Consider the following 273,983-nt stretch of genomic DNA (forward strand, 5'->3'; position numbering starts at 1 on the left):
TTCTTGCTCCTCTTGCAATCTTTCATTCTCACCACCACAATCTTCTATAAATACTGAGATAATGTCCTCATTCAGCATCTCCAACAACCTCCTTTGCCCACTATCAGATATTCTTTATCATCCAAAGATGTGCAGGTTAGGTTGATTGGCCATGCTAAATTGCCCTTAGTGTCCAAAAAGATTAGATGGGGTTACGTTGATAGGGTGGAAGTGTAGGCTTAAGTGGGGTGGTCTTTCCAAGGGTCGGTGCAGACTCGATGGGCCAAATGGCCTCCTTCTGCATTGTAAATTCTGTGTCGTTCTATGTTCTATCTTTAATCAGCCCTGCCCTTCCCTTAGATCGTTCACTCAAATCATGTTTATATAATAATAATAATCATTATTAGTGTCACAAGTAGGCTTACATTAACACTGCAATGAAGTTACTGGGACAAGCCCCTAGATGCCACATTCCGGCACCTGTTTAGGTACACAGAGGGAGAATTCAGAATGTCTAATTCACCTAACAAGTACATCTTTCAGGACTTGTGGGAGGAAACGTGAGCACCTGGAGGAATCGACATGGGGAGAACATGTAGACTTTGCACAGACAGTGACCGAAGCCAGAATCAAACCTGGGACCCGTGAAGCAATGGTGCTAACCACTGTGCTACTCTGCCGCCCAAGAGGCCATAGAGAAATTACTTCTACAGGAAGAAATAAAGACTCACAACTATTCTGTATATTTCATGAGCTAAGGGCACTCTAAAGTGCATTACAGTCATTGAAGTAGATTTTTTTGTTGTAATGCAGGAAAAGCAGCAAACGAATTCAGTGCACACGAAGTCCCAAGAACAACTTGACAATGATTAGGTAATCTGCTTTGGTGATGTTAGTTTTTTAATAAATGTTTTTTATTGGGTTTTTGAACAAAGTATATTTACCGTTATGTACACAAAATAAAAAAATAAAAAATATATATAGAAGAGAAGGGCACACACAAACACACCACAAAAAAAATAATAAAAAGGAAATAAAAAATAAAATAAAATAACTGGTAAAGTATTGTGCACCAGCACATTTGGGCGGTATTCTCCGCTTCCGATAAAAATCGGGATGGCTGTCGTGAAATCGGCTGAGCTTCACAACGGCCTCGGGACCCGCTCCCCGCACCTAATTCACCCCCACCCGGGGGGGCTAGGAGCGGGCCCCCGTCGTTCCCGGCCACGACCTCGTCACACCGGAAATGACATGGAAACGGTGCTTTTCTGATGTCATCCACGCATGCGCGGGTTGCCGGTTCCAACCCGCGCATGCGCGGATGACATCAGCGCGCAGGCGGCACAAACCCGCGCATGCGCGGTTCCGTCTTTCTCCTCAGCCGCCCGGCAAGACGTGGTGGCTTGATCTTGCCGGGCGGCGGTGGGGAAAGAGTGCGTCCGTTTTGGACACTGGCCCGACGATCGGTGGGCACCGATCGAGGGCCTGACCCTCCCGAGCACAGTCGCGGTGCTCCCGTCCAAATCGGGCCCCTAGATGCCCCAAACAGGCATCTGACGCCCGTTTCACGAATGCAGCGACCAGGTGGTGAAACGGGCGTGAAGGGCCGGCCGCTCGGCTCATCGGGCTCGGAGAATTGCCATTCGCCGTGAAAAACGATGAGCGCCAATTTTTCAGAGGGGGGGGAAGGAGAATCGCTGGAGGCGCGAGGGGGGCGTAAAAAATGTCGGGAGGCCCTCCCACGATTCTCCCACACCACGTGGGGAGCGGAGAATTCCGCCCTTTGAGTATTGTGTGCAGTTCTGGTCACCTCACTATAGGAAGGATGTGGAAGCATTGGAAAGGGTGCAAAGGAGATTTACCAGAATGCTGCCTGGTTTGCAGGATAGGTCTTAGGAGGAAAGGTTGAGGGAGCTAGGGCTTTTCTCTTTGGAGCGGAGGAGGATGAGAGGTGACTTAATAGAGGTTTATAAGATGATGAGGGACGTTCAGAGACTATTTCCTCTGGTGGATGTAGCTGTTACAAGGGGGCATAACTATAGGGTTCAGGGTGGGAGATACAGGAGGGATGTCCGAGGTAGGTTCTTTACTCAGAGTGGTTAGGGTGTGGAATGGACTGCCCGCTGTGATAGTGGAGTCGGACACTTTAGGAACTTTCAAGCGGTTATTGGATAGGCACATGGAGCACACCAGAATGACAGGGAGTGGAATGGCTGGATCTTGGTTTCGGACAATGCTCGGCACAACATCGAGGGCCGAAGGGCCTGTTCTGTGCTGTACTGTTCTATGTTCAACAGCAGCAACTCTGTACAATTGGCAATATTTTGGTGATGTTAATTAATGTTATGTTTGGTCTCCTATACCTTGCTAAAGAATCCTCCAAACACCTTAGCTTGTTCAAACCAGGATCTTTATTAAGTCTCCTGTGGTAAGACAGTAATCTGTTACAGAGCACATTACCATGGAGTTTCCTTATTACTCCTCTGGAACTACCCCTAGCACTGACCATTCATTTGTATGTCTACCATCTGATGATGGTGTCTCCACTTATATGGGAGTCGCTGGTCACATGACCATGGTCTTGAGACCACAGGGTGTGTCTGCACCTGTTGTTGGAGGTCGCACACCATCCATCTATGATATTGCCCACATGCACATCACCACAGTTAAGCGGGAAATATGGCCAGGATACTGGGGAGAACTTTTCAACTCTTCTTCAAATAGTGGCTTTGGTTTAGATATCTGCAGGTAAAGGCATTTGCTAGACGGCAGGTGGAGGGATTCCCTGCGCTCCCCGTAAGGGGGGTGAGTGACAGGGTGCTTTCGGGGGTCTGGGTCTGGGTCGGGGAAGATATCCGATATCTACAAGCTCATGCAGGAGGTGGAAGAGGCGTCAGTAGAGGAGCTGAAAACTAAGTGGGAGGGGGAACTGGGGGAACAGATCAAAGACGGGACATGGGCTGATGCCCTGGAGAGGGTAAATTCTTCCTCCTCGTGTGCGCGGCTTAGCCTCATCCAATTCAAGGTGCTGCATAGGGCCCACATGACTGGGACGAGGATGAGTAGGTTCTTTGGGGGTGAAGATAGGTGTGTCAGGTGCTCGGGGAGTCCAGCGAACCATACCCATATGTTCTGGGCGTGCCCGGCACTGGAGGAGTTCTGGAAGGGGGTGGCGAGGACGGTGTCAAGGGTGGTGGGATCCAGGGTCAAGCCAGGATGGGGACTCGCGATCTTTGGGGTTGGGGTAGAGGCGGGAGTGCAGGAGGCGAAAGAGGCCGGTGTGCTGGCCTTTGCGTCCCTAGTAGCCCGGCGAAGGATTTTGCTACAGTGGAAGGACGCGAGGCCCCCAAGCGTGGAGACCTGGATCAATGACATGGCGGGCTTCATTAAGCTAGAGAAGGTCAAATTCGCCCTGAGAGGATCGGTGCAAGGGTTCTTTAAGCGGTGGCAACCTTTCCTCGACTTTCTGGCTCAACGATAGGGTACTGGGACAGTAGCAGCAGCAACCTGGGGGGGGGGAGACGATGACTCTGTTTGTTTATTTTATTTAAATTTGATTTATTTAATTTTAATTTATGGTTACCTTTTCTTGTTGGGGGGTGGGGGGAGTGTGATACATGTGATCTTACGGTTTGGGGGGATTTGTGGGTGTTATGGGGCAGTTAGTTGCATATTATTACTTGCTATTATATTTTTATATTTTCTGTAAAAAATTCCAATAAAAATTATTTAAAAAAATAAATAAATAGTGGCTTTGAATCTTTTATGTCCACCTAGGAGGGCAGACAGGGCCTTGGTTTAAGGTCTCATCTGAAAGCTGGACAGAGCATCACTTCCTTCGAACTGGATTGGGAGTGTCATCCAAAATTATTTGCTCAAATATCTAGAGCGAGACATGAAAATTGAAATATACCTTTTACGCACAAGATTTAGGAGTTGGAATAGTCTGCTCCGCATTTAATAAGATCGTGGCTGATCTGATGGTAGCCTTAACTCCACTGTCCTGACCACCCCCCCCCCCCATCACTCCCTTATCGATGAAAAATCTTTCTAACTCAGCCTTGAATATATTCAATGGCCCAGCCTCGTCTGCTCTCTGGGGAAGAGAATGTCAAAGACTAACAACCCTCTGAGAAAAAAAACATCTCCTCACCTCCATCTCAAATGGGGGACCCTGTATTTTTAATCCTCTGCATCCCCTAGTTCTAGTCTGTACCACAAGGAGAAACATCCTCTCAACATCCTCCCTGTTAAGTTCCCTCAGGATCTTATATATTTCAATAAGATCACCTCTCAAACTCCAATTGATACAGGCCCAACTTGTCCAATATTTCCTCATAAAATGTCTCTTTGATCCCAGGAATCTGTCATGTGAACCTTGGGACTGCACGGTAGCATAGTGGTTAGCACAGTTACTTTACAACGCCAGCATCCAAGGTTCGATTTCCGGCTTGGGTCACTGTCTGTGCAGAGTCTGCACGCTCTCCCTGTGTCTGTGTGGGTTCCTCCAGGTACTCCGGTTTCCTCCCATAATCCAAATATGTGCAGTTTACGATTGGCAATGATAAATTGCTCTTAGTGTTCAAAAAGGTTACGTGGGGTTACTGTGTTATGGGGATAGGGTGGAGATGTGGGGTTGGGTAGGGTGCACTTTCCAAGGGCCAGTACAGACTTGATGGGCTGAATGGCCTCCTTCTGCACTGTAAATTCTATCAGTCTATAACGTTCTCTAAATCTAAACTGCTTCTAATGTAATTATATAATGTAATTTTAGAAGAAATTTATCGAAATATATGAAACTATGAAAGGAATAGTTAAGTTAGAAGCAGGGAGGTTGTTTCCACTAGCGGGTGAAACTAGAACTAGCGGTCGTAGCTTCAAAATAAGGAGTTGAGGAGGAACTTCTTCAGTCAAAGGGTTGAGAATCTGTGGAATTCCCTGCCCAGTGAAGCAGTTGAGGCTATCTTGTTGGATGCTTTTAAGGCAAAGATAGATAGGTTTTTGAACAGTAAAGGAATTAAGAGTAATGGTGAGCGGACGGGTAAGTGGAGCTGAGTCCAGAAAAAGATCAGCCATGAACTTATTCTTTTTAAAAATAGATTTAGAGTATCCAATTCATTTTTTTCCAATTAAGGGGCAATTTAGTGTGGCCAATCCACCTATCCTGCACATATTTTGGGTTGTGGGGGCAAAACCCACGCAAACACGGGGAGAATGTGCAAACTCCACACGGACAGTGACGCAGAACCGGGATTGAACCTGGGACCTCGGCACCGTGAGGCAACCGTGCTAACCACTGTACCACCGTGCTGCCTGCCATCATCTTATTCAATGGTGGAGCAGGCTCGAGGGACCAGATGGCCCACTTCTGATCCTAGTTCTTAAGCTAATTTTCAAATGAAACAATGCTGAAAGAAGCTTTACAATTTGGGCGGAATTCTCCGCTCCCGGGAAAAATTGGGAGGGCCGTCGTGAACTCGGCCGAGTTTCATGACGGCCTCTGAGGCCGCTCCTCCACCCCTATTCTCCCCTCCCGGCGGCGCTCCGTAACTCTCGGCCGTGGGGTCGTCACGCCAAGAATGACGTGGCCGGCGCGCCTAATGACGTCAGCCGCGCATGCGCAGTTTGGCCGGCTCCAACCCGTGCATGCGCGGCAGACGTCATGACGCTGGTGGCACGGACCCACGCATGCGCGGTGGCCGTCTTTCCCCTCAGCCGCCCCACAAGACGTGGCGGCTTCAGCTTGCGGGGCGGCAGAGGGGAAATAGTGCGTCCGATTTGGACGCCGGCCCGACGATCGGTGGGTACCGATCACGGGCCTGTCCCCTCCCGAGCACAGTCGTGGTGCTCTTTCCTTGCTAAGCCACCTACAATCCCCAAACGGGCTTCTCACTCCCGTTTCACGACGGCAGCGACCAGGTGTGTTTGCCGCCGTCGTGAAACGGCCGTGAACAGCAGGCCGCTCGGCCCATCCGGGTCGGAGAATCGCTGTGAAAAACGGCGAGCGGCGATTCTTTCGGGCCGGGGGCAGGGGGGGGGGGGGAGAATCGCGGGGGTGCCAGGGGGGTGTGAAATTTGTCGGGGGCCCTCCCGCGATTCTCCCACCCGGCGTGGGGAGCGGAGAATCGCGCCCAAGGATTTTTTTGTGGGTCAGAGAGTCTGGAGAAAGGGCAATCACATTCATTAGCAATATTATTTTTTATGTGGATCTCAGAATCAAAGAGGGTTATAAGCACATTGTAAACCCCAATCAGGGTGTAAAATCCATTTACTTTTTCATATAACAGAAGACTTTTTTCTGATGGGGAAATTAACCTAAATAAATGTTTGAGGACATCCCAGGCATGCCACATTGTCACTGAGATAAGGTTTGGGAGATGGGAGGTTCTTTTGCTTAATTTACCTGGATATTTACTCCAAAAGCAGTTTAGTTGCATTTTGGCCTCTGGAAATCTGCAGCTCACTGAGAGAAGATCACCAAAGCCAACTTTTGATTTCTCTTTAATTGTTAACGGTTAACATACTTGAGGCATTTGTTCTTTCGAATATTCATTTCAAACCTAACATTTTCCAAGCACTGTTACATTACCTAACCCTTACATTACCTACTTACTTCACTTCATCTAGTTACAGCATTGGTTAGTTTGTGTGTGCGTGTGTCTACATACAACAAGGGAAAATGTTGTTATTGCACAACAGAAAATCAGCATTTATCAGGGCTGAATGACTTGCTGCGAATCCACATTTTTACTTCATATTTTTAGCATTTGCAATTTTCTTTTATTGAGAAATTTAGGTTTTAATCAAATTAGGATGTCACAAACTCGTTTTTATGAATTCTAAATTGTTAGGAAAATAAAGGACTTGTATTTTCTTTACACCTTTGAGTTCACAGGGTATCCCAAAACACTTTACGGTCAATAAAGTGCTTCTGAAATGTGGACACTGTTGTAATTAACTTTGTAACCAACAGCCATTTTGTGCACAGCAAGCTCCCATAAACAGTAATACAATAACCTACTTTTGTGATGTTGATTGAAGGATAAATAGTGGGCAGGATAATGTATTTGTTTTATAACAATCGAATGTTGTCATGTGAGAGCTGTAGTGGGTGTACCTTTAAGAAATGGGCGTTTATCAAATAGCTGTAGTGGATGTACCTTTAAGAAATGGGCGTTTATCAAATAGCTGCAGTGATGTCAGAGTGTGGGTGGAGCTGGGCTGTCTGTCTTTTTTACTTTCGCTTTGGGCTATCAGCTACAGGATGGGTTTAGTTTCGTTTTGCAGATTGGGAGCCGCATCCAGAGAAACAAGGTGTAATTCTGGTCTCTTTGTGCATGAAAGGAATGTCTTCAAATCACTTGCTAATTTAAAAGTGATAACTGTTCTCAGTAGAGAATTTAAACCTGATGTCTGTGTTGAAGAGGGTATTTGTCTTATGAATGTTGCAAGGAAAGATTAAGGGTTACTTACAGAGTACTGTATTCTTTGGGGGGGGGGAGTATTTTAGTTGATAGTTGCTAAGATGTTTACTGTGTGTTTATAAAATTGTTAACTGGATTCATAGAATAAACATTGTTTTTGTTTAAACATACTTTAGCTCTCTGTTGCACCACATCTGTAAAGTGGGCCCTTGTGCCCCCCATAATCAAAAGCTATTTAAAGTTATGGGTCAGGTGAACGCCATGATATAGAACATACAGTGCAGAAGGAGGTCATTCGGCCCATTGAGTCTGCACCGACCCACTTCAGCCCTCACTTCCACCCTATCCCCATAACCCAATCTAACCTTTTTTGGTCACTAAGGACATTTTAGCATAGCCAATTCACCTAACCTGCACGTCTTTGGACTGTGGGCGGAAACCGGAACACCCGGAGGAAACCCACGCAGACAGGGGGAGAACGTGCAGACTCCGCACAGTGACCCAGCGGGGAATCAAACCTGGGACCCTGGTGCTGTGTAGCCACAGTGCTAATCACTTGTGCTACCGTGCAGCCAACTTTGGGGTTCTCTCAACCTTGGCCCATAGTTATGTACAAAAGTACCTGGGTGTCCTTGTCCATAAGTTATTGAAGTCTAACATGCAGGTGCAGCAAGTTATTAGGAAGGCTAATGGAATGTTAGCCTTTATCACAGGAGGGTTTTGAGTACAGGAGTAGTGAAGCCATCCTTCAATTGTTTAGTAGCTTGGTTAGACTGTATCTGGAGTACTATGTGCAGTTTTGGTCCCCTTACCTCAGAAAGGATATTATTGTCATAGAGGGAGTCCAACACAAGACTTCTTCTGGGGATAGCGGGACTGTCTTATGAAGAGAGACTGGGCAAACCAAGCCTGTATGCTCCAGAGTTTCAAAGAATGAGAGTTAACCCCATTGAAACCTACAAAATAATTAAAGGATAGACCGGGTGGATAAGGTAAGATATTTCTCCTGATTTGGGATGCTGGAACGAGGGGGCACAATTTCAAATCCGACTTGAGGAGACATTTTTTACATAGAGGGTTGCGAATGTCGGGAATTCACTACCCCAGAGGAGGTTGGCAGCTCAGTCATTCTGATCAACAGCAATGTAAAGTGGGTGTAAAAGGCATTGAGGTGCCCAATGAGACCTGGTAGTTTTGAATGGCGGAGCAGGCTCGACGGGCTGAATGGCCTACGCCAGTACCGAGGGCCGGAATTTCATTTTCCCTCTCTTGAACCCTCAACATGGCTGCCGGGTGATTAGAGTGACGTCATCAGAAACCGCTCTATCCCGCTGACGGGGTGACTGCGCGGCGAACGGATCCGCGCGCGCCCCTCTCCTGCTGATGGTTCCTTGGGATTGAGCGAAGGAATGCTGGCGGAAAGGGGGACGAAAAGGGAGGCAAGATGGATGGCGAGCAGGAGGGGCACGCGCGAAACTACGCAGACGCGCGAAAGGGTGCTGCGTTTGAACGAGGGAGGGGCGGGCGCTGGCGGACCTGTTGACAGTTGGTGTTGCGGCTTGTGTGGCGGGGTGACGTCATTGGCGCAGAGCGGAGACAGGCCGAGTGCCGGCGAGGAAAGGAGGGGGCGGAGAGCTGCGGGAGAGGGCGGGGTCGGGGGAAGAGGCGGGGTCTGGCTCGGGGGCGGGGTCTGAGAAAGACGGCGCCGCAAGAGATGGTGCGGACTGACGTGGGGGCGTGGTCTGGTCACTGGAGAGACGATGGGGTTGGACCAGGGGGCGGGGTCTGGTAAGGACAGCGTCTGGTGTGGGGGCGGGAGAGAGACGGGGGTTTGACGAAGTCCGCGCATGCGCCCAAGCAGGGGGTGGGGGCGACTCAGCGGCAAACCGTCAGTGGGTGGTTCCTGTGGTGACAGCGGAGTGAGCGGCTGCAGTGGCATCATCGGCGTCGTCTCTGTCTCGAGTATCTTCTGAGCCGGACGTAGCAATGGAGCGCTCGGCTCGGTTTAAATTCTAACGGCCGGCCCCGCACGCGCAGCCAAGCAGAGGAAGAGCAGAGCCGGCGGGGAGGGCCGGCCGGCGGGCTGACCGGGGCCGGACGCAGGCGGGGCGGCGTCACCGTCACCGCGGTCGCAGCCGTCGGCGTGGAGGCCGAGGCGACGGACGAAGGGTTTTGGGGCCCAGCCATGGACGAGCACCCGGGAGCCGGGGTGTTCTTCGGCAATAACTCGGTGCTGAGCGGCGGCGCGGGGGTGGGCGGAGCAGGCCCCGGGATCGGCGGCAGGAACCTGCAGCAGCCGGGAACCGAGGGGGAAGCTCAGAGGCCGCAGTACAACATCCCGGGGATCCTGCACTTCCTGCAGCACGAGTGGGCCCGCTTCGAGGTGGAGAGGACGCAATGGGAGGTGGACAGAGCCGAGTTACAGGTAAATCCGAGACCCTCCCTCCCCCACCCACCCGGCTAGGCCGCACCTCACTCCTAGACCCTCGATTACTGTCTCTCGCCACCCGCCCCCCTCAAACCAGGGTAAGGGGGCGGTGGGCAAGTTAAAATGGCGGTCACCTCCTATTCTCTTGTCAAAAAGAAGTAGGGGTTGATTTTTGTTTAATCTCCGGTGGGTGACACTTTAAACCAGAGGAGCCCTGCAAAATTACTGGCGGTACAGTATCTGCACATTCAGTAACGACTTTCGAAGGAGAATTGAGTAAGCCGCTTGGAGGGGGAAAGCTAGCTGATGAAGAGCAGGAATATCAGCTGTGTGATTCCTTCAAAGAGCCAGCACGAGTACAGTGGGCCGAATGGACCCCCCTGGTGTGCAGTATGGTTCTGTGCAACGCTACGGAAATATGTGACTGTGGGAAGTTGGTCAGGATTGTCAGTAACTCGATGTTGTTGAGTTTTTTTTGACACAGGGATTTGTCATGATGTTTGTTTGAAATGATAGGAGAAACTATATTTCATGGTAATGAGAATCGGATACATACTTTATGGAGAGAGGGAGGCAGAACTGCAGGTGTATGGGGCAAAGATCAGGAGAATATAATTAACTGGACAGTTCTACCAAGGAACTGGGAGTCAACACCTCTGGTGTTGCATGATTCTGTGATGTCTGGAAAAATTGAACAAGTGCCGTCTCTCTCCCCCATCCTCCGCTCAATCCAGTATCCTTTCCCACGGCAGTCTTGGTGATCCAGGCTGCGAGGAACGATCTGGTTGACATCTGCCGGAATTTGACAGCATTTTGGGAGCAGCTACAAATGTCAATGATTTAATTTGTTGGTATGTGAGGGATTGGCATCCTGAGTGTTGAGGGAAGGGGCATCATTAGAGATTTAAATCCATGGTTTGGCAATCTATGGTCTGTGTTTTATGTGTTGTGTTATCAGTGAATCATTGTAACCAAAGGTTACACAATGACATTCCAGAGGAAGTAAAACAGTTCTGAATAGCTAGATGTGGTTATAGTGACTGTTGCAGAGGATTCCTTATGACGTGACAGGACAAATTTAACAACCTCCCGGAAAATCATTTGGGAGATTCTTGATCAAGGTATAGCAATCAGAACACCTTTCTCTTACATTGTCGATTTCATTTTGGCTGGGATTTGACAGTTTACATACCTTGATGGGAGATTTGTGTGTGCCATTGCTGAATCTTGCCTATCTTATAGCGCATCACAACATATATTATTTTCTTGTTCAATATTGCATTTTACCAACTTCTATTGTGCCTTTATTGTAACATCTCTCTACAATACTTCAGAGTTGTTTGGAAAAACTGACAAAATTGCAGAAAGCCTTGATGAGATTGTTGAATATTGTAAGAAGCAGGACAACATGATAAATGAGGAATTAAAAAAAAAAATCTGTGCCTCAGTACTTATGATTAGAACAGGCCCCAAAATTAGATCTTGGTTGCGCATGTATCTTATGAACTCTCCATCACTTGCGTATTATCAGAAAGTAACCATGGGATACTGTTGATGCTGTTGGTTCTATTAATATGCCTATTGCATTGTTTTCAGGATCCCACAGGATATGAAGCAATCCCAGCTATTCTAGTTCTATAAATTAAAGTAGAAATGTATGGAAAGCTGAGATTTCAATTTACTCACTATAATCATTTACATATCATTTATAATATACCAAGTAGGTCGACTTTGGTACTTCAACCATTGTAATCTCTACATTTTGTTACCAACTTAAAGTAAATTTTAATTCATCCAATGTTTATTGGAACAGTTCAAGCATGGACTTTTAGGAGAGAAGGGCATGATTTGAAAGGCGGCATCAATTTCAAGGCTTTAGAGACTAAAGGAAGGTTGTAGGTGGGGCTTCGGTTTGCAAGGATGGATGGTTCAAGGGTTGTTTATTTTTGAGGTCATGATGTGGAGATGCCGGCGTTGGACTGGGGATTCACCTGAAGAAGGAGCCGTGCTCCGAAAGCTCGTGTTTGAAACAAACCTGTTGGACTTTAACCTGGTGTTGTAAGACTTCTTACTGTATTTTTGAGGTGGGGGGGGGATGAAGGCAGATTCAAAGGGACAAGGATATTGTCTGAGGAGACAGACCAGTTAATATCAGCAAACATGGGAAGGGAAGTTGGGTAATCAGTTTAATAGCAGTAGGATTGAGGGGGCGGAAGGTGCATCTCGTGTACAGTTTTAAGCATTGTCCTGCTAAACTTAAATTTCATCTGACTAAAATAACGCCTCATCTTTTAAAAAAAAAATAAATTTAGCGTATCCAATTATTTATTTCCAATTAAGGGGCAATTTAGCATGGCCAATCCACCTAACCTGCACATCTTTTGGGTTGTGGGGGTGAAACCCCGCAGGCACGGGGAGAATGTGCAAACTCCACACAGGAGACTGGCATATTTGGGAAATCCAAATTTTGTTCTTTTATACCTGTACCCGGGGGAGGAAAGTTAAGTTAACATCTTTCAGTTTACAACGCAAATTATACACCGATTTTGTGCTTCGCTGCTGATTCTGGTTTCAATGCACTTTATGTCTTTTGATTGACATATTTGTGAAAGTTGTAATCTCTGGCAGTGTTGTCAGCTGAACACATGCACTTGTAATGGAGCCTGCGAGCAGCTGCACAACAGCTAGTTGCTACAGAAATACCGCTGCAGAAAGTCAGAATGAAATTATTGAACTCAAATTCTTGTGTGTGTCACAGCACTATTTCTTATTTGTTACTTTAAAAGATTTACTTCCAGATATCTGATTAACTTGGTATATTTAAAGGTTGCTTTGCACCTTGGATCTTGACCCTTAATACTTTACATTTATTTCCTGCACAAATGAAGCTTCCATAGCCAAGTTTGTATTTCTTATGAAACGGCATGTGCATATGTGCAAAACATCTGATAGGGCATGTAAATGATGAGGCCATTCTCCTTTGGAGCGTACACCCAAAATAGTATGGGATGTCACTGTATATTCTTGATCTTTCTGAACCACTGATGGACTATTTTGTTCTGGATAAGGTACTAATTTGATTTAGCTTCTGTTACTCAGACAAAAAAAAGGAGTAGGAGATAGATTACAGAATTCACTTAACTTTATGCCATCTGTTCTCTTCAGTAATTTTGAGTCATGAGTTCATGACAGAAAGCTTTACATGAGAAATTAACTGGATTACACTCCCAACCTGTGAAACAACAGAGCTATGTAGAAAACTGAAAGACATGGGGCCATTACTTGTGATACCTTACTTGCTAATACTTATAATGATGAATTATATAATTTGTCATGACCTGAAACGTAACGACTTTCATGTCATAAAGGGTGGCAAGTTTTAAGTCAGTTGGTGTGGAAGTCAATTGGGGCCATCAGGTAATCAGCAAATAGTGACCAAGTGATCCCAAACTTGACTTTTAAAACTCAACTTGTAAATTGAATATGGAAAACTGAAGGGGCTATGTTTTGGAGCCTTGAACAGGGTGATAGAGCAGATGTTAATGATGCTTGATTTCAAAGTACAAGTGTAGAAATGTAATTGCATTTTGAGCATAGAAAGAATGAAAGGAACATTCTTTTAATAAAAAATAAATACATTTGGAGTACCCAATTCTTGTTTTCCAATTAAGGGGCAATTTACCGTGGCCAATTCACCTACCCTGCACATCTTTGTGTTGTGGGAGTGAGAGCCATGCAGGCATGGGGAGAATGTGCAAACTCCATACGGACAGTGACCTGGGCCGGGATCAAACCCGGGTTCTCTGCACCGTGAAGCAAACAGGAACATTCAAGAGAGTAGTGACTGTAAGAAGTAGGTCTTTCAGTCCATCGTGTCTGCTCTGCCATTCAAAGAGATTATGCCTGATCTGATATAATCCTAAACAATCTTTGTAACAGAAAGCTGAGAAAGGGGTGGGTAAGGCTCCTCTCAACTATGGCCTCAATTCAGACAATACTTAAAATATATATACATTTTTTTAATGGCCCTTCCTGGTTTGAGCAATATTGAAGTCTTGGAATTATTTGTTGAGGTATGGTAGACAGTTTTCTGATATCAAGTAACTACTCCACAAAATAGCAAGAATAAGATTCTTTTATAGTAAATTACACAAAAGCTAATTAAAGTTTAATTTCAAAGAAGATTTACATGATTTTCTCAAACAATCATAATAGTTCTACCAGAACTACAAGATAGAATCTGGATAGTTCATTGTTACCCCAATGGTGTCTTATTTCTGTATGAGGAATGCTCTTCATGTTGTACTATAAATTCGTGCATTTTAATTTGCATAGATCAGAACGTCATTCACAACCAATTAACCAGGGATTCAAAATAGTTTCAGCAGCTTGTGTTTGGACCTCCTTTCCTCTTCATTTGTTCCAGAGATTGATTGTGTACTCCAGAGTTGGTACTCGAAACTTGCTTGAGAAATTAGCTAAATCAAAGGGTGCTTTGACCAGAAAAGTCTTTAAACTCTATCTATTGCAATTCAATGTGGGAAATGACTTCAACCAGGGCAGCAGGCTGGGCATGCAGCAGGGTGCTGAGATGTCACTGCACATTCCAAATGCTTCAGTGCTGCTGTGAAAATCTGAATGCAAATCCTTCTACCAAGAGCACTTGTCCTTGGATGATGCAGAAGAATCTAGCAGTATGCCAGTGGAACATAAAAAGTGGAAAACAGAATTATCATTCCCTTGAGTATTGTTGGATAATGTGGAGACCGAGGTGATTTGGTAGGTTTCAAAGAAGAGTTGGGGAACCAATAAAGAACCCCGTGATATTGGATTAAATTACCCCTACCTGCTGAGCCAGTTTAAAATTGAGCCTTCAATTGGAACTTTGAAGAAATATGAATGATGAATATTCAGCATACATGGTGATTCCTGATAGAGCACAATGGTCTTCAAGCCATTTGTTTAAGAGACAATATATGTACAGACAATCCTTGGACTCAAATGTTGTAAGTTGAAACTGATTTTCCCATTGAAACATTGACATAAATGGGGGATTGCTTCCTGAACCAAGGCCGGAAATTGCTCATGGGGGTGCCTTACATTGTAAAATGCTCTCAACTCTTGCCCTGACAAGTCGCTGAGACCGTAGTACAAATTTCTTGGTTTGTGTGGAGAGCATAATGAAGCTACCCGTTGCCTGTTTACCTTGAACTTCTGCGTGTCTGAACATATATTAAATACAACATAAGCATATAAATGCATTAAATTAGTGACAGTTGAGGTCAAAGTACGATGTCAACTTATCAATAATTTAAGTGCTGTTCCACAGAAGTCGAATGTTGTAAAATTGAGGATTGTCTGTAGTTTAGAATTGAATGAGATGACTTGGCACATAGGAGTGCTCCTTCACTGAGGAGAGAGTATTAATTTGGAAACACAAGAAATAGGAGCTAGAGCAGACCATATGGCCCATTTAGCCTGCCCGTCATTAATATAATCCTGGCTAATTTTGGGCTTCAACTTAATTTTTCCATCCACTCCCCATTTCTCTTAATTCCCTGAGACACCAAAAAAATCCCTCTATTCCAGCCTTAAATATATTCAACGATGGAACATCCACAACCCTCGTGAGGTAAAACAAATTCCAAAGATTCACAACCCTTTCAGTGAAGTAATCTCTCCTCATCTCAGCCTTAAATGATCAATCCGAATAGAGTTAATATCCTTACAATGTGCTTGCAAGTGCACAAGGAGGACTCTGAGGAAACATTATCGTCACATTAGAAACAATAGATGATTTGGTGACTCAGATCATAGACTTATCAAGGGTACGTCTGGATTTGAAATATATTCTCAGAAAAATCATTAATGAGAGGTTAGGTTTTTAAATGTAATTTAGTAAGTTGCATTTGGAGAGCTGTTAATGCAAAACCAATAGAGGAATAGTGTGCTTAGAAACTAAAAAAGACATAAACTAACTTTGTATTAGTAAGACGGGGACATTTTATCATTTGTTTATTCAATAGGCCGTCTGTCCAATTGCAAAGATCTGCTGAAACATTCCTGATGTAGGAGTGTCCAAACTTTTTATTGTAACAGAACATTCCATTTCACACAGGGGCTTGACTACATATAATCAATTACAATAAACAACATTACGTTGAGAGATTATTTAAGGCTTCAATTATTGGAAATTTTCATATCATTTTACATTCATGTACCACCCCTTAGGGAGCATATATTGACCAGTCACTGTCCGTGTTGGGTCTGCTCATTCTCCCCGCGTCTGCGTGGATCTCTCACTCACAACCCAAAGATGTGCAGCTTAGGTGAATTGGCCACGCTAAATTGCCTTTAATTGGGGGAAAAAAAGAATTGAGTACTCCTAAATTTATTTTTAAAAAACATACCAGATATCTAAATTTCAAATGAATGACCTTCAGAACAGTTCTAAAAAGTCATCAACCTGAAGAGTACTCTCAGAAGTATTTTAAGCACTTTTTATTTTAGTTCAGATTTTTAGCATCCGCAGTGTTCTGTGAGGGTTGATATGATTGTGTTTGTAACTAAAAAATTTGACAGAATGCGAGAAGGGGATTAAGAAACTGAAAGATGTGTTTCTTTGGGGTCAGTTTGCAAGATTGAAGGAGCTGGAAGCGAAGTATGGGCTGGGACAGGGGGAAATGTTTAGATTCATGCAGGTTCAAGATTTTGCCAGAAAGGAGATACAGAACTTCCCGGTGGAGCTGGCCTCCACATTACTGGAGGAGCTGCTGACGACAGGGGAACTGGAGAAGGGGTAGTGTCAGCGGTTTACGGAGCTATTTTGGAAGAGGAGAAGGCACCACTGGAAGGGATCAAAGCAAAGTGGGAAGAAGAGTTGGGAGAGGATATGGAGGAGGGGTTCTGGTGTGAGGTGCTCCGGAGAGTGAATGCCTCCACCTTGTGCGCGAGATTGGGGCTGATACAGCTGAAGGTGGTATACAGAGCACACCTCACGATGGCGAGGATGAGCCGATTCTTTTGAAGAAGTAAAAGATGTGTGTGAGCATTGCGGATGAGGGTGGGGGCACTAATCACGTTTATATGTTTTGGTCCTGTCCAAAGCTAGAGGATTACTGGAAGTGGTGCATGTGAAACTGGACCTGGGAGGCCATATTCGGGGTGTCAGACCAGCCAGGGTTGGAAAGGGGTGCGGAGGCAGATGTTGAGGCTCCTTCATTAAATGTTTTAAAGATAAAGGTAGTTAGTTTTTTGAAGAATAAAGGGATTAAGGGTTATGGTGTTCGGGCCGGAAAGTGGAGCTGAGTCCACAAAAGATCAGTCATGATCTCACTGAATGGCGGAGCAGGCTCGAGGGGCCATATGGCCTGCTCCTAGTTCTTATGTTATGTTCTAAGTGACAAATATGAGCAACTTTCAAGAACTGGATAACATTGAACATTAGTTGGGGGGGGGGGGGGGGGGGGGGGGGCGATAGTGTTAATGGTGGCTTTGGGTGATTCCTGATTCCTTTTTGTCATTTGTTTATTTTAACACGTGGGCGAATGTTTTGGGTTTGGTGGGAGGATGGGATCGTTGTTATTGATATGGGGATTGACATATTTGTTATTGATTATTGTTGGTGAGTTAGATTTGGGAGAAAAATCCGGGACTAGGATGAGTAGGTTCTTCGGGGGTGAGGACAGGTGAACCAGATGTTCGGGGAGTCCTGCGAACCACGGCCATATGTTCTGGGCATGCCCAGCACTGGAAGAATTCTGGAAGGGGGTGGCGGGGACGGTGTCGAGGGTGGTTGGATCCAGGGTCAAACCAGGGTGGGGACTCGCGATTTTTGGGGTTGGGGTGGAGCCGGGAGTGCAGGAGGCGAAAGAGGCCGGTGTCCTGGCCTTTGCGTCCCTAGTAGCCCGTCGAAGGATTCTGTTACAATGGAAGGATGCAAGGCCCCCAAGCGTGGAGACCTGGATCAGTGACATGGCGGGATTTATAAAATTGGAAAAGGTCAAATTTGCCCTGAGAGGATCAATACAAGGGTTCTATAAACGGTGGCAGCCTTTTCTGGACTTCCTGGCTCAGAGATAGGTAACTGGGTCAATAGCAGCAGCAACCCCGGGGGGGGGGGGGTGCATTATTGTAGTGTTTATTCTGTAACTTTATAGTGTGTTAATTTGCGTTGTTGTTAAAATGCTGGGTTGTTCATGGGGATGGGGCGAATGTATATGATTGTTAATATTATTGTTATTTTCGGTATTTTACTAAGGTGCGTTATTGTTGTATAAAATCAAAATTTCTCAATAAAAATTATTTAAAAAAAAAAAGATTTGGGAGAAAATGTGAAAAAGGAGGAGAATAAAGAAATATTTAAAGAAAAAAAAATTTGACAGGTTAAGTGCAGAGAATGTCAACTTTGGAATTATTAGAATTAGACCATTTATTAGTGAAATCAAGAAAGACTTCTCACAAAAGTGTAGTGGAAATTTGTAATTCACCAAAAGGCCGTGGATGCTCGGTGTCAATTGAAATTTTCAGGCCTGAGATTGACAGATTTTGGAAGTATCAAATGGCGTGGAGCAATATGTTGACATAATCCAAACCAGTTGGTGAAGTCAGAGCCAAGACACAGTGCGCTCTTTACTGAGAATTAATTGACTGTTCAGTCTCAGCTCTTCTTTCTTGCCCCCCCACAAGTGTCTCCTGTCCCCTATTTCGAATAAATCAAAGTACTTAATTAAAAAATACCCTTGCCGTCATCTGTGTATCTTAATGTAATTAATATATTAACAGATTCCCCTTTAAATAATAAAAATTATAACCATTTTTAAAACAAATCAAAGAAAAAAATTATTTTTCACATCTTCATGTAATCCATCATAATACAAGCCGTCTCTCTTCTCGGACCTCCAACAATTTCTTCAAGCAAGCATTCCTTTTTTGTAAAACAGTCTGATAATTGGTGGTTTACCTCGACCCACCTCAGCTTAGAGAACTCTTTTCTCTCTAATGTATTTTTATACTAGCAAGGTCGGTCGTTAACCCTTTCTCAGTCACATTCTTTGTTGAATATATAGTATCCCATATAAAATGGTTAGCGCACATATTTTCACACATACTTTTACATTTATCGTTGACAATCCCCCCCCCCCCCCCCCCCCCCCCTCCCCTCCCCCGACCTGCAATTGCCAGTTAGGAATTTAGCCGATGCCCCCAGCCCGGTTGCTATCCATTTTTCTATTATCTTGTCCAGATTTACCTTTTTGTCTTTAATAGATATTACTGTTGACAAGACTGAACCTAGTTGCCATAAAGAGAAACATGTTTTTGTCCTTGCCTATACTGCTAATTCCATTGCTACAATTTCACTGAAATCGCTTGCTAATTGGAGACACGCGGGCCATTGTGAGGTCCTCTTATTTTTTTTCACATATATAACATTTCTCACTGATCTCTTCTATAAGCATATTCATCTATTACCCGTGCATCCTTTAGAAGTTTTAACCTTTGACAAAATGGTTGGGAAAGCTACTAATGTAGTTTTACAACAATTTGCATTTTTTTCTTTAAATTCCTACCTCCTAATGTCATGAATACCTCTTTAACATCACGATTAGAAATGTTGGGTCTTGTTAGGATCTTGTTAAAATAATAAAATAATGTCCCGATTAATTAAATTGAAAAGCCATAGATTTCCCACAAACAATTGCCTTTATAGTGTTCCATATCTAGATTTATTTAAGCCTTTTTCATAAACTGCTTATTCGGCCATAAGGCTATTTCAATGGATACACCATCTGAGCTCATCAAATGGTTTATCCTGGCAATTTCACACAGAATGACCACTCTTTAGTGATTTGTGTTATCGTCCCCAAACCTGAAGTAAGCACATCTTTCATCATCCTTAAACTTACTTACTTTGTTCGGCCGTTGCTATTTTGAAAATCCAGGTAACTTTAACTATTCCATTTACTGTGGGCTTGCACCTACGGTCTAACACAGCACAATTGAATGAGCTGCAACTAGAACACCCTTACCGAACTAAAAATCTTCGGGACTAGTACAGTTCCTCCTGACTGGTCAGTACCGTCTTTTTCCCCTTCCAATTGTTCTTTGCCATGTGTCACTTCAAAATCCCTGTCATTCCATTTCAGGCCTTTCCTTTTTATGTCACATCTGAAGCTCTGTTTACGGTTCCTCGGTTATTCCTGGGGTTGATTCTCCTCAGTTACTCAATTCCCGTCATCTGTTGGAGCTACCAAAAGGGTCTCTATCCTCATTTATTTACGATGTGGTTCTTTCATCCTCATGCTTGCACCCCATATCTAAGCATTCTCTAAATGTTGCTGACATTGAATACTCCATCGTTTGTGTTAGCTCTGAATATCCCATTGGTGCCATGCAAGTGGTTGGAAATGAATGTTTCCCTGAACTTATTTTAAAGCTTGAAACATCTGTTCCGAAAGTATATTTCTTTCTGAGATTCTAACTCGAGTCAAGACCATGAGCCTATCCATGTTCGATACTTTTGCACAATCCAACAATTTGAGAGCAAACACTGATTTAGGGGTCTCCAAATAGAATCTCTGCAATCTGGTAAATGAACCGTTAAATTGCATGATATATTCTTCTATGGAATAAATGTCCAGTTTTCTAAATTTACAAGTTTGACCATGCCTCATATGCATTGAACAGATCATCTTGATTTTGTTCATAAATTAAGAGTGCATTCAAACTTTCCTCAGTGATCTAGCTCCAAAAGTACTTTGCACCTGATCCTTCTGCTGGAAAGTGAAGGCGCCAAAGCATACCTTGGTTTTTCTTTGGTATGAATGTCTGCATCCATTGGACATAACGCTTCAGCTTCACAGAACAAAATCAGACCCTGATTCTTTAAATTTGGTTTCAGCCATTCTTCTCCAAACTAACTCCAATAACAATCTCTGTCTAAAAGTAAGTTTTTAGGCCAATCATTCTACTACTAATGTTGATAAAAGTGAAGGTGAAGTCAGAACCAAGACACAGTTGTTCTTTACTAAGAGTTTATTGACTTTGTTCAGTCTCAAAGCTTTCCTCTGCCCCCAGTGTCCAAGTCTCTTATTTCTATGTGATCAAAGTACTAAATTCAACAGTGCCCTTCACCTATGTATCTTAACAATAGAACAATGCTAACATAGTGAAATTTAACTAAATGGGGCTGAATGGCCTGCTCCTGGTAATATTCCTCTAATATTAAGACACATATTGAACACTTTCTGTTTTTTAAAAATAATTTTTATTCAAATTTTCACTTTCACAAAAAACAAAACAATAACAGAAAATTCTAAGAACAAAAAAAAAACAGAACCCCCCCCGCCGTAAATACAAAAGAGAAACAATAAATTAACGCCTGTCATTGGCAAAAAACAGATATTCAACCCAAAACAAAGAGACAATCCCCCTCCCCCCCCGGGTTGCTGCTGCTGCTGACCTTTTTGTTTTTACCGTTCTGCCAGGAGATCTAGGAATGGTTGCCATCTCCTGAAAAACCCCTCCACTGACCCCCTTAGGGCAAATTTCACTCTCTCCAATTTAATAAACCCCGCCATATCATTGACCCAGGCCTCCACGCTTGGGGGCCTCGCATCCTTCCACTGAAGAAGAATCCTCCGCCGGGCTACTAGAGACGCAAAGGTCAGAACACCGGCCTCTTTCGCCTTCTGCACTCCCGGCTCCACTGCAACCCCAAATATTGCGAGTCCCCAGCCTGGATTGACCCTGGATCCTACCACCCTCGATACCGTCCTTGCTACGCCCTTCTAAAATTCCCCCAGCACTGGGTATGCCCAGAACATGTGGACATGGTTTGCTGGGCTCCCTGAGCACCTAATACACCTGTCCTCGGTCCCAAAAAAACCGGCTCATCCTTGTCCCGGTCATATGAGCCCTATGCAGTACCTTACACTGTATGAGGCTAAGCCTCGCACACGAAGAGGAGGAGTTCACCCTTTCTGGGGCATCCGCCCACGTCCCCTCCTCAATCTTCTCACCCAGCACCCCTCCCATTTATCTTTCAGCTCCTCCACCGAAGGCCTAGTCTACCTCCTGCATCACCTGGTACACTTCCGAGATCCTCCCCTCTCCAATCCATACCCCCAAGAGCACCCTGTCCTGGGCCCAACGCGGCGGCAGCAGGGGGAACCCCGCCACCTGCCGCCTGACAAACGCCCTTACTTGCATGTACCTAAAGGTGTTCCCCGGGGGGAGCCTGAACTTCCCTTCCAGCTCACCCAGGCTCGCAAACTTCTCGTCTATGAACAGGTCCCCCAGCCTCCTGACACCTGCCCTGTGCCAACTCAGGAACCCGCCATCAATTCTCCCCGAAACAAACCGGTGGTTCCTCCGTATCGGGGACCCCATCGAGGCCCCCACTGTGCCGCCTCCATTGCCCCCAAATCTTGAGGGTAGCTGCCCGTGGTATACCTCGTCGGAGGGAGCGGCAGCGGCGCCGTTGCAAGCGCTTCCAGGCTCGTATATATGGAACATTTTCAGATAATTGCCATGAAAGTGCATGCAAAGTGGTTGGAAAGGGCTAAATGGAACAATGGCCGATTGGTAATGGAGTTACCTTCAATAATAATAATCAATGCAACTAAGTAATAAAAATGGTATTGGTAAAAGCCTTTTCTTCCAAAACATAATATGTAATTAAAGTTTTACTGAATGTATTTTTTTATGACTGGAAAATCCCAGTATTAGGGACTGACATGCAGTCTTTGTGGAAGATGGTGTAGATGCTTGAGTATCTTATGACTATATTTTCACCAGAAGTCACCATTCCAATATTTGTGTGGATGTCTGGCATGCAAATTTCACTGTAAACATTGCACACTGCAACAGAAGTGCAACTTGTCACATTGTTTCTGTTGGAGGATATCTACTATAAACAGTAGAGATATAGTGAATTTAACCCAGGATCATACAGATGTTTGGTGAAGTATTTGGTTGACAGCCTTGTTGGCCACAGGTTAAAGCAGAAATTATCCTAGAATCCAATTTCTGAGCAGTTGATCAAGAAATCTTGTGGATTTGCCTGAAGACATTATTATCAAGGTGATAGATTCAGACTGGTTCATAAGTGGCAATGTTTGGTGGAAAAGAAACTGGTAAAGAAATAATGGCACAGTCATGTCATGCCAAAGAGGAACATTGTTCTGATGCTCGCTACCAGGATGTTCACTGTGAAGAACCTCGGTTTGGATCACTGAAGACATCATAAAATGCTGAGATATTTTGATAGCAATATAAAGTCCATTTATTTACTAAAACAGCATCTGTGAGCTGGTCCCGGGATTTAAACCTGCATGCCAGCCAAATGAATTAATACAAGCATCTCTTCCACCTCTATTCCTGGAAGGCAGAGCATGTCTTGGAAGCAGCGAGACCGTTGGAAATGCTTAGAAATTGATGAAGCGTCAGGATGTGGCAGACCCCAACCCATTTCAGTCACACTCATCTATTTCTCGATGTATCCCAAGAATAAAAAAAAATATCTTCCTTTCCGTAGTCCTGCAAATACATGCAGCGTAGTGTATCCTGGTCAGCTTATGTTGCATTTGTATATGCTGAAACTGAATCAAGCAACAGGTGCAGAACTGCACCTTAAATGTAAAAGACTAAATTCTCAAGAACCACTATTCAGCGGGGTTTACATCCCTGTCCTCCATTAATGCAACTGTGGAAAGTCAACGTTTCCAAACAGTCACTTCCGTTAGTGACGGGTTTTTAAAAGTTTCTTCATGTGCTGTTATGCCGCAAGTCTTAAGAAAAGTCAGTGGTTCTTATAAAGCATCGGCCATAATAGGTCATAGAAACAGCTGACCATAAACTAACAGACTCAAAATGTTTTTTTAAAAACCCTGTCCCTAGCTGTGTAGACAATTTTACAAGATTTCCAAAATCCTTTGGGAGACATTTTCAGATTTTGTACCAGATTAAAAAGGAAACTTAAATATTCACTGCAAATTTTATCTGAGTCAATATTGTGACATTAAAACAATGACTAGGCTGCATTTATTTTATGAAATGTACTGGAGATTTTAGTGGACCTGTGCATATATTTTACCATTTCTACCTTGTATTGTGTGGTGATTAATTATATGCCTTGCATTTCTGGCCACTGTTTTCACTACTTCTGTTTTTAATTGGGGATTTATCAATATTTATGGGCCCCCCTCTCAACCTGATTAGCTTTAACATGTTTTGAATTATCCAAAAAGAAAGGATTTGAGAGCAAAGTGCCTGCTTTAAGGGACTGAATTAGGATTCCTAAACGTGGCAGAAAGTCGGTAACAGAAGAAACCGGGGTGGCACAGTGGTTAGCACTGCTGCTTAGCAACGCCAGAAACTCCGGTTCAATTCCTCCTTGGGTGGCTGTGTGGAGTTTGCATGTTCTCCCCGTGTCTGCATGGGTTTCCTCTGGGTGCTTGCTCCCACAGTCCAAACATGTGCAGGTTACGGGATAGGGAGGGGGCGTGAGCCTAGGTCTTTCAGAGGGCCGAATGACTTTCTTCTGCACTATAGGAATTCTATGAAATCTATTTGATGAAAGCATAGCAGAAACTGAGCAGCAATCAGGAGGAATAGATGAGTAGGAAAAGGACAAAAAAAAACATTGAGATGGGAAGAAGCTGAATGACAGTGGAATAATTAAAAAACAATGATTCTAAAAGTAGTAGATAGTGTGCTATGATAGTATATAAATAGTGTACAGTGACAGCTTATTAGTAGCTTAAGGATAATGGGTAACAATGATATGCATCCTGTTTTTTTGATCTACCTCTCTTGGGAGAAATTAGAAATATTTTACAGTAGTAAAAACTTTTTAAAACCCAGATCCCTCATTCATAACTGATTCTTACAAACTGCATGACGATTTATATATTGCAAACATGTTCAACATGTAGTTGCTAAAGAACAATTCCTGTGGGCTCAGCCCCCGTCCCTTTCCAACTGAGGCGCTCACATCCCACACCTCTCATCCTCATTTTGTTTTGTGAGATTTTTCCTTATTGCTTCAGGCTGTATGTTGAGATTGATTTTATTTCCATGCAATTCACATACAATATCATGCAGCATTTGACAATTTTCAGATTTAAATACACTTAAGGGGCAGCACGGTAGCACTGTGGCTTCACAGCACCAGGGTCCCAGGTTCGATTCCTCACTGGGTCACTGTCTGTGCGGAGTCTGCATGTTCTCCCCGTGCCTGCGTGCGTTTCCTCCGGGTGCTCCGGTTTCCTCCCACAGTCCAAAGATGTGCAAGTTAGGTGGATTGGCCATGATAAATTGCCCTTGGTGTCCAAAAAGGTTAGGAGGGGTTATTGGGTTACGGGAATAGGGTGGAAGTGAGGGCTTAATTGAGTCGGTGCAGACTTGATGGGCGGAATGCCCTCCTTCTGCACTGTATGTTCCATGTTGTTCTAGGTTTTAGAACATAGAAAAATACAGCACAGAACAGGCCCTTCGGCACATTATGTTGTGCCGAACTTTTGTCCGAGATTAAGAACAAATTAATCTACACCCCATCATTCTACCGTAATCCATTTACATATCCAATAGCCACTTGAAGGTCCCTGATGTTTCCGACTCAACTACGTCCACAGGCAGTGCATTCCATGCCCCCACTACTCTCTGGGTAAAGAACCTACCTCTGACATCCCCCCTATATCTTCCACCATTCACCTTAAATTTATGTCCCGTTGTAATGGTTTGTTGCATCTGGGGAAAAAGTCTCTGACTGTCTACTCTATCTATTCCCCTGATCATCTTATAAACCTCTATCAAGTTGCTCCTCATTCTTCTCCGTTCTAATGAGAAATGGTCTAGCACCCTCAACCTTTCCTCGTAAGACCTACTCTCCATTCCAGGCAACATCCTGGTAAATCTCCTTTGCACCTTTTCCAAAGCTTTCACATCCTTCCTAAAATGAGGCAACCAGAACTGCACACAGTACTCCAAATGTGGCCATACCAAGGTTTTATGCAGCTGCATCATCACCTCACAGCTCTTAAATTCAATCCCTCTGCTAATGAACGCCAGCACACCACAGGCCTTCTTCACAGCTCTATCCACTTGAGTGGCAACTTTCAAAGATCTATGAACATAGACCCCAAGATCTCTCTGCTCCTCCACATTGCCAAGAACCCTACCGTTCACCCTGTATTCCGCCTTCATATTTGTCCTTCCAAAATGGACAACCTCACACTTTTCAGGGTTAAACTCCATCTGCCACTTCTCAGCCCAGCTCTGCATCCTATCTATTTCTCTTTGCAGCCGACAACAGCCCTCCTCACTGTCCACAACTTCGTATCGTCTGCAAATTTACTGACCCACCCTTCAACTCCCTCATCCAAGCCATTAATGAAAATCACAAACAGAAGAGGACCCAGAACTGATCCCTGTGGTACGCCACTGGTAACTGGGCTCCAGGCTGAATATTTGCCATCCACCGCCACTCTCTGACTTCTATCGGTTAGCCAGTTCGTTGTCCAACTGGCCAAATTTCCCTCTATCCCATGCCTCCTTATTTTCTACATAAGCCTACCATGGGGAACCTTATCAAATGCCTTACTAAAATCCAAGTACACCACATCCACTGTTTTACCTTCATCCACGTGCTCGGTCACCTCCTCAAAGAATTCAATAAGACTTGAGGCAAGACCTACCCCTCACAAATCCGTGCTGACTGTCCATAATCAAGCTGTGTCTTTCCAGATGCTGAGAAATCCTACCCCTCAGTACCCTTTCCATTACTTTGACTACCACCGAAGTAAGGCTAACTGGCCTGTAATTCCCAGGGTTATCCCCATTCCCTTTTTTTGAACAGGGGCACGACATTCGCCACTCTACAATCCCGTGGTACCACCCCTGTTGACAGTGAGGACGAAAAGATCATTGCCAACGGTTTTGCAGTTTCACCTCTTGCTTCCCACAGAATCTTTCGATATATCCCGTCAGGCCCGGGGGACTTGTCTATCCTCAAGTTTTTCAAAATGCCCAACACATCTTTCTTCCTAACAAGTATCTCCTTGAACTTACCAGTCTGTTTCGCACTGTCCTCTCCAACAATATGGCCCCCCCTCATTTGTAAATATTGAAGAAAAGTACTCGTTCAAGACCTCTCCTATCTCTTCTGACTCCATACACAATCTCCCGCTACTGTCCTTGATCGGACCCACCCTCGCTCTAGTCATTCTCATATTTCTCATGTGTGTAAAAGGCCTTGGGGGTTTTCCTAGATTCTACCCGCCAAAGATTTTTCATGCCCTCTCTTAGCTCTCCCTAATCCCTTTCTTCAGTTCCCTCCTGGCTATCTTGTATCCCTCAAGCGCCCTGTCTGAACCTTGTTTCCTCAGCCTTACATAAGTATCCTTCTTCCTCTTAACAAGACATTCAACCTCTCTTGTCAACCATGGTTCCCTCACTCGACCATCTCTTCCCTGCCTGACGGGGACATACCTATCAAGGACACGTAGTATCTGCTCCTTGAACAAGTTCCACATTTTAATTGTGTCCTTCCCTGATAGCCTATGTTCCCAATTTATGCACTTCAGTTCTTGTCTGACAGTATCGTATTTACCCTTCCCCCAATTGTAAACCTTGCCCTGTTGCACGCACCTATCCCTCCCCCACTAACAAATCTATCACTTGCCCTGGTTAATTACAAAGTACCAAATCCAATATGGCCTCCCCTCTGGTCCGACAATCTACATACTGTTAGAAAAGCTTCCTGGACACACTGCACAAAAACCACCTCATCCAAACTATTTGATCTAAAGAGTTTCCACTCAATATTTGGGAAGTTGAAGTCACCCATGACCACTACACTGTGACTTCTGCACCTTTCCAAAATCTGTTCCTCCACATCTCTGCTGCTATTGGGGGGCCTATAGAAAACTCCCAACAAGGTGACTGCTCCTTTCCTATGTCTGACTTCAACCCATACTACCTCAGTCGGCAGATCCTCTTCGAACTGCCTTTCTGCAGCTGTTATACTATCTCTAATTAATAATACCCACCTCTTTTACCACCCTCCCTAATCTTATTGAAACATCTGTAACCAGGAACCTTCCAACAACCATTTCTGCCCCTCTTCCATCCAAGTTTCCGTGATGGCCACCACATCGTAGTCCCAAGTACCAATCCATGCCTTGAGTTCACCCACCTTCTTCCTGATGCTTCTTGCGTTGAAGTATACACACTTCAACCCATCTCCGTGCCTGCAAGTACTCTCCTTTGTCAGTGTTACTTGTTACTACTGCCTCACTACACGCTTTGACGTCCTGAACATCGGCTACCTTAGTTGCTGGTCTACAAGTCCGGTTCCCATTCCCCTGCCAAATTAGTTTAAACCCTCCCGAAGAGTACTAGAAAAACCTCCCTCTCAGGATATTGGTGCCCCTCTGGTTCTGATGCAACCCGTCCTGCTTGTACAGGTCTCGCTTTCCCCAGAATGCGCTCCAATTATCCAAATACCTGAAGCCCTCCCTCCTACACCATTTCTGCAGCCACGTGTTCAACTGCACTCTCTCCCTATTCCTAGCCTCGCTATCACGTGGCACCGGCAACAGAAAAGAGATGACAACTCTGTCTGTCCTGGCTTTTAACTTCCAGCCTAACTCCCTAAACTCGTTTATTACATCCAAACCCCTTTTCCTACCTACGTTGTTGGTACCAATGTGCACCACGACTTCTGGTTGCTCCCCCTCCCCCTTAAGGATCCTGAAGACACGATCCGAGACATCCCTGGCACCCGGGAGGTAACATACCTTCCAGTAGTCTCGCTCGCGACCACAGAATCTCCTATCAGTTCCCCTAACCATTGAGTCTCCTATCACTATTGCTTTTCTATTCTCCCCATTTCCTTCTGAGCCCCAGAGCCAGACTCCGTGCCAGAGACCTGGCTGCTAGGGCCTTCCCCCGGTAGGTCATCCCCCCCACCCCCAACAGCATCCAAAACGGTATTTGTTTTGAAGGGGAATGGCCACGAGGGATCCCTGCACTGTCTGCCCATTCGTTTTCTTTCCCCTGACTGTAACCCAGCTACTCTTGTCCAGTAACTTGGGTGTGGCTACCTCCCTGTAACTCTTTTCTATTACCCCCTCTGCCTCCTGGATGATCCGAAGTTCATCCAGCTCCAGTTCCCTAACAGGGTCTCTGAGGAGCTGGAGTTGGGTACACTTCCCGCAGGTATAGTCAGCGGGGACACCGGTGGTATCCCTCACCACCCACATCCTACAGGAGGAGCATGCAACTGCCCTAGCCTCCATCCCCTGTTACCTTACAGAATACAGCTGCACTGTGGAGCAACTGAAACTTAGCTCTCCGACTCTGCTCCCAGTCAGCTGTACTCTCTGTAAACTCCCGGCTCCCTCACGCTCTTTGACGAAGTGTAGGAAATGAAATGAAAGGGGCAACTTACTCCCTCCTCACCTAACTCCCTCAGTTACCAAACGCTCAGTATAGCACTCTAATGCACCCAAATTCAGCACAGTGCAAACAAAGTATGGGAGGGTGAGGTTGTAAGCATTAGCTTGAAGGTTGACTCCCCTCCCAAAATGCATTTGAGCTCAATTGCAGATTTGGTTGTTGGATCTCATTTCTTGAATGGACAAGAAGATAGTTACAGGAAGAGATTCATCATGACTTTGTTTAGCTTATTGTTGAAAATGTAATTATTTTTGAAGATTTTTCCAGTAAGCGGATGAAGCAATTCTGCATGATTAATTTAAAAATCTTTTTCTTTGACCATTTCTCTTAATTGCCCTAAAATGAGCATTAAATCTTAATTGTCCAGCATTAATAGCTGGGTTGTGTATTGTTCATCAGTTAAATCTCTAATTACCATTATCTATTATCTGTGCACATTCAAAAAGGTAGAATGTAAAAGTTTGTTTTCATTAATTTTTCAGATCTTTTGATTGCCAATATACAAGTGTCACTTCAAAGCTATTTTAAAATGATGCAATCCAGTTACTTCCACTTCATGGCACTGAAATTATACTGCCAAATGATGTAAATATTTATGGTTTGTGGCAGATGGTTTAATTAATTCTAATTAATGTATTAATTTATCCAAATTTTATTTAAAGAATCATTTAAAACATTATTAGCATCACTTTGCTTCATACTTTATTAAACTGGCAAAATGATAGTATTTAACAATAAATTTGGCAGAACAAAAATGACTATAGTCCGGAGAATGTTTAACACCTATTGAGCATAGAATGGAAACCTACCAATGTCCCCTAAATTGTGTTGAACTCGAGTTCAGGAAACAGCAGTAGGGTTGTTATGATTGTCCCAAGCCTTGGTTCCTATTGTTATTCCTTGATTGTTATTCAGTGAATCCCATTGGCCAGTGCATGGCTGATGTTCACTGACAACTGCTGTCAGATATTCCGGCAGCACTTGTCCGGTTTCGCGAGTGAAGCAGGATTTTTAGTGGGGAGATACAGGAACATTACTAGTGTGTGCGTCTCAAGCAACCTCCATGTGAATGACCATCTTTACATGGTTAGAAATTTAAAGGATGATGTGGGAAGCAGAGGTTAAACTCAAAATCAAGTTGCAATTCATTGAAGTTGAGACCATCACTGCCATTTAGCTACTGATTTGTACTACTTCACTGTGAATCCCAACTCTCCACTCTGTTTACATGTTTAAAGTATGAGCAGCCTTCTCGCAACATAAAATTTTAAATATATTGATTGAAGATGGGCGTTTATACATTCAAAACAATTAAAATAGCTCTCCTGTATTTTAAGTGTTCTGTTATATTCCATGCCAAAATGATTTAAGACCCCTGAGAAGTTTTCCATCACTGTTCTGAAAACAAGTTGATGCTTGACTCACTTTTTCATCATGCAGGTGGGTTAACTGCTTCTACTGTCCATTTGCACTTCTGAAGCAGTTTGTTTTTCCACGAGTGCTCCTTTATTTAATAAATTGATTTGTGCTTCATACTGTACTACAGACTGAAACATATTTGCACTTTGGCTATTTTCTCTACACTCTTCGGTCAATTATTATACTGATTTGATGCTTTGTTCCAACATTTTGTCCCAGTAAATGTCTCAATTCCAGCCTCTGAATATCACCAACTATGCGATTGGCCTATTCCACTTGTGCCTTTCCTGAAGCTACTTTTCCAATTCCATCTTCCTAATCTTAACTTATATCCTTGTATATAATTTTTCAAATACCTATCCAATTCCATTTTGGAGAAGTGGGTCTCATTAGCCACTTGATGCCTAATTAATTACCCTCTGAAAAAAATCTAAGTTCTGTCTTCATCCTTAATCTGTGCCCTTTTTTTAAACTGGTGTTCTAACTTGTGGTAACTTGTGGTATAATTTGCTGAAGCTATAACCTCTCATTTCTGTATCCTATGTTTTCAGTGCTTAACGGACAGCGTATTACATTGTTGACAGTGCTATCTTTTAAATAATGAGTTTAACTGAGATGTCTTGTGCCCCCTCAGTTGGATGTAAAAGATCTGTGGAACCAATCAATTAAAAAGAGAGTTCTTCCCGTTATCCTTTCCAATATTTATCCCCTGAACAGTATTGAAAACCAATTTTCTGTTAATTTAGCTACTTGCCACTTGACTGTCACATTTCCCTATATTGCAACAGTGGCTACATTTCAAAGTACTTAATTGGTTATATAGTGCTTTGTGATAATTAAAGTTGTTACATAAACAAAGATCTTTCATTTCTTTGTTTCATTTCTGTCATTCTCTCTCATACACTTCTACTCTCATATCTTTTGATAATAAGGTGTTCAGTGCTGCAAGTAATACTTCCACACTGTTTTAACCAATGCCCAATACAAATTCTACAACATTTTTTATATTTTCAATGTAGCTATAGATAAAACCCAGTATTATAGGTATCTTTTTATGCCCCTTTTACCATCTTTTAATGATTTATAGATCTCCATTCTCCAGTTTCTAAATTCCTCTAAAATCTTTATCGTTCGGGTTGCACTTGCCTTTGTTAAACCAATGTGATTTTGGTACTTATACCAGGGTACTTCTAGCTTTATTAAGAATGCAAATTTGAGGGCACGTTTCTAACTAACCCTCTTGCCAATTAATTTAGGTCTGCAGAATTCTTTCAAGAATCCCACAGTTTTTCTGGTAATTTTTAGATGCTAGACAGAGGTTTTATTTAGCTGCCACACTACAAGGAGAACTAAATTAAAGTAGAAAAAACAATTTCCCCCCACTGATAGTGCAGTTCCTTTTCACAGCCAGCATTGGTAGTGACTCGCCTCCTGCCTCTTGCTTCTGCAGAAGTTTTATGGGCCAGGGTTTAGAGAACATCAAAGTATATCATGGAGTTCACCTGACCCACAAATATTAATAGATTTTGGTTATGGGGAGCACAAGGGCCCACTTTACATGCATGATGCAACAGAGATCTAAAGTATTTTTAAACAAAACAATGTTTATTCTATGAATCCAGTTAACATTTTATAAACACAGTAAACATCTTATCAACTACCAACACTGATACCCCCTCCAAAGATACAGTACTCTCTGGGTAACCCGTAGTAACTTTCCTAACAGCATCCATAAGTGAAAGACAATAGGTTTGCATTCCTTACAGAAACAGGTATTGCTTTAAATCATCAAGTGATCTGGAGACATTCTTTAGCATGCAGAGAGAGAGAGGCCAAAATACCCCTTTGGTTTGAATGCTCTCAAATTCAAAACAAAACTAAAACTGAACCAAAAACAGCTTCCAGCTCAAAATGAAAGTAAAAAGCAGAGCCAGAGCCCAGATCCACCCACACAATGACATCACTGCAGCCACTTGAGAAGTCAACATTTCTTAGTGACATTCCCATGACAGAAGGAACATGAAACAAGAAATAATTATATTTTGAAGGAAGAAACATTTGGAGTGGAGAAGGATGCACAGTTGTGAGGAAGGAGATGTGGAGATGCCGGCGTTGGACTGGGGTGAGCACAGTAAGAAGTCTTACAACACCAGGTTAAAGTCCAACAGGTTTGTGAGGAAGGAGGGCAGTGGGATTACTTTTGAATTACTTCACTCAACAGAGACAAGATGAGCTGAATAACTTCCTTATGTGCTGTAACTCTCTTTGGTTCCCTATGATGCAATTAAATCATAAGTGAATAGAACAATTTTGGTTGTGCAGAAATTGCACTTCCAAATGGAGTTGATATGAGGGGAGTTGGCTTTGCAACAGTTTGTAGCTTGGATAGCAGCATAAGTGAAGTATTGCAATACAGTATTGCATAACTAAGCACACCCACTCTTTTAAAATACATGTAACTATGTAGTCCCTCCTTGAAGGTGTGCCTTCAGTGGGTGCTTGAACAGACTTGTGAAACAACTGACACCACTTTCTCCAGTTCCTTCTCGTAAAGTCTTCCCCATTAGACAAAAACTCAATTTCTAAATGTGTACTTAAAAAGTTACAAAACAGTCGACTTGAGTAACTTCAACATTTACAAGTCAAAGGTAAAAATAACTCTCATAAATGAAGGAGGAGCACAATTTTTTCTAAAGAATGGAGAGCTATGTCTTAAAACTTGCTTTCCTATATATCTTTGGGTGTATTATGACCTAACTAGTAATAGAAAAACAGTCCCCTGCAATATTTTGTTGACAAGATGGGCTAACTGCTTACGCTGTGTGAAACTTCAGAAAACTGGGGAGTTTGAAACTCCAGGCTGCAGGGTCATGTTTGTTATGGACAAAGTAGAATGGAGCCTAATGTTGAAGTTATTGGTTTCATTGCACTATCTGGGGTTGGGGTACTAAGGGGGAGAAGCAGTCTGAAAGAGTAACTAGATATTGCAATGGAGTCCAGGTGTTGGTATCTCTGAGAAGCAGAAGCATCATGATGAGGGAAGCATTCATGTGGGAAGGGCTGTAGATGTCATATATATGGACTTCAGTAAGGCATTTGATAAGGTTCCCCACGGTATGCTGATGGAGAAAGTGAAGTCTCATGGGGTTCAGGGTGTACTAGCTAGATGGATGAAGAACTGGCTGGGCAACAGGAGACAGAGTAGTAGTGGAAGGGAGTGTCTCAAAATGGAGAGAGGTGACTAGTAGTGTTCCACAGGGATCTGTGCCGGGACCACTGTTGTTTGTGATATACATAAATGATCTGGAGGACGGTATAGGTGGTCTGATTAGCAAGTTTGCAGATGACACTAAGATTGGTGGAGTAGCAGATAGTGAAGGGGACTGTCAGAGAATACAGCAGAATATAGATAGATTGGAGAGTTGGGCGGAGAAATGGCAGACGGAGTTCAATCCAGGCAAATGCGAGGTGATGCATTTTGGAAGATCCAATTCAAGAGCAAACTATACGGTAAATGAAAAAGCCCTGGGGAAAATTGATGTACAGAGATCTGGGTGTTCAGGTCCATTGTATCCTGAACGTGGCTGCACAGGTCGATAGAGTGGTCAAGAAGGCATACGGCATGCTTGTCTTCATCGGAAGGGATATTGAGTACAAGAGTTGACAGGTCATGTTACAGTTGTATAAGACTTTGGTTCAGCCACATTTGGAATACTGCGTACAGTTCTGGTTGCCACATTACCAAAAGGATGTGGATGCTTTGGAGAGGGTGCAGAGGAGGTTCACTAGGATGTTGCCTGGCATGGAGGGTGCTAGCTATGAAGGACAGGTTGAGTAGATTAGGATTATTTTCATTAGAAAGACGGAGGTTGAGGGGGACCTCATTGAGGTTTACAAAATAATGAGAGGTATAGACAGGGTGGATAGCAAGAAGCTTTTTCCCAGAGTGGTGGACTCAATTACTAGGGGTCACGAGTTCAAGATGAGAGGGGAAAAGTTTAAGGGAGATATGTGTGGAAAGTTCTTTACGCAGAGGGTGGGGGGTGCCTGGAACGCATTGCTGGCAGAGGTGGTCGAGGCGGGCACAATAGCGTCATTTAAGATTTATCTAGACAGATACATGAATGGGCAGGTAGCAGAGGGTTACAGATCGTTAGAAAATAGGCGACAGTTTTAGATAGAGGATCTGGATAGGCGCAGGCTTGGAGGGCCAAAGGGCCTATTCCTGTGCTGTAATTTTTCTTTGTTCTTTGTTCATCAGATACTATAAGAGTTCATTAAAGGCAGAGGCAGAGAACCTATACGTTTTAAAATGGGAAGTGCTGTGTTAATAATGGGATTTTTGTTGTCCTTAGTTTCTGGGGTTTTCCTTGCTGGGTTTGTTAACTTAAAAATAGCTTCTTTTAAAAAGGTACGGTGGCGCTATGGTTACCACTGCTGCTTCACAGCGCCGAAGACCTGGGTTCGATCCTGGCCCCGGGTCACTCTGTGTGGAGATTGCACATTCTCCCCATGTCTGCATGGGTCTCACCCCCACAATCCAAAGGTGTGCAGGCCAAGTGGATTGGTCAAGCTGATTTGCCCCTTAATTGGAATTTTTAAAAAAAAACTCAGTTAAAAATATATCACCCTCAAAATGGGTTCTGCGGCTGTGTAACAAAAGTGGTTTGTATATTTTGGTTTGTTGTTCAAATATACAAAATAAGTTCAAATGTACATGGTACATTGGTATGTTTTGGTATATACGATCCTCAAGTAGTAAGTAGTGATTCGGATGTGTTTGATGACTAATAACATATGACGTCTAAGGATAGTCCTGACTTAAAACAGATTTTGACATTCACTACATTTGGCTGCCGATGTCATTTTTGGATGTATTCTGGAGTTTACACCCTTTGAGCAAACTGTCTTCTGGAAAGTGAAATTGAGTTCAATTCCACAAGGTAAAACACACTTTCCGTCCTTTTGCCATGCATTCGCCGACAGAGACTAACATTTCATGCACTTCGGCACAGCCAGAGTTAATAGAACTCAGTGTGCTCAGCAGGAAACACAGCTGAAGGAAATTTGATTAGATAACCTACAAACGTAGGGGTCAGTTTTTGCATTACCCCTCCATTGGCTGTGCTCACTGAAGAAATTGTAGGCAATGGATTGCAATCATCTGTTAATTCAAATGAATCGATGGGATTGAAGGCAGTATTCCTTCCCTTTCCTATGTGTTTATGGTGAGAGAGACTAGCTGTAAATAGCAGCATTGTGAAAAGTTATCTTGACTGGTGAGCGCGTCTCCCCCCATCATTCAGAATGCTATACAGACTAGGTTGCTCTGGAACCACCCGATGTGCGACTGTCCTTGTGTGCACCTTACTACCAACTGGTGAGCCTGCCCCATCACATGACCAAGATCCGCCATCATCAGCTGGTTGAAGGTCACATTACTAAATGCATTCAATCTTATTCACATACATATCACCCCCCCCCCCCCCCCCCCTGAATTATTTTGGTTATAATAGCCCATAAACAGTATATTGAAGGTTAGTGTGGCAAAGGCGGACTTGCCTTGTGTTTTTTAAAATATTGTTAGAATAATGATCTTTATTGTCACAAGTATGCTTTAACACTGAAATGAAGTTGCTGTGAAAAGCCCCTAGTTGCCATATTCCGGCACCTGTTCGGGTACATGGAGAGAGAATGCAGAACGTTCAATTCACTTAACAGCACGTCTTTCATGAGTTGTGGGAGGAAACCGAAGCACCTGGAGGAAACCCACACAGACACGGGGAGAACATGCAGACTCCGCACAGTGACCCAAGCTGTGAATCGAACTTGGGACCCTGGTGCTGTGAAGCAACAGTCCTACCCACTGTGCCACCAATGCTGCACATAGAGAAGCTCTCTGCTCCAGTTGCAGCTTCTTACAGATCGCTAGTATGGATCTCCACCTCCTCCACAACTGCTTTTCAGCAGTTGGTATGCATCCAAGCCAGATTCCAGTGGAAGCTGCTAACTTGATCTGATGAGACCGGATGCTTTTGAAGTCAGAAATTTCAGATGTTCAGTCATATTCAGCATATTAAATGTGCAATTTGTTTCATAAAGAATATGCAGATATTCTTAAAAAATATATATATTTTAAGGTATTTATATATTTACACATCAAACACAACCACAAAACAACACAAACCAACAGTGCTGCAAATAATCAAATCAACTGAATACCTGCAGATATTAGTTCTGATCAGCATTACTTGGTGTCAAGTAATTTCATCACATTAGAACAGTACTGTAAATAGGGCTAACATGAATCTGGCTGGGCGAAGCATGTGCATATGGGGAAATAGAAATAGAACAGTACAGCACAGAACAGGCCCTTCGGCCCTCGATGTTGTGCCGAGCAATGATCACCCCACTTAAACCCACATACCCGTAACCCAACAATCCCCCCATTAACCTTACACTACGGGCAATTTAGCATGGCCAATCCACCTAACCCGCACATCTTTGGACTGTGGGAGGAAACCGGAGCACCCGGAGGAAACCCACGCACACACGGGGAGGACGTGCAGACTCCACACAGACAGTGACCCAGCCGGGAATCGAACCTGGGACCCTGGAGCTGTGAAGCATTGATGCTAACCACCATGCTACCGTGAGGCCCCAAAATAAGCCCTCAGTTCGTGATTGCTGGCAACTTGAATTTTAAAATAAGAGAATCCACTGTTTGCAAATTTAAAAGCAAATGTGCTCAACAACTGGAGGAACTTTGGCGTAGCTGAGAGACATTTTCTTGTTTCAGACGCACAGTGGCCATAAATCTTCAAGTTAAAGTTGTGGAATTGCTTGAGGAGGCAATCCTGTACTCTGACAGATTGTCTGCCTTCCTCCTCTCCTCACAATAGAGTGAGAGGTAATGAGAGAGGAAAACTAGATTTGGGCAGCATAATCAAAGACCAATCCGGCTTACTCACTCTTCCAACTTCTTCCATTGGGCAGGAGGTACAAAAGTCTGAGAACACGCACAAACCGATTCAAAAACAGGTTCTTCCCCGCTGTTACCAGACACCTAAATGACCCTCTTATGGACTGACCTGATTAATACTACGCTCATGTATGCTTCACCCGTGCCAGTGTCTATGTATTTAGATTGTGTACCTTGTGTAGCCCTATTATGTATTTTCTTTTCATTTTCTTTTTTCATGTATTTAATCTATTTGAGCTGCTCGCAGAAAAATACTTTTCACTGTACCTTGGTACACGTGACAATAAAAAAAATCCAAATCCAAAGTGGTTTTCTAGGCCAGGAACCTCCAATTAGGTACTGGGGGATTTTGATCACTAAAAGCACCTGGCCAGAAATAGATTAAGCACTGGAAAGTCAGGTAGGCTGGCAAGCAGCAGTCTTTCATGATATAAAATGCAAGTGGGAGGGGAGGTGGAGGCCAAATGCGTCCTCATCGTGTGCGATTAAGCCTCATTCAGTTTAAAGTAGTCCATCGGGCACATATGACGGTAACGAGGATGAGTAGGTTCTTTGAGGGTGCAGAGGCTGGTGTAGACGGTATAATTTGGGGGGGGGGGGGGGGGGGGCTCATAAATCAGTCCACATGCTTTGGGCATGTCCGAAGCTAAAGTGTGTGTGTGTGTCCCTGAGTCCTAATAATAATAATAATAATCTTTATTATTGTCGCAAGTAGGCTTACATTAACACTGCAATGAAGTTACTGTGAAAATCCCCTAATTTGCCACATCCGGCACCTGTTCAGGTACACAGAGGGAGAATTCAGAATGTCCAATTCACCTAACAGCACGTCTTTCGGGACTTGTGGGAGGAAACCGGAGCACCTGGAGGAACTCCATGCAGACATGGGGGGAACGTGCAGGGAATCGAACCCGGGTCCCTGGATCTGTGAAGCAACAGTGCTAACCGCTGTGCTATTGTCTGCCTTTGCCTCCATGATAGCCCGGGGGCGGATCTTCCTCACGTGGAGGGACCTGGAGCCGCCAAACGTGCGTTGAGGGTGGGAGGGGGGGGTAGACGAAGACCTGGCGAAATTCCTCAGACTGGAGAGGGTCAAGTTTGTCTTGAGGGTGTCGGTCATTGAGTTCAGTCGGAGATGGAAGTCGTTTAATGATTTCTTTAAGGAGGTTTGAGGGGTCAGCAAAAGGGCTGAGGGGAATGCGGGGAGGGATAAGGGGGCTAAAATGGGGAAGGCAAAATGGAGAAGGGGAGCGTGGGGGAGTTGGGTGTTGGTTGTTTATAATGTTGTTTGGTTCTTCTGCTTTTGTTTGTTTACATGAAAATGCCTTGAATAAAATATTTTTTTAAAAAAAGAACTTGAATATTGCTGAAAAGAGACATGCTGCTGAAGCTTTATTTGCACTCATCAGGACAAACTAAGATGGCAAAACTTATCAGTACAATTTATATTACGAGAGATAGGGAGTACTGATTGACAATTCAACTCTGGCTGAAGCATTGCCATGGAGGTAACAACTGGGAACTACGGGCGTCCCATGTTTCTGAGTAATTCAAAAAAAGTTACAAGGTTTGAACATCCCCTATGGTGCAGAGAATGGGTCCCTGCTTAGGAATGCCTGTCACTTCTAATGACATAAATGAGCCACGTTAAGAGTGCAACCGAACATCTTAAACTGATTGTTTTGTTAGTGAACTCAATGGCAGACCGGGTGGCCACATGGGCCCTGTTGTATCAAGTTTCCGCTTCAGTCAGGTCATCCACGGGTACCCCTTATTCCCCCATGAGCCAACTGGCCATCATGAGGTCGTCCTCAAAGACTGCACCAGGGTGCAGCTGTTGTGCACACTCCCTACGCGTGCATGATCTTCATGTGGTGGTTGCATGCGAGCTGGACGTTCAGGGGGTGGAACCCTTTCATGTTGATGTAGAGCACTTCCTGATGCCCCAGTGCACGTAAGGTGACATGCGTGCCATTTATGATCCCCTGGGGCATCTTGTCAATCCTGCTGCCTGGGCATCTTGTTAGGTCTGGTCCAGGTCAAAGTTTATATAGTTAGCTGCCCAGGCTACTTGGATGCACTTGTGGGTTGTCGCTTTAGAAATGCCAGAAATATCCCCACTCGTGCCCTGGAATGATATGCATAGATGTTCAGGGCTGCAGTGACCTTGACGGCCACCGGGAGTGGGTAACCTCCTCCACGTGGTGCCAAGTCCACAAGGACATGGCACAGGTGCTGAACTGTCCCCTTGTTGAGGCGGAGCCTCCTACAGCACACTCTGTCCGTCATCTGTTCGAAGGAGCAGCGACGCCTGTACAGCTTGGGCCATTGCCGACCTCCCCCTCTGGGTCCCTCCCTGGCTTGATGTTGGGCCCCTGCACCTCTGTGTGGTGTGGGGCAGCTGCCTCGAGCCTCTGCTGATGCCTCTTCTTCTCCGCATCACGAACGCAGCTTCCACGGGGTCCAAGATAGCATCATCTTGTGTAATAACTGTAAGGAACTGGAGAGGGCGAGAGACAGGCAACCAGTGGTATCTTGCGTCCCGGGACCTTCCAATCCCCCATGGCTCCCTGCAGTGTTCAGACTCAGTGTCCAATCCTCAAGTCTGATTGGGATGCTGGGCAATAACAGCCACATACGAAGTGGAATGCCTACCTACGGGAATACACTTGGGTATGTTTTAGTTTATAACAGTACCATGCTACAAAAACCACAACAAATTACAGAGCAAATGGCGCTATACTGAAATTACCAACTATACACCATAGACAAAAAATCGATAGCCAATCAAGAAACAAAACCACCTCGCATGTAAGCACATGCATTCCCCCCTCCCTCGCACAGCAGAAGGGAGAGAGAAAACACTCCACCTCTCCCAAGTGGGGGGTACAGTTCAGTCCAAGAACTGGTTCATTATACAAAAGTCTAGGCATACCAAAATCACAAAACAGGCAATAGTACAATGAAAATTCTGTGAATCTGTGAAAATACTAACTTTACACCATAAATGAAATCGATAAACGATCAGTAAGAAAACAAAGCCACCAGCAGCCCCACCGCAGTAGAAAGCACGGAGCAAGGCTGGAGAGAGAGAGCCTCGTCTCTTTACCAGCAAGGATCCCACAGAAGCAGGAGGAGCTACAGGCGTGCACACAGCAGCCAGGCGAAAAACAATAAACAACAATAACACTATCAAGCATATAATTCCCCACCAGTTAAACAACACCAACAGCAGTACAAAAGGAAACCAAAAACCACCACCAACCTGCATGGCTTCCACAAAAATAGTCACCAGCGGGCCATAAAGTGACACCACCTCCGATTGCACTGGGCCCCTGCCCCGCCACTTTCTTTGTATCGGCCTCTGGTCTCATTAACAAGCAATATGCAGTTCCAGACAAATGTCAATAAACTGTTCAAAGCCAATGAATAAAATATTCCCGCCAAGATATCAACAAACTTCAAGAGAAAACCCATTACCATCTTTAGCCTGGTAGTAGGCCAGCCAAAACACCCCATGCCTCATTCCAGGTCAAAGACAGCAAAAAGGCAGCTGCAAGCAGAGACACGGCCCCAAGTATTTATAGCAGCAGGCTGGCTTCCTCCTCTCTCTCCCCCATGGCAGCTTTCAGCAGCAGAATTTCAGAACTGGAACAGTCAATACCTGAGCCACAGTAACTCATAGCATAGGAGTGGGAAAGCACTTCTTCCCCTTCAGACTGGTAATAAGCTTGTTCACAGCTTTCCTTTGCCTCATTCCAGGCTTCGGCAGCCAGCAAACAAAACAGTTCAAGCAGTTTTGCAGCCAAACAGCAGGAGCACAGCGCACACAACCTGCAGCCATGTGGGAGCTGTGGAGTGATCACTTTACTTATGGTGTTTTCAAACTTTTGAAACATCTTCTTGATGGAAGAGGTTGGAAGAGAGAACCCGGGTGGGAAAGATTTTTGATTATGCTGCCCGCTTTCCCAAGGCAGCGAGATGGGAGACGGGCTTGTATGATGGACTGGGCTGTATTCACGACTTGTTTTGTAGATGTGCTAGGAGATAATGAATGTTAGTTAACTCATGGCAGCAAAACTACAGTGATTATAGTATATTCTTAATGGTGTCCATCACAGTTGATTGTAAAAGTTAATTGTAACCAAATTTGAAAGTAAAAGGAATGGCTAAACTATACACTGATTATTCCATCGATATATACTTGATAGAAACTGAAATCATATGCTTGATATGGTGTCCTCTCTCTCAGGGTGGCCAGGTGGTTAGAACTGCTGCCTCACTGCGCCAGGGACTCGTGAGTGATACCCCCCATTGGGTGACTGTCTAGTGTGGAGTTTGAACTTTCACCCCACGTCTGCGTGTGCTTTCTCTGGGTACTCTGGGTGGGGGGTTTCACCCCATGTTCCAAAGATGTGCAGGTTATGTGGATCGATCAAGGCACAAGGATGGGCTGTGGGAGTGTGCCTAGTTGGAGTGGTCTTTTTGGGCGATCAGTGCAGACTCCTTGGGATGAGTGTCCTCCTTTTGCATTGCCGGAATTCTATGATATCTATGACATGATTGCCAATTACCTATTAGCAGTAGCTTTCTGCCGCGTGACCAGAGGCCGCCAGGGTCAGTGGGAATTATGGGTGACTTGTGGGAAAGCCAGTTAGGAGCTGGAGTTGCCCCTGTATGGGTATACACTATCCATGGGGAACCTGTGGGTGCTGAGGCACTCTCCCCTGCCCCCGCACCGAGAGCAAAGATGGCTGCTCACCACCTCCGATCCCCACAGCAGCCCCTCCGCCAGCTTCATGTTTTTAAAAGATGTACTAAGCGGCGTCCATGTGACCGCCTACTGGGGAGGTGGTTAGATCACGGGAGGCTGTTAGATACGGAGTTGTGCCCATTAATTGCATGGAGATTGGCTTCAATTGGTGATTATTGGTTCTCAGCAATGGACAGGCTAGTTAGATCGCAAACAGATTGGTGCTTTTCCCGATTTTGGCCTCTCCCGCGATCTAATGGCCGCATTGCACGCTCGGTCAAGCCTGTTTAAATTTAAGTAATCATGTCATGGAATTTGAGTGTGATTAATGGGAGGAGCCAGGGGCAGCTTATAGAACGAATTGTCAAATTAAGCAGTGGTTTGACACACACATGAATCTACAGTCTGTTTCCTGAACGATTGATCTCTCCGTCTCGCTCCAAGATATCTTTAAACAGTGAGTATTCCTGTGGTTAACTGTATTTAAAAGTCTGTTTTGACCTGTGATTGGTTTTGCTTGATTGGAGATGTAGACCAATTTGAGATGCCAAGGGATTTTAGTAATTCTCTGCTTATCATAGCCAATAAATGCAGAGAAAATTGAATGCTGAGCTATATGATGGTATAAGAGCAAATCATGCTCAAAGCAGTTTAGTACCCTAAGCAGAACACAGAATTTGTATAATTTCAAGTCAGAAATGCAAGGGATGTTCAAACCTATAAGAGCAGAAGTAGGCCCTTCGGGTCTGCTCTGCCATTCAATGAGATCATGACTGATGTATGATCATCCTCAACTCCACTTTCCCATATCCCCATAAGCCTTGATTCCCTTACTGATTAAAAATCTGTCTGTCTCAGCCTTGAAGATGGTTCAAGAAAAAGTCATTACAGTAATGTTTGTCAGATGAGTCAAGACTGGTGAAATTTGGATTTTTCATTCATGAAATGAAACAGCTGAGAATGGCCAACACACAGGTATTGAATTGGTAATTACTATAGTAAAGGTAAAGTTAGACTTTTACTTCTAATTGAACTGCCATATGGGGGTATATAAAGTAGTAAAATGCTTAATTTTTACATGCTTAATTTCACCCTTATGTGGGCCAGGATCAGTAATTTTGCTAGTTCAACATTAGTTCTTCCTATTAACAGTTTTCACATCACTGCCAGAGGAATTGGAGGGGAATCAAGTCTCTAATGAGGATGTGGATTGTATTTTTAGATAAAGAAAACAAGGGAAACTAATGAACCTTCATTGCCTACAACACGTGTTTTAAGAGTGGCTGCAGAGATGGTGAATCCATTCCTGCCGTTCCTAGATTTTACAAAAGTCCCTGTGATAAAGGAGAGTTGGGGAACACAGAAAATTAAAGACCAGTTAGCCTGATGTCAGTAGTTGGGGAAAATGCTGGAATCTGTTGTTGCGGAGCTTGTAACAACGAACTTAGAAATTCCTAACATTGGGCAGAGTCAACACATATGTGGAAGGAAAATAGTGTTTTACAATTCTGTCAAGAGTACTTTGAGGTTGTAATGAGCATGGTAGATAAGGGGAAACTAGTGGTTTTAGTGAATTTGAATTTTCAAAAATGTTTTTAAGATGGTACTCTCGAGGTTACTATACAATTAGGATTCATGGAATTCAGAATGATTGAGATTTGGGTCAACAGACTGTAAACAGAGTAAGAATAAACCAGTTTCTTTCAAGTTGGCAATCTTACCAGTATGGTGTAGCAAGCATCATTGCTAAGCCCTCAGCTAGTTGCAATCTACATTAATGACATAGATGAGGGAACTATGTGTACTGTATCCACATTTGCTGACTGCAAAGTTAGGTGAGAAAGTCAGCGGTTGTCCCTCAAAATTGAGGATAGCATCTGCCAAGCTTGATGAGTCTTCAGATGACTGAAAAACCTGATTCTGGATCCATAAGTTCTTCCACAGTGGGGAAATGTTTTTTTAAATTATTGCCACAAGTAGCTTACATTAGCACTGCAATGAAGTCACCACATTCCGGTGCCTGTTTGGGTACACTGAGGAGAATTCAGAATGTCCAAATTAACTAACAGCATGTCTTTCGGAACTTGGGGAGGAAACTGGAGCACCCGGAGGAAACCCACGCAGACACAAAGAGAACGTGAAAAGTGCACAGACCGGGAATTGAACCTGGGACCCGGGCACTGTGAAGCAACGGTGCTAAGCACTGTGCTGCCCATATTGCACAGGGGAATGGGATTTGCGTATTTTTTAACTGGTGAGCGATTGGGAAATGTTGATATTCAGAGACACCCAAGGGTTTCTGTACAGGAAAATTAACATGCAGTTAAAGCAAGAAATTAGGAAAGCAAATGGTATGGTAGCCATTATTACAAAGGGTTTAAAGGATGGCAGCAGCCTTTGTGGTACCAGTGGCAAATTGTGAGTCTTCAGAAAAGCGCTGTGAATGGTAAGTTGTAACTAATAACACTTTAAACTGTCCATTTGCTTCAAGATAAAAAGAAAGTTGAGGTCTCTAGACGACGTTTGCCTGCCAGGATCAGGGCGAGGGATAACAGCTATTGGTTCACCACACAGGAAATTGCATCAGGAATCGTGCTCTGGTTAAAGAGATCAAATTCATAAGGAGTTAAATCGAGTATGATAGATTCGTCTAGCTTGCACTAGGGGAAACAAACCTCATTGTGAAAGACAGTTCTGTGATTAAATGTTCCCAGACTGGGAAAGGAAAAGAACAGAACGGATGAGGAGAAATTTCTTCAAACGGTTGTGGATTTTTCGAATGTTTACTCCAGAGAACTGTGATGCTCCAAATCATTCAGAATATTCAAGAGAGGTCAATAGATCTTTGGATGTAAAGTCTATCATGACTATGGGTGTGGTGCAGAAAGGTGGAGTTGAGGTAATATAAAAGATTAACCATGATTTTTTTACTAAATGGCAGAACTAACGTGAAGTCTAATGGCCTACTCCAGCTCCTTTTTCTTATGTTCTTTGACATTTTACTGATAAACTCAACAGAAAAGAAACAAGTAATTGATCCTAAGATTTTTATTCATTTCATGCGGCCAGTGTGTTCGTAACTTCGATACCTGTGTGGTATATACCAGGGAATCGACTCTTAGATTTCAATCCACCACCATCGGCTAAACTCAGAAAATTAGTTTTGTAAATAATTCCAACACTAAATGAGTATTGAGTGTACAGTTCTTGAGGGAATAATAGACCCATATCCCAGAGTACGAATTACAGTGACTGTTAAAGTCAGTTTTCATAACATGGGATTTTCCTGGTCTTTTGAGGATTACATTGTGATGTTTGCATTGTCTTGGGTACAAGACTGTAGTTTACTTTTTTTTAAAAGCTGAGTAAGCTCCATTATTGTTAAGATCCAGAGTTTTTACCCAGTGTTTTGGGGTATCAGATCTGTGATTCAGACTGTTTTTCTATAAAAATTATAAATCGATAACTTGCCATAATTCAACAATTGGAGAAGGGGAGCGCAACAGAATTGCTAATTGAAAAGTTGTGTATTTGTAGTTAAATTTCTGGTTGCCCTGAATTCAGTTCCACAAAGTGGGGTGTATTTGAAGGACCAGCATCGTCACTATATATATATATATATATCCGAATCATAGGATGGTTACAGCACTAAAAGAGGGCATTCTGTCCATCGTGACCATGCTCTGTCTCTGCAAGAGCACCTGGTCTAGCCCCATTTCTGTGCTTTTTCCCCCGTGGCCTTGCAAATCTTCAGATAATTATTCAATTCACCTTTGAAAGCCACAGTTGAATCTGTCACTACCACATTCTTGGGTTGCGCATTCCAGATTCAAACAACTTGTTGCATAAAAACGGTTTTATATACATATGAATTAGGAACAGGGGTATGCCGCTCCACCGTCCAGAAGATCATGGCTGATCTGATTCTAACCTCTGCTCCATGTTCCCACCACCCCGTTCCATATCAAAAATCTACCTACCTCTGCCTGAAAAATATTTAAAGAATCTGCTTCCGCTGAGGAAGAGAATTCCAGATACTCACGACCTTCTGAGAGAAAAAAATATATCCTCATCTCTGTTTTATTGGGTGACCTCTTTTATTTTGAGTTAGGGGTCACAAGGAGAAATATCCTCTCCACGTCCACCCTGTAAAGACCCCTCAGGATCTTGTATGTTTCAATCAAGTCGCCTCTTATTCTAAACTTCAGTGGATGCAAGACTAGCCTGTCCAACCTTGCTGCACCTGCATATTAATTTTGTGATTTACGCACTAGGATACACAGGCCCCTTTGCAACTACGAGCTCTGCAATCTCTCACTATTTAGATAAATGCTTTTTTATTCTTCCTGCCAAAATGGGCAATTTCAAATTTTTGAACATTATACTATATTTCCGCATCTTTGCCCACTCACTTTACCTATCTATAATCCCTATTTAGTCTCCTTCTATCCTCTTCACAATTTATTTTTGTCTCACCAGCATATTTTAACTATCATGCGTTTTGTCCCTACATCCAATTAATATATATAAATTGTAAAATGTTGAGGCCCTAGCACTAATCCCTATAGCACAACACTCGTCACATCCTGCCAACCATAAAATGACCCATTTATGCCTACACTGTTCCCTGTTAGCTCGCTAATCTTCTGTGCAAGACATCATGTTACCCCATACACCAGGGGTTTTCAAACTTTTTTCCGGCGACCCACTTTTGCAGAATATGGAACTCTCATGACCCATGCCATATTCACAATAGATTATCAATAGTTACTTTTAAAAACATCACACTCATTGTTGGCACTTCTGTATTATTAAATATAAAAATTGTAAATTGAGCTGCTGTTTCACCTTACAAGGACAGCTGTATCCTGACACCTTGATGTAACTCCAGAGTATTTGATTAGTTTATATCTTCATATTCATTGTTTTGGGGAATTGCATGCAAGGGATAGAAAGATTAGCAGGCTCAGTATTGCACAGTTTTAGCAACGTCATGTGCCCATGATCAAATCCTAACACGACCTCGGATAGGAAATTAAACTCCAGGCTTCCACTCCAGAAACAGAAGCCCTAACTGCTGAACTAAAAACACAGTCAGACAGAATGTCACTGGACCCCTGTCAGTACTGTTTCCCAGGTAAATATCCAACAGACTGAAAACATGGCTAAACAAAACATACTCAGCTGACCAATATGCAAAACGTGCCAACACATTCCAGTCCTTACACCTGCAACATTTTACCGGCTCCTGTATACAGTTTAGTTGCCAGCTAATGCCGTCCTTGACAAAATGTTGACGTCCCAGTAAAGGTAGATGCAAAAGTCCTTGCAGTAGAGGCATCAATTCAGCTGACGAAGTCCATGTGGTCATACACTGTACTGCAGTGAGAATTTACCTTAAGAGAAAATGAAAAAAATGGTCAGGCGATCTTTGGGGACTGTTTTTGGCAACCCATTCTACACCAGAGTGCGACATGGGTTGCAACAGGATCGCTATCACAGAATAATGCAGAACAGAAGAGGCTCTTTGGCCATTGAATCTGCACCAGTGCATGAGAAACATCTGACCTGCCTACCTGATTCCACTTGCCAGCACTAAGCACCACTGCCTTCAATGTTAAGGCGTGCCAAATGCTCATCCTGCAACTTTTTAAAGGATGTGAGGCAACATACCTTTACCACCCTCCCAGACAGTGCATTCCAGACCATCACCATCCTCTGGGTAAAAAAGCTTTTCCTCAAATTCCCACTAAACCTCATGCCCCTAACCGTAAACTTGTGTCCCCTCATAACTTACCCTTCAACTAAGGGTAACAGTTGCTCCCTATCCACCCTGTTCATGCCCCCCATAATCTTGTACACCTCAATCAGGTTGCCCCTCAGTCTTCTCTGCTCCAGCAAAAATAACCCAAGACTGTCCAACCTCGCTTCATAAATATATTTTCCATCCCAGGCAACAACCTGGTGAATCGCCTCTGCATCCCCTCCAGTGCAATCACATCCTTCCTATAATGTGGTGACCAGAATTGCACACAGTACTCCAACTGTGGCCTCACCAAAGTTCTATACAACTCTAAAATGACCTCCCTGCTTTTGTAATCTATGCCTCGATTGATAAAAGCATACATTACAAAATTGATAGATTGATTTATGCCTTTTTTACCACCTTATTAACCGGCCCATCTGCCTTCAAAGATCTATGATGAAACACGGCAAGGTCACTTTGTCCCTCAGAACATGCCATTCATTGAATACTTACTTGTCACATTACTTCTTCCAATCACCTCACACTTTTTAGGGTTAAATTCCTTCAACCACTTTTCTGCCCAATTGACCATCCCGTCTCTATCGTCCTGTAACTCAAGATACGCAACCTCATTGTTAACGATCCGGCCAATCTTTGTGTCATCCGCAAACCTACTGATCCTACCCCTCACATAGTCATCTTTGTAATTTAATTAAAAAAACAAACAATAAGGGACCCAGCACAAATCCCTGTGGTACGCCACTGAACACTGGCTTCCAGTCACTAAAGCAGCCCTCTATCCTACATCTAGGCCAATTCTGAATCCACCGTATCAGGTTGCCCTGTATCCCATTTGCATTTGTCTTCTTTATAAGTCGCCATGTGGAACCTTGTCAAAGGCTTTGCTGAAATCCTTATAAACTGTATCAACTGCACTACCCTCATCTACACACCTTGTCTCTTGCTCAAAAAATTCGATCAAATTTGTTAAGCATGACCTCCCTCTGACAAAGTCATGCTGACTATTCCTGATCAAACCGTGCTTCTTTAAGTGGAGATAGATTCTCTCCTTCAAAATTTTCTCCAATAGTTTTCCTACCACTGACGTGAGATTCACTGGTCTGTAGTTCCCTGGCTTATCTCTACAACATTTTTTAAAATAGTGGGACCACATTAGCTGTTCTCCAGCCCTCTGCCACCTCCCCTGAGGCGCCGTCCCCCCACTTTGAAAATCACTGCCATGCACCATGAGCTTTTATTCTCCGCAAAACCTTTGATGTGGAACCTTATCAAATGCTTTATGGAAATCAAAATGCAGTACAACCACCGGTTCCCCTTTATCCACAGCGCATATTACTCTTCAAAGAACCCCAATAAATTGGTTTCCCCCATGTCACTGTTGCTTCTTTTGCCAGTCACCTTAAATCACCTCCAATTCTCAACCCTTTCATCAACAAGAATAGCTTCTCCTTATCTACTCTGACCAGATACCACATGATCTTGAACACCTTTATCTAATCACCTCTTAATCTTTTCTTCACCAAGGAAAACAGCCCCAGCTTCAATTGATTCATGTAACCCAAATTCTTCATTCCTGTAACCATTCTTATGTTACGATTCAGGTTAATAAGATTATTATATTTTGCGACTGTCAATTAAAGGTGAATGTCAAGGGTCATGTGACCTGTTCTGCAGTCTGCCCAACAATAAGTCTGTGTGGTTTGATTGTTAGAGATCAAAGGATGGCTTAGATTGTTTTACCTGAGAAGAAGGTGCATGATATTTACGCTTTAAAATAATGGCAACGGTTTCTGTTTATTATGAGTAGACTGAATCTTCCAAGTCCCAGAAAGGTAGTGTTGGGTATCAGGTTGTAAACAGCTATTCTGTATAACTGTCCCGTATTTCTGAGATAAAAAGGAATTGGGATTAAGGAGAGCAAATGAGCATTTCTACCTCGATACAAGCTTTATTTGTTTTCCATTCCTATGGGACAAAGCAGGGGAAGATATTTTTCAGATGTTACAGACTTCGTAAAGAGTGCTAAATTGGGGAAAGGCCAAGTATAACAAAATTCGGCAGGAGCTAGGGAATGTGGATTAGGAGCAGCTGTTTAAGGGTAAATCCACATTTGAAATGTGGGAGTCTTTTAAGGAAAGGTTGATTAGAGTGCAGGGTAGACATGTCCCTGTGAAAATGAGGGATAGAAATGGCAAGATTAGGGAACCATGGATGACTGGTGGAATTGTGGGACTAGCTAAGACGAAAAAGGAAGCATACATAAGATCTAGGCGACTTAAAACTGATGAAGCTTTGGAGGAATATCGGGAAAGTAGGACAAATCTCAAACGTGCAATAATGAGGGCTAAAAGGGGTCATGAAATATTTTTGGCTAACAGGGTTAAGGAAAATCCCAAAGCCTTTTATTCGTATATAAGGAGCAAGAGGGTAACTAGAGAAAGGATTGGCCCACTCAAAGACAACAGAGGGAATTTATGCGTGGAGTCAGACGAAATGAGTGAGCTTCTTAATGAGTACTTTGCATCGGTATTCACCAAGGAGAGGGACATGATGGATGTTGAGGTTAGGGGTAGATGTTTGATTACTGTAGGTCAAGTCGGCATAAGGAAGGGGGGAGTTTTGGGTATTCTACAAGGCATTAAGGTGGGCAAGTCCCCAGGTCCAGATGGGATCTAACCCAGGTTACTGAGGGAAGGGAGGGACGAAATAGCTGGGGCCTTAACAGATATCTTTGCAGCATCCTTGAGCGTGGGTGAGGTCCCAGAGGACTGGAGAATTGCTAATGTTGTCCCTTTGTTTAAGAAGGGTAGCAGGGATAATCCAGAGAATTATAGACCTGTGAGCTTGACGTCAGTGGTAGGCAAACTGTTGGAGAAGATACTGAGGGATAGGATCTATTCACATTTGGAAGAAAATAGACTTACCAGTGATAGACAGCATGGTTTTGTGCAGGGAAGGTCATGTCTTACAAACCTAATAGAATTCTTTGAGGAATTGACAAAGTTAATTGATGAGGGAAGGGCTGTAGATGTCATATACATGAACTTAAGTAAGGCATTTGATAAAGTTTCCCATGGCAGGTTCATGGAGAAAGTGAAGTCTCATGGGGTTCAGGGTGTACTAGCTAGATGGATGAAGAACTGGCTGGGCAACAGGAGACAGAGTAGTAGTGGCAGGGAGTGTCTCAAAATGGAGAAAGGTGACTAGTGGTGTTCCACAGGGATCTGTGCCGGGACCACTGTTGTTTGTGATATACATAAATGATCTGGACGAAGGTATAGGTGGTCTGAATAGCAAGTTTGCATGATACTAAGATTGGTGGAGTTGCAGATAGCGAGGGGGACTCTCAGAGAATACAGCAAAATATAGATAGATTGGAGAGTTGGACAGTGAAATGGCAGATGCGAGGTGATGCATTTTGGAAGATCCAATTCAAGAGCGGACTGTACGGTCAATGGAAGAGTCGGGGAAAATTGATGTACAGAGAGATCTGGGTGTTCAGGTCCATTGTACCCTGGAGGTGGCAACGCAGGTCGATAGAGTGGTCAAGAAGGCATACAGCATGCTTTCCTTCATCGGAAGGGGTATTGAGTACAAGAGTTGACAGGTCATGTTACAGTTGTATGGGACTTTGGTTAGGCCATATTTGGAATACTGCATGCAGTTCTGGTCGCCACATTACCAAAAAGATGTGGATGCTTTGGAGAGGGTGCAGAGGAGGTTCATCAGGATGTTGCCTGGTATGGCGGGTGCTAGCTATGAAGAAAGGTTGAGTAGATTAGGATTGTTTTCGTTGGAAAGATGGAGGTTGAGGGGGGAACCTGATTGAGGTCTACAAAATTGAGAGGTATGGACAGGGTGGATAGCAACAAACTTTTTCCAAAAGTGGGGGTGTTAATGACAAGGGGTCACAATTTCAAGGTGAGAGGGGGAAAGTTTAAGGGAGATGTGCGTGGAAAGTTTTTTAAGCAGAGGGTGGTGGGTGCCTAGAATGCTTTGCCAGCGGAGGTGGTAGAGGCGGGCACGATAGCAATATTTAAAATGCATCTAGACAGATATATGAACGGGCGGGGAACAGAGGGAAGTAGATCCTTAGAAAATAGGTGACAGGTTTAGATAAAGTATCTGGATCGGCGCAGGCTGGGAGGGCCAAAGGGCCTGTTCTTTTACTGTAATTGACTTTGTTCTTTGTCGATGAATATCACAGACAGTTTTTTATGGTCAATGGAGAAAAAAAGCTGCTTGGTGAACTACCACAGCTGGATGCATCCAGCAACTTTGTGGATTCCAGGAGGTTTTGTTCTTGTTTGGTCATGGAGAAGAATCATCAACAGAACAGGCTTTGCTGCTGCTGGTGGATTTCAGAAACTGAGAGACAGTCACTTGTAAGTTTCTACTAGGTGATATGTGAACCCATTGGAAGCTGGGAGCAACTGTGGACTGTTTGCTAAAAGGACTAATTCTGTGGAGAATAGAATGTGAGATAAAGTATAAGTCACCTACAAAAAAGAAAATATTGTTTAGTCTGTAGTCCTTTTAACCTTTGTTACAGTAAAAGTGTTAAAACGTGAAATTTTGACATGGCATTCTTTCAGCTATTAAATTGCAGTTCAAATTTATTCTTAAATATTTTTGGTCTCTACGGGGATCGCAACATTTATAAATCTTTTTTGAATTCTCCAATGCCTTCACCTCCTTCCTGAAGTATGGTACCTGAACGGGCATATTGCTCCAGTTGAATCAAACCAATGTTTTTTATACAGGTGTGGCATAATTTCCATGTTTTTGTGCTCTATGCCCCTATTTATAAAGCCCACAATCGCATACGCTTCAATTACCTTGCTCTCAACCTGCCCTGCCGTTTCATGTCGAGGTTACTGATATTTATCAAAAGCAGTGGTTCCAACACCGACTCCTGGGAAACCGCACAACCCACCTTCCTGCAGTTTGAGGAACAACTTTTCACCATTGTGGTTTCCTGTCACTCTGCCAATTTTGTGTCCGTGCTGCTACTGTGCTTTTTATTCCATGGGCCTTGACTTTGCTGACAAGCTTGTTTTGTGGCTTATAATGAAGTGCTTTCGATGAATGCACTCATACAATATAAGTTGATAATGGTTCTTTTTAAAGAAGTTGCCTGAATATCTCCTTGTGACTGATACTGGTTTTACAAATAACTATGGATTGTGATGATCAGATACTGCTGGGGCAAAGGAGGGAATATTGTCTGTAGACCAACTGACCAGGATGGAAAATTTGATATGCCTGCCAAAAACAAAGAATTAATCCTGCATCAAACCGGAAAAGGCTAATTTTAAAAATAACTTTAGATAGAGTTGATAATACTAAATTTTTGCAGTCCAGAGGTAATCGGCAGTCGAACACCAGATAACTTAAAAGAGCCTTTTTATTTGCCGTGGGGCTGCAGCACAAGTGTAACTGAGTTACAGCAAGTGAAAATGGCCAACTTCTCTTCGTTATAGTTGACTATATATTCTTACAAAACCCATCAAGTTTTCAATCATTAGTGATACAATTAGCTCATTACGCTCCTCCTTTGACATTATTTTCTTCCCATCATTAGTAATATAGTTAGTTCCATAGCATAGTAATTCTTTATCAAAAAGTCCTAAGGAGTGAATCTTCCCCCGGTTGTGTTTCGTTCCCAACACAGATTCTCACAGACAGTCAAGGTCGTGATAACGCCTTCTCACAGGACCAATTCATTTCACAAAACTGGTATACAAACTTGACATTCCATTTCCCATCAAGCTCTGATTTAACTTGACCAAACTTTCATTCCATTTCCCATCATGCTCTGATTCTAACTTGAGCCAAACTCTGAGTAAATATGAATATCATAATTTTGTCTTTGGGAGTGGCAGATGCAATAAACTATTCTAATTCATCCATAATTTAAGAAATGAGCTGTCTGCAGGATACAGCCACTTCATTTAATGTGTATTGTATTTTATGTTTATATTATAATGTACATTAATACATAAATCAGTCAGGGGCAGGAGCTTTTAAATTATTTAAATTGATTTAAATGCAAAGTATTAATCAATGAATGAAGCCTAAGCGAGATATGTGGAGGTGAATTATACAGGGGAGGTCACGGCCACCACGCTGTGGTAGGCATTTAATGCTGTAGTTAGAGGGGAGTTTATTTTGATTTGGGCGCAAAGGGAGAGGGTGAAATGGGAGGAGAGGGCAAGGCTGGTCAATGAGATTTTGAGGGTGGATAGGAGATACTCAGTGACACCGGAGGAGGGGTTGTTGGAGTGACAGAGGATCCAGATGGAGTTTATTAGTGTCTACGGGGAAGGGTGGAGGGTGTTGCGGAGGGCCGTGGGGCCAGTTTATGAGTATGGGGAGAGGGCGAGTAAGATGCTGGTCCATCAGTTGAGAAAGCAGACATCGGCAAGGGAGATCAGTAGAGTGAGGGGCGAGGAGGGGGGCGGGTAGGGTGGTGTTGGATCTAGAGGGGGCATATGGGGTATTTGAGGCCTTTTATAGGAGGTTCCATGAGTCGGAAACCCCAAAGGGGAGGGAAGAATGGGATGAATGGTTGTTGGATGGGTTGGAGTTTCCCAGGGTGGAGGAGGAACACGTTCAAGACCTAGAGGCCAGATTGGGCTGAGGGAGGTGATGGATGGCATGGGGGTGATGCAGGCGGGAACATCCCGGGTCAGGATGGGTTCCCAGTCTAGTTTTACAAAAAGTTTGGAGCGGAGATGCGGCCAGTGCTGGTGAGGACCTATAATGAGGCGAAGAAGAGGGGGGGGGGATCTCCCCCCTACTTTATCGTAGGCTTCCATTTCTCTGATTCTTAAAAAGGATAAGGACCTGGATCTGTGCGGGTCGTCTCACTCGATATCGTTATTGAATGTCGATGCCAAGCTTTTGGCGAAGGTGCTTGAATCTCGGTTGAAGACTGTGTGCTGGAGTTGATTGGGAAAGATCAGACTGGTTTTGTGAATGGAATGTGCGGACTCTACTTAATGTGATTATGATGCCTTGGAGGTGAAGGGTATGAGGTTGAGGTAGTGATGGTGATGGACGCGGAGAAAACTTTTGACTGGGTGGAGTGGGCATATCTGATCATGGTGCTGGGGCAGTTTGGGTAAGGGCAGGGATTTCTTGTTTGGGTCCGATTGTTGTATAAGGTGCCGGTGGCGTGTGCAGACGAACTGAGTAAGTTCGGGGTACTTTGGGCTACACCGTGGGACGAGACAGGGTGCCTGCTCTTCAGGTTGCTTTTTGCCTTGGTGATAGAGCCACTAGCAATGGCACTCAGGGTGTCAAGGGATTGGAGAGGGATTGAGCAGGGTGTGGGGTATCGAGCATAGGGTTTTGCTGTATGCAGGGGATCTGTTATTTATTTCAGACCCGTTGTACTCCATTGAAGGGATCATGGGATTTTAGGGGAATTTGGCCGTTTTTCAAGATAAAATTGAACAAGGGAAAGAGTGAGGTGTTCCCGATCAATGGTAGGAGGCAGGAAAGAAGGTATGGGGAGTTGCCATTCAGGGTGGTGGGGATGAGCGTTAGATACCTTGGTATCCAGGTGGCACAGAGCTGGGTCCTGCTGCGTAGATTCAACTTGGCCCAATTGGTGGAGCGATGATGGCGGATTTTAAAAGGTCAGACGTTTTACCGCTGGCAGGACGTGTGCAGACAGTGAAAATTATGGTGCTGCCTAGGTTTCTGTTTGTGTTTCGGAACCTCCCTAGGTTGTTTTTTTTAGGAAAACCAATGGGTTGATCTTGAAGTTTGTGTGGGCAGGGTGCGGTGGGCATTTTTGGAGGGAGGAGTTGCCTACCATTGCTGAATTTGCTAAATTATTATTGGATTACAAACGTCGTTATGGTGAGGAAATGGGCCGTGGAGGAGAGGTCGGTTTGGGGACGGGTGGAGGCAGGGGAACGAGTGTGAGGGCTTTGTTATTGGTGCTTTTGTTGTTCTCGCCGGCCTGGTGCTCCGTTAACCCAGTGGCGGTATCGGCTTTGAGGGTGCGGGGACAGTGCAGGCACAGGGGTTAGACAGTATGTCGTTGTGCGCCTCTATTTGTGAGAGCCATAGGTTTGTGCTGGTGAGATTGGATGTGAGGTTCCAGGTGTGACAGGTGGGCATTGAGTACTTAAGGGAATTGTTCATAGGGGGCAAATTTGCGAGGTTGGAGGAATAGAGGAGTTGCCTAAGGGGAATGGTTTTGGGATGGTAAGCGGGGGAGGGAGGGGTGGGGGGGGGAGCGGTGGGAAAGAGGGGAGGGGGAGGGGTGGGGGGTAGAGGAGGGGTGGGGGGGGGTAGAGGAGGGGTGGCGGGGGTTAGTGGAGGGGTGGCGGGGGTTAGTGGAGGGGTGGGGGGTAGTGGAGCGGTGGGGGGGTAGAGGAGGGGTGGGGGGCTGTAGAGGAGGGGTGGGGGGGGCTGTAGAGGAGGGGTGGGGGGGGCTGTAGAGGAGGGGTGGGGGGGCTGTAGAGGAGGGGTGGGGGGGGGCTGTAGAGGAGGGGTGGGGGGGGCTGTAGAGGAGGGGTGGGGGGGGCTGTAGAGGAGGGGTGGGGGGGCTGTAGAGGAGGGGTGGGGGGGCTGTAGAGGAGGGGTGGGGGGGCTGTAGAGGAGGGGTGGGGGGGCTGTAGAGGAGGGGTGGGGGGGGGGCTGTAGAGGAGGGGGGGGGGGGGCTGTAGAGGAGGGGTGGGGGGGGCTGTAGAGGAGGGGTGGGGGGGGCTGTAGAGGAGGGGTGGGGGGGCTGTAGAGGAGGGGTGGGGGGGCTGTAGAGGAGGGGTGGGGGGCTAGAGGAGGGGTGGGGGGCTAGAGGAGGGGAGGGGGAGAGAGGAGGGGTGGGGGGGAGAGGAGGAAAGTTTGGGGGGGGGGGTGGAGAGCAAGACAGGCTTTGCCTCCCTGATAGCCCAGAGACGAATTTTAGTACGTTGGTGGGTCTCGGAGCTGCCGAAGGCAGGAGTATGGTGAGCGACCTGGCAGAATTCTTGAGGCTGGAGAAGATCAGGTTCGCTATGTGGGGGTCACTAGAAGGGTTCACCTGGAGGTGGGAACAGTTTATTGATTTCTTGAAGTAGGATTGAAGGGCCACAAAGGGGGGGGGGGGGGGGGGGGCTGTTAATTGACATATTTATATTTTTGTGGGAAAGCCTTGAATAAAAACATGTAAAAGAAATAAAATCAAGAATAAATATTTTCCTCTTCCACATCTTAAGGATATGGGTTAATGAGGAAAGTAATTTTGCCAGCAATATGCTTAGTTTAGAACTAAAGAATACTTTTTTAAAACTGAAATAATGTTGATCAAAAGTTTGAATGTGAATGTGGTTAATCTTTTATTACCCAAGACGGAATTTTTAATAATAAAATGGCCTGTATTTATACCGTGTGCATTGACTATCAATTTATTTTTATTACTTTATCAGAGTTACAAAGCCAGAGCTCAGAGTGTGGACAGGGGCAAACACCTAATCCAGCTCCTTGCCTGCTCCAAAAACCAATTCAAATTGAATCCAATTCATGGTCCCCACGAGAGAGACATACCAGATCCAGGCATTACACCTGACACCACGGTCAATTTTAGCTTTTTGAGTTGGTGTATTTCTGCTCCACGAGAGAAATGTTTAATTGCTTTAAAATCTAAAAAACATGCCAACCAGCAATTTTCCTACATGAATGTGGGTTCACCCCTTCTTTTTTTCCTTTTCAGGCGCAGATTTCTTTCTTGCAAGGGGAGAGGAAAGGCCAGGAGAACCTGAAGAAGGATTTGGTTAGAAGAATTAAAATGCTTGAATACGCTTTAAAACAGGAAAGGTGTGACTTTTAATTTTCCTATTGATTCTGTAATCTCAAAATAGTTACCATGTAGAATACTTCCCTTTGAGGGTGCATATTATTGTAAAACAAACATTATCAATGGTTTCTCTGGATTTAAATCTGTTCAAACAGATCTCCACACATTGTTCTCTCAGTTTCAATGTGGAATTATAGTTAAGGTTCATATTTATATTCATAAAAAACATCAAGTTTATACTCAATGCTTCGAAATGAAGACAAAATTCTGGAAATAGTCAGCAGAACCAGCAGCATCTGTGGAGGGAAAAAGGAGTTGGCATTTCACTGTCTTTATTTCAGATTTCCAGCAGACTCATTATTTTGCTTTTCTATTAATGTTTAGAAGAATTAGCTTTATTTCTATATTTCGATTGAAATAAAGAAAACTGTTTTCTGCTTCCATTTTAATTAACATTCAGAATGGGGGGCAGGCAATGGAGTTATGGTCACAATCCGATCAGCCGCAATCTAATGGAATGGCGGAAGAGGCCCCAGGGGCTGAGCACCCAAGACTGCTCCAAAATCTTAGCTTATAACCACGTACAGCAAGACCTGAACAGTATTCAGGCTTGGGCTGATGACCGGCAAGTTACGTTTATGTCTCACAAGTACCAGGCAAAAAACCATCTGCATCGAGCAACTCGTACCCCCTCTCCCACAATGCTCCCCAGAGCCTGTCCACCATTTACAAGACGCAGCTCAGGAGTTGCCTGGATGAGTACAGCTTAACAACACTGAAGAAGTTCAACACTGTCCAGGACAAAACCGCCCTCTTTATTGGAACCCCAACCACCACCGTAAACATTTACGCCCCCCACCACCGGTCCAGAGTGGTATCAGGTGTACAAGATGCACTGTAGAAACTCACCAAACCTCCTCTTCAGCACCTCCAAACCCATGACCTCATCTACCTTGGAAAACAAGGGTCCAGACATCTGGGAATACCACCACCTGCAAGTTCCCCTCCAAGCCATATACCACTCTGAATTGGGATTGTATCACCATTCTTTCACTGTCACTGTGTTAAAATCCTGGAACCAAAGAGATGATATTGAAACATAAGATTTCTAAGGGGACTTGACAAGGTGGGTACTGGGAAATCTTTTTTCCCTTTCGGGGGAGTCCATAACAAAGAGCACAGTTTAGAAATAAGGGGTCTCACATTTAAGATGGAGGTGAGAAGGATTGTTAGTGTTTGGGGCTCTGTACACCAGAGAGCAGTGGAGACTGGGTCATTGAATGTGTTCCAAGGCTGAATTAGATAGATTTTTGATCACAAAGGGAGTCTACAGTTATGAGAGGGCAGGCAGGAAAGTGGAGTTAAAGCCACAATCAGCTCACCCCTGATCCTATCGAATGGTGGGACAGGCTTGAGGGGTCGAATGGCCTACTCATCCATTTCTTATAAACTCCTTTGATAGCCGTCTCAAAATGTACCTACACTGGATGGACTGCAGCTGTTCAAGAAGGTAGCTGACCACCACTTTTTTGAGGGCAATTAGGAATGGTCAACAAAATGCTGGCATTGCCAGTGACACTCGCATTCTATGAAAACGTTTGAAAAAGAAAGTGTAAGAAGCAACATCCTGCCTTCAGCATATGCACAGAAGTATTGCATCCTTGATACTCAAAGAAACCATTGCTCCATTTTGCATTAATAATGATGTTGAGACTAGCATCACTCACCATTATTATGGAGTAAGTTGGAAGCAACGTCTAACATCCATGCATTTAAACAGGGAATCCTAAAATTTTCTGTCAAGAGATCCTGTAGTTCTGTGCAGAGTACACTGTAACAGTTCTTGCTGATGAGCTCAGCATTGAAAAACATGCAATTGCGTGGCGTTGTGGTCCTTGACAACTAAAAAGGTTAGGGTTGGTACTTTCAGGATTAAGTACAATATTTATGGCCTGCCAATTGACAGGTATTGCCAAACAGCATCTGACTCTGAAAATTTAATTTAGCAAATTTGGAGTCCCATTTCTTTGTAGGTTAGTTAATGTTGGCGATTTTAGTCTCCCTTTGTCTCATCTTTCTTTCCAAATCTTTAGTCTGCTTCCTGTTTAAGAGAGATGTGCGAGGCAGGTCTTTTCACAGAGGGTGGTGAGCGCCTGGAACGCGTTGCCAGGGGAGGTTGTGGAAGCAGATACATTAACGGCGTTCAAAAGGCATCTTGACAAACATATGGATAAGATGGGTATAGAGGGTTACGGCACAAGGAAGTGCTGAGGGTTTTGGCAAAAGTTGGTATCATGACCAATACAGGCCTGGAAGGCCGAAGGGCCTGTTCCTGTGCTGTATTGTTCCTTGTTCTTTGTATTTGATTTAAATCTAATTTAAAGTTTCTGCATGAGACCCTGCATACCTCAGTGATGATTCTTCCATCTGATTGGTTGACGAATCACACTGTTACTTGCCCTGCTCATAAGATATCATAGTTCCCCTATGGAGGGTGCTATTCTGGGTCACACGTTTGGTTTGAGCAAGTCATGCCTCTATAATCTGTGGCTGGCTAAATGACACAAAATCCAGATGGGTGGGTTTCTTTGAGGGAGGAGATAGAACAGACACTTCTACCTGCGCATAATTGTTCAATAGGGAAAGGAATAATGGTAGAGCACCGTCTAACAGACGTGTTCACCTATTAGTATGGAAATGTAGCTTCCAGCAGTGAGCTAGAACTGACTCAGTTGGACAGTTTCATGTGGTAGTCGGAAAGATGCTGAAATTGTTGCTAAAAGATCAGATGACAATCCATAAAAGGATTTAGCCAACTTTATTGAAATCTTTAAAGAAATTGGTGTCGGACAGATTAATGCAGTGGATGTGATTTAAAAAAAAAAAAATCAATTCATGGAATGTGGGTGTTTCTGGCATGACCAACATATATTACTCATCCCTAATTGCTCTTGAAAAGCCGGTGTTATGCTGCTGCCTTGAATATTACTGAGTGACTAGCTAAGCCAGTTAAAATGAACCATATTGCCGTGAGTCTGAAGTCGCAGGTAGGTCAGTCTGAGTAAGGATGACGGGTTTCCTTCCCTAAAGGACATTAGTAAATCAGATTTTTGATAATCTGATCGTTTTATGGTTACTGATACTGATCCTAGCTTTTTATTCTGGGTTTATTGATAAATTAAATGAAAATTATCACGCTGTCATGGTCATTAGTCCAGGCCTCTGGATACTAATACACTAATTTAATCGCTATGCTAGTATACGTGTAATGACAGAATTCTTTTCACAAGGTGCCAGGTCAGAGACTTCGACAAAGGTCAGGGCTTTTGGAAACATCTGCCAGGTTTCAGAATATACTGAAAATTGGCGACAAAAGAGAAAGTGAGATTAGGAATTGAGGAGAATATATTAAATTTACAAAAAGTGGGAAGTGTATCCGTTCGGGATCCGTGCTAGGATCAGAGTTCACCACATACATAATTGATTTGGGCTAGGAAGCTTGATGTATAGCGTTGAAATGTGCAGTTAATAGGAAATTGATGGATGCTGTCTTTAGCTTTATCCAAAAACAGAAGGACGCTGCCAGGAGTGGGTGGATAAATGGCAAATGAAATTCAGCGTTAGATGATTCATTTTAGTGGGAGGAATTGCAACTGTACTCTGGCTAACTGGAATATATTGTGTTGTCATGTGACTGGTAGATGGAAGGATACACTATATATGTCTAATCATCAAATTAAGCCTCATGCAATTAAGTAGTTGGAAAATATAATGAACATCGAGTAAGTGAACAATAGACAGGCAAATGAATAATACTCAACACAGTATTTTTTTTCCCAAATTAAGGGGCAATTTAGCGTGGCAAATCTACCTATCTTGCACATCCTGCAGACATCCTGGGATCAAAGCCCGATCCTCTGCACCGTGAGGCAGCAGTGCTAACTACTGCACCACCATACTGCCCTCTTGACATCGCATATTTACTGTAATTACAGATGTACCCATCTCAGTGTTGTAACTGAAAAAGACCCTTCAGAGCCCTCAACATAAAATGAGCAATTGAAAAAATACCTTGCTTTGCCAGTGTCTGCCAAAATTGGAAGTTAGGGTGAGAGTGGTATTGAGGTTACGTGGTGCGGCATTCTATAGGAAATACTTGCTATTTATTTTTTATTTTTAAACTATTCAAAACTCCATGGTTTTGCATGTGTAGCAAAAAGTCTTCAAAAATGTCATATAAAGGAAGAAGGATCTTGAAGCTGTGTCTTAATGCAGATTGGAATTCAGCTAGCCTGTATAACTCAGTTACTTGCTGCCTTTTGTGTTTTTTCCCTGGCCGTGGAGTCTAGAATTAGGAGTCACAGCTTCAGAATAAGGGTTGGTCATTTGGGGCTGAGATGGAAGAGAAATTTCTTCACTTAGAGGCTTGTCAATCTTGAAATTATCTACCCCAGAGAGTTCCAAGTTCTCAATCATTCAGTGTATTGAAGACACAGGCTAATAGATTTTTGGACACTGAGGGAAACGAGGGAAATGGGGATATTGAACATAGTGCAGGAGGAGGCCATTTGACCCATCGAGTCTGCACTGACTCACTTAAACCCTCACTTCCACCCGAGCCCCTCAACCAATAACCCCTCCTAACCTTTTTTCCTCACTAAGGGCAATTTATCATGGCCAATCTACCTAACCTACACGTCTTTGGACTGTGGGAGGAAACTGGAGCACCTGGAGGAAACCCACGCACACACGGGGAGAACGTGCCGACTCCGTGCAGACAGTGACCCAGCAGGGAATCGAACCTGGGAAGTTGGTGCTGTGAAGCGACAGTGCTACCGTGCTGCCCTTAAGGTGAAGGAAAGTGGAGTTGAGGTAGATGATCAGTCATGACTGAGCCATCAAAGGGTCATGTGGCCCACCTTCTTATTTCTCTTTTCAATTGTAGGATCCTGTTGCACTGCTGTTTTATTTTTGGCCCAAAACTAATTTAGCTATATGTATGGTCCTCTGGCTCTCTAAAAATCCTTCTTTGAAGTTTGACTTGTCTTTTTTTTTACATGAACAGTTCCATGTTCTGGAATTTTTTGGTGTTTAGTGAATGACCTGGATGTTATGTTATTCCTTGAAGGATTTGTGTATGTTGCATTAATTCATTTACAAAAAATGATTTTCCAATTAAGGGGCAATTTAGTGTGACCGTTCGACCTACTTGCACATTTTTGGGTTGTAGGGATGAGATCCACGCAGACACGGAGAATGTGCAAACTCCACATGGTCAGTGACCCGGGGCCAGGACCGGTGCTACATTAATTCAGACGATAATTTGTCAGTTTCTCGTGAAAAATCAATTGTCTTAAGTACCAAATAAACATTTTCACCATCTTTCTTTCAGAGCTAAACATCATAAGTTAAAATATGGGACCGAGCTGAATCAAGGGGATATGAAGCCTCCAAATTATGACTCTGGTAAGATATGAATGCTGAAGATAACAAAATTTCACTCAAAAAAAGGTAGCAAACGCATTACTTAAGTATTACCAAACTGTTTTTGCCATTGAGTTGTGCAATCAAGTGTTATAAAAGGCATTAGATTTGGAATGAGGTCTAAACCTTCAAGTTACTAGGCTCATGGTGTAAGTAAGAAGTACATTAATGAACTGGATTGAAAGATGCAACATGTTCTGCAGGATGTTGAAAGAACATTTTGTGCATGAATACTAAGTTTCTATTTAGAATTGTAAAAGTTCAATATTATTAAATATTAGTATGCATTTGTATTGGACAGTTGGATGTGCCATCCTTTGATCAAGAAGAGACATGCCGGGGACTTCCGGTGTGCATCATGAAGTGAGTGAGCACACAGAGGCAGCTCCTGCCTAAGGTTGCAGAAAAGAGCTCTTTTTTGGGCAGCACGGGTTGGAATTTCGATGAAAAGGCGTGGGTGAATGTTCAAGGAGTATTTTCCCCCAGGAATAGGATGTTTCTTGGTTATCAGACCCTCAGAAACAGTGCAAGATTTGTCTGAACAGCAACAAACAAAAGCCTCTGCAAGCATGCTAGCGGGGGAAGGGCCAGCTTATAGGTCTCAAGCTGACCTGAGGGCCTTTATGAAAGCTGAATTCTAGCAGCAGAGGGAAGAACTGTGAAAAGATCTCACCAAGGCCATTGAAGAAGCGGAGACGGACTTCCGGTAGCGGTGATGCGGAGCTAAGCCGCACATTCAGTGGCTCCCACTATTTTCGGAATTTGGGGCTCTTTTAAGGGCCCGTAGTGGTGCTGTTTGGAATTTTCCCCGTGTGGAAACACTCCCTCTCAGATTCTCCACCGGTGGATGGCCAGGACTAGGAGTGGAGCGGTCAGAAAACCGGCTTTGCAGTTGTGGCTAAGCCGCACCGCAGCTCCCGCTACTTAAGGACTTTTGGGCCGATTTGAGGGCCCCAAACGGCGCTGTCTCGACGAATCCCGGTGGGGGAAGGTGTCTAGAGGAGCATTCCCCATAATTTATGGTGCTCACCCGGAGTGGGGCAAAGGAAAAGGCTGTAGCAGCTCCACAAGAAAAGTGGGGGAAGAAGGACAAAATAGCGGCCGGCGGAACACCCGAGGACTGGTGGAAGTGGGCGCAGGAGCAGCAAGCTGCTCTTCTGCGCTGTTTTGCGGAGCTGAAGGCTGAGTTGCTGGACTCACTGAATGCGACTACCAACAAGCTGCTTGGAGCTCAGGCGGCCCAGGAGGTGTCTATCCGGGAGTTGCAGCAGCAGGCCGCTGAGAGGGAGGAGGAGGCCGTGGTCCTCGTCGGGAAAGTGGAGTTGCACGAGGCACTTCACAAAAAGTGGCAAGACCGCTTGGAGGAGCTGGACGTTCGCACGAGGCGAAAGAATTTGAGGATCCTGGGCCTGGCGGAGGGGCTGGAGGGGTTGGATCTCCCGTGGTACGTGACCACGATGTTGAGCTCGTTGATGGGAGCGGGGTCCTTCCATTTGCCCCTGGAGCTTGAGGGAGCTCACAGAGTGCTGGCCAGGAGGCCTAAGGCAAATGAACCCCCGCAGGCGGTGCTGGTGCGGTTCCATCGATTTAGTGACCGGGAGTGTGTGCTGCGCTGGGCCAAGAAAGAGAGGAGCAGCAAGTGGGAGAATTCGGTAGTGCAAATCTACCAGGACTGGAGTGCGGAGGTGGCTAAGCGGCGGGCCGGGTTCAACCGGACGAAGGCGGTGCTGCATGCCAAGCAGGTCAGATTTGGAATGCTGCAGCCTGCGCGTCTGTGGGTGACATATAAGGACCGGCACCACTACTTCGAGTCCCCGGAGGAGGCGTGGGCCTTTGTACAGGCGGAGAAACTGGACTCGAACTAGGATCTGGGGACACACTATGGCCGTTGCTGTTTTCGCTGTTGCTGTTCTTCAATTTTGACACGTGTTTTTTTTATGCTGCTTTTCTTTTTGCTCTGTTTCCGGGTGGGTTTGTCTGGTGGGTGTGGGGTATGTGGGGAACGTTGGGGGTATGTGCTTTATATGTTCTCTTCTGTACGGGGCCGGGAGTTGGGGTGAAACTGGATTTTGAGGAGCTGCGTCGGAAGGGTGGGGTGTGGCAGTGTGAAAGCGCGGGCTTTCCTCTGGTTGTCCGCGCTGCGGGGCAGGGGGGCGGAGCTGGAGGTGGGGGCGTGGCCTCTACTGGTTTTCTTTCCCGCGCTGAAGCGGTGCCAAGGAGGTGTGGCAAGAGGGGGATGACCCCATGCCGGGAGGAGATGGGTTTTGGCAGGAGCTGCCGGGTCAGCAGAAGTCAGCTGACTCACGGAAGTACCATGGAGGGTGCGTCGCGGCTAGGTGGGGTCCTAGCCTGGGGGGGTGGGGGGGATACCGGGTTGCTGCTGGAATGGCCAGGAAGGAGCTGGCGTGGGCCGGGGGGGTAGAGGAGAGGCGTTATCGCCATGGGGAACGGGTCAGGTGGGGCGAGCTGGCCTGGGGCGAGCAGTCGATAAGCTATGGCTAGCCGGCGGGGGAGAGGGGCAGGTTGCTCTCTGATTCGGCTGATTACCTGGAACGTGAGGGGGCTGAATGGGCCGGTTAAGAGAACCAGGGTATTTTCTCATCTGAAGGGGCTGAAGGCGGACGTGGCTATGCTCCAGGAGACCCACTTGAAGGTGGTGGACCAGGTTCGTCTGAGGAAGGGGTGGGTGGGGCAGGTTTTTCACTCAGGATTGGACGCGAAGAACCGGGGGGTGGCGATCCTGGTGGGGAAGAGGGTGGTGTTCGAGGCGGCTGAGGTGGTGTCGGACAAGGAGGGCAGATATATTATGGTGAAGGGTAGGCTGCAGGGAGAGACGGTGGTGCTGGTTAATGTATATGCCCCGAATTGGGATGATGCCGGCTTCATGAGGCGCTTGTTGGGCCGCATTCCGGACCTGGAGGCAGGGGGCCTGATCATGGGGGGAGACTTTAACACAGTGCTGGATCCCCCACTGGACCGGTCCAGTTCAAGGACGGGTAGGAGACCGGCGGCGGCCAGAGTGATGAGGGGGTTTATGGACCAGATGGGAGGGGTGGATCCCTGGAGGTTTGGGAGGCCGAGAGCGCGGGAGTATTCCTTTTTCTCCCATGTCCATAGGGTCTATTCCCGAATAGATTTTTTCATCCTGAGCAGGGGATTGATCCCGAAGGTGCAGGATGCAGAGTATTCGGCCATAGAGATCTCAGACCATGCTCCGCACTGGGTTGATCTGGAGATGGGGGAGGCATGGGACCAGCGCCCGCTCTGGCGCCTGGATGTGGGGCTGCTGGCTGATGAGGAGGTGTGTAGGAGGGTCCGGGGAAGTATTGAGGGGTATCTTGATACCAATGATACGGGGGAGGTCCGGGTGGGGATGGTCTGGGAGGCTCTGAAAGCAGTGATCCGTGGGGAGCTGATCTCCATCCGGGCCCATAGGGAAAGGAGGGAGAGGAAGGAGAGGGAGAGACTGGTGGGGGAGCTCCTGGATGTGGACAGGAGATACGCGGAGGCACCGGAGGAGGGGTTGCTGGGGGAACGGCGCAGTTTGCAGGCCAAATTTGACTTGTTGACCACCAGAAAGGTGGAGACACAGTGCAGGAGGTCGCAGGGCACGGTATATGAGTATGGGGAGAAGGCGAGCAGGATGTTGGCGCATCAGCTCCGCAGGCGAGATGCGGCTAGGGAAATTGGTGGAGTGACGGATAGGGGTGGGAATGTAGTGCAGAAGGGGACAGAAGTAAATGTGGTCTTTAGGGACTTCTACGAGGAACTGTACCGGTCAGAACCTCCGATGGGGAGAGGGGGGATGGAGAGCTTCATGAACAGGCTACGGTTCCCAAGGGTTCAAGAGGAGCTGGTAGAGGGGCTGGGGGCGCCGATAGAGTTGGAGGAGCTAGTCAGGGGGATTGGACAAATGCAGTCAGGTAAGGCGCCGGGGCCGGACGGGTTCCCGGTGGAATTTTATAAAAAGTATGCGGATCTGGTGGGCCCCCTGTTGGTGCGAGCTTTCATGAGGCATGGGAGGGTGGGGGCTTTGCCCCCGACGATGTCGCGGGCACTGATCTCTCTGATCCTAAAGCGGGCTAAGGACCCCTTGCAGTGTGGATCATACAGGCCTATCTCGCTCCTCAATGTTGACGCTAAGTTGCTGGCGAAGATCCTGGCCACCAGGATAGAGGACTGTGTGCCAGGGGTGATACACGAGGATCAGACAGGATTTGTCAAGGGACGGCAGCTCAACACGAATGTGCGGAGACTGCTAAATGTTATTATGATGCTGGCAGTGGAGGGGGAGGCGGAGATAGTGGTGGCGCTGGATGCGGAGAAAGCGTTTGATAGAGTTGAGTGGAGGTACCTGTGGGAGGTGCTGGAGCGGTTCGGATTCGGGGAGGGATTCATCAAATGGGTGAGGCTGCTCTACGCGGCTCCGATGGCGAGTGTAGTTACAAATGGAAGGAGATCGGAGTACTTTAGGCTCTGCCGTGGGACCAGGCAGGGGTGCCCCCTGTCCCCCTTGCTCTTTGCACGGGCGATTGAACCTTTGGCTATGGCGTTGAGGGAGTCAGGGAGGTGGAGGGGTCTGGGGTGGGGAGGAACATCGTGTATCGCTGTATGCGGACGACCTGCTGTTGTATGTGGCGGATCCAGAAGGGGGAATGCCGGGGGTGATGGAGCTGTTAGCGGAATTTGGGGGCTTCTCTGGCTATAAGTTAAATTTAGGCAAGAGTGAGGTATTTGTAGTACACCCAGGTGATCAGGTGGAGGGAATTGGGAGACTCCCATTTAAGAGGGCAGTGAAGAGTTTCAGATACTGGGGGTGCAGGTGGCCAGGAGTTGGGGGACTGTCCATAAGCTTAATTTTACCAGGCTGGTGGGGCAGATGGAAGAGGAATTTAAAAGGTGGGACATGGTGCCGCTATCGTTGGCGGGTAGAGTGCAGTCCGTCAAAATGACGGTTCTCCTGAGGTTCTTGTTCCTTTTTCAGTGTTTGCCCATCTTTATCCCTAGGGCCTTTTTTAGAAGGGTTACGAGCAGCATCATGAGCTTTGTTTGGGCGCATGGGACCCCGAGGGTGAAGAGGGTCTTCTTGGAGCGGGGTAGAGATATGGGGGGGGGGGGGGGCTGGCGTTACCCAAACTCTCGGGGTATTATTGGGCGGTCGATGGTGCGCAAGTGGGTAATGGAGGGGGAGGGGACAGCATGGAAACGGATGGAGAGGGCGTCCTGTGGAGATACAAGCCTGGGGGCCCTGGTAACGGCGCCGTGGCCGCTCCCTCCTACGAGGTATACCACGAGTCCGGTGGTGGCGGCTACCCTCAAGATTTGGGGGCAGTGGAGGCGACATAGGGGAGAAGTGGGGGGCTCGATGGAGGCTCTGTTAAGGGGGAACCATAGGTTCGTCCCCGGGAACATTGATGGGGGATTTCAGGGTTGGTACAGAGCGGGCATCAGACAGCTGAGGGACCTGTTTATTGATGGGAGGTTTGCGAGCCTGGGGGAGTTGGAGGAGAAATTTGGGCTCCCCCGGGGAACATGTTCAGGTATCTGCAGGTAAAGGCATTTGCTCGGCGGCAGGTGGAGGGATTCCCTTTGCTTCCCGCGAGGGGGGTGAGCGACAGGGTGCTTTCGGGGGTCTGGGTCGGAGAGGGGAAGATATCTGATATCTACAAGGTTATGCAGGAGGCGGAGGAGGCGTCAGTAGAGGAGCTGAAAGCTAAGTGGGAGGGGGAACTGGGGGAACAGATCAAACATGGGACATGGGCTGATGCCCTGGAGAGGGTTAATTCTTCCTCCTCGTGTGCGCGACTTAGCCTCATCCAATTCAAGGTGCTGCACCGGGCCCACATGACTGGGACGAGGATGAGTCGGTTCTTAGGGGGTGAAGACAGGTGTGTCAGGTGCTCGGGGAGTCCAGCGAACCATGCCCATATGTTCTGGGCATGCCCGGCGCTGGAGGAGTTCTGGAAGGGGGTGGCGAGGACAGTGTCGAGGGTGGTGGGATCCAGGGTCAAGCCAGGATGGGGACTCGCGATTTTTGGGGTTGGGGTGGAGCCGGGAGTGCAGGAGGCGAAAGAGGCCGGTGTGCTGGCCGTTGCGTCCCTAGTAGCCCGGCGAAGGATCTTGCTACAATGGGAGGATGCGAGGCCCCCAAGCGTGGAGACCTGGATCAATGACATGGCGGGTTTCATTAAGCTAGAGAAGGTCAAATTCGTCCTGAGAGGGTCGGTACAAGGGTTCTTTAGGCGGTGGCAACCTTTTCTCGACTTTCTGACTCAACGATAGGGTACGGGGACAGTAGCAGCAGCAACCGGGGGGGAGGGGGAAGGGGGAGAGAAAAGGTGGGGGGGGGGGGGCGGACAATGACTATGTTTGTTTATTTAATTTAAATTTATTTTGAAGTTCTTTTGTTGTTCATTGGGGTTGGGGGGGGTGGGGGATGGGATACATGCGTTGATACGTTCTGGGGGTGGTACGGTTATTATGGGTTATTTTGTTGCATTTCATTGTTTGTCGTTATGTTTTATATTTTCTGTAAAAAATTCCAATAAAAATTATGTTTTAAAAAAAAAGAAGAGACATGCCATCAAAGTGGCTTGCCTTGCACTCATCAGGAAATTATCGAACTGTAAAAGAGGAACAACAGTTTTTTTCATGTAGATTGTATTATTTTATGTAGCTTGTATTCTGTTGCAGTAATGGTATTAAAAACCTGGGTTACGATATATATCTGTGCAGTAATATTAAAGAACCTAGGGAAAGGTACCCAGACTGTTTTTGCTAAAGCTGCAATTAAGAGGTTGTAAAAGGTTACATCCTGATTAATTTTAACCATTACTTGTTTACAAAGAGATGCTTAATGAAACTTTAGGATTGCCTGGAGAGTAGATAATTTAAGTTTAAACTTGGGTAAGCCGTTTGTGGGACATCGGAATGGGACAGAGATGATGTAATAAATGGGAGGGGTCAGGTCTGAAGCCAGCAATTTTGGTTTTCGGATGATTTAGTCTATGACAAGGCAGAAGGGATTTGAAAGCTGTTAATGAAAGGGAAGGATGCCCCCCCCACCACCACCCCTGGCATATTTTTCAACTAGAATGTTGAAGAAAAGGAGCTCACTTGATTGCTCCATTTCAAAGGTATATATGAGCTCGGAAAAAAGCACATTAAGGTGTGGAACGAAGTTCATACATGCAGATATGGATTCAAAAATAGCAAACATATTACCTTTGTGTTGGAAATATGCAAAGGGTAGAAGGTTATTTGTCATTCCATCAAAACGGCATTTCTTGTGGAAACTGGTGAAGATGGTGGCACAGTGGCTTCACAGCGCCAGGGCCCTGCGTTTAATTCTGGTTTTAGGTGACTGTGTGGAGTTTGCATGTTGTCCCCGTGCCAATGTGGGTTTCCTCTGGGTGCTCCGGTTTTCTCCCGCAGTCCAAAGATGTGCAGCTTATGTGGATTGCCATGATAAATTTCCCCCTAGTGTCCAAATATAGATGTGTTACAGGGTTGCGGGAATTGGGCCTGGGCCGGGTGCTGTTTCAGATGTCGGTGCAGACTCGATGGGCCGAACAGCCCCCTTCTGCACTGTAGGGAATTCATGATTACGTTGGTGAGGTCTGGGCATAAAGGGGAGTTCATGGTAACGCCATCTATTTGGACATACATGGCACAGTCTTTTCATGCAGTATAAATTGTTGCTTCCTCTGTTCTGAGGAATGACCTCTGTTTGGTCATTTCTTGCAAGACAAAAAGCTTAGATAGCACATCTCGTTTTTACAGCAGTACTCTAGTTTTGTATTACCAAATTACTATTTTAATATCTGTAAGAGTTCAGGAAGCATAATGCCTCAATTTTCTCACTTTTTGATGCCCTTTTAAAAAAAAAAAAAATATTTAAGATTTTTTTTTGGGTTGGTTTTCTTTCTCCCCCATCCCCTCTATCAATGAGCAGACTCGGGTATACCTACTAGTTCTTAATACGGCACCCCTGAGTGACAGCTCAAGAAACATCAGGCATTGATTAGGCAAGGGCAGGCCTATGCTGAGTGGACTGCCACAAAGCTTGGTATTTTAGTGCCTACAGTGTCTGAGTTTACATCAACAATATCAATTCAGAAGTTCAGTGCCAACTGGTTAGATTTTTCAACAGTTTCAAATGCTTGAGTGAATCTGCGGAGGCAGATTGGGAATGAATAAAACGAGTTGGATTAAATATGTAAGTGGGTGGAGTACTGACATTTAATATGGACAAGTGTAAAATACTGGACATAATAGGCCCTATAAGTACTCATTGAGCATTGTGAAAATAGCTATGGCTGCATTTGAGAGATCGTGTTTTTAGTGAATTTAATTCTCAACATTCCTTCTGTGGAGCAAATGTCAATAAAATAGATATAATTTTGAACGATGCAAGAAAACTTTATGCACGCAACAACTTTAAATGTTTTTTGTACCTCAAAGCACTTTATTTGGGGTCAGCGCAAGCAAGAGTGGGAAGAATGGATGTTAGAATTGTCACAAAGGGAAGTTTTGAAAATGGGAAAAATAATGGCAACAGTGAGGAGATTCTGGGAGCAAGTTGCTTTAAACCCATCTGGTAGACGAGAGCAGGTTGTGGGTGTGTGCTTTGTGGTGGAAGAGTAGATAACCACAGTTCACGGAGCAACGGTGAAATACAAGAAGGTTGTGAAGGTAGGGCAGAGTGAGGCCTGCAAGGGATTTTACATGATGATTTTGAAATGTTGCCCTAAGAATCTTGAGAGCCAGTGATGATTGACAAGAAAAAGAGATCGGTGAGTGGGGAAGTATGGAATTTTATATGGTCAAGAGAGTTCAGGCTGCCATCTCCAGCTAACTCTGGAGATGCAAAACATCATTGCACTAGTTGACCAAATCCTGAGCTTCCTACCCCCAGGACATCTTCCCTTGTGATGACACATACAGCATTCTGAGAGTGAAGTTACATGTTTAATTTGTTAAAAATTAAGCTAAAACCTTCACATTAACTATTAGTTAAAAATAACGAGCTTTAAGCAAGTCAGTGGAACGTTAACCTGAAACAATTCTAGTGCTGACAGTGGAAACACCAAATAATACAGTTGTATTGTACTTTCTTTGCAATACAAGAATTGAAGGTGCAATTGCTGCTGAACAGTTAGCCAGCATTTGGGGCGGCATATGAGGTCGTCTTGCACCATTTCTGTGGTATAAATGTATCTCACTTTCCACATTCTCAGGAATTCCGAAACCACTTCACAGTGAATAAATTATTTTGAAGTGCAATCACTGTTGGGTAAGGAAATGTAGAAGCCAGTTTGTGCACATGGCGTTGTCCCAAACAGCAAATGAGATGATTGGTTAGTTAACCTGTTCTTTCATTGGTTGAGGGATGAACATTGACGAGGACAAAGAGAACTTGCTGCTCTTTAGCTAGTGCCATTGGATCTTTTATTTACATCTGGAGCAGGCAGATAAGACTTCTGCTTAGTATTTCATCTGAAAGATCGCTATCTATCGATACAGCACTCCTTATTGCACTGATATTTCAGTCCAGATTGTGTTGGGTGCAGTAGTCCGTATATACTAACCAGTTCAAAACAGGCATTTAACTGTGGTTTTGAAGTGTTAAGAAGAGCCCAACACCGTCTAATATTGAAAGGGAGCTGTCTGCTACCAGCTCTTTCTAATGTTATACATGTAACTGTCAGTAAGAGACTGGTGACCAGAGCTCTGCTGTAATTGTGAAAGTGTAACTTCTAACTGTTGGCTGACAACAATCTCCACCTGATTGCTGATTCCAATTGTGCCTACAGTAAGATTATTGATAAGTAAGTCGAGAGGTGTAGAATTCAGTGTGAATCATTGCTTTTGTAGATGAAGGAAATGAAAATGAAATACAGACAACACAAAATAATCAGTTAACGTGGAAGCAAGGGCGGCAGCTCCTTCGTCAGTGAGTATCTGCAGTCTGTTTTATTTCAAAATAATTTGATTCTGGCCTCTTCAGTGTTATATCCTGTATTGAGAGAGTAGTGAGCTGCTTTTCTTATTCAAAATTGGATGTGTAAAATTGGTAGAAATCTGATTTTAACAGATTAAAATATTACATTTTAAATTGACCATAAGGCTGTGTTTGCTGCCAATTCCGTGCATGTGCTGTTTTATATGCAGCCGCCGTCTCTATAGGGGGCAATACTACGTACAGGGCGGTCATTATTGGCCCTGGAATTGAAAATATTTACAATACTGGTAGCATCCAAGTTAACACTTTTTAAAAAAAAAATATTTTTATTCTCCTTTTTCACAATTTTTCTCCCGAATTTACACCTAGCAACAATCAATAACCAACAACAAATATCTCAAATCCCATAACAGTAACAACGATCCCATCCTCCCACCATGCCCAGACATCAGCCCGCATGTTAACATAAACAAATGACAAAGAAAAAAAAAGGAATCAGGGATTACCCATAGCCACCTTCAACATACACAGCCCCCCGCCCCCAAACTAATGTTCGATGTTATCCAGTTCTTGAAAGTGCATAATAAGTAGTGCCCATGACTTGTAGAACCCCTCCGAGCTTCCCCTCAGTTCGAACTTAACCTTCTCAAGGGTCAAGTATTCCAACAGGTTCCCTCGCCATGGGGCACAGGGTGGAGAGGCCGCTCTCCATCCCAGCAGGATCTGCCTTCGGGTGATCAACGAGGCGAAGGCTATGATATCTTACTCTGCACCCGTTTCCAACCCTGGCTGATCCGACACCCCGAATATGGCCTCCCGGGTCCAGCTTCACAAGCACCGCCTTGGAAAGTACCCTAAACACCGTCCAGTGCTCCCCAAGCTTTGGACAGGACCAAAACCTATGAACGTGATTAGCGGGGTCTCCTCCTCCCCCCCCCCAACGTTCACACACATCTTCTACCCCTTCAAAGAATCGGCTCATCCTTGCCCTCGTGAGGTGTGCCCTGTATACCACCTTCAGCTGTATCAGCCCCAACCTCGCACACGTGGTGGAGGCATTCACTCTCCGGAGCCAAGTTAACACTTTTAACAATGTCCTCCATAGGGCAGCACGGTGGCACAGTGGTTAGCATTGCCGCCTACGGCGCTGAGGATCTGGGTTCGAATCCCAGCCCTGTGTCAATGTCCGTGTGAAGTTTGCACATTCTTCCTGTGTCTGCGTGGGTTTCACCCCCACAACCCAAGATGTGCAGGGTAGGTGGATTGGCCATGCTAAATTGGCCCTTAATTGGAAAAAATAATTGTGTACTCTAAATTTTTTTTTTAATGTCCTCCATGCACCACTCACTCCAATTCTCACAGACCGGTCTGGAAATAGCAAGTGGCAAATGGGACCCACACTGTCTGCATACCCTCATCCCAACCCCCAATCAAAATGACACATCATGTTGGTGTCTTTTGGAAATCTATTTAAAGAAATGAAATATTGAAAAAAAAATGCCGGGGGAAAGAGAGTGACCAGGAAATGACAGCGCCACAGGGCTCTGGAAGCGTGGAATTGATTTAAATTTAAGATCAGTCATTTAAATAATTCAGAGGGATGGTCCACCTGGTTGTGTTTTTTTTGTGGTATGTATCATTTTATGGATACATGGGCACTGAAGTAAGAGTCATTAAAAATGTTAAAACTGCCAAAAATATGTCAGAGTGATTGGATTCTGCGCATGTGCTGAAGCACTGTTGGTGACCATCTTGTGCTGGCAGAAGCTAGTGTAACATTAAACATCATTATGTGCAGAATCAGAATGAAATATGATTCTGGATAGGATGCTCACTGTTCTCTCGTGTTAAATGGCCTAGTAGGTTCAATTTACATATCACATTAAAACTCGATGATTAAATATCTGATGTTTCTGCTTTCCACCTCCTCTATTCTCTTCTCTCTTTCTCCCCCCCCCTCCCAAAAATCTAAACAAGTAAACTGCTGAGTTTCTTGGTGCAGACAATGTAATGAATGGTGAATTGTTAACAATAGCCCTGTGCCTGGGAGCTTTCATTTTCCCAGTGACTATAGAGGCTGGTACTGAAAGAGATGTATCAGTTTGACCCTGCAGCTGGTACGGGTGACTTTTCTTCTGCTAATACTCACTGCAGTTAAGCAGAGTGTGGAAAAGTATTTGTGGTGTGTATATCTTTTCTAATAGCTGCATCATTTGTAACTGGTCTACTTTGCTGTACAAGTTGTGATGAAATTTCAAGATATTGTCACTAGGTTAAAAAATGTTCCTATTCGCTATTTCCCTAGATATTTACAGGAGGTGGGTTACACAGACACCATCATCGACGTGAAGTCAAGGCGAGCACGGGCACTACTTGGCCTCTCCAGCGATGACCTAGATAAATTATCGGAAAACAAGAACCTAGAGCTTGTTGTAAATGGTGGAGAAACTTTAATAAAAGGAACGAACATGATTGGGTAAGTGTTGACACTTCATATCACCAATATGTATTTACTGTGTTTAATTTATTTTGAGTTAAATCCAATGTCCTTTGAAATGTAATATTTTGTGTGTTTAATTTATTTTGAGTTAAATCCAATGTCCTTTAAAATGTAATATTTCTAAGTTTAAAAAAATATATATATACTATCAGTGCTGGGCATCTTTGATTTTTACACTTGTGTATATTCAGATTCTGCATTTTAACAGTTCATTAGAAACAACGAGTACGCTTTTGAACTTGTAAATCATGCAGATGTATTCCAATGCTGTGGCACATCTCGCTGCTTTACCATATGAGTTGACTAGAATTGCAATGTTGCCCAGTTGATTCAGTTTCCTCTATCTTTTCCACTCGGTGCAAAAAAAAATATTCATAGGTGGGTTCCTTGTTTTATTGGATACGGTATAAACAGAGACCACAAACCTAAATTTCTTAAATCAAAGTTTTAGTTCAATGTTAAAAGTTCTTAATACCTTTTTTGGGTTGTTACAAGTTTGCTATCTTCTATGGTTGCGTCCCTTATTAATCAAAACATAAAACTAGTGTTATTATTGTAGAAAAGTAAAATGGTTCGTCCTATTATCCAGAATTCATCCAGCAATTACCAGAATGGACAAAATCAGTCTTTGATAAAGTTTACTTTCCAACAGTTGAAGCAAACGTTTATCTGGATTTACTTATATTGCTGGTACTGACCTAATGTTAACAAAATGGGTGTTAGTGTAATGTGGTCTTACTCAGTGTGCTGCTCCTGGCTTGGTAAAATGTGGGTTTATGATAAACTGAGTGTTGCACCAAATGTGTATTCAACAACATTGAATGGTATGAGATATGTGAGATTTTGACTCCTTTTAGAATCATAGAAAACTTACAGAACAGAATGGAGGCCATTTCACCCATCTTGACCATGCCAGCCCAGGGACACCCAGGTGTCTTTTCTAATCCCACCTTCCTGCACCCGACCCTTTCTTAGAGCATATACTTAATTTTCTGTAGAGGTATCCCCTGTTTAAAATGCATTCTAATAGTGTGTTTTTGTTTTCAGCATAGCTAGTGTGCATGCGCAGTCTTTTTTAAACAAATTGCTACTTGTTTGCCGATTCTCCTAAACCCCATCCCCCAATAATCCCCTCGTTGTTTCCCTTCCCTGATTCTCCCGCTCACGCAACCTCACTGCTTCCTGCTCACCACCTCATTCACTATCCCCATCCCAAGCCCTCATACTTAAGGGCTTGGGAGAGGGAAGGATAGTGAAAGGCATTGAGTGAGCAAGGGAACAATAGGGATGGGAAGTGTGAGGGGGGGGGGGAAGAGAGCGGCGAGCAGGAGGGTTAGAGTAGGGAAGCAGAAAGATTGGGACAGGCAGTGAACGGGAGGTAGGGACTAGTAGAAAGTGTTGGTGAGTTACCAGGAGTTAGGAAGAGAATTGTTGGGCCAGTCAGTTTTAATGCCGCCAGCAGGCGTACAAATTTCAGGTCAGGAACATAACCTGTATCACATGATATCTTGCGTGAATGTGATTTTCGTTTAGCACATGAACATTTGCCATGTTGATTTATTCCTACTGCCCAGGAGCGCTAAACAAATAATATATATATGGTAATGAGATTACATTAATATGCTCCTGTGGTAAGAGGAAATAATTTTATAGTGCCTATAAGAATAGTTAATGAACCTTAACTTATGCCTCTTAATTGATATTTTGCTTTGCATTGATCCAGAGTGATATGCTTGGAAAAGGAGACATTTGAGTGCTACATGGAGAGAGAAGGGGGAATGGGACAAATTGAATTGCTGTGCAGAAAGCTGGCTTGGACTTGATGGGCTGAATGGTCTGCTGTGCTGTAACAAAGCTATGAATCTGGGACTAATTAGTAGTGCCATCATGATTGGAATAACTTGCTTTTGTGCTGTAAAATTAAATAAAAACATCTTGTGGCATGCTTCTGGGCCAAACAGTTATTCTTACTGCTTTGTGTTTTTTTTAAACAAACTATTTTTTAGTCAATTTTGAGAAACAAAAGTGATTAGCCTACAGACTCTCATTTACACGATATTGCATCTATGGCCTGATGCTCACATCTCGGAAAAGGAGTGAGAAGTACATGGAAAGTAATGTTGTATATGTTGTATAACAGTAATAAAAAAGACCAGATCCAACCAAGAGCCTTTCACTTTTCTCTTAATGGTCTATGACAAAGCAGATATGATTAGATTTGAGAGCAGCTTGTTCATCAACTGTGGAATAATGCATGGGGGTGGGGAAAGAATCATGACAATGATGAGATCTGAACCACAGCATCTTACAGAATCTTGCCTTTTACAGAGTAACAACATTCTATCTCTTCCTCCTCTCCTCCACCCCCCCCCCCCCCCCCCCCCCCCCCCCACAAATCTGTTACATTGCCGGTGTTGAAAAAAAGTGAAAGATTAAATAATATCGTTTTGAATTTTTTTTAAAAAGAAATTCCGGAGAGAGCGTTAAACCACTTTCGACTGATTCAGTAGATGTACTGGAAACATTGAATTTCCTTGAAAATGCAGCAGCAGAATTTAGTGATGAAGATGAAGATGATGAAAATGATGGAAAAGAGAGAACAATTAGCGATAGTTCGGTAGGTTAAATGATTATGTAGATGGCTAGATGTGATGAAACAGTGTCAGTTTGTGATAAATGTTCAGGTTCAATTCTGTAAAATTTTCTTCTGAAAATTCTTCTGCGATAGTCCTCTGATCGTGTTAATGTAAGCTTCCTACTCTAAAGGACCTAACTTTGCACAAAGATGCAGCATCTTCCAAATTTTAATATTAATTATTGTGTAATATAGTGTCTTTATACTACACTATCTTTCAAACAACTATTTCAGGTAGGACTAACATCTGAGCCGTTGTGAGTGACTGGTTGGTTCAGATGTGGGTTCAGATGTGGTCAATGTTTCATGGCAGAAAATTCAGTAACAAAATTGTGCACCAACCAAAACCACGCTCACTCTTAATTAAAGGGAATTCTAGCTACCTGATTTGAGACCAGGTATAGTTAAATACAGACTTCCTCCTCTACATCGAAATTTCCTGTTGAATAGCTGGGGGAAATTGCAACCGAGGGTGAAGAGACGGATCAACATTGATTTTGAAGACTAGATATAATGTTGCAGGAAAAAGAACCATTAGTTCAGATACTCTGATTCATTAGGTATGATTAGAACCAAATTAAGTCAGTCTCTCAGAGATAAACAACAGGAAAGGCATTAGAGGAGGATTGTCTGATTGGCTATGCCAGTAACTGCAAGAACGATGCAGGGGAGTAGTGCACCACTATGGACAGTGCCATTTGTGACTGGTTATTTTTGTGCTGTTGGTGGCACGGTGCCATAGTGGTTACCACTGCTGCCTCACGGCGCTGAGGACCTGGGTGTGATCTCGGCTGCGGGTCATTGTCCATGTGGAGTTTGCACATTCTCCCTGTGTCTGCGTGGGCCTCACCCCCACAACCCAAAAGATGTGCAGGGTAGGTGAATTGGCCACGCTAAATTGCTTCTTAATTGGAAAAAAAATGAATTGGGTACTCTCAATTTTTTTTTTAAAGAACTGTTTTTGTGCTGATTGCAGGTTCCAATAGAGAGAGATGAGGTCGTAGTTTTGTAAGAACAAAGCATCGAGTTGTTTTTTGAGGTATGATTGATTGCAATCTGAAATGGCTTCAAAGGCAGTTTTTAATGAAGATAGAAATGATGCAGAGGAAATAAGTGAGTTTGTAAAACAGTTTGTCATTAGCCTTTTTTGATGATGCTCAACAACAGAAAATCTGTCCTGTATAGTTATGAGGAAGGTTGAGCAGTGTTGGCTTTGTGAAATATTCAAAGTCTGTCAATTGCAGGTTTTCGACTAGAGACTAAATCAGTTATTTTGCTGTGGAAAGTTCTGGTAATGCTCCAATAAACAGATTAGAAGGTGGAAGTGGTGTCACACTAGAAAAGATCAAACAAGTCACTTGGATCCACAGGTCATAAATAGCCAGTGAGACTAATGTCAAAGTCATTAACCTCTTTGTCTATGTTATCTAAAACCATGGGCTGGATTCTCCGTTTCTGAGGCTTAGAGAATCCACGGGAGGTTCACGACAGGAAAATCGGAGCAAACCCCTCAACGATTCCGGTACTGGTGAGGGGCTAGCACCGGTGCCACATGAAACCCCTGCGGATCATGCCAGAAACAGAATGGTCGGGTCCTGGGCTGCGCGTGTGCAGGGCTGACGAGTTGCACCGTAAAACATGGCGCCGGCCATGCTCGAACCCTAACCCACCAACAGCATTTGCCCAGTCCTTGCAGAAGCCAGCCCCACCCTCCCCCGCACGGATTCCGGATGAGTGGCGGCGCTGAACATTCCACAGCCAGCACGTCAGGTTTCCGTCCACTGGGACCACATATGGCCGTGCCGTCAGGAACACGGCTCATCGGGGACCGGAGCATTGCAGATGGGCCGGCCGATGACGCACCAACAACGTTGAAGCGGTGCATGTCACGATGATGCTGGTTTGGAGGGGGCAGAGGGGCGGAGCATTGCAGACTGGCGTTAAACCGGCGTCGGCCCTGATTTCAGCGTCTGAATCCATTCTCCGCCCGATCGTCGATCACTTTCGTCACCAGTCTACGGAGAATCCAGCCCCATGCTTCTGTGCAGATGACAATATGATCAAGGAATAGTACAGCACTAAAGGTACATGGTAGTCGCCATATTAGACCCATTGTCATTTGGGTTGGAAATGGTATTTCCATTCTGCCCAGCAGCTCAGTTCATCATTCTACATGGATAGCCTGTGACATATTTGAGGCCTCAGTGAAATGTCCAAAAAGCAAGTGGCATTTAGAATGGTGCTACATTTCCTGCTGCTCAGCAGTTGTGCTTCTTCCCAGCAGAGGATTTCTGGCCTGCCTACTTTGTTCTTTCTCTACCACTCTGTATAATCATTGAGCTGATGCCTTGTTGCAGGGGCATCACCAGAAATTTTGGGGCAAATTTTAGACCCATATCATCAAGCGCTGCAATGTAGTCTGCAATTCTACTCCAGAGTACCATTAGACCTCCATGTTTGCTGTGGATTTTGTTGTTCCCTGTTGTACATTGTTGTTTTGCTAATGCTGAAGCAAATTGAAGGTGTTGCAAAACAGTTGATATCAGGCAGTGTGCAGCTAAAGAAACCAGCGGCTGATGTTTATAACTTTTAGACCTCTTTTTAGGAAATGTGACATGCCCACTGAAGAGGACTTCAAGGCAGAAGTGACAGTTCACAGAATCACAGAATAATACTGTGCAGAAGAGGCCCTTCGGCCATTGCGTCTGCACCGACGCATGAAAGGCCTGACCTGCCTACCTAGTCCCATTTGCCAGCACTTGGCCCATAGCCTTGAATGTTATGACGTGCCAAGTGTTCATCCAGGTACTTTTTAAAGGGTGTGAGGCAGCATACCTTTACCACCCTCCCAGGCAATGCATTCCAGACCATCACCACCCTCTGGGTAAAAAAGTTTTTCCTCAAATCCCCCCTAAACCTCCTACCCCTTGAACTTGAGCACCCTCGCAACTGACCTTTCAACTAAGGGGAACAGGTGCTCCCTATCCACCTGTCCATGCCTCTCATAATCTTGTACACCTCGATCAGTTGCTCCTCAAGTCTTCTCTGCTGCAGCGGAAACAGCCCAAGCCTGTCCAACCTCTCTGCATAACTTAAATGTTCCATCCCAAGAAACATCCTGGTGAATCGCCTCTGTACTCCCTCCAGTGCAATCACATCCTTCCTATAATGTGGCAACCAGAATTGTAAGCAGTATTCCAGCTATGGCCTGACTAAAGTTCTGTACAACTCCAACATAACCTCCCTGCTTTTGTAATCTGTGCCTCGATTGATAAAGGCAAGTGTCCCTCTGCCTTTTTCGCCATCCTATTAACCTGCCCGTCTGCCTTCAGAGATCTATGGACAAACACACCAAGGTCTCTTTGTCCCTTGGAACTTGCCAGTGTCATGCCATCCATTGAATACTTCCTTGTCAAATTATTCCGTCCAAAGTGTATCACCTCACACTTTTCAGGGTTAAATTCCATCAGCCACTTTCTGCCCATTTGACCATCGTGTGTTATCTTTCTGTAACCCCAGACACTCTGCCTTCTCTCTGTCTGTCTGTCTCTCTCTCTCTCTCTCTCTCTCCACCCGCCCATATAGTAATCTATGTTGTTTATATAAAAGACGAACACTAGGAGACCCAACATAGATCCCTGTGGTAAGTCACTGGACACTGGCTTCAAGCCACTAAAGCAACCGTCTGTCATCACCCTCTGTCTCCTACAGCTAAGCCAATTCTGAATTCACCTTATCAAATTACCCTGTATCCCATGTGCATTTGCCTTTGTTATAAGTCTCCCATGTGGGAACTTGTCAGAGGCTTTGCTGAAATCCATATAAACTACATCAACTGCACTGCCCTCACCTACACATCTTGCTCAAAAAACCCGAATCAAATTTGTTAAGCATGACCTCCCTCTGACAAAGCCATGTTGACTATTCCTGATCAAACTGTGCCTTTTTAAATGGAAAAAGATTCTCGCCTTCAGAACTTTCTCCAATAGCTTCCCTACCACTAACGTGAGACTCGCTGGTCTGTCGTTCCCTGGCTTATCTCTACAACCTTTCTTAAATAGTGGGATCACAGTTGTTCTCCAGCAGTGATAATGGCATGCCACTGACCATGGATGCTGTTGTAAGGAAGGCTCACAGTAAAGAGTTCTGCCTGTGATTGACCAAGATAGTGATAGAGAACCTGGAGACTCTACATGGTTTTTTTGCAATAAACTGATGTTGATTCATCTTGTAACTTAGGTGTCCTTGCCAGATAGGAGGTTCATACTGAAAAAAGTATTGAGAAAACAGAAATAATATGGGTTTTAATGTTTGTTGGTAATTGCGAACCTGATGCTCGTAGAATGTAATATTTACAGTATAATATTTGAGGTTTTGGTGTAGATTCTTCATACAAATTCTATTTTGGTACCTTACATTAAAGGAGTCAAGACCAATTGTATTCAGATTATTCGGGCTGGAAGGGAGAAGGGACTGGAGGAAGAGAGGAGGGATGGAAGTAAGGAGGAGGAAGCAATGAGAAAGGACTGGTGACAACAAAAAATCTTTAGTTTACCCACCTTGACCAAAATGTTGGCTGTTCCACAGCAACTACTTTGGTGCAGTGCTGTCTGGTGGTGCATATTTGAATTGCAGTGAATGTTAAACTAAGCATAACAGCAGCTGACTATTGAAATATTGGAGCAGCCCTAGTTAAGTTAATGAATCTCATAACATTATGCTCACCAGGCCATATAAACTGGCAGTGCTAGTTTAATGTATTGCACAGTTGAACACATTATGGACTGCCTGAAAATCAACATAGTAATTTTAGAATATAATCCCTGAACATGCCTATGTTATGAAAGTATACTTGCGCTTGATGAGAATGGGTGAATATAGTGGCTACTGTGAAACACATGAAAGCTATTTTAATATTTGGTGTAATGATGAAAGATATATTTCACACTGGTAATTTTTGTTAACTGTGTAGATTTTATAGGGGTTGTTGAAATCTACAATGTGTGGAACCATTTGCTTGGTTCACCTTGGTTGCTGTTTTATTAGAGCAGTATGATGAGCATGATTAGTAATTGCGCGACTTGTCATCTTTTAAACAGTTTATCAACAAAGGAGTTTTATCTGATCCTACGGAAGATATGGACACTGAGGAAGCACTGAGAGAGTTTGATTTCTTAGGAAGTTCAGAAGATGACGGAGCAGGCGAGTCAAGAAGTGCAGGCGATGGAACAGAATGGGGTAAAATTTCACTATCTTGTTACCACATGGACAATCAATTTCCTGTGCCCGTAAAATTTTGTTTAACATCAAAAATCGTTGCACATGTAAGGGATGCACTATACGGTAACTTAAATACTTAAGTGTATCTGCATAATATCGACTATGATCTTTCGAACAAAGAAATTGTCACCTCAACTTCAGCAGATCACCTCAAATTACGTAGCTTGTGTGGAATTGGGAGAATGTTACCCGCATTTTAAAAAAGAGTACGAGGGTGTTAGCCGGCAGTTATACCATTCCAAAAAAAAGCATAAAATCTGCTGTTCATATCCAGTGTATTTATAATATGGCATGAGTTATGGTCTGATCTTCCTGCTGCTTCAGATAATTTTTGGTTTTCTGATCAATAGTGAAAGAAAACCACCTTAGTCCATGATTTCTAAAATTTCCATGCAATGCAAGAAATATGTGTCTAGGCGGGAGTGCGACTGTGTGCGTCCCGTGTGCATCCATGTCAAGCACATGGGTGCACGCATCACCCTCTGTGGTGGACACTCGTGTGTCTGTGACTGGTGTGCATGTCAGTATTTGTGTCAGATGTGCGGGCATAAATGCATGTGCCGGGCACATGCTGGCGTGTGTGCTGGGGCGCTGCACTGGGCATGTGTGTGTGAAGGGCCATGTGTGGGGTGTGTGCACGAAGGCGTTTGTGGGGTATGTATTGTGCACACAACCTCCCTGTTTTTATTGCTTTTGGGGGTGTGGAGGACACACCTTCCCCTTTTCACATCGGGGTGGAAGGGGTGGTCTCGCTGTGATTCGGGAATCATGCACATACCCAAGTGGACAGGAGTGCGCACTTCCCCATGCGCCTTGTCTCCTGCGTGATGGCACTAATTAAACATCAGGGTTTGCAGTATTAGGATTTGTGGTGTGGGGAGGTGCGTCTCCCTTTGTGAGGATGCAGATGGATTTATTTTGCTGATAAATTTGGCATTGTTCTACTTTGCTAATCTTATTTTTTTAAAGCCAATTTTCCCCAAAAAGAATAAGTCTGAGATGTGTATATGACTGTCTGTGTGGTTTCCTGGTGTTAAATTAAGGCTGTGTGTGCATGATATTAACAAACATGGTTCAATTGAAGAAAATTGGTTAAAAAGGCATATTGTGCAGCTTATTTGGAAATCATTGTGGAAATATTTGGATATAATTAGTTAATTTGAAAATATTTATTGAAAGGGTGCATGGGGTAGGTTTGAGGGCCATGGGGAGAAACTGTAAAGATCACACTTGGAGACTTGGTGGCTGCAGTTTTTGGTTTATCGTTTTGCATAGAGTTCCCTTAGTATTTTGAAAATTGCTGAACTGTAGAATTTAATACTGTAAGAAGTCTTACAACACCAGGTTAAAGTCCAACAGGTTTGTTTCAAATCACTAGCTTTCAGAGCACTGCTCCTTCCTCAGGTGAATGAAGAGGTATGTTCCAGAAACATTTATATAGACAAAGTCAAAGATGCAAGATAATGCTTTGAATGCGAGCATTTGCAGGTAATTAAGTCTTTACAGATCCAGAGAGAGGGCTAATCCCAGGTTAAAGGGGTGTGAATTGTCTCAAGCCAGGACAGTTGGTAGGATTTTGCAAGCCCAGGCCAGATGGTGGAGGGTGAATGTAATGCGACATGAATCCCAGGTCCCGGTTGAGGCCGTACTCGTGTGCGGAATTTGAGACAATGGTATGAAATTTGATAGTCACACAAAAGATAATGGCTTACAATATCAGTTAAACAATGCTTAACAATGAAATGAAACCCTCGTCACTGCTACCTTTTATCCTCAGTCAAGCAAAACCCATCTCCAGTCAAAATCCACTTCAAATACAGTTAACCAACCCAGGATTGCTTGCTTTAAAGAGATATATTGGATAAACCACTTTGAGAAAGGGAGATCCTTCGGGAACCAGCTGCAGATCTTTGCCTGAGTCAGGCTACTGGTAAAGGCCTACCTTTCTCTTCAGAAACTGCTGTTCTGTTCACAGGCAAAACCTTTTGAACTAAATTGCTTTGAAAAAAGCTGCTGGTCCATCCACAGTCAAATCTTTACTGAATCCCAGAACTGAAACTCAAGACCTGACTGCTTCAACCCCTGGCTCTTCCCCTTTACCACATTGTCTTACTAAAGTCAAACACAATGGCTGGATTCACGTTTTTGAGCCGGTGTGGAGGATCTGTGGCGTTTCACTCCAAGAAAATTGGTGCAACCCCTCACCGATCCTGTGACGCGTGAGGGCTAGCAGCCGCACCGCGTTAAAAACTCTGGTTCTCAAGAGATAAACGGCTGGAGAATGGCCGGATCTGTGGTCACGCATGCGCATGCCGATAACCTGCCGCGGTTGTGCCGTGAAACATGGAGCCAGCCGTGCGCAAACCCGACCTGTCAGATAGTCCCCCCCTGGCCACCCCCACCAATCCCCCCCCCCCCCCCCCCCCCCCCCCCAAAGCCCTCGCAGAAGCCCGTAGCACAGCTCCCGCCCCACTATTGCGGCACTGGACACACTCCGTAGCCGCCACGACGGATACCCGGCCGTGAGACCGCACGTCAATCGTGCGGTCGGGAACTCGCCCTATCGGGGTGGAGCATTGGGGGAGGGCTTCACGTGATGCACTAAGGCCGCCCCAACGGCTTGTGGCCCGCAACGCAATGACACCATTTTGGAGGAAGGGGCGGATCCCGATTTCGGCATCAGATGAGATTCTTCGCCCAATCGCCGATTACGAGGTTGGTGAACGGTGAATCCCGGCCAATGTCTCTAATTCTCTACTTGCCAGGGAACCGTCTTCACATCAACAGAGTTCCATTAGCCCAAATTTTTATGATGCTTTAATTATCCCTTGTAGCCAACGTGTCTTTTAAACCAGGACTTTTAAAAAAGATTACTGCAGCAGTCATACACATACTAACCCTAGCTTTAACCCTTACTGCATCAAATATATTATATATCTGAAATTCCTACATTCATCACATTTGTGTGTCGTTATGAAATCCCTTACTATTAATTATCACCTGCTTGTCTTTTTACATATTTCATTTTAGCTCCTCTCATTGGTGCTCTACTTTATCTATATCCTCATGATTATCTTTGTGCAGTCAACCCTAACATATGTTGCCTTTAAGTTTTATTTTAGGTTTAATCTTTCTATTGATCCATGTAATTCTATACTTAGTTGCACCTTGTTTTTGTTTCTGAGGAAAATTTATTTATTTTGTACTCCATGCATCTGCTGTTTGAAATTTCCCATTGCTGATCTTTCCTACTATTTGCAAAATTTTCAAACAATTGTAACCATTTTTAATCGTCCTGAATTGGAGCTTGAATGACATTGGCATTATTTTAGTGCAGGCAGCAAGGCCTAAGACTGCATCTAAACTTGGGCTCAAATTCCCATTGAATAAGAATTTAACTTGATCAGCAGCATGATTACGGGAGCAGTACAGAGGCTGGTTATTCTGTATCATATGGCTCACTACCTGATTCCTTGAAGCATCTCCAAGACTTGCAAGGCAGAAATTGTAACTGAATTGCCTGGATGTAGTTTCCTTTTTGTTGTAGTGAGTATACTTGGCACATTTCCTGATCTAAATTATATAACCCTTGATAACTGAGTAAAAAAAAGGACACGAAGTACCTGCAGTGCAGTGGCAGTACACAATTTATCTTCTGAGTACCATAGCCACTGAAGCACTGTGGTGTAAAGCATGGGTTCTCTAGCAGCTGATAAAGTCTTTGGGGGGGGGGGGGAATATCTGGACGTTACAGAAGGTTAAGCTTGAACAGTAATTTTTGTTTCAATTCTCTACTTAACTGTCCAAATAACCACAGGATAGGATTACATTTTAGGTTGTGGTGGCTGAGGCTGAAGAATGCTCCACATCCAAAGGTGGAACAGAGGAAGGAGCATGTACAAGAAGCTGAAGCCACAAGTAAAGATGTTTGCAGAAACATAGCACTCAAAGCGGTTGAAGTGGTAATGCCTTGAATAATGTATAAATGAAGACAAATATTTTTGAAATACGTTCGTTGGGAGGGGAAGTCAGGCTGCTAAGTGCAGCTGGTGACTGAGCAACAAGATTTCTAAGTATGTGTAGGATTGGATGCTGCTGGTCGAGCTTTGAATGAGTGCACGAGTAGAACCAAAATGGCCCATTGTTTCGCCAACAGTGGTGGAGGATGACAATGCACAAAGACATAGGTTAGAACAAGGAGCTGAAAAGGTTGTGAAACCATGGAGGCAATTGTAGATGAGGATAGGATTTCAAATTTGTATTAGACACTTGGAAATGATGGTGGTCGGGGAGCAGATCCACCCAACCTGCACATCTTTGGACTGTGGGAGGAAACCGGAGCACCGGGAGGAAACCCATGGACACACGGGGAGAACGTACAGACTCCGCACAGACAGTGACCCAAGTAGGAATCGAACCTGGGACCCTGGAGCTGTGAATCAATTGTGCTAACCACAATGCTACCCTGCTGCCCTGCAATTGCCCTTGTTCTTATACAGGAGGGGATTTGCTCAGCTTGTTGTGTCAGTGATCAATGAATTATCTCCAAACATCTGTGTCAGCCCAACACTGGGTTCATTGAAGTTGTGTAACCTGTGGGTTACCTGTGCTAGCTTATTCACTTGCTGGGAAAGGGCATTGGAACTGAGATTTTAAAAAGGACTCCATTTAAATCGGTCTTTACAGCATGATGACTATGACCAGAAGGCATTAAGGTGACTCACTCGCTAACACCATTTGAAACCTATATGATAGTGGTTTCATCCTATAATATGCAAACGATTAATGTGATAAATGTGACTTTACAATCTAGAAAAGCTTGTAATGCTGTACAGAAGGCTTCACAGAACATTGCAGTCATTATTATGGATGGCAACGGTGCCTGTGAGAAGATTGAAGGTGCTTACATGTGCAGTTTTGTATATTGATTGTAAAAGGCTGAGTCATATGGCTGCTGTCTGAAATCTGATAAGTGAGATACGAGTTTGTAGGCATGCTTGGGCGTTATTGTATACTGTCCCATCCCCCACTCATGGGATTGGCTGCCTTGTTCCTGGAATAGCCAACAAGAATGTTACTGAGGCTTGTGTTTTGATAACTTGATGATTTAATCTTAAATTGAGAATACTCAATAACAATACTATTTTCTTGATTATGGTGCATTTTATTTTGATTATTAAAACAAATTTAAAGCCTCCCTGAACAGGTTCCTGTGGAACTGAATAATGGTTTAGCTCTATTAACTAAACTTTGCTACTGAGTTGTTTGCAATAATACTCTGTATTTAATTGAAAATGTTGGAACTGTCCTACTAGTGGTGTAAGAGTTGGATTGTTCCAGAAAGCAATCTCTGATTTGTTTCACTGTGCTGTGTTTAGACAAGGAAGATGCATGTCCCACACCAGAGAGCTGGGACGTGGACCAGGGACTAATAACCAAACTCAAGGAGCAGTACAAAAAGGAGCGAAAGGGGAAAAAGGGGGTGAAGAGTAAGTGCGTATAAAATCTGGTGTACTTTTGGTTCATGAACCCTCTTTTACCCCTCTTTTTTAAAGTATCCAGATACTACTCTTGTTTCTTTAAAATCATCTGCTCACTCTCAGCTACTCTTTATCTGTCTCACACCATCGCCTTGGTTTAACTTTTTTTGGAAGTTGCTGCTCAAAACTCTTTTTAATTTTCTTTTGGCATTGGCCTGCTGTTTTAATTTTGCAATTTTATTTTAATAAATAAGATGGAAGTGATTTAAGTGATAGATTTTGGCTTTGTTACTGAAGGGCAATCAAACATAACAGATGAAAGGTAAGCAAATGTAGAAAATGATTTGGTCAGTTATTAATGTGGCTGGAGATTATTTCATTTTCAACTGGAATGGATGGCTGGTTGGGAGGAGAAACTGTTCGGCCTCTATTGTTACTGAGAAATATATCTTTAAAGTGTTACCGTTTAATATTACTACTTATTACATATATTCTTCAAAAATAGCAATACCGTTTAAAAATTGCAGACAACTGAATTCATCTTAGTAATGACTTGATCCAGGATACCCAAACCCATTGTGCTTTGGCTCATCCAGTTTATCTGTGGGATAGAAAGACATTTCTGAAGCTCTGGATAAGTGCTTGATGCCGCCTTGTTGCAGGTTTAAACCTTCAGTGAAGAAGACCTAAGATAATGGCATTAAACCTGAAAAGTGCTCAGTGGAAGGAAAAGTTCTGTAGGGAATGTAGAATGAATTTATTCCATCATTTTACTGTTATCTGATGTTTTAGTTCTTATTCCAATAGTATGAAAAAAAGTATTCCGTTTCCACTTAACATAATGTACCTTAACGTACATAAGTAAAACACAAAATCAAGCTTTGTTTAAATGCAGAGATGGAAATATGCTGCATTGGGCAAAGCGGAGATTATGCCTTTGACTTCATGATACATAAATCATAGTTCTTTTAATCTGTCTCATCATGACACCTGCCTGAGAGGTTGGTTTGTTTGGTTTTAGGGCAGCTTGAAAAGCAGGATTTAGTAGTTAGTCATATTTTTGGCAGTCCGCCCATCTGCTTGTCAGATGGTAAAACTTCGATCAATGTATATAAATTTAATATCTGAAATTCTCAAAAATTTGTCTTTATTCAACTTCTACATTTCTGTAAAATATACATTGATGAGAATTTACCTAGGCTTGGCTGACACTTTCACCATGTAAATGTTAATTAATGGGTCATCTTGGCAGAGCAGTGGCCAAAACATTATATGCATACAGAATCTGGACTGCTTGAACATGGAGTGCCGTACAATACAAACAGGAACCATCATGCGTTTAGTCTTAAATACGTTCGAAAGGGAACACAGATATGGATCAAATACACAATTGCAGTGTGGTCAATTAACAGGACAGGAATTCTGTTTTCTATATATGCTATGCATGTTGGACACAGGGAGATGTCCAGCAAAATTTAATATACCTCAGTAGCCTACAGGAATTTTCTATGCACATTGAAGTAGAGGAAGAGTAGCTGACTGCTGTCAATCTCTTGAAGCTTCAGTGTCCCTATTTCCTACTTTGTTTGATGGCCCATTTCTTTGAAGATGGGGGTAGAACAGCAAGCCAAAAATGAAGGAGGCTGTATCTGGGACAGGATTTGACATAATTGGAATGATAGTTAAAATAGAAAATTTAATGAAATACATTTTCCTTTTTTTGCTTATTTTTCTTCGATTCACTTTTCCTCCTGTGATAAAATTGAGCCAATCTTTTAAGAAGACAGACAAACTTGGAAAAGTACAGATAAATCATTGTTTTCTACACAACCAACATTACTTTTATCTCTATTTTTGTTCCTTAACAGGGCCAAACAGATCAAAGTTGCAAGACATGTTGGCTACTTTAAGAGATGTAGATGAGCTCCCTCCACTGCAGTCTTCAGTAAACTCACCCCCAAGGCCGGTGACCACGCGACTGACTGAGCATGAAGCTGGCAGGACAGAAGAAGGTAGGTGAGAGGAAAGCTGGACATCTTGGGAAAATATTACACACATGTTTTGTATTTTTTTTTATTAACAGCAATCATAAATCTTCCATACCATATTAGAATTTTCATTTATGTTGAATTTAATTTATTTGAATTAAAGTATTGGTGATATAGATTTTTTTAACACTTTTTAAATACTGTTTTTTCTAGTTGAGGCATTGACCTTTCCCCCGGGAGCAGGAAAATCCTTTATCATGGGTACAAATGAAGCACTAGAGAATGCATTGGGTCTTGGAGAACTGGCAGGCCTTACAGTTGCTAATGAGGCAGACCCTCTAAATTATGATGTAAGTTAGAATTTCTATCAGTTCCTCAAATCTGTTTTGTAAATGTGATTAATTAAAATTCTAGTGCAGCCAAGAAGTGCTGAGTGTGTAGCTCTATGACCAGCCAATGTGAGATTGACCAAGGGTGACCATCTACAAGGAAGCATCAAAGAAGGTATGTGAAGTCTCCTTGGGCAGTGCTTCATGATCTTTGGCATTACGGGCAAGAATCTATTCCTTACCAGTCTGGCATTGCACCTTGTTCCCTGGAGCAAGACAGATTTAAAATTTGCTTCTCACTCTGTAAAATGGAACATCAGAATTGCTGGCTTGGCTAAGTTGATAACATTCACTTGAGGCAGAAGGATTTGGGTTCAAGTCAAACTCTAGAGCTTAGAACATCATTATAGTACTGAATATGTTTTCTATTGCTGAGGGTGCCATTCTTTGGTCAGATTTCTGCTAAGGCCTACCTATTCGATGAATGTTAAGTATCCTATTGCTCTAGGTAAAGAACAGCAGGGTGCTCTCCCAGGTGCCAACATCCCTCCCTCAATCACCAATAGAAACAAGTCACCTGACCATTTATTTTATTTGCTGTTTCTGAGACCTTGCTGTGTGTAAATTAGGTACTGTTTTTTTTTAAATGGTTTTATGAATTGTTTTATTGTATAAAACACACTTGCGTAACCTAATTGTTGACAAACCGCTGTATGTTCTAGTTATAGTGTCACACAGCTACAAGTCCAAACCGTAGGACATACAAACAGGTCTTTCAGATTATAGTGAACACTAAAGTCATCTCCTAAAACTCTTCCCATTTTATTTTAACTACTCTTTTAAAAAAAAAAAAAATGCCAAGTATCCCCAGGTTTCTTCTGTCCAAATTACAGTACGACAGTAGGGAGGAAGAGGGTAGGGCTCAAAACTGGGCTTTATGCAGTTTTCTGCTGTCCCTTCTTCCCAATCAGAGACTTATGGATGTGAGGAATCACACCACCACCAGCAATGGTTGCCTTGATCAGCGAATCCAGCTCCTCGTCACCTCGGATAGCCAACTGCAAGTGACGTGGCGTGATGCGTTTTACTTTCAGATCCTTTGATGCATTTCCTGCCAACTCCAGCACCTCAGCAGTGAGATACTCCAAGATGGCTGCACTGTACACTGCAGCTGTAGCACCCACCCGTCCATGGCTAGTGGTACGAGTCTTCAAATGCCGGTGAATACGACCTACAGGAAACTGTAGCCCTGCTCTTTGAGAGCGGGAAACTGCTTTAGCCTTGGCTTTTCCCGAGTCCTTCCCAGCTTTCCCGCCAGCCATCTTCCTCTCTCTCTCTCAATTAGGTACTGTTTTGCCTGCAAAACTACAATGGCTGAACTTCAAAAGTAATTAATCGGATGTGAAATGCTATGGCATGTCCTGAGGGCAAAAGGAGGTGCTGCGATACAAGTCTTTGGTTTCTAAAAGAACCAATTTTAAAAGATCTGTTTATCTGGAATGCTACTGGGAAATGATGCAGGGAAAGGAATCTGGATGAAATAATTAATGAGGATGTGGGGTTTCAGTTAATTAGCACATTCTGCATTTTACAATAAACAGAATTTCACACTGAAGTGCTGCAAGCAAGGGAGCTGTCAACTCAGGAGCCATCTTTACCTTCAACTAACCAACAATTAGATTTAGTAAAAACATGCCAGCTTTTTCTGTGATGTTTCAGAGCTAAATGCAGCCCCCTTGCTGGTAGGTTCCAGCTTATACATGAACACCTCTGAATTCTTGCCCAATTTTTTGATCTGTTGTCTTGGATATTCAGAGGTCACTGGGGGTTGGAAATTAAACTAATTTGGAGCAGGCTGGAAATGAATGGATGACAAAGGATAAAAATAATGGAGCCAAACAAACAACTTTATGAAACAAGAAAATAGATGAGAAGTTGTGAAGTTCTAGCACCAAAAACTTATTCTTTGAATGGGATATTAAAACAAAGCACCTATCTGCCTGCGCAGGTGAATGCTAAACGTTTGTGGCACTGTTTAGTGAATGTGGTTCTTCCAAACATATATTCTAAGACCAAAAGTCAGAAAGAAAAAGATAACTTGTTATTTATCAAATTACTGTTTGAGATCTTGCTGTGAGTACGTTGGCTGCTGCATTTGCACACATGCAATGGTGACTGTATTTCAAAAGTAATTCCTGTGAATCAATTTGAAATATTTCAGAGGTGTATTGAGCTGTATAACATAGAAGGACACCATTCAATCAATTGCCCACAAGTAGTGGTGGCACAGTGATATACATTCAGCAGGGATGTTCAAAAAAAAAAATGGGGAAAAAAATTAAGGTGATGCTGGAGAGGCATCTTCAGTTCCTGGAGACTCCAGCTTAATCCTGGACGACTGACAACCCTAACCTTCAGTGTATCTGCCAAGTGGTGTCCAACATGGTGCAGTGCTAATTCAACAATTGAGGGATGGTGATGTGGTAATCAGTAGGAGGTATCCTTAACCTGATGCCAATTTCATGGAGTCCAGAGTCAACGCTGAGGACTCCCCAGGCTACTCCCTCCAGACTGCATACCACTGTACCACCACCAGCTCTTCTGGACTTCTGCCAGGGATGGTAAAGGAGGAGTCTGGGACATTGGCGGTAAGGTATGATTTGGTGAGAAAGAATGTTAGCCTGGATATTTTGGCAGAAGTCCCCGGCCAGTATGTATACGTATATCATTTCTGATGCATAGGTCGATGCCTGGTGATCTGTTAGGGTTCATTCTTATTTGACTTTACTGTGGTGGTTTAATACAATGGCTTGGCTTGCTAGGCAGATGCATCTGTCCATTTCAGAGAGCTGCTGTGGGTCTGGAGTCTCCTGAAAGCCAGACTGGATAAGGTTGGCAGATTTCCTTCCTTGAAGGAAGGAAACTAGTGAACCAGATGGATTTTTATGACAGTTTGGAGGTTTCAGGATATCATTACAGATACTAAGTTTTTATTCCAGACTTGCTCAAATTAAATTTCTCCTCCACAAGCCACAGTGGCATTTGACCTCTTGTCTCCGGAGCATTTGCTCAAGCCCCAAGGTTATTAGTCCAGTAACATTAATATTAGCCTACCTGCCCTACATAGCAGGTATTGCATATCTATCGTGTTCTCTACTATATTCAGGTTCTTCCTCTATTTCAGTTTACTTCCTTGAATTCTGGCTCGTGTAAAGCATCCATTACCAAACATAATTTTAAAGATGCTGTTACTCCTGTGTGTTAATGTATTAATTTTAGTGCTTGCATCATGGTATCTGCTATCATTGTACGTATTGTAATTCAGTAATCCTAGATTAGAAACGAGTTGTTTTCTCTCAACTTTTGTACAATGATGCCTGTGTTCACTGCTTCTGAATTAGTGTTGACTTGTGCAAAATCATTTAGCTGGCTTACAACAGCACAATAGGAATGCAATAAGGCAGCTCTAAAATACAGTAATCACTTAGATGAACTGATAGCAACATAGAAAATAGGAGCAGGAGTTGGCCATTTGGCCTCTCGAGCCTGACTGTCATCATGATGGATCCTCTATCCAAATGTCATTCTCCCGCTCTCTCCCCATACTCCTTGACACCTTTAATGCATAGAAATTGTTTTTTCTTTCAAATACATTGTGACTTGGCCTCAACAGCCTTATGTAGTAGAGAATTCCACATGTTAGCTACCCCCTGAATAAAGAGAATTCTCCTCTTCAGTCCTAAATGGCCTACCCCATATCCTGAGGCCATGACCTTGTGTTCTAAATCCCCCCACCCGAGGAGAGAGTTCACATACGATGTAGGGGATTGTTGTATGAGGAGAGATTGGGTAGATGGGATCCCCTCTCATTCTTCTAAACTCCAGTAAATACTGGAGTCAACACAATCTCTCCTCATATACACCGACACAATCATCTACACCTATATGGATTCCCTCCTTCAACTGACATCATCAGAAACCACTGGAGTATTGACTGTAAAAGATAGATACAGGAGATCTGGTACGACTAAAAAATCTCATTCTTAAGAGGGATCTTGATAAAGTAAGTAGAAATTGTTTCCAATGGCAGGAAGATCAATAATCAGCCGATATGGAAACAATGAGAATTTTTGTTCACCGAGTTATGATCTAGAATACACTGCCTGAAAAGCTGGACAAACAAGATTATGTAATGACTGTGAGAAGAACAAAGAACATTACAGCACAAGAACAGGCCCTTAAGCCCACCAGGTGTTGATCCAGATTCCTTATTTAGACCTACTACTTATTGCCCAAATGATCTGTATTCCTCTATTTCCCACCCATTCATGTGTCTATCAAGATTCATCTTACACATTATTATCGTGCCTGCCTCCTCCACCTCCATTGACAATGGGTTCCAGGCACCCACTACCCTCTGCGTGAAAATCTTTGACCACCCATCTCCCCTAAACATTCCCCCTCTCAACTTGAACCTTGTAATTGAGTCTTCCACCCTGGAAAAAAGCTTGTGACTTCACCCTGCCTATACCTCTCGTACTTTTGTAGACCTCAATCAGGTCTCCCTCAGCTTCCGTCTTTTCAACGAAAACAATCCAAGTTTATTTAATCTCTCCTCACAGCTAGCACCCTCCAGACCAGGCAACATCCCGGCAAATCTTCTTTGCACTCTCTCCAAAGCATCAACGTCCTTCTGGTAGTGTGGCAACCAGAATTGCACGCAGTATTCTAAATGTGGCCTAACTAAAGTCTTACACAACTGTAACATGACTTGCAAACTCTTTTACTCAACCCCGGCTGATGAAGGCAAGCAAACCGTATGCCTTTTTTAAAGAAAATATTTTATTGAAGTATTTGTAATTTTCACAGTTTAACATGTTGACATTTCTAAAACAACCATGCGGTCGAGGCACAAAATACTCCCTAAAGGAACAATAAACGATGTACCCCACTTCTCCCGCCCTGTCCCCAATTACCCATATGCTAAGTTCTCTGTCCTTATTTAACATTAACATGCCTCCTGTTTTCCTCCCTATCCCTTTTCCCGCCCTTACTGTTGACATTCAATTTTTGTTAAAGAAATCGATGAACGGCTGCCAACTCCGGGTGAATCCCTGTATTGATCCTCTCCGAGCGAACTTGATTTTCTCCAGACTGAGAAACCCTACCATATCGCTGACCCACACTCCTGACTCCGGGGGCTCCGAGTCCCTCCATCTCAGCAAGATCCGTCTCCGGGAGAAGGCCACTCTCTTCCTCTCCTCCCCCCCCCCCCCCCCAACCTCGGATCCTCCAACACTCCAAATATTGCCAATTCTGGACTCCGAGTTACCCTACCTTCCAGGACTTCTGACATAACTTCCGCAAATTCCTGCCACAATTCCCTCAGTTTCGGACATGCCCAAAACATATGAACATCCATCCTCCACCTCCTTGAAGAACCTACTAATCCGGGCTACCGTCATGTGGGCTCTGTGGACTACCTTGAACTGAATCAAGCCAAGTCTGGCACAGGGCGAGGATGCATTTACCCTTTTCAAGGCTTTTTCCCCACAGTTCAGTTTCCAGCTCCCCTCCTGGCTCCTCTTCCCACTTTCTCTTCACCTCTCTGATAGGGGCCCCTTCCCACTCTAACAATTCCCTGTATATGTCCGAAACCTTGCCACCTCCAACCCCTGTTTTAGACAACATTTATCCTGTAGTCCCCTCGGGGGAGGCGAGGAAAGCTTGGAACCTGCCTCCGTACAAAGTTCCGCACTTGCAGGTACTGAAACCCGTTCCCACCCAACAAATCAAACATCTCCTCTAATGTCCCCAAGGTCGGAAAGCCCTCCTGGATGAATAGAATTCCAAACCTCTCAATCCCTGCCCGCTGCCATACCTTAAGCCCCCCCAAACAGGTGATTGTCACAGATTGGTGACCCCACTGATGCCCCTCCAGTCTCATATGCTGCCTCCATTGCCCCACTCTCTTAGGGCTGCCACCACCACTGGACTTGTAGAGTACCGAGTCGGCAAGAACGGCAGTAAAGCCTCCAAACTCGTACCTTTGCAGAATGCTGCTTCCATCTGCTCCCAAACCGACCCGTCCCCTACTACCCACTTCCTGACCATCGATATGTTGGCAGCCCAGTAATAGTTAATAAAGCTCAGGAGAGCCAGGCCCCCTTTTCCACGGGTCCATTCCAGAAGTGCTCTCCTCACTCTCGGGATTTTACCTGCCCATATAAACCTCGATATCGCCGCATTCATACTTCTAAATAAAGCCTTTGGGACAAAAATCGAGAGACATTGAAAAAAGAAAAGCAGTCTCGGAAGGACCGGCATCTTCACCGTCTGTAACCCTCCCCGCCAGCGTCAGTGGGAGCATGTCCCATCTATGGAAATCCCTTCTCATTTGATCCACTGCTTTTCCCAAATTTAACTTGTGAAGCTGCTCCCAATCCTTGGCCACTTGAATCTCCAGATATCTAAAACTCCTCCCAACCACTTTAAAAGATAGCTCCTTCTGTCTCCTTTCTTGCCCCTATGCCTGGATCACGAACATCTTGCTCTTTCCCATATTTAACTTATAGCCTGATATACCCTGCTAGGCATTCACTGCTCTCAGGGCCTTTGCTAAAGGTTCTATGGCCAGGGCAAATAGTAATGGGGAGAGCGGGCATCCCTGCCTTGTCCCCCGACATAGACAAGTATTCCAACCAAACTCGTTAGTTCTTATGTTTGGCACCGGCGCCTGGTACAATAACCGGACCCACTCCACAAATACCTGCCCAAACCCAAACCTGCCTAAAATATGCCATAGATGCTTCCACGCCACCAGGTTGAAAGTCTTCTCCACGTCCATGGCGACTACCACCTCAGCCTCGAGTCCCTCCGCAGGGATCATAATTATATTAAGAAGCCGTCTAATGTTGGATGTCCGACCTTTACAAATCTCATCTGATCCTCCCAAATGATCTCCAGGACACACTCAAGTGGCCAGGATCTTTGCCAATAATTTGGCATCTACATTCAAGAGGGAAATTGACCTGTACGACCCACAGCTCTCTGGATCCTTGTCTCGCTTCAGGGTGAGAGAAATTGATGCCTGTGATAACGTTGGGGGGAGTACTCCCAGCTCTTTGGACTCGTGAAAAGTCTTAACCAGGAGCAACCCCAGTAACCCAGAGAACTACTTATAAAATTTTCTCCCCATGCTCCTCATACCCTCCTCAGCTACCCTCCGCCTTACCTGTGGAAAGGAGCCCAAACTCCATTTGAACTCTCTGACGCTCCTTCAGGAGACTCCGAATATCTCCTGTCCACCTGTAAGATTTCTCCTACCAACCTGTCCAGCTCCGATCGCTCAGTTTTATCCCTGTGGGCTCGAATTGAAATACATTCCCCTCTGATAACCGCTTTCAGTGCCTCCCAGACCACCCCAGCTGCAATCTCTCCTGTGTCATTGATCTTTATGTACCCCCAAATGGACACTCTCACTCACTCACAGATCTTCTCATCCGCTAACAGCCCTGTATCTAGTCTCCACTGTGGGCGCTGTGGCATTCCCATGCCTGCCCGTAGGTCTATCCAGTGTGGTGCGCGATCTGAAACCACAATTGCTGAGTCTCAGAGTCCTCAACCCCTGCTAATAATGTTTTATCTAGCACAAAGAAATCTACCCTGGAGTACGCCTTATGTACATGGGAGTAGAATGACTCCTTGGTCTCAAATCTCCACAGATCTACCCCTCCCATGCGCTCCATGAACCCTCGCAGTTCCTTTGCCATTGCTGATAGTTTACCTGACCTAGCACACGACTGGTCCAATCTCGGGTCCAGGACTGTATTAAAGTCACCACCCATGATCAGCCGGTGCAAGTCAAGGTCTGGGATATTTCCCAGCACCTTCCTGACAAATGCAACATCATCCCAGTTTGGGGCATATATATTCACCAGTACGATTGCCATTCCCTCCAGTTTCCCGCTAACCATAACAAATCTGCCTCCCGGGTCTGCCTCTATCCTCCCCACCTCGAATGTCACCCTTTTGTTAATCAGGCTAGTCCCCCCCCCCCCCCCTTGTTTTAAAGTGCACTTGAAACACTTGCCCGACCCATCCCTTCTTTAATCTAATTTGGCCTCCTAGCTTCAGGTGTGTCTCCTGTAACATCGCCATGTCCACTTTTAACTATCTCAGATGTGCAAACACACGGGCTCACTTAACCGGCCCCTTCAGTCCACGAATATTCCACGTAACCAGTCTGGTCGGGAGGGGGGCACTGCCCCCTACCCTGTCGATCAGCCATGACCTTTCCTAGGCCAGCTCCTAGCCCGTGTTCCGCACCTCACTTGATCCGTCCCTTGGCGGCGACTCCATCTGCCGTCTCCTAGCTATCCATACCCGTCAGTAGTACCACCCTCTCTCTCTCTCTCTCTCTCTCTCTCTCTCTCTCTCTCTCTCTCTCTCTCTCTCTCTCTCTCTCTCTCTCCCTACACTTCGTCTTTCCTCAGCTCACTCACCCCCCCCCCCCCCCCCCTTTGCTCCTGTGAACTAGCTGTCCAGCCAGCCCATCAGCTCCCACCCTCTGGCATCAAAAAAACCAGATTCTATCTTCCCTAAACATAGCACAAGCACAATAAATCAAAATCAAATTACACAAGAAACCCCCTCCTTTTCTTCCCGAACATCGCGACTTAACTCACAGAATTAGAAAGACTGAAATTTTAAACAAGAGAAAACAAAACACACAACTATTTTTCTCTCCTTCCTACTTTATCCCTTCCCCTAAACTCAGTCCGCCACAATTTGAATTTAAAAGTCCTCAAGCCAGAATATTGTCCTTCATAAAAGTAGCCACCGCTTCCGGAGAGTTGAAGTACAGCTCCCGGTTCTCGTTGGTCACCGAAAGACGAGCCTGGTATAGCAGTCCAAATTTAATGTCTTTCGCAAACAGGGCCGCCTTAACTTTGTTGAAATTTGCTCTCTCCTTTGCGAGTCCTGGTACACCCGGATCTCTGATTCTTTTCACATGAACCGTTTCATCTGCCTGATCCACTTCATGATACGCTCCTTGTCGAGGAATCTATGTATCCTCACCACCATGACCCTCGGGGGGGGGGGGGGGGGGGGGGGGCTCACGATCCTGGGGCTTACGTACAAGCAACCTGTGTGCCTGGTCCACCTCCAGTGGCTTGTCAAGCACATTGGCCCCGACCATCTCCTGCAACATCTTCCCCACGTACGTACCCGCATCAGATCCCTCCTTTCTCTCTGGCAGCCTGACGATTTGGATATTTTGCCTGCGAGACTGGTTCTCCAAGTCTTCTGCCTTATCCAGCAATTGTTTCTGGCTGTCTTTTAGTATGCTAATTTCCAAAGCCATTGCAGTGGACTCCTCCTCTCGATCAATCACCTGCTCCTACAACTTTTGAATCTCCTGTGCGAGTAATCATTTTATCCTCCACCCGGTCAACCACCTCCTTAATCGAGGCTATCGCCTGGGTCATGTCTTCTGCACACTCCTTACGATGCTGGGCAAACTTCTCATCCAGGTACTCAACCCATTGCTCCGTCGACCATTGAGCTGGCGTGGACGAGCTTTGTCTTGTTACCATTGTGATCGATGGCCTCTGAGCCTTGCTTTCACTCATCTTTTGGTTTCTTTTTTGACTCTTATTTGGACACAATTCCATAAATTGAGGGTTATCTCCTTTTCCCCTCCATTCGATCAATTTATGTTTAGAAATTCCCTGAAAAATCTGGTTTAAAAATAACTTTAAAAACCACTAAGAATGAGAGCTACTGAATGTGCGACCTTTCACTCCATGGTCGCCACCGGAAGTCCCGTATGCCTTTTTTGAAAATCTTTTTATTGGCTTTACTCATTTATAAACAGTTGTTACTTATATACATTTTTCTTGCCCGTGCTAATTTGCTTTATTTTACAGAGAGGTCTGTTTTGTCGTCTGGATCGGTCTGAGATTCCCCCCCTTCTCCCCCCCGCTCCCCCCGTTGGTTTCAGTACCCTTCCTCTTCTCTCGTGGTCTCCCTATTTTTCCACAATTTTAATGTTCTGCCGTCTGGACCTATTTTCCTGGTCCTCCACTTTCCCTCTTAGGCTCCCCTCGGCTGTTACTAACTTTTTGACCTCGGCTTCTGGGGTTATCACCATGTCGCTCTGGTCCGAGGAGGCCCCCTCCAACTCTAGAATCGTTTTTTTTCCTGCGCCTTCACTTCCCTTTCCAGGCCTTCAATGGTCTGCTGCATTTTGTGCATTGTCTCCTTCATCATTGCTTGGGGCTCCGACCAGAGCACCTCCTTTATGCTGGTTGCTGCATCCTGCTCACGCTCAGCTGCTTGGTCCGCCATAGTTTTCCCTTTCAGGCTCGCCTGTACCTCCGTCTCGTCTTGTGGGGTCGCCAGCCTGCGTGTTCGCCACATGCGCCTTACCCTCGCTGCTGCTTGCATCTCGCTGTCTCTTCACCTTGGCGTTTTTCTTTCCTCCAGCCATCTGTCTGTCTCTCATTCTTTCCCCGCTGCGGTTCCTTACCCTGGTGTTGCACTCACTTCCCCCCGCTCCTCTGCTCTCGCTGGGTCTGCCTCGGGCTTCAGGATTCCCATTTCTTTTGTTTGGTGGGGGGGGGGGGGAAGGTTTGTGGTTGGTTACCTTCCTTTCTTTCTCTTTCCTTGTCTATTTATTTATTTATTTACTTTTATTTTTCCCCCCTTTTCTTTTTTTTTCCCTTCCTTCTCGCTGGGTCAGGAGGGTTTGGGAGAGACGTTTCCTGGTGCGGACCGGAGTCCCTCTTTGTCTCTCTGCTCACCACGTCGCAGCTAGTCCGTTGTCTGTCTCTCTCTCTCTCTCTCTCTGTCCTGCTCGTTGGCCCCACTGGCTCTGCTCCCGAGCGCTTGAGTCTCTGGCTTCGCGGTCCACGCTGCCACTTCTCTTCTGCCACCCACGTTCTGCTGTGTAGGGGGGGGGGGGGGGGGGGGGTGTCGAGCAGGCTTGCGCTCTCAGGCGCTAGCTCTGTTCGGGGACGTGGCTCTCTTCGGCCGCTTCTGAGCCTCCGACTCAGGTCCTCCCGCACCTTTTAAAAAATTTTCTCCGGCTCCTCTCCCACGGGCCTCAGCTTACCGTCGGTCCGGACCCTTGCGGCTTTTTTTTTCTCTTCCTGTTCATACCTTCAGGAGTGTGCTGCGTGGGTTCTTTCTTTTTTAACAAGAATAAAAATACCCCCAGGATTAAACAAACAAAACAACAAAAAACACTGAAAGTTTAGTCCTTTAGCGGCAGCTGCCCCGTGCATGTCTTCCCCCTACAGACCCCGCGCAATGGAATCCCCGTATGCCTTCTTGACTACCTTATCCACCTGCATTGCCAGTTTCATGGAACTATGGACCTGAATGCCCAGATCCCTCTGTATGTCAATGCTCCTAAGGTTTCCACCATTTACTGTATAATTCACACTTGAATTATATTTATATATATATATACGTATATAAACAACAGTGGTCCGAGCACTAATCCCTGTGGAACACCACTAGTTACAGACCTTCTGGAAAAAGTCCCTTCCACTGTTACTCTGTCTCCTGGAAAGGAAAGAGATTGCAGAGCTTTGAGGAAAGAGCAGGGGATTGAAATTAATTGAACAGCTCTTTCAAAAAGCCAGCACAAGCACACTAGATTGAATACACTCCGTCTGTGCTGTATGATTATATTGCACTTATGACTAAAGACCTAATTAATCCAATGTTTAGCAGCTTCTTTGTATTTCTCTTTTAACTACTTTCTGAAATGCTTTTGGATTTTCACAGATCACTAATAATAAAGATGCATTAAGAAAGACTTGGAATCCTAAATTCACATTGCGGAGCCATTTTGATGGAATAAGAGGCCTTGCATTTCATCCAGTTGAACCTGTTTTGGTAACTGCCTCAGAAGATCACACTGTGAAGTTATGGAATTTACAAAAGACTGCTCCAGCAAAAAAGTATGAAGAACAACTACATTCTTAATACATTTTGATATACCAAGTGTTTAAAACGTGCATAAAGCTGGGTAAATTTGAGTTGTTCTGGGCTATTAGTAATCAATTTTTCTATCCTTTAAAGTTCATCAGAACAAAATAAAAAGTGATTTCAGAATTGTTACCATTATTAAAGTCAGAGTACAGAAGGACAATCATTTTGCGACAATTCTCATAGCCTGAACTCTAGATAGTATTGGAATCCTGTAGTCTTTTGACATTGTAAGATGGCTTGCCTTGTTGACAGGGTAGCAATGCTAACGTTTATCAAGCCCAGGAAGTAGCAAGAATGCACCCTTGTTTTACTATGAGGTGCTTCACGTGATGGGAAGGGAAGAAAATCAAGGCACAGAGTTCAGAGAGATAACAAACATGGTCAACGAGATAAGTTTCAAGATTCTTAAAGCTCAGAGAGGAGTTGAGTACAATTCCAGTGTGTTTGGTTGTGATGGCTAATTGGTGTGTCACCAGTAGTGGACTGGGAAATTGGAAAAGGAGAGGGTGTGAGCTGGGGCGTGGTACTGGAAGAGAATAGAGTGAAGAGATATCATGTAAGAATTTGGCAGTGAACACAAGGATTTTGAAATCCGCTAGAGACGAGGAGCCAGTGAAGGCCATTGAGGACATGAGTGATGACTAATTGTGACTTGGAACAGAAAAAGATGGTACATACAGTTCCCTCCTTGACATTATAGTTCCATTCTAATACTGCATGAAATTCCTTGTAGTTTTAAATGTTGCTCTACTCAAAGCAAAACTTTTCAGAATCTTTCCTTGAAAGACCCTTGATCACAACCAGCCAAGTGCGAGTATTTGACCAAAGCGTTAAATGGACATTTTCTATTCCGATGTTGACAAGTCTGCTGCATACTTAGAGCTATTTTTGATTTCGTTTCAGATTTGAAATTGGCTGTTTCTATCTCGAGAATGTCAAGATTGGGGGGAAGCATGGTGGTGCAGTGGTTACATTGCTGCGTCACGGCGCCGAGGTCCCAAATTCGATCCCGGCTTTGGGTCGCTGTCCGTGTGGAGTTTGTACATTCTCCCCATGTTTGCGTGGGTTTTGCCCCCACAACCCAGGGTACATGGATTGACCACGCTAAATTGCCCCTTAATTGGAAAAAATTAATTGGGTACATTAAATTTATTTTTCAAAAAAGATTGTTTTTCCTCACTAGCAATTCAATGTTTTAATTCAATTTAAGATTGCTTTATTAAGCCATATACACTCATCTATTTTTGAACGTACGATTTTCAGGACAGGGTGGCTTTTACCTGAAACACACTGCCTGTCAGAAATCGTTTTCAGAATTAAATCTTCAGTCCAGATTTAAGAAGTCCTGCCACTTCATGCATAAAATGACATTGGACCTGCATAATTGGCGCTGTACTATTCCATCTCATGATATTGGTGCAAGTCAGTGGAGTTTTCTTTAATTGGGAAACTACAGTGAAGGGCTTGGGAATTGTGCAGAAAGATCAAGAAGGAAAAGAATAACCGAAGAGATGAATTCAAACAGAAACTGATGAGGACAGTTTGAGATGAATTGGTAGTTTTTTTCAGGATGTGGAGGACAGAGTTATGGATGTGTTGTAGGTTCTGCAGGATGAAGCTGGGAATGTTAGTGGTCATTGCTGGAGAAGCTGTGGATCATGATGTGGACAGGTTGGGGTGGAGATGATGTTTTTGCGTTTTGTACACCATTTTTATCCAGTCGTTAGCCTGTATTTCTTTAATTGCTTGCGAAATATTACTTCTGGTAAATTGGTTATCTGCAGTTGTGTCTCTTGACATTTTGTGTGGTTTATTCCACAAAGCTGGAAATAAACTCTGCTTGCGGTCAATGTTTTCAAAAGCCTGAAAATTGTATGAGGGATGAAAGATCGAAGCCCTTGAAAATCAGAGGAGATGGTGATTTCAAAACTGGAGAAGATGATGATTGTATAGGGGAGAATATTTGGAGCTTGAAAGCAACAAGATGATATTATGGTTTCCATTGCATGAATAGTTATTGGCCTGGCTCACTAGACAAGAAAATGTGAAAATGTCAGATTTCTGAGAAGAAAATTGATTGACTTTAAGTTGGGACTTGTACATTTTATTCCAATAAGGTGCACTTCAAACTGAGAATGCTTCATCCAGGTTCACCTTTGTGGTTAAGACTGCTAAAACATTAGTTGGCAGGATGTACTGACAAAGTTAACAGTCCTCTTGTTTTTATTCCACAGGAGCACCTCATTGGATGTCGAACCCATTTATACGTTCAGGGCTCACAGGTAGGCCTGAGTAATATGTCCCATAATCTGCTCAGAATATGTAGTAGCGGAGAGAGATTTACATTTGTGGTTTTTGTTTCCCTTGTGTTGGATAGAGGCCCAGTGCTGTGTGTTGTGATGAGCACCAGTGGAGAGCAATGTTTCAGTGGTGGCTCTGATGGGTTAATCCAGTGCTGGAATGCTCCCAATCCTAACATTGATCCCTATGATGCATATGGTGCGTATAACTACATATTTTGTTAGCTGTTGTATTAGTAACTTGTTTGAGATGACAATAAACTGTTGGTGAATTTAGTTTTTGAGTGAATTCCTGAGGCTTGCATACAGAATTACTTGTACTCTGGTTAGAGGAACAGCAGTAGTCTGCCAATCAACTCCTTGAGTCTGTTCTGTTATTGAGCGAGCTCATGGATAATCGGCATGCTAACTCGGTCAGACCTGGAGAGTGTGTGGTTGGGGGTCCTTTGCGGGTTGGTGGGGGATGCAATGGGGGGGGGCGGGGGGCATGTGTGTGCGGGATGTCCTGTGTGAGGCTGGGCCTGGGTGTTTAAATAATTATTCTTGAGTTAGAAATGATTTCTCCCCCAACTCTCAGTGAGTAACTATCGGGGATAAACCGAGTGAACAATCTGAAGTTAGTGATTTAATCGCTTCTGTCAGAAGGTTCTCAGTCCAGCACAATTGTCCGGGGAAGTTAGCACTTCTGGGCAATTGCCAGGTAAACCCTTTCCGGGGAACTTGCTAGAGAGATGCCCCAGCACATCATAAATGAGACGCTGGTAACCGGAAGTTCTGGGCCTAATGCTATTGATATAAAAGGCTAACTTTCCATTATTTTCTGATTTATTTTACTTGGGCCCATCCTGTTTTGCTCCAAAATGGATGACTCCCACTTGCCTGCAGTAAAATCCATCTGCCGCAGTTTGCACGCAATGTTATTTAATAATGTCTCTGTAGTTTTAAACTCTCATCTGCTTTACCTACTGTGTCACTTATTGTGGCATTGACAAACTTGGATTCATGACTCTCTATTGTGTCGTTCATAGTGAACAGGTAACACCCCCAGTATAGATTTTTGTGGGACACCACTTCCCTCCATTTCAAGTATGTACCTATTTAGTTGTTTGATAGTACAGGACTTGAATAATGCTGAAAAAGACCTGTTATTGAATATTTTCATATTGCGCTCAGCAGGACAAAGAAAAGAATGCCAAATTTCAAACAATCACAAGTTATATTAGAGGAAAAAAGGATACTGTTGTAATGCCAAGTACATGGGCCGAAAGTCCCAATGACTGGCTGATTGAAACTTAGCTGCTTCCTTGGTTTGTTTATAACACGCAGTACAGACTGTACTCACCAGTCTGCACTTTCAAAACCCAAAACAAAACATTTTCTGTTGTATGTGATTCCATGTTTGGGTGGCAGTTTTTTAACAATCCTGAATGCGCCATTAGCTACAGTTTAAGATACCATATAAATTACATCCATTGACATTTTTCCTTCCACCAAGTTGGTTATTTCCTCACGAGATTCATTAAACATGACTTGCCTTTTCCAAATTCTCATTCTAATGAGTTTAAAATTCTCTGCTCAGCCGCGTCCTTAATTAGAGATCCCATTATCTTTCCAGCATCAATTTTGGACTACCCTGTCTAATTTTCTGAGTTCTCTCTTAGCTTTCTTAAAGTTACATTTTCAATTTTCTAATCTAAAGGAGCAATTCCTGAATCGAGAGCTTTGTCAAAATATGGCTAACGCTTCGACAATTACCTTCCCTAATTCTTTTGAAGCCCTAGGATGGAAATCTGCAGATCCTGGAGGTTTGTCAGTCTTTAAACAGTATTGAAAAATTATGGTATTATTTACTGGCGTGTACTTTAATAAGTTCCAGTTCTTGATTCATTCAGTTTCCCGGGGGTGTCAGATATATTATCCTCTTTAACTACTGTGAAGACTGACAAGTCACTATTCACATCTGCATTTTCATTTGCAATATTGCCCACAGATTTTTTAAAGGACCTATATTACCCATGACTATGCTTTTTCTAATATGATTTTAAAAGCTGTTAAGCTTGATATTACTCAGAAATTTATTTTCATATGTACTCCTTTTTTGCTGTTCTTTAGTGCGCTGGATTCACACTATTTGTAGTCTGGATTTAAGTATTTATAGACTTTTATAGTCTGTTTCCTTTAGTTTTATATTGTCTCTCGCCTCTTTTATTGACCAGGGCTGCTTTATTTGCTAAGTCGAGGCTCTCCCTTTCTCTTCCCCACCCACCTCCGCCCAGGAGTGTAGACAGATTCTGAATCAGCTAGATTCTTTTTTGAACACATCCCACTGTTTGTTTATAGTTTCACCCAATTACAGTTTTGACCAGTTTGCTGTTGTCAGTTTTGGCCCGTCCAGTTAAAGTAAATTTTCCCACAATCTTTCTAGAGCTTAGAAGAAACCGAACACAGTTATTAACATTCATAGAAGAATAGAATCCCTACAATGTAGAAGGACGCCATTCGGCCCACCAAGTCTGCACTGATCCTTCAAATGAACATTCTGCACATTTATACTCCCCCGTCTACCGTCCTGACTCCATAACCTAACCTGCGCATCCGGGGCCAATTTAGCATGGCTAGTCCACCTAACCCGCACATGTTTGATCTGTGGGAGGAAACCAGAGCACCCAGAGGAAATTCACGCGGACACAGGAGAAACTCCCCACAGACACTCAATGCCGGAATTGAACCTGGGTTTCTGGTCCTCTGAGGCATCGATGTTACAACCACTGTACCACCATGCCACACCATTGATCATGTTGGCCCAGATTTTTGTTCACATTCATCACTAAAACATCAGTGACTTTCAGAGTCACTGGAAATAGAAATCCAGAAGCTGCTGTCAGTGAGCCTAGGCTGTGCCATGGTGTGCATTGCACAAGTTCCCATTCCTGCCGACTGCATTCTCCTTTGCAATCGTGAATTGGCAAGCACAGATAATTGCCAATACCCTAGAAAATGTTAATTTCCTGGTTTGCTGTTTGTGACTACTGCAATTGGATCGGTCGTCCGCCTGCTTTCTGAGACCGCTGATGCTGCACACTAATACCAAGACCTGGTGCCAGATTTAAACTCCCATTGCTCGCTCTTTGTGTGCAGTTTCCTTTACAGTAAGTGACAAAATTCAGGCCATTATGATCACTGATAAATAAAGTTTTCCGTACTATGAGTTAACAACCTAAGCCTGGCTTTTGAACCATGTCAGCCCGGCTGGTGAGCCGCATCAGCCCAGCTGGTAAGTGCCACGAGCCCAGCTTGCAACTAAAGCCTTCTTTGTTTTTTTTTTTTTTAATAAATTTAGTGTACCCAATTCATTTTTTTTTTTCCAATGAAGGGGCAATTTAGCGTATTCAATCCACCTACCCTGCACATCTTTGGGTTGTGGGGGGTGAAACCCACGCAAGCACGGGGAGAATGTGCAAACTCCACACGGACAGTGACCCAGAGCCGGGATCGAACCTGGGACCTCGGCGCCGTGAAGCAACAGGGCTAACCCACTGCGCCACCGTGCTGCCCCTAAAGCCGCCTTTGTTGATTCCAGGTCATATTGTACCAGAAAATTGTTGAGCTCATAAAAATTACTACTTTCCTGACTTGAGCTGCTTTACAGTTCCCAATATATATGAAAATACAGTCCTTCATTAAAGCAAGTTTGCTTTTGCTGCAAATTTCTCTGTTCCCACTGAAAACGCAACCCTACCCGGGGATTTGGTGGGGTGGTTTCAATGGGAAATCCCATTTGCAAGCAAGAGAGTGTGGAGAATCCCGCCGCCAGCGATTGGCGCTACCAAGAAACAGAGGGCAGAACAATATAGCCCATCATCTAAATGTAAAGATTTTTTTCTTTGATTTACTGAATTTTATGATTTCTTCATTGCCTGCTATTGCCAGCATGTTGCAGAGGTGAGCAGCATGATTTCTGATTTAAGCTGTGTAGTTTTGTCAAAAAACAGCTTGCAGCCCGACAAAAAGTAACCCTTTATTCTTTTTTAAATTATCCTTCATGTAATGACTTGGCCGGCTGTATCCAGACTTCTATGCTTATGTCACAAGATATCTGGAAATCTTCTCTTAAACAATGTCAGGCAAAAAGTACTGTGGCGGGAATTACAGTTTTCAGAGGAAGGTACAAGGGGGAAAGCATTGAGACAAAGCTTGATGGTTTGAGTTTGTTCTGATCAATACTAAGAAGCAGTTTTTTTGCAGACCCTTCTGTGCTACGAGGTGCTTTGGAAGGTCACAGCGATGCAGTTTGGGGTTTGGTGTACAGTGCAACACATCAACGTTTACTGTCTTGTTCAGCTGATGGTACTCTACGGCTGTGGAACGCCACTGAAATCACGCCTTCGCTTTGCATATTTAACGAGAACCGAGGTATGGACTGAATTTGCCTCTGGGATCCATCATTAATTAGTACCCAGCTGATCCTTGCGCTCTTGTGGTGCTGAGTTGAGTGTAAGACTCTTTACCGTGGGGGCTGTTAGATGCGTGGATACTTGGACTAGGATGCACAGATGTAGTTTGGCCTGCATTTTGAAGTCACTCATCCTTATTTTTCCGTAATAAATGACCGTGCCCATATTTCTAATGAAAACTAGAGATTTATTGCCCTCAATGGTGAAGTGTAAATATAGCGGGGAAATTTTTAGTAAGCAGTTCCAATTAAATGACGAGGGCATAGCAGTTGTAAAATGGAAAAAGTTGACTGGTTATGTGTGCAGACATTAGTTTCATGCATTAAATATCGATAGTACCAAAATCAGTTGTATTCTGGTTAATTCAGTGGACACAATGATCAAGTAATATTTTTGCTGTACTTCCAGATGTTTTATCTGCAGCTATTAAAATCTAGACATTCTATGGTTTCAGATTCAATCTGAGTTAAAGGAAAATTAGCATTGTTCATGATTAGTGGTTTAGTGTTGTATATACTAGAACTTTTGAATCCAAACTCCAAATGCGAAGTGTGTCTCCCTTCCCACGCCCCTGCTCCAGAAACACGTATTGGAAATCTGACTTCCATTGCCCATGAATTTTCACCCATTGTGTCCCATTAGAATTACTTGTAATCATAGATTTTTACCAAATGTACCTACAGGTTGATATGTCCAGCATGACTCTCTTATTTTCCTCCTGCAGAATCTGGAATCCCTAGCTCTGTTGACATAGTCTGCAGTGATCCTTCTCACTTAGTGTCATCTTTTATAAATGGGCAGACGAGCATATTTGACATGGAGACGTGTCAGCGATTCCTCACCTTCGAGTCCAATATTGATGGTATGGTTTTTGGAGTAAGGAGCCCTGATTATCAGATAATATAAAACAAATAATAGAGACATTGTAAAAAAGAGATAAGACAGTAACTGCTGGTGGTTAATTTTGGGGATAGTATTGTCTGACTTGAGTTTTTGACTAAATTGAATTATCAGTTAAATTACACATGGTGGCAAAGTGGTTAGCACTGCTGCCTCATGGCGGCGACGACCCGTGTTCGATTCTGACCCCGGGTCACTATCCATGTGGAGTTTGCACATTCTCCCCGTGTCTGCGTGGATCTCCCCTTCAGAGCGCAAAGATGTGCAAGAGTTGGTGGATTGACCATGCTAAATTACCCCTTAATTGGGGGAAAATAGAAACAAAGTAGACTAGCAATGCTACTTTCTTCCACCTGATCCCCATCCTAGACAAAACTAAACTATGTAGTTAACAAATTATTGGCAATCTTTTGAGTGAAAATATAATCTGAAAAAGTTACTCGTTTTTACATTTGCTGGTCACCTCTGCTTTTAACAGCAAAAGGGTTCATGTTTTGCCTGTGCTTTTAGTAAATGATTAAAAATTTGGTCTCGGGGGACTTGTGAAGTGTGCTTGACCAAATCTCAATCCAGCTCCTAATGGACATAGCCCACTTCATATTAAAGGTGCACTGTGATTGTATCACAGAAATAGGCCAGTCAGGCTAACCAGTCCATGTTGATCAAAGCAAAATATTGCAGATGCTGGAAATTGGAAATAAAACCAAAATGTTAGAAAAACTCAACAGGTCCAGCAGCATCTGTGGAGAGGTCTGGCAGTATCTGTGGAGAGAGAAGCAGAGTTAATGTTTTGAGTCCAATATTACTCTTCGGAACTGAACCCACCTTCCCTAACCACGATGGGCTTCCCCTTTCCACACCACCTGCCTCTGCATTCAAAGTATTATTCTCCAACATGCTGCCACCACAAAACACATCTTCCCAAGCACAATTGGATAGCACTGTGGCTTCACAGCACCCGGGTCTCGGGTTCGATTCCCCGCTGGGTCACTGTCTGTGCTGGATCTGCATGTTCGCCCCATGTCTGCGTGGGTTTTTCCGGGTGCTCCGGTTTCCTCCCACAGTCCAAAAACGTGCAGGTTAGGTGGATTGGCCATGATAAATTGCCCGTAGTGACCAAAAAGGTCAGGAGGGGTTATTGGAGTACGGGGGTAGGGTGGAAGTCGGGGCTTAATTGTGTCAGTGAAGACTCGATGGGCTGAATGGCCTCCTTCTGCACTGTATGTTCTATGTTCCAAGGGACCATTCTCTCCATGACACCCTGGTCCCCTCCAATATCCCTTCCCATGGAACCTTCCCAATCAATTGCAGGAGGGGTACTACCTGACCCTTTACCACCCCTCCTTCACTGTCTGAGGCCCCAAGCACTCCTTCCAAATGACTGCAATGTGAGCAGAAATTATAGCAGATGGGGGGAGAATTTTCTGGCTTACAAGATACGGATTCCTGCATTCCGACAACATCCGAGTCAAGGTTTACACAGCACAAAAACATTGTTCTTTTCTCGTCTGCTGTAATTTTCTGCTCACATTGCAGTCGCCTCTACATTGGAACGACCAAACATAATGTGGGTGACCACATTGCAAAGTACTTCCAGTTAGTCCACATGTAGTGACTGTGTGGCTGCTTGCCATTTCAACTCATCACCTTGGTCTCGCTCGCACTTCTGTCCTCAGCCTGCTGCACTCTTTTGGTGAAGCCCAACACATCCTCATCTTCCATTGGGCACTTTACAGCCTTTTGGATTCAAAATTGTTTTCAAAAACTTCAAACCATAAATCCTTGAACTCCGATTTGTATTTTTTAATTTCTGCTACTAACACCTACTCTGGATCCATACTTTTTTACTTCACTATGGCCATTCCCACACTCTCTGCCTTTTGTTCCATGGCATCTTTGCAATTTAATCTCCCTGTCCTCTAACCTATCCCATGACCTTCATTTTTGTCCACCTAACCATCCTCCTCTTTTTAAATGTAAGCTCTTTCTCTATAGATGCTGTCAGACCGGCTGAGTATTTCCAGCACCTCATTTTTATTTTGGTCCATGTTGATGTTTGTCCTCCTGTCATGGGAATGTCCCTTTAAGAACTGTTTTGTCTTCTCAAATGGCTGCAGTGATATCATTGTGAGGGTGGAGCTGGGCGGTGGTTCTGGTTTTTACTTTCGTTTGGAGCTGGAAGCTGTTTTTGGCTCTGAGTTTCACTTTCGGTTTAGACAGTTGGCAGCTGTGTTTGAACTACAAGGATCTTGGAGTCTTTCTCTCTCTATGTTAAAAAGGTGTCTCCAGATCATAGAACATAGAAACATAAGACCATAAGACATAGGAGCGGAAGTAAGGCCATTCGGCCCATCGAGTCCACTCCACCATTCAATCATGGTTGATTTCAACTCCATTTACCCGCTCTCTCCCCATAGCCCTTAATTCCTCGAGAAATCAAGAATTTATCAATTTCTGTCTTAAAGACACTCAATGTCCCGGCCTCCACCGCCCTCTGTGGCAATGAATTCCACAGACCTACCACTCTCTGGCTGAAGAAATTTCTCCTCATCTCTGTTCTAAAGTGACTCCCTTTTATTCTAAGGCTGTCCTAGTCTCCCCTGTTAATGGAAACAACTTCCCTACGTCCATCCTATCCAAGCCATTCATTATCTTGTAAGTTTCTATTAGATCTCCCCTCAACCTCCTAAACTCCAATCAATATAATCCCACGATCCTCAGACGTTCATCGTATGTTAGGCCTACCATTCCTGGGATCATCCGTGTGAATCTCCGCTGGACCCGCTCCAGTGCCAGTATGTCCTTCCTGAGGTGTGGGGCCCAAAATTGCTCGCAGTATTCTAAATGGGGCCTAACTTGTGCTTTATAAAGCCTCAGAAGTACATCCCTGCTTTTATATTCCAAGCCTCTTGAGATAAATGACAACATTACATTTGCTTTCTTAATTACGGACTCAACCTGCAAGTTTACCTTTAGAGAATCCTGGACTAGGACTCCCAAGTCCCTTTGCACTTTAGCATTATGAATTTTGTCACCGTTTAGAAAATAGTCCATGCCTCTATTCTTTTTTCCAAAGTGCAAGACCTCGCACTTGCCCACGTTGAATTTCATCAGCCACTTCTTGGACCATTCTCCTAAACTGTCTAAATCTTTCTGCAGCCTCCCCACCTCCTCAATACTACCTGCCCCTCCACCTATCTTTGTATCATCGGCAAACTTGGCCAGAATGCCCCCAGTCCCGTCATCTAGATCATTAATATATAAAGAGAACAGCTGTGGCCCCAACACTGAACCCTGCGGGACACCACTTGTCACCGGTTGCCATTCCGAAAAAGAGCCTTTTATCCCAACTCTCTGCCTTCTGTCTGACAGCCAATCGTCAATCCATGTTAGTACCTTGCCTCGAATACCATGGGCCCTTATTTTACTCAGCACATAGAACAGTACAGCACAGAACAGGCCCTTCGGCCCTCAATGTTGTGCCGAGCCATGATCACCCTACTCAAACCCACGTATCCACCCTATACCCGTAACCCAACAACCCCCCCCCCCCCCCCCTTAACCTTACTTTTTAGGACACTACAGGCAATTTAGCATGGCCAATCCACCTAACCCGCACATCTTTGGACTGTGGGAGGAAACCGGAGCACCCGGAGGAAACCCACGCACACAGGGGGAGGACGTGCAGACTCCACACAGACAGTGACCCAGCCGGGAATCGAACCTGGGACCCTGGAGCTGTGAAGCATTTATGCTAACCACCATGCTACCCTGCTGCCTTCAATTGATGACTTCAAAGTAATAACTGTTCTGGAAGGAATTCAAACTTACTGTTTTGTGGTAAACGGGATTGTCTGATTTATGGATGTTGTTACTTGAGTGAAACAGTAAAGGGAAGTTATTAAAGGTTAAATATAGAGTACTGTAGCTGTGTGGGGTATTTATGTTTGTAGTTGATAAAATGCTTATTGTGTGTTTATAAAATGTTAACTGAATTGTAGAATAAACTTTGTTTTTGATTAAAGGTGCTTAAGGCCTCTGTTGCATAACACCTGAAGAGTAGGCCCTTGTGCTCCTCATAACCAAAATCTATAAACAGTTATGGGTCAGGTGACCTCCATGATATACTTTGGTGTTCTCTGAACCCTGACCCTAAACACTCCAAATGAGCAAATAACCCGAAGCAATCTTTTGCCCTTTTTTGTTCATCCACCTATTCGATGTAATGTTGCATGTCGACATAGTTTATGTCTCAATTCAAAGTAGAATTTCATAGCCTCAATTCTTTCTGGATAAAGTTGCTCTTGTTCTCAGTTTTGAATCTTGTATGTTTTTTAATCTTGTATCTATGACCCTCATTCCAGATTTTTCAATGACTGGAAACAAGTCTGCAAAGTCACTGCAGTATATTTAGATTGCATTTCCATTCTACATATTGCCAATTACTTGGTTAGCAAATGGAGCTTATTTTCTAATAAGTTAGGATGGGGTGGTGGGGAAATAAGTGTAATTTAAATGGAAATTAAAAATAGCCACAACTCAAATTTCTATTTCTCCTGTCCCAGCCATTTCAAGCGCATCTATCCTTTCTCCTTGTAATCTTTAATCTGTTCAAAAATGCCTGCACATTAGTGCAGTAGAGGCACTCTTTATGGATTGGAGCAATGCTGGGGAATGATGTGTTAGCTCTTAATGCTGACACCAGGTCCTGAAATCGTAAAAATTACATGTTCCCACACTAATCCCAAATCTAGATATGATATTTGAAAGGCAAAAGTATTTCGTTAGGATGTGCAGATCAAATTAAACAGGTTTTGTCTGTCTACTGGGAAGTGTGGAGGGTTGGGGGATGGCGAGCTGGGGTTAGATGTGGTACCCAGTGTTTAAAAAACGTATTAATGCCTGTTTTTAGGTCATGCATCTGATGAATGGAGAAACTTCTCCAGCATTAGTCACAGTCCTTTGGAAGCAAAAAAAGACCTTGTATCTGACCTACCCTTTGATTTAGGTCCTTTTGTCCTGCAATTTCTGTCCCTGGCAAGACAGCTAATTTCATTGTTAGCTCCAGTAGTACTAGGCTATCCTACATGCTGTGCTCGGTTACCTATTCTGCATGATGCTAAGGATTATTGCAATCATATCTCATCTAAGAACAATATGTAGATCTGAAATAATATGAACATTTACATTTTCTGACTTTAAAATTTAGTCTGGAAAATGAATTATGGTTGAAATGCAAATCGAGGTAATGATGAAAATTGTTGATGTGTTTCCCCCTTATTTGTCCATACAGCTTCATCTAAATGTCAGATTAATAAGGTCATTAGTCATCCTACTCTTCCTGTTACTATCACAGCCCATGAGGACCGACACATAAAATTCTTTGACAACAACACGGGTAGGGGAATATTTATTTCTTCTGTTTGCTATGACATTGTTTGCTGATGATTGTGCTTTTGAATTGTTTCTCTCCCAAGTAAAGCATACTATTAATAGAACTTTCAATCACGCCCCACCACCTTCATGACCTCGCACTTTGTTCCCTGTTTTAAAAAACTTGTATTGTATATATCCCCTTCAGTGCTCTACCTTCACATGGGTGTGTATTGATCTTGCTAATGTTAGTAAGGGAGTTCTTTCCACAAGATTAAGTATATGAAGAAAATAAAGCTTTCAGAAATGGCCTTTAAAAAGAAAGTGCTCCTGATAAAGAAGTAGGGATAATGCTGAAGATTCGGACGATATATGAATAATCCTAATGTTACTCTCCACTCTTAAAGTGATTTGTTGTTCTCGTGTGGTCTGACTCCCATCTAAGGTAATAAATAGGAATTCCTTTCATGGCACTTTGGATTAAAAAAAAAGTAAAACTGGGAAGGGAATCAGGAACAGAAAATGACTGCAATTGGCAATTGTCTGCCACCATGCTTACCAGCACTTGTTACTCAACCAACATTGATGTGATGTTTGCAACGGCCAATGTTTTTCAAAGAAGTCAGATGTTTTTGCATGATGCCTGGGCAAGGGGAACACATATGAAGATGTTCTGTTCAGATATATCTGGCATTGAAGATAGTGTTTCAGGTCCACCAGAAAATTCTCTCAGCAAGATTTTACCCTTTTTCTCAAATGAGAGAGACGGTTCCCAAAGGGCAGAAGATTTTAGTTTTCTCCGTCTTGTCTCCACATGGGTGGAAGACCACAGATTCATCCTGATGTGAGGGGATTAACCTTCATTCCAAAGAAATGTTGACATTGGAACTATTACTGCTTTCTTCAGTTGGTACCTCCAAAATAGCCATCTGAACAGACCTAAAGCATAAATTTGTACTGGAGGAAAGGAAGTGCACAGAAAATATCCGAGGCGATGAACCAATATTTCAAGATTCTTGTAATGTCCCACAGCTCACCCCAGTGTTCAAAAGTCTTGGTCTGTAGCACCAATCATATTTCATCTATAGTATAACATCTGTCTTTATCTCGGTGAATATGTTATATTAATTCTAGCATAGACATCATAGAGGGTGGCATTTTGTCAAAATGCACTTTGCTCAGGAGATCGCTCTACTAATACCAATCTTGCAGTTCAGGTGAAGTTCATGTCATTTTACAGGTCTGTGTCATGCAGTACAAAGCATCACTGCACAGCAACTATGGAGTATGAGTAGGGCATTAGGGACACCTTAGAGATTTGTAATCTGATGCTCATTGAGAGTTTGTGTACTGTAAATGAAAATCTTGAGCACGAGGATGGTTCAGAATTGCATAATAGCCATTTCCCTTCATATGGTTTTAATATTAGCGCTGCTGCATGAAGATTTTTAAAAATTATCTGGTGAGTGAGTACTTGGGTTCTATAGAACTTTGTACAGTTCGGTTTGATATTGTGTATTAAGGTAAATTAAGAAAAATATTTGGAATCTATGCAAGGAGTACTGGAGCGCTTTAAAGGTTATTTTAAAGGAACATAATAGGGAGAAAAAAATCAGCCAAGAGCACAGTGACTGAATAGGAGATCAAAAGTAACCAAAAGGTTAAGTGGAGTTATTTTTTAAATCTTTCTAAATTAACGTTTGGTAACATTTTTTTTCATTGTGTAATTTGTGTACAACATTATTGTGAGGTAAAAAAGACTATTCTCCAATCCTAACACTAAATCAGTTCCATTAAAACATGGCAAAGTGAAACCTCTTTAGAAAATATAAAGATTCAACACTGAAACCAAGAGTTAATTTGCATTTGATAACTATATTGAGTATTAAATGTTTTTTTTTAAATGTTTTAGTCTGCTATTCCCCTCTGCCTTTCCCTTTGGCTGTTCTTGGAACTGAGCCCTTGCTCCTTATGAAAACAAAATGTAATCAATACAAGAAATTCCACTTACCGAGGATTTAAATGTCACTGTCCTCCTGTGCAAAAATTTTGAAACCATCAAATCGGTTAATATTAACCGATTAATATTCCAGAGAATCCCTACAGTGCAGAAAGAGGCCATTTGGCCCATTGAGTCTGCACCGATCTCTAAAAGACCCACCAATATTAAACCTGAACCAGCATCCATCTCTCAAAATTTATGCAGATTCACTTAACCACTTCCAGCTGGTCTCTATCCTGAACCTATATTAACTGGTGCAGACTATCTATTTATTCCTCAGAATCAGTAATATCTGACTACTAAGTCATCTGTCAAATGTAGTTCAGAGCCCTTCTCCTCTTGCCCACCGATTCAATAAACTGGTAACTATGCAAATAATTGATCACTGCAGTTAGTTATCACGACTGATGACATCATAAAATTACTTTGCATTTGACAACATTAATATGTCACAGCCAACTAATGTCCTGCTAGCCCTGTGCATTTGATTTTGTCAGAATTCATCTTTAGGGACATTCTGCATCATCTAGGGATTCAAAACCTTAGTGTCACAAATTTGTGAATGCTAACACATCCAGGGACAGAGGTTTAAAATTACCAGCGACATCTGTCCTAGACATTTAAAAAATATATTCTGATAGAACTCCTATTTGCCACAGAGTAGTTGAGAGGAAATTAAAAGTTGATGTGAAGACAGGTGGAATCAAAAGGGATTAGAATTAATCATTTTAAAATGATTTTCTACTAGTTGACAAAACAAATGAGCAGCATTTTGTGGGTGGCCTGTCCACAATTTCTAGATGTGCATAGCTGGTAACAGACTGTACAAGCATGTAGGCATGAAAATGATCCAATAAGCAGTACTGTTCTGTTAAAGTCAAATAAACAATTGTAGTTATTGAGGCAGGTAACATGTTTTAAAAAAAGGAATTTAGCTATGTTATGCGAGACTGAGTTTACATTTCAACAGCATCTAATGTAAATGGCAAAAGAGATGCAAGAGCAACATTTTTACGCAGTGAGTGATTAAGATCTGGAATGCACCATCTGAGAGTGTGGTGGAGGCAGGTTCAATTGAAACATTCAAAAGGAAATTGGAGTATTATCTGAAAAGGAAGAATGTGCAGGGTTAAGAGGAAACAATGGGAAGATAGCTCTAAGGGAATTGCTCATTTGGATGGCTGGTGCAGGCACGATGGGACAAATGTCCTCCTTTGTCATAATAATTCTGTGATCTGACACATGGGAGTACTACCTCGAAGTCTCACAGCTTTCCTATTTGGAGATATATCGCCTTCAGCATACTGGGTCAAAATTCTGGAACACCCTGCCTCAGCTCTATGGGTGTATCTACACCACAAAGACTGCAGTGTTTCAAGAAGGTGACATCACTCACTACTGAATCAGGGAAGGGCAAAAAATACTGACCTTGCTGGCAGTATCCACATCACGTGAATAAAATGACATCTGAGAATTTTACAATGAACTTTTTAAATGTGCTCCCTGTAAGGTGAATTAAAGGTAACAGTTGTTTTGTAATTAGCAAGGTCCCACAGACAGGAACTATTGACTTACTGTAGATAGTTGCAGTTGAATAGCAAATATATATGTATATTATGTACACACACACACACCGGTTCAATGGGTCAAATAATGGACTTTTGTGTAATGTAACTTCTATCATTCCACGCTAATCTGTATCTACTGTTTTTATTTGCAGGAAAAGTTCTTCATTCAATGGTAGCCCATTTGGATGCTGTCACAAGTTTGGCTGTAGATCCAAATGGCTTGTATCTGATGTCTGGCAGTAAGTACCCAATTAAAGTGCATCAACTCACATTACTTCTGACACCTTAATTATCTGCAATGTGCTCACTTAACAACCCATGTAACTCTCCTGTAAAAGTTAAAGCTCCTTGAATGCCTGCTAATCCTCAAGTTTATTTGGCATGGCTGCTCCAGCTCCAATCGATGCAAAGATAGATTAAAGACCCACTGAGCCTGTAGCTCCTGAAAGGGTAAAGAGGCAAGGATGTTTATTGATACTCATCCTGTTTGTTTGTCTTGGGGTGGCCTTGTATGATAAATCTTCAATTTTCTGCCCCATATATTCCTGGAAGAATTACATTGCTTTGTTTCTGAAACTATGATTCATTCACTAATCAGATTGAACAATAAATAGTGGGATATAGTCGTAGTCGTTCCAACTGTGATACTGCATCAAATGGCTCAAAGGGGACACCAAAGGTATTAATTGGAAAAGACAAAGGACTTGGGTCTAGTTGTTTCATATTAGTACCTGGAGGCCCTGATGGATGGCAACTATAATTTTTATTCATTCTTATTCTTTTTAAAAGTATTTTTATTTCAAATTTCAACATTTTACAAAACAACCCCCCCCCCCCCACAAACTCTCCAAAATGCAGAATGAACAAACCTCAACCTTGTGGAACCCGTCACTGGCCCCCTCTTCGGGCAAATTTCCAGGTCTAAGAACTCCAGTATGCCCCTCGGCCACACTGAGGCTGGTGGAGAAGCTGACCGCCACCCCAACAGGACTCGCCTGTGAGCAATCAGCGAGGCAAAGACTAAAATATCTGCCTCCACACCATCTGCAACTCCAGCAGTCCGACATCCGAAATATGGCCTCCAGGGGACCAGGCTCCATATCTACATTCTACACCGCCGATATGGAGCTGAAAACTGACCTCCAAAACCTTTCCAACTTCGGGTCGGACCAGAACATATGCACAATTAGCAGGACCCCTCCCACACCGCTCACAGACATCCTCTACCCCCTCAAACAGCCAGCTCATCCTCAGCTTTGTCAGATGCGTCCTGTACACACCTACAGCTGTATCAGTCCCAGCCACGCACACGTGGTCGAGGCATTCACCCTCCGCAACACCTCGCACCATAAACCCTCCTCCAATGCTGCCCCCAACACCCTCCCACTTAGCCTTAATCCCCTCCACAGACACCTTGTCCTCCTTCAAAATCCTCCTATCAATTGCCAAGACGCCCCTCCCTCCAACCCCCGCCGCTGACAGCACCTCCATGCAGGTGCTATTGGGAAGATCGGAAAGATCTTCTTCGTAAAGTCCCACACCTGCATACACTGGAAACTCTTCCCTTGTGCCAGCCGAAAACTTCTCATTCAACTCCTCCAAGCTCACAACCGCCCCCCCCCCCCCCCCCAGAAACAGATTCTTCATCTCCCTGATCCCCCTCCTCCCAGCCCCAGAACCTCACATCCATCCTCTCCAGCTCGAATCCGTGATTCCATCTGATTGGCATCACCCTCGACCCCGCTCCCAACCTAACATTCCGCTGGAGTTGCCTCCAAATCTTCAGCTTGGCCACCCTTCCCTAACGCTTTCCTAACACTTCCCTGGAGCCAGAGCGAGTGGCTCCGTTGCCAGCGCCCGCAACCCCGATCCCTGATATGCGCCCACCTTCATCCTTACCCACTTTAATGACTTCCGCAGCACCTCACCGATCAAGATGAACGGGTCACTGTGTTGCGACAATGCCTCCTCCACACCCTTCATTTTCTCCCACTCTTTGAGCGAGGTCATCATCTACCTCTGATGCACCTCAATGCTTGGAGAACAGCCTTTCAAACTTCCCTATACCACCTGGATCAGATTTTCAACCGTAATGGCAGTGGCTCCACCTGATGAACCAACACCTGCCATCTTTCCTTCTGTTGGACTCCAGCAGCATTCGCCAGTGGACTTTCGCTCCCCCCTTTCCCTGACCTTTCTTCTGGAACTCTGACATTAGAACTTCCCACACCAGCTCACTCAAAAAGTACCCTGAGACAGAGCATAAAAGTTCCAAAAAACAGGAACCACCCAATGTGCGACCTCAACGTACATTTCACCACCGGAAGTCCCCTTATTGTTCTTTAATGATTGAGAAGAACAAATGTAGTTTGTTTGTGAGAGACCAGATGCTTGTCCAAAAAACATTTGTTTTGTAAATTCCAACTCTTTGAAATATTAGAGAGCTTCCTTTGGTCCATGTGTGAGGTGAATTGTGGCAAAAAGAAATGTTGCAGGAAGGAGGGGAACTAACCTTTTTGGCATATATGTTTGATGGGATTATTATTTAAACGATAAAATATTAAAGCATGCCGCTGTTCAGAGAGACTTGGGTGTGCTAGTGCATGAGTCACAGAAGGTTGGTTTACAAGTGCAACAGGTGATTAAGAAGGCAAATGGAATTTTGTCCTTCATTGCTAGAGGGATGGAGTTTAAGACTAGGGAGGTTATGTTGCAATTGTATAAGGTGTTAGTGAGGCCACACCTGGAGTATTGTGTTCAGTTTTGGTCTCCTTACTTGAGAAAGGACGTACTGGCGCTGGAGGGTGTGCAGAGGAGATTCACTAGGTTAATCCCAGAGCTGAAGGGGTTGGATTATGAGGAGAGGTTGAGTAGACTGGGACTGTACTCGTTGGAATTTAGAAGGATGAGGGGGGATCTTATAGAAACATTTAAAATTATGAAGGGAATAGATAGGATAGATGCGGGCAGGTTGTTTCCACTGGCGGGTGACGGCAGAACTAGGGGGCATAGCCTCAAAATAAGGGGAAGTAGATTTAGGACTGAGTTTAGGAGGAACTTCTTCACCCAAAGGGTTGTGAATCTATGGAATTCCTTGCCCAGTGAAGCAGTTGAGGCTCCTTCATTACATGTTTTAAGGTAAAGATAGATAGTTTTTTGAAGAATAAAGGGATTAAGGGTTATGGTGTTCGGGCCGGAAAGTGGAGCTGAGTCCACAAAAGATCAGCCATGATCTAATTGAATGGCGGAGCAAGCTCGAGGGGCCAGATGGCCTACTCCTGCTCCTAGTTCTTATGTTCTTATGACAAGTCTGCCACATGGCTTGGCTATGATATCCAGGACATTGAGATGTCTAGCGCATAGGACCAACTACACCAACAAGATCAAGCAAAACAATCTGACTTTTGAAAAGTTTCTTCTGAATATTATTGTTTACCAACTGTTGGTGTTTTTTTTCTTCTTCTTCCAAAGGTCATGACTCTTCAATTCGTTTGTGGAGCCTTGAGACCAAGACGTGTATTCAGGAATTCACTGCACATCGTAAAAAGTTTGATGAGTCCATCCATGATGTGGCATTCCATCCTTCCAAATGTTACATAGCCAGTGCTGGGGCAGATGCACTGGCTAAAGTATTTGTATGACAGTTTTCTGTAGACTACTTCAAACCCTCTATTATCAATTAGTGTCTATGACACTGCCAGACATAGGGATATCCTTTACTGCCTAGCAATCCTGACACTTGGGTTGCAGAGCCTACAGTTCTGAAACACTTGTATTTTCTGCAAGTTTTTTCACCTGGTTTGTTCAGGCTGCTCTGAGTCCAACTTTGCTAATGTCTGAGGGATTTGCTGTTCAGTTCTTCCTTAAGTTAATTCCTGTAATCCTGGGGCTGCCGTGTTTATCCAGGCAGGCCTGGATAAAGTTGGGATGGGGTATATTTCCTGTTTTTAGAGAAATGAAAATACATCTGGCAACACCTGTATGAAAGGCAATGTGTTCTCTTTGCTGGGCAGCTAAGTTGTTTGAGGTAGCAAGGAATGCCAATAGAGTGGAGTGCCAAGCTGCAGCAAGTGCAGCAACTCCAGGTTAAAGGGGGATGTAGAAAGTCCAACATTAGAGTATTTTTGAAGACAAGATGCCAAACATTTGCTAAACAAAAGGAGACCTCTTAAACAATTGTACAATAAAAGCAGAATGTTTACATATGGGATACAATATCTGTAGTCGATTATTGTTCTAGCTACCTGACTGTGTTAGACTTGTGCCAGCAGTGTGATCCGTGAACACATTTCTCCATAAAGACAGTTTTTAAGGTAAATTTGGGTCGTATGTAAATTCAATTGCGTAGAGCTACACTTTGTATAAATATATGTTCAAGGTATTGTTTAGCACTTACAGAAACACTGACATTTTTGAATACAGTTATATACAGGTATACTTTCTTTTAAAACACAGTAATAGATTTTTGTCTTTAAAAAGGGACTTTAATTCTTTAACATCAGGTATTTGAATGTCTAGTGCTCTCTCAAACATGCATTTTAATTTCAGATGGCCTGAAGACTACATATTGTAAACACGGCAGTGGAATGTTTAATGGTATTATAATGATGGGGCGTTTTACTTTTGGGTTTTGTTGTAATAAACCTTGGCATTAACACTTCCTTGGACTGGTATGTGCACTGTGGGTGATGGTATGGGAAATGTAGTGCTGCGCTATTTTGTCAAGAGATTTTACTGATCCAATTTTCAAGTGAAATGCTTTCAATAGCCTGGATCAGCTGCAGTTGAATACTGCTGGGCACAAGAGCAAGATAATATTATGACAAAGATTTCTTTCTACTGGAGGATAAAATTGGCAATAATTCAAACTAACCAAGTTCTTACTTAGAAAAATTATTTAACCATTGGGCGTATTTGACATTGTCCAACAGTTGCAGCTGTTTGGGGTTTTTTCATATCAGGAATCCTGCTTTAAAGTTAGATTGCTCTAATCTCCTATTTTCTGGCCCAGTCGCAAAGTATTTAAGAAGGGAAATAGATTTTTTGGAATTAATACATGTGAGTATGAAGTATCTCAAAATGAGCTATCTTTAATACTGACAGTGGCTTGCCTTTAAATGGAGGGAAGCTAATGTAGTGTGGGAGAGAGGGAGAGAGTGAGTTTGATGTGTGCATTGGACACATTTGCTATGTCTACCTACATTTTTTTTTAAACTGCGATCATGTTTAGGTGGAACTGTAAAGCAGAAGCTTCTAAACATCATGATTATGTGAGACCTACTAAAAGCTAATTTTCTTGTAAAAAGCTGATTATTTATCTATGATGTACCCATCTCTTTTCTGAAATGGAAAGTGACTGATAGATTTATTGGTAATAAAAATCCCATCTTTCAGAAAATGATGCATTTGCCGTCTGTAAATTTAGCCGAGGCACCTGACTATAGATAGTTATCATCAAAGTGATGCAATGCATCCTGTCACTAATTAATTGTTTTCAAAACAATAACTCAACTGTTTAAAGATTTTTGAGTGTCTAACTTTTATTGTTAAATGAGCTATTGTCTCAAGTAAATTTTATTGTACTTTCGGTTATGTGTGATATGAGTAAGATCAAGTGTTCATTCGATCAAATTGAAGTACAAATTTTCAGCCAGAACCCATGGTGTGACTGATCCCTTTTGGTAACTTGGTTCCTTTTCTTTCTATTAGCATTGTGGTCATGAGCTGAATAGTGAAACTGGATTTTGTTTTTGGCTGGTCTTTAAAAGGTATTTTTCCATTCCTTCCTCGTAGCCCCACACATCCACCTATATCAATAATTAAATTCACTGGTCAGCTTTTTAATATTGTTCATTTTATGTGGTAACAGAGTTGCACGATTTCCACCCCATCTATGTTTAAAAGCCCCACTTTGGCTATTTGGGTCCAATTCTCCAACTGGAGGAAGAAAATTACCCCACTTTCAGAGAGAGGACTCCACTTAGCTGGAATTCTTTTCATGAGTAAGGTTTATCAGCCTCTACAATATATTGTCATCCTGTCCATAATAAAGCTATTTTATCATTTGGGCTTGTTGGCATTGGTTTGTTTTCGACGTCACAGAATTAATATGTTCCAACTGGAGCATTGTGTGTGCGTGTTCTGCTTGTAAATAGATAATTGCTCTTTCCATAGTTAGAATTTGTCCCTCTTGAAGAACTGGATGATACAGAGGATTCATCCCAAAATGATGAGATGGAAGTTACCAAGTTCAGCCAGATTTGCTACCTCCAACATGACCAAGACAGACTTGGTCCTGTTCCCAGAAAGCTACCTATGATTCTATATCACTAGTACAGTTAATGTTTCACAGCAGCATGGTATCCAAGCATGTCACGCTTGCAATTTAAAGTAAGGATAAAATTATTTGGAAGACTCGTGTTAACTGAGTGAAAAATACGAGCGGAGCCAAAGATGTTGTCAATTAGGGATGGGCAATTAAAATGTTGGCCTATCCAGTGACACGTATGGAAACAGGATTAACCACTTTCGGGTTTTTTTTTAGGGTTGCGGTAGGTAAGGAAAAGATCACTGGCTGAGAGGGGAACTAGTAATTTGCAAATAATGAAATCTGCAAGTAGGTGAGAATTATTGTCACTGTTCACAAAATATACTTTGACACATTGTGAATGGCGAGGTAAAGTACACAGCCAAGGGGAAAATGTAATTCAAAAATTAGTTTGCTCCACATAAAATAGAAAGGTTGCGGAACAGACCAAAGTGAACTTATAGAAATTTGAAAGTTATCTTGGACACCATCTTTCCCTCCTTTCAAACATTCCTTCTCCAAGCACAGTTGAATGACCTAGTTGAGAAAGTCAGACATAAACATGAATAGTTTAAAAATGCTGATTTCAGGACATAGATGTATGATGTGAAATTGTCTAGGTGTGGGACATTGGAATTTTAAAAACTAAATGCACAATTGGGGCTCTTTGCCAAGGTGTAAAAGTAAAGTTGCCGTAGCCCCAGATGACTATACACTGCTTTCCCTTCTGAGTGGGAGAGCTGACTGGTGGTGATTTAACCTGCGGGTCACCACACCTCAGACGATTGGCAAGGTTGGAAAGTTGTACTTGACAGCTGACTGGTGTACATTTTCTAAGGGAAGGAGTAGGTGTCTACTCGTCTTCTGCATAACTACAGAACCATTAAGCATCAATAAAGACTTGCATTTTTACAGTGACTTTTACAGTGACAGTATTGTCCAGGACCTTGGGACATATGTCCAGCGCCTCTGCTTAACATCTTATCCTATAGATGGCATCTATGACCGTGAAGGCCTCTTTGGCTTGGGGTTTCAGCCTGGATTATGTGCTAAATCTCAGAAATTGCAGCTTCTGTCTTAGGTAAGTGTTCCCCTCTCAGCAGTGTATGAGAGACGGAATTTGATTCGGATGAAACTGGCAGCAGTACTGAAGAAAGAGACGTTACATTTAACTACAAACCAGTGGGCATTATTGTCCTGGCGAACTAGGGATGGAATTTTCCCAAAATTTGTGTCAGGCTCTGGCTAAATATCGGCAAGTTTCTCCACAAAAACAGCTGAGTTTAAAGACCAGATTTTCAGGAACTTAATGCACAGAAAATCTGCGGGCATGGTTTACACCGTCACTCTAATAGAGCTGGCAAGGCCAGCTCCAGCTAGATTGGGGCGCAATCTTTAAAGGGAGCTCCAATCCTCGTGCTGCCATCAGGGCGCCCCCCTCCCACCCCACACACACAAGATGAACCCCCGTCACCACCTTTCAGGGCCGTATCAACTTGACACTGTCCCATGGTCCTGAACCCCAGGGCCTCGAGGGTACTCCGCACCCTACCGTGGTTTGCACTTTTGAAAAGAAGTACTGATTCATGCCAGCATGGCGTCACACTGCCGCGGGGGGGGAAGATCCATCCTGGGTGGACGATTGGGAGAATTTCAGAAATCAAGATAAGTTAACTAATAAAGAGGGAGAAATAGATTATAAGAAGAAACAAGCCAGAAATGTAAAAATGCATAAAGGAAGAGGGTAGCAAAATTAAATATTGGTCACTTAAAGGCTGAGAAAAGCAAAGCTATAATGGGTAATAAAGAAATAGCAGAACCATTAAATAAATAATTTGTTTCTACACAGTAAAAGATACAAAGCACATACTAAAACTAGTGGGGAACCAAGGGGCAAGGCTGTTTTATAAATTATTATTATTTAATCAATTATTTAATCAATAAGCGATTATTATTTATACCATTGTAAATAAGGAAACGTTTTGATTGTTCTTTTTTCTCTCAAGTTTGATGTGTTAAAACACCAATAAAAATATTTTTCAAATTTCCTCTTAGCCTGCTCTCTAAATAGTAAAGTCCCACCCCCTCCAAGCTATCCTCATTATTGAAGTTTTGCATGCTTGGAAACATTCTTGTAAACCCTTTTTTCACATCATACCTGTACTGTCGCACCCATAACTGCACAATACTCCAGATGAGACCTAACTGCTGAGACCTAACTGTTGTATGTTCAGCATAGCCTCCTTGTTCTTGTACCCCATGCCCATATTAATAAAGAATACTGTATGCTTTATTTACTGCTCTCTCCACCTGCCACATTCAATGATCAATGTACACATACACCAAAGTCCCTCTACTCCCGAACCCCTTTAAGAATTTTACCCTTATTTTATATTGCCTCTCCATGTTCTTCCTGCCAAAATGTATCACCTCACACTTCTCCGCATTGAACTTCATCTGCCGCCTATCTGCTCACTCCACAACTTGTCTATGTCCTTCAGAAGCTACACTATCCTCTTCACAGATTACAATATTTTCAAGTTTTGTATCATCCACAAACTTTGAAATTCTCCCCTGCACACCAAGATCTAGATTATGTTATCAGGAAAAGCGAGTGTCCCAATTCTGACCCCTGGGGAACAACACTGCAAACCCTCCTCCAGCCCATTGAAGAAGGAGAAGATGGAGGACTTGGCGAACAGGTCTAGCCGGCAGAATCTGAGAATCGTCTGCCTCCCTGAGGGCAGTGAGGGATCAGATGCGAGGGCCTATGGACAAACATGCTGGGGAAGGTGCTTGGGGCTGAGGCATTCCCTCCGCCCCTGGAAGTGGATAGAGCGCACGTAGCCCGAGTGAAGAAGGCCCACGCGAACGAGCTGCTGAGGATGATGGTGGTATGTATGCACTAATTCCTGGACAAGGAACACATTCTGCGGTGGGCCAAGAAAGAAGAGCAGCACGTGGGAGAATTGTGAGCTGTGCATTTATCAAGACCTGGATTTGGCCAAGAGGCAAGGCGGGTTTAATTGGGCAAAATCGGCCCTCTTTAAGAAGTGGGTGAAGTTTGGGATGTTGTACTCAGCGTGCCTGTGGGTCATATATGAGGACTGGGAATTTTACTTCAAAACACCAGACGATGCATTGACTTTCATCAGGGAAAAAGGACTGGATGGGAACGAAAGACACTGAATCCATGGGGAGAGTATTGCAGTGCCGATTTGTTGACAATCACTTTTGTGCTGGTTTGAATAAGTAGTGTTATGTGCAATAAGGGGCTGTTTCAATGGCTGATGTTAACTTTGTCTTATTGGGGGGGAGGAGGGTTGTGGTTTTTTTTCACTTTTTTCTGCTGTTTGTGTACTGGGGAATGTGATGCTTTGAATATGTCTGTCCAAGTGGGAGGAGAGGTGAGAGAACAATGGGGAGACAGACTGCTTGGTGCCATGAGTGGGAGCTATCAAGTCAGCATGGGTCAGCTGACTCGTGGAAGCACAGTGGGGGCGAGCAGGTGGTAGGCTTGAGCCTGATATGGGGGGGGGTTGGGTTTCTGGTGCTGTTACTGGGGGAGGGGGGAGCTGCTTTGCTGACAGGAGAGGACCTGTTACTAAGGGACAAATGGGAGGTTGGGGACGGAGGATGCACGAAGGGGGGTTTGAGGAGGTCGGGGACACGGGCTGGAGGCTGGCCTAAAAAGGGTGATGGCTAGTCGGCAAGGGGGTAGGGGGAAGAGTCCCCCGACCAGGCTGATTACATGGAACATTGGAGGGCTGAACGGGCCGGCCAAAAGAGCTTGCGTGTTTGCATATTCGAGGGGTTTGAAGGCGGACGTGGCAATGTTACAAGAGACACTCCTGAATGTTACAGACCAGACTAGATTGAGAATGGTATACACTCGGATCGACTTTTTAGTTCTGAGCAGGGCTCTAGTACCGGGGGTGGTGGATGCTGAGTGCTCAGCAATTGCAGTGTCGGATCATGCCCCGCATTGGGTGGATCTGCGGGTTAGTTTGGAGAGAGGACAACGCCTACTATGGGCGGGTGAACAAGTCCATCCAGAACTACCTGGAAACAAATGATACTGGGGGGTCGCTGCAGCGACTGTTTGGGAAGCTTTGAAGTCAGAGGGCAATTAATCTCAGTGCAGGCTGAGAGGGATAGGATAGTTGAGATATTCCAGGTAAAAAGGAGATACTCTGAGGCCCCAGGTTCGGGGCTACTGAGGGAGCGACGGAGGTTACAGGAGAAGTTTGGGCTGTTGACTTCAGGGAAAGCGGTGGAACAGCTGAGGAAGGCAAGGGTGGGGGGTGGGGTGGGGTGGGGGGGGGGGGCGATTTCTGAGTATGGGGCAAAGGCAAGCAGAATGTTAGTGCACCAGCTCAGAAAAAGGGAGGCTGCCAGGGAGATGGGGAGAGTAAAGAGTAGAGGTGGGAATACGGTCCTGGACTCTGGGGGTGAATGAGGTGTTAAAGGACTTTTACAGCAAATTAAATGAGTCGGAACCCCCGGCTGGGGTGAAGGCGATGAGGCAGTTTTTGGGTCAGTTAAGGTTCCCGAGGGTTGATGAGGATCTGGTGGAAGGGCTGGGAGCCCCAATTGAAATTGAGGAAATAATGGACGAGCTGGAGGGCATGCAGTCAGGCAAGGCCCTGAGGCCAGACGGTACCTGGTGGAATTCTACAAGACGTTTTCAGGAAGGTATCGGATATCTACCAGGAACTTTTGGAACAGAGGAAACTGGTGGAGGAGCTTAAGGGCAAGTGGGAAGACGAGCTAGGGGGAGAGATGGAGGTGGGTCTGTGGACGGATGCCCTAAACAAGGTTAATACATCCTCATGTGCCAAGCTTAGCCTGATGCAGTTCAAGGTAATACACCAGGCACACATGACGGTGGCCTGGATGAGCAAATTTTTTTGGGTAGAGGACAGGTGTGCGAGGTGCGTGGGAAGCCCAGCAAATCATAACATGTTTGGGGCATGCCTGACTTAGAGGGTTTTGGCAGGGTTTCGCTAAGGCGTGTCCACGGTGCTCAAAACACGGGTGGTGCCAAGTCCGGAGGTGGTGATCTTTGGAGTGTCGGAAGAGTCAGGACGTCAGGAGGTGAAAGAGGCCGACGTCTTGGCCTTTGTCTCCCTGGTAGCCCAGAGATGGATCTTTTAATGTGGAGAGACCCGAAGCCCCCCGAGTAGAGGGACCTGGGTTAGTGACATGGCTGGGGTTCTCAGTTTTGAGAAAATAAAGTTTGCCTTGTCATGGGAATGTCACTTTAAGAAATGTTTGTCTGCTCAAGTGGCAACAGTGATGTCAGAGTGTGGGTGGAGCTGACCTCTGACTCTGCTGTTTACTTTTGCTTAGGCTGTTTTCTACAGGGTGTTTTTAGTTTTGTTTTCAGAGAAAAGAGCTGCAGTGAAAGCTAACAGATGTGCATGGATCTCTACAATCTAAAGAGTGCTTGTTTGGATGATTTCAAAGTAATAACTCATCTCAGTAGAGAATTTAAACCTGATCTCTGTCTTCTGGATGTTGTTTGGGAATTTATTACAGGTTATCTATAGAGTACTGTTTCTTTGGGGATTTATTGGTGTTGATAATTGTTAAGATGTTTACTGTGGATTTATAAAGTGTTAACTGGTTTAATAAATAAATACTGTTTTAATTTAAAAGTACTGTAGATTTCTGTTGCATTACACATGCAGAGTGAGCCCGTGTGTTCCCTTTAACCACAATCTATGAAATGTTGTGGGTCAGGTGAACTCCATGATATGCTTTCAGGTTCTCTGAACCCTGGCCGATAACAAATTGGGAGCTCGAGGGGGATAAAAGTCTATCTATTGGGTTGGTTTTGTGAACTTAAAGACAGTGAGGGGTGAGCATATTGTGGTTTTCAGGTGTGGTATTTTAGTTTAAGTAGGGAGTGTGTTGTGGACAATGGCTCTTTCAGAGGCTCTGATGTGTTTGGGGTTGGAGACGGTCACATGCTGGACCTTACGGACTGAGACTAAAAACAGGCTTTTAGAGTTGGCAAAAAAAAATTGCAGTTAACATTACCTGACAAAATGCGAAAAGGTGAGGTAATTATGGCAGTGGCTAAGCATTTAAAATTGCCTGAGATACAGTCTGACTCATTGGAAATGGCAAAAATTCAGTTATAAATTAAACAAATGGAACATGAGAAAGAATTAAAGCAGCTTGAATACAAAAGAGATAGAGAAGTAAAGGAGAGAGCAGAAAGAGAGAAAGAAAGAATAGCCCTAGCAGAACAAAGAGAATGAGAAAGGGAAATACAGATCAGGGTAAAAGAGAGTTTGAATTTCAGAAAATGGCCATGAAGCATGACAGTCAGGTAAAATTGGCGGGCGTAAAGGGAAACGTACAGTTGGATGATAGTGATGAGGATAGTGAGAAAGAGCATCATCGTCGAAGGCTTGGTGAGGATCTATTTAAATATGTCCATGCAGCGCCAAGATTTGATGAGAAGGAGATAAAAGCCTTTTTCATTTCATTTGAGAAGGTGGCCACAGGACATGTGGGTATTACTGATTCAAACAAAGGTGATAGGTAGGGCTAGTGAAGTGTTTGCATCACTACCAGATGAAGTATCTGGGACGTATGAGGAGGTGAAAAAATCCACATTAGGTGCATATGAACTAATGCCTGAAGCCTACAGACAAAGGTTTAGAAATTTAAGGAAAGAACCTGGTCAAACATACATGGAGTTTGAAAGGATCAGGCAGAGTAATTTTGATAGGTGGATAAGGGCTTTGAAAATAGACCAAACGTATGAAGCTCTCAGGGAAAGTATACTTTTGGAGGAGTTTAAAAATTCAATTCCTGTTGTAGTGAGAACTTGTGAGGAAGAGCAGAGGGTTAAAACTGCGAGGTTAGCATCAGAAATGCAGATAATTATGAATTAGTTCATAAATCAAAGCTTGGTTTCCGACATCAGTTTCAGCCTGTGAGGGATAGAAACTGGGGACATGTGAAGTACTCGAGTGGTAGAGGCAAAGGAGATCTGATGGGCGATAATAAGGAGAGTGTACCTCAGATTAAGAAAGAAATCCAGGAGGGTGGAAAAGAAATAAAAAACTTAAAATGTTTTCACTGTAATATACTGGGCCATGTAAAGTCACAGTGTTGGTCGTTGAAGAAAAGCACTGGGAAGGCTGATGTGGTAAAATAGGAGAAGAGAGTGGGATTTGTTAAGTGGTAAAGGAAAGCACAAGTGAAGCGAAGGAGGTGCAAAAGATTGTACAGCCTAATCAAGAGGTGATTGATAAGAAGGTGCCAGATGTCTTTAAAGAATTTACTTGTGTGGGTAAAGTTTACTTGTGTGTATCAGAAGGAGCAGGTAAAGAAGTCACAATTTTAAGATATGCGGGAGCTAGTCAATCTTTAATGGTAATAGATGAGGAGTTATGTAGTTTGGGAAGAATATTGCCAGAAAAGGTGGTAATATGTGGAATTCAGGATCAGTAGTGTTCCATTATATAAGGTAAGGTTGGAAAGTCCAGTGAAGAGTGGTGAAGTGGTAGTAGGAGTAATAGAGAAACTATCTTGTCCAGGAATACAGTTTGTCTTGGGCAATGATATTGCTGGATCGCAGGTGGGAGTGATGCCTACTGTGGTTGATAAGCCAGTGGAAAATCAGACAACTGAAGTGTTGAAGGACGAGTATCCTATGATTTTTTACGGATTGTGTAGTAACAAGGTCGCAAAGTCACAGGTTAAGACAAGAAGTTAAAGTTCAATTATCAGAAACGATTTTTGATCAGATGGTTGGAAAAGAACAAGGACAGGTGCAGGATGAGGCGGATATTTTTACTTCAGGAAAATTGGCGGAATTACAACAGAAAGATATAGAAATAAATTGGCGGATTACAACAGAAAGATATAGAAATAAAACGGATGTATCAGAAAGCATACACAGAAGAGGAATCTGAGTGTATACCGGAATGTTATTAACATAAAAGTGATGTCTTGATGAAGAAATGAAGACCGTTACATACGCAGGCGGATGAAAAATGGGCAGAAGTTCATCGAGTAGTATTGCCGGGAAGGTATAGAAAGGAGGTGTTGCAAGTAGCACGAGGTACCAGTGGGAGGTCATTTGGGAGTCAGGAAAATTCAAGCTAAAATACAAAAACAATTTTATTGGCCTGGACTACATAAAGATGTAGTTACATTTTGTCGATCATGTCACACATGTCAAGTGATAGGGAAACCTCAAGGTACGGGGGTAGATCCCTGCCTGCTGGCTCCGCCCAGTAGGCGGAGTATAAATATGTGTGCTCTCCGTACAGCAGCCATTTCGTCAGCTGCTGTAGGAGGCCACACATCTCTGGTTTAGCTGGTTATGGGGCTGGTTTAGTTCACTGGGCTAAATCACTGGCCTTTAAAGCAGGCCAGCAGCATGGTTCAATTCCCGTACCAGCCTCGCCGGAATGTGACGACTAGGGGCTTTTCACAGTAACTTAATTGAAGCCTACTAGTGACAATAAGCGATTTTCATTTTTTTCATTTCATCTGTGTAATAAAGCCTCCATCACATTCTACTCTCGTCCCATTGTAATTGATAGTGCATCAATTTATTATGCAGAGATGTTTCAGAGATGGACCTCCACATCAAGCTGGATCACCTGCAGCTGCATTCTCAAGCAGACAACATCAAAAAGGACTTCGAACATTGGCGAGCCTGTTTTGAAGCTTACATCGGGTCTGCGCCAGACTCAATCCCAGAAGCACAGAAGCTCCAGATTCAATACACACGGCTGAGCTCCAACGTTTTTCCCCTCGTCCAGGACGCGCCGACCTACGCAGAAGCCATGGCGCTACTGAAGGAAAATTACACTCAGCGGACCAACAAAATCTACGCCAGGCATCTCCGATCAACACGGCGCCAACTTCCCAGTGAGTCTGTGGAAGATTTCTGGCGTGCCCCGCTCGCCCTGGTGAGAGACTCTGACTGCCAGGCCATTTCGGCCACTGAACATTCGAACCTGCTGATGAGAGACGCGTTCGTTACGGGCATAGGGTCTGACTACATCCGCCAACGCCTCTTAGATGGGGCCGCGCTTGACCTCGTGGCGACCAAAATGCTAGCACTCTCGCTTATGGTCACCTCACGCAACGTTCAGGCCTATGCCCCCGACCGCATGCCCCCCCCCCCCCCCCCCCCGTGCATCGTGGACCCCGTCAGCGACAGTCCTCAGCTAACCAACCCCGGGGGACCCAAATGCTACTTCTGTGGACAGTCAAAACACCCCCGGCAGCGCTGCCCGGCACGGAGCGCCCTCTGCGAGGCCTGTGGCAAGAAGGGACATTTCCCTGCTGTGTGCCAGGCCCACTCAATTGCCGCTATTGTCCCGGCACCCCCCACATGCGGCCAGTGGGCGCTGCCATCTTCCCCTCCTTGGACCACATGCGGTCCGTGGGCGCCGCCATCTTGCTCCAGTCTTGACCGCACGACCATCTCGACAAAGGTGAAGGCCGGCGAGCACGAGATCTCCTGCCTGCTGGACTCCAGGAGCACTGAGAGCTTCATCCACCCCGATATAGTAAGGCGCGGCTCCCTTGCGGTACACCCCGCTAACCAGAGAATCTCCCTGGCCTCCGGATCCCACTCTGTGGCGATCGGGGGTACTGCATCACCACCCTCATTGTCCAGGGTGTGGAGTTCAGCGACTTCCGCCTCTACGTCCTCCCCAATCTCTGCGCTGCCTTGCTACTCGGCCTGGACTTCCAGTGCAACCTCCAGAGCCTAACCCTGAAATTTGGCGGGCCCCTACCCCACCTTACCGTGTGCGGCCTTGCGACGCTTAAGATTGACCTGCCTTCCCTTTTTGCAAATCTAACCCCGGATTGCAAATCTGTCACCACCAGGAGCAGACGGTATAGCACCCAGGACAGACCTTCATCAAGTCTGAGGTCCAGCGGCGGCTGCGGGAAGGTATCATCGAGGCCAGCAACAGGCCCTGGAGAGCACAAGTGGTAGTGGTGAAAACCAGGGAGAAAAACAGAATGGTCGTTGACTACAGGCAGACCATCAACCGGTACACGCAGCTCGATGCATACCCCTCCCACGCATATCTGATATGGTCAATCAGATTGCACAATACCGGGTCTTCTCGACAGTGGACCTGAAATCTGCCTACCAAAAGCTCCCCATCCGTGAGGCGGACCGCCCATACACCGTGTTTGAAGTAGACGGCCGCCTTCACCACTTTCTTAGGGTTCCTTTCGGCATCACCAATGGGGTCTCGGTCTTCCAACGGGAGATGGACTGAATGGTCACCGGTACGGACTGCAGGCCATTTTCCCGTACCTGGACAATGTCACCATTTGCGGCCACATCCACCAGGACCACAACGCTAACCGTTCCAAATTTCTCCACACTGCCACTCTCCTCAATCTCACGTATAACAAGGAGAACTGTGTGTTCAGCACGAACCGATTAGCCATCCTCAGCCCACTCATTCAATCCACTGTTTTCCCAATGACGGCCAAGGCTCACCAGGCCTTCGACCGTATCAAGGTCGACATCGCCACGGCCGCGATGCACGGGGCCGATGAGACGATCCCATTCCAGGTCGAGAGCGATGCATCAGACATCGCTCTGGCCGCCACCCTCAACCAGGTAGGCAGGCCCGTGGCATTCTTTTCCCGCACCCTCCATGCTCCAGAATTCGGCACTCCTCCGTCGAAAAGGAGGCCCAAGCCTTCGTTGAAACTGTGCGGCATTGGAGGCATCACCTAGCCAGCAGGAGATTCACTCTCCTCACTGACCAACGGTCGGTTGCCTTAATGTTTAATAACGCAGCGGGGCAAGATCATAGAACATAGAACATAGAACAGTACAGCACAGAACAGGCCCTTCGGCCCTCGATGTTGTGCCGAACAATGATCACCCCACTTAAACCCACGTAACCTGTATACCCGTAACCCAACAATCCCCCCATTATCCTTACACTACGGGCAATTTAGCATGGCCAATCCACCTAACCCGCACATCTTTGGACTGTGGGAGGAAACCGGAGCACCCGGAGGAAACCCACGCACACACGGGGAGGACGTGCAGACTCCACACAGACAGTGACCCAGCCGGGAATCGAACCTGGGACCCTGGAGCTGTGAAGCATTGATGCTAACCACCATGCTACCGTGAGGCCCCAAAAACGATAAAATCTTGAGGTGGAGGATCGAGCTCTCCATCTATAACTACGAGAATTTGTATTGCCCCGGTAAGCTCAACGAGCCCCCTAATGCCCTATCCCGAGGTACATGTGCCAGCGCACAAGTGGACTGACTCCGTACCCTGCAAAACGACCTCTGTCACCCAAGAGTCACCCATTTTTACCACTTCATTATGCCTGCAATCTGCCCTACTCCATCGAGGAAGTCAGGGCTATCACCAGAGACTGCCAGGTCTGCGCGGAGTGTAAACCGCACTTCTACCGGCCCTACCGTGTGCGCCTGGTGAAGGCCTCCTGCCCCTTTGAATGCCTCAGTGTGGACTTCAAAGGGCCCCTCCCCTCCACCGACCGAAACACGTACTTCCTCAGTGTGGTCTATGAATATTCCGGATTTCCCCTTTGCCGTCCCATGCCCCAATATAAAATCCCGCTCAAGCCGAACGCCACCCCTGTAATTCATGCACCACACCGGGTGCCGGCACCCCTCAAGGATTGTCTGAAGAAGCAATTACAGGACCTCCAAGACCAGGGCATCATATCAAAGGTCACAGAGCCAACAGACTGGGTCAGCTCCATGGTCTGCGTCAAGAAGCCATCAGGGGAGCTTCGAATCTGCATTGACCCCAAGGATCTAAACCGCAACAACATGCGGGAACATTACCCGATACCAAAACGTGAAGAGCGGACCAGTGAGATGGCTCATGCCAAATTCTTTACAAAGCTGGACGCCTCCAAGGGTTTTTGGCAAATACAGCTGGATGCGTCCAGTCGCAAGCTGTGCACGTTCGGTCGCTGCTGCTACAACCGGATGTCTTTTGGCATCGCTGCCTCAGAAATATTTCACCGCATCATGGAGCAGATGATGGAGGGCATCGAGGGGGTGCGAGTATACGTTGACGACGTAATTATCTGGTCCACAACTCCCCAGAATCGCTTGCCTCAAGAAGGTATTCCAGAGAATCCATGAACATGGCTCAACAGGGCCAAGTGCTCATTTGGTCAATCGGATATTAAGTTTCTAGGTGACCAATCTCGCAGCAGGGCGTGCGGCCAGACGCCGACAAGGTCTCGCTGATCAACGCCATGAAGACCACGGAGGACAAGAAGGCGGTCCTCCGCTCCCTCGGGATAGTCAACTCCCTCGGGAAATTCATTCCCAATATGGCATCCCACACCAGGGACCTCCGCCATCTTGTCAAGAAGTTGACGGAATTCCAGTGGCTGCCCACGCATGAAGAGGAATAGCTTGAGCTGAAAGCGAAGCTCACCACAGCCCCGGTTCTAGCGTTCTTCGACCCAACCAAGGACACCAAGATATCAACTGATGCAAGTTGGGGCGGTGCTCCTCCAGCGAGATGACTCCTTGTCCTGGGCTCCAGTGGCGTATGCCTCTAGGGCCATGATGCCCACTGAGCAACGGTACTCTCAGATTGAGAAGGAATGTCTGAGCCTCCTGACAGGGATAGTCAAGTTTCACGACTATATTTATGGCCTGCTAAATTTACGGTAGAAACGGACCAAAGGCCTCTAGTCCACATTATCCAGAAGGATTTAAATAACATTAGTCCACATTATCCAGAAGGATTTAAAAATACAGCAAATTCTTCTCAAGCTACGCCGCTACGACTTTGAACTTGTCTACGCGCCAGGCAAGAGCTCATCGTTGCAGATGCCCTTTCCAGGTCCATTACCACACCGTGTGAACAAACTGACTTCATCTGCCACATAGAAGCGCAAGTGCAATTGTGTGCCACCAACCTTCCGGCCTCTGACGAGCGGGTGGTCCAAATTCGTGAGGAAACAGCCAAGGATCCTCTGCTGCAGCGTGTGATGCAGCAACTTACCAATGGCTGGCAGAAGGGACAATGTCCCCAGTTTTACAATGTAAAGAACGACCTGACGGTGGTGGACAGCATCCTCCTGAAACTCGACAGGATCGTGATTCCTCAGAGCATGCGAGCTATGGTGCTCAGCCAACTCCATGAGGGTCACCTTGCTGATGAGTCACGGTGCAAGCAGAATGAAATAAAGAGACGCTAAGTCCAGACTCTGAGAAGCAAAGTTGCTGCAGCTATTTCCATCATCTGAAAATAACATTGGTAAATCTACTCCATCCAGACCGTCATAAGCAGAGTTGAGATGGCTTTATTTTTGGTGAAAACCATGCCCATGGGAAAGCAGGTTGGTTGTGCACTGCTATCCACTGAGGATCAGACTAAATCCTCATTTTTGTGAGGAAGACAGAGTTCTGAAGGATTTTGTGACTGAGATTGATGACATGTTTGCTGGACTATGTACCAAGCCATAGATTGTCAAGCCAATTTGTAAGGTTGTACCTGCCGTTTGATATGTTATTCATAGTTTATCGTCAGCCACAAATTGCCTGTTCACATTTAACTTGCGTTGATTCTGGGTTTTAGAGCAATAGGGAGAGCGAAGAGAGTTGCGATTGCAGTGTTTGAATCTTGTATGTTAACATTTCTTGTTTAAATTGTGGAATTTTCTTCCATTCTTTCAATAAATAACTGTGATTTTGGATTTTTTGTAATGTCACTGGCCTTGACCGAGATCATACCTATTGGAAAGCAGAAGAATTGCTGTGACTTTTCTGCAAAAGCAAGATTTATAGCTGAGTAATTTGCAACAATTAAACAGGGTTATGGTTCACAGCATCTTCAGCTTTTCTGCTGGAGTTAAAAGCAGGGGCTAAAAAAGCAAAAATAATTGAGGCAATAGCCACAGAATTTGGAATTGAAAGAAGGAAAAGCTAATCTATATAGCAATCCTGCCGAGTTGGCTAGAATTCAGGTGCACGTTAAACAACTCGCATTAAAATTCCAAAGGGACGAAAGTGAAAAGCAAAAACTCAAAAGAGAATAAGTAAAGAAAAAAACCCCAAACTTGAAAGAGAAGAGAAACAATAGCTCGAACTTGAAAGGAAAGCAAAAACTCAAATTCAGAAGAGAAACAAAAACTTGAACGTTAGAAGGGAAAAGAAAAGAGAAAGTCAAAGTCTTGAGATTGAGCCCCAGAAAGAGGTTGGTAAGGGAAGAAAGAGAGAATTTCAAAGGGAGGAAGAAATCAGACTGTATGAACAGGCTAAAGTAAAGCTTCGGGCTATGTGGTGAAAGAGGACTAATAGTCACACTCCGAGTTTTGATTTAACAGAGATGGGTATAATATACCAGAGGCAGCTAGAGGACAGTAGATCTCCATTTGTAAACTCAGGAATACTAAAAGAGTAGAAAGTTTGGGAAAAATTTGGCTCTTGGGAGAAGTCAGAAGCTGTTTCAGTGAATAAAAATGCTAGTATAGAGGATAAAAGTGATGTAGAGAAAGCAGAATTAGATATAGCTTTTGGAGAGCAAGGGATATGGGGACAAGGTGGGATCAGGGTATTGAACTTAATGATCAGCCATGGTCATAATGAATGGCAGGACAGGCTCGAAGGGCCAAATGACCCTTCTTCTGCTTCTATTTTCTATGTTTCTAGGTTTCATTGGTATAAGGTGAATCATCCAAAAGCGAATTGCTGGAAGTTAGAAATTAAATCAGTGGCAGTAATAGTGAATCTGAGGGAGTCTTCCAAAAGAACTGTATGACTGAAGGAAATGGGTGATAAAAGCAGCAACACGGTTACCTCGGCACCAAGGACCCAGGTTCGATTCCGGCCCCGGGTCACTGTCCGTGTGGAGTTTGCACATTCTCTCCCTGTCTGCGGGGTCTCATCCCCACAATTCAATGATGTTCAGGGTAAGAGGATGGGTGATGCTAAATTGCCCCTTAATAAGCAAATAAACAAACAAATAAATAAATAAAAATAACACAGTTGCTTACTCAAGTGGTGGCTATGGCTCAGGATAGTCAAGGTGATTCTTCCCTGGGTATTGTATGAAGTGAATCAGGTTACTGAAGATTATAGAGGTTTTGACTCAGAGGGTGACATATTCTCTTTTATACCAACAAAACAAGTATAAAAAAAAAAGATACTGGGGCAGTTCAGAACTGATGGTGGCTGATGTGATTTGCTTTCCAGGTGGTTCAATGGACAATAAAGTATTGATAGGACGTATTCATGGAGATATGAACCCTGGCAGCACGGTAGCATGGTGGTTAGCATAAATGCTTCACAGCTCCAGGGTCCCAGGTTCGATTCCCGGCTGGGTCACTGTCTGTGTGGAGTCTGCACGTCCTCCCCGTGTCTGCGTGAATTTCCTCCGGGTGCTCCGGTTTCCTCCCACAGTCCAAAGATGTGCGGGTTAGGTGGATTGGCCGTGCTAAATTGCCCGTAGTGTCCTAAAAAGTAAGGTTAAGGGGGGGTTGTTGGGTTACGGGTATAGGGTGGATACGTGGGTTTGAGTAGGGTGATCATTGCTCGGCACAACATCGAGGGCCGAAGGGCCTGTTCTGTGCTGTACTGTTCTATGTTCTATGTTCTCTTATATAAAGTTAATTTACAAAGTGACTTTATGAACAAAACTGTTACTGTGGGAGTTGTTTCTACTTTACCTATTGAAGGTTAAATTTTATACTGGGTAATGATGTGGCAGATTGGTGGGTATTAGCATCTTTGGGAGAGCCTGTTGAAATGAAAGAAACAGATTTTACAGGAGCAACAAATTGAATTGTTCTGAGAATATGTGGTGACTAGGGCTCAGGCACCGGATCAATTAAAGTCAGTTGAGATGGAGGATAATTCAGGTGATGAATTAGATGGGATTTTTTTCAGCATTTTGAATGAGATTAAAGACTGACAATAGAGAGACAGAATTACTTGGCGAGCTTTCTTGATTGAAGCTCAGAAGGCAGATCCTGTTTTGCGGGGACTGTCTCAGATGGCAAATACTGAGGAGGAATCAGGAAAGGTTACTGAATGTTATTATCTGAAAAAATAATTGGAGAACTCCTCGGAGATCAGCGGGCAAAGAAAAAGATAGTAATCAATTGAATTGTTGTCCCTCCTAGCTATTGCAGGGAAATTTTAAGAATTGCCCAAGAAATTTCAATGGCAGGTCACTCAGGAATAAGAGAGACTCCGGATCAAATAATGAAGTATCTTTATTGCCAGGATTGCATGGAGACATCTCCATGCAAGACATGTCACGTGTCAACTGGTTGGGAACCCCCAGCCGTTGATTAAGCCAGCTCCACCGATCCTGACACCCACTTTCAATCAGTAGGGTTAAAGTGGATTATATGGGGTGTTGCTGATTTTGCTAAGTGTGCTTTACACTTAATTGCTCTGTTTTATAACCTTTGCTCTAGAGTCGCCAGGTATCTATGATACCACCACAAGGTTCAAGTTCAAGTGCTGATCAATAACTCAATACACGAGTTAGTAAGGTTCAAATCAAAACACATTTATTATATACAGTCAATCGCTACTCATGCATAAAATACTACTCACTAGACTATTTCTAACACTAACAGGCCAATACATAGCTTTGGAAAAGGGACCCACTAGGTCAGGGAACAATGGCTCCTCGTTCGATCCTGAGTCTGCAGGCTTCCAGCTGGTATAGACTAATGGTTAGGAGCGCCTATCTCGTAGCGTGCGTTGACTGGACACTTACTTGGTTGGTGCAGCTGCTAGGCAAGTCCCTCCAAGTTGAGAGTCACGGTCAAGAGTTCTTTGAGAGCTGCCAAGAACGAACTGAACTTGGGGACTCTATTTTATAGTCCCCAGGGACTTTGTGCCCTTTTGGGCGGACCCTGTATCTGGTTCCAATTGATTGGACCATGTTCCAATCAATTGATTTGATTTCCCCAATACTAGGGCTGTTCCCTGATCACTGGGCGGTTCCTAAGTGTCCGTTGGCCTTTCTTTGTCTTGGCTCCTGCTGGCGCCGAGGAGTCTGGCTTGGCCTCGATTATTTTAACTCTTTCAATTGTTCCCGGGGATCGCTCATCAATATGTAAATGGTCGTCAGTTTCAGTGCTGTCTGGGTTTCTGCAAGTTCTAATATACAGGAGATTTTGCACCTGCTTGTTTTCCTGCATTTGGCCATTTCTCCCTGCATTCTTAGCGGATCTCCCATTTTAAAGTCGGGAAGTGGCCAACCCAGGTGGCTACAGGGGCCTGTGTTCAAAACCCAAATAGGGCATCAATACCTTTGAACTATCATGGATTTATCTAATCAATTCCCAGAGGCTTAAGAAAAACTACTGCAAACGTGGCAATCAAAGGCTAATGCAGTTTTTCACCAGGTATGAGTTTCCCAGAGAGGATCAGTCTGCTCAGGCATCAAATTTCATGTCACAAATATTTTGGGAGAGAAAGTTTAGCTTGGGCAAAAACGCAGATTAAATCATCTGTATACCGCCAACAGTCTCGGGGACATTGGGAAGATGAACTTTAAAAACTATGATTCAAACTTGAAATCCTGAGGCCTGGGGTAAGGGAATTTAACTTTTATTAATTGCCATTAGAGTTGCACTTAATGAGACAATTGGTTTCAGCCAATTTGAGTTGTGGACATGAAGTAATGGGACTACTTAAATTTATTCAAGAAGAAGTTATGGCCCCCTCTGGAAGAAGAAACTACTCGGGTGAACTGCTGGAAGCTAGGTTTAGTGGACTATATTATGTTAAAAGGAGACCAAATGACCTAAACTATATAATTAGTATCCCGACCAGAAGGGAGCAAGTGTGTCATATAAATATGCTGAAACAGTAATATGATGGGGAAACCAGTCAACCACTGAGTGTACACCCAGTATGAAAATGGTAACATGAATACACTTGAGAGTTCAAACAATAAGTTAGAGATTGAAAATTCTCAGATCAAACCCCTAGTACGGAGGTGTTTAAAAAAAAAAAAATGAAAATGAAAATCGCTTATTGTCACGAGTAGGCTTCAATGAAGTTACTGTGAAAAGCCCCTAGTCGCCACATTCCGGCGCCTGTCCGGGGAGGCTGGTACGGGAATCGAACCGTGCTGCTGGCCTGCTTGGTCTGCTTTAAAAGCCAGCGATTTAGCCTGGTGAGCTAAACCAGCCCCTGTTTGAGGTTTGACACCATTTTCCAGAGATGTCTGATGTTGATCGGGGAAATGCTACACCCAGAAAACAAAATCCTTAATGACTCAATCCTGGAAACTTGGCTCAAGTCAGAGGAAATCTAAATTTAAGCAGGGCAATAATGTCATTGAACCAAGTCAAATTAGGTGGAGTTCTCCAGTCGTCCTGATTGATCACCAAGATTCTGCATTGATTACAGGAAAGTTAATGCTGTAACAAAAACTGATTCTTTTCCAAAATTCCCTGACTTGATAGAGTTGGAAATTCAGACTTTGATCGATTTGCTAAAAGGTTTTTGGAAAGTTGCACCGAGATCAAGCCAAAGAAATCTCTGTTTTCAGGACCCCAGCACGGTCTTGCCATTTGGAGCAAAGTAATTGCCAGATTCCCTCACAGTTGTGTTGTGCATGCTATTGGGAAGAACATCTGGAACACCCAAGTGCATATCTTGAGAAACTACCAAAAGCTTTCTTGGTGGAGTTAATATGGTGGAGTTAATAGGCCACGGCCAAAGTCACCTATTTGGAGCATGTTGTGGGGCAAGGTCGAGTGTTGCAGAGTGAAGCTAAAGTTCCAGAATTTATTGGCCTTCCTGTCCCTCAGCAAAGTGGGCAATACTATAGTTCCAGGCATTTTTGGGGTTTACAGGAAATTTGTCCCGAACAAACCTATTGAAGAAATATGTAAAAACTAACTGGCCAGAGTTTTGTCAGACATTTTGGGAAGAGGGTAAAAGCTGCATTAATAAATGGAATTTCAATAAACCATTCAAAATAGCTATTGATGATTGTGATGTAGGGCTAGGAGTGGTGTTGCTACAAGATGATGGTGCTGGCCGTGGGCGGTACGGTAGCACAGTGGTTAGCACTGTTGCTTCAGAGCTTCAGGGTCCCAGGGTCGATTCCGGCTTGGGTCACTGTCTGTCTGGTGTCTGCACGTTCTCCCTGTGTCTGCGTGGGTTTCCTCCGGGTGCTCCGGTTTCCACCCACTAGTCCTGAAAGACGCGCTTGTTTGTTATGTAATTTGGACATTCTGAATTCTCCCTCAGTGTACCCGAACAGGCGCCGGAATGTGGTGACTAGGGGCTTTTCACAGTAACTTCATTGCAGTGTTAATGTAAGCCTACTTGTGACAATAAAGATTATTATGTACAGAGTGTCCAGTCGATTATTTCTCATTAAATCCTCATACAGATTGGTGAAAATACTCCACAATTGAGAAGGAAATGTTTGTCTTGTCTTGGCTCTGTAACTATTCAAAGTATGTTTGGATAATTAGGAAAGGCATTAATTTACAGTGATCACGATCCACTGGTGTTTTTGGAGAGGTCCTGCACAAAAACATCTGCCGTTGTTTTGCTAGATGCTGCAGCCCTTCAACCTAATAACTGAGCATGTTTGCCAGGAAAAACAAATGCAATTGCTGATGTTCTGTCCAGAGTTTAGATAAAGGTGTAAGAGCAGAAGTAGGCTGTGAGTTATGAGAATTCCCTGATGGTTGAATCCTGCCAATCCAAATTGTCGCATTTGGTTTCTCTTTGGTTAAGCCTTGGTAATTGTGCTGGTTTAGCTCACTGGGCTAAATCGCTGGCTTTTCAAGCAGGCCAGCAGCACGGTTCGATTCCCGTACCAGCCTCCCCGGACAGGCGCCAGAATGTGGCGACTAGGGGCTTTTCACAGTAACTTCATTGAAGCCTACTCATGACAATAAGCGATTTTCATTTTTCATTTCATATATATGAGATTGCCAGAAGTAAAAGGTTTTCCCGTTCATTATGTGATGAGCTATTTGTTAAAATGTTCAAGATGATAAGAGTTTGCGATATTTCAAAAACTGTTGTAAAGAAAACTCTCTGATAGTAAGGCTCCCTTTTTCCAAAGGGGAGGAAGTATGATAGAATCCATAGTTTCAAAGCTTGTGTGACATTACATTAACCCTTGTAGTTCTTTACATTTATGATGATGTCTAAATCAACCACTAGAGGGAGCTAGATGTACAACTATATAAGGCATTGATGCTAAGCCTTGTGGGGAGAGGTTGAGGAGAAAGCGAGAGTACAGACTGAAGGAAAGATAGTGTGAGTGAGAGCAGACCATAGTTAATGTAATAGTGTAGAGATTAGTAGTAGATGAGTGCAGATTATATGTTTATTATCAACTATGTACTATATAGGAGTAAGTGTCAAACAATTAAGTAGTGTTAATAAATTTATAGCTTTGTACAATTTAAAGCTATTTTGTGGTCTTTGTGAACACTATGCCAACAGATAGCACCACGGCATGTATTTTTGAGATGGACCTTAATTGAAAGAGGAAACCAAAAAGCAAAACTGATGAAGGAAGCTAAAGGACAAAATTTTCTGTTGCTGGGGCGGGTGTACACCTGACCAGTGTTGCTAATTTGTAAAGTGTGCTTTACACTTAATTTGCTCTGTTTAATCACCTTGCTCTAGAGTCGCCAGGTATCTTTATGATACCACCACGAGGTTCAATTTCAAGTGCTGATCAATAACTCAATACACCAGTTAGTAAGTTTCAAATCAAAACACATTTATTATATACACAGTCATGCATAAAATACTACTCACTAGACTATCTCTAACACTAAAAGGCCAATACATAGCTTTGGAAACTGGCCCACCAGGTCAGGGGAACAAATGGCCTTTTGTTTGATTCGGAGTCTGCAGGCTTCCAGCTGGTATAGACTAATGGTTAGGAGTGCCTATCTCGTAGCGTGCGTTGACTGGACAGTTATTTGGTTGGTGCAGCTGCTAGGCAATTCTCTCCGAGTTGAGAGTCCCGGTCAAGAGTTCTTTGAGAGCTGCCAAGAAGACTGAACTGAACTTGGGGACTCTGTTTTATAGTCCCCAGGGTCTTCACGCCCTTTTGGGGGGACCCCGTACCTGGTTCCGATTGATTGGACTAAATTCCAATCGCTTCTATCGATTTCTCCAATACTGGAGCTGTTCCCTGATCGCTGGCCGGTTCCTATGTGTCCGTTGGCCTTCCTTTGTCTTGGCTCCTGCTGGTGCCGAGGAGTCTGGCTTGGCCTCGATTATCTTAACTGTTTCAATTGTTCCCGGGATTCGCTCATCAATATGTAGATGGTCGTCAGCTTCAGTGCTGTCTGGGTTTCTGCAACTTCTAATATACAGGAAACTTTGCACCTGCTTGTTTTCCTGTCCTTGGCCATTTCTCCCTGCATTCTTAGATAATCTCCATTTTGAAGTCGGGAAGTAGCCAACCCAGGTGGCTACACTAGAAATCGTGTGAAATTGCACAAAGAGGTTGGATGCACATGCTAATGCCATCGCGCATTTCCAATATTTTGGTCGGCAGTCGGGCGTGAGAGTTGGAAACACGCCTGCCGACAATCGAGCAGGCAAGGGCCAATTGAACTCAATTGTACGCGGCCCGCCTGCTCTGACGGCTGGCAGGAGGGTCGATTGACCAGGGCGGCCTTCACACTTTAGCTTCAACCTTGATCCAGGGTGGAATGAAATGTCGGGGCTGAAATAACATTTCAAAAGGTGCCTGGGGGCTGAAGCTTGTATTTGAATGTTGTGCCTAGATATTCTTCGCGTAGTTTTTCCTTGAGGATTTATTTTGTGCAGCTCCCTGAGACAGCTCCAGTGGCTGTCCCCCTGAGGGAGCCCATTAGTAACCCCAGCCCATACCCGCCCTCTTCCCAGCGCCCCCCCCCCCCCCCCCCCCCCCCCCCTCTTCCTGCCCTCCCCGGCAGAGCTCAGCCTTCACACTAGTTGCCTGTTAGTTGGCCAGTCAGCGTTAAATTATGTTTCAGGGTACCACGAGCACATTTTGCATCCACTTACAGGCCTGTTGAGTGTGTGTGTGCCCACGATGAAAAATTCAGGCCTAAGACATAAACTGATTGGAACTATATTAAAGACTATATTAAATTTAAATTAAAGCGGGTAAGAAAAATGTGATGTGTATATATACAATTGTTTATAAATGAGAAATGCCAAGATTATTTAAAAAAAGACTGTATTAAATTGTAATCTAGACAACGCCATCAGAGCTCAGTAGATACAGTACAGACAGGCTGAAGAAGCCAAAGATTAGATCCAGAAGCTGAGTATGAGCAGAGATATAGCTGTTTCTCTTTCTTGGCGATGGCATTGGTGGATCCCTTTCATTAGTATATCGTTTTCCCTTTGCCGCCTACCCGTTGTCTTCCAAACCCTTTCTAGAAAGCTATTGGTCGCAGAATGATTCAAGAAAACATATCCTGTCTTTGTTTAGCATCTTTTTCACCAAATAATTTGAAACACCTCCGCTCTTTAGCCAGATTGTTGTTCTGATGACTCCTCTCCTCTTTTGGCTCCTCTGATGACTCATCCCACCTACTCCCACCCCACCCGCATGAGCAACCAGTGAGAGTCTTGGATCATTCGGACCTGGGCATTCAATTTTAGACATACAAGGGGTCAATTTGAACAACAACTTGCATCTAAACAGTACTTTTAACGCAGCAGAACATCCTAAGACACTGCAAGAATGTTATCAAATCAAATCTGCCACCAAGACACAGATATTTAAAATTTGGTCAAATAGAATTTCGGAGCTTGGGTCTAGACGTCCTCCCAATACTTTAGGAAAAGTCACAAAGGCCATTTTAATCAACAAATACACACCTCACAGAAGTTGAATATCTAACTTTTATTTGTTTGGATATGGAATCACATCACCAATCCCACTGAGGCCTCCAGTCTAATGGCACTGGGAAGGTCCTTTCAGTCTTATCTCAATCATTGGGCTTTACTGTTACTGTGCAGATAATAAGCATTTGGTTTTAGTTATCAAATCTGTACATGTATTGTATACAATAGCTCTTAGACTGCAGCTTCAAATAAATATTTAAGCCAAAAGCCCTCATTGGGTCTGTCATTATGAATGGGTGTGTCTTAAATATTGCCCAATGGAAACCGTACGTATTAGACAAGATGCTGTGATTTTGGCCTTGGGGTGTGGCTGATAGAAGTTGGACAGGATGTGCTGTCCATTCCTTGGTGCTGAGGGCTGTGATGCTCTAACCATGTGGTGTAGGTCCAGAGCCCCAATGACGTCAAGACTGGGTCAGGGTGGTCTTCCGGGGGGGAACATCATGAAGTGGATGGGTTTTCAACAAAGATTTGGCAGTTATTCGACCGGCGACATTCCAAGCGGATGACCAGATTTTACTGAATTCAGTTTCACAAAATTGTGGGATTTGTCTGCCCTTCTTCCTGGTTGCTGGTTCAGTTTCGTAGCCACTGACCTCCTGTACCAATTCTTTTCTACTGGAAACAATGTCCGGTTCCGTGGATGTTGGTCACCCTCTTGTACCTCCTCAATTGGGCCTAATGCAACCTTGGTACCACATCATCAAATGCTGCAGGGGTCTTTGCTGAGCTCGATACTGCCCCTGTTTTAAGACCCACGTCCAGCAGGTAGGTTGGTGAATGGTGATCCAGAGATAGAACGGAGGTTGATTTCCCCAGCACACCTACCATCGTCAAAAACCACCCATTGCGTTTGCTGCCCATGAGGTTGTACTGTGAGTTTACATAATAGTCACTACTTTTCACTCGCAGCATAGAAAGAGAGCATTTACCCCATTGTGCCTACTCTGAAACGAGGGGGCGGTGGGTGGAAGGGGAGGGAGAAATCTGGAATTGTGAACGTGGATATCTTGCATTTCAATTTTTGTGTCTCTCAGAGCAAAAACCATGTCACGTGGCAAAGTAATTAATCAGTTGTAAAGCAATTTGCAATGTCAGTGACATGAGGTGAGGGGCAGTCTGAATTCAAGCTTTCTCGTCCTCTCCCTTAAATAAGGCCAGGTTCGGTCTGCCTGTGCCGGTCTGACAGCATCTCGGCACAGACTGAGGGTGGACACCTCTCTGACTCATGTGCTTCTGCTATTAAATGGACAAGCTTGCTATTCAATCAATTTATTGATCTTTTTTCCAAAATACATTATGCATACTTATTTTTATAAAGAAGGAGATTTATTTATTTTGAACATTTTTTTAAAATTTAGAGTCCCAATTATTTTTTTTCCAATTAAAGGGCAATTTAGTGTAGCCAATCCACCTACCCTGCACATCTTTGGGTTGTGGGGCGAAACCCACGCAGACCCAGGGAGAATGTGCAAACTCCACACGGTCAGTGACCCGGGGCCAGGATCGGACCCAGGTCCTCGATGCCATGAGGCAACAATGTTAACCAGGAAAGATAGATTTATCTTGTAGAAAAGAAATGGATGAATTTCTGTTGGGAAAGAGAACACCATGTTTGGGGCCTGAAATCTCAGTTTGGCTAGAGGTGAATCCAAAGAAAGACTTGGCACCTTTCCCAACCTCAGGATGTCCCAACGTGCTTTACAGTTGGAAGTGTCTTTTTGAAGTGTAGTCACAGTTGTAATGTAGGAAACCCACGCAGACACAGGAAGAATGTGCAGACTCCGCATAGACAGTGACTCAGCGGGGAATCGAACCTGGGACCCTGGCGCTGTGAAGCCACAGTGCTAGCCACATATGCTGCCGTGCTGTAGGTGGTCTCAATGGTTACTCCGCATGAACAAGGGGCAATTTGGGGTTGTGGTCTGGTTTCTGAGGTTAGTGCATGAATTCTGCCCATGCTGCCCCCCACAACGGGTTTCAACAAACCAGCTCCCTACCAAGCCTTACCCAGGAGGCAGAATGTAAGCTGGCCCACCTTTCTCAGCTGGATAGGGGGTGAGGTGCTGCTTGTGGGCACTTTTCAGCTGTACCATTCCCAACGTTCTGGGGGTGGAGCCGAGAGCAGCCAACGATCCCACTCTGCAAGGATCTGGCTCCTTCAAGAATTTTCGGACCAGGATAAGGAACTGGATGGGCGGTTTGGAAAAGTAGGTCCAAATAGACCAGTGGGAATATGCTGCCCAAACATGAATGCCCTTAACAAAACTTCACACCTATGTGCCTCTAAAAGTCTGGTATCTACAAGAAAACCTGAAAATGTGGAACAAGGCCTATCCCATTTACTGGGCAGGTGGATAGGTTGAAGCTTGCCTTATAAACAGTAAGTAGATATTGAGCAGCTGTACAGTGTCTATAGTCTCACTAGCCAACCAGGGTAGGTTGGGGAAAGCATGGATTTTTTTTTCAGTTACGTGGCTGTGAATTGAATTCTTGACAGATGTTATGCACAATCCGGTGGACAAATTGATACAAGTTGTCGAACTCATCAACGAAGAAGGAATGGTCCTTGTCTGGATCTGTCGCAATGTACTCCAGTTCATCCATTGCTGCCCAAGCAATCCCGACAGCATATGCAATCACACCTGCAAAAGAGAGACTGCTGATTGAATTTATTACATAGAATTTATTTATTTTGTTATAAATTTAGAGTAGCCAATTATTTTTTTTCCCCGAAGTAAGGGCCAATTTAGTGTGACCAATCCACCTATCCTGCACATCTTTGGGTTGTGGGGGTGAGACCCACGCAGACACGGGTAGAATGTGTAAACTCCACACAGACGGTGACCCAGGGCCGGTCCAGCGCCGTGAGACAACAGTGCTAACCAGGGCAACACCGTGCCGCCCTCTCTTACATAGACTTTGACCACAAATAAACATGTCATTCAGCCCAACCCAATCCGGTCCATGCGAGCATTTATGCTCCACCTGAGCCTCCTCCTAGTTGACATCCTCTCACCCACTCAACATGTCCTTCTATTCCTCGCTCCCTCAAGTGTTTATCTAGCTTCTTAAATACATCTAAACTATTTGTGTTTCGATTTCTTGTGGTTCCACATTCTCACCACCGTGTGGGTAAAACAATTTCTCCTGAACTTTCTACTGGATCTGTTTGTGGATACCAGGGGTGGGATTCCCTCATCCCAAGCCGGGTGAGAGGATCGCCGGACCGGGTACGAATTAGGCAACACGGCTGCAGAGAATCGGCACCACTGGCGCTGGTGCGGTTGGCGCGGCGCCGGGCTACGCCCCCCCGCCCCCTCCCCCCCCCCTCCCCCAGCGATTCTCCACCTGGGATGGGCCGAGTGGCAGCCCAAAAAAGCCTGAGTCCCGCCGGCGCCGTTCACAACCGGTCTTACCCGGCGGGACCTCGGCATCCATCCTGTCTGGGGCGGCCTGGGGGGGGGGGGCAGCTTCCATTCCCCGGGGGGGGCCTCCACCGTGGCCTGGCCCGTGATCGGGGCCTACCAATCAGCGGGCCGGCCTCTCGTGGTGGGGCCTGCTTTGCTCCACGCTGGCCCCTGTAGCCCTACACCATATGATGGTAAAGGAGGCTCCCGCGCATGTGCACATTCACGCCAGTCACAGCGCGTATGCGCAGACCCGCGGCGCCCTTTTGACGCCGGTACCGGCAGCTGGAGCGGCATGGCTCGCTCCAGTGCCGTGCTGGCCTCCCATAGGGCAGAGGATCGCTTCACATAGCGGTCCAATGACGCCATCATTAACCTCTCCAGTCTTTATGACGGCGTCAACGTTCTGCCGTCACATGGGAGAATCCCACCCCCTATATTTGTGGCTCCTAGTTTTGGAATCCTCCACTTGTGTAGACATTTCTCTTAAGTCTATTCAAATCAAACTAATACTAAAACCCTCAATCAGGTCAACCTAGTCAATTTCCCAAATTTTGGGAAGGATTAAGGATGTAATAGGGTTGACTTATCCAGAATGAACCATCTCCCCAGTGTCCTCACCATGTCTCTGAGCAGCAAGGGCTGGAGCCCGAACATCATCGTAAGATCTTCCATCTGTGATGACAATCATGAGCTTCCTTTTGTTGGCTTTAGACTTGCTGAAGAGGTGCTTTAATGCATAGCTGATGGCCTCGCCAGTGCTTGTTCCGCCACTCCAGTACCTGATGTTCTTGATGGCAGTGGTTATCGCCTCCTTGGTGTTGTGCTGGTCAAAGCCAAACTCGAGTCTCTGCTCGTATGTATACTGCACAGCCCCGACCCGTGTTGCTGTGTCAGAGATCTCGAACGCCTGGCTGATGTTAGCCACAAACTGCAGTATCGTGTGGAAGTTGCCAGTGCCCACGCTGCTCGAGCCGTCCACCACAAAGCCGATATCAGCAGAGTTGAGGCAGGTTTTGCTGCAGGCCAGTCGCTCGGTGTCACATACCCTTTTCACCAGGGGCCCCACTGCCTGGTATAGCTTAAACCAGCTGGGCACACTGACAGAGAAGTAACCATTAGTCCTGCACACAGTCTGGAAGGAAAAGATGAGAGATTTAGAAATGGTATTGAACTGCATCATGACACAGTTCTGTCCACTCGCTTAATCTGCCTTTCCCTGTCCCAACTTAACTGTGCATCTACTCTTGGATATCCAACTGTATTGATTGATTGGTTCACATTGCGAGAAGCTGCGGGCCCCACCTATAGCCCTACATACTCAGACTGTATGATAAATGTCAGAACATCAACTGGACGTGGAGATGATTCCGCCGCACTTTAGATTTTCCGCAATCATTCTGCATACAGAATTTCACCTTGTCCACAAAGTCTGCCTCCACCATGTTCTGCCTCTCAGTCTGGTCCGCACCCTCCACGGTGATAAAGAAGATGTTGATGCCAGACTCTCGGGCGAGGCGAGCGGCTTCTTCAACCTTGTCCGTGGGCCAGCCATCGACCAGGATCACTACCACATTGGGGGCTCCTCCACGGTTCCCTTGCTCACTGGAAAAGAAGGTCCCAAGGGCATGATTGAGTGCTCTTCCTGCAAAGAGAATGAGAGAAGAGTACCTAATGACTTCCAGTTTCCACCATGCCATTTGCAATGCAATGCTCTGTTCACTATGACATAAATGATTGTTGCCTTGCACTGAAGCATAATCTAGAACTTCAGCTGAGTAAGTTAACATTGAGGTGGGACTGCTGAACTAATGGATGGAAGCTCAGTTTTGTATCTGTTCCAATCCACAGAAAATCTCTCTCTATATTATTTATAGAACATATATATATATTTTTTTAAAGTACTGATATTTTGTGCATTAAAGCTTGAACTCGGTTAGATACCGACTGAGAGGAATTGATGGGGGGAGGGGGGGGGGTGTATGGTGTGCTGGGAGAAGGCTTGTATAAAGCAAAATGCCTGCTCTTGTGCAGCACACAGACGTTGAGGTAATTTCCTCCAGTCTGGCTGTGCCATATTCCCTCAGTATTCCACCGGGTGTTCAATTCTATGTGGAGCTCCAATCACCAAATTAGATTCGAACCCTGAAAGCTAAGTAGTGAAAGAGTTGGCCGTGCACCAGTACTTTTGACAAAGTCAGTGTCCTGCGAACCAGCCTACGTTGCAGACATGCCGTGCTTTGTAAACCATGTGAGGTATTAGGGCAGGTGACCAAAAGAGTGGTCAAGGAGGTGGTTTTTAAACAGTGTCTTGATAGAGGATATAGAGGTTTAGAGAGGAAATTCCAAGGCACGGAGTCAGGACAGCTGAAGGCACAGGCAGAATGGTGGGGCAAAAGGTTTATCCCTGGCAGGAGAGAGTTCAGGGGATGTGGGTAAGAGTGTGCTTTCCACGTGAAGCCAAACATCTCGAAGACGGCAAATGAAGTTTGTTGTAATAAGGATGAATGTACCGTTGAAATCAAATGACAGAAGCCATTCATCGGTTTTTCGAAACCGTTATTGTTAAAACACAGTCACAATCATGGCTATTTAAAAGCAAATGAGTATTTTTTTTCCTTTTTAGTTTAGAGTGCCCAATTCTTTTTTTACAATTAAGGGTCAATTTAGTGTGGCCAATCCACCTGCCCTGCGCATCTTTGGGTTGTGGAAGTAAGACCCAGGCAGACTCGGGGAGAATGTGCAAACTCCACACGGGCAGTGTTCCCGAGCCGGGATCGAACCTGGGCCCTCGGCGCCGTGAGGCAGCAGTGCTAATCACTGTTCCACACTGCCGCCCTAAATTGCAAATGAGTATTAACAGATTGTTTTAACCACTGCTAACAGCTTTTCCCCGGGCTGAGAGATCTGTGAAAACTCCGACAATTATAAGGGAAAGGATTGGTGATGTGAACGTGTCAGTGAAGACATAGCACTTACCCACATTGGAGAGGCCACCTCTCTGTGGAATCTTTTCAATGGCAATTTTAAGATCTTGGGAGTTGCGGTAAGTCCGTAGGTTAAATTCTGTGCTCGCATTGTTCCTAGGATAAACAAAAGTCAATGCTCTTTAATATCTGGTAAATAAAGGTAAGAACTTGCATTTATCTAGCACCTTTCATGACCTCAGCACGTTACAAAGTGATCTTCCTCATTTGGCTTACATAAACGGGAGCTTCTGATTCTACTCACCCAAACTGAACGATGCCAATCAATGGGCCCGCTACTCCAATGTCAAGGACTTGAGCAATATTCATCAAAAACTTCTTTTGAATACCGAATCTTCGCCTTCCAATGCTCCAACTCCCATCCACCAGGAATGCAAGGTCAATTTTGCAATCTACAATGGCAAGAATAGTCTCTTATCCCAAGGCAGGACAACTGGTTTAAATTTCTTTCACTGAGATGTGGGCATTGATTTTCCACATCCCCTCCTGCAGTACCCTTATTATCGCTACATCAAAGATTTGGATAACAGTAAGAGAACATGCTGGAAATACTCGCAGAAGGTCAGGTGGCATCTGTGGAGACAGAGAAAGCATCAGAACTCAGGTGATCTTATCAAAACTTTTCAAACGTGAAAAGGAGTTGAGAGGGTCGATACGGAGAAACTATCTCCTCTGGCGGGGCAATCCAGCACAAAAGGGAGATCATCTCGAAGTTTGAACTGGGCCATTTAGGAGGGATCCACTGTAACCCAGTTCATCCAGTTTAGGTTTGTTCTTATTAGCGACCTGACAGAACTAAATGATTGCTAGGGCACTTCGGAGGGTAGTTAAGAGTCAACATGTCAGCGTTTGGTCTGGAGTCATGAATAGGCCAGACCAGTTGCGCAAAAAAGCGTGAGTAAATGCACAATAGGGCAGTCACAGGATTAAAAGTGGAGGCGAAGGTAGTGGTTAGACAATATAATCAGAGTCTGGAAATTGGTTTGGCAATGTTTAACCCCTGATCAAGGGCATTCCACATTTTTGGGGATGATTTTAAGTAATTTATTGCAGGTAGGTTTAAACCTCGGCTAAACACTGAACCTTGCACAGAGGTGTTCATAAATTAGTAACACAAACAGTTACTTCCAAGCCAGTGAGATCGCTATAAAACCAAGTAATTGGGATCCATTGAGGGCCGAAGGGCCTGTACTGCACTGTAATGTTCTATGTTCTATTACTGATGCCATCTCCGGAGGTTTCATCACATGACTTCCCTCCAACTGCTCCATCCCTGAGCTTCCGCCATTGGTTGTCCATCCTCATGATGCCTTGCTTTCTCACACCAATCAGAAAGTGATCATGGTTCAATTGGACAATTCTGAAGTGTCAGTTAAGACAAATATTCCGTTCCCAACTTCAACATTTTTAGAACTAATAAACAATTTGAAAGAAATTAATAGAAACTGTCCTTATGATTTGTCTCATAGAACTTTTCAGCGGATTAATCTTTTAATTCCTGAAAGACCTCAGGACGATCCACGAGAGTTGGCAACCCAAGATGCCTATCCGGCAGAAATTCCAGACCTTCACAGGACCACGTGTCCTAGGCCAGCCACCCCTATCTGGGAATGGGGGCTGATTTAGCACAGTGGGCTAAACAGCTGGCTTGTAATGCAGAACAAGGCCAGCAGTGCGGGTTCAAATCCCGAACTGCCTCCCCGAACAGGCACCGGAATGTGGCGACTAGGGGCTTTTCACAGTAACTTCATTGAAGCCTACTTGTGACAATAAATGATTATTATTATGGTCTCTATCTACCCCTATCTCTGGATAACTCTAGGTTCAGATTATGATTGATAAGTGCTCCCCCCCCCCCCCCCCCCCCCCCCTTCCCCCACCCAGATGCAGCCATACAATCTCACCTGGGAGAGGAGAGAAACCAAAAAATCCAGGGACAGTGAGTGGAAATAAATTCTCTGGAAAACTCCTCCAACCTCCTCAGGTGATCAAAACCAATACAGGAGAAAACTCATTTACACAATTCACATTTCTCCAATAAGGAAAAAACATAATTTCCCACTCCTTCTTCAACAAGTCTTTCAAGAGGTCAGTGCTCAGGAAGAGTCATAAGGGTGAGGAAAACAAAGGCAGTTTTAAAGGAATTAGATTTGTATTGATAAACATCTTAAATAAGGTATAGTTTTAAATGGGTTTAATTTAAGGTTGCTGTGCCCGGAAGGGTAAAACCAAGAGTTAGATTCATGCTGGGCAAAGTGTTTGTATGTGTGGGGGTTGGTTCAGTTCCAACTGTGTTTCTCTCGTGCTTAGAGAGGGCTAGAGTGTGAAGAATAAATAAAAGATATAATCATGTGAGTGTTACTGAACAACTGCGGCCTTGTAAGCTAGAAAAACTCTTAAGATTCAGTTTAGCTAATTTGATTGCAGTTGAAGATAGGCAATGAGAGAGAAAGCAGCTCTCAAAGCTCGGCTGGAAGCAGTTGGTTTCGAAGGTTAGAGAGGAAAGGCCCTCTCAGCTTTGCGAGAACAAAAAAACCATGGAGCAATGATTAAGAAAACAAGTGCAGAGATCTGAAGAGCAGCTAATTAAGGAAAATAGAGAACTAGGGCGGAATTCTCCGACCCCCCGCAGGGTCGGGGAATCGCCCGGGGCCGGCGTAAATCCAGCACCCGCCGTGGCCGGAATTCTCCGCCACCCGGGAATCGGCGGGAGCGGGAATAACACCCCGCCAGTCGGCGGGCCCCCCGTGCCGATCGGCGTGCCCCCCCCCGCGGCGATTCTCCGGCCCGCGATGGGCCGAAGTCCCGCCGTTGACAGGCCAATCCCGCCGACGTGATTTAAACCACCTCTGTGCCGGCGGGATTGGCGACGCGAATGGGCCACCGGGGTCCTGGGGGGGGGGCACAGGACGATTGGACCCCGGGGGGTGCCCCCACGGTGGCCTAGCCTGCAATTGGGGCCCACCGATCGGCGGGCGGGCCAGTGCCATGGGGGCACTCTTTTTCTTCCGCCGCTGCCACGGCCTCCACAATGGCGGAGGCGGAAGAGACCCCCCCCTACCGTGCACGCACCAGTGGTGACGTCAGCGGCCGCTGATGTAGCGGCACATGCGCGGACTCACATCGGCCGGCAAAGGCTTTTCGGCCAGCCCTGATGCCGGCGAGCTCCATAGGCTGTTGGCGCCGGTTTTGGGGCAAGTCAGAGTAGCGGGAGCCACTCCGGCGCAGGCCTAGCCCCTAAAGGTGCGGAGAATTCCGAAGCCGGAGTGGTTGGCGCCACTCCGCTACGCCGGGACCCCCCGCCGCACCGGGTAGGGGAGAATTTCACCCCTGAAGAGAAGTTTCCAAGAAGTCTGAGGTTTAAGATACTAGAACAGAGCATTGTTCAATAAAGACAGACAGAGCTGAGAAGAAGGCTGTGATGCCAGAAAGGTATCGGATTTTCAGGTTTGTGAGATTTTACTACAACCTGTGGAATGCGAGTTGAAATCAATAACTGGATCTTGGGGTTTGTGCAAAAGCAGTTAAGACAAAAGAATCCTAAAATCCTAGACTGGATTTTCTATTAAATGTGGAGTGGAAGCTTTGTTTAAAAGTGTCATTTGTAAAACCTGGAAGGATTTCAGAATGAAAACTGCTAAGAAAAAGCCTTATTATGAGAGAAAATTTTAAAGTGTGTTTTGGGAGTGGAGTTTGGAAACTCTCATGTGATCATCATTTGGGGGGATTCTGAGGACAAATCCACAGGCACTATCTTGGGTTCAGAGCAGATTGCATGTATTTGCCCAGAATCATCTTGTGTGCTTAAAAGGGACTTTTCGTATGAATGAGACCATTGTAGCTTAACATGTACTTTGTAATCCGTGTTAATCTTAAAATCTGTGTGTATTTGTTAAGGGAAGGTGGGAGTAAAGGAATACGGTATAATAATGCAACTTTTCATGTTTAATTAAAGTATTTTCTTGTTGTTAAAACTAATTAGCGGTCTTGTGACTCTGTTCCTCCATGTTTTATTAAAAATAGCAAAAGTTACAATCTTTTTACCCAGGGTTCCATTCTGGGATCTTCCCATCCAGTTATAACATCAACTGTGATCGTAACCTAAGCAATGTTCTAGGGGGATAATTCAAACAGATGAAGAGAATCGCTTTCTCTGGAAGCGCCCATTCCACTGTTTAGCTCATGAATTGACAGATGGTTGGTTAAAAAATCCAGTCAGCTCATTGTTCTTGTGGCTGTGATATACCCCCAATACATTGCCCACTTACAGCAGGTTAAGCCCTTTTCTATTAATTTCAATGGGACAGGGCGACCTGGTTTTTCATAGATTAAAAATGGGAGATGGGGCGCTAAAGGTCAAGTGGTCGACTCTGCCGTTTGATGGCCACCAACTTGGAGGAACAGGAATTCAAGTCTGGAGGTCAATGCATTTATTTCACTTGTCACCCATTTTCAATGTGCTCTCCTGTCACCGGAGAGCTCGGTTGGGAGCGTTTATTTGTGAAACTGATCTCATGATTTCCGCACGGTCAGCGATAAATTTCACCCTGTTGTTTTACTCTTTATTGCGTCAAAAATGTGAAGAACCAAAAAGTGTAGATACTTGGATCCCCGCGGGAGATCGGTTCCTCGATGAAATCTTGGTCCTTTATGCCGAAACCTGGTGAGGAAGAGAATCTAAAATCAGTGCATCTACCAGCAGCGATTCATCTTTACCCACTGTACATAAATAAATCTCTCAATTAGACCCACGCTGCGAAGAGCAGGACACCTTAACATCTCTCTGTGGTTATTGTGAGAACATGCCCCTTTTTTGACCAGTCCATGTACTCCTGGTCGATATTGAAACTCAAAGCCTGCATCAACAAGAGCTCATATAGAACACGGCTGCCTGTATCCTAACTTTCACCTCCAATCCTATCATTTTATGCATTCACAGTTTTCATCGCCAGTTGATCGTTGGTGGCCAAACTTTCAGCTGCCTAGCTCCTGAATTCTGAAATTCTCTCCGTACACCTCTTTATCTCTTTAATAGATACAGAAAATGCTGGATAAACTCAGTGGGTCTGGCAGTGTCTGTGGAGTGAAACAGAGTTTTGGATCGAAATGCTCCTCATTTATCTCCGTACGGTGGCCTAGTGGTTAGCACAACCGCCTCAGGGCACTGAGGTCCCAGGTTCGATCCCGGCTCTGGGTCACTGTCCGTGTGGAGTTTGCACATTCTCCCCGTGTCTGCGTGGGTTTCGCCCCCAAAACCCAAAAATGTGCACAGTAGGTGGATTGGCCACGCTAAATTGTCCCTTAATTGGAAACAATGAATTGGGTAATCTAAATTTATATTTAAAAAAAATTTAAAATTTTTTTTATCTCCGTACGTCTCTTTCCTCTCTTAAAACGCCTCTTAAAATCAACAAGCTGTTGGTCATCCTCCATGTGGTCCCCTGACAAATTTTGTTTGGTAATGCTCCTGTGAAATGCAGTGGGGCATTTTAACACTTTAAAGGGCTATGTAAATGTAAATTGTCGTGGTTGACTTAATGAATGTGAGTGTGGTGAGAAGACCCTCCTCTCGCACAGTGCAGTCCTACTCTGGCTCCTCTCTGCTCCCCCTTTCACTCCCCCCACCTTCACATACACTTCCCTCCAGCCTTTACATGTTGTCCAACTCCTCCACCCCCGAACAACACAATGGAGCCTGCTCCCACAACTTCCATATTGCCCAGCGATCTGACCTGCTCAAGCAAGCCAACTCTTCATTCCTCACTTGTTTCAACACAATGAGTTGTGTAGGTGTGTATACAATCCGGATGGGGAATAGAGAAAAACATTTCTCCACCTTGAATGGGACGGCAGGAGGTGGGGATCTCGATCTGATGGCTCCTTCCCTCTCCCGTCCTCAGCCTACCCTGCAACATTGTGATTCCCTACTTTCAGGACCCACCTTGAGGACAGTCGTGGGACGTAGTTCCAGGCAAACCCCTACAGTACCGCTTCTGGCCACTGCAGCACTGCGGCAGGGTTGGAGTGTTGTCGGCCAAACTGATTGGCTGAGAGCACTCATGGGTGGGCAGAAGTCCTGCGCATTGCCAATCAACACTCAAGTGAGTGTTAAGTGGCAGTGGACTTCGAGAATCGGTGGTAGCATTTTCCGCACCAACTCTCAGGATGGCGAGTGCCGATCACTCAGCATCGTTAAATTTCTACCCATTAGCTCCCACTAATTTATATTAAAGTTTAGTTGCCAAATCTGCAGAAATATAATGGTAAGCAGCTACTTTGTAATTGATGTAAATGGCAAATGGTTAGCACAATGTGTCCAATACGTGCAGCTGGCTGGAATAATTCTGTATATGAGGGGGTCAGTGGGACTAATTGGAAAATTGGACAGGTCTTTCACAGGACTCATCACAGGAATGTTGGGACAAGTGTCCGCTGCCTAATGCTGTAAGATTGTATGATAATAGTCCATAAAAATCAGTGTCTTCTAAAAGTCTTCTCATTAACAGGCTATTAAAAATATGTTCTATATAAGATTCTTAAATTGTGTGTGTTGATTCAATCTGTGCTGTTTTGCAAGTTTTTAGCTCTGGCTGTGTTTTTTGGCTTTTGTTAAAGATCTTTCATACCTGGAAGTTTGACTTTAGTAAGCAGCCATGCAGTAAGGTGAAAGGGTGTTTGCTGGTGTACGGAATGTTCTGTCACTCATTCATTAAGAGAGCATGTCTCAATTCAGAGGAATAGTGCAGTGTACTTGTGCTGCATGTCCATAAGACCATACAGTATTGAAGCAGAATTAGGCCATTCGGCCCATCAGGTCTGCTCCGCCATTTGATCATGGCTGATATGATCCTCATCCCCATTCTCCTGCCTTCTCACCATAACCCCTGATCCCCTTATTAATCAAGAAATGCCCTTATTAATCAAGATGTGTGCTTGAGGTGCTGTTACCTACAGGGCTACAGACCAAGAACTGGAAGATGGAATTAGACAGAATAGTTCTTTCTGAGAGCAGGAGTAGGCAATCTAGCCTCTCGCGTCTGCTCCACCCTTCAATGCCACCATGGCTGATCTCACCATGGCCTCAGCTCCATTGTCCTGCCTGTTCTCCGTAACCCTTTAACCCATTCCTAATTAAAAATCTGTCTAACTTAAATTTACTGTCCCAGCATCCCCCACTCTCTTGGATGGCAAATTCCACAGATTCACGACCCTTTGGGAGAAGTAATTTGTCCTCATCTCAAAATTAAATTTGCTACCCCTTATCCCAAGACTGTAACCTCTCATTCTATAATGCCCCACCCCATGTCTACTTAATCCATACCTTTGGGCAGCACGGCAGCACGTGGCTAGCACCGTGGCTTCACAGCACCAGGGTCCCAGGTTCGATTCCCCACTGGGTCACTGTTTGTGCGGAGTCTGCACGTTCTCCCCGTGTGTGCGTTGGTTTCCTCCGGGTGCTCCGGTTTCCTCCCACATTCCAAAGACGTGCAGGTTAGGTGGATTGGCCATGTTAAATTGCCCTTAGTGTCCAAAAAGGTTAGGAGGGTTTATGGGGATAGGGTGGAAGTGAGGGCTTAAGTGGGTCGATGCAGACTTGATGGGCCGAATGGCCTCCTTCTGCACTGTATGTTCTATGTACTTCTAGCATCTTGTGTACCACAATTTGGTCTCCCCTCATTCTTCTAAACTCTAGAGAGTATCGGCATGAACGTCTCACTCTCTTTTCATAAGGCAAACCCCTCATCTCTGGAATCAATCTAGTGAACCTCCTCTGAACTGCCTCCAATGCCACTACATCTTCCCTCAAATAAGGGGACCAAAACTGTGCACAATACTCCAGGTGTGGTCTCACCAATGCCTGTACAGTTGCAATGACACTTCCTTAACTTTATATTCTATTCCTGTAGCTATAAATGCCAACATTCCATTCACTTTATTTATTATCTGCTGTGCCTGCATGCTAGTTTTCCGTGACTCCAGATCCCTAGGACCTCGGATCGCTCTGCACCGAAGCACCTGAAGTCTCTCCCCATTTAGATAATAAATTGCCTTTCCATTTTTGCGCCCAAAATGGATGATCTTGCACTTATCCATTTTAAACGCCCATCTGCCACATGTTGGCCAACTCACTAGCCTATCTATATCCATTTGTAAGGTTCTTATTTCCTCATTGCAACTTACTGTCCCACCTCTTTTAGTGTCATCACTTTGGCTATAGAATCTTCTATCCCTGTATCCAAGTCGTTAATATATATTGTAAATAGCTGGGACCCAAGGACTGAACCCTGTGGCACCCCACTATTTACATCATGCTATCCAGAAAAAAACCCATTTATTCCGACTCTCTGTCTTCCGTCCGTCAGCCAGTCTTCTATCCAAGCTCATAAATTATCCCTAATCCCATGTGATCTCACCTTGTACGGCATCTTATCAAACGCCTTCCGGAAGTACAAATATACTACATCTATAGGATTCCCATTATCCACTTGACTGGTAGCATCTTCGAAGAACTCCAGCAAATTAGTCAAACATAATTTACCCTTCATAAAACCATATTGACTCTGATGGATTGCTTTTTGACTTTCCAAATGTCCTGATATTACCTACTTAATAATGAATTCTAACAATTTCCCAACGACAGACGTTAAACTAACTGGTCTGTATTTTCCTACATTCTGCCTCCCTCCCTTTTTGAATAAGGGGGTTATGTTAGCACTTTTCCAATCCACTGGAGCCTTTGCCGTGTCCAGAGAATTTTGGAATATTATAACCAATGGATCCACTATCTCTGCTGCCACTTCCTTTAACACCGTAGCATGTAGGCCATCAGGCTTTGGGAACCTGCCTGTCTTCAATCCCAATAGTTTGTTGAGTACCGTTTTCCTACTGATGCTAATTATTCAAAGTTCCACCTTCCATTATCTCGGAATTATCCGCTCCTATAGGAATGGTAGTAGTGTCCTCCACCATGAGGCAAAGTATTGATTTAGCTTCTCTGCCATTTCCGTGTTGCCCACTACTAACTCTCTGGATTCATCTTCCAAGGGACCATGAGGGTTTCAAGGGAACATTCACCATAACGACTCTCTTCCCTTTTATATACTTATAGAAGCTTTTGCTGTCCTAATTGATATTTTTCACCAGCTTTCTTTCGTAATTTACCTTAGCTCTTTTTTTTACTTTTTCTATAACCCTTTGTTTTTGTTTGAAATATCCCAATCTTCCAGCCGGCCACGAGCCTTTGCAACATGATATACCTTCATTTTTGTCTTTATGTTGTGTTTAACCTCCTTGCTTAGCCATGGATGTTTTTTTACCCCTCTTCCCATCTTTCTTCCTTACTGGGATATATTTTAGTTATGAGGACTTGAGAATCTCCTTAAACAATTGCCACTGTTCATCAGCTGTCCGACCTTTTAGCCTTCCTGCCCACTCTACTCGGGCCAAATCTGCCTATGTAATTTCCTTTGTAAGAACGCTAGTGTGGGACTCCACCTCCTCACCCCCAAACTGAATTTTGTGTCTGTAGAGAGAGGATGGGATTTCCGCACAACTCGCCGTGAGTTTCATGGTGGCACAAGTGGCCCACCATTGGCCAGTAGTGAATGGCCTGAACGTTTCGGCAAGGGGGCTCTGACTGTGGCAGAGGCAAGCTACATCTTGCCACTCTGCAGTATTAATCCTGCCAGGGCCGGCTCAAGGCACCGGCAACTCGGGCAGTCGCCCGGGGCGCCATGTGCTAGGGGGCGCCAGAGACTCGGGTCCCGCGCATGCGCAGTTGGGCAGGTGCCAACCAGCGCATGCGCGGTGGCAGCCCTCCCCCAGGGCGGCCCCGCTCGGTCCGCTCCCCCCGTCGGGTCCGCCCCCCCCCCCCCCCTCGGGTCCGCCCCCCCCCTCGGGTCCACTCCCCCCCCCCCTCGGGTCCGGCCCCGCCCCCCTCTCGGCCCCGCCCCCTCTCGGCCCCGCCCCCTCTTGGCCCCGCCCCCTCTCGGCCCCCCCCCCCCCTCTCGGCCTCGGCCCCCCCTCCTCGGCCCCCCCCCCTCCTCGGCCCCGCCCCCCCTCCTCGGCCCCCCCCCCCCCAAGGGCGCCGAAGTTCAGCTTGCCCGGGGCGCCAGCAACCCTAGGGCCGGTGCTGAATCCTGCTGAAAGTTAAACTCAGCCTTCGTCTCAAAGTCAGACTGCAAAAATTAATCTCTGTTTTATCTCTGTCATAAACTGGATGCAACAAACCTGTTGAGTTTTAAATCAAGTCTTTGAGGAAAAAGATGACCTTGAATGTTCACAAACATTGCATTCTGCTGCCCCAGGCAGGGCCTGGTGTGGTGTCCTCCCTCATTGTATTAATGACTGAGGCAGCCCTGCCTGATTCTTTGGAGTATGAAAATATCGGGTATCTGCCCCAGTTACTGAGACCACCCACACTTTGACTGTAAAACTATGGAGCATCGGGAGGGTGTCATTGGAAACTTCAAAAAAGTAAAATCAAATAAAATTATTAGGCGATAGAACAGCGCCCTCTGTCAGTCACTCAGTGGAATAACACCCTTTTTTCAGTCACTCTATAGCAGTGCTCTTCAAAGTCGGGGGCGCGACCCCGCGGGTGGGTGTGGGGAGGGTCGCAGAGCCGTCCTTCTTGGCGCTCCCGATCGCGCAAATCCCCGCACAGCAGCTGGCTTTTAATAACGCCGGCTGCAAGCGGCCTTTAAAATGGCCGCGAACATGTAAAAAAAATTTGCCCACATTGCGCATGCGCGCACGATCATCGGCGCGCATGAGCATAGTTTTGCGCATGCACGCTGATGATCGGGTGCACATGCTCAGTGCAGCCACTATTTTTTTAAACGGTCGCAGCTTTTTGTTTTATAAGTTTGGGGTTTTTAAATTTATTTTATTCATTTAATTTTTATTTTTTTCATTTATTTTTTTCATTTTTTTATTACAAGTTCAGGGGAGTTTTATTCATTTATTTTATTCATTTCACTTTTATTTTTTTCATTTATTTTATTCATTTTTTTTTACAAGTTCGGGGGGGGTTTATTTGATAAAATTTTACAGGAAAAAAATGCAGAACTTTGGACAGATGGAGACTCCATACTTTCCGACACCGGAAGGCTTCACCTTCATCCAACAGGTTCCATTGGAGGAGTGTGTATGAGGGCCAAAGGGACCCAAAACCATTTCCTCCATTTTTATCAGCAGCAAACAAGGTAAGAGAAAATACTGGGTCGCTCAGGTCGGCCGGCATGGATCGTGAAGGTCGGCCGGCGTGGGTCACGAAGGTCGGCCGGGTTGGTTCCCGAAGGTCGGCCGGATTGGGTCCCGAAGGTCGGCCGGATTCGGTCCCGACGGTTGGCCGGTTGGTAAAAATGTGTCCCCGGAAAAAGAGTTTGAAGAACACTGCTCTATAGAACACTTACTTTCACTCAGTAGAACACCCACTCTCACTCAGTAGAACACCCACTCTCACTCAGTAGAACACCCACTCTCACTCAATAGAACACCCACTCTCACTCATTGGAACACCCACTCTCACTCAATAGAACACCACTCTCACTCAGTAGAACACCCACTCTCACTCAGTAGAACACCCACTCTCACTCAATAGAACACCCACTCTCACTCAGTAGAACACCCACTCTCACTCAGTAGAACACCCACTCTCACTCAATAGAACACCCACTCTCACTCAGTAGAACACCCACTCTCACTCAGTAGAACACCCACTCTCACTCAGAAGAACACCCACTCTCACTCAGTAGAACACCCACTCTCACTCAGAAGAACACCCACTCTCACTCAGTAGAACACCCACTCTCACTCAATAGAACACCCACTCTCACTCAGAAGAACACCCACTCTCACTCAGTAGAACACCCACTCTCACTCAGTAGAACACCCACTCTCACTCAGTAGAACACCCACTCTCACTCAGTAGAACACCCGCTCTCACTCAGTAGAACACCCACTCTCACTCAGTAGAACACCCACTCTCACTCAGTAGAACACCCACTCTCACTCAGTAGAACACCCACTCTCACTCAGTAGAACACCCACTCTCACTCAGTAGAACACCCACTCTCACTCAGTAGAACACCCACTCTCACTCAGTAGTGTGACCCCATCCAGATGATGAACAGATAAACAACAGCACAAGTCGTTTGGGCTGAATGATCTGGGGTTTTCCCTTGCTGCAGTTTCTCTAATTCATTGCTGTTCAATGGAATGAGCTCCTTTATAAAAGCTAGGAGCACTGCCAATTAATGCACAACCCATTAAATAGAATGCTGCAATTGCTTTACATACTTTGTGTCTTGAATGAATCTGAGTTGGGTCCCCATGGTCTGCTTCCTCTCAGCCCAAGTCTTTGACCTTCGATAAAATAATGGAGATGTTTATTTATGGATGTAGCTTCCAGAAATTCCATGTGCAATAGTAAACATGTCAGGGTAAAGTTTCCAAATCCCTGTTCCCAATATGGAGTCTAACCATTCATTGCGTATCAAAAGATCACAGATGTTGCTCCCATGTTTGTCAACCATTAAAATCATGGGAATGCACCCACTGTCTCCTCACACGCAATGATCTGAGCTCCCTGCTGCAAAGTTGGGCTGACGTCAATGGCTGAAATATAGAGCCACTTACCAGGGTCTGAAGATTCAAACTTCCAGAACTCCGGATCTTGGACTCTGTGATCTGCCAAATTATACACAGCATAGTTATTTCTGGACTAAAACGAATGACCAGGGTTCATTTAGTTTGCCTACTACCATCCTGGTAGTCACACAATACAATGATAATTGAACACAGCAGTCAATCTCTATCAATGAGTCTACAACAGACAAGAGGCAAGGAAATCTCCCATTCGTGGAGAGCTTCGGAAATCAGAGATTGAAAGCGTAGATCATACGGCATCTCTCAGATTGGGTAGAATGAGAGAATTTCCAACACTGGAACAGACCATTTTGCCCCAGCTGGTCTAAGCCAGTGTTTCCGCTCCACATGAGCCTCCTCCCAACCTTCACCTCACACTATCAACATATCCTTCTATTCCTTTCTCCCTCAGTGTTTACCTAACTTCCCCATAAGTGCTATTTGCACTGTTTGTGGTAGTGAGTGTTGTGTTCTGATTTATGACTGTGGTAATGATGTACACAGATCATCTAGTTATTTAACTAGAAGGATGATTTATCAACAAACGTGTGGAAAGATAACTATAAAACAGTTGATTAATTCAGTGAATTCTCCTGGAGAAGTGCGAGTATTCTGTTGTATGACTTACAACCAACTACCGCGTGTCTCAAGGCACATTGTGGATCTCTATCGCCACCTGCTGGTCAGAGGTCATACCAATAACTATATACATTGATAAACAACTATAGACATTGATGTGTTCATGCATATCGCCACAGTGAGTACCACAATGTCACCACTTTCCGGGTAAAGAGGTTTTCCTGAATTCCTGATTGGATTTATTAGTGACAGTCTTGTATTCATGGCGTCTAGTTTCTGTCTCACCACAAGTGGAAACGTTGTCTCTATGTTTCATTAAATTAATTATTCATACACTATCCAAATAAATTGACAAAACTTAATAAATGAAAACTAACTGCTTCTAGAACTCAGTCTCATTTGTGATCCTCACTATTTCATGAAGAGAACAATATCACGATCCTCAGCTCTCAGCCTGCAGCATGTGAGTTAGTGCTAAACTACCAGATTAATGTCTATTCTCTGAACCATGCTCCCTGGGTGTATCTATCTGGGTCAATTGTCCTCCGAAATTTCAGTGCCGTGTTAATCATCAGGCAGGAAATGTAACCAACTGATCAATGTGCTAATGATCTCAACTGCCTGCAGAAGGTCACTGTGCTTAAAACACTGAAGCACTCCAATGGTGGCCTAACCTATGACTTCAGTGTCACCACCTTGCTTTTACATTCAAAATCCTTTTAGGTGTCAGCTATGGGTCAGTGGCTGCTCTCTCTCTCTCTCTCTCGTGCTCCCATTCTCTCTGTGAGCCAGAAGGTAGCAGATTCAATTTCCAACGCCCGAGACTTGAGTACTTAGTCCAGCCAGACACTTTCAGTGTGATACTCTGGAAGTGTTGCATTGTGGGGAGATATCAGGGCAATTTTGAGCAAGCAGTATGATTGGCAATGCAGGCGCAAAATCTCACGAGAATAAGGAAACGCGATTCTCATCGGGCAGATCACGTTTCCCGATTTTCCCCACCCTTCACCAGCGACGGTATGAGATTCACACCCACAAAAGGAGTGAACCTCATTTGAATATATTTCAATCAATTTAAAATGTTATTAGCGGGATTACCCAACCACATCATCCTCCCAACTAAATATTCACACCTCGCTGACGTGACGCAAGTGGGCGAAGTTTACCACAGGATTTGGCCAGATGTATGGCAGTCAAGGGGACTCCTGTGGGGGTGCAGAGAGGTATGTATAGCCCCCGGGAGGGAGCAGTGCCAACCTGTGCAATGGGACAATGCCAGGAGCGGGCCATAGTAGAAATCACAAGGAGAGGAGTGCCTATATGTGTGGTTGGGGGAGGGGGGGGGGGGGGGGGTGTGTGCAGACGTTAATGGGGCAGAGCCAATGATAATGTCAGGGGGAGGTGGAATGCTGGCTAGGGTGGGGGGGGGGGGGGGGGGGGGGCAGGGGAGAAGAGCCCCCAATACCCCTGTGATGGGGGCTGGGGGCCCTTGGGTTGCAACACTGTGAATCCAGAGCTATTATCAAACTTGGTGCCTCTGTTTACACAAGGAAAGGCAGTAAACGACAAACTAGAGAATGAGAGAGAAGAGGATGAAAACATGGTAAAGTGGCACCTTCATTGTAGTGATGGTTCATACAGCCAATGAAATTATAGGATAGGATTTTCTTATTACGTCCGGGCCCGCACCAAAACACATCTCCCTCAACTCCAATTATACCACAGGCACCAATGACATATTCTAATGTCTTTTTCTCGGATGTCAGACCTGCTTACACCTTTGCAGAAGCCAGTTAAGGATTCTTTAACCCCAAAACTAAACATAAATTAGTTCTAAGAGGATATTTTACATTGAACCACAAGATGCAACAAATCCCCACAATCTAGTACAGTACAGAGTGATCATTATTCCACATACTTACAAGGGGAAGACCAGCAAATATTCATACAATTGGTTCAGATCATCAACCATTGTAGTCTTTGTGGTTGGTGTCTCCATTCATAATGAAAATGAAAGGATATGAAAAAGAGTGAGGGATATAAGGATATCAACCTGAAAGCACCGAGGCAGTGGAAAATCCTGAGGGAAAATTTCAGTCAGCACTTCACCCGGGGGCTGGATTTTCCTCCTATTTTTTTCCCATAAATTTAGAGTACCCAATTATTTTTTTCCAATTAAGGGACAATTTAGCATGGCCAATCTACCTACCCTGCACATCTTTTAGGTTGTGGGGGCGAAACCCACACGAACACGCGGAGAATATGCAAACTCCACACGGGCAGTGACCCGGGATCGAACCCGGGATCTCAGCACCTGAGGCAATAGTGCTAACCACTGCGCCACCGGGCCGCCTTGGGTTTTCCTCCAAACGAGCCCATTTCTCTTCATTCCGAAAATCGGGCCAAGGTGGTCATGGAAAGGGAGCAAGTCAAGCGGTGTGGCCTACTTGCCATGCTCCTGTTCCAAGCTAACTTTAGACTCTCTTTAATAAGCATCTCCAGAGGGAAAAGACCAAATGCACTTACTGCTCTCCCCAAGGCTGACGATCCACTTCTCATAGTCTGAGAGCCCAGGCTTAGAGCTGTAACCTAGGGAGCAGAAACACACTTTAAGTGCAGCAGTAGTTGCACTGAGCCTCTGTCAAGATCCTCTCCAACCCCCGTGGGAGATTCAACCCATTTGGTGCACGGGTCCTCAAAAGATCTTGGGTGTGACACAAATCAACGATGCCACCCCAGACCTCACACACCCTGAAACCCACACTTACCTGCATTGAATGGTCACCCAGGGTGAAAATGCAGGAGTAGAACAACGCCAAATCTAGCCGCCCCCCCCCCCCCCCCCCCCCCCCCCCCGGCAGCTATGTAAAAAACAACTCTTTCTCCAGTTTGTACACATTTACTGGAGGAATGTCGACCACGAGGACGTCATTAACGTGGAGGGATTGGTGAAGCTGAGATTCTTCTCCTCACAGCGGAGAAGGTTAAGGGTGAGGTGATGGAGATGTCCAAAATCAGGAGGGGCATTCAGAGAGTAAACAAGGAGGAACTTCCTTTCCCTGGCAGGACAGCAGATAATCAGAGGACATGGCCACAAGGTAATCAGTAAAAGAACCAGAAGGGAGATGAAAATAAATCATTTTGAATCGTGAGTTGTTATGATCCAGGAAGCGCTGCCTCACTGTTCAGTAATAGCTATCAGAATGGGCAGCACGGTGGCATAGTGATTAGCACAGTTGCTTCACAGCTCCAGGGTCCCAGGTTCGATTCCGGCTTGGGTCACTGTCTGTGCGGAGACTGCACGTTCTCCCCGTGTGTGCGTGGGTTTCCTCCGGGTGCTCCGGTTTCCTCCCACAGCCCAAAGATGTGCAGGTTAGGTGGATTGGCCATGATACATTGCCTTTAGTGTCCAAAAAGGTTAGGTTGGGTTGGGTTAGGGGATAGGGTGTTCTTTCCAAGGGCCGGTGCAGACTTGATGGGCTGAATGGCCTCCTTCTGCACTGTACATTCTATGATTCTATGAAAAAGGGAATCGGATAGTTTCAGGAAGAGGAAACATTTGCAGAGCGGTGGGGAAAGAGTAGAAGAGTGGGACGAATTGGCTAGCTGTAACAAATTGCCGGTTCAGTCCTGATGGGCTGAATGGTCTCCTTTCTGATTGAGAGGCTGAAACTTGGTGACAATTTCCATGGTTCTGTGCCATATTTCTGGCCAAGAACAGGTGGAACCAACAGGAATTCTCATCTCTCTCCCTGATCCTCTGATTGCGGGCGGGATGGGGTGGTGAGGGGGAAGGGAGATGGGTTGCGAGGCAGTTCACATGGTTTCCTTCCCCAGGATGTGTGAATCTCTGACCTGGAGTGTCGTAGGTCTCCACGTCCATCCAGGTGTACGCTGGGTCAGCTGCGAGCTCACCGTTAGCTGCTGCAGATACAGAGAAGCGAAGCTGGTTTAGATGTCATTCCGCTGATATCAAACAGATTAGAAATTAAGAGATATTCCCACACCCACTGTCCCTCCCACAATCAATTCAAAACACAGACCTGTGATAAAATAAGGAATAGAAGAGTATTTCCACAATGAAGCAAATTACAGTCTGCTAAACTGAAATAAAACCAACTCCGTTGTGTCTGTCACACACTTGGGGCAGGATTCTCCGGCCCCCCCCCCCCCCGGGTCGGAGATTCCCTAGGGCGCCACGCGAATCGCGCCACGCTGCTCCGACGCTGGACATGATTCTCCGCAGAATGGTTGCCGTGGGTGCCGGTCGGGGGCTGCTCTACGTCTCCCCCCCCCGCTCGATTCTACGGCCCGAATTGGCCGAGCGGCCGTAGCAAAATCCCGACGCCGAGTTCCCGCCGGCTCAGAGCATGTTAGAACGGCGCCGGCGGGACCGCGGTGTTGAAGGGTCCGGGGGGGGGGGGGGGGGGGGGGGGGGGGGTGGGGAGGGGGGTCCGACCCCAAGGGGGACCTCCGTTGTAGCCTGGCCCGTGATCGGGGCCCACCAATCGGCAGGCCTCCTTTCTTCCGCGCCGGCTCCTGTAGCCCTACGCCATTTGGCATCGGGGCCGGCACGGGGAAGAAAGCCACTGCGCATGCGCAGACCCCGCAGCGCCCAGCTGACCCTGAGATCAGCGCTGTGCTGATCGGGAATTCTCATCTCCCTGGCCCTCTGATTGCGGGCGGGGTGGGATGGGGTGGGGAGGGAAGGGGGTGGCGAGGCAGTTCACATGGTTTCCTTTCCCGGGATGTGTGAATCCCGTTTTTACACCGGCGTCAACACTTAGCCGCGCGATGGGAGAATCCTGCCCCCTATCTGGGTCTCTTGTTGCAACACCTTTAGGAACCATGAATATATTTATATTTTTAAATATTTGTATTATGATATTTGCAATTTTTATAATAATAACAGCGACATAAACATGGCACAATAAACATTTCCACCCCCATCACAGTCTTCACCCCACCCACCAATAGAGCAACAGTCTCCCCCCTCCTACCCCACCCCTTCGGAATTCTGCTTCTGCTGACATTTTAATTTTCCCCGAGAAAGTCGATGAACGGCTGCCACCTCCAGTTGAACCCTAACATTGACCCTCTTAAGGCGAACTTTATTTTCTCGAGACTGAAACCCAGCCGTGTCACTAACCCAGGTCTCCACACTCGGGGGCTTTGAGTCCCTCCACATTAATAAGATCCGTCTCCGGGCTACCAGGGAGGCAAAGACCAGGACGTTGGCCTCTTTCGCCCCCTGATCTCCTGGCTCTTCCGACACTCCAAAGATTGCCACCTCCGGACTCGGCACCACCCGTGTTTGAGTACTGTGGACATTGCCTGAGCAAACCCCTGTCAGAACCCTCCGAGCTCTGGGCACGCCCAAAATATGTGGACATGATTTGCTGGACTTTCTGCGCACCTCGCACACCTATCCTCTAGCCCGAAAAACCGGCTCATCCGGGCCACCGTCATGCGCGTGGCTTTCTTCTCCACGCCGGCCTCGATGCCAAATGGATGACGGGATGAACGGCTGAAGCGGAGGTGAATGCGAGATGACAACGGCAGTGAAATCCATCCGGGAGAAGCAAGCGACAACACTAGCACCAGACCCACTCGCGTATTGCCCTCTGTAATTGTTTATCCGGCACCCAAATGTATATCTACCTCCCCAGTCCCCCCCCCCCCCCCCCCCCCTACCCACACACACACACACACACACACACACACACAAACAGATGCCTACTTATGTGTCAAAAATAATATTGCCAATTGTACAGAGTTGCTGCTGTTGAGCCGGTGTATAATACCCGATTATTTTATTTTATGTTTATTCTTTTTGTGGCATGTTTGTGTGTGCTCTTCTCTTCTATATATATATATATATATATATATATCTTATTCTGTGTACATAACGGTAAATATACTTTGTTCAAAAACCCAATAAAAACATTTATATAAAAAAAAGTGCCCAGTGGACTAACTTGAATTGTATCAGGCTAAGCCTGGCGCATGATGAGGATGTGTTAATCCTGCTTCAGGCATCCACCCACAGACCCACCTCTGTCTCCCCCCCCCCCCCCCCCCCCCCCCAGCTTATCTTCCCACTTGCCTTTTAGCTCCCCCACTGGAGTTTCCTCCGATTCCATAAGTTCTTGGTAGATGTCCGATACCTTCCCCTCTCCCACCCAGGTACTGGAGACCACTCTGTCCTGTATCACCCGTGGCAGCAGCAGCAGCAGAAAGGCCGGAACCTGCTTTCTCAGGAAGTCTCACACCTGCAGATACCTAAACCCGTTCCCCACTGGCAATTCAAATTTATCCTCCGAGGCTTTCAAGCTGGGGAAGCTGCCGTCTATAAATAGAACGCCCATCCTTCTAATTCCTGCCCTTTGCCATCTCCGGAACCCACCATCCAGCCCGGTACAAACCGATGGTTATTATAAATCGGGGTCCAAGCCGATGCTCCCTCCACTCTCTTATATCTCCTCCATTGCCCCCAGATTCTCAGGGTCGCCACCGCCACCGGACTTGTGGAGTAGCGGGCTGGCGATGAACGGGAGAGGTACCGTTATCAGTGCTCCCAAACTTGTGTCTTTACATGGCGCTGCCTCCATTCGCACCCACACTGACCCCTCTCCCACTACCCACTTCCTAATCATGGTTATATTAGACACCCAGTAGTAACTGCAGAAGTTCGGCAGCACCAACCCACCCTCCCCCCGACTGCGCTCCAACAACACTTTCTTCACTCGCGGGGTTTTACCCACCCACAGAGAGCCCGAAATAACCTTATTCACCCGCTTGAAAAAGGCCATTGGGATGAAGATGGGGGGTCATTAATATTTAAACAGAAAATTGAACAACTATTGATTCACTGAAAGAATTTATGCCAGAAAATTTCACTTTACAAAACCTTTATTGTGCATATATAAATAAAAAGAAAGCAGTATTACTAATTTAGCACTGTAGTTTGTAACTACATTTTATAGAATCCAGTTTTACTTTTAACACCCCCCACCCTCCCACACACAGTCCACTGACCCCCCCCCCCCCCCCCCCCCCGCTATTCCTGCCAAAGGTATGTCACAGGCATCCGGAATTCACTTTATTTTCTCCTCAATATTCCAACTATTCTCCAAGGTTTTGAAATTTAATGGGGATCCTTCCATTAACTTTTGGCTAAGTGATCCTCCAACATCTACTCTGAAAGGTGGGCTTAGCAGCTGTAACTCAGGCTTCACTGCGGTCTCTAAGTTGGTTTTCACTATGAGGGATATTGTCATAGGCATGTCATAGAACATACAGTGCAGAAGGAGGCCATTCGGCCCATATAGTCTGCACCCACTTAAGCCCTCAAAATAGAAGCAGGAGGCCATTCAGCCTTCGAGCCTGCTCCCCCATTCTTTATGATCACGGCTGATCATCAAGTTCAATACCTTGATCCTGCCTTCCCCCCATATCACTTGATCCCTTCAGCCTCTTTCCTCTCAAAGACTCGGTCTCCAAACTGAGCATGAACTTCCACCCGCATCCCTCAAGATGAACAATAAAGTTAGTCTTTTCTCTGCTAAAGGTTCAGCCCTGACTAACACTCAACTCCTTTTGCTCCCCCGACTCGGTGATCTGCAGCCTGCACCAGATCAAACCTGCCACTGCTTTCGGTGAGAAACACTCTGATATAAGCATAGGCTAGCTGTAATTCACAAGGGCTTGTTTCATCTGCATTTGCTTCAGGGATTATGGATCAGTTGCTCAATCAGACACATCTATTTATCTTACATTGAACACTTTAATTCATAAAACCAGAAGTTGTACTCTAGACGTGAGAATTATGAACTAGATATTCACAACATCTTCCCTCAAGAAGAACTGAAAATGCATGGCAGGGCTAAATCGCTGGCTTTGAAAGCAGACCATGACAGGCCAGCAGCACGGTTCAATTCCCGGGCCAGCCTCCCCGAACAGGCGCTGGAATGTGGTGACTAGGGGCTTTTCACAGTAACTTCATTTGAAGCCTACTCGTGACAATAAGCGATTTTCATTTCATTTTTTTTTCATGATGTGATTTAATTTATCCCAGTTAAAATATGACCACTTAGAACTGGTTATACATCTCAACAACTATCACATCACATGCAATACACACAATAATCATCCCTTCATTGTCTTTGATTCCATGACTTTGTTGACTCTGTAGCCAGGAACTACAGTCCATTTAAGATGAAACAGATTAATCAGACCAATCTTCCTACCTCCGGAATTGGGTGTATGACCAAGATATGCATCAGGACCCTGTGGAAAGTCTGATGTGCGGGTTTCCATGGGAATTGCCTGGGAAGTTTCAACTTCTGACGGTAATCCCCCTGTTACCCGGAATCATGAAGGAATGTCTCCAACTTTGAGTTGGGGTCCGGGGAGTCTTCATTGCCTGTTTCCTGGTACTTAGTTGGGTAGTTATCCAGGCAATGTTAGACAAATTAAACCCTAGTCTAACTCCTGGAATACTACATGACTGACCACTGCCTCACCCATTCATCCCCCCCCGACCACCCAACTCTGAATACCCCTCTGACGCTCCCCCCCAACTAACCTTCTCCCGACTACCCACAATCATCCAACATCCCCCACACCATCGACCACCCGACTACCCCCTTCCCCCGCCCCCGACCAACTGTCTATCCCCCCAAACCAAAGCTGACCATCTTCTGGCCACCCAACTACATCCCTTTTTAAAATAAATTTAGAGTACCCAATTCATTTTTTCCAATTAAGGGACAATTTAGTGCGGTCAATCCACCTACCCTGCACATCTTTGGGTTGTGGGGGCGAAACCCACGCAAACACGGGGAGAACGTGCAAACTCCTCATGGACAGTGACCCAGAGCCGGGATTGAACCTGGGACCTCAGCGCCATGAGGCAGCAGGGCTAACCCACTGCGCCACCGTGTTGCCCCATCCCTGATCAGATCTGACTACCCACCAGACCTGACTACCCCTTCCAAATACCCAAGCAACCCCAGCCAGACTCGACCAATACCTCCATGCACCATCCCGACCACCTGACTACCACCCGACCAGAACCAACCTGACTATCTCCCAACCAGACCCGATTACCCCGCCTGACCCCATTACCTCGCCTGGCCCGATTACCCCGCCTGACCCGATTACCCCGCCTGGCCCGATTACCCCGCCTGACCCGATTACCCCGCCTGACCCGATTACCCCACCTGACCCCATTACCCCCGCCTGACCCCATTACCCCGCCTGGCCCGATTACCCCGCCTGACCCGATTACCCCGCCTGACCCGATTACCCCGCCTGACCCGATTACCCCGCCTGACCCGATTACCCCGCCTGACCCGATTACCCCGCCTGACCCGATTACCCCGCCTGACCCCATTACCCCGCCTGACCCCATTACCCCGCCTGACCCGATTACCCCGCCTGACCCGATTACCCCGCCTGGCCCGATTACCCCGCCTGACCCCATTACCCTGCCTGACCCTATTACCCCACCTGACCCCATTACCCCGCCTGACCCCATTACCCTGCCTGACCCGATTACCCCGCCTGGCCCCATTACCCCGCCTGACCCGATTACCCCGCCTGACCCGATTACCCCGCCTGACCCCATTACCCCGCCTGGCCCCATTACCCCGCCTGACCCGATTACCCCGCCTGACCCGATTACCCCGCCTGACCCGATTACCCCGCCTGACCCCATTACCCCGCCTGACCCCATTACCCCGCCTGACCCGATTACCGCGCCTGACCCGATTACCCCGCCTGACCCCATTACCCCGCCTGACCCCATTACCCCGCCTGACCCGATTACCCCGCCTGACCCGATTACCCCGCCTGACCCCATTACCCCGCCTGACCCGATTACCCCGCCTGACCCGATTACCCCGCCTGACCCGATTACCCCGCCTGGCCCGATTACCCCGCCTGACCCCATTACCCCGCCTGACCCGATTACCCCGCCTGACCCCATTACCCCGCCTGGCCCCATTACCCCGCCTGACCCCATTACCCCGCCTGACCCGATTACCCCGCCTGACCCCATTACCCCGCCTGACCCGATTACCCCGCCTGACCCGATTACCCCGCCTGACCCGATTACCCCGCCTGACCCCATTACCCCGCCTGACCCCATTACCCCGCCTGGCCCGATTACCCCGACTGACCCGATTACCCCGCCTGGCCCGATTACCCCGACTGGCCCGATTACCCCGCCTGACCCCATTACCCCGCCTGACCCGATTACCCCGCCTGACCCCATTACCCCGTCTGACCCGATTACCCCGCCTGACCCCATTACCCCACCTGGCCCGATTACCCCGCCTGACCCGATTACCCCGCCTGACCCGATTACCCCGCCTGACCTGATTACCCCGCCTGACCCGATTACCCCACCTGGCCCGATTACCCCGCCCGACCCCATTACCCCGCCTGACCCGATTACCCCGACTGGCCCGATTACCCCGCCTGACCCGATTACCCCGCCTGACCCGATTACCCCGCCTGACCCGATTACCCCGCCTGACCCGATTACCCCGCCTGACCCGATTACCCCGCCTGACCCCATTACCCCGCCTGGCCCGATTACCCCGACTGACCCGATTACCCCGCCTGGCCCGATTACCCCGCCTGACCCGATTACCCCGCCTGACCCGATTACCCCGCCTGACCCGATTACCCCGCCTGACCCCATTACCCCGCCTGACCCGATTACCCCGCCTGGCCCGATTACCCCGCCTGACCCGATTACCCCGCCTGACCCCATTACCCCGCCTGACCCCATTACCCCGCCTGACCCGATTACCCCGCCTGACCCGATTACCCCGCCTGGCCCGATTACCCCGCCTGACCCGATTACCCCGCCTGACCCGATTACCCCGCCTGACCCGATTACCCCACCTGACCCGATTACCCCGCCTGACCCGATTACCCCGCCTGACCCGATTACCCCACCTGACCCGATTACCGTGCCTGACCCGATTACCCCGCTTGACCCGATTACCCCGCCTGACCCGATTACCCCGCCTGACCCGATTACCCCGCCTGACCCGATTACCCCGCCTGACCCGATTACCCCACCTGACCCGATTACCCCGCCTGACCCGATTACCCCGCCTGACCCGATTACCCCGCCTGACCCGATTACCCCACCTGACCCGATTACCCCGCCTGACCCGATTACCCCGCCTGACCCGATTACCCCACCTGACCCGATTACCCCGCCTGACCCGATTACCCCGCCTGACCCGATTACCCCACCTGACCCGATTACCGTGCCTGACCTGATTACCCCGCCTGGCCCGATTACCCCGCCTGGCCCGATTACCCCGCCTGACCCCATTACCCCGCCTGACCCGATTACCCCACCTGACCCGATTACCCCGCCTGACCCGATTACCGCGCCTGACCCGATTACCCCGCCTGACCCGATTACCCCGCCTGACCCGATTACCCCGCCTGACCCCATTACCCCGCCTGGCCCGATTACCCCGCCTGACCCGATTACCCCGCCTGACCCGATTACCCCGCCTGGCCCGATTACCCCGCCTGACCCGATTACCCCGCCTGACCGATTACCCCGCCTGACCCGATTACCCCGCCTGACCCGATTACCCCGACTGACCCCATTACCCCGCCTGACCCCATTACCCCGCCTGACCCGATTACCCCGCCTGACCCCATTACCCCGCCTGACCCCATTACCCCGCCTGACCCGATTACCCCGCCTGGCCCGATTACCCCGCCTGACCCGATTACCCCGCCTGACCCGATTACCCCGCCTGACCCGATTACCCCGCCTGACCCCATTACCCCGCCTGACCCGATTACCCCGCCTGACCCGATTACCCCGCCTGACCCCATTACCCCGCCTGACCCGATTACCCCGCCTGACCACTCAACTGCTCCACCATTGGCCTGACCTTTGAAACACTCGAAATTACAAAACCTCCACACAACTATAGGCAAATACACAGGCTCCATTTTATCACAAGAATAATTAAGGATTCAAAGCATGAGAACGATTTGAAAAACGAGTTATTTTCTCAGTGGTAATGATCCAGGGTTTATCTGCCACAAACAGCATCTCCTGACAATGACGGAACTGCCCTGCAACCAGTTCAACAATGTTTTTCATTCGAGGATATGGGCTTCGCTGACTAGGTCAGTCAGCATTTGTTGTCCATCCCTAATTGCCTTTGAGAAGGTGGTGGTGAATGGCTGATGGCTGCAATCTATGAGGTGTAGGTACATCCATGTGCTGTTAGGGTGTGAGCTTCAGGATTCTGGCCCAGCGACACAGAAGGATATATATTTCCAAGTCAGGATAGAGTGTGACTTGGAGGGGAACTTGCAGATGGTAGAAAGAAAGCTGAGAGTGTGGAAAGCTGAACAGAAAGAAAGACTTGCATTTCTGTAGCGCCTATCCAGACCTCAGAACAGGCCAAAGCGCTTTCCAACCAATAAGGTTGTAAAGTGCTCTGTAACGTAGGAAATGCAGGTAGGTTTGATAGGTTGAGTTCAGCTATGACCCCGCCTTGGTGGCGGAATGGCCTGGCTGGTTTCACCGAGTGATGGCCTCTTGCCGGGGGGTGTTGCGGCTGTGTGCGGCCTGTGGAACAGAAACAGAGGAGTGAATTCGGCAAGGGAGATTGGAGAATACACACCAGTGGCTCACTCAACCACCTCAGCCACCCAGAACTTGGTCATGTCCTGTCTGGTAAAAGTTGGATGTGAAAGAGTTGTGTCCCCTGAGGGTGGTTGTTCATAGATCAAGACTTCGCAGTAACGACGCGATAGCATAACAGTCACTAGAGTTCAACTGGGCTGTAATCAGAAAAGAAGGGAGAGTGGAACAAGGTGAAAGAAAGAAAGAGGGAATTCAGGATTTAAAATAAGAGAGAGAAAGATGAGAAAGAGAGCAATAAAAGAAAACAAAAGGACCTCTGGAGTAGCAGAAGCACGAAGTTGTCCAGCGTGCTGTTAAAGTGTGAGGGCCGAACGTACCAAGGCTAGCGCCCAAACTGCCCATCCTCTGCACCGCGATGGCTGGCTTCTGGCGGTGTACTCCTGGTGGTGACAAAAGCAGGGGTTAGCGTTACACAGTGCGATCCCGCGCAAATTGGATAAAGGAGGAGCGGAACTTCGGTAGGTGTGAGCGAGCCAGGTACCTGCGTGTGGCGGAGGATAGTCCCTGTTGGGGAACTCAGACATGGCTGGTCCTCGGAATGCTGGAAAGGAAAACGCCACCCTGTTAGTCAGCATTTTTTATTACGGCTTTCATACACAAACCTAAAGCAACACCCATTTTCAAAAAGACTGCCTCAGTAATTTGAGTAGCGGCCTACCCGATTGCTGCCCTCAGAGACATGGAGACAGAAAGTGACCTGGAATTGACACAATTCATTAAAAACCAGTAGATATGGCACCAACAGTAATCAGAAGAGTGAATACATTGTTGGCTTTATCTCAGGGGCCAAATAGGTGGGTGTAACACTTAAGATTAATCAGTACACGTCTGGTAGCCATATCATAAAAAGGATATTGAGGTGCAGGAGAGAATGCAGAGAAGATTTACAAAATATTATACAAGGAAAGTGCGAGTATATATATATATCAGGAAAGGATTGTCAGTATGGGTCTCTAAGGATAGGTGGTGGATGGAACGAATAGTGTCGAAGGGGGTGCTGCACAAACTTACAAGGGAAAAGGGAATGGAGGGTTACGATGGTAGAATTAGATGAAAAGATGGGAGAAGACGAGAGTGTGTCACATGTGGAGCATATAGACATAGACATAGAATTTACAGTGCAGAAGGAGGCCATTCGGCCCATCGAGTCTGCACCGGCTCCTGGAAAGAGCACCCTACCCAAGGTCAACACCTCCACCCTATCCCCATAACCCAGTAACCCCACCCAACACTAAGAGCAAATTTGGGACACTAAGGGCAATTTATCATGGCCAATCCACTTAACCTGCACATCTTTGTACTGTGGGAGGAAACCAGAGCACCCGGAGGAAACCCACGCAGACATGGGGAGCATGTGCAGACTCCGCACAGACAGTGACCCAAGCAGGAATCGAACCTGGGACCCTGGAGCTGTACACTAACATGGACTAGTCCGACTGTTACTGTGACCTATATCCTGTATACACCGGTTAGCGTACTGCGATCAGTCTGGATACTGCACCTCAGGAAGGACATATGGACCTCGGAGAGGGTACAGAGGGTATAGATTCACCGGAATGATACCAGAACTAAAAGGGTTACATTATGAGGACAGGTTGCATGGACTAGACTTGTATTGCTTTGAATGCAGAAGATTAAGGGGTGATCCAAGTGATGATCAAAAGAGTTAATAGGATAAGGTAGGACTTTCACAGTGAATGGTAGGACCTTAGGGAGGATCGTGGAACAGAGGGGCATTGGAGTTCAGGCGCACGGTTCTCTAAAGGTGGAGCACAGGTAGATACGGCAGTGAAGAAGGCTTTTGGCATGCAGGCCTTCATCAGTATTGAGTATAGAAGTTGGGGAGTTATGTTGTAGTTGTACAGGACATTGGTGAGGCCGCACCTGGAGTATTGTGTTCAGTTTTGGTGGCCTTGCTATAAGAAAGATGTTATTAAACTGGAGAGAGCGCTGAAGGATTTATAAGGATGTTGCCAGGACTCAAGGGACTGAGTTATAGGGAGAGATTGGGCAGGCCAGCACTTTTTCTTTGGAGCGTCGGAGACTGAGGGGTGATCTTATAGAGGTGTAGAAGATCATGAGAGGCGTGGGGAGGGTGAACACACTCAGCCTTTTCCCCCAGGATTGGGGAATCGAGATTTAGAGGGCATAGGTTTAAGTTAAGAGGGGAATGAATTAATGGGAACCTGAGGAGCAACTTTCTTTACACAGAGGGTGGTACGAATGTGGAATGAGCTGCCGGAGGAAGTGGCTGAGGCAGGGACAGTGACAACATTGAAAAGGCATTTGGACAGATACATGGATAAGAAAGGTTTAGAGGGATATGGGCCAATTGCAGGCAAATGGGCTTTTTGTTGGCATGGACCAGTTTGGGGCGAAGGACCTGTCTCCGTGCCATAGATTCTATGATTCTATGATAAATAGAAAAGGTCTAGAGCAAGATGGCATATCCTTAAATTATAAATCCAGGATTCTACGGGACATCACTTTCCAACCACATCTTCCTAACTAGTATCACAGAAACAGTTTCAATAATAGCCGACACTCCAATTGAATAGCAGCAGCTTCTTCAGCGGCCATGGGATTTATTTTACAGCCGCAGGGCGGGCTGCCCTGACGTTCTGCTTGGTGCGATGGTCCTTGGCTCAAGATGTTTGGTGGTGGTGGCTTCACGTACCACTGGCTGAGATGTTCCAGCCTGCCGTTTGGTCGTACTGCTGGCTGGTTTGGGAGTTGTGGCTGTGGAATATCTCCTCTGAGCCACGTGTTTCTCGGGATTTTATATTCCCCCCTGCTTGTCAACGGGATTTCCCATTGGAGACACCCCTGCCAGGAAACCCATGGGCGAAGGTTACGCGGCCGGCGGTAAACGTGAATCGCGACTGCAGGAGAATGCCGGCCAACATCTCTGACAGTCTAGCACAGGCATTGTCAAACTTGGGACCCACAGGTGGGTGGCAGGCAGGTGTCGGGAGGGTCACAGAGCCGTTGATCACGGCGCTCCCGATAGCACAAATCCCCGTGCAACAGCCGCAGCAGCCGGCTTTTAACTATGCCGGCTGCAAGCAGCTTTCAAAATGGCCACGAACATATTTTAAAAATTTGTCCGCACTGCGCATGCATGCCCGAGCATCGGTGCGCATGCGCAAAACTATGCGCATGCGCACTGATGATCAGGCACGCATGCGCAGTGCGGACAAATTTTTTAAAAATACGGCCGCAGCCTTTTTTCGTACAAGTTCGGGATCCAAAGGGACAAAGGGACCATTGGGGTCAAAGGGAGCCAAAACCATTTCCTCCATTTTTGTCAGCAACAAACAAGGTAAGAGAAAATGGTGGGTCGCGCAGGTCAGCCGGCGTGGATCGCGAAGGTCGGCCAGCCTGGGTCACGGTCGGCCAGCGTGGGTCGCGAAAGACGGCGGGGTTGGGTCCCGAAGGTTGGTCGGTTGGTAAAAATGGGTCCCCGGAAAAAAAGTTTGAAAAACACTGGTCTAGCACTCCCTCAGCACTGCACTGGATGTCAGTCTGGATTGTGTGCTCAGCTCTCCCGAGCAGTATTTAAACTCACAACCTTCTGACTCAGAGGGGGCGGTGCTACCAATTCTACTGCTGAATAATTTACAAGTGAAAATCAGTCACATGCCTTTGGTACTAACTGTGGTTACTCATAGGCTGGACGGTTTCAGAGGTAGATGATCCAACCTCTGACCTGTGACCCTGTGTCGAATCCAACACAGTACAAAATGATTGTGAAATGAATACCCTGGGATCCACAACTTCCTAATCTTTGCTTGGGTCCTTGATCTTGCTCCAAGAGGAAATGGCAATAACTGATCACCTTCCATTAACAATACTCCACCAGGCTACCATCAGAGCCCAGGCATTGGATGGACATATTCTAGCTCTTGGCCAACTTTCCTTCAAGATCCTCAGCCATCCTCTAAAGCAGTGACAGACGTCCTGAACCATTACCCCAAGGCCACTAACCTGCGTCCCTCAGTTCAAACATGAATGGCTGAGTGGGGGCAGGCTGCTCTGACGTTCTCCTTGGTGCGATGGTCCTTGGCTCAAGACGTTTGGTGGTGGTGGCTTCACGTACCACTTGTCTTGTGGTCGTACTGCTGGTTGGTTCGGGAGTTGTGACTGTGGAAGTGGGACTGGTGGTCTTCAGCTTCCCTGTGTAAAATACCCCATTCCCCAGAAAAGGAACAGATTCATATTGTCCTTTTTTGCAAAGTCAGGTATAACCAAAAAGGCCTTTTCCCCTCATGGCCTTTACAAATGACCCCCCCCCCCCCCCCCCCCCCCCCCCCCCCTCGCGTCCCCCACCCTGCCATCACATAAATATTCCCCCTCCCTGCCATCACATAAATATTCCCCCTCCCCATCACATAAATATTCCCCCTCCCCATCACATAAATATTCCCCCTCCACATCACATAAATATTCCCCCTCCCCATCACATAAATATCCCCCCTCCCCATCACATTAATATTCCCACCCCCATCACATAAATATTCCCCCTCCCCATCACATAAATATTCCCACTCCCCATCACATAAATATTCCCCCTCCCCATCACATAAATATTCCCCCTTCCCATCACATAAATATTCCCCCTCCCCATCACATAAATATTCCCCCTCCCCATCACATAAATATTCCCCCTCCCCATCACATAAATATTCCCACTCCCCATCACATAAATATTCCCCCTCCCCATCACATAAATATTCCCCCTCCCCATCACATAAATATTCCCCCTCCCCATCACATAAATATTCCCCCTCCCCATCAAGGTGGGACTGGCCAGAACTGAACATAGCGTACAAGGTAATCAGTAAGGGAATCAAGGAATATGGGGGTAAAATGGGAATGTGGAGTTGAGGATTATCACATCAGATGAATTGGGACCTCATTGACTGGCAGAACAGACTCAATGGGCCGAATGGTTTACTCCTGCTCTTATGTCTTATCATTTTATAGTAGAACAGTAGGCCATTTAGCCCATCATGCTAACACCAGAGCACAGGGTAATGATCAGAAGTGGGAAACATGGATGCTATTTCCTTGATTTCTATGCACAGGGAGACTGAACTATCCTCCCCATACATATCCCACACTCACCCAGTCCACATGCAGCTCTCTCAACACAGACCAGGACTGACTGATGAGCTCTATCCTGCCTGAAATATTGCATCCATTGATATTTTAGTGATTTTGTGACAACACATTGGGCGCAGTTCTCCGCTGCCCACGACGGGTCGGAGAATAGCGGGAGGGCCTTCCCGACATTTTTCCCGACCTCCCGCTATTCTCCCATCCCCCCCACGGCCGCCCTACGACACGAATCGCTGCTCGCCGTTTTTTACGGCGAACAGCGATTCTCCCCTAGCCGATGGGCCGAGTTCCCAGGCCTTTACGGCCGTTTTCATGAACGCGATCACACCTGCTCTCACCGTTCGTGAAAATGGCCGCAAAGTGCCGTTCCGGACAACGCACCACGGCCGTCCCAAGGGTGGCATGGGCCCGCGATCGGTGCCTACCGATCAGTCCGCGGGACGGCTGAGGGGCATGACGGCCCACGCATGCGCGGGTTTGACGCATATGCGTGATGACGTCATCTGCGCATGCGTGGGTTGGAGCCATCCAATCCGCACATGCGCGGCTGACGTCTACGTGTACGTCAGCCGCCGTGACCCTTGGCGCGCGGGCTTAGCGACGGTCGCTAAGCCTGCGATGCCGTGCTTCACGGGGCCGCGCTGCTAGCCCCGCCCGGGGGGAGAATCGGGTCCCGGGAGGGGGCGCGGAGGCTGCCGTGAAACACGGCCAGTTTCACGGCAGCCTTTACGACTCTCCGCATTTGCGGAGAATCGCGCCCATTATATCTGTGTTCAATCCATTGGGGAAGTAGTAAATAGGCTGATCTCTTTGCCTCAGTGCCATTCTGGGATGGTACTCTGGCCAGCATCGGGGCACCTTCCTTAGTGGGATTATATAAATGAAGTATAAAGGAGTGTGTTTAACTGGTACAATGCATAGCACAGAACTTGTTGTTCAGGTCCCAGGCCACCAGTTTCATGCCAAAATATTTACCAATCCTGATTCTCGAGGTTCTCGAAGGCAGAAATTCAAGGATTGATGGATATGTCATTCCTTTCTGTTGTTTGGTTCCTAGAGGAATAGGCAGAAGGAATGTTTGGTTAAAGTCTGCTTGAGGGATATGACAGTTGGTACATTGAGAGTAGCTCAGGTTGTGTCTGGGTGTCTGCCGTTGCTCTCTGGGTGGTAATCTCACCTCCGAGCCGAGAAACTTTTGGCTTCATGCCAATCCAGAAATTTGAGCACAAAAATTAAAATCTGAGGGAGTGCTGCACTGTCAAAGATGCTGCTGCTCCAGTGCAGCACTGAGGGAGCCCTACACTGTCAAACGTGCTGCCGCTGCTCCAGTGCAGCACTGAGGGAATGTTGCTGCTGCAGTGCAGCATTGAGGGAGTGCTGCTGCTCGAGTGCAGCATTGAGGGAGTGCTGCTGCTCCAGTGCAGCATTGAGGGAGTGCTGCTGCTGCAGTGCAGCACTGAGGGAGTGCCGCTGCTGCAGTGCAGCACTGAGGGAGTGCTGCTGCTCCAGTGCAGCACTGAGGGAGTGCAGTCTCTCCAGTGCAGCACTGAAGGAGTGCTGCTGCTGCAGTGCAGCACTGAAGGAGTGCTGCTGCTGCAGTGCAGCACTGAAGGAGTGCTGCTGCTGCAGTGCAGCACTGAGGGAGTGCCGCTGCTGCAGTGCAGCATTGAGGGAGTGCTGCTGCTGCAGTGCAGCACTGAGGGAGTGCTGCTGCTCCAGTGCAGCACTGAGGGAGTGCAGTCTCTCCAGTGCAGCACTGAAGGAGTGCTGCTGCTGCAATGCAGCATTGAGGAAGTGCTGCTGCTGTAGTGCAGCACTGAGGGAGTGCTGCTGATCCAGTGCAGCACTGAGGGAGTGCTGCAGTGCAGCACTGAGGGAGTACTGCTGCTCCAGTGCAGCACTGAGGGAGTGCTGCAGTGCAGCACTGAGGGAGTGCTGCTGCTCCAGTGCAGCACTGAGGGAGTGCTGCTGCTGCAGTGCAGCACTGAGGGAGTGTTGCTGCTGTAGTGCAGCAGCAGCAGCAGAGTCATTAACCTGAGCCCCCTGTTTGTTGTCTCAGATGGATGTATAACAATCCAGGGCACTGTTTGAAAAAGAGCAGGGGAGTTCTCCCTGATGTTGTGGGAGTGAACACAGTGAACCTGATTTTGCTGTGTTGATTGGCGGATAGATATTGTCATAATATGCACCCACGCACATCATGAGGTAAAAACAGGCAGTGACAGACACCCAGGTGAGCCAATCAATATACAGAACAGAACACGACCAATGACAAGACGGAGCCAAAGGGGATCTTCCACCTATAAAACACACGAGGCATCAGCACTCTGCCTCTTCCCACTGGTGATATCTATAGTGACAGTCAGGGTGTACAAATCATTCAACACCTCCTACACGTGAATCAGAGCTAGCCTGGTCTAGATAGTTAGCTTTAGTTACTTAGGGCAGTGGAGAGTCAACCCACAGGCAGTTGTGTGTTCTGTTACTAGAGTTCAATAAATCTCATATTGAACCAATGCCTTAGTTTGGTGTATACTTAATCGGTTAATTGCATCGTGTGCAATCCGTGTTACCCCAGGGTGAGCAACACAACAAATATTAGGCAGGGCACTGGGGAGAACTTGCTGCTCTTCTTCGTTTCACCCCATGGGATCTTTTACATTCACCTGAGAGAGTAGAAAGTGCCTCAGTTTAACATCTCATTGCATAGACAAAAGCGGTGACAAGGATTTTGATTTTGACAGAGACATCAAACCCGTGTCCAAGGATTATTTGTCAGATTACCAACCCTCCCAATTTTCCCAGGGATCTCCGGGAATTAAAAAGGTTAATCTGCGAATACTACTCTGAGCAAAAACATCCAGGCACAAATCATTTCATTTGACGCCTTTTGTTTATTAGTTATAATAAGATAATCATAGATTATCATAGAATTTACAGTGCAGAAGGAGGCCAATCCACCTAACCTGCACATCTTTGGACTGTGGGAGGAAACCGGAGCACCCGGAGGAAACCCACGCACACACGGGGAGGATGTGCAGACTCCGCACAGACAGTGACCCAAGCCAGGAATCGAACCTGGGACCCTGGAGCTGTGAAGCAATTGTGCTATCCACAATGCTACCGTGCTGCCCATTGTATAATGAAGATGGACAAAACACTGTTTGATCGGGCAAAGTGGCTGGAGGCAAGAGGTCATGTGATGTAACCTCCAGGAATACCTCCAACCAGGAAGTTCCCTTCCAGTCGGGGAACACTTGAGCAGTGAAGAGGCATTCAGCCTCTGATCTTTGGGTAATGGTTGCCCAAGGCAACCTTCAGGACGCGCGACAACGCAGAATTGCCGAGCAGAAACTGATAGCCAAGTTCCGCACACGTGAGTACGGCCTCAACCAGGATCTCTCACTACATTTACCCCCCACCATCTGGCCTGGGCTTGTGAAATCCTACCAACTGTCCTGGCTTGAGACAATTCACACCCCTTTAACCTGTGATTATCCCTCTCTCCAGTCGCTCCATCTGGACCTGCAAAGACTTAATTACCTGCAACGACTCTCATTCAAAGTATCATCTTGCATCAGTGGCTTTGTCTATATATGTGATTGGGGAACCTACCTCTTCCCTTATCTGAGGAAGGAACTACGCTCCAAAAGCTAGTGATTCCAATAAACCTGTTGGACTTTAACCTAGCGTTGTAAGACTTCTCACTGTGCCCACCCCAATCCAACCCGGCATCTCCACATCATACATCCAACCAGACCTGGCATCCTCAATTATTTAGTTGAGTAGATGGACAGCGCAGTGGCGCAGTGGTTAGCACTGCTGCCTCATGGCGCCAAGGACCCGGGTTCATTCCCGGCCCCGGGTCACTGTCCGTGTGGAGTTTGCACATTCTCCACGTGCCTGCGTGGGTTTCACCCCCACAACCCAAAGATGTGCAGAGTAGGTGGATTGGCCATGCTAAATTGCCTCTTAATTGGAAAAAAATAATTGGGTACTCTAAATTTATTTTTTTTAATTTTGTTGAGTAGGGAGGGTTAGTTTGATTACAAATTAGTTATAGTGTACAAAGTGCTCATTAAGGCCACCTTATATCTGGCAGGAAATGTTAGTACAAAGGGATAGCTCAGGTAATAGTTAATCTTAAAGGGAGCTCCTCTGCTAAACCCACGCAGACACGTGAAGAAGGTGCAAACTCCACACAGACAGTCATCCAAGGCTGGAATTAAACCTATTCCCTCAGCTTATTTTCATTCACACCAAACACAATCTGGTCCTGAATCATGGAAGATTCCACCACTGAAAAATTACAGATTTTAGCTTTTAACTTTAAATCAGTGATGAAATAATCTATGGGACCTTTCTGTTTTCTGTAAACGTGATCTAAGCACATAGCGTTCATAAATATCATCCTTTCTGGGGTTGCAATGAGCATCAAATCTTTGAATTACTGCGTTAAAATTTTTACTATCTTCATCGTTTGCAAATTTTAACGTATTAAACACAGCAACCAGCCTCCTCGAACAGGCGGTGGAATGTGGCGACTAGGGGCTTTTCACAGTAACTTCATTTGAAGCCTACTTGTGACAATAAGCGATTTTCATTTCATTTGCTTCGGGCTCTGCCGCTGTTAGGAGCATCGCCTCTGATTGATCTCCTAAATTTACTGCAGTAAGAAGCAGATTAAATTCCTGATTAAACACACGTCGGTTGCTGTCCACATCACCGTGAAATCTGAGTCTCTTTGGTGGCTTCAACAACTCCATGTTGTTCATCCTTGCATTCTGCAAAATCTTCAGATCTCTGTGAACCTCGTGGCAGGCTGATAGATTTTTTTTCTCAGTGTTTAAAACCATCCAATGCTGGTACCATGTAATGTTCTTGTTGGATGGCCTGATTTATATTACAAGAACATTTGTAGCTAAAGCTATAAATGATTTATTAAGATTAACTGAGGGTCAGCTGTATACAAAACAACAGATGAATAACAGTATGATCATGCACAAGCAACCTCTCTTTTACAGCTCTTCAGTCATTCTGAGATCATCTGACTCTAACATTCTCTTATATATACTAATGAGACTCCTAGTGGTCAGTCGGTAAATTACAATAACACCCTGATAACACTACATCATGCTCTGCTCTCCTCCTGAGTGAGATTTTATTACAGGCGCTTCTTAGCTGCAACAACTGACCACACACCCTACCCTAATTCTCATACCAATACAGCCAAATCACAAAATCAAGTGTAACATGGAACAAGCAAGCCTTTCTATCTGAGCTTGCAAAATTAATGTGAAGATTGGGAATGATTACCTGACACGACGAAAGACTCTCTCCACCTGGGGAGCGACAGCGATCGAAGGCCATAGGAGAAAGTCCCTTTGTAACTGGAGCTGCTGGGCACCTTCCGCACGTGAATCTTTCCTCCACTGTTGTCGATGACACCACTGCGACAGAAAATGGGCTAAATAATATCTCCCTGCTCCCCAGATAATTACCATCCTCATTCTCAATCCCATCCCTGTCTCTGTAACCCCCTCTACAGCCCTGCAACAATCTGAGGTCTCTGCACTCCCCCCACATCACCGCATTCCCCGACTCCCATCACTCTGGCCTGAGCGTTATCAGATTAAATTTGAAACTGAATCAAATAAGGAGATATTAAGATCAGGGTCCAAAAACGTGGTTAAAGTTTTCAACTCTACGGGAGGGTCTCAAAGGAGAGAGAAATAAAGAGGTTTAGGAGTGAATTACAGAGGCCAAAAGGAATCCGAAGACATGCTGCGGAATAATAATCACTTATTGTCACAGAGTAGGCTTCAATGAAGTTACTGTGAAAAGCCCCTGGTCGCCATGTTCCGACGCCTGTTCGGGGAGGCTGGTACGGGAATTGAACCCGCGTTGCTGGCTGTGTCCTGCATTACAAGCCAGCGATTTAGCCCACTGTGCTAAACCAGCCCCTATTCCTTGTCGGTGCGATCCACCGCTCCGCTGGCAGTGCACTCACGCCCGGAGGCTTCCCGACGGCGTGGGGTACCCACAATGGGAAATCCCATTGGCCGGCTGCTGAAACAGAGGGTGCCGGCGAGGATGCACCGCTCAGGGAAACACGGCTGCAGACCGGAGAATCCCCCTCCGTGGTTCCCAAAGTCGGAGCAATTACAATTGAGAAAGTGCACGAGGCCAGAATTGGAGGAATGCAGGGATTTTGGTGGGTTGAAAGGAATTGCAGAAATAGGGAGGTGTTAGTGAGTTGGACCAAATTTCCAAGTGCATAATCACAGGAATAGGAGGCAACCATTCAGCCCCTCATTTCTGTTCTGCCATTCAATACTTTCAATGCCCTTACCTAACAAAAATATATCAATCTCAGTGTTCAAATTTTAAATTGTCCCCCAACCTCAATAGCTTTTGAGGGAGAGAGTTCCAGATTGGAGCTCCACCTACTGGGAGATGATACCAGGTCAGCACAGCCTGGTCCTGCTGATGTTTGGTTTGAATGGCCCTTGAGCAATAAAGTTAGTATTAACATCAATACGCTACCATCGGTTAAAACTCAACCACCACAGGATGGTGAAAAATGATTCATCCAATGGAATCATAGAATTCCTGCAGTGTAGAAGGAGGCCATTCAGCCCATCGAGTCTGCACCAGCCCTCCAAAAGAGCATCCTTTCTAGACCCACTCCCCCGCCCTATCCCATAATCCCACCTAACCTTTGACCGCACTAAAGGGTAATTTAGCAGGGCTAATTCACCTAACCTGCTCATCTTTGGACTGCGGGAGGAAACCGGAGCACCCGGAGGAAACCCGCGCAGACGCGGGGCGAACTTGCAAACTCCACACAGACAGTGACCCAAGGCCGCAATTGAACCCGGGCCCCTGGGGCTGTGAGGCAGCAGTGCTAACCACTGTGCCACCTTGATGAAATCAAGGCTCCACTCATGATATTTGCTTTTTTAATCATGGAAATTTCAGAGTGAACCTTTGGGAATATTACAACTATTCCAAATCACAGAGCACAGACGCGGGTGGAGGAGATTTGGGAATTAGTGACTGACTCTTTTAGAGAGAGAGAGCACAGGAACATCCAGAAGGAAAAACACTTCTGACCAGCAATCTTATTTCCCTGTTTTACTGGTTTCCCTTCTGGGAGTGCCAAGGAATGGGTTAAGTAGTGAGCTTTTTCAGAGAGAACGGATGTGACAATATAAGGTACAGAGACAGGAGTATGTTGTGTGGCCCTTCAAGCCTGTTCTGCCATTCGATAACATCATGGGTGAACTCAACTCTACTTCCCCACATTACCTCCAAAACCTTTAGTATCCAAAAATCTGTCAATACTTTCCTTGAATATACCTAACAACTGAGCATGCACAGCTCTCTGGGAAGACAATTCAAAGATCGGCAACTCTTTGAGTGAATACATTTCTCCCCATTTCAGTCCTAAATGGCGAAGCCTTTATTCTTATACCAATGCCCATAGTCCTAAATTCTCCAGCCAGAGGAAACGTGCTCTCAGAATCGAAGAATTTTCTGTTGCAATGAACTCACCTCACCTTGTTCTAAACTCCAGAGTGCATAGGCCCGTTCTACTCAATCCCTCCTCGTGGGACAACCCTCTCAGCCCTGGAATCAATCTAGTGAACTAAAGGAGCACAAGAAAAATGGGCTGAATGGCCTCCTTCTGTATTGGTGTACTCTGCCACTCTAAGCAAAATGAGCCCAAGTGGCCAATAGTCGCCAAGGAGAGAAATGACAGCAGTAAAATGTTATAAAAAGCAGGTTTACAAAACAGAAAAATTGTTGACCTGTGAATAGCTGCTCCACAGACACTTGACACGGATGCGTAGATGTCAGTGCCCCACACGGCCTGCTTCGCGCCCAGACATCCTGGTGGGCACCGGGCTACAAATTCGGACACCTTTATCTTGCCCGCTCTGATATCACAGTCTATCTGAGGAACAGCTGGAGATAGAAAACAGACACTTAGGGCGAGATTTTAACTCACTTAAATTATATTGACTCACGAAATTAAAATTAGGCCTTATATTATAATCAAACATCGCCCTTCAGCTACCATGCCCGAAGAGGGTGTTGGCAGCCCTGGACTTCCAATGGATTGGTTTAGAACATAGAACATAGAACAGTACAGCATAGAACAGGCCCTTCGGCCCTCGATGTTGTGCCGAGCCATGATCACCCTACTCAAACCCACGTATCCACCCTATACCCGTAACCCAATAACCCCCCCCCTTAACCTTACTTTTTAGGACACTACAGGCAATTTAGCATGGCCAATCCACCTAACCCGCACATCTTTGGACTGTGGGAGGAAACCGGAGCACCCAGAGGAAACCCACGCACACACGGGGAGGACGTGCAAACTCCGCACAGACAGTGACCCAAGCCGGAATCGAACCTGGGACCCTGGAGCTGTGAAGCATTGATGCTAACCACCATGCTACCGTGCTGCCCCACGTGGTTATGCTTCGCAGTGTACTGCTAAGGTTTACTGTTATATCTTTGAGTTTGCCACAAAGAGAAACGGTATGGAGGATCCCACACTCTGGATTCTTCCACAGGATGAGGTTTTATTCGGAATGTCGCTCAAACAATTTCAGATGGAGAACTGAAGACCACACTGCTGATGTCACCACATATTAAGTGACCAATCACCAGCAGGATTTATTCACTGATGCATAACATTTATCATTACCTTCTGCAGTACGGCTAACCAGAAAACACTCTGCCTCACCTGGAACTGTGTCCAGTTCAGGCCAGTCCCACCTTGAACACTGTGTCCAGTCCCGGTCAGGCCCACCTGGGACACTGTGTCCAGTTCAGGCCAGTCCCACCTTGAACACTGTGTCCAGTCCCAGCCAGTCCCACCTTGAACACTGTGTCCAGTTCAGGCCAGTCCCACCTTGAACACTGTGTCCAGTCCTGGCCAGTCTCACTGTGAACACTGTGTCCAGTCCTGGCCAGTCCCACCTTGAACACTGTGTCCAGTCCTGGCCAGTCCCACCTTGAACACTGTGTCCAGTCCCGGTCAGTCCCACCTTGAACACTGTGTCCAGTCCCAGCCAGTCCCACCTTGAACACTGTGTCCAGTCCCGGTCAGGCCCACCTTGAACACTGTGTCCAGTCCCGGTCAGGCCCACCTTGAACACTGTGTCCAGTCCCAGCCAATCCCACCTTGAACACTGTGTCCAGTCCCGGTCAGGCCCACCTTGAACACTGTGTCCAGTTCCAGCCAGTCCCACCTTGAACACCGTGTCCAGTCCCAGCCAGTCCCACCTTGAACACTGTGTCCAGTCCTGGCCAGTCCCACCTTGAACACTGTGTCCAGTCCTGGCCAGTCCCACCTTGAACACTGTGTCCAGTCCCAGCCAGTCCCACCTTGAACACCGTGTCCAGTTCCAGCCAGTCCCACCTTGAACACCGTGTCCAGTCCCGGTCAGTCCAGTTTTGATTGATTGATTGTTACATGTACTGAAGTACAGTGAAAAGCATTTTTCTGCGGCCAAGGGAACATACATTGTAGACAAAAAGAATAATCAACAAAGTACATCGCGAAATTGTAATTGGTTAGTGCAGAACAAGGGCCAAACAATGGAAATACATGAGCAAGAGCAGCATAGGGTGTCGTGAATAGTGTTCTTACAGGGAACAGGTCAGTCTGAGGGGGAACCGTTGAGTCTTGTAGCTGTGGGGAAGAAACTGTTCCCATGTCTGGATGTGCGGATCTTCAGATTTCTGTATTTTCTGCCTGATGGAAGGGTCTGTAAGAGCGCAAAGCCTGGGTGGGAGGGGTCTCTGGTAATGCTGTTTGCCTTCCTCAGGTAGCGGGAGGTGTATACAGAATCAATGGGGCAAACTTGTTTGATGAGTTGGGCGGAGTTCACCACACTCTGCAGTTTCTTGCGATCTTGAACCGAGCAGTTGCCATACCAGGCTATGATGCAGCCGGATAGGATGCTCTCTATCGCACATCTGTAGAAGTTTGAGAGAGTCGATGCAGACATGCCAAATTTCTTTAGCTTCTGCAGGAAGTAGAGACGTTGTTGGGCTTTCTTGACTGTTGCATCAACGTGAGTGGACCAGGACAGTCTGTTGGTGATGGTGACCCCCCAGAGACTTAAAGCTATTGACCATTTCCATTTCGGAGCCATTTATGTAGATGGGGGCGTGTATCATACTACGCTTCGCACTACGCTTCCTGAAGTCGGTGTTCAGTTCCTTGGCTGGCACCCAGGTGGCATCGCTGGGGTACCAGGCTGGCATTGCCAAGGTTCCCAGGTGGCAGTAGCAGTGCCAATGCACCACCTGCCCAAAGGGCAGGCAGCTGGTGACCTCCGATCCCCTTGGAAACCTCCACGAGGGCCGTTCCATCTGATCCCCGTTTGTAGGGACCAGTGCTGAACGGTGCTTGCCCCAGGCCTCTGAGGCAAAGGGGTTGAATCTTAAAGTCTCAGGTATCTTGAGAATCTGCTCATTAGAGTAAGCTTAGAGCGGGCTGCAAGGTAGCACAGTGGTTAGCACTGTTGCTTCACAGGGTCCCAGGTTCGATTCCTGGCTTGGGTCACTGGCTGTGCTGAGTCTGTACGTTCCCGCTGTGTCTGCGTGGGTTCCCTCCGGGTGCTCTGGTTTCCTCCCACAAGTCCCGAAAGATGTGCTGTTAGGTGAATTGGACATTCTGAATTCTCCCTCAGTGAACCTGAACAGGCGCCGGAATGTGGCGACTAGGGGCTTTTCACTGTAACTTCTTTGCAGTTTTAATGTAAGCCTACTTGTGACAATAAAGACTCTAAATATATATAAGGGGCGGGATTCACATCGCAACGTTTCAGGAAATCGCGTTGGACTTCGCGGGGGGCGGGGGGGGAGGTGAGTCGGGTAGGTCCCGGGAGAGGGATCTCTGGCTTTCTTCAGCCATGATGCATCACCAGAGTTGCTTTTCTGGCCGTAGTCTCAGCAGCCGGCCTAGGAGCAGGGCTTCAGAGCCTGCCTGGAGAGCTGATCCCTGAGCCTAGCCCCCGACACTGCGTGGGAGCTGGGAGACAGAAATTCCAGTCAGGCTTTAACATTAGGCCTGATTGGCCTTGAATGTTCCTCAGCTGGCTCCCTGTCACTTGTGGGTGGGTAACTGTTCTAATCGCCATTCCATCTCAGGGTAACTTACCCTGGGCAGGATGGTGCCCAAGTGCCAGCTGGGGAGGGAAATCTTCACGTCTGCCTCCCCCCAATACTTGCCCCCACATGGGGATGAAAATGTAGCCCCTGAAGTGGCAAAGGGGAAATCCTGATGTATTTCAGCAGCAAGTAGGTTCTGAAATGGGGAGATTGTGACGTGCTCCTGGTCAAACTGGCCCTTTGCAATTGTCATTAGCTTATGGTCTCTCGGTATTAACATAATTTTAAAAATAAATTTAGAGTGCCCAATTATTTATTTTTTCCAATTAAGGGGCAATTTAGTCTGCCAATCCACCTACTTTCTCTGTCCACCTCAATCCACCTCGACTTTCTCAGAAGACTGAGGAAATTTGGCATGTCAGCGACAGCCCTCACCAACTCCTACAGATGCACCATACAAAGCATTCTTTCTGGTTGTATCACAGTTTGGTATGGAGCCTGCTCTACCCAAGGTCGCAGGAAACTACAAAAGGTCATGAATGTAGCCCAGTCCATCACGCAAACCAGCCTCCCATCCATTGACTCTATCTACAATTCCTGCCGCCTCAGAAAGGCAGCCAACATAATTAAGGACCCCACGCACCCCGGACATACTCTCTTCCACTCCTTCCGTCAGGAAAAAGATACCAAAGTTTGAGGTCACGTACCAACTGACTCAAGAACAGCTTCTTCCCTACTGCCATCAGACTTTTGAATGGACCTACCTCGTATTAAATTGATCTTTTCTCCACACCTTGCTATAACTGTGACATTATATTCTGCAGTCTCTCCTTCCTTCCTTATGTATGGTATGCATTGTTTGTACAGCATGCAAGAAACAATAATTTTCACACTACATGTAACAATAATAAATCAAATCAAATCACCTAACCTGCACATCATTGGGTTGTGGGGGTTGTGGTAACCACCACTGTTGTATATATATCACATATGAGGTGTATTACGGTAAGGCTCCTGTACTACAGGTACGGGGGTAAATCCCTGCCTGCTGGCTCCGCCCAGTAGGCGGAGTATAAATGTGTGGGCTCTCCGAGCTGCAGCCATTTCGGCAGCAGTTACGGGAGGCTACACATCTCTGCGTAATAAAGCCTCGATTACACTCTACTCTCGTCTCGCGTAATTGATGCAGGCACAGGGAGAATGTGCAAACTCCACACGGACATTGATCCAGGGCTGGGATTCGAACCCAGGTCCTCAGCACCGTAGTCCCAGTGCTAACCACTGCGCCATTGTGCTGCGTGGTATTAACATTATTGTCTTTAACTGTAAATTTCCACCTTTTAGATTGGCATCATTTCCAGAGTGGTGTGGAATGTCCCACGCCCACATCCCACATCCAACCAGCCTTTTAGACTGTTACTTTTAGCCAGTGTTGAATACAGCAACAGGATTTTATTGCTTTGCAAATGGGCTTTTGCACAAATTCAGTCCCAAATTTGAACTCAGTTTACACATTATAATGTCACTGAATAGCGAAGGGATGGGCAGTTCACATAGGATTTCCCAGATGCTCCATACAAACCTCCTCCCACCTTACTTCACCTCAGCCTGCTAGCACATCCTTCCATTTCTTGTTCTCTCCTGCAGTTTTCTAACATCTCCTTAATACATCTTTGCTATTAGCCTCATTGTGGGTAACGAATCCTACATTCTCACCCCTCTGTCAGCTGTGGTCCAGTCAATTGCACTATTTAAAGTTCAGTCTGTTCAGTCTATCCTCATAAGCACATCCTCTCAATTGAGGTCATCACCCTGGTAAAGCTTTCTTAGCACTTTCCTAGTGTCCCCAAATCATTTTTGTATTAGCGTCTGTGTTGAAACTGTGCACTGTAGTCCAGGTGTGACCTAACCAAGGTTGTACACACGTTTAATTTAGATTCTCCGCTTTTCAATTCTACACTCCAGGATTGAGCCCAGCCTGTTTGTTCTTTCCTGAAAGGAATAATTTCTAGAAATGAATTCCAGTGCTCGGTCAGCCTCGTGTGTGAGGGAGGAGTCGGATGGACTCGGTGTCACAATGTGCCTGATGGTCAGAACTGTTCACCTACGTGTTCTTTTACTCTTTCGCATCTTCTCCGTCACACCTCCCGTCAAAATCAGCAACAGGACTGTAAAGAAAAGAGAAAGAGGAAAGTGAGTCACCACTCGCTCTGCACCAGCTTGTCCAAAGTGCTCTCGTAAACACACATGCCAGTTTTAGGGTTCCACATACTTGGGCGCTCTCCCTGCCCGTCAGGTCTGCCCACTGGGCAACGCCAGCCACGCTCCCCGCCACGCTCCCTCTGCTTGTCTTAATGGATGAAAATCTACCAGCGAATATTATTGAATGGAAGATCAAAGCCCTGTGATTTGCCCGTATACAAGCTCCAAGGAGCTGGGACTCTATGCCTGGAACGTCATCACAAACCGATGAGAAATGGTGGAAGTTGCGGGTTGTGGTAATATAATCCGGGCCTAGTTTTAAGGCCGGTTATTTTGGATATCTTAAATGAAAGAATTGGGCACTTTAAATTAAAACCACAGCCCGCTCCAACAAGAAACCTGCAGAATATCCAACTTGAATCTGAATATCCGAATATCCAGAACTCAGACAGGCTTCCGGGGCATGTCTGGAGCAACCCCTGATAACCCATTAAGTCATTCTCGCTCCTACCTGAGATGCATTGGCCTATTGTCCACAGTTCCTGATAACCCATCAAGCAATCATCGCTCCTCCAAGGCGGGCTCAGGTGCCCTATCGACAGGTGATCAACTAGACCATTGGGCACCGAGACCCTGCCTCCTGAGACTCCATTGGCCGAAGGCCAAGGGCAGGTGGGGAAAGGAGGTGGGTGGCAACAGGGGGATAAAATAGGCATTCCGGACATTTAGGAAGCGAAGACTCGAAGAGGAGACCCGATACAGGGGATGACCAAGAGCAGACCAGACCAGGAAGGAAGGAAGAAACAGCCAGCAAGAATCACCTTTGCAAAGAGGAACCAGAGGGATTCAGGGATCAGATCTGCAGCTTACCAAAGCACCTTTGCGGGTAGTATAGTTGAATCCTGGGTGTTTCTTTGATGTATAGTGGATAATTTACAGATTAACTATATTTAATAAAGTATGTTGCATTATATCTGTGCCTGTACTTTGTTCTCCTCATAAATAAAAACGCCTGGGTAAACTTTGATTAAGGAGCTGGTTGAAGTATCTGAATTGGACAGATACAACAGGGTTATCTTCCCAAAATCTGAAAAGACAAAGGGTGTGATCCAACGGCCACGCTGCTCCCAGTCAATCTCACATCAAAGCTCCAAAGCCTAGGACTTGGCTCCTCACTCTGCAACTGAATCCTCGACTTTCTAACCCACAGACTACAATCAGTAAGAATAAACAACAACACCTATTCACAATAGTCTCAATACTGGGGTCCCGCAAGGCTGCGTACTTAGCCCCCGACTATACTCCCTGCACACACACGACTGCGTGGCAAAATTTGGTTCCAACTCCATCTACAAGTTTGCTGATGATATGACCATAGTGGGCCGGATCTCGAATAACGATGAGTTAGAATACAGGAGGGAGATAGAGAACCTAGTGGAGTGGTGCAGCGACAACAATCTCTCCCTCAATGCCAGCAGAACTAAAGAGCTGGTCATTGACTTCAGGAAGCAAAGTACTGTACACACCCCTGTCAGCATCAATGGGGCCGAGGTGGAGATGGTTAGCAGTTTCAAATTCCTAGGGGTGCACATCTCCAAACAATCTGTCCTGGTCCACCCACGTTGACGCTACCACCAAGAAAGCACAACAGCGCCTATACTTCCTCAGGAAACTAAGGAAATTCGGCATGTCCACATTAACCCTTACCAACTTTTACAGATGCTCCATAGAAAGCATCATATCGGGCTGCATCACAGCCTGGTATGGCAACTGCTCGGCCCAGGACCGCAAGGAACTTCAGAGAGTCGTAAACACAGCCCAGTCCATCACACTAACCTGCCTCCCATTCATTGACTCCATCTACACCTCCCGCTGCCTGGGGAAAGCGGGCAGCATAATCAAAGACCCCTCCCACCCGGCTTACTCACTTTTCCAACTTCTTCCATCAGGCAGGAGATACAGAAGTCTGAGAACTCGCATGAACAGACTCAAAAACAGCTTCTTCCCCTCTGTCACCAGACTCCTAAATGACCCTCTTATTGACTGACCTCATTAACACTACACGTTGTATGCTTCAACCGATGCCAATGCTTATGTAGTTACATTGTATACCTTGTGTTGCCCTATTATGTATTTTCTTTTATTTCCTTTTCTTTCCATGCACTTAATGATCTGTTGAGCTGCTCGCAGAAAAAATACTTTTCACTGTACAACGTGATAATAAACAAATCCAATCCAATTCAAAAAGCATCTCACCGCAATGCAGTGTGGCTTTGAAAGCCGAGAGACCCTGCTCCTGGGATATCCCCAACTCGCCATGCCTTGCCAGATCCAATGCGATCTCGCAAGATGTTGAAATGTGAATCCCGCCCACATTTTAGCAAATCTGCAAGTTAGAGCGCGACAGTAAGCTTCACTCTAATCACCACATTTCCGAGGTACCTTAGGCTTTGAGATTCAACCACTTTGCCTCAGAGACCTTGTGCGAGCGCTGCTCAGCACTGGTCCCCACAAATGGGGAATAGATGGACTAGCACTTGTGGGGCCTCCAAGGGGACCACTGCATGCTCTTTGGGCAGGGTAGTGACCTGGCAATTCTAGTGCCCTGGGTACCCTGGCAGGGCCAGACTGGCACCCTGGCAGTGCCACCTGGATGCCAGCCTGGCACAGCAAGGTGCCCAGGTGGCACTGCCGGCTGGCATAGGCACTGCCAAGGTGCTAGGTTTGCACTGCCAAGGTGGCAAACTGGAAGTAGTGATGGTCAGGGAGACAAACACTGAAGGAATCGTTCCTGTGCTGCAGCATTCCAAAAGCACTAAAAAAGATTTTATATCGGCCGCGATTCTCCGTTGTGAGTCCGCCCCGCTACCACAGTGAGTGAGGACGGAGAATTCACGCAGTAGGATTCTCCGCCTGTTCACGGCAGCGGGATTCTCCGTCTGTTCACAGCAGCGGGATTCTCCGCCCGTTCACGGCAGCGGGATTCTCCGTCCGTTCACGGCAGCGGGATTCTCCGCCCGTTCACGGCAGCGGGATTCTCCGCCTGTTCACGGCAGAGGGATTCTCCGTCTGTTCACAGCAGCGGGATTCTCCGTCCGTTCACAGCAGCGGGATTCTCCGCCTGTTCACGGCAGCGGGATTCTCCGCCTGTTCACGGCAGCGGGATTCTCCGCCTGTTCACGGCAGCGGGATTCTCCGCCTGTTCACGGCAACTGGATTCTCTGGGAATGGGAGATTTGGCGGAGAATCCCGCTGCTGTCAACGGGTGGAGAATCCCGCCAGGTAGCTCATTTTTTTTCCTATTCATTCATGGGATGTGGGTGTGACTGGCTGAGCCAGCATTTATTGCCCATCCCTAATAACCCTTGAACTAAGAGCATTTAAGAGTCAACCACATCACCGTGGGTCTGGAGTCATGTGTAGTCCAGACCGGGGAAGAATGGCAGACTTCTTTTGTTCAAGGACATTAGTGAGCCAGATGGGTCCTTACAAAAATCAGCAACATTAGGGGTGGGATTGTTCAGGTTCCCCATTGGTGGAGGGTGCAATTAACCAGAAACTTCATTGACAGCAGAAGAAAACAGTCACTGTCCAATGGCGGGTCATTGGGAGGCAGCTTTCAATTCAGATTTTTATTGAATTCAAATTTCACCATCCACCGTGGTGGGAATCAGACCTGGGTCCCCAGTGCCTAACCCTGGGTCTCTAGATTGCTAGTGACAGTGACAATACACCCACTATCTCCCACCGCAGAACAACGGCACACAGTATGAGGAAATGACATATTGTCCTTTCTGAAACCTGGTTCCTTTTGTACCCAGTGCCGTACCTCTTCAAAGCATCGACTTAGACCAATAAAGGGATGCTTAATTTTTGCTACCTACCAAAGGTGAAGGCTCCTATAGCGGATGAACACATTGCGAGTTTGAGGTCAGGGGTCACAAAACACACCGAATAACTTTTGATGAAGTAAATTCACGAGCCCAGCTGCTGCTGATCATCTGGAAACACGCAGTGTGTTGTCATCTGAAAAGAGAATTGTAGAAACCGTCATGAGCTTACAACAATAACCACCTGCATTTATATAGTGTCTTTGATGTAATAAAATGCTCCACGATATTAACAGGAGCATAAACAGACAGAATGTAACACTGGGCCACCTAAGGAGCTATTAGGTTTATTGTCAGATAATAATTGGATATTAGAAATAAGATTCTTTTTTAAAAAAAAGGTCTTAAAGGAGGATTGAGAAGTAGAGTTGGAGAGGTTTTGGAGGGAATTCCAGAGCTCTCAGTTGAGGCAGCTCAAGGTATGGCTGCCAATGGTGGAATGATTAAAAGGCCAGAACGGGAGGCTAAATAATTGCAGGGTTGATGAGATACTGAGAAATTAATCCATGAATGAGGGGTGAACTCATTGCAACATATACGTTTCTGAAGCAGCTACATAGTGGAGACACGGAGAGATTATTTCCCCTGGCTGGGGAATGCAGAACAAAGGGACACGGTCTCAGGATTAGGGGCCTATCATTTCGGACTAAGGTGAGCAGAAATTACTTCACCAAAGGTTGAGAATCTTTGGAATTTTCAACTCCAGAGGGCTGTGGATGCTCCATCGTCGAATATATTTAAAGCTGGGATGGACAGATTTTTCGAGTCTCGGAGAATTAAGGCATATGAAGAGCTGGCAGGAAGGTGGAGTTGAAGCCCAAGGTCAGCCATGATTGTACTAAATGGTGCAGGAGGTTCCAGAGGTCATATAGCCCATCCCTGCTGCTATTTCTTACCCTCTGGGAGAGGATTACAGAGTTGGGAAGGAACAAAACCACGGGACAATTTGGGAACAAGGACGGAAATTCCAAAATTTAGGAGTTTTAAACCTGTGACAATCAATGAAGGAGTGGCTTTATGGTTTAAGGTGGCACAGTTTAATTGTGCCCGAATTTTTTAAAAGAAAGGATTCATTTATATAGTGCTTGTTTATAAGTGAATCCAGTAAGTGTGTGTTTATCTGCTATTCCACTTGAGCAGAGTGGGGATCAGACTCTCAACCATAGTTTAGCACTCTTTAACAAATATAATCCCAATTCTACATTCAATTGTCACTCAGTCTGTTGTGTGATTTCTCGCATCCAATGGGAGACTATGTCAACGGGTCAGGTCATATCATCCAAAATACCAGAGAGCTGACTATGGCAGAATGCAGCAGCTAAAAGGCTCCTCACCATCTCATAACCAAGCACTGAATTCCAGCATACAACAACATTCAACCATGATTCACAGAAATGCAGCAACACTACACCCTCTATCTCTCATTCTGTCCATTTCATCGTCCTCCTTTTCATCTGCATCACCGATCATTCACCAGCATAGCCCAGTAGAACTCAAAACCAATATTGACCAGGAAAGCTCAATACAACGCAATCAAAACGCTGACTAGCACAGTTCAATAAAACACAATCACAATATTGACCAACAGAGCTCAATACAATACAACACAACATTGACCAGCACAGCTCAATGTAACACAAACAAAACATTGACCAGCACAGCTCAATGCAACACAAACGCAACAGTGACCAGCACAGCTCAATGGAACACAAACAAAATATTGACCAGCGCAGCTCAATGCAACAAAAACACGACATTGACCAGCACAGCTCAATGCAACACAAACAAAACATTGACCAGCACTTCTCAATTCAACACAAATGGAACATGACCAGCACCGCTCAATACAACACAAACCCAATACTAACCAGCACAGCTCAGTACAACACAAGCCCGACATTGACCTACACAGCTCAGTACAACACAAACCCAACATTGAGCAGCACAGCTCAATACAACATAAATGGAACATGACCAGCGCAGCTCAATACAACATGAACAAAACACTAAGCAGCACACTTCAATACAACACAAACCCAACATTGAGCAGCACAGCTCAATACAACACAAATGGAATATTACCAGCACAGCTCAATACAACACGAACAAAACACTAAGCAGCACACTTCAATACAACAGAAACCCAACATTGAGCAGCACAGCTCAATACAACACAAATGGAACATGACCAGCACAGCTCAATACAACACGAACAAAACACTAAGCAGCACACTTCAATACAACAGAAACCCAACATTAACCAACATAGCACAATACAATGCAAATCCAAAATTGACCTCAGTTTAATACAACACAAACCCAACATTAACCAGCATAGTTCAATACAACACAAAACTTATACTTAAAAAATTAAATTTAGAGTATCCAATTTGTTTTTCCAATTAAAGGGCAATTTACATGTCCAATCCACCTAGCCTGTACATTTCTGGGTTGTGGAAGTGAGACCCACACAAACACGGGGAGAATGTGCAAACTCCAAACGAACAGTGACCCAGAGCTGGGACCGAACCTGGATCCTCAGTGTTGAGAAGTAGCAGTGTTAACCACTGCGCCACCACACCACCCTAACACCAAACCAACATTGGCCAGCTCAGATCAATAGAAAACAATCCCACATTAACCAGTACAGTTCAATACAACACAAACAATATGTTGACAAGCATTGCCGATTACAACACAAATCCTAAATTGACCAGCCAGCTCAATACAACACAAACACAACACTGATAAGCACAGCTCCATAAAGCCCAAGCCCAACATTGACCAGCACAGCTCAATACAACAGGAACCCAACATTAACCAGCACAGCTCAATACAACACAAACCCAACATTGACCAGCACAGCTCAATACAACACAAACCCAACATTGACCAACACAGCTCAATACAACACAAACCCAACATTGACCAGCACAGCTCAATACAACACAAACCCACAATCGACCAGCACAGCTCAATACAACACAAACCCAACATTGACCAGCACAGCTCAATACAACACAAACCCAACATTGACCAGCACAGCTCAATACAACACAAACCCAACACTGACACGCACCGCTCCGTAAAGCACAAACCCAACATTGACCAGCACAGCTCAATACAGCACAAACCCAACATTGACCAGCACAGCTCAATACAACACAAACCCAACATTGACCAGCACAGCGCAATACAACACAAACCCAACACTGACAAGCACCGCTCCATAAAGCCCAAGCCCAACCTTGACCAGCACAGCTCAATACAACACAAACCCAACCTTGACCAGCACCAGCTCAATACAACACAAATCCGACATTGCCCTTCTCAGCTCAATACAACACAGACCCAACATTGACCAGCACAGCTCAATACAACACAAATCCTACATTGACCAGCCAGCTCAATACAACACAAACACAACACTGACACGCACCGCTCCGTAAAGCACAAACCCAACATTGACCAGCACAGCTCCATACAGCACAAACCCAACATTGACCAGCACAGCTCCATACAACACAAACCCAACATTAACCAGCACAGCCCAATACAACACAAACCCAACATTGACCAGCACAGCTCAATACAACACAAACCCAACATTTCCCTTCTCAGCTCAATACAACACAAACACAACATTGACCAGCACAGCTCAATACAACACAAACCCAACATTGTCCTTCTCAGCTCAACACAACACAAACCCAACATTGGCCAGCACAGCTCAATACAACACAAACCCAACATTGCCCTTCTCAGCTCAACATAACACAAACCCAACATTGCCCTTCTCAGCTCAATACAACACAGACCCAACATTGACCAGCACAGCGCAATACAACACAAACCCAACATTGACCAGCACAGCTCAATACAACACAAACCCAACATTGCCCTTCTCAGCTCAATACAACACAGACCCAACATTGACCAGCACAGCTCAATACAACAGAAACCCAACATTAACCAGCACAGCTCAACACACCACAAACCCAACATTGACCAGCACAGCTCAATACAACACAAACCCAACATTGACCAGCACAGCTCAATACGACACAAACCCAACATTGCCCTTCTGAGCTCAACACAACACAAACCCAACATTGACCAGGACAGCTCAATACAACACAAACCCAACATTGACCAGCACAGCTCAATACAACACAAACCCAACATTGACCAGCACCAGCTCAATACAACACAAACCCAACATTGCCCTTCTCAGCTCAATACAACACAAACCCAACATTGACCAGCACAGCTCAATACAACACAAACCCAACATTGACCAGCACAGCGCAATACAACAAAAACCCAACATTGACCAGGACAGCTCAATACAACACAAACCCAACATTGCCCTTCTCAGCTCAACACAACACAAACCCAACATTGACCAGGACAGCTCAATACAACACAAACCCAACATTGACCAGCACAGCTCAATACAACACAAACCCAACATTGACCAGCACCAGCTCAATACAACACAAACCCAACATTGCCCTTCTCAGCTCAATACAACACAAACCCAACATTGACCAGCACAGCTCAATACAACACAAACCCAACATTGACCAGCACAGCGCAATACAACAAAAACCCAACATTGACCAGGACAGCTCAATACAACACAAACCCAACATTGCCCTTCTCAGCTCAATACAACACAAACCCAACATTGACCAGCACAGCACAATACAACAGAAACCCAACATTGAACAGGACAGCTAAATACAACACAAACCCAACATTGACCAGCACAGCTCAATACAACACAAACCTAACATTGCCCTTCTCAGCTCAATGCAACACAGACCCAACATTGACCAGAACAGCTCAACACAACACAAACCCAACATTGACCAGCACAGCTCAATACAACACAAACCCAACATTGACCAGCACAGCTCAATACAACAAAAACCCAACATTGACCAGGACAGCTCAATACAACACAAACCCAACATCGACTAGTGTAGCTCAATACAACACAAACCCAACATTGACCAGCACAGCTCAATATAACACAAACCCAACATTGACCAACACAGCTCAATACAACACAAACCCAACATTGACCAGCACAGCTCAATACAACACAAACCCACAATCGACCAGCACAGCTCAATACAACACAAACCCAACATTGACCAGCACAGCTCAAAACAACACAAACCCAACATTGACCAGGACAGCTCAATACAACACAAACCCAACACTGACACGCACCGCTCCGTAAAGCACAAACCCAACATTGACCAGCACAGCTCAATACAGCACAAACCCAACATTGACCAGCACAGCTCAATACAACACAAACCCAACATTGACCAGCACAGCGCAATACAACACAAACCCAACACTGACAAGCACCGCTCCATAAAGCCCAAGCCCAACCTTGACCAGCACAGCTCAATACAACACAAACCCAACATTGACCAGCACCAGCTCAATACAACACAAATCCTACATTGACCAGCCAGCTCAATACAACACAAACACAACACTGTCACGCACCGCTCCGTAAAGCACAAACCCAACATTGACCAGCACAGCTCCATACAGCACAAACCCAACATTGACCAGCACAGCTCCATACAACACAAACCCAACATTGACCAGCACAGCCCAATACAACACAAACCCAACATTGACCAGCACAGCTCAATACAACACAAACCCAACATTTCCCTTTTCAGCTCAATACAACACAAACACAACATTGACCAGCACAGCTCAATACAACACAAACCCAACATTGCCCTTCTCAGCTCAACATAACACAAACCCAACATTGACCAGCACAGCTCAATACAACACAAACCCAACATTGACCTGCACAGCGCAATACAACACAAACACAACATTGACCAGCACAGCTCAATACAACACAAACCCAACATTGCCCTTCTCAGCTCAATACAACAGACACCCAACATTAACCAGCACAGTTCAATACAACATAAACCCAACATTGTCCAGCACATCTCAATACAACACAAACCCAACATTGACCAGCACCAGCTCAATACAACACAAACCCAACATTACCCTTCTCAGCTCAATATAACACAAACCCAACATTGCCCTTCTCAGCTCAATACAACACAGACCCAACATTGACCAGCACAGCTCAATACAACAGAAACCCAACATTAACCAGCACAGCTCAACACACCACAAACCCAACATTGACCAGCACAGCTCAATACAACACAAACCCAACATTGACCAGCACAGCTCAATACGACACAAACCCAACATTGCCCTTCTGAGCTCAACACAACACAAACCCAACATTGACCAGGACAGCTCAATACAACACAAACCCAACATTGACCAGCACAGCTCAATACAACACAAACCCAACATTGGCCAGCACAGCTCAATACAACACAAACCCAACATTGACCAACACAGCTCAATACAACACAAACCCAACATTGACCAGCACAGCTCAATACAACACAAACCCACAATCGACCAGCACAGCTCAATACAACACAAACCCAACATTGACCAGCACAGCTCAATACAACACAAACCCAACATTGACCAGGACAGCTCAATACAACACAAACCCAACACTGACACGCACCGCTCCGTAAAGCACAAACCCAACATTGACCAGCACAGCTCAATACAACACAAACCCAACATTGACCAGCACAGCTCAATACAACACAAACCCAACATTGACCAGCACAGCTCAATACAACACAAACCCAACATTGACCAGCACAGCGCAATACAACACAAACCCAACACTGAAAGCACCGCTCCATAAAGCCCAAGCCCAACCTTGACCAGCACAGCTCAATACAACACAAACCCAACATTGACCAGCACCAGCTCAATACAACACAAATCCTACATTGACCAGCCAGCTCAATACAACACAAACACAACACTGACACGCACCGCTCCGTAAAGCACAAACCCAACATTGACCAGCACAGCTCCATACAGCACAAACCCAACATTGACCAGCACAGCTCCATACAACACAAACCCAACATTGACCAGCACAGCCCAATACAACACAAACCCAACATTGACCAGCACAGCTCAATACAACACAAACCCAACATTTCCCTTTTCAGCTCAATACAACACAATCACAACATTGACCAGCACAGCTCAATACAACACAAACCCAACATTGCCCTTCTCAGCTCAACATAACACAAACCCAACATTGACCAGCACAGCTCAATACAACACAAACCCAACATTGACCTGCACAGCTCAATACAACACAAACACAACATTGACCAGCACAGCTCAATACAACACAAACCCAAAATTGCCCTTCTCAGCTCAATACAACAGACACCCAACATTAACCAGCACAGTTCAATACAACATAAACCCAACATTGTCCAGCACATCTCAATACAACACAAACCCAACATTGACCAGCACCAGCTCAATACAACACAAACCCAACATTACCCTTCTCAGCTCAATATAACACAAACCCAACATTGCCCTTCTCAGCTCAATACAACACAAACCCAACATTGACCAGCACAGCTCAATACAACACAAACCCAACATTGCCCTTCTCAGCTCAATACAACACAGACCCAACATTGACCAGCACAGCTCAATACATCAGAAACCAAACATTAACCAGCACAGCTCAACACACCAGAAACCCAACATTGACCAGCACAGCTCAATACAACACAAACCCAACATTGACCAGCACAGCTCAATACGACACAAACCCAACATTGCCCTTCTGAGCTCAACACAACACAAACCCAACATTGACCAGGACAGCTCAATACAACACAAACCCAACATTGACCAGCACAGCTCAATACAACACAAACCCAACATTGACCAGCACCAGCTCAGTACAACACAAACCCAACATTGCCCTTCTCAGCTCAATACAACACAAACCCAACATTGACCAGCACAGTTCAATACAACACAAACCCAACATTGACCAGCACAGCGCAATACAACAAAAACCCAACATTGACCAGGACAGCTCAATACAACACAAACCCAACATTGCCCTTCTCAGCTCAATACAACACAAACCCAACATTGACCAGCACAGCACAATACAACAGAAACCCAACATTGAACAGGACAGCTAAATACAACACAAACCCAACATTGACCAGCACAGCTCAATACAACACAAACCCAACATTGCCCTTCTCAGCTCAATGCAACACAGACCCAACATTGACCAGAACAGCTCAACACAACACAAACCCAACATTGACCAGCACAGCTCAATACAACACAAACCCAACATTGACCAGCACAGCTCAATACAACACAAACCCAACATTGACCAGCACAGCTCAATACAACACAAACCCAACATTGCCATTCTCAGCTCAATACAACACAAACCCAACATTGACCAGCACAGCTCAATACAACACAAACCCAACATTGACCAGCACAGCTCAATACAACACAAACCCAACATTGCCCTTCTCAGCTCAATACAACACAAACCCAACATTGACCAGCACAGCTCAATACAACACAAACCCAACATTGACCAGCACAGCTCAATACAACACAAACCCAACATTGACCAGCACAGCTCAATACAACACAAACCCAACATTGTCCAGCACAGCTCAATACAACACAATCGCAACATTGACCAGCACAGCTCAATACAACACAAACCCAACATTGACCAACACAGCTCAATACAACACAAACCCAACATTGACCAGCACAGCTCAATACAACACAAACCCACAATTGACCAGCACAGCTCAATACAACACAAACCCAACATTGACCAGCACAGCTCAATACAACACAAACCCAACATTGACCAGCACCAGCTCAATTCAACACAAGCCCAACATTGACCAGCACAGCTCAATACAACACAAACCCACAATTGGCCAGCACAGCTCAATACAACACGAACCCAACATTGACCAGCACAGCTCAATACAACACAAACCCAACATTGCCCTTCTCAGCTCAATACAACACAAACCCAACATTGCCCTTCTCAGCTCAATACAACACAAACCCAACATTGACCAACACAGCTCAATACAACACAAACCCAACATTGACCAGCACCAGCTCAATACAACACAAACCCAACATTGCCCTTCTCTACTCAATACAACACAAACCCAACATTGACCAGCACAGCTCAATACAACACAAAACCAACATTGACCAGCACAGCTCAATACAACAAAAACCCAACATTGACCAGGACAGCTCAATACAACACAAACCCAACATTACCCTTCTCAGCTCAATACAACACAAACCCAACATTGACCAGCACAGCTCAATACAACACAAACCCAATATTGACCAGCACAGCTCAATACAACACAAACCCAACATTGACCAGCACAGCTCAATACAACACAAACCCAACATTGACCAGCACAACTCAATACAACACAAACCCAACATTGACCAACACAGCTCAATACAACACAAACCCAACATTGACCAGCACCAGCTCAATACAACACAAACCCAACATTGACCAGCACAGCTCAATACAACACAAACCCACAATTGGCCAGCACAGCTCAATACAACACGAACCCAACATTGACCAGCACAGCTCAATACAACACAAACCCAACATTGATCAGCACCAGCTCAATACAACACAAACCCAACATTGCCCTTCTCGGCTCAATACAACACAGAACCAACATTGACCAGCACAGCTCAATACAACAGAAACCCAACATGAACCAGCACAGCTCAATACAACACAAACCCAACATTGACCAGCACAGCTCAATACAACGCAAACCCAACATTGACCAGCACAGCTCATTACAACACAAACCCAACATTGCCCTTCTCAGCTCAATACAACACAAACCCAACATTGCCCTTCTCAGCTCAATACAACACAGACCCAACATTGACCAGCACAGCTCAATACAACACAAACCCAACATTGACCAGCACAGCTCAATACAACACAAACCCAACATTGACCAGCACAGCTCAATACAACACAAACCCAACATTGCCATTCTCAGCTCAATACAACACAAACCCAACATTGACCAGCACAGCTCAATACAACACAAACCCAACATTGACCAGCACAGCTCAATACAACACAAACTCAACATTGCCATTCTCAGCTCAATACACACAAACCCAACATTGACCAGCACAGCTCAATACAACACAAACCCAACAGTGACCAGCACAGCTCAATACAACACAAACCCAACATTGACCAGCACAGCTCAATACAACACAAACCCAACATTGACCAGCACAGCTCAATACAACACAAACCCAACATTGACCAGCACAGCTCAATACAACACAAACCCAACATTGACCAGCACAGCTCAATACAACACAAACCCAACATTGACCAGCACAGCTCAATACAACACAAACCCAACATTGCCCTTCTCAGCTCAATACAACACAAACCCAACATTGACCAGCACAGCTCAATACAACACAAACCCAACATTGACCAGCACAGCTCAATACAACACAAACCCAACATTGCCATTCTCAGCTCAATACAACACAAACCCAACATTGACCAGCACAGCTCAATACAACACAAACCCACAATCGACCAGCACAGCTCAATACAACACAAACCCAACATTGACCAGCACAGCTCAATACAACACAAACCCAACATTGACCAGGACAGCTCAATACAACACAAACCCAACACTGACACGCACCGCTCCGTAAAGCACAAACCCAACATTGACCAGCACAGCTCAATACAGCACAAACCCAACATTGACCAGCACAGCTCAATACAACACAAACCCAACATTGACCAGCACAGCTCAATACAACACAAACCCAACATTGACCAGCACAGCGCAATACAACACAAACCCAACACTGAAAGCACCGCTCCATAAAGCCCAAGCCCAACCTTGACCAGCACAGCTCAATACAACACAAACCCAACATTGACCAGCACCAGCTCAATACAACACAAATCCTACATTGACCAGCCAGCTCAATACAACACAAACACAACACTGACACGCACCGCTCCGTAAAGCACAAACCCAACATTGACCAGCACAGCTCCATACAGCACAAACCCAACATTGACCAGCACAGCTCCATACAACACAAACCCAACATTGACCAGCACAGCCCAATACAACACAAACCCAACATTGACCAGCACAGCTCAATACAACACAAACCCAACATTTCCCTTTTCAGCTCAATACAACACAAACACAACATTGACCAGCACAGCTCAATACAACACAAACCCAACATTGCCCTTCTCAGCTCAACATAACACAAACCCAACATTGACCAGCACAGCTCAATACAACACAAACCCAACATTGACCTGCACAGCTCAATACAACACAAACACAACATTGACCAGCACAGCTCAATACAACACAAACCCAAAATTGCCCTTCTCAGCTCAATACAACAGACACCCAACATTAACCAGCACAGTTCAATACAACATAAACCCAACATTGTCCAGCACATCTCAATACAACACAAACCCAACATTGACCAGCACCAGCTCAATACAACACAAACCCAACATTACCCTTCTCAGCTCAATATAACACAAACCCAACATTGCCCTTCTCAGCTCAATACAACACAAACCCAACATTGACCAGCACAGCTCAATACAACACAAACCCAACATTGCCCTTCTCAGCTCAATACAACACAGACCCAACATTGACCAGCACAGCTCAATACATCAGAAACCCAACATTAACCAGCACAGCTCAACACACCAGAAACCCAACATTGACCAGCACAGCTCAATACAACACAAACCCAACATTGACCAGCACAGCTCAATACGACACAAACCCAACATTGCCCTTCTGAGCTCAACACAACACAAACCCAACATTGACCAGGACAGCTCAATACAACACAAACCCAACATTGACCAGCACAGCTCAATACAACACAAACCCAACATTGACCAGCACCAGCTCAGTACAACACAAACCCAACATTGCCCTTCTCAGCTCAATACAACACAAACCCAACATTGACCAGCACAGTTCAATACAACACAAACCCAACATTGACCAGCACAGCGCAATACAACAAAAACCCAACATTGACCAGGACAGCTCAATACAACACAAACCCAACATTGCCCTTCTCAGCTCAATACAACACAAACCCAACATTGACCAGCACAGCACAATACAACAGAAACCCAACATTGAACAGGACAGCTAAATACAACACAAACCCAACATTGACCAGCACAGCTCAATACAACACAAACCCAACATTGCCCTTCTCAGCTCAATGCAACACAGACCCAACATTGACCAGAACAGCTCAACACAACACAAACCCAACATTGACCAGCACAGCTCAATACAACACAAACCCAACATTGACCAGCACAGCTCAATACAACACAAACCCAACATTGACCAGCACAGCTCAATACAATACAAACCCAACATTGCCATTCTCAGCTCAATACAACACAAACCCAACATTGACCAGCACAGCTCAATACAACACAAACCCAACATTGACCAGCACAGCTCAATACAACACAAACCCAACATTGCCATTCTCAGCTCAATACAACACAAACCCAACATTGACCAGCACAGCTCAATACAACACAAACCCAACATTGACCAGCACAGCTCAATACAACACAAACCCAACATTGACCAGCACAGCTCAATACAACACAAACCCAACATTGTCCAGCACAGCTCAATACAACACAATTGCAACATTGACCAGCACAGCTCAATACAACACAAACCCAACATTGACCAACACAGCTCAATACAACACAAACCCAACATTGACCAGCACAGCTCAATACAACACAAACCCACAATTGACCAGCACAGCTCAATACAACACAAAGCCAACATTGACCAGCACAGCTCAATACAACACAAACCCAACATTGACCAGCACCAGCTCAATTCAACACAAGCCCAACATTGACCAGCACAGCTCAATACAACACAAACCCACAATTGGCCAGCACAGCTCAATACAACACGAACCCAACATTGACCAGCACAGCTCAATACAACACAAACCCAACATTGCCCTTCTCAGCTCAATACAACACAAACCCAACATTGCCCTTCTCAGCTCAATACAACACAAACCCAACATTGACCAACACAGCTCAATACAACACAAACCCAACATTGACCAGCACCAGCTCAATACAACACAAACCCAACATTGCCCTTCTCTACTCAATACAACACAAACCCAACATTGACCAGCACAGCTCAATACAACACAAAACCAACATTGACCAGCACAGCTCAATACAACAAAAACCCAACATTGACCAGGACAGCTCAATACAACACAAACCCAACATTACCCTTCTCAGCTCAATACAACACAAACCCAACATTGACCAGCACAGCTCAATACAACACAAACCCAATATTGACCAGCACAGCTCAATACAACACAAACCCAACATTGACCAGCACAGCTCAATACAACACAAACCCAACATTGACCAGCACAACTCAATACAACACAAACCCAACATTGACCAACACAGCTCAATACAACACAAACCCAACATTGACCAGCACCAGCTCAATACAACACAAACCCAACATTGACCAGCACAGCTCAATACAACACAAACCCACAATTGGCCAGCACAGCTCAATACAACACGAACCCAACATTGACCAGCACAGCTCAATACAACACAAACCCAACATTGATCAGCACCAGCTCAATACAACACAAACCCAACATTGCCCTTCTCGGCTCAATACAACACAGAACCAACATTGACCAGCACAGCTCAATACAACAGAAACCCAACATGAACCAGCACAGCTCAATACAACACAAACCCAACATTGACCAGCACAGCTCAATACAACGCAAACCCAACATTGACCAGCACAGCTCATTACAACACAAACCCAACATTGCCCTTCTCAGCTCAATACAACACAATCCCAACATTGCCCTTCTCAGCTCAATACAACACAGACCCAACATTGACCAGCACAGCTCAATACAACACAAACCCAACATTGACCAGCACAGCTCAATACAACACAAACCCAACATTGACCAGCACAGCTCAATACAACACAAACCCAACATTGCCATTCTCAGCTCAATACAACACAAACCCAACATTGACCAGCACAGCTCAATACAACACAAACCCAACATTGACCAGCACAGCTCAATACAACACAAACTCAACATTGCCATTCTCAGCTCAATACACACAAACCCAACATTGACCAGCACAGCTCAATACAACACAAACCCAACAGTGACCAGCACAGCTCAATACAACACAAACCCAACATTGACCAGCACAGCTCAATACAACACAAACCCAACATTGACCAGCACAGCTCAATACAACACAAACCCAACATTGACCAGCACAGCTCAATACAACACAAACCCAACATTGACCAGCACAGCTCAATACAACACAAACCCAACATTGACCAGCACAGCTCAATACAACACAAACCCAACATTGCCATTCTCAGCTCAATACAACACAAACCCAACATTGACCAGCACAGCTCAATACAACACAAACCCAACATTGACCAGCACAGCTCAATACAACACAAACCCAACATTGCCATTCTCAGCTCAATACAACACAAACCCAACATTGACCAGCACAGCTCAATACAACACAAACCCAACATTGACCAGCACAGCTCAATACAACACAAACCCAACATTGACCAGCACAGCTCAATACAACACAAACCCAACATTGTCCAGCACAGCTCAATACAACACAAACCCAACATTGACCAGCACAGCTCAATACAACACAAACCCAACATTGACCAACACAGCTCAATACAACACAAACCCAACATTGACCAGCACAGCTCAATACAACACAAACCCACAATTGACCAGCACAGCTCAATACAACACAAACCCAACATTGACCAGCACAGCTCAATACAACACAAACCCAACAGTGCCCAGCACCAGCTCAATTCAACACAAACCCAACATTGACCAGCACAGCTCAATACAACACAAACCCACAATTGGCCAGCACAGCTCAATACAACACGAACCCAACATTGACCAGCACAGCTCAATACAACACAAACCCACAATTGGCCAGCACAGCTCAATACAACACGAACCCAACATTGACCAGCACAGCTCAATACAACACAAACCCAACATTGACCAGCACCAGCTCAATACAACACAAACCCAACATTGCCCTTCTCGGCTCAATACAACACAGAACCAACATTGACCAGCACAGCTCAATACAACAGAAACCCAACATGAACCAGCACAGCTCAATACAACACAAACCCAACATTGACCAGCACAGCTCAATACAACGCAAACCCAACATTGACCAGCACCGCTCATTACAACACAAACCCAACATTGCCCTTCTCAGCTCAATACAACACAATCCCAACATTGCCCTTCTCAGCTCAATACAACACAGACCCAACATTGACCAGCACAGCTCAATACAACACAAACCCAACATTGACCAGCACAGCTCAATACAACACAAACCCAACATTGACCAGCACAGCTCAATACAACACAAACCCAACATTGCCATTCTCAGCTCAATACAACACAAACCCAACATTGACCAGCACAGCTCAATACAACACAAACCCAACATTGACCAGCACAGCTCAATACAACACAAACTCAACATTGCCATTCTCAGCTCAATACACACAAACCCAACATTGACCAGCACAGCTCAATACAACACAAACCCAACAGTGACCAGCACAGCTCAATACAACACAAACCCAACATTGACCAGCACAGCTCAATACAACACAAACCCAACATTGACCAGCACAGCTCAATACAACACAAACCCAACATTGACCAGCACAGCTCAATACAACACAAACCCAACATTGACCAGCACAGCTCAATACAACACAAACCCAACATTGACCAGCACAGCTCAATACAACACAAACCCAACATTGCCCTTCTCAGCTCAATACAACACAAACCCAACATTGACCAGCACAGCTCAATACAACACAAACCCAACATTGACCAGCACAGCTCAATACAACACAAACCCAACATTGCCCTTCTCAGCTCAATACAACACAAACCCAACATTGACCAGCACAGCTCAATACAACACAAACCCACAATCGACCAGCACAGCTCAATACAACACAAACCCAACATTGACCAGCACAGCTCAATACAACACAAACCCAACATTGACCAGCACAGCTCAATACAACACAAACCCAACATTGACACGCACCGCTCCGTAAAGCACAAACCCAACATTGACCAGCACAGCTCAATACAGCACAAACCCAACATTGACCAGCACAGCTCAATACAACACAAACCCAACATTGACCAGCACAGCTCAATACAACACAAACCCAACATTGACCAGCACAGCGCAATACAACACAAACCCAACACTGAAAGCACCGCTCCATAAAGCCCAAGCCCAACCTTGACCAGCACAGCTCAATACAACACAAACCCAACATTGACCAGCACCAGCTCAATACAACACAAATCCTACATTGACCAGCCAGCTCAATACAACACAAACACAACACTGACACGCACCGCTCCGTAAAGCACAAACCCAACATTGACCAGCACAGCTCCATACAGCACAAACCCAACATTGACCAGCACAGCTCCATACAACACAAACCCAACATTGACCAGCACAGCCCAATACAACACAAACCCAACATTGACCAGCACAGCTCAATACAACACAAACCCAACATTTCCCTTCTCAGCTCAATACAACACAAACCCAACATTGACCAGCACAGCTCAATACAACACAAACCCAACATTGCCCTTCTCAGCTCAATACAACACAAACCCAACACTGACCAGCACAGCTCAATACAACACAAACCCAACATTGACCAGCACAGCTCAATACAACACAAACCCAACATTGACCAGCACAGCTCAATACAACACAAACCTAACATTGACCAGCACAGCTCAATACAACACAAACCCACAATTGACCAGCACAGCTCAATTCAACACAAACCCAACATTGACCAACACAGCTCAATACAACACAAACCCACAATTGACCAGCACAGCTCAATACAACACGAACCCAACATTGACCAGCACAGCTCAATACAACACAAACCCAACATTGACCAGCACAGCTCAATACAACACAAACCCAATATTGGCCAGCAGAGCTCAATACAACACAAACCCAACATTGACCAGCACCAGCTCAATACAACACAAACCCAACATTGCCCTTCTCAGCTCAATACAACACAAACACAACATTGACCAGCACAGCTCAATACAACACAAAACCAACATTGACCAGCACAGCTCAATACAACAAAAACCCAACATTGACCAGGACAGCTCAATACAACACAAACCCAACATTACCCTTCTCAGCTCAATACAACACAAACCCAACATTGAGCAGCACAGCTCAATACAACACAAACCCAACATTGACCAGCACAGCTCAATACAACACAAACCCAACATTGACCAGCACAGCTCAATACAACACAAACCCAACATTGACCAGCACAGCTCAATACAACACAAACCCAACATTGACCAGCACAACTCAATACAACACAAGCCCAATATTGACCAACACAGCTCAATACAACACAAACCCAACATTGACCAGCACAGCTCAATACAACACAAACCCAACATTGACCAGCTCAGCTCAATACAACACAAACCCAACATTGACCAGCACAACTCAATACAACACAAACCCAATATTGACCAACACAGCTCAATACAACACAAACCCAACATTGACCAGCACGAGCTCAATACAACACAAACCCAACATTGACCAGCACAGCTCAATACAACACAAACCCACAATCGGCCAGCACAGCTCAATACAACACGAACCCAACATTGACCAGCACAGCTCAATACAACACAAACCCAACATTGACCTGCACCAGCTCAGTACAACACAAACCCAACATTGCCCTTCTCGGCTCAATACGACACAGACCCAACATTGACCAGCACAGCTCAATACAACATAAACCCAACATGAACCAGCACAGCTCAATACAACACAAACCCAACATTGACCAGCACAGCTCAATACAACGCAAACCCAACATTGACCAGCACAGCTCATTACAACACAAACCCAACTTGCCCTTCTCAGCTCAATACAACAGAAACACAACATTGACCAGCACAGCTCAATACAACACAAAACCAACATTGACCAGCACAGCTCAATACAACAAAAACCCAACATTGACCAGGACAGCTCAATACAACACAAACCCAACATTACCCTTCTCAGCTCAATACAACACAAACCCAACATTGAGCAGCACAGCTCAATACAACACAAACCCAACATTGACCAGCACAGCTCAATACAACACAAACCCAACATTGACCAGCACAGCTCAATACAACACAAACCCAACATTGACCAGCACAGCTCAATACAACACAAACCCAACATTGACCAGCACAACTCAATACAACACAAGCCCAATATTGACAAACACAGCTCAATACAACACAAACCCAACATTGACCAGCACAGCTCAATACAACACAAACCCAACATTGACCAGCTCAGCTCAATACAACACAAACCCAACATTGACCAGCACAACTCAATACAACACAAACCCAATATTGACCAACACAGCTCAATACAACACAAACCCAACATTGACCAGCACGAGCTCAATACAACACAAACCCAACATTGACCAGCACAGCTCAATACAACACAAACCCACAATCGGCCAGCACAGCTCAATACAACACGAACCCAACATTGACCAGCACAGCTCAATACAACACAAACCCAACATTGACCTGCACCAGCTCAGTACAACACAAACCCAACATTGCCCTTCTCGGCTCAATACGACACAGACCCAACATTGACCAGCACAGCTCAATACAACATAAACCCAACATGAACCAGCACAGCTCAATACAACACAAACCCAACATTGACCAGCACAGCTCAATACAACGCAAACCCAACATTGACCAGCACAGCTCATTACAACACAAACCCAACTTGCCCTTCTCAGCTCAATACAACAGACACCCAACATTAACCAGCACAGCTCAATACAACGCAAACCTAACATTGACCAGCACAGCTCAATACAACACAAACCCAACATTGACCAGCACAGCTCAATACAACACAAACCCAACATTGACCAACACAGCTCAATACAACACAAACCCAGCATTGACCAGCACCAGCTCAATACAACACAAACCCAACATTGCCCTTCTCAGCTCAATACAACACAGACCCAACATTGACCAGCACAGCTCAATACAACACAAACCCAACATTGACCAGCACAGCTCAATACAACACAAACCCAACATTGACCAGCACAGCTCAATACAACACAAACCCAACATTGACCAGCACAGCTCAATACAACACAAACCCAACATTGCCCTTCTCAGCTCAATACAACACAAACCCGATATTGCCCTTCTCAGCTCAATACAACACAGACTCAACATTGACCAGCACAGCTCAATACAACACAAACCCAACATTGACCAGCACAGCTCAATACAACACAAACCCAACATTGACCAGCACAGCTCAATACAACACAAACCCAACATTGACCAGCACAGCTCAATACAACACAAACCCAACATTGCCCTTCTCAGCTCAATACAACACAAACCCAATATTGCCCTTCTCAGCTCAATACAACACAAACCCAACATTGACCAACACAGCTCAATACAACACAAACCCAACATTGACCAGCACCAGCTCAATACAACATAAACCCAACATTGACCAGCACAGCTCAATACAACACAAACCCACAATTGGCCAGCACAGCTCAATACAACACAAACCCAACATTGACCAGCACAGCTCAATACAACACAAACCCAACATTGACCAGCACCAGCTCAATACAACACAAACCCAACATTGCCCTTCTCAGCTCAATACAACAGACCCAACATTGACCAGCACAGCTCAATACAACAGAAACCCAACATTGACCAGCACAGCTCAATACAACACAAACCCAACATTGACCAGCACAGCTCAATACAACACAAACCCAACATTGACCAGCACAGCTCAATACAACACAAACCCAACATTGACCAGCACAGCTCAATACAACACAAACCCAACATTGACCAGCACAGCTCAATACAACACAAACCCACAATTGACCAGCACAGCTCAATACAACACAAACCCAACATTGACCAACACAGCTCAATACAACACAAACCCACAATTGACCAGCACAGCTCAATACAACACGAACCCAATATTGACCAGCACAGCTCAATACAACACAAACCCAACATTGACCAGCACAGCTCAATACAACACAAACCCAATATTGGCCAGCAGAGCTCAATACAACACAAACCCAACATTGACCAGCACCAGCTCAATACAACACAAACCCAACATTGCCCTTCTCAGCTCAATACAACACAAACCCAACATTGACCAGCACAGCTCAATACAACACAAAACCAACATTGACCAGCACAGCTCAATACAACAAAAACCCAACATTGACCAGGACAGCTCAATACAACACAAACCCAACATTACCCTTCTCAGCTCAATACAACACAAACCCAACATTGACCAGCACAGCTCAATACAACACAAACCCAACATTGACCAGCACAGCTCAATACAACACAAACCCAACATTGACCAGCACAGCTCAATACAACACAAACCCAACATTGACCAACACAGCTCAATACAACACAAACCCAGCATTGACCAGCACCAGCTCAATACAACACAAACCCAACATTGCCCTTCTCAGCTCAATACAACACAGACCCAACATTGACCAGCACAGCTCAATACAACACAAACCCAACATTGACCAGCACAGCTCAATACAACACAAACCCAACATTGACCAGCACAGCTCAATACAACACAAACCCAACATTGACCAGCACAGCTCAATACAACACAAACCCAACATTGCCCTTCTCAGCTCAATACAACACAAACCCAACATTGCCCTTCTCAGCTCAATACAACACAAACCCAACATTGACCAGCACAGCTCAATACAACACAAACCCAACATTGACCAGCACAGCTCAATACAACACAAACCCAACATTGACCAGCACAGCTCAATACAACACAAACCCAACATTGACCAGCACAGCTCAATACAACACAAACCCAACATTGCCCTTCTCAGCTCAATACAACACAAACCCAACATTGCCCTTCTCAGCTCAATACAACACAAACCCAACATTGACCAACACAGCTCAATACAACACAAACCCAACATTGACCAGCACCAGCTCAATACAACACAAACCCAACATTGACCAGCACAGCTCAATACAACACAAACCCACAATTGGCCAGCACAGCTCAATACAACACAAACCCAACATTGACCAGCACAGCTCAATACAACACAAACCCAACATTGACCAGCACCAGCTCAATACAACACAAACCCAACATTGCCCTTCTCAGCTCAATACAACAGACCCAACATTGACCAGCACAGCTCAATACAACAGAAACCCAACATTGACCAGCACAGCTCAATACAACACAAACCCAACATTGACCAGCACAGCTCAATACAACACAAACCCAACATTGACCAGCACAGCTCAATACAACACAAACCCAACATTGACCAGCACAGCTCAATACAACACAAACCCAACATTGACCAGCACAGCTCAATACAACACAAACCCACAATTGACCAGCACAGCTCAATACAACACAAACCCAACATTGACCAACACAGCTCAATACAACACAAACCCACAATTGACCAGCACAGCTCAATACAACACGAACCCAATATTGACCAGCACAGCTCAATACAACACAAACCCAACATTGACCAGCACAGCTCAATACAACACAAACCCAATATTGGCCAGCAGAGCTCAATACAACACAAACCCAACATTGACCAGCACCAGCTCAATACAACACAAACCCAACATTGCCCTTCTCAGCTCAATACAACACAAACCCAACATTGACCAGCACAGCTCAATACAACACAAAACCAACATTGGCCAGCACAGCTCAATACAACAAAAACCCAACATTGACCAGGACAGCTCAATACAACACAAAGCCAACATTACCCTTCTCAGCTCAATACAACACAAACCCAACATTCACCAGCACAGCTCAATACAACACAAACCCAACATTGACCAGCACAGCTCAATACAACTCAAACCCAACATTGACCAGCACAGCTCAATACAACACACACCCAACATTGACCAGCACAGCTCAATACAACACAAACCCAACATTGACCAGCACAACTCAATACAACACAAACCCAATATTGACCAACACAGCTCAATACAACACAAACCCAACATTGACCAGCACGAGCTCAATACAACACAAACCCAACATTGACCAGCACAGCTCAATACAACACAAACCCACAATCGGCCAGCACAGCTCAATACAACACGAACCCAACATTGACCAGCACAGCTCAATACAACACAAACCCAACATTGACCTGCACCAGCTCAGTACAACACAAACCCAACATTGCCCTTCTCGGCTCAATACGACACAGACCCAACATTGACCAGCACAGCTCAATACAACATAAACCCAACATGAACCAGCACAGCTCAATACAACACAAACCCAACATTGACCAGCACAGCTCAATACAACGCAAACCCAACATTGACCAGCACAGCTCATTACAACACAAACCCAACTTGCCCTTCTCAGCTCAATACAACAGACACCCAACATTAACCAGCACAGCTCAATACAACGCAAACCTAACATTGACCAGCACAGCTCAATACAACACAAACCCAACATTGACCAGCACAGCTCAATACAACACAAACCCAACATTGACCAACACAGCTCAATACAACACAAACCCAACATTGACCAGCACAGCTCAATACAACACAAACCCACAATTGACCAGCACAGCTCAATACAACACAAACCCAACATTGACCAACACAGCTCAATACAACACAAACCCAACATTGACCAGCACAGCTCAATACAACACAAACCCACAATCGACCAGCACAGCTCAATACAACACAAACCCAACATTGACCAGCACAGCTCAATACAACACGAACCCAACATTGACCAGCACAGCTCAATACAACACAAACCCAACATTGACCAGCACAGCTCAATACAACACAAACCCAGCATTGACCATCACAGCTCAATACAACACAAACCCAACATTGACCATCACAGTTCAATACAACACAAACCCAACATTGACCAGCACAGCTCAATACAACACAAACCCAACATTGACCAGCACAGCTCAATACAACACACACCCAACATTGACCAGCACAGCTCAATACAACACAAACCTAACATTGACCAGCACAGCTCAATACAACACAAACCCACAATTGACCAGCACAGCTCAATACAACACAAACCCAACATTGACCAACACAGCTCAATACAACACAAACCCACAATTGACGAGCACAGCTCAATACAACACGAACCCAACATTGACCAGCACAGCTCAATACAACCCAAACCCAACATTGACCAGCACAGCTCAATACAACACAAACCCAATATTGGCCAGCAGAGCTCAATACAACACAAACCCAACATTGACCAGCACCAGCTCAATACAACACAAACCCATCATTGCCCTTCTCAGCTCAATACAACACAAACCCAACATTGACCAGCACAGCTCAATACAACACAAAACCAACATTGACCAGCCCAGCTCAATACAACAAAAACTTATCATTGACCAGGACAGCTCAATACAACACAAACCCAACATTACCCTTCTCAGCTCAATGCAACACAAACCCAACATTCACCAGCACAGCTCAATACAACACAAACCCAACATTGACCAGCACAGCTCAATACAACACAAACCTAACATTGACCAGCACAGCTCAATACAACACAAACCCAGCATTGACCAGCACAGCTCAATACAACACAAACCCAACATTGACCAGCACAACTCAATACAACACAAACCCAATATTGACCAACACAGCTCAATACAACACAAACCCAACATTGACCAGCACAGCTCAATACAACACAAACCCACAATTGGCCAGCACAGCTCAATACAACACAAACCCAACATTGACCAGCACAGCTCAATACAACACAAACCCAACATTGACCAGCACCAGCTCAATACAACACAAACCCAACATTGCCCTTCTCGGCTCAATACAACACAGACCCAACATTGACCAGCACAGCTCAATACAACAGAAACCCAACATGAACCAGCACAGCTCAATACAACACAAACCCAACATTGACCAGCACAGCTCAATACAACGCAAACCCAACATTGAACAGCACAGCTCATTACAACACAAACCCAACATTGCCCTTCTCAGCTCAATACAACACAATCCCAACATTGCCCTTCTCAGCTCAATACAACAGACACCCAACATTAACCAGCACAGCTCAATACAACACAAACCCAACATTGACGAGCACAGCTCAATACAACACAAACCCAACATTGACCAGCACAGCTCAATACAACACAAACCCAACATTGACCAACACAGCTCAATACAACACAAACCCAACATTGACCAGCACAGCTCAATACAACACAAACCCACAATTGACCAGCACAGCTCAATACAACACAAACCCAACATTGACCAGCACAGCTCAATACAACACAAACCCACAATCGACCAGCACAGCTCAATACAACACAAACCCAACATTGACGATCACAGCTCAATACAACACAAACCCAACATTGACCATCACAGTTCAATACAACACAAACCCAACATTGACCATCACAGTTCAATACAACACAAACCCAACATTGACCATCACAGCTCAATGAAACGCAAACCTAACATTGACCAGTGCAGCTCAATACAACACAACCCAACATTGACCAGCACAGCTCAATACAACCCAAACTCTACATTGACCAGCACTGCTCAATGCAACACAAACCTAACATTGACCAGTGCAGCTTAATATAACACAAACCCAATACAGCTCAATACAACACAAACCCAACATTGACCAGCACAGCTCAATACAACACAAACCCAACATTGACCAGCACAGCTCAATACAACACAAACCTAACATTGACCAGCACAGCTCAATACAACACAAACCCACAATTGACCAGCACAGCTCAATACAACACAAACCCAACATTGACCAACACAGCTCAATACAACACAAACCCACAATTGACCAGCACAGCTCAATACAACACGAACCCAACATTGACCAGCACAGCTCAATACAACACAAACCCAACATTGACCAGCACAGCTCAATACAACACAAACCCAATATTGGCCAGCAGAGCTCAATACAACACAAACCCAACATTGACCAGCACCAGCTCAATACAACACAAACCCAACATTGCCCTTCTCAGCTCAATACAACACAAACCCAACATTGACCAGCACAGCTCAATACAACACAAAACCAACATTGGCCAGCACAGCTCAATACAACAAAAACCCAACATTGACCAGGACAGCTCAATACAACACAAACCCAACATTACCCTTCTCAGCTCAATACAACACAAACCCAACATTGACCAGCACAGCTCAATACAACACAAACCCAACATTGACCAGCACAGCTCAATACAACACAAACCCAACATTGACCAGCACAGCTCAATACAACACACACCCAACATTGACCAGCACAGCTCAATACAACACAAACCCAACATTGACCAGCACAACTCAATACAACACAAACCCAATATTGACCAACACAGCTCAATACAACACAAACCCAACATTGACCAGCACCAGCTCAATACAACACAAACCCAACATTGACCAGCACAGCTCAATACAACACAAACCCACAATCGGCCAGCACAGCTCAATACAACACGAACCCAACATTGACCAGCACAGCTCAATACAACACAAACCCAACATTGACCTGCACCAGCTCAGTACAACACAAACCCAACATTGCCCTTCTCGGCTCAATACGACACAGACCCAACATTGACCAGCACAGCTCAATACAACATAAACCCAACATGAACCAGCACAGCTCAATACAACACAAACCCAACATTGACCAGCACAGCTCAATACAACGCAAACCCAACATTGACCAGCACAGCTCATTACAACACAAACCCAACTTGCCCTTCTCAGCTCAATACAACAGACACCCAACATTAACCAGCACAGCTCAATACAACGCAAACCTAACATTGACCAGCACAGCTCAATACAACACAAACCCAACATTGACCAGCACAGCTCAATACAACACAAACCCAACATTGACCAACACAGCTCAATACAACACAAACCCAACATTGACCAGCACAGCTCAATACAACACAAACCCACAATTGACCAGCACAGCTCAATACAACACAAACCCAACATTGACCAACACAGCTCAATACAACACAAACCCAACATTGACCAGCACAGCTCAATACAACACAAACCCACAATCGACCAGCACAGCTCAATACAACACAAACCCAACATTGACCAGCACAGCTCAATACAACACGAACCCAACATTGACCAGCACAGCTCAATACAACACAAACCCAACATTGACCAGCACAGCTCAATACAACACAAACCCAGCATTGACCATCACAGCTCAATACAACACAAACCCAACATTGACCAGCACAGCTCAATACAACACAAACCCAACATTGACCAGCACAGCTCAATACAACACACACCCAACATTGACCAGCACAGCTCAATACAACACAAACCCAACATTGACCAGCACAGCTCAATACAACACAAACCCACAATTGACCAGCACAGCTCAATACAACACAAACCCAACATTGACCAACACAGCTCAATACAACACAAACCCACAATTGACGAGCACAGCTCAATACAACACGAACCCAACATTGACCAGCACAGCTCAATACAACCCAAACCCAACATTGACCAGCACAGCTCAATACAACACAAACCCAATATTGGCCAGCAGAGCTCAATACAACACAAACCCAACATTGACCAGCACCAGCTCAATACAACACAAACCCATCATTGCCCTTCTCAGCTCAATACAACACAAACCCAACATTGACCAGCACAGCTCAATACAACACAAAACCAACATTGACCAGCCCAGCTCAATACAACAAAAACTTATCATTGACCAGGACAGCTCAATACAACACAAACCCAACATTACCCTTCTCAGCTCAATGCAACACAAACCCAACATTGACCAGCACAGCTCAATACAACACAAACCCAACATTGACCAGCACAGTTCAATACAACACAAACGCAACATTGACCAGCACAACTCAATACAACACAAACCCAACATTGACCAGCATAGCACAATACAACACAAACCCAACATTGACCATCACAGCTCAGTGAAACGCAAACCCAACATTGACCAGCACAGCTCAATGAAATGCAAACCCAACATTGACCAGCACAGTTCAATACAACACAAACCCAACATTGACCAGTGCAGCTCAATACAACACAAACCCAACATTGGCCAGCACAGTGCAATACAACACAAACCCAACATTGACCAGCACAGCTCAATACAACACAAACCCAACATTGACCAGCACAGCTCAATACAACCCAAGCACCGACATTGATCTGCAGAGCTCAATAGATCAAAAACAAGACATTCACAAGCACAATTTAATACAACACAAATGCTGCTCAATACAACATAGATGCTAAATTGACCAGCACAGCTCAATCCAACATTAACCCAACATTTACCAACGTAGCTCAATACAACACAAACCCAACATTGACCGTCACAGTTCAATACAACACAAACCCAACATTGACCATCACAGCTCAATGAAACGCAAACCTAACATTGACCAGCACAGCTCAATACAACCCAAACTCTACATTGACCAGCACAGCTCAATGCAACATTAACCCAACATTTACCAATATAGCTCAATACAACACAAACCCAACATTGACCATCACAGTTCAATACAACACAAACCCAACATTGACCATCACAGCTCAATGAAACGCAAACCTAACATTGACCAGTGCAGCTCAATACAATACAAACCCAACATTGACCAGCACAGCTCAATACAACCCAAACCCAACATTGACCAGTGCAGCTTAATATAACACAAACCCAATACTGACCAATACAGCTCAATACAACACAAACCCAACATTGACCAGCACAGCTCAATGCAACACAAACCCAACATTGACCAGTGCAGCTTAATATAACACAAACCCAATACTGACCAATACAGCTCAATACAACACAAACCCAACATTGACCAGCACAGCTCAATACAACACAAACCCAACATTGACCAGCACAGCTCAATGAAACACAAACCCAACATTGACCAGTGCAGCTCAATGCAACACAAACCCAACATTGACCAGTACAGCTCAATACAACACAAACCCAACATTGACCAGCACAGCTCAATACAACACAAACCCAACATTGACCATCACCAGCTCAATACAACACAAACCCAACATTGACCAGCACAGCTCAATACAACACAAACCCAACATTGACCAGCACAGCTCAATACAACACAAACCCAACATTGACCATCACAGCTCAATACAACACAAACCCAACATTGACCAGCACAGCTCAATACAACACAAACCCAACACTGACCAGCACAGCTCAGTACAACACAAACCCAACATTGACCAGCACAGCTCAATACAACACAAACCCAACATTGACCATCACAGCTCAATACAACACAAACCCAACATTGACCATCACAGCTCAATGAAACGCAAACCCAACATTGACCAGCACAGCTCAATACAACACAAACCCAATATTATGTGAACCAGTACTAAAAAGGTGTGGCTATTAGACTAATTTAAATATTCAGATGGTGCCGGATAGATTGAGTCAGGTGACTCACGATCGACCTGGCACGAAGGCCGATTTGGAGCACTTGCTTGATTCACCCATTGTACCTGGAACTGCAGCAGATCTCACTGAAACCTAGAAAATAATTAAAGAAATAGACAGGGTAGATGCAGGTAAGTTGTTTCTCTTGATTGAAAAGTCTAGAGTAAGGAGGAACTACTTCGGACTAGGATGAGGAGAAATCTCTTTACAAATAAGGTTGTAAATCTTTGGAATTCTTCCCCAGAGGGCTGTGGCAGCTCAGCCATTGAATATGGTTAAAAGCTGAGATAGACAGATTTGGAAATGCCAGTGACATAACGGGTTATGGGTGCAGTGTGGGGGGAAAGGCATTGAAGTGGAAGATCAGCCATGAGCATATTGAATAATGGAGCTTGCTCGATGGGCTGAATGGCCTGTTCCTGCTCCTATGTTCCTATTACTTATTCATCAAGAATGCTGGGATGAAAAGACAATAAAATCAACAGGCTGTGTCTGTGTCCTCAGTCCCCTACTATCCTCCTTATAAACCTATGACCGGTCAAATTCCCCTCCAACTCGATTTTTAAATTTGCTGATGACACCACCATAGTGGGTCGGATCGCAAACAATGACGAGACAGAGTACAGGAATGAGATAGAGAACCTGGTGAACTGGTGCGACGACAATAATCTCTCCCTCAATGTCAACAAAATGAAGGAGATTGTCATCGACTTCAGGAAGAGTAGAGGAGAACATGCCCCTGTCTACATCAATGAGAACAAAGTGGAAAGGGTCGAGAACTTCAAGTTTTTAGGTGTACAGATCACCAACAGCATGTCTTGGTCCCCACCATGCCGATACTATAGTTGAGAAAGCCCACCAACAACTCTACTTTCTCAGAAGACTAAGGAAGTTTGGCCTGTCAGCGACAGCCCTCACCAACTTCTACAGATGCACCATACAAAGCATTCTTTCTGGTTGTATCACAGCTTGGTATGGAGCCTGCTCTGCCCAAGACCGCAGGAAACTACAAAAGGTCATGAATGTAGCCCAGTCCATCACGCAAACCAGCCTCCCATCCATTGACTCCGTCTACAATTCCCGCTGCCTCGGAAAGGCAGCCAGCATAATTAAGGACCCCACGCACCCCGGACATACTCTCTTCCACCTCCTTCCATCAGGAAAAAGATACAAATGTTTGAGGTTACGCACCAACCGACTCAAGAACAGCTTCTTCCCTGCTGCCGTCAGACTTTTGAATAGACCTACCTTGTATTATGTTGATCTTTCCTCTACACCCTAGCTATGACTGTAACATTATATTCTGCAGTCTCTCCTTCCTTCCTTATGTACGACATGTGTTGTCTGTACAGCATCCAAGAAACAGTACTTTTCACTGTATACTAATACACATGACAATAATAAATCAAATCAAAAACAACATGATGTGCTGTAAAGCTCTTACAACACAACTTCACACGGGCATTATCAAGAGGAGTTTGATGCTATTAGGACAAGTGATGGGGTTGAGATATTTGGGAGCATCGTTAAAGATGGAGATAGGCAGAGTTTTTTGGGGGGTATAGGCATTCCAGAGCTTTCAGAACAGAAGGCATGGGTGTCAGTGGTGGCGTGATTACAATTGGGGAATAATTGAGAGGCTCGGCATTGAGAGATCTCGGAGGGGTTGTGGGGCTGTAATATTCTTTATTAGTATCACAAGTAGCCTTACATTAACACTTCAATGAAGTTACTGTGCCCGAGTCACCACACTCTGACGCCTGTTCAGGTACACAGAGTGCGAATTCAGAATGTCCAAATTACCTAATAGCACGTCTTTGGGGACTTGTGGGAGGAAACCGGACTACCCGGAGGAAACCCAGGCGGACACAAGGAGAACGTGCAGACTCCACACAGATAGTGACCCAAGCCGGGAATCGAACCTGGGACCCTGGAACTGTGAAGCAACTGTGCTAACCACTGTGCTACCTTGTCAATGCTGAAATACTTGAGAAACGTCTTGGAAATGTTCAGAAGTATGACTGGCAGCATATATCACACGGAGACGACAAGCAAATGAGGATACCAGATGTCCTATGTCAGACTAATGGAGATATCACAGGAATGGCATTTGCCCAGCGCTCATTCTACCATCAGAGTTGTACTGGTCTCAGCCAACCAGGCTCATTTTGCTGCTTGCCTGGTTTCCTTGCGTGACTTTGAGGGAGCGGCACTTTAAATTTCTGGAGGCGTGTCTGTCCATCAGCTGCGGATAATATTTCGTTTCTTGCAAAATTATTTGCACTGCATTGAGTTTCATTGAGTTTCGAACGAATTGTCAACTTTTGTATTCTTGCTTGCTCAACCTTTCAGCTAAATCATTCTTTGCATCATATAATTTTCACTCTGGTAGCCAAGAATTTGGGGGTTACTTTGTATTTTCCTCCGTTTTCTTTTCCCAATGGGCTACAATTAGTTTGAAGTTGCGTTGCTGTAATGTGTGCACAACTTCTACCGCGAGGGGCCAGCTCTCGGGTGCAGTACCTACTATGCCCAGAGCGTGGCGCATCTTCCCTAGGGTAACTCAACATCCAAATTCAGATTATTTTCAAACTCCCAATAAAATGCATGTCTCTGGGCAACTTTATTCGTGTTTGTACTGGTTTGGCAGACTCAACGTGCGCTCAGGGTTTATATGGATGTATGTGTTTCTCTGCGCATATTCTGCTGCACATTTTCCCAACAGCCATAATGGAAAAGAAACCAAACCCGAGATTAAGATTTTGCAGCCACCAGCCCACTGAATCATTCGCGATAAATTCGACAAATACAGTAATAGAGACACACAATACAGAGACAGAAATACACACAAACACAGATACAAATACACATACAAATACAACACCCTGAAATACAGAGACACACACAATACAGAGTCAGATATACACACATACATATTCACAGAGACAGAATAGAGACAGAAATGCACAGAAATGTGCAGCATGGTGGCACAGTGGTTAGCACTGCTGCCTTACCGCGCCAAGGTCCCAGGTTCGATCCTGGTCCCGGGTTGCTGTCCGTGTGGAGTTTGCACATTCTCCCCGAGTCTGCATGGGTATCATCCCCACAACTCAAAGATGTGCAGGGTAGGTGGATTGGTCACGCTAAATTGCCCCTTAATTGGAAAAAATGAATTGGATACTCTGGGCAGGTTTCTCCATCCTGCCGCGCCACATTTCTGTTTCACCCCTCCAGCGGGATGCTCCGTTTCGCCGGCTTGTCAATGGGGTTTCCCATTGCGGGCAGCCCCAGGCCGTCAGGAAATCCCCAGACTGCCGGCAAACCGGAGCATCCCGGCGGCGGAGAATCCAGCCCTCTATTTTTATAAAATTTAGACTGCCCAACTAATATTTTCAATTAAGGAACAATTCAGCATGACCAATCCACCTACTCTGCACATCTTTGGGTTGTGGGGGTGAGACCCACGCAGACACGGGGAGAATGTGCAAACTCCACACAGACAGTGACCCAGAGCCGGGATCAAACCCAGGTCCTCAGCGTCATAGGCAGCACTGCTAACCACTGCACCACCGTGCCACCCAGAATTGGATACTCTAAATTTAAAAAAAGAAATACAAAGAAACAAACAGAGACACATATTCATAGAGACCGAAATACACGGGCTCAAAGAGGAACACACACATTGATACACAGACATACAGTCAGGGAGGAACACACACACATAGACATACAGAGAGGAACACACACAGAATATACAGACTACAAAAACACATGGATATGCAGACATACAGTCAGGGAGGAATACATACAGATATACAGACAAAGAGGAACACACACAGATATACACACACACAAATAGATGCACAGACACAGAGAGAGAACACACACAGACATGGATACCACAGACATGCAGAGAGGCACACATACACAGACATAGAGACAGAGGAACCATACAGATGTATACACATATAGATACACAGATATACAGACAGAGAACACACAGATATACATAGGTACACAGGCAAAGAGGAACACACAGGTATACATACACACACAGATACACAGATATACAGACAGAGAGGAACACACAGAATTTTATACACACACACAGGCATATCCAGTAACTCAGGCAGCAGATGTGTTACCGAATATTCGCCTTTAAATTTTATTTTTTTCATCATGGATTTACGAAGTGAGTTGGAGACATTCAGGGGGAAACATGAATATCATAAACTTGTGAGGATAATGTTTGTAACTGGGTAAATTACACCAAGGTTGCAGTGTGCAGAATGAAGAGACTCAGAGAATAAGCAGGAGAAAGAAGCCAGACTCACCAGTGCAGGGTCCGGCTCCCAGGGATCCAGTCCACATGATCACCTCGCGGGCACTGGACACATTCAACCCTGTTCAGCTCGGCACGATTGGCAGCTCCGACACTCTGGGAGTGACTGAGAAGGAGGTACTGAGCGAAGGGCGGGCTGCTATTCTCCGCTGCCTACACTGAGGTGCAGCGCCCAGGGACAGCACTGCATTGCCCGGCACTAAGCACTACCTCCACGACCATACCATCCACCACACACCAGCACCCTGGGACAGGGGGGACTGAGTTCAGGACCTGTAACAGCAGCAACAATCCAGTAACAAGAGCAGTGACACTTAACACCGGGACTCACAGGGTTAAATGATGAGATCAGGTGAAAAAGGCAAGACTTGCATTCCCTAGAGCATGGGAGATTAAAGAATGACATAATTGAGGTGTTTAAGACGATTTAAGGATTTGACAGGGTAGATATAGAGAAATGATTTCCTCTTTCCCGAATAAAGGTGGTCACACCATCACGTGGCGCCATCCCATCCCACAACATACCGGAATGTACAACCCAGCAGGCCATTTGGCCCATGATGTCTGTGCTAGCCCTTAGAAAGAGCTATGCAATTACTTCCCGCCCCCATGCAAATTGCCAATAGTTCTGTATTTTTCTGTCTTCAAGCATTATCCAATCCCCTTTTGAAAGTTATTGTTGAATCTGTTTCCCCAGGTTATTCAGACAGTGCATTCCGGATCATCACAACTCGCAGTGCAATTTTGCTGACAGGGACCTCAAGAATGAGCCACAAAGCTGAGGCAATGAACTTGTACCAGTCAATCAATTCTTGTTTCAATAACTATCCAGTAGCTGGGGTCAACCCACAAGTGATCGGATTTTTGGAAACCAAGTTCACAGTTTCATAGTGTGAGAGTTGACATTAGGATCTCAGCCAAGGATTCCAGCTGAGAACGAACAGCATAACCACAGAACCATTACACTACTGTAACCCAGTGACCATTACACTACTGTAACCCAGTGACCATTACACTACTGTAACCCTGTGACCATTACACTACTGTAACCTAGTGACCATTACACTACTGTAACCCAGTGACCATAACACTACTGTAACCCAGTGACCACTACACTACTGTAACCCAGTGACCATTACACTACTGTAACCCAGTGACCATTACACTACTGTAACCCAGTGACCATTACACTACTGTAACCCAGTGACCATTACACTACTGTAACCTCGTGACCATTACACTACTGTAACCCAGTGACCATTACACTACTGTAACCCTGTGACCATTACACTACTGTAACCCAGTAACCATTACACTACTATAACCCAGTGACCATTACACGACTGTAACCCAGTGACCATTACACTACTGTAACCCAGTAACGACTACACTACTGTAACCCAGTGACCATTACACTACTGTAACCCAGTGACCATTACACTACTGTAACCCAGTAACGACTACACTACTGTAACCCAGTGACCATTACACTACTGTAACCCAGTGACCATTACACTACTGTAACCCAGTGACCATTACACTACTGTAACCCAGTGATCATTACACTACTGTAACCCTGTGACCATTACACTACTGTAACCCAGTGACCATTACACTACTGTAACCCAGTAACCACTACACTACTGCAACCCAGTAACCATTACACTACTGTAACCCAGTGACCATTACACTACTGTAACCCAGTGACCATAACCCTACTGTAACCCAGTGACCATTACACTACTGTAACCCAGTAACGACTACACTACTGTAACCCAGTGACCATTACACTACTGTAACCCTGTGACCATTACACTACTGTAACCCAGTGACCATAACCCTACTGTAACCCAGTGACCATTACACTACTGTAACCCTGTGAACATTACACTACTGTAACCCAGTGACCATTACACTACTGTAACCCAGTGACCATTACACTACTGTAACCCAGTAACCTCTACACTACTGTAACCCAGTAACCTCTACACTACTGTAACCCAGTAACCACTACACTACTGTAACCCAGTGACCATTACACTACTGTAACCCTGTGACCATTACACTACTGTAACCTAGTGACCATTATACTACTGTAACCCAGTGACCATTACACTACTATAACCCAGTGACCATTACACTACTGTAACCCAGTGACCATAACCCTACTGTAACCCAGTGACCATTACACTACTGTAACCCTGTGAACATTACACTACTGTAACCCAGTGACCATTACACTACTGTAACCCAGTGACCATTACACTACTGTAACCTAGTGACCATTACACTACTGTAACCCAGTAACCACTACACTACTGTAACCCAGTGACCATTACACTACTGTAACCCTGTGACCATTACACTACTGTAACCTAGTGACCATTACACTACTGTAACCCAGTAACCACTACACTACTGTAACCCAGTGACCATTACACTACTGTAACCCTGTGACCATTACACTACTGTAACCTAGTGACCATTATACTACTGTAACCCAGTGACCATTACACTACTATAACCCAGTGACCATTACACTACTGTAACCCAGTGATCATAACACTACTGTAACCCAGTGACCATTACACTACTGTAACCCAGTGACCATTACACTACTGTAACCCAGTAACCATTACACTACTGTAACCCAGTGACCATTACACTACTGTAACCCAGTGACCATAACCCTACTGTAACCCAGTGACCATTACACTACTGTAACCCAGTGACCATTACACTACTGTAACCCAGTGACCATAACCCGACTGTAACCCAGTGACCATTACACTACTGTAACCCAGTAACCATTACACTACTGTAACCCAGTCACCATTACACTACTGTAACCCAGTCACCATTACACTACTGTAACCCAGTGACCATAACCCTACTGTAACCCAGTGACCATTACACTACTGTAACCCAGTGACCATTACACTACTGTAACCCAGTAACCATTACACTACTGTAACCCAGTCACCATTACACTACTGTAACCTAGTGACCATAACACTACTGTAACCCAGTGACCATTACACTACTGTAACCCTGTGACCATTACACTACTGTAATCCAGTTACCACTACACTACTGTACCCCAGTGACCATTGCACTACTGTAACCCAGTGACCATTACACTACTGTAACCCAGTGACCACTACACTATAACCCAGTGACCATTACACTACTGTAACCCAGTGACCATTACACTACTGTAACCCAGTGATCATTACACTACTGTAACCCAGTAACCACTACACTATAACCCAGTGACCATTACACTACTATAACCCAGTGACCATTACACTACTGTAACCCAGTAACCATTACACTACTGTAACCTATTGACCATTACACTACTGTAACCCAGTAACCATTACACTACTGTAACCCAGTGACCATTACACTACTGTAACCCAGTGACCATTACACTACTGTAACCCAGTAACCACTACACTACTGTAATCCAGTTACCATTACACTACTGTAACCCTGTGACCATTACACTACTGTAACCCAGTAACCACTACACTACTGTAACCCAGTAACCATTACACTACTGTAACCCAGTAACCACTACACTACTGTAACCCAGTAACCATTACACTACTGTAACCCAGTGACCACTACACTACTGTAACCAAATGACCATTACACTACTGTAACCCAGTAACCACTACACTACTGTAATCCAGTTACCATTACACTACTGTAACCCAGTAACCATTGCACTACTGTAACCCAGTAACCATTACACTACTGTAACCCTGTGACCATTACACTACTGTAACCCAGTGACCATTATACTACTGTAACCCAGTAACCACTACACTACTGTAACCCAGTGACCATTACACTACTGTAACCCTGTGACCATTACACTACTGTAACCCAGTAACTATTACACTACTGTAACCCAGTGACCATTACAGTACTGTAACGCAGTAACTATTACACTACTGTAACCCAGTGACCATTACACTACTGTAACCCAGTAACTATTACACTACTGTAACTCAGTAACCATTACACTACTGTAACCCAGTAACAATTACATTACAGTAACCCAGTAAACAGTACTCTAGTGTAACCCAGTAACTACGACACTATTGTAACCTGGTAACCATTACACTACTGTAACCCAGTAATCACTACACTACTGTAACCCAGTAACTATTGCACTACTGTAACCCACTAAGCACTACACTACTGTATCCCAGTAACTTTTGCACTACTGTAACCCACTAACCACTACACTACTGTAACCGAATGACCATTACACTACCGTAACAAAGTAACCACTGCACTACTGTAACCCAGTAACCACTACACTACTGTAACCCAGTAACTATTACACTACTGTAACTCAGTCACCATTACACTACTGTAACCCAGGCACCATTACACTACTGTAACTCAGTCACCATTGCACTACTGTAACCCAGTAACCACTACACCATTGTAACCCAGTAACCACTACACTACTGTAACCCAGTAACCACTACACTACTGTAACCGAGTGACCATTAGAACATAGAACATAGAACGATACAGCGCAGTACAGGCCCTTCGGCCCACGATGTTGCACCGACATGGGAAGTCAAAAACTAAAGGCCATCTAACCTACACTATGCCATTATCATCCATATGCTTATCCAATAAACTTTTAAATGCCCTCAATGTTGGCGAGTTCATTACTGTTGCAGGTAGGGCATTCCACGGCCTCACCACTCTTTGCGTAAAAAACCCACCTCTGACGTCTGTCCTATATCTATTACCCCTCACTTTAAGGCTATGTCCCCTCGTGCTAGCCACCTCCATCCGCGGGAGAAGGCTCTCACTGTCCACCCTATCTAACCCTCTGATCATTTTGTATGCCTCTATTAAGTCACCTCTTAACGTTCTTCTCTCTAACGAGAACAACCTCAAGTCCATCCGCCTTTCCTCATAAGATTTTCCCTCCATATCAGGCAACATCCTGGTAAATCTCCTCTGCACCCGTTCCAAAGCTTCCACGTCCTTCCTATATTGAGGCGACCAGAACTGTACGCAATACTCCAAATGCGGCCGTACCAGAGTTTTGTACAGCTGCAACATGACCTCATGGCTCCGGAACTCAATCCCTCTACCAATAAAGGCCAACACACCATAGGCCTTCTTCACAACCCTATCAACCTGGGTGGCAACTTTCAGGGATCTATGTACATGGACACCGAGATCCCTCTGCTCATCCACACTGCCAAGAATTTTACCATTAGCCAAATATTCCGCATTCCTGTTTTTCTTTCCAAAGTGAATCACCTCACACTTCTCTACATTAAACTCCATTTGCCACCTCTCAGCCCAGCTCTGCAGCTTATCTATGTCCCTCTGTAACCTGCAACATCCTTCCACACTGTCTACAACTCCCCACCGACTTTAGTGTTGTCTGCAAATTTACTCACCCAACCTTCTGTGCCCTCCTCTAGGTCATTTATAAAAATGAAAAACAGCAACGGCCCCAGAACAGATCCTTGTGGTACGCCACTCGTAACTGAACTCCATTCTGAACATTTGCCATCAACGACCACCCTCTGTCTTCTTTCAACTAGCCAATTTCTGATCCACATCTCTAAATCACCCTCAATCCCCAGCCTCCGTATTTTCTGCAATAGCCGACCGTGGGGAACCTTATCAAACGCTTTACTGAAATCCATATACACCACATCAACCGCTCTACCCTCGTCTACCTGTTCAGTCACCTTCTCAAAGAACTCGATAAGGTTTGTGAGGCATGATCTACCCTTCACAAAACCATGCTGACTATCCCTAATCATATTATTCCTATCTAGATGATTATAAATCGTATCTCTTATAATCCTCTCCAAGACTTTACCCACAACAGACGTGAGGCTCACCGGCCTATAGTTACCGGGGTTATCTCTACTCCCCTTCTTGAACAAAGGGACCACATTTGCTACCCTCCAGTCCTCTGGCACTATTCCTGTAGCCAATGATGACATAAAAATCAAAGCCAAAGGCTCAGCAATCTCTTCCCTGGCTTCCCAGAGAATCCTAGGATAAATCCCATCAGGCCCCGGGGACTTATCTATTTTCACCTTGTCCAGAATTGCCAACACTTCTTCCCTACGCACCTCAATGCCATCTATTCCAATAGCCTGGGTCTCAGCATTCTCCTCCACAACATTATCTTTTTCCTGAGTGAACACTGACGAAAAGTATTCATTTAGTATCTCGCTTATCTCCTCAGCCTCCACACACAACTTCCCACCACTGTCCTTGACTGGCCCTACTCTTACCCTAGTCATTCTTTTATTCCTGACATACCTATAGAAAGCTTTTGGGTTTTCCTTGATCCTACCTGCCAAAGACTTCGCATGTCCCCTCCTTGCTCATCTTAGCTCTCTCTTTAGATCCTTCCTCGCTTCCTTGTAACTATCAAGCGCCCCAACTGAAACTTCATGCCTCATCTTCACATAGGCCTCCTTCTTCCTCTTAACAAGAGATTCCACTTCTTTGGTAAACCACGGTTCCCTCACTCTACCCCTTCCTCCCTGCCTGACTGGTACGTACTTATCAAGAACACGCAATAGCTGTTCCTTGAACAAGCTCCACATATCCAGTGTGCCCAACCCTTGCAGCCTACTTCTCCAACCTACACATCCTAAGTCATGTCTAGTGGCATCATAATTGCCCTTCCCCCAGCTATAACTCTTGCCCTGCGGGGTATACTTATCCCTTTCCATCACTAACGTAAAGGTCACCGAATTGTGGTCACTTTCCAAAGTGCTCACCTACCTCCAGATCTAAAACCTGGCCTGGTTCATTACCCAAAACCAAATCCAATGTGGCCTCGCCTCTTGTTGGCCTGTCAACATATTGTGTCAGGAAACCCTCCTGCACACATTGTACAAAGAACGACCCATCTAATGTACTCGAACTATATCTTTTCCAGTCAATATTTGGAAAGTTAAAGTCTCCCATAACAACTACCCTGTTACTTTCGCTCTTTTCCAGAATCATCTTCGCCATCCTTTCCTCTACATCCCTAGAACTATTAGGTGGCCTATAGAAAACTCCCAACAGGGTGACCTCTCCTTTCCTGTTTCTAACCTCAGCCCATACTACCTCAGAAGAAGAGTCCCCATCTAGCATCCTTTCCGCCACCGTAATACTGTCCTTGACTAGCAACGCCACACCTCCCCCTCTTTTGCCCCCTTCTCTGAGCTTACTAAAACACCTAAACCCTGGAACCTGCAACAACCATTCCTGTCCCTGCTCTATCCATGTCTCTGAAATGGCCACAACATCGAAGTCCCAGGTACCAACCCATGCTGCCAGTTCCCCTACCTTATTTCGTATACTCCTGGCATTGAAGTAGACACACTTCAAACCACCTACCTGAACACTGGCACCCTCCTACGAAGTCAAATCTGTGCTCCTGACCTCTATACTCTCAATCTCCCGTACCCCAAAACTACAATCCAGGTTCCCATGCCCCTGCTGAATTAGTTTAAACCCCCCCAAAGAGCACTAACAAATCTTCCCCCCAGGATATTGGTGCCCCTCAGGTTCAGATGTAGACCATCCTGTCTATAGAGGTCCCACCTTCCCCAGAAAGAGCCCCAGTTATCCAGAAATCTGAATCCCTCCCGCCTGCACCATCCCTGTAGCCACGTAGCCACACTACTGTAACCCATAACCACTACACCACTCTAACCCATAACCACTACACTACTGTAACCCAGCAACCATTACACTACTGTAACCCAGTAACCACCGTGCTACTGTAACCGATAACCACTACACTACTGTAACCCCATAACCACTACATTATGGTAACCTCATAACCACTACACTACTGTAACCGCATAACCACGGCACTATAATAACCCCGTAGCCGCCACACTACCGTACCCCATACCCCAATAAAACCATAAATAGAGTCAAAAAGGTAACAAGGGAAAATTAATCGTTCTTTGCTGAAATGCACCTGGTATTCAGGACACAATAGAGAAATTAGGGGCACAGATTGAGGTTAATGGGTCTTATCTTATAGCCATAACTGAAACATGGTTATGAAGAGATCAAAGTGGGACCTAAATATTCAGGGTTATGAGACTTTTCATAAGGACAGGCAGGTAGGAACGGGTGGTAGGATAACTTTGTTAGTCCGAGATGGAATAAGTACAATAACAAGAAATTATCTTGGATCAGGAGATGTAGAACCCATATAGGTGGAAATAACAAGAGGAAGAAGACACTGGTGGGAGAAAACTTTAGGCTCCCTCACAGTAGCTATACTGTAGGGTGGAGAATAAATCAGGAGATAATAAAGTCATATAAAAAAGGCCATACTTTAATCATGGGTGACTTTAATCTTCATGTAGATTGGGATAATCAAATTGGCAGAGGTAGCCATGAGGACATTTCGGGACAGTTTCCAAGAACAATATTGTGGATTCATACAGGGATTGGGCTATTTTGGGTAATGAGGGAGGTTTAATAAACAAAGAAGCAGTGACCATAACATGGTAGAATTTAACATTCAGTTTGAGAGTGAGAAGCTTGGGTCAGAAACTACTGTGCTAAACTGAAATAAGGATAATTAGAAAGCAATGAGGGCAGCGTTGGCTGGAGTGGACTGGGAAAAGAATTTAGCTGGAAAGATGGTTCATCAGCAAAGGCAGACGTTTCTGAAAATAGCTCATGTCTCACAACAAAAATAATCCCAGTGAGTAAGAAGGATTATAGGAACTGGGGCCGGGATTCTCTGATCCTGAGTCTAAGTGTTGACGCCGTCGGAAACGCCACCGCATTTCTCGACGGCGTTAACACGGCCTCAGGATCAGCAATTCTGGCCCCTCCAGGAGGCCAGCCCGGCACTGGAGCGGCCCACGCGCTACCGATCGCGGCGTCAGATGGATGCTGCGGGGTCCGCACATGCGCATTGGGGGATGGTGCCAACACGCGCATGCACAGTGTCTCCCTTCTCCGCGCCAGCCCCGACGTAACATGGCCCAGGGCTACAGGGGCCGGCGCGGAGGAAAGGAGGCCCCCAGCCAGTGAGGCCAGCCCACTGATCGGTGGGCCCCGATCGCGGGCCAGGCCACATCGGAGCCCCCCCCCCACCCGTGGTCGATCCCCCCCTCACTCCTCACAGGCTTCCACCGGACCCTTCTGTGCCGAGGTCACGCCGGCTGAGAGCAGGTGTTAAAGGCGCCGGCAGAACTCGGGTTTATTGCGACGGCCACTCAGCTCATCCCAGAGAATCGCGTCCTGGCGTCGGGGAGGCCGATCGCGGGGATTCTCCGGCCCGGCCCCGGATTGAGAAAATCCCGCCCTGGATAAATCAACCTTGGGTGTAGAATAGTATTAAATGGAAAGCAAAAGCATATGTGGCAAACATTAGTGTTAAGCCAGAGGATTGGAAAACCAACAAAAGAGTGTTGGCTAACTGGTGGCATGGTGGCACAGTGGTTAGCACTGCTGTCTCACAGCGCCAGGGTCCCAGGTTCGATTCCCGGCTTGGGTCACTGTCTGTGCGGAGTCTGCACGTTCTCCCGTGTCTGCGTAAATTTCTTCCGGGTGCTCCGGTTTCCTCCCACAAGTCCCGAAAGACGTGCCGTTCGGTGAATTGGACATTCTGAATTCTCCCTCCGTGTACCTGAACAGGCGCCGGAGTGTGGCGACTAGGGGCTTTTCACAGTAACGTCAGTGACATCATTGTAGTGTTAATGTAAGCCTACTTGTGACACTAATAAAGATTATTATTATTACAGTAATATGAAAATGGACAGAAACAGGTTTTTTAAAGATATCTAAAAAGGAAGAGGCCAAAGTGAACATAGGTTCCTCGGAGAATGAGACTGAGGAAATAATGAAGGGGAACCAGGAAATGGGAAAGGTGTTAAACAAATACTTTGCATCAGTCTTCACTGTGGGAGACACAGTAATCAAGGGGCAGAAGGGAGAGGAGGAAATAAATACAATATCTATCACTTGAAATACTAATGGGGCTAAAGGCCAATAATTCCACTGGGCCCGGTGGGTTGCATGCCAGAATATTAAAGGAAGGAGCTAACTGATAGAAGACAGAGAGTTAGGATAAGTGGAGCATTTTCAGAATGGCAATCTGTAACTAGCAGAGTGTCACAGGGATCAATGCTGGGGCCATGATTATTTACAATATATATTAATGAAAGGAAAGTGAATGCACTTTGAATCCAAGTTTGTGGATGAGGGGAAGGCAAGTGGTAACGATGACACAAAGGGTTTACAGAGGAATATAGACAGGTTAGGTGAGTGGGCAAAGCTTTGGCAGATGGAATATAATGTAGGAAAATGTGAAGTTATGCACTTTGGTAGGAAGAATAAAGGAGCTGAATATTATTTAAATGGAGGAAGACGGCAGAAAACTGCAGCACAGAGGGATTTGGGGGTCCTCATGAAAATGGAATAAAAAATAGGAAAGTCTGAGTAAAACTGTACAAGTCACTAGTTAGACGACACCTGGAATACTGTGAACGATTGATCCCCTCATCCAAGGAAAGAGATACCAGCATTGGATTCAGTCCAGAGAAGGTTCACTAGATTGATCCTGGGTATGGAGGGATTTATTCATGAGGAGAGGTTGAGTGGGTTGGGCCTGTACTCATTGGAGTTTAGAAAAATGAGAGGTGACCTTACTGAGACATATTGGATCATCAGGGACTTGGTAGGGTGGATGCTGAGAAGATTGGTGCGATTTAAGTGTCATGCGGCAGCACGATAGCACAAGTGGACAGCACTGCTGCTTCACAGCACCAGGGTCCCAGGTTCGATTCCCGGCTTGGGTCACTGTCTGTGTGGAGTCTGCACGTTCTCCCCGTGTTGCGTGGGTTTCCTCCGGGTGCTCTAGTTTCCTCCCACAGTCCAAAGACGTACAGGTTAGGTGGATAGGCCATGATAAATTGCCCTTAGTCTCCAAAACGGTTAGGAGGGGTTATTGGGTTACGGGGATAGGTTAGAAGTGAGGGCTTAAATGGATCTGAGCAGGCTCGATGGGCCGAATGGCCTCCTTCTGCACTGTATGTTCTATGTTGTAACGGAAAAAGATTCTAAGTGTCATTTTGGCCGCGTTTGGCGTGCTGTTTCCCGACGGCCGTGTTGGCGAGATCGAGGCCCGTATTCAATGGCATTAAGAGCTGGAAGTGAGCCCCCGTGAGCTTCTGCCTCCGTCTGATTCACCAGTTTTGTGCTTCAGGAGCTCACGGCTAACAAGGGGGAGCTGCTTTTGACCACTCCCTCAGCACTCATTGCCAGTCAAAATGGCAACACGCATCATGCCCCCCCCCCCCCCCCCCCCCCCCCCCCACAAATCACTGGCTGACACGTCTGACATGTTAATCCACAGCGGGCTTACCTGCGTCCTCACCCCATGTTGACCACCGCTTCCCCCACCGCCAGCACAGTGGACCAAGCTGAAATGCCCCCCACGCAGACCCCGTTAGGAGGATGGGCGTGAACGCGCTGTCAGCAGAAAGACAGGAGCCAGAATTTAGCATAAACTGAGGAGCACCAGAGCTTACCTGACAGTGATCACCACCGTATTGCCTCCCGGACTCATACCTCCCCCTAGCCCAGTGTTCCAGGACCCGGTATCTTAGACAAAAATTATCCTTCTTTCTGGCTAAGAAAACAGCCACAGCGGCCTCCTGGCATCTGCAGCCACCAGCAGGAGAAAGCAGCAAACACAAACTACAGCTGTGCAGTGCTCATATCACTAACACGGCCAATTCCCCATTAGCAACAGCCCTCAGCTGTGAAGCTAGAGGCTGCTCTCAGTCGAAGGGAGTTGGAGTAGCCTTCAGCATAGAACCAAGAGCAGGACTCTGTCCTGTGAGTGTTGGTCGGACAGACAGACAGCAGCTGTAGTTGCCCCTGTTATGGGTATCCACAATATTTAAAGATGGCTTGAAGGACGAAAAGCCCCTTGTCCCCCTCCCAGCCCAGGGGCAAGCCCCAACCTGGGATTCCTCAGCACCCCGACCAAGCCCAACTCCCCGTGGGCCCCCCATACACCCTCGAGCACTGAGACAGCAGCTCCAGTTCCCTTGAGCTGCAAGCCGGAAAATAGAAATGGCTATCTCACCTCCTCACTTCACCTCAGCAGCCATAGTGCCAGGTTTGCCTTTTTAAAAAGCAGTACTGTGGTAGTATGACTAGGGGTATTCTGGTACCTGGGAAGTGAGCTGCTATTGGTGCAGAGGACTCGCTGCCCATTGGCCCGTCTAAGTCATTGGTGCCTCTCAGCCGATTGGCTGAGAGGTAGGTAGCTCCGCCTACAAGGCGGGATATAACAACCCGTGCTTCCCGGCAGTCGGCCTTTCTTCTGTATGTCTGCTGCCGGGCACACATCTTGTGCTTTAAAGCCTATCGTTTGGATCTCATCTTCGTCTCGTGTCCATTGATGGTGCATCAAGTACTAAACAAACGCCGCGTGATTTCTCGCTGGGGAGTTGGTTGAATACCGGGAGGCCGTTATATTCGACTTCAATCTCACTGATGAGATGGAAGTTAATGCAAATTGGGGTCAATGATATGCTCACCATATTTGAGCGTGATTCAGAACTCGCCATCGGGAGCGGGCTGGTTAGATAGCAACCTGATCCGTGGCCGGCGTGAACCATGAGTTTAGCCTTTCCCGCTATTTAACCGGCACGCCCAGATCCACGCCAGGTTAAATCTTGCCCGATGTTTCCTTATGGGAGAGTCTGGGACCAGAGGTCGGAATCTGAGAGTAAGGGGTCACTTGTGACAGAGATAAGGAGGAATTTATTCTGTCAGAGGGAAGTGAATCTGTGAAATTCTCCTACTTCTTCTTCAGCAATCACTCGCTAATGAATATGGACCTTAGAAGCTCCATGTCACTAGTCAATGGTTCTTTGGGTCACTCTCTCTGTAACCTCCTCCAGCCCCTACAACCCTCCCTCTCTCTGTAACCTCCTCCAGCCCCTACAACCCTCCCTCTCACTGTAACCTCCTCCACCCCTACAACCCTCCCTCTCTCTGTAACCTCCTCCAGCCCCTACAACCCTCCCTCTCTCTGTAACCTCCTCCAGCCCCTACAACCCTCCCTCTCTCTGTAACCTCCTCCAGCCCCTACAACCCTCCCTCTCACTGTAAACTCCTCCACCCCTACAACCCTCCCTCTCTCTGTAACCTCCTCCAGCCCTGACAACCCTCCCTCTCACTGTAACCTCCTCCACCCCTACAACCCTCCCTCTCTCTGTAACCTCCTCCAGCCCCTACAACCCTCTCTCTCTCTGTAACCTCCTCCAGCCCCTACAACCCTCCCTCTCTCGGTAACCTCCTCCAGACCCTATAACCCTCCCTCTCTCTGTAACCTCCTCCAGCCCCTACAATCCTCCCACTCTCTGTAACCTCCTCCAACCCCTACAACCCTTCCTCACTCTGTAACCTCCTCCAGCCACTACAACCCTCCCTCTCTCTGTAACCTCCTCCAGCCTCTACAACCCTCCCTCTCTGTAACCTCCTCCAGCCCCTACAACCGTCTCTCAGTAACCTCCAGCCCTACAACCCTCCCTCTAACCTCCACCAGCCCCTACAACCCTCCCTCTCTCTGAACCCTCCTCCAGTCCCTACAACCCTCCCTCTCTCAGTAACCTCCACCAGCCCCTACAACCCTCCCTCTCTCTGTAACCTCCTCCAGCCCCTACAACCTCCCTCTCTCTGTACCCGCCTCCAGTCCCTACAACCCTCCCTCGCTCTGTAACCTCCTCCAGCACCTACAACCCTCCCTCTCTCTGTAACCTCCTCCAGCCCCTACAACCTCCCTCTCTCTGTAACCTCCTCCAGCCCCTACAACCTCCCTCTCTCTGTAACCTCCTCCAGCTCTGACAACCCTCCCTCTCTCTGTAACCTCCTCCAGCCCCTACAACCCTCCCTCTCTCTGTAACCTCCACCAGCCCCTACAACCCTCCCTCTCTCTGTACCCGCCTCCAGTCCCTACAACCCTCCCTCTCTCTGTAACCTCCTCCAGCCCCTACAACCCTCCCTCTCTCTGTAACCTCCTCCAGCCCCTACAACCCTCCCTCTCTCTGTAACCTCCTCCAGCCTCTACAACCCTCCCTCTATCTGTACCCTCCTCCAGCTCCTACAACTCTCCCTCTCTGTAACCTCCTCCAGCCCCTACAACCCCCCCTCTCTCTGTACCCTCCTCCAGCCCCTACAACCCTCCCTCTCACTGTAACCTCCTCCAACCCTACAACCCTCCCTCCCTCTGTAACCTCCTCCTGCCCTACAACTCTCCCTCTCTCTGTAACCTCCTCCAGCCCCTAAAATCCTCCCTCTCCCTGTAACCTCCTCCAGCCCCTACAACCCTCCCTCTCTCTGTAACCTCCTCCAGCCCCTACCACCCTCCCTCTCTCTGTAACCTCCAGCCCCTACCACCCTCCCTCCCCCTGTAACCTCCTCCACCCCTACAACCCTCCCTCTCTCTGTAACCTCCTCCAGCCCCTACAACCCTCCCTCTCTCTGTAACCTCCTCCAGCCGCTACAACCCTCCCTCTCTCTGTAACCTCCTCCAGCCCCTACAACCCTCCCTCTCACTGTAACCTCCTCCACCCCTACAACCCTCCCTCTCTCTGTAACCTCCTCCAGCCCCTACAACCCTCCCTCTCTCTGTAACCTCCTACAGCCCCTACAGCCCTCCGTCTCTCTGTAACCTCCTCCAACACTACAACATTCCCTCTCTCTGTAACCTCCACCAGCCCCAAAAATTCTCCCTCTCTCTGTAACCTCCTCCAGTCCCTACAACCCTCCCTCTCTCTGTAACCTCCTCCAGTCCCTACCACCCTCCCTCTCTCTTTAGCCTCCTCCAGCCCCTACAACCCTCCCTCCCTCTGTAACCTCCTCCAGTCCCTACCACCCTCTGAAGACTCTGTGCCTATCTGAGTTTGACCACTTGAATGCCCTAGTGCCATTTAATGTCTCCACCGTTGATGGCTGTGCCTTCAGTTGCCTGGGCCCCTCAGCTCCGGCAAATCCGTCTCCAAATCCCTCCTTCCTCCTTCAAGATCGTCCTTAAAACCTACTCGTCTGCCAATGTTCCTTCAGGTGGCTTTTTGTCAACCTTTACCCATTTAATGCACCTACGAAACACTGTGGGCCGTTATACTACTTTACAGGCGCTGTATAAATGTCAATTTGTTGTTGTCAATGTCCACATTCCAGGAATGAATAGCCAGTGGAATTAAATCCATACACCTGTTAGACCACAGACCACAATGTTCCTGATGTGGAAAGGGTAAATCACTCCAGAAAACTTTGGCAGCAACATCTGTTCTTAAAAACTAACATTAAAACTCCACATTATATATTTTGCGAGAACAGCCAGTCTGTGTTTTTATATTTTTCACCAGTCTATTCCCAAGCATATAAATACATTTATATATATATAATATATATTTATATATTCTGTACGCTGTCAAAAGCCTTACTGGAAATTCACTGACGTAGTTTGAGCATTTTCAACCCATAATTTAAAATTCATTTTAAAATAGAGTCAAGTATGTGCTGGCGAGCTATTGTTAGCGGTTGGAATGTATCATTGCACCAAATACTGATTTCAGGATTTGTTTTTCGAATTGGGAACAAAATGCCTTAATTTAGTATTGGGCCCTTCAATTAAATCTTTGAATAAAAACATAACGATCTTTCGGTATTTCTCTGGCTGACTGTGTGCTGAGAATCACTGGATTGTACAACATCGAGCCTGGCCATTCAGCCCATTGCTCCCAATCCTTTGAAACAGCCGTCCACTAACCCGGTTCTGCTGCTGGATCCGAGCAGAGTGACTATAAGGAATTGATGTTTGGAGGCAAAACAAGATTTTTTTTTTGGAAAATATTTTATTGAGGCATATATAATTTTGGCAATTTTCACGAGGAAAAAAGAACAGAACAAATAACACCCACCCAACCAACAACCGCACCCAGCCAACGTGGCTTACATACACAGTTCCCCAGTGAGGCAAAATAAGATTTTGATGAAATACACAACTACTCTTCTCCACTCCCGGAAGGGTTCTCTCACCCCGATCTACGTTTAGGCCGGAGTTATTAATCCCAAATGGGGAAGCCCCGCCCATTAACAGGAAGTTCAAACTCCGCTGAGGTCACGGGGAATCTGATAGCCCATAGCCCGTGACCTCCATGAGGTTTGTAACTTCTGTCCTTTCTCTGTCACATCAATACCAAGGGCAGGGGCCTGATTTTAATTCTCAAAGTAGAAAGGATTTGGTATGAGTTAAAATCGAACTCTTTGAAGAATGCTCCAAAGCATCTTACAGCCAAAGATGTAAAGCTGTAAGAGACCCTTCTGACTTTGTATAGACGGGGAGGGTGGGGAGGACCCTGCTGCAGAGGCAGAGGCAGCAGAGGTGGGGGTTGGCGTTGCTGAACTTGCTTCATTATTATTGGGGGACGAATGTGGACAAGGTGCGGCGGTGGTGGGAAGGAGAAGGGGTAGAGTGGGTTAGGATGGAGGAGGAATCTTGTAATGGGTCTAGTTTGAGGACTATGGTGACAGCAGCATTGCCAGTGGCTCTGAGTGGGTATTCAGGGAGCCCGGTGGTGCAGCCCACGGAGAAGATATGGAATCAGCTGAGGAGGCATTTTAGGGTGGAAGAGATGTCGGTGCTCACACCGCTGTGCGAGAATCATGAGTTTGAGCTGAGGGTGGCGGATATTGTGTACTGGAGGTGGGGGGAAGTGGGGCTGGTCAAGGTGAGGAATCTGTATTTGGAGGAAGGGTTCACCAGTCTGGAGGAGCTATGGGAGAGGGTAGAGCTGCCAAGGGGGAGTGAGTTCAGGTATCTGCAGGTTAGGGACTTTGCGCGAAAGGTCTGGAGGGGGTTCCCGAGGTTGCCGGGATACATCCTTCTGGAGCGACTGCAGCTTCCGGATGTGGAGAGGGAGGGAAGAATTGGAGATATATACAAGTGGCTGGAGGAGCAGGGAGGTGAGCAGGTGGTGAAGATCAAGGAGAAATTAGAAGTGGAGTTGGGAGGGGAGATGAGTTGGGGAGTATGGGTAACCGGGACCTCCTCTTGCACAAGGATGAGCCTGCTACAGTTTAAGGTGGAGTTTAAGGTGCACAGGATGCATATGACTCGGGTGAGAATGAATGGGTTCTTTCAGGGGGTAGCAGGTAAGTGTGAGAGGTGTGGGTGTGGGCCAGCAAATCACGCGCACATGTTTTGGGGTTGTGAAAATTTGGGAAGATTCTGGGCGGGAGTGTACGCGGTGTTAGCCAGGATAGTGGAGGAGGTTGGCCCGGACCTTTTGGTGGCGATATTTGGGGCTTCAGAGAAGCTGGAACTCATGGAGAGGAGGAAGGCCTTGGCCTTTGGGGGGCGGTGGGTGGGGGGGGAGGGGGGGGGGGGGGGTAGTGGCTTGGTCGGATGACCTGTACGTTTTCCTGCGTTTAGAGAAGATAAAGTATGAGTTAAGGGCTCTTCAGGGGGGTTTGAGGAAAGGTTGGGGATATTTGTGACCATGTTTGAGGGGTTGTTCGTCGCGGAGGGGGGGGGGGGTGGGTGGGGGGGTGAAAAGGGGGAAGGATCTGTGCAGACTGTATAGTTGATTGTAGGGAAGTATGTTTCCCGGGGTGTTTGTTCGCTGTAACCTGTTTTGATACATGTTTGTAATTAAATACGTTTTTAAAAAAAGATGTAAGAGACCCAACAGGTAATTTGTCACAGAAATGTGAGCATCTTATTTTTCCCCCCAGTCATGTTGGTCGAAGGATAAATATTGACCAGGATATCAGAGAAAGCTATCCCCTTCTCTTCTCCAAAATAGTACCATGGCCAGGGCGGCACAGCGACGCAGTGGTTAGCACAGCTGTCTCACGGCACCGAGACACGGGTTCGATCCCGGACCCGGGTCACTGTCCGTGTGGAGTTTGCACATTCTCCCCGTGTTTGCGTGGGTCTCGCCCTCACAACCCAAAGATGTGCAGGGTAGGTGGATTGGCCTCGCTAAATTGCCCCTTAATTGGAAAAAATGAATTGGGTACTAAAATAATAGTACCATGGTATATTTTAGTCTTATCCGAGAAAGAGGGCAGAGAGTGTTTAATGACTTACTTGAACCATAGCGCCCTTCTGGCAGTGCAGCACTTCCTCAGTACTAAAATGAAGTGTTAACTTAATTTTTGTGCTCAAGAAGCTACAGAGTGGGAGTTGAACACACAACCTTCAAGATTGAAACTGCCGCCCAGTTTCTGACTGTCTGGCAGTTATGTGGACCTAGAAATTCCCTCATGTTTGTCATTCGAATCTGCAATCATGTCAGGGCCCATTTTAGTAAAAATATCATACTGTACTGAAGTATCTCGTTCAAATATACGCAAACCAACAGTGGGCAGAAATCAACATAAACGATCGGTGCCATGGAAACACCAAACAAACATTCAGTCTCAATGTTTCAGACTTTCACACAAAACAGGTATGTGGCTCCTTGAAGAACCTGCAAACAGGGAGGTTTCTCAATTCTCAACATGACCTGCGTCAGAATGCTTTCACATAAACAGACAACACATAGCCGGCTTGAGTGAGGATTGAGTGCCCAATTATTCTTTTTTCCAATCAAGGGGCAATTTAGCGTGACCAATCCACCTACCCTGCACATCTTTGGGTTGTGGGGGTGAAACCCACGCAGACACAGGGAGAATGTGCAAACTCCACACGGACAGTGACCCAGGGCCGGGATTCGAACCCAGGTCCGCAGCACCGCAGTCCCAGTGCTAACCACTGTACTGCGTGCCGTTATTTTTCAAGAGTCAGGGCAGCACGGTGGCCTAGTGGTTAGCACAGCCGCCTCACGGCGCTGAGGTCCCAGGTTCGATCCTGGCTCTGGGTCACTGTCTGTGTGGAGTTTGCACATTCTCCCCGTGTCTGCGTGGGTTTCGCCCCCACAACCCAAAAATGTGCAGAGTAGGTGGATTGGCCACACTAAATTGCCCCTTAATTGGAAAAAAAAATTGGGCACTCTAAATTTATTTAAAAAAAAAAAATTTTTTTTCAAGAGTCAGAAATTTACAATCACAATCCGAAGGATTGATTTTCCCTGTGGAGAATCAGGTCGGCATGCTGAGGAACTACTGAAGAAGCCCAATCGGAGGATACGCGTCTCTGAATGTCATGGGACTACGGTCACTTTGATGGACAGAACCAATTTGATGGGGTTAGCCAGTATTGGCGGGGACAATATCTTTTGTGGTGGGGGGAGGTCTTGTGGGGTTTTATAGGTGGCCCCAAGTTTTATAGATGGGGCCAGTATTGTTGGTGGAGTTTCATTCAAGTGGAGGGTTTGATGGATGCTCATTAAAGTTTGAGAAAATGCAAGCATATTCTAATGATGTGCATAACTCACTCACACCTAACATATCACCAGCTTTAAGCCATGTCTGTTGTTTTGTGCCTAGCTTATTTGTGCCAGCTGCAGCAGGAGGCCACGCATCTGACTGCAATAAAGCCACAGTTGTACCCAACCTTAGTCTTTGTGCAATTAATCGTGCATCACTTACTCACTCGAAGCACTGCTGGGCGTGAAGCCAACAAGACTGCTTCGTGATGAGAAAGAGGTGGTGTTAAGGTGACAGGGAAACACCCACTGTGACAAAACGCACCTCCCACATAGAGGTGCCGAAAGCTGACGGGAGCTGGTTCACAACAAAACAAAGCCACCTGGCCCACTCGATGTCCCCTGTTACATGTGTGCTTGCTTCCAATCCCCAGTGCGTCAGATGAATACAGTTCCATCCAAACACATGAATAAATAGCCATGCAAGGTTTTAATGATGCTTTAGGTTATAACGTGGTGCTGATATTGGTTTACTGAGAACACTCCCCTTCGAGTCAGAAGGCAGTGGGTTCAAGCTTGGGTGCAGAAGCCAGGCTGCGTTGCCAGTGTTGAGGGAACGCTGCGCTGTTGGAGGTCCCACCTTTTGAATGAGATGTTAAACCAAGTCCTCTTCTGTCCCCTGAATTCAAAGATCTCAGATCCCATGGTGTTACTCACAAAAGAACTGGTTAATCCTGGTCAATCTTTGGCACTAAAACAGATTACATGCATATTGTCCCCTTGCAGATTGGTAAGAACTGTGTGCAAATCAGCTTTTGTATTTCTTACTTTGCGGACCGTCAATAAAGTATTTCATTGACCGTGAGGTACTTTCCAACGTCCTGAGATTGTGAAAACTGCTATAAAAATGCACCTGTGAAAATCTGCCTGTGCGAGAATGGAATGCAGATTACAGATTAGAATGTAGTCCTTCTTTACCACATGAGAACCCACGACATGTAAAAGCATTGACATTCAGTACTGCATACAAAGAACATTCCTACGTTAAATGTGTGCGGGCAGCAACAGTCACATAATCTATTCCTGGTCGGTCAAGGAAATCGTCCTCACACATGGTGCTGGACATGACTGGGTTGAGGGAGGGGTTAATTGGATAACAGCCAGAATAAAAAGTTTGCCATCTTTGCGACGGCGAGACAGACCATCCAGAGACCAGTACAAAAACAAGACTAGAGACAAGGGGGAGAGACAGAGGGAGAGAAAGGCTCGAAGATCAGAAGACTAAAGATGTGAGATAAACTATCTTGTGCGTTCTGCTAGCCAGATCTTGAACACGGGAGTATATTCTGTTAAACTATAAATCACTGCCCAAATATGTTGACTTGGTTTGTCTGAGAACCTGATAAATTTGTTTTGACTTTATCTCAATAAAGTCAATTCGCAACAAAGCTTTACTGACAAGTCTCTTCCTGCCTTAAAGGAATGAAAGATCCCCAAACCCTTACACACCAGTCCCTGTAGGCCTGCCATTCTGTCCTGCGAATCAGCTAAGGAGCAAGTGTTCACTGTTGCATATTCTGCAGTGAATTTCTAATAGGGGTTTGTTGGCAGACAGAATAAAATCTGCTTCATGTTGTTTGCAGCACAAGTTGTGTTTTTCTGAGCTTTACCACCTACACAACGGTTACTGAATCCTCATTAACCTTTCTTCTTTTTGAAATGAAATGAAAATCGCTTATTCTATGTGTGTGTGTGTGTGTGTGGAATGAATGTGTTAGATGACTTGATTTTCACTAAAATAAAGTCCAAACTACACAACAAAAACTCCTGTGTATGCCCGGATTGTTAATGTCAGCAAATTCCATGCAGAAGTAACCTTTCGAGTGCTGAATAGTCTTTACAGCTTTTTCCAATGCTCTCTACGCTAGATTATTGTGTCCAGGGTTTGGGTGTGTGACTTTGGAAAAGGTGTCAAGGTTATGGAGAGTCAACAAAGTTTATAGCAGAGGAAGCTGATAGGGGAGGAGGAAATTGTCCCCCTGGCTGCTGAGTCTAGAACCAGGGGACATAGTTTCAAGCTGAAGAGGAATTCCTTCACTCAGAGACTTCCATCGATTAACCACCCTCTAACCCAGAGGGCTGTGTAAGCTCAGTCATTGAACATGTTCAAAACAGAAATCAATAGGTTTTTGGAAAGTAAAGACATCAATGGATATGGGGATTATTATTACCGGGCGGCGAATGTAGAGAAGGTACGGAGCTGGGTCAGAGGGGTTGAGTCCCAGTGGGTCAGAATGGAGGAGAGTTTGTGTAAGGGGCCGGGATTGAAAGCGCCAGCAACAGCGCCGCTCCCGATAGCTCCGGGCAAATACTCAGGGGGCGACATTCTCCGCAAATGCGGAGAATCGTAAAGGCTGCCGTGGGACAGGCCGTGACCCACGGCAGCCTTCACGCCCATTTCCGGGGAAGATTCTCTCCCCCGGGCGGGGCTAGGAGTGCGTCCCCGTACGTCATGGTGGCGCGGCCTTGACGACGGTCGTCAATGCCGCACGTCAAGCGTCACGCCAGCTGACGCGGCCGATGACGTCAGCCGCGCATGCGCAGGTTGGACAACGGCAACCCGCACATGCGCAGTTGCCGTATTTTCCCTCAGCCGCCCCGCAAGACGTGGCGGCTTGATCTTGCGGGGCGGCGGAGGGGAAAGAGTGCGTCCGTTACGGACGCACGGCCCACGATCGGTGGGCACCGATCGCGGGCCTATGCCCCCCTTGGCACGGCCGTGGTACTGCCGTGCCAATCGTGCCCCCAGATGCCCCAAACGGGCATCTGGCGCCCGTTTCACGACGGCAGCGAGCAGGTGTGTTTGCTGCCGTGTTGAAACGCGCGTGAAGGCCCGGCCGCTCGGCCCATCGGCTTCGGAGAATCGCCGCTCGCCATAAAAAACGGCGAACGGCGATTCGTGGCGTGGGTCGGGCGTGGGGTGGGGAGAATAGCGGGAGGGCATGAAAAATGTCGGGAGGCCCTCCCGCTATTCTCCCACCCGGCGTGGGGGGCGGAGAATCGCGCCCAGGGAGTCCGGTAGTAAAAGCTTTGTTGAGAATTTGGAGGTAGTTTTGCCAACACTTTGGGTTGGGGGCAGGGTCAAGGGAAATGCCGATTCGGGGGAACCATTGATTTGAGCCAGGGAAGTGGGATGGAAATTTTCGGAGATGGGAGGAGAAAGGAATTAGGACACTGAAAGATTTGTTTCTTGGGGGTCGGTTTGCAGGATTGAAGGAGCTGGGAGCAAAATGTGGGTTGGAGCAGGGGGAAAGGTTTAGACAAATGCAGGTTCGAGACTTTCCCAGAAAGGAGGTGTGGAGGTAAATGTTGTAGCCTTCGCTTCAATTGCCTGAAAGCGGATCCTGTTGAGATGGAGATCAACCTCTCCACCCTATGCCCTGGCGTGGCGGGGAGACCTGCTGGAATTCTTGATTCTTGAGAAGGTCAAATTTGAACTAAGGGGAAGGATGGAGGGGTTCTACAATTCATGGGCGTTATTCATAATGCACTTTCGAGAATTGGATCACATCAAACATATGGGGTGGGAGGGGTGCAGTTGTATGTGTTAATGGTGACTATGGGTGATTCCTGATTCCTTTTTGTTATTTGTTTATGTTAACATGCGGGCTGCTGTTTGGTGGGAGGATGGGATTGTTGTTGTTGATATGGGGATTGACATTATATTCGTTACTGATTATTGTTTATTGTTGGTGGGTGTAAATTTGGGGGAAAATGTGAAAAAAGAGAATTAAAATATTTTTTAAAAAAGGAATACGGGGATGGGGGGATGGCGGAGAGGTGGATGATCTGCCATGATCCGTTTGAATGGTGCTCGATGGGCTGAATGGCCTGCTCCTGCTGCTCTGAACAAACTTCTTCCAATGTTCCAAAGTGGCTCAACATCAGTCAGTTAGATTTGAATAAATAAACGCTAATGAAGCTTGAATCTGTTTTTAGCAATGTTGGTTGAGGGATTGATATTGGGCAGGCTTTGAGGAGAAGTCTTCTGTTCTTCTTCAAAATAACGCCGCGGGATCTTGTACATTCACTTGAGAGGGCAGGCGGGAAATCAGTTTGACATTGCATCTGAAAGACAAACGCTTTGTAACGTACAAAACCACACACCAGTTCCAAGTTCACAGTATCCTCCCGAATAAAAGATTGCTGTACTTTTGATCTCAGTGAACAAATATCCCATGAAAGGTTAAACATTCCTATTTTTTTCTCAAAAGTTAAACAGCCTGATCACAACTTTTGTGCAGCTTTGTTGGTTGGTCAACAAGTACAGTGAATGTGTGAATGTTTTGGGAATTTAAAGTGACCTTTACAAGTTGGAACAGCTCAAATAAATAGCAAGGACGTGATTCAAATGGTAAAAGGATTTGACAGGGGAGGATGCAGAGAAACTATTTCCTCCGCTGGCAGAATTCAGAGCAAGGGGAGATCACCTTAAAGTTAGAGCCAGTCTGTTCAGGCATGTGGTCAGCAGACAGCTTTTCACACAAGGGGTAGTGGAAATCAGGGACTCCAGGCCAGCCCCCCGCACTCAAAAACAAAAGCTGCGTTCAATTGGAACTTCCAAAATTGAGTTCAACAGGTTTATGTTAGGCAATGGTTGGGCAATGGTTTTGAGGGATATGAAGAAAACATGGAATCATAGAATTCCTACAGTGCAGAAGGAGGCCATTTGGCCCTTCGAGTCTGCACTGACCCTCTGAAAGAGCACCCCACCTCGGCCTACTCCCCCAAACTGGTTCTAGGGGCTGGTTTAGCTCACTCAGCTAAATCGCTGGCTTTTAAAGCAGACCAAGCAGGCCAGCAGCGCGGTTCGATTCCCGGACCAGCCTCCCCGGACAGGCGCTGGAATGTGGCGACTTGGGGCTTTTCACAGTAACTTCATTGAAGCCTACTTGTGACAATAAGCGATTTTCATTTCATTTCAAACTATCTCAGTAACCCCATAACACCCCCCCCCCCCCCCCCCCCCCCCCCCAACCTACACCTCTTTGGACACTAATGGGCAATCTTTTGCCAATCCAGCTAACCGGCACATCTTTGGGCATGTGAGATTGGAGTTGACCAATCAACCCATGCACCCATGCTCTGACAGAATGGCGGAGGCTCAAGAGGCTGAATGGCCAATTCCCATTCCTCCGGAAAACACATTTAAGCGTTTAATTGTGCTTTTTGCGGAAACTTATGCTGTGGGATTCTCCGCCGCCGGATCCTCCGCTTCGCCGGCGCACTCACGCCCGTGGATTTCCCGATGGCACGGGCGTGCTCACAATGGGAAACCCTATTGGTCGCTGGCGGGACGGAGGATCTTGCTGCCGGTGGGGGTGCGCCGCACTAGAAAACAGGTCCGGCCGGACGGAGAATCCCACCCATGAAATTTCCCAACAAAATTAAATGGACCAATTCTCTGTCTTTGTAACTGAGGAGTCACCAATGAAATTTGAATACAGAGTAAAATTCTAAGCCTTGTAAGAGTGGCAAAGAAGTTAGGATGATAACATATATAGGCTGCAGCAGAACATGGGTAGGTGGGTAGAGTGGGCAGATAAATGGCAGCTGCAGTTTAATATTGAGAAGTGTGAGGTGGTGCCTTTTGGTGGATAGTATGACAGATGCAATAGCGACTTAATGGCACAGTTCTAAAGAGTGTACAAGGACAGAGGGGCGTGGGGGTACATGTGCAGTGACCTTTGAAGGTGGCAGAGCATATTGAGAATACAGCAGCATAATTAGTACAAAAGTGGGGACGTCATGCTGAACCATTGCTTAATTCTAGTTAGGTCACAACGAGAGTATCACACCCAGTTCTAGTTGCCACACTTTCGAAAAGAAGCGAAGGTCCTTGAGAGGGTGCAGAGAAGGAGATTTACCACAATCAGGGATGAGCGTGCAGGTGGCATGGTAGCACAGTGGTTAGCACAGTTGCTTCACAGCGCCAGGGTGCCAGGTTCGGTTCCCGGCTTGGGTCACTGTCTGTGCGGAGTCTTCACGTTCTCCCCGTGTCTGCGTGAGTTTCCCCCGGGTGCTCCGGTTTCCTCCCACAAGTCCCGAAAGACGCGCTTGTTTGGTGAATTGGACATTTTGAATTCTCCCTCAGTGTACCCGAACAGGCGCCGGAATGTGGCGACTAGGGGCTTTTCACAGTAACTTCATTGCAGTGTTAATGTAAGCCGACGTGATAATAATAAAGATTATTATTATTGTCTAGTTATAAAGTTAGTTTGGAGAAGCAGGGGTTGATTTTCTCTCAGAAAAGGAGGTCCGGGGTGGGGGGTGGGGGGGGGGGGGGTGGGGGGGGGGGGGGAGAGAGAGAGAGAGAGAGAGAGAGAGGGTTGGAGGGGGGGGGTGGGGTTGGGGGGGGCGATATGATTGAGGAGTACACAATTAAGAGATTTAGATAAAGTAGACAAAGAAAAGCTCTTCCCATTAGTTGATTGTACAAGGATTAGGGGACGGAGATTTAATGTTTTGGCCACAAGATGTAGGGGAATGTAAGGGTGATCTTTTCTTTATACACTGAGTGGCAATGACCTGGAATTTGCTGCCTATGAGGGTGGTGGAAGCAGAAACAACAAGGATTTCACAAGGAGACTACATGGGCACTTGAAGGAAATAGATTTTGGCGTGGAGAGGATAGAGTGGAGGAATGAGCTTGGTTTGATTACTCTCCAGAAGCTGGCATGGATTTGATGGGAGGGGTTGGTGGAACCGGAATATTCCACAGACGGGAAGGACTGGACAATCCCAATCTAAGTCACTCTCCCAAATCTATTGCCAGCTTGTACTCAAATGAAATCTTAAAAGCCTCCGGCTGCCTCTGCAGCTTTGAAAGCCTTCTCAACAACACATCTCTTCGTCCAGACAATCAGCAATCTCTCCAAGCTCTTGCAAAGGCCCTGCACCCCCAGCCTTCTCTCCTCCCACTTCCATGAAGCAACTGAGGGTATTTCCCTCCACCGAAGACACTGAATAAACACAAGCTCTTGTTGTTGAAGAACTAGCGCCATTACTGAAATGATGGACTGGCTGGCTTCCTTTTCTGCTGTAATTTCAGCGAGATGCTCAGCAAAACTCACCCCCCCCCCCCCCCCCCCCCCCCGTGGTAGCCACCACTAGTAGTATTATATGTATTACGGTAAGAAATGTATAATAGAGGTACATGGGAAAATTTCTGCTCCGCCCAGTAGGCGATGTATAAATGTGTGTGCTCGCCGGTGCTGCAGCCATTCTGGTAGCAGCTACAGGAGGCACAACACCGTTGCTCAATAAAGCCTCGATTATTCCACGACTCGCGCCTTTATGATAATTGGTAGTGCATCAATTTATTGAGCAAAGATTTTTAAAACGATGGATCTTCGCATGAAGCCTGATCGCCTGCAGCTGAGCCCTCAAGCAGCCAACGCTACGTCCACCTTTGACCACTGGCTAGCCTGCTTCGAAAGCTACCTCCGAACATCCGCAGCAGAACCCTCGGACGCACAGAAGCTCCAGGTCCTTTATTCACGGGTGAGCCCTGACATTTTTCTTCTCAGCCAGGATACGCCCACTTACTCCAAAGCGATGGAGCTCCTGAAGGGGCATTACGTTCGGCCAGTCAACCAACTATACGCCAGGCACCTCCTATCCACGAGACAGCAACTCCCCCGTGAGTCTCTAGACGATTTCTGGAATGCCCTGCACATCCTGGGGAGGAACTGTGCCAGGCAGTTTCAGCAGTCCAGCACACAGAACGTTTAATCCGAGACGCCTTCGTTACAGGCATGAGATCTGCGTACGTCCGCCAGCACCTATTGGAAGGGGGTACGCTTGATCTTGCGGGAACTAGGCAGCTCGTGAACTCGTTAGAAGTGGCCTCCCGTAACGCCCAGTCGTACGCCCCCAACCGTGCGGCACCCTCATGGGCATCATGGGCCCCACCAGCTGCCGACTCCAGCTCACCGCAAGCCTGCGCCACGTGGCAGCCAGCCAACCCCGGGGGTGCCCCAAATGCTATTTTTGCAGGCAGAACAAACACCCCCGGCAGCGCTGCCCAGCGCAGAACGCATCCTGCAACGGGTGTGGGAAGAAGGGACACTTTGTTTCTGTTTGCCAGGCCTGGTCGGTCGCCGCTGTTTCCAGGCCCAGCGTTCCTGCCCCCCCCCCCACCACGTGCAACCCAGGGGTGCCGCCATTTTCCTCCTCGCAAACCACGTGCGGCCCATGGGCGCCGCTATCTTCTTCTCCGCAGGCCACCTGTGGCCCGTGGGCGCTGCCATCTTCGGCACCATTTTGTGTCTGGCCGTTCAACAACGACGGTGAAAATCGATGGGCATGAGTCGTCCTGCCTTTTTGACTCCGGGAGCACTGAGAGCTTCATCCACCCCACTACGGTAAGGCGCTGCTCCCTCGCAATACACCCCGTTACCCAGAAAATCTCCCTGGCCTCCGGATCCCATTCTGTGGCAATCCGGGGGTACTGCATCGTGACCCTCACCGTCCAAGGCGTAGAGTTCAGCAACTCCCCAACCTCTGCGCTGCCCTGTTACTCAGCCTGGACTTCCAGTGCCACCTCCAAAGCTTAACCTTAAAATTCGGCGGACCCCTACTCCCCCCTCACCGTATGCGGCCTCACGACCCTTAAGGTCGATCCACCTTTACTTCTTGCAAACCTCACCCCGGATTTCAAACCCATCGCCACCAGGATCAGACGGTACAGTGCCCAGGACAGGACCTTCATCAGGTCTGAGGTCCAACGGCTTCTGCGGGAAGGGGTCATTGAGGCCAGCAACAGCCCCTGGAGAGCCCGTGGTCGTAGTAAAGACTGGGGAGAAACACAGAATGGTCGTGAACTACAGTCAGAACATCAATCGGTACACGCAGCTCGATACGTACCCCCTCCCACGCATATCTGACATGGTCAATCAGATTCCACAATACCGGGTCTTTTCCACAATTGACCTGAAGTCCACCTATCACCAGTCCCCATCCGCCCGGAGGACCCGCCAATACACTGCGTTTGAAGTGGACGGCCGCCTCTGTCACTTCCTTAGAGTTCCCTTCAGCGTCACTAATGGGGTCTTCCAATGTGAGATGGACCAAATGGTTGACCGGTACGGATTGCAGGCCACCTTTCCATACCTAGATAATGTCACCATCTGCGGCCACAATCAGCAGGACCACGACGCTAACCTCCAAACATTCCTCCGCACCGCCAAACTCCTTAACCTCATATACAATAAGGAGAAATTCCGCACCAACTGCTTAGCCATCCTTGGCTATGTCGTGGAAAATGGAGTCCTGGGGCCCGACCCCGACCTCATCATGGAACTCCCCCTCCCCCACTGCCCCAAGGCCCTGAAACGATGCCTAGGGTTTTTCTCCTACTATGCCCAGTGGGTCCCTAATTATGCGGACAATGCCCGCCCACTCATTCAGTCCACAGTTTTCCCCCTAATGGCTGAGGCCCGCCAGGCCTTCAACCGCATTAAGGCGGACATCGCCAAGGCCACAATGCACGCGGTCGACTAGTCCCTCCCCTTCCAGGTCGAGAGCGATGCATCGGACGTAGCTCCGGCCGCCACCCTCACCCAGGCAGGCAGACCCATGGCATTCTTTTCCCGCACCTTCCATGCCTCCGAAATTTGGCACTCCTGTGTCGAAAAGGAGGCCCAAGCCATTGTGGAAGCTGTGCGACATTGGAGGCATTGGCTGCCGGCAGGAGATTCACTCTCCTCACTGACCAACGGTCGGTTGCCTTCATGTTTAACAATACACCGCGGGGCAAGATCAAAAAAGATAAAATCTTGAGGTGGAGGATCGAGCTCCCCACCTATAATTACGAGATTTTGTATCGCCCGGGGAAGCTCAATGAGCCCCCAGGCGCCCTATCCCGTGGTGCATGTGCCAGGGCTCTCCACTATGACCTCTGCCACCTGGGGGTCACCCGGTTCTTCCATTTCATCAAGGCGCGCAACCTCCCCTACTCCATTGAGGAGGTCAGGAATGTCACCAGTGACTGCCAGGTCTGCACGGAATGCAAGCCGCACTTCTACCGGTCAGATAGAGAGCACCTGGTGAAGGCCTCCCGCCCCTTTGAGCGCCTCAGCATGGACTTCAAAGGGCCCCTCCCCTCCACCAACTGCAACACGTACTTTCTGAACGTGGTCGATGATTACTCCCGGTTCTCTTTCGCTATCCCATGCCCTGATATGACTTCTGCCATGGTCATTAAAGCCCTCCACAGTGTCTTCACTCTGTTCGGTTTCCCCACCCATGTCCACAGCGATTGGGGATCCTCCTTTGAGTGATGAGTTGCGTCAGTTCTTGCTCAGCAAGGGCATTGCCTCGAGCAGGACGACCAGCTACAACCCCCGGGGAAAAGGGCAGGTGGAGAGGTAGAACGGGACGGTCTGTAAGGCCGTCCTGCTGGCCCTACGGTCTAAAAATCTCCTGGTCTCCCGCTGGCAGGAGGTCCTCCTCGACTTGCTCCACTCCATCCGATCGCTCCTCTGCACCGCGACTAACGAGACCCCTCTTGAATGTCTCTTGGCCTTCCCCAGGACGTCCACCTCCCGGGTCTCGCTCCCAACATGGCTGACAGTTCTGGACCCGCCCTCCTTGGCACCTGCTGGATCCCCACCCACGGCCCCCGATCTGACACCGCCCCCCCCCCCCCCCCCCCACCCTCTGGTTGCCTCATTGACCCCTGCGCCACTCACCCTCCCCCCAGCGAACCTCACCGCAGCCCCCGCCCCAGGAGGATCCGTCCTCCCACTAGTTCCACTCGGTTGACGAAGACGAGGACAACACTCTCCCGGAGTCACAGGTGACCAAGTCGGAGCCCACATCACCACCAGGACTGAGGCGATCACAGAGGAGGGTCAAGGCCCCCGACAGACTGAACTTGTAATTATTTTTTCCACCACCCCCGCCGGACTCTTTTTTTTTTACCAGAGGGTGAATGTGGCAGTCACCACGAGCAGTATTATATATATTACGGTAAGACACGAATCACAGAGGTACATGGGTAAATCCCTGCCTGCTGGCTCCGCCCAGTAGGCGGTGTATAAATGTGTGTGCTGGCCGGAGCTGCAGCCATTCTGGTTCCAGCTACAGGAGGCACAACACCTTTGCTCAATAAAGCCTCGATTATTCCACTACTCTCATCTTTGTGGTAATTGATAGTGCATCACCTACCCCCTCCCCCCCCCCCCCCCCCCCCGCCCCCCCTAACACTCTACGTACTTCATCTTGTATTGTTTCAATCACGGAGGAAGACATGAGGACGGATTCTCCATCAGCTGACGCCAGAATCAGGAAAGGCAGTTGGGCGGGGAATCGGTCTTGACGCTGAAATACTGGCCAGGTTTACGGCAAATCACAATTCTCCTGTACCTCAACAGTGGCATCAGTCCGTACTGACCCCCCACATAAAGTAAACACCGTTCTCATACCATTAATGGGCCTGACCCGGTATTCTCCTGGGCCTCCGCAAAGCTCCGCCTCCGCCAGAGGGCATTCCCGACGGTGAGGGACACTGCGCTGCGGCTGATGAGCAGAGAGAGGAGGTAGGACACGGAGATCGTGGGCTGCCAGTCCCGACACAATGGCCGGGCTAACTGAGGGGGGTGCTGCCAGGGCAGGAGGAGGGTGGGTGCTGGCTGACCAGGGATGGGCCATGGGGCTGGGGTGACCCCCTACGGGACTGGCATGGACAGCCATTTCCGCAGCCTGCAAGCCAGTAATTCTCACGCCACTGACTACCCTCCATGGCCCGTGGCTCCGCAGGGTAACATCGGCCCTACGGGTGTCCCCACCGCATCAACCCCGCACCCCAGGCCCTACCCTACACCCCACCAGCCCCACACCCCACCCTCCGCTACATCCCCCCCCCCCCCCCCCCCCCCACCCCAGCCAGCCTCCACCCACCACGACCCACCAAAGAGCCACCGATGGACCCCGGGTTACTCCGTGGGATGGTGGTGTGGGCGGAGCTAACTTCCGAGACTCTACTGCCACCTGGCTCTGCCAGTCTTGGAGCCCTCTTTGGTCTCGACCAGGGTCCATGCACTGGTGGCCATGGAGCACAGGGAGTGGACCATCTCCGTCTGAGTCTGTGCCACATCAGTCAGTGACTGTGCCATCTCCCTCTGGGACTGGGCCACCTCCCTCTGGGTCTGTGCCACGTCAGCCAGCATCTTGCCAGTGCTGCTGAAGCTCTCCGTCATGGCCTTCTGTGACTGAGCCACGCTCTGGGGCCCCACTGCATTGTCCAGGTGGCCCTGGCACATGGCTGCCTGTATTAGGGCAGCCCTGCCCAGGGCCTTGGCCACCACGTGCAATGATTGCCCCAGGCCTTGAACATATTGATTCCTGGCCAAAATGTGCATTTGCTTGAGTCCGGGGACGACACAGATTTCCCAAGGCCTGAAGGCCTCCACCGCGGATGCCACCCGTGCAGTGTTGGCCGATGGTGGCACACATGGTTGTCACCACTTCCTGCTCCAGCACGCGATTGGACTCCTCCACCTGCACCTGCAGGTACTGGGTGCTCACCGACAATCCCTGGCTCTGTGACTGCATCTCCACGATCGATGGGACTGTCCGTTCAAGAGGCCCGAAACCCGTCTGGATGGCAGCTAGTCTCTGGGGTTGGCTGGCCTCCGACCGTCTCCCCTCAGGTGTTCCTACCTCCATCTGGTGTACCGGAGCATTTGTGTGGTGGGCACCAAAGAGTGTCCCAGGAGCCTCTTCACTAAAGTGTGCAACCGAGGTAGTGTCTCTGGGATGGTAGAGGATGTTGGAGACAGTTATGATGGGAAATCTGTGTCATCCCCGGACTCGATGCACAGTGTTAGACAGTCCGACGCATGCAGCCCAGGGGTAGCTGGTGGCTTCAATGGCCAGGGCACCGGGCCATGCCGGCCGGTATGGGTGTCGGCATGTGGTGCAGGAAGGGGATTCGGCCGTCCTACTAGTGGGGGAGAGGTGGGGTAACCGGTGTGTGTGAGACGAGGTTGGTACTAGGGCCACAGTGCTGCCTACTCGCCCCTGGCCGCCCTGAGTAGGTCGTGGAGTTTCTTTCTGCTGGCTGGTCCGGATGGTGTTGCCACGGCGCTGACCACCTCTGCCACCTGAGACCAGGACCGGCGAACGATGGTGGATGGCAGCCTTCCATCCCACTCCGGGGTACAGGGTCACCCACCTCTCCTCCACAGCGTCCGAGCAGCAGGGTCTCCAGTTTTGCGCCAGTGAACCTTGATGCTCCTTGTTTTGCTGACATCTTGTTGGCTGGGATGGTGCGTGTTGGGAGTGAAGTGTGTATGTGCCGCTGCAGCTTGTCAGCCTCCTGAGTGTCAATCACGGACCTGGCCAATCCCGCACCGTTTCTCACTGGAATCGATTGTGTTCCCTGTGGCGCTGGTGCTAGCCCCTCAACGCTCGCTGAATTGGTCCAGGTGTCCACTAATCCTGCTCCGGTGTCAACACTTAATCCAGCCCATTGTGTTTCTACATTGCGTAAAATACCAGCTCAAACTTTAACCATCCATTCTGCCATCATTTTGTACAGTATCGTCTCAAGTTGCCCTCCACGGCAACTTCACATCCGAAGGAAAATGTCAGATACAGATTGTGTTTTGGGTTTTTGCTGAAATGGGGAAGTATTCTCGATGAATTGAATGACCTTAATCAGAGTAAGATTAGGGTTTGAAGGAGTTAACCCCAGCTGCAGTGGAGCTAACAGACATTTATCATATTGTTTGTAGTGGTTGTAAGCTGGGCTCGGCCTTATAAACGCTTCTAAAGCTTGAGATTTCAATGGGAGCTGTGGGTTGGGTTGGATGAACCCAGTGCCGTATCGGTATTTAGGTATTTAGCCTTGACAAGAAGTTTTCTCAAACAACTGAAAAACATCTGCTCCAAAGGCAGAATAAACAGTCGCTCATCTCATTTTGCAGTGTGGGATCTTGCCTTGCACCGGTAGGCTGCAGCACTGTACATTACAACAGAGACTGCATTTCAAAAGTACTTCATTAAATGTAAAGCTGTTTGAGACAGCAAGGAAGTGAAAGGTTCTATACAAATGCAAATTGTTCTGTCTTTCCCTTTTCCCACACTCGTTAAAGTGGGCACCCCAAGACAAGGTAGGATACTGGGGACAGAGTTCGTTGTTGGCGATAGAGTTGGATATTGGAGACAGAATGGATTAATAGGGACAGAGTGGGATATTGGAAACAGAGTGGATATTGAAGAGTTGGTTATTGGGGGCAGAGTGGTTTATTGGGGACAGAATGGTTTATCTGGGGCAGATGGGTTATTGGGGACACAGTGGGTATTGGGGACAGAGTGGGATACTGGGGACAGAGTGGGATATTGGGGGCAGAGTGGGATACTGGGGACAGAGTGGGATACTGGGAGCAGAGTGAGATATGGGGAACAGAGTGGATATTGAAGAAAGAGTTGGTTATTGGGGACAGAGTGGTTTATTGGGGACAGAATGGTTTATCTGGGGCAGATGGGTTATTTGGGACGCAGTGGGTATTGGGGACAGAGTGGGATACTGGGGACAGAGTGGGATATTGGGGGTAGAGTGGGAGACTGGGGACAGAGTGGGATACTGGGAGCAGAGTGAGATATGGGGAACAGAGTGGATATTGAAGAAAGAGTTGGTTATTGGGGGCAGAGTGGTTTATTGGGGACAGAATGGTTTATCTGGGGCAGGTGGGTTATTGGGGACGCAGTGGGTATTGGGGACAGAGTGGGATACTGGGGACAGAGTGGGATATTGGGGGCCGAGTGGGAGACTGGGGACAGAGTGGGATACTGGGAGCAGAGTGAGATATGGGGAACAGAGTGGATATTGAAGAAAGAGTTGGTTATTGGGGACAGAGTGGTTTATTGGGGACAGAATGGTTTATCTGGGGCAGATGGGTTATTGGAGACATAGTGGGTATTGGGGACAGAGTGGGTTAATGGGGACAGAGTGGGTCTTTGGGACAGAGTGGGATATTGGGATATAATGGGTCATTTGGGACCGAGTGGTTAATGGAGACAGAGTGGGTCATTTGGGACAGAGTGGGTTAATGGGGACAGAGTGGGTTAATGGGGACAGAGTGGGTCATTTGGGACCGAGTGGTTAATGAAGACAGAGTGGGTCATTGGGGTTAGAGTGGGTTATTGGGGGCAAGTGGGATATTAGGGATAGAGTGGGAAATCAAGGACAGGGCTGAATTTCAAACTGAACTCTGAAGTTCCCAAGAACAATTATTCGGCTGTCAAAGGTTTTCCTTTTTTTTGCCCGCACAAATTTCCTTTATTATGCAGAGAGGTTTATTTTGTCCTTCGTTTAACTGACCCTATGTACATTTCGCTGCCCTCTGGATCGGTCTATAGTTCCTCTCCCCCCCCCTCCCCCAGCCCCCACCGCCTCCCTTCCTCCCCCCCCCCCGGCCCCCACCGCCTCCCTTCCTCTCCCCCGCGCTCCCCCCACCCCCGGGCTTCGGCTGTGTTTTTCTTTTATTTTCCAGAAAGAATGAAAAAAAAGAAAAAAGAAAGGGGGGGTCACCCCCCTATCTCTTGTGGTTTCCTCACCTGCCTTCCGCCCCCCCCCCCCCCCCCCCCCCCCACACCCCGCGCGCAGTCTTTTGGTACCTCATCTATCTTGGTGTTTAAAAAAAATTCTTATCAGCTTACTCCTCGTTGCTGGCCTCGAACAGGTTTTGGAACAGGCCGATGAACTGCCCCCAAGTAGCCAGGAAGCCTTCCTTCTGACCCTCGGCTGGCGTACTTAATCTTCTCCAGGTGAAGAAATTCCGAGAGGTCAGCGAGCCAGTCTGCAGCTGTGGGTGGTGCTGCCGATTGCCAGCCGAGCAGGATTCTCCGGCGTGCGATTAGGGAAGTGAAAGCTAGGGCGTTGGCCCCCTTCCCCATGGGTAACTCTGGCTGCTCCAATACCCCAAAGATTGCCACTATTGGGCATGGCTTCACCCTCACCCCCACAACCTTGGGCATTGCCTCGGAGAAGGCTGTCCAGAACCCAGCAAGCTTGGGGAAAGCCCAAAACATGTGGGTGTGGTTGGCCGGGCCCCTCTGGCACCGCTCACATTTATCCTCCACCTCTGGGAAGAACCTGCTCATTCGGGTTCTGGTCAGGTGCGCTCTGTGCACTACTTTGAGCCGCATTAGGCTGAGGCTTGCACAGGAGGAGGTGGAGTTAGCCCAGCTCAGTGCTTCGCTCCAGAGTCCCCATCCTACCTCTGTCCCCAGTTCGTCCTCCCATTTTTGTCTGGTCCCGTCCAGTGGAGTTCGGGCTCTATCCAGTAGCAGTCCGTAAAATCCTCCCACATAGTCCCCCTTCTCGCTGCTTGTGTGGTTCAAAGGTGGGACAGGAAAAAGAAGCAACCTACTTTTCTACATCAAGTTCACAACCTCAACAAAGTACTTTTCAGATAATTAAATAATTTTTGAAGCCGGTCACAATTTTCATACAGGAAACTGGCAGTCAATATGTACACAGAGAGTTTGCACAAACAGCAAGATACCTTACAATGCCCAGATACCACCGTCACCATCCCTGGGTATGTCCTGTCCCACCAGCAGAGGTGGCAGCACAGTGGTATTCAGTTATGAGGCCGTTGCCCTGGGAGTCCTCAACATCGGCTCTGGAACCCTTCTGACGTTGTGGGCCATCAGCAGCAGCAGAATTATACTCACCCACAATCTGCAACCTCATGGCCCGGCATACACCCCACTCTACCATTACCACCAAGCCAGGGTATTAACCCTGGTTCAATGAAGAGTGTACGAAGCACACCAGGAGAAGCAGCAGGCATTCCTAACAAATAGGTGTAAACTAAGGTGAAGCTACACTCCTGGCAAGTGAGGTCCTATAGTGTTATAATCTTATCTCCGTCCCCAGTATATAATGGATTCTATAGTGTTATAGCCATATCTCCGCTCCCAGTATAGAATGTGTTCTATAGTGTTATAACCATATCTCCACTCCCAGTATAGAATGGGCTCTATAGTGTTATAACCATATCTCCACTC

At 46.0% G+C, this 273,983-nt stretch overlaps 3 protein-coding genes across 6 annotated transcripts; 1 reads left to right on the forward strand and 2 right to left on the reverse strand.

The window, feature by feature from the left end:
- Nucleotides 1-9,277: 9,277 nt before the first annotated feature.
- Nucleotides 9,278-126,334, forward strand: strn (striatin, calmodulin binding protein). 3 transcript variants are annotated; one of them, XR_005461055.1, is made up of 18 exons: nt 9,278-9,828; nt 57,923-58,026; nt 63,399-63,472; nt 73,367-73,445; nt 75,760-75,930; nt 78,421-78,571; nt 83,689-83,827; nt 89,248-89,358; nt 91,218-91,361; nt 91,551-91,687; nt 103,466-103,641; nt 105,907-105,954; nt 106,050-106,171; nt 110,218-110,385; nt 111,151-111,302; nt 116,620-116,724; nt 120,422-120,508; nt 123,741-123,883. XR_005461055.1 is itself a non-coding variant. In XM_038800584.1 (18 exons), exons 1-18 carry the CDS (start codon nt 9,589-9,591, stop codon nt 123,908-123,910), a joined length of 2,364 nt encoding a protein of 787 aa, XP_038656512.1. In that variant the 5' UTR covers nt 9,281-9,588; the 3' UTR covers nt 123,911-126,334. The 3 variants fall into 3 exon arrangements, 2 of the variants coding, with proteins under 2 accessions (XP_038656512.1, XP_038656513.1); XM_038800584.1 differs by having other exon boundaries at nt 9,281-9,828; nt 111,151-111,288; nt 123,741-126,334; XM_038800585.1 differs by lacking the exon at nt 89,248-89,358 and having other exon boundaries at nt 9,281-9,828; nt 111,151-111,288; nt 123,741-126,334.
- On the reverse strand, nt 92,511-92,999 carry LOC119967709 (histone H2A.V). Its single transcript, XM_038800587.1, has one exon. It carries the CDS (start codon nt 92,986-92,988, stop codon nt 92,602-92,604), a length of 387 nt encoding a protein of 128 aa, XP_038656515.1. The 5' UTR covers nt 92,989-92,999; the 3' UTR covers nt 92,511-92,601.
- Nucleotides 126,335-149,445: 23,111 nt separating the features above from the next.
- Nucleotides 149,446-237,830, reverse strand: vit (vitrin). 2 transcript variants are annotated; one of them, XM_038800588.1, is made up of 19 exons: nt 237,515-237,830; nt 204,146-204,287; nt 200,168-200,227; nt 194,735-194,891; nt 192,237-192,370; nt 187,896-187,973; nt 185,787-185,975; nt 182,281-182,340; nt 182,054-182,179; nt 172,949-173,017; nt 171,620-171,682; nt 168,506-168,556; nt 168,167-168,232; nt 160,467-160,523; nt 156,108-156,255; nt 155,856-155,959; nt 154,295-154,521; nt 153,498-154,011; nt 149,446-152,111 (listed from the first exon to the last, which is right to left on the reverse strand). In XM_038800588.1, the coding sequence occupies exons 2-19, from the start codon at nt 204,177-204,179 to the stop codon at nt 151,933-151,935; spliced, it is 2,316 nt and encodes a 771-aa protein (XP_038656516.1). In that variant the 5' UTR covers nt 204,180-204,287; nt 237,515-237,830; the 3' UTR covers nt 149,446-151,932. The 2 variants fall into 2 exon arrangements, with proteins under 2 accessions (XP_038656516.1, XP_038656517.1); XM_038800589.1 differs by having other exon boundaries at nt 182,117-182,179; nt 237,515-237,829.
- Between the last annotated feature and the right edge of the window lie 36,153 nt (nt 237,831-273,983).

The sequence above is a fragment of the Scyliorhinus canicula genome, chromosome 6 (genome assembly GCF_902713615.1).
Source record: "Scyliorhinus canicula chromosome 6, sScyCan1.1, whole genome shotgun sequence".
In the NCBI taxonomy this organism is placed as follows: Eukaryota; Metazoa; Chordata; class Chondrichthyes; order Carcharhiniformes; family Scyliorhinidae; genus Scyliorhinus; species Scyliorhinus canicula.

What these genes read in the sequence shown, in the direction of transcription:
- LOC119967709 (XM_038800587.1), bottom strand. Translation starts at nt 92,988, where the DNA reads ATGGCTGGCGGGAAAGCTGGGAAGGACTCGGGAAAAGCCAAGGCTAAA.
- vit (XM_038800588.1), bottom strand. Translation starts at nt 204,179, where the DNA reads ATGTGTTCATCCGCTATAGGAGCCTTCACCTTTG. An exon ending in TATAGGAGCCTTCACCTTTG is followed by an intron (nt 200,228 to 204,145) that starts GTAGGTAGCAAA and finishes TTTTCTTTACAG; the next exon opens with TCCTGTTGCTGATTTTGACG. An exon ending in CCTTGCTGCTCAGAGACATG is followed by an intron (nt 152,112 to 153,497) that starts GTGAGGACACTG and finishes TCTCTTTTGCAG; the next exon opens with GTGTGATTGCATATGCTGTC.
- strn (XM_038800584.1), top strand. Translation starts at nt 9,589, where the DNA reads ATGGACGAGCACCCGGGAGCCGGGGTGTTCTTCGGCAATAACTCGGTG. An exon ending in AAGACTGCTCCAGCAAAAAA is followed by an intron (nt 103,642 to 105,906) that starts GTATGAAGAACA and finishes TTTATTCCACAG; the next exon opens with GAGCACCTCATTGGATGTCG. An exon ending in TGATCCCTATGATGCATATG is followed by an intron (nt 106,172 to 110,217) that starts GTGCGTATAACT and finishes GTTTTTTTGCAG; the next exon opens with ACCCTTCTGTGCTACGAGGT.